Source organism: Erpetoichthys calabaricus, chromosome 8 (genome assembly GCF_900747795.2).
Source record: "Erpetoichthys calabaricus chromosome 8, fErpCal1.3, whole genome shotgun sequence".
Lineage (NCBI taxonomy): Eukaryota > Metazoa > Chordata > Cladistia > Polypteriformes > Polypteridae > Erpetoichthys > Erpetoichthys calabaricus.
The window spans coordinates 114,651,356-114,854,894 of record NC_041401.2 but is presented as its reverse complement, the minus strand read 5'-3'; the positions used below and the strand labels follow the sequence as shown (position 1 = coordinate 114,854,894).

Sequence of the window (203,539 nt, the reverse complement as noted above, 5' to 3'; positions counted from 1 at the left end):
TTATTGGCTGTCAGGAAAAGGGGTGAGCATGGCCATGCTGGAAAGTTATCGCTCGGTTGCATGATTTGAAATACCCAGTGATTGTTAGTTGTGTAAACTGACATGGCCTGGTGATGAGATCAGAAACTGCAGTTGTTAGGTCTGACATATCCTCTGACTAGAAGTCACATAATGTGACATGGGATTTAGACAACCTTTTTTACATTTCCAGATTTTAAGATTTTAATGCCTTGCTGCCAGTCTGTTTAACTACTATACAGTGTGGCCAAGTGCAGGAATGACAGGTGAACTGCACAATATTTGGAGCGGCAACTGGGTTGTCCTATTTATTATGAGTCCAAAACAAATAAAGCTAACGTCCATGTTGGTGTGTTTGCCCAGGCTAGGGCTAACGAAAAACAAGAGAATCAATAAAAAAAAGCAGAAGAGAACAAAATTTGTTTAAACATTGTCAGTGCTTCGGGAGCTGTGTCTCATGGGTTGTCTTGTCAGCCAAGTGACGCTCTCTTCTGGGTTTATACAGGTGATGCTCCAGAAGGGGCAGAGTCAAATGTCCTCACTGGGCAGCGTCAGATTGCTGCAGATGAGATGGGGATACTGTTAGGGACAGAGCCCCCTCCCATACCAGTGGATTATTGCATACCTTCGTCAAGCTCAGGACAAGATCCTCAGATGCACATGCGTGCCAACAGTTAATCTGAAACCTGGAAGCTAGTGTCCTAGTAGAATATAACTACATATAACTTAAATCTCTGTTTTTACATATAATTTAGAGCTGACTTTACATCTTAATTTACACAAAGAAGTAACTAAAAATTCTTTGTATTACAGAATATGTTTATATGTAGTGGCCACCAGTGGGCGTACCAACTCCCCAAACCCAACACAGACAGACCACCAGAAACAAGTCCAGTGACACACACAGGTTTTATTTTGATGCAGGAAACGTTTTTCATCAATGCCCAGTACAGTACAACAAGTCCCAATACAGACAGCACTTTCTTTTCTTCTTTCTTCCTCTTTCTTTCTCCTTCCGCCTCCACTCCTACTCCAGCAAACTTTATCCCCTTTTCCTCCTGAATCTGGCAGATGGCTCCTTTTTTGCTGCACCTGAGAGTACAGAAACACTCCCAGGTGCGGTGGAACACCAACAAAGTAGGGCTCTGCAGCTCCCCCTGGTGGCACCCATAAAACCCAACAGGGCTGTGCTGAACTTCAACTCCCATTGTGTCCTGTGGGAATCTGAGGCACTGCTGCAACCCGGGAGGGCTGCCGTCTAGTGCGCGGGGGAGATAATGCCGTGAGCACATTCTTTCCCCCACTCCTTCCATTACGGAAGTGTCCCCATCTTCCCTCACAGTGTATACACTGTAAGAGAAACTTTAATCACCAAATTATCCCCCCTATTCTGAATATTTTACCTGCCAATATTAGAAAAGCAGGACTGAGAACTCATTATTATTTTATAATGGCATACTTGTGACAGATCAGTACTGACATTGCTTACATTGCTCTTTAATACCTATTAATGATTGTTACTCTATTTTTCCATTTCTCTTTTATTTCTCAATATTCAATACTGATTTGATGAAGTCTTCTCTCCTAACATTTAAATAGGGCCCTAGTGTGGTGTTGTGCGTTAGGGGTCTGTGGCTGTGCAGAATTTTTAAGTAAGGACATTGTGCCTCAGGCTTGTGGGTGTGGGTGCATACCTCTGGGGAAGCTAGATGAATGCTTATTAATGTGCAGGCATGATCGGCTCAGCTGCCCACCATTGATATTTCACAGATCGTTAAGCAAAGCCCCTCAAAGGCATAGAAGTCTCTTGGTAGGACAAAATAGGAAAAAAAGGAAAGGATTAAGAAGGAAAGAAAGAGACAGGAGAAAATCAAGGCCAAGAGATGATTTGGAAAAGAGAGGGTGGATCAGAAGTGAGAGCCAATGCAATGGACAGGAGAAAGGGTGGTCAGGTGACCCTGTGAGGGAGCAAGGGGAATGGCGCTCCAGGGGTGGGTTACTTCTTCTGAGCAATCAAGTGCTCAGTGTCCTGCTGGACCAAAGAAGGTGGCATGATGATGAAAAGCAACTCCAAGCGTCGCAGTGATGACCGACTAAGGTGGCTAGGACAAGATCCAGAGTGGGGGACCATGCTTGTGGATGTCTCAGCCCTGTTGTAAACATCCGACAGGCTAACGTAGGAGGCAGGAGAGAGGGAGGGAGACAGAGAGAGAGCGAGAGAGAGAGATGCATGTGGGCTCAAAGAAGGGTAGAGTGCAAGAGAATCTGATTTTAACTCTGGGATTTTATACTCTATTTTAACCCTTGGTGAATTTATTTATGAATGATTTTAACTCTAGTTAATCATGAGCAGGGTTGTGGGGGCCTGGAGCTTTTTCCAACCAGCATAGAATGCAAGAAAGGAACAACCCTTGGATAGGACACCAGTCCTTCGCAGGGTAAGTACACTACTGCACTTACCACATACATACTTCGGATGACTTAGCATGACCAATCAACTTAACTCTTTGAGGGCTGAATATATTTCCAAAAAACAATGGCTTCATTCAGAAATCAACATAAAACATCTGTTACTGCATGCTGTGGCTGCCAGTTTGCCAAGAATGTGTGGTGGGCATGCTGCCAGGCTGTCTTCGCATGGCTGGGACAGCAGCAGAGGTCACGGTCACAGTGCATTATAATCTGGTTTCTACCTTTAATCATTGTTAAGTGGCAGTCCTCCCTGGCGAACACTGTCAGTACCATGATTAGCTGGGGACGCGATCAGCTGAAGCTGGAACCTCACATTCATTTTCGATCACTTGTATTCAAAAACTGAGTCTGACAAGTCATAGTCCAATTCAGAGATAATGGGCAAAGCGTCATCCACGGAGTATTTTGCTTTACGCATTTGCTTTGACCTCTTGCCAGATGTCACTGCCCATTTTTGCCATTGTGTGCGCCTTGCTACTCACGAAAGTGCAGGGAATCTCGGTCAAACCAATGAATCTAACTTTCCTTCTAGCAACGAGAGTCCAACTAAAATGCAATGGTTGGTTTTGTCACAGTTTACAGTTGATTACCATCATCAATGCCTCTTTTTGACAAAAGTCGACATCAGCCCTGAAAGAGTTAACTTGCATGTTTATGGACTGTGTGTGGGGGAATCTGAGCACCTGGAGGAAACCCATACAGACATGGACAGATCATTCAAACTTTACGCAAAGGGAACCTGGGACTGTGAACCCTGGTCTCATTACTGTGATGCAGCAGCACTATCACTGCACCACCGTGCCGCCTCTATTGGATTATTTAGTGGCCTATTCATTGATGAAAAACTACACTGCACCTAATTTATTTCTTGGACACTAGTTTATTTTTTTGATTGGAATAAAACTGTACTATGCATTTTTTAATGCACCTGTCTTGTTGTTATATGTGCTCATTGCACTAGACCATCCCAGTTATAGGTTCAAGAAGATGTGGGCAACCCAGGGCATCACACCGTGATCATTGACAGACCCTGAGGAAGAACTTTGTTGTGTTTCACCCCATATTATGGACAGCACCTGCTGGGTGAGTTCAGAGAATTGTCTAATGGTCTTTAACTAATAAAATGCAGTTCAGACTTGAGTTTTGTTTTCTGTTGTCCTTTATAAATTACCAATTGCTTGTATTATTACTATTGGAACATCTAAAAATAAGTGATATATTTCAGTTTACATAATATTTAGCTTTAATTGAATTCTGCATTGTGTTTTATCTTAACCTTAAGTGTAAATAAGTACAGCATTTTCAGCTTGTAAATGCTAAAGACATTCATTAAATTTTCTGTAGCTGCCTAATGCAGTTTTCTGCTTGCAGGCAGCCAAATGCTATCTGTTATATCTCAGGCAGGGTCCCTTGATTGGCTGTTGTTCCAATTCATGTTTTATGTTGTTTTTTGTTAATTTTTCATTCTTTTGTATGTATTAATTTTATTCATGTTTATTTGCTATTGATTGTCTTTATGCTTCAATGCCTCAATGATGTTCCATGTACAGTCATATGAAAAAGTTTGGGAAACCCCTCTTAATTCTTTGGATTTTTGTTTATCATTGGCTGAGCTTTCAAAGTAGCAACTTCCTTTTAATATATGACATGCCTTATGGAAACAGTAGTATTTCAGCAGTGACATTAAGTTTATCGGATTAACAGAAAATATGCAATATGCATCATAACAAAATTAGACAGGTGCATAAATGTGGGCACCCCCAACAGAGATATTACATCAATACTTAGTTGAAGCCTCCTTTTGCAAATATAACAGCCTCTAGACGCCTCCTATAGCCTTTGATGAGTGTCTGGATTCTGGATGGAGGTATTTTTGACACATTCTTCCATACAAAATCTCTCCAGTTCAGTTAAATTTGATGGCTGCCGAGCATGGACAGCCTGCTTAAATCATCCCATAGATTTTCGATGATATTCAAGTCAGGGGACTGTGACGGCCATTCCAGAACATTGTACTTCTCCCTCTGCATGAATGCCTTTGTAGATTTCAAACTGTGTTTTGGGTCATTGTCTTGTTGGAATATCCAACCTCTGCATAATTTCAACTTCAATATCCTGAAGAATTTATTGATATTGGGTTGAATTCATCCAACCCTCGACTTTAACAAGAGCCCATTCCCTGAACTAGCCACACAGCCCCACAACATGATGGAACCTCCACCAAATCTGACAGTAGGTAGCAGGTGTTTTTCTTTGGAATGCGGGTGTTCTTCTTCCGCCATGCATAGCACTGTTTGTTATGACCAAATAACTCAATTTTTGTCTCATCAGTCCAAAGCACTTTGTTCCAAAATGAATCTGGCTTGTCTAAATGGGCATTTGCATACAACAACTGTGCTCATCAGATCAAAAACCATCACTCAAACAGGTGAGAGTTTGGCCAGAAGAAGCCATGAATGCACTACAGGATTGTTTTGAGTGCACTGACTGGTCTGTGTTCAGTGAGGCAGCTACCACAGATCAAAGGATAGACATAAATGAATATGCAGAGGCTGTGTTTGGCTACATAAATAAGTGCATGGAGGATGTCTGCGTCACCAAAAAACATTATTGTCAGGGCAAACTATAAACCGTGGGTGACTGCTGAGGTGAGAGTTTTGCCTGAAAGTGAGAAAACTGTGCTTTTAAATCTGGAGATATAGCTGCCCTTAGAGCAGCAAGAGCCAACCTAAATTAAAGCTATTAGAAGAGCTAAAAGGGCTCATGGAAAGAAAATAGAGAGTCATTTTCAAGATCACAGGAACAGCAGAAGATTGTGGCAGGGGATTAAATCTGTGACAGATTACAAAACAGTTTCTTACCCCTGTGATGATAGCTTCAACTTCCTGAATGACCTAAATAAGTACTTTGGGACGGTTTGAAGCATTGAATGATACATCACCAGTGAAGGCCACACCCTCATCCTGATGAGAAGGCACTGTGTCTGGAACCGGATGATGTTCTACGGACTTTGAGGAGAATTAATCCAAGGAAAGCTGCGGGACCAGACCAGATACCAGGTTGTGTACTCAAAGGATGTGCGGAGCAGCTGACACATGTCCTTACGGATATATTTAACATCTCTCTGTGTCAGGCTGTTGTGCCATCTTGCTTTTAAAACCTCAGAAATCATCCCAGTTCCGAAAAAACCCATAGTCACAACCATGAATGACTATCGCCCTGTAGCCTTAACATCAATAGTGATGAAATGTTTCGAGAGGCTGATCAAGGACCACATTACTTCTGTCCTACCCTCCTCATTTGACCCACTCCAATTCGCCTTCCGCTCCAACCATGCCACAGAGGATGCCATATCTATTGCACTCCATTTTTCATTGGAACATCTGGAGAATAGAGACGCTATGGTCCGCATGCTGTTTGTTGATTTTAGTTCGGCTTTTAATACCATCATCCCTCAGAATTTGATCAGCAAACCGGGCCCATTGGGACTGGGCATACTTCTGCAAAACTGGATATTGGACTTTCTAATGGATAGGCCACAGTACGTACGGGTAGGAAAGAATAAATCAGATACCATCTCCTTGAGCACAGGTTCTCCACAGGGGTGTGTTCTAAGTCCCCTCCTCTTCACGCTCATGACCCACGATTGTTGTGCCAAGTTCAGCACAAACCAAATTATTAAGTATGCGGACAACACAACAGTGGTGGGTCTCATTCGAGGTGACGGGGAGGGGGATTACAGAGAGGAGGTGAAGTCATTTGTGGAATGGTCTGATAAAAACAATCTGATACTGAATGTCGAAAAAACAAAAGAACTGGTGATCGACTTCAGGAAGAAACAGCTGATACACATCCCGGTCTACATTAAGAACACTGCTGTGGAAATTGTGCAGTCTACTAAGTTCCTGGAGTTTAATGTGACGAACAACCTCACCTGGTCCCTGCACACCTCTTCCGTCATCAAGAAAGCTCACCAGCGCTTGATCTTTCTGCGGAGGCTAAAGAGAGCCCATCTCAGTAAGTCAGTCCTCACCCACTTTTTACAGAGGGACCATAGAGAGCGTGCTAACCAGCAGCAGCTCTCTGTGGCAGGATAGCTGCAGCGCTTCGGACTGGAAAGCACTGAGGAAAGTGGTGAGGGCTGTGGAGAGGATCATTGGAGCCCCGTTGCCAAATGTACAAGATTTGGCAAAACAACGCTGTCTGGCCAGAGCTGTGCGGATTTCTAGAGACCCAACTTATCCTGCCTCTGAACTCTTTTCCCTCATGCCCTCAAGCAGAAGGTACCGCAGCCTGAAATGTAGAACTACCAGGTTTAAAAACAGTTTTTTTTCCTACTGCCGTTCGTCTTTTAAATGAAGCATTTTAGTATTTTATTGTAGGCTGATTTTAACTATGTGTTTTTATTAATGTCTTGTGCATCGTATTTTCGTTCTGCAGCACATCTTGGATGTTCTGCTGAATGACAAATAAAATTGAATTGAATTGAATTGAATTGAATTGAATTGAACAAGTGATTCTGTTTGTGGCATGAGTACAGAAAGGACTTCTTTCTCATCACCCTACCATGCCGATGTTCTTTGTACAAATTGCGCTGAATTGTACAACGATGTACAGATACACCATCTGCAGCAAGATGTTCTTGCAGGTCTTTGGAGGTAATCTGTGGGTTGTCTGTAACCATTCTCACAATCCTGCGCATATGCCGCTCCTGTATTTTTCTTGGCCTGGCAGATCTGGGTTTAACAGCAACTGTGCCTATGGCCTTCCATTTCCTGATTACATTCCTTACAGTTAAAACTGACAGTTTAAACCTCTGAGATAGCTTTTTGTAGCCTTCCCCTAAACCATGATATTGAACAATCTTTGTTTTCAGATCTTTTGAGAGTTGCTTTGAGGATCCCATGCTGTCACTCTTCATAGGAGAGTCAAAGGGAAGCACAACTTGCAATTGACCACCTTAAATACCTTTTCTCATGATTGGACACACCTGTCTATGAAGTTCAAGGCTTAACGAGCTAATCCAACCAATTTGGTGTTGCAAGTAATCAGTATTGAGCAGTGACATGCATTCAAATCAGCAAAATTACAAGGGGACCCACATTTTTGCACAGCCAATTTTTCACATTTGATTTAATTTCATACAACTAAATACGGCTTCACTAAAAAGCTTTGTTTGGAAAACACCCCAGTACTCAGATGTTCCTAGGAAATGAAAGACATACCACTGGTTATCTTTTTTGTTGAAAGTAGAGTAAATTATTATGCAGGCTGAGAGGAGTTCCCAAACTTTTTCATATGACTGTATGTTGTTAGTGGTTCCCTAAGAGGCAGGCTCACCTGCCAGTCACCACTAGGAAGTGCCTTCTGACTATAAATCCTTAGGGTGTCCGAAAGTTCCTGGCGGTTCATTTTGAATGTACTTGGGGGTTTGGTGAATGCTTTTTTGTATAGTTCTGTGCTTTTGTGATTCTTTGGATTTTTTATCTTATTGCTCCATTTTTCACCATTCTTTGAATATTTGTAATTGGATTTGTTTGCCTTTTGATTTCCTTTACAGGCAAGTCCTTTTTACCTTTTGTGCTCCTAGGAAGCATCACTCTTATGGAAGAGCATATTTTGAGAAGAATATAATTTTCATTTATTAAAATTCTGTGTTTGCCCTTATTACAAGCCAGAGTTTGATGGCGATATCCCATTCTAAAGGGCATTTTCGGACATGTTTTTGAGATAATGTGTTTTGGAACTCGTGGTTCATAACACTATCTGTAGAACATCAGGAGCAAGATATATAGAAATTCCAGATGTTGACAACTGTCTATTGTAAACAGCACATTGATTAGTGTTAACACTGTAGGTGAAAAATCTTACAGTTTTCCACATATGAGTCCACACTGAAAAGTCTAAAATCAACACTTTTAACATAATTAAACTTAAGTAGTGTTAAAAGTTTAATGTATTTAGCATTTTATAGTGTATAAGTAGAGTTAAGTGTTGCAGGGGATATCTCCTGGGAGCACATTTTACCTAACCAGGATGGCTTTGGGAATGCAGACTGTGACCAGGCCTGGGATTTGGAAACAGGCTCGTGGAGCTGTGAGGCAGCAGTGATGACCACTGAATTGCACTGCTGCCCTAAGCAAGAAAGAGGAAGCATGGTTGTACATGCACAAAGACAAGCTGAAGCTCAGATCAATAGAGAAGACAATTAAATGTCTGAATGATTGTTGGGTAGGATTAACAAAGAAGATATCCTGCTATGATTTACCAAATTTTTAAATTCAAATAATAGCATATTACTTAACAAAATAAGTCACATATGCAGCCAAGATAATAAATATAAAGATCATGGATGATTTCATCTTGCTAAAGATGACCTGAGAAATCCCCAATGGAAAAGCAAAAGAGGAACTTGAAATGAGGCTCATGGCAACCAACTGCTTTCAATTTATCTCTAACCCTACATGTCTGCATAGAGTCCATCTTTACTAAACAAAACACAGACTAAAATAAAACAGAAGCCATTGACCTTCTGAGAAACATACAACACAAAACAAGTAAGTCAGAAACAGACTTTCACAATATATACATTTATTCTACAACAGAGTCAAATCTTGAGAAAAGCAGACATTTTGGGAATTATGAAAATAAACTAACAGTAACAGTATAAGAATATCATTTCATTGTCATCTTAATGATACACAAAAAGTTACAAAATTAAGTCAGCAAGATTGTACACTGGTAAGTACTTCTGCTTTCTGGATTTAGTGTGGAAAGTCACCACCGAGTCATTGCCTATGAGGAGTTTATATATTGTGCTTAAGTTTTTTATTCAGGTATTCTGGTTAACTTCCCACATTCCCAAAGACTTACTTAGTGGGTAGATTGGTGATTTTAAATTGACCTTAAATGAGACTAATAATGTGTGTGAGTGGGCCATGTGATGGACTGTTATCATGACAGGGTTATGCCTGCCTTGCAACCTATGCTGCAAGGATAAACTCCATTCCCTGTGACCCTGAACTAGATTAATTGGATCCGAGAATATGTGTGTGTGTGTGCGTGCGTGTGTGTGTGTGTGTGTGTGTGTGATAAAATGGAAACACAAAGGCAATGGACTAAGTGGATGATAAACATAGGTCCAAAATGATCACAAACGCAGAGGAAAAGAGGAACTAAGGATCTAAAAATATTTCAAAAGTTAAGAGAGAAACTGCTATAAAGAACTGAAACAAAAGCATAGGCCAAAGGAAAACATTAATTTTGTGCTCTGGGATTGAAGGACTACTGTACATATTTTCCTCAAAGAAGCCATACAGTGGCAGTAATGGAGGTAGTGGAAAGAGACCTTTAAACCAGAACCTTGGTGACAGTCTAAGCATTGCTTTCAATTACAGACAAAGACATTCAACATGGGCATGGCATCTTTGTCTTTTGATGGACTGGCACCTTGTCCAGGGTTTGTTCCTGTACCCAGTGCTGCTGAGATCAGCTGTGGCTCTCCAAAATCATAAATAGGATTAGAAAAATTAGATTCATAATTGAATACATTATAAATGGTAGTGCAAAAGCCACAAACAAAATGTCAATAAAAATTAGACCTATTAATACTATTGGAGAAGTTTTAACACTGATCATCTTATAATCAATGACTTTAAATTTCCTACCATCACCATTTTTTTAGTGGAATAAATCATATCATGGAGTAGTTCCATCTACATGCTCACAATTCATTTTATTTAAATTTATTGCATTTCTGGAAAGCTTTATAAGCTTTACTAATTCACATCTTTATTGTGGATTTATCCAATTAATACTGTTCTATAAAGCTTTATGAGCAAAATAGAATATGTTAATTTGCAGGAGCATCCCAGAATTTTCATGGTTCCTCTGAATTCATTTATTTATATCCACTCCTATCTAGGGTGGAACACCAAGTATTATTCAACATTGCTGGACGAAGAATGTCAACACTGACATGCTTTTAAATGGATCTGGAATAACTGAAAATTCTTACGGAACAAAGAACAGTTACTTACAATAGTTGTAATAAAAAGGGATCTGCACTGGCACCTGGAATGTTGCGTTCAAATCCTGTTACTGCCACAAAGGATCCTACTCTATTGGGCCCTTGAGCAAGGCCCTTAAGTTGAATATTGCTGCAGGGGCACTGTACAATGGCTGACCCTACACTCTGACCTCCAAAGCTCATGTGAAAAGACAATCATTCCTTGAGCATTAACAAAGTTTATAAAAAAAATCAAGATAAAAAAGGTGGAACATAGTAAAAAGTGAAAAAACAAATAGCTAGATCTATAACAAGCACAATGTTAGCAAATTAAAAGAAATGTTATTAATATGTCCAGCAAACTGAATATATTTTAATAAATGAACATGGTTTGTTTAAATGCTCACCTAATTAAGGGGTAACAGGTATGTACAACCTGACCTGGTTGAAAAAGCATGTATTTAAGAGATAAACAGTATAAATAATAATAGCATTAATAACAAGTTAGAAAATGTACACATGCCGTAACATTCAGGTGCATTCAAGAGCTGCACATTGTGCCAGACAGCTAGGGACCCTACCAGGCCGGGATGCCTGGATGGTCCACGAGAGGATCAATACCTTCCCTGGGCCATGAGAGGGCAGCTGCCCTGGTCTGCTTGGGGGCCACTGGAACAGAGCTGGGAAGCTCATCCCTATGGGAGGACGTTGCCACCGCCAGGGGGCGCCAGGACGGTTATGGAACCCTGGATGGCAGCACTTCCACCACACCGGGAAGTGCTGCTGGAAGAAATCCCAGGGCACCCAAAGTGCTTCCGGGTACTCATCTGACACTTCCGCCACACCAGGAAGTGTCATCGGATGGAGCACCTAGAGCTCATCCGGGTTATTATAAAAGGGGCCGCCTCCCTCCAGTAGACGAGCCGGAGTTGGGAGGAAGGAGACGGAGCTTGCGAGGAGGGGAGTGGAGGTCAGAGAAGGAGAAAAAGAAACAAGAGACAGTTGTTGGTGATAAGGCATTGTGGTGCTTAGGGAACAATTAACATTTGTGTTTTGGACATTCTGGTATCTGTCTGTCTATATCGGGGGGCTGGCTGTCCACACTGGCATCCCAGATGGGACCCTCCACCTGATACAAGGCGGGGACCCCTCGTAAAAATAATTTTGTGGACAGCCCGGTACTTAAGAGTGACACGCACACATGTTGCAACAGCTGCAACCGCGCTGTACATTCACCCTGCACCCGTGTGAGTCGCCGATCTCCCTGATGGAAAAGAAGACGGCCAGGCGCTGCCAGAAGACAACGGGCATCTTAGAAAAGCCCGGCGTCAAAAGGGTCGGCGGGCCCAATGTAGCGGCCCGAAGAAAGCAGCTGCCTCAAGGAGAAGAAGGGATCCAGGAGGTAGGTACTGCTGTCAGGGAGTGTTTGCCCTGGGGGAGTTTGAGGAGTGTTTTAGGTGCCTACCTGCCACAGGGAAACCTTAGGGAGGCGTGCTGCTGGGTGGGCGATTCCGAAGATGGTGACAGGATAGCGTCCGAGGAGGACGGGAGCCCGTTGTCGCTACGAGTGCTGAAGCTGGCAGATGAGCACCTGGAGGCATATCCCAAAGGGAGGATGTCCTCGTCGAGGAGGGCGATAGAGGACCGAAAGTCCCTTCTGCAAGCAGACAAGGGGTTGGACAAGGTGTGTGACGTGCCCGTCAAGGATTGGTTGAAGACGGGACGTATGAACGTCCATCTCCAGCTGTCAGAAAACCCGATGGAGCATGCGCGACAGGCTTCGCAGCTCACAGCCAGCAGGTAAAGACAGAGGATTGGTAAGTCCACCGCCGGCTATCGATTTGTGTTTGTTTACGGCTGTGTGTGAGCTGGAGGAGGCCCTTCAGCCCTTGCAGCCGCTTCTAGAGGTGATATGCGTTCTCCGCAACACAATTGAAAGTCTGGGGGAGAAGGTGATTGTCCTTGTAAAAGCTCTGCGGGAACACTTGGAGCAGCGCAGCACTGGATTCTCCAGCCGGAGGGACGCAACAGCACAGGTAAGAGTTACTGGTGTCGTAGATGAAAGAGGATGTCCCTGTGAATTGAGCCGGGATATTACTGAACAGACCCGACTAACAGGGCATCCAACAGTAGACCAGGGAACGTGGACTGATCGGGCTTTCCTACTGGAAACATCGGAGGTGCCAACTGCGGAGTATCGGCATCCAAACTGCCCCGGCCCTAAAGGGAGCCGTGGCCATGTCACGGTTGAAAGGAGTGCAAACCACTCGGGGTTTCCCTTTATTCCATAGGGAGATCCAAGTGGTGGTGGCACCCCAAAAGAAAGGGAGGTCCCATGGAAGTAAACAAGGGTCTTCAAACAAGGTGAAATGTGAGCACGCGAGCTCACGTGCTTGGATTGCTGCCTCTCCGAGGAGTTGGAGAGAGACCCCAAACTTGGCTGGGAGCACAGCGGAGCGGACAAGCGAAGGGAAGGCGCCGGTTTTATATGTGTCACACGAAGCGTCTCCGCACCTTTCTATTCTCTTACAGGGAAAACCCATGGACTCCAATGCACCAACCCCCTTGCAAGAAAGAAACTATCAGACGCATTGCAAGCAAATGCTGAAAATAACAACGTATGTGTAGGCAAAATGATCATATTACTGTCCACATTTCCAGGAATTCAAGATACATGCAACAAAACTATCAGGATGCCATGGCCATAGTACATAAATTCGGAAAGCCTGATTTATTTATCACTTTCACATGTAATCCTGCTTGGCCGGAAATTCTACATGCACACTGCGTCTTTCAAGAAGTATTTATTTCTTCTGGATTTCCAAATTCCTTTCTCACCGTTTTCCATTCCTGTTCTTACACCGCCGTATGCTACAGCGGGCGTCGGCTAGTAGGTAATAACAGCACATTGTGTTTTAGTCAATTGTTATTATCACAGGCCTTAGCTTCCAGGAATCAAATATTGTTAAATGTGGGGAAATAGTTTGATATGGGTAAAGGCATTTGAGTAAAATTAAAGTTAAAAAAAAACAATCATTATTAATTATCAATTTTTATATTATTAGGTGCACCTAACTGTGTGTTGCTTCTCAAAATGAGTCTTAAGTTGTTTCTGGTTGGACCCGCATAGTTGGCAGCAAAGATTTTGCGTCAATGGTTTGTTATAAAACTTTGAAGTAAAGCACCTTGGACCTTTGAGGTACATAAGATCTTTCTGATTCACTTTACTCCTGTTTCACAGTTTCAAATTTAAATTTAGCCTCTGACTTTAAAAATGACGGACATCTTGGTAGAATGCACTCAATTTCACAAAAAATAAACAACAGATTAAAAAAATGGTTTCCTTATGAGCTTAAATAAGCTTCTGTCCATGCTTGAAGAATTCTACATGCAGTTCATGAATGAAAGTTTTTTTTTTTTTTTTTTTTTTTAACATCTGGTGCTTTTTGGATTAAGGTAAGTGATGGTCTTGAAACAAAAACTTTCATGTTGCTCCAGCAACAACAGACACCAAATGACATCAGATTTACCTTGTAAACAGTAATTCAGTTCTGTTAACTGTGACACTGGATCACAACTGTGTAGTATTAGGAATTAACCTCTAGACTTTACCCAAAGCAAATACACACAGAGAACTTTCTCAAGGAATAAATCAATAATCGGATTAATGAAATTATTAATTTTATTTGGAATTACCAATACTAACAGACAAGTAAACATCATAAAAAAGAAAGAAGGACAAACAAAAGCTAACTAATAAAAAGAGATTAAAACACAAACTAACTAGCAATTACATAAACTAAGGGAACTCTGAAACAGTAGTAGTCCTAAACAACCAAGAAACCTGTAATGTGGAGATCTAAGAAAAAACAGAACTTTTAAGGACAAGCCAAGGATGAAGTCCTAATGCATACCTTAAAATGAAGTATCAGCTTGAAAGAAGCAAAAATCTTTTTTGAAGATAAGGAGAAAGTTACTTACTCACTGCCTCAGTGAAATACTAAAGCAAACTCTAAACAATTTATTGAAACTCAGGAGGCTGTCTAAGGTAGAAAAGGCAAAAAACACACCCAAGCAATCGCTGGAGACAGAAGCCTCCATTTCCTTCATTTCTGATCGTCAATGGAGAATAGGACAAAATAGTAAACAAAAAGGGCTAACAAAAGGAAAAAATTAAAATAGCTAAGGGCAGGGAATCAAGTAAGAGCACAGCATGTACAATAGCTAAACAGATATAATTTAGTAACTAATAATGAAAGAATACTTTTGCTTTTTGCTCTGTGCTACAGTATATGTAAACAAATACTTTAAAAATAAATCACTTATTCAAACCTCTTTCATAACTGTGAAAACATGGGCTTATAAAGAAGACTATTAAGAGCTGACCCTTAAGACAAAATAATTATCTGTAAACTTTTAGATAAACTAAAACACAAGTTTAATTTCTTTTAGCTTTTAATAAAATGCAAAATATTGTGTATGCTATAGGACAGCTGTAATGAAAGAAAATGGGAACACAGGTAATTTAAACCAAGCTGTAACCCACACAAACAGTAAGCCTTTGTAATAGAAGTGGAAACATTTACTAAATCAGCTCAATATGCTTGTGTTGAAAGGTGACACACTTTATCTACTAGGCTTTTCAATGTTTCCTTTGTTGCATAGGTGGCAGACTGATACAATGTTGCTGCCTCATAACTCTGTGAGATTCTTGTTGTATGCTGAGATAAGTGTTGTTCCTAGTTTCTGGTTCCTCCCACAATCTAAAGACTGTGTGCATGCGGCAGCAGAAGGATAGGCATTCCAGTAGGTGATTCCTTGCCCGGACAAGATGCTATGAATAAAGAAAATGGAAAGACAGGCTCTCAGAATTGATGGAAGCAAGAATCCTTATCTGGCAGGGAGGCCAATATGTTGGGAGGACACCAGTATCTGGGTACTATGTCCCCCAAGACACTAGAGGGCAGCATCCCTTCGATTTGGGCATCCATTCGTAGACCCACAGAACATCATGGGAATTGGAGTTCTGGTTTCAACCCTGCTGCAAGGGGATATGGTCACTACTTATTGGGACTCCAGTCTGACCTGGAAGTGCTTCCTATGGACCAAGACCTAACTCCAGTTGTACTGCCGGGTCAAAGATAAAAGGACCCGCATCATCTGGACCAAGGAGTCAGAGTTAGGAGGACTGTGGAGGAAGAGGATTGTGTTGTGGGCTGTTTGTACTTTGGTTGTCATATTCTGTCTGTGAACATAACGTTTCTTAATAAAAAGGGACTATATTTGAACCCATGACTGGTTTGGGTGTGATTGTGCCTAGGGTTTGAGACTCAGTGGCGATCATCTCAGCCCCCATCTGGTTTCAACTGTCAATACAACTGTTGATGAGAAGCTTGTGAATAAGAATGTATGCGGTTATGAATGGGGGTTCCAGTCAGGGTCTGTTCCTGCTTTGCAGTAAATGCTGCTGAGGTACAGTATATTTTGTCTCCCCACTACAGGTCTGTGTGGTTTTAAGCCATTAAAAATGTAACCAGATCTAACTAGGATATCACACTTAGCAAAAATTTGGCTAGGGAATTTAATTTCTACTGTAGCTATAATAACCTGAGTTTGTAGGTTACAAAAAATGTGGAAGGTGAAAGTGTTAGAATCTCATTAATAATTACAAAGAAAAAAAGAAAGAATATTTTTCTTAAAAATGTTGATAATAAGGGAGCAAAAGGACAAAGCAAAGCACAAATATAAACAAAGATCAAAGGTAAGAAAGATGGAGAATTGAACAATAAAGGAAATATGCTGTAAATATTAGAGGCTCTAGAGCAACTCTGGTCCTGGTGGGCCACAGTGGCTGCAGGTTTTCATTCTAACCATCTTCTTAATTAGTGAGCCATTTTTGCTGCTGATTAACTTGTTTTGCCTTAGTTTTAATTGACGTGACTCAGACCCCTTAGTTGTTTCTTTTTCCTTAATGAGCAGCCAAACAATAATGAGACACAAAACAACCCACCACATGACCAGCTAACCTGAAAATAAAGAAAGGTGATGGTCTTGATTATATTGGTCTGCTCAGGTCACCAAAACATCTTGATGGTGGTCTTATAAAAAACAGAACATCAACAGTGTGCTGTGGCAGAATGAGAGCAGCAACAAGTCATGATATTCAATAACGGCTTTAATTAACAGCAAGAATAAGAAACTGGTTGGAGTGAAATTGGCTGGAGTTTGACGTTCCAATTTAGTTGATTATGTATTAGCTCATTTCACGTCTCATTTTTGTTTGACTGCCATTTAATGAAAAAAATAAATCAATTCAGAGAACTGAATCCTTAAAAACAGGGATATTAAAATTAAGGGAAAAGGAATTAATTAGCAGTGAAAACTGCTCTCTGATTAGGAAGAGGGTCAGAATGAAAACCTGCAGCCACTGCAGCCCATCAGGACCGGAATTGGACACCCCTGCTGTAGAGGAAGTAAACTGACATTCAACAAGTGAATAAAGAACCACTGACTAACAACCAGACACTGCCAGTAGGTGGAGTTGGAGCGGCTAGAGACAGCTCATACAGGTTCACAGCTCTGCATCACTAGATCCATGATATAACAACAGATAGGAGACACCTTGATGCCTTTAAGTAATTTACAGTGTACTCAGTGAGGTTAGCCTTGATGCCTTCAAATAATTTATAATGCAGAAAAAAATAATCCATCTTTTATTTACAGGAGTCTATGTTCTGTATTCAAAATCAGAATGTATTAGTTTAAATTACAACAAGTAGCTTTGTGGTTTTTAAGCTTGCCAAATGCACCAGAAGGCAGAATATCAAAAACAAAAACCACTCCAAGCAAACAAGTCACAAATTCTCACAGGAAGCAGACATGTCTGCAAAACATTCACTAATGAATTGTGAAATATCACTAGTTTTTCAACAATACTTTAAGTGTCCCTTGTTACAATGTGTTTACACTATAACTTATAAATTACCTGATATTAGACATCTGCGGTGGGTTGGCACCCTGCCCGGGATTGTTTCCTGCCTTGTGCCCTGTGTTGGCTGGGATTGGCTCCAGCCGACCCCCGTGACCCTGTGTTCGGATTCAGCGGGTTGGAAAATGGATGGATGAATGGATGGATATTAGACATTAGTTCAGTGTGGATGCGTGCCTATTTTTATTTTTTAATTATATACTTGATTGTGTTTTTTCTTTGTTTATTCATTAAGTACATTAGAATACTTCCTAATTACAAAGAAGTTGGGCAGGTATTTACTGAACGGTTATAGTTTCTGTACACTTTAATAAAAGACAGAATATAAAGTGTTGCTGGTTTCTCTATAATGAAATATTTCACATTTTATGCTGTAAGCACATGCTCACCCAGTGAGAACACATAAAATACCAGCAGTGGTACAGAAGCCGACCACATCTGTTGTGGTGGAAACTGTGTTAGGTACGATGAAAGACACTTAATGCATACAACTTTCGATGCATTCAGACACAACATCAGTGATGTAGCCCAGGGTCATTGGATGTTTTGGATCTTTCACCATCATACACCCTTGCCTGGGTGATCTAGCAGAGGTTGATCAGACCCCAGCCTGTGTCTGAGTAGCATTAGACCACAGTTTATTTCTCCTCAACCACAGCTTGAGGTCTTCCTCGCTGCCACTGTGCTTTTCCTGAATGCCTGCTTTCTGTGTGTCCTCTTGATGCACTGGAGATGGAATGTTTTGCAGAGAGATTGTTCAGCAAACCATCTACAGCCCACTTTTATGGGCAAACATCATGTACTCTGCCTATTCTGTATACATGGCTTGCTTCCTCTCTGTGGCCTCCTCCATCCTGTCTTCTCAGGCGACTATAAGCTCCTTCATGACCACTTCTCTAGTTGACTCTGACAGCAGCACTAAGTCTGGCCTAAACATGGTCACTGTGATGGTCTCTGGGAACCGGAGCTGCTTCCAAAAGTTTTCAACTGCCAGATCTGGGCCATCGCAAGAACCCTGTCTGCACCTTCGGTTAAGGCTGGGTCTTCTCCTCCATTTTAATAAAGTGAATCATTCACTGCACTGGCTGTAAGTGCGTGTGCTAAATGATGGCAAGGCTCATGGTATCCACTGCTGCCTTCAGCACTTTATCAAGGTGCCACCTACAGTACCCCCGCCCCCCTTTCCAGGGCTTTTGGGTAACTTCTAAGAATATGCTCCAGTGTTGCTGTCCTGGAGCCTAAGTGGCATGACGGTGTTTCATCTTTACCCCAAGCTTTAGAGGGTAGGTGCACTGGGGATCACATCATAGACTGTGGACAAGAATGGGCCCTGCTGTTGACTGATGTCCATTCTGGAGTTGCTTACTACCTTTTGTCTTATGTTACTGGAATAGGCTTGTGCCCCCCATGACTCTGAAGTGGATTAAGCAGGGTTCAGAATATTACAATGTATTATAATTGCACTTGAAGATGAAACAGTGAAAGGAAACTTAGTGATACATTCAAGTAAGCTCAGCATTTCATGAAACTATTGACCAGCATAATAATTTCTGAAAACTACATACTGCTACGTTATGTTACTTACAATATTATGACTGCAAATTTAAAACATGGTGAAAGAGAAAATGCAACACTGCAGCTTCATCACTGAACTCTCATAGCTATATATCTTGGGTGTAAAACGATCACTTGGTCATCTTGATATCAGTGCCACATTTCTTAATATAGGAAGTAACCACACAGCCACACCTCTTCTGATTACTGTCATCAAAGGGGAACAGAAGCAAGAGAGGCAGTCACAAAGTTTGTTGAAAAGGTATTTAAATATTAGGTTAAATTACACTAAGCAATTAAGGAGAATGTTAAAAAACAAACCAGAGGTGGAATCCTAAAATGTCTTAATCATCCCAATTGCTTTTATTTATTTCATTCTAAAACTTAACTTTTTATCCTTACTAAAAGCTGAATTATTACTTATTCCTGCATTTTTTTCTTTTATATTTGCATAAAACGATCAAATTGTGATAATTGAATTATGTATTGTGATAGCTGAATTATGCCGCATTTTTGTATTAACCTCACCCATTATGACAACAGCAGTTCATTTTCTTATTTCTTTTTTACGGCTTTTCAACATTTCCTTCTCCCTCACCCCATAATCTTGCACATCTCTTTGTAAAATAAGTGTTGTGTCACTGCTGACTTTTTCACCATTGTAGAGACTCAGTTTGTTACTTCTTGCTTTCAGTCATAGCTAGACATATTTCCGTTGTAACTAGAAATGGCATCAAACGGTCTGGGGCAGCATTGTTCACAAAAGTGATGGTTAACTGGATGGCTTTTTTCATTAGAGTGAGCCAAGGTGAACTTAACCCAATCCATATAAAGACTATGGCATTCACAAAGTTATATCAATAGTGAGTGCAAACAGATATATGGATGAGAAAACTAAAACACATGTAAAAAATATCAAGCAAGATGCATAATTTAACTGGAAAAGTTAATAATCCTACATACATACTTGGCTGGGAGGAAGTATGGTGCACAGATGTGATAAGCCGATCACTCTTTAGTATGTAGTTTGCGCATTCTCCCTACATCATTGTGGGTTTTTTCAGGTTTTTTTTCCAGTTATGCCTTTTTATTTCACATCCCAAACACATGAATGTTCAATTAACCCTATGACCCAAAAATGTCCCTGTATTAATTTGTGTAGATTTTTGTGTGTGAATGTGTCCCACAATAGACTAGTGCCTTGTCCATTGTTGGTTTTTGATTTGTAGCTGATTCTGCCTGAATGGCCTCCAACGCCCTGTGACCCTATATTGAAAAAGGCTTCCCAGAAAATTCTTAATGTATAAAGTTTTGAAGAGCATAAATCTAAACTTTCATCACTATTACTTGTTAGACAACGGCCTTCTTGATCAGGCTACATTTTAAACAACCTCATGTATAATTTTAACTGTGGGAGCTCAGGCATGATAAGTGACTAGAGTTTTATCAGACAGTGCCTCAGAGCCATTTTCATCTTTAATTGTTTCAAATGTCAAGTATGACTTTAAACTATTCAAATAGCAATGGAAAGCAAGACTTATACTGTTCTAAGCATCAACATCTCTTTTTCCCTCTCTCCCAATGAATTTTAGTTCTTGGTGAAGATCATTACAACTGTAGCATACTGGATACAACATCGAAACCACATTTTTGAATGAGGAGTACACCATGTATTATTTTTTCTGACCTAAGACATATTACGGCCTTTGACAACTTAAAGGAAACAGAAATGAAGCATTTTGTGTGGTGTAGTCTCTTGATAGTTTTAACATTAAAACTATCATCTTAATGGTATCTACCATCTTAAGATAATTAAATCTGCTCCACTAACTATGGGTCAATGGGTTTAAAATCATCTGATGTTGTGCTACAAGATAGGCATTACATCATTCATCTAAAAAGCAAATGTTGGTTCTTTCAAGCAAATGATCTGTAGGGTGTTGGGACAGAAAGAAATCTAAATTGTCTACGATAGATTGTTTATGACTCAGAGCAAAACAAATGTACCTGCCAGTCTTTTTTGGTGTGCTGAGATGTGAATGCAGGATCATATCTCATACATCTGAAAGATGTTACATCCCTATTGTGGAATATGACCTGGACACAGACAGGCAGACACTTTTAAATGACCTCACACACGTTTATTGTGGTCTTCCATTACAACAATTCAGCTCTCACAAATCCCAATACCCCAAAGTTCTGGCCAACACAATGCCTTTTCTTCAGGCCGCCTCCTTCTCTCCTCCAGAGACCTCGTCCTCTCTTCTCTCTCGACTCAAGTCATCCTCTGAAGGGAGGCGGCCCCTTCATATAAGCACCAGGATGTGCTCCAGGTGTGTTCTCGGCAATCTCCCACCGACACACCCCAGTGTGGCGGAAGTGCCGGCTGTATCCCCGGAAGCACTCCGGGTGTCCCTGCTCGTCTTCCCCCAGCAACTCCGGGTGTGGTGGAAGTGCTGAGGTCCAGGGTCCTGCAGGTATTGGGGTGCCCCCTGGCGGTGACCACGGGCCCCTACAGGGTTGAGCTTCCCAGCTCTGTAACCGTGGCCCCCAGGGTGGTCGCCCCCTCGTGGTCTGGAGGAGGCACAAGCCCTCCTCCGGTCTTCTTGGGCATCCCAGCTGAGCACCACCCCTATCTGGGTACCACACTATCAAAAAGAGGTTCCCAACTTTATATATTGACTCAATGCTCTTTGACCTTTGCACAGCATTATGTATAACCACCCTATAATAAAAAATGACTTGTTTACTAGACTAATTCTCCATGAAATACCTGAATCAGATATTTCACACCAGAAGGAATCCTTCAACAGAGAGGGAAGGCCTTAGAGATAGGGTGTGGACTACAAACCAGTTGAAATATTTTCTGTTGACATAGAAATTCACTCTGGTCACTGATCATGCTGCCCTGAAGAGGATGACCACAAATAAAGAACCCAGCTCTCAGGTGATCAGGTGGATCCGTGGTCTTCAGCTCTACAAGTAATTAAGTAATGCCATGTACAGTAAATGTTTACTGCATGTTTTAAGTTATAAAAATGCTAATGTAGCTTTAACATTTTTGATCTTCTCATTATGAGGCGTGGAAAAACTATTATGTTGCACAATTTCTTTCATTAGAGAGAAGTTCAAATTCTCAATGTCTTTTTTGGGCAAGTTCCTTTTTTTCTTCTACGCTTGATCTTTTTATGTACATCGACATTATCATAAATGGCAATTTTTCATAGAGTTGCACGCAGCCAGATACTCATATTAAATGCTTTTTTAAGTTAAATTTAAAACATGGAGGTGACACAGAGCTTAAAATAGTAAGGGTTTAAGAAACACATAGGAACAAAAAGCAAGCAAAAGATAAATCTACACTACATCTATCTACATGATACATTGATAATTTCTGAGTAGGGCTTTCAAAGCAGGCAACCCAGATTAAGATGCAACACTGGGGTATTAGAACAGAAGTGTCTGTTGAAACCTGGAGGAACAGGTACTAAAAAATCAAAGGAGGTTCTTAAACCTGGGTCTACACAACAATTTAACATGTAAAGTACTTAAGAAACACACAGGTAAAAGAGCCACAGTCCAAATCACTAAAGTACTGAGTGCTCCAGTGACCCAAAAATGGACATTCTTATCTCTCCTGAGTTGTTGAAGGACAGTCTTCAAGCTCATATCTGGGACTTGGAATGCTCATTGCAGTGTCATTTCAGGAAGGAAGAAAGCCAAGACACTCTCATCTCCACAGTGCCACACACGGAAATTCACCTATCCACATATAAGAGTGAGATCACCGTCCAGATGTGCAGCATCAAAATCCCCTGCTGTACCGCATAACAAAGCAGCACCCAAGATCCCTCAATCAGGATATCATAACTACTAAGTAAACTAAATTTGTTTCTAATAAATTATATAGTGGGTTGGATAATGGATGGATGGATAAATTATACACATTTTTCATTTTCTTATTTTAGCTCTTACATAACAGCAATCATGTTAGATGTGTCCATAGCCAGGGGGGTTGGGGGATGTTCCACTATGTTCACATAAAACAAAAGAGTAAAAGAAAATATAAAGGTTAAAATAAAAGTTTTAAATTCAGAAACGCAAATCCATTTTAATGATTTCAGTCTTCTGCTTGAAGAAATTTGTCCTGTTAATATGTTATGTATGATCTAGACAAGAAACAAAAACAAAGGCTTATTTTAAGAAATATTAAAATTTAGTACTACTCTAACCAGATGATTACAAAGTTCAATGTAACAGTGTAGCAATTTTAAGTGACTTGTCAGACACTGAGCTAAAAGTACATTACTGTGACTAGACAACATGCCAGCTTTCTTCTTCAGTACACCATGATAACGGTATCATTGCACCTCTGTCATAACTTATAACAGGTTTACTTTTGGCCTGTTAAAATATATATATATATATATATATATATATATATATAAATATAAATATATATATATATATATATATATATATATATATATATATATATATATATATATATATATATATATATATATATATATATATATATATACTGCGGTGGGTTGGCACCCTGCCTGGGATTGTTTCCTGCCTTGTGCCCTGTGTTGGCTGGGATTGGCTCCAGCAGACCCCCGTGACCCTGTGTTCGGATTCAGCGGGTTGGAAAATGGATGGATGGATGGATATATATATATATATATATATATATATATATATAGAGAGAGAGAGAGAGAGAGAGAGAGAGAGAGAGAGAGAGAGAGACAAAAAGAGACCGAGAGAGTATATACGTATATGTATATATTTATTTGTCTTATGTCTACTGCAATTTCTGTGAATTAGATTTATAAGAAAAGCCCATATGTTGGGCCTACTTCTCCAGGTAAATATACATATTTCTGTTTGTTTTCCGTAATGAAAATACTGAATCAAAATCTTTTTTCTTATGAGCACATGTAATAAGCCTGATATGTTGTAAGGCACTAACATCAACAACAATGAATAGATAGACAGCAAAATATCACATTTAGAAACAAATCAAAATGTTTTAACTGAATGCAAGAATTCCATTCATACTTTGTTAAAATAGCTTGATGTTGTTCAGGACTGCATGGCACCATACTAAACCAGCACTGAGCATGGCACAATGCATCAGCCAAACCCTGGATCTGGAAGGCAAGAATTGGTGTCTCCTAATTAGGCAATGTGAAATTAAATAAAAAGTAATAAATACATTGCAAAAATGTAGAATACACTGTAAATAAAAAAGGGTGAATTAGACTCATTAACAGCTTGAATATATTAGGAAAAAGTGTATGGAAATGGCTTGTGCAACAAAACAAAAACATGACACTGTTGTAGTGTTAAAGTTCTCACTGTAGAAACAAACTACTGCACAGAGTGTCAGATATCCAAATTCAGCACTGGCCTGAGACAATGCGAGTCTTTCTGGAAAGAAACTAAAAATTTGAGACAAATGAAAAGTAAAGGCATAAAAAAGTCTTTGGCTTCTTCCGACAACTTACACAACAGGGAATAAACACGTAAGAGATATTTAAAGCTAGGCAATTGTCCTTCCTCTTTCCTGTTTTTTTTTTTTTTGTGCTGGTAGACACAAAGTCTTAGTAAAGCATGTGTCTGGGAAGTTACACAAAAGAAACAAATTTTGTAAAATAAATATGTATATATAAATAAATAAATAAATCCTTTCCTTCATTTCCTGTGCATGTCTTTATCCAGGACATGGTTGCAGAGTAATCATATAGAAATGTTGTCCAGTTTCCTCATTTAAAAGTAATAAAACATTTAAAATATCATTCAATCATTTATCCTTTACTTTTTGTCAGACACAAAAATGGACATTTTTTTTGTTATCAATGCTATCAGTATTGTGTTGGAGCGTAACAAACAGTATGAAGGAAAATTATATTATTTGAAACGGAATACTCTTTTTATAAAAAAGCAGCATTATTAGAATGAAGACGCCATACAGTAGTTATGTATTATGTACTTTCACAAAAAGTTCATTGAGGCATTGCCAAACACATAGAAGCTTACTGTTGTACTTTTACCCAATGAAGCCCTGGAGGAACAATAATTAATTCAAATTTTAGGTCACAGCAAGACAGAGAACACACTTAGTCAGTGCGAGGGGCAATGCTAATCTTCTCTGTATTATTCCAATTTTAATATATGTGCTGCCAAAGCGAGCACAGTCAGTTTTCTGTACTTTCCACTACGTCTCAAATGTCAACAGAATCTAGGGAACTGATCATTGGCATACTGTAAACAGACATGTCAAATGCCAGCATTGCCAGATACTTTGGACTGCAGGCAAAATTTCAGCATACCAGCAGGACAGATAATCTCTGGGTGAGTGAAAACACCATTGGCATATCAGACTAGTTCATCTGAGAGATTGTTTCAGTTTGGCCATTCTAGCTGCAAGTGAACACACCAACAGACACAATACCACAACAGTGACAAGAAAGTGAGGGACAGGTTCCAGGCTGCTGGTCTCAGAGTAGGATATCATCTCAGATGCTCCCTGCTCACACCTTTTACATGACCTTACACTGCAACAGGATGACTGCAGGCCACATACAACTGCTGTGGTCACAAATGTCCTGTTCAACACTTGTGTGTAGGTGCTGCATTGTCCTGCTTTCTCTACTTTTACCCTAAACCTATAGAGTTTTTTTTTCTGTTACCCTGTACTGCAATATCCTAAGCTGTGACCTTTTGCCTCCTGGTGAGCAGCAATTTAATTAAGCACTTTCTTCCGGAATGCAATAACATCTGATCAACTGCAGATTCAGAGGTCCATTGGCTCTGTGTTTTAGAGGGGTCAAGCAGTGGTAATGTCACACAAAAATTTGTCAGACTGCAAGACTGCTGTTTAATGTTCACAGTTTTATTGGTTTTCCTATTGTTTCTGATGTTGTATGATTTTGCTTTCCTATTAATATTATTTGTTTATTATTATTTCAGCAATAATGGTTAACATTTCAGAAAAAACAGTATGTGTTTTTTTTCATCATTATATAGATTGTTATGGACAGCATGCATATGCAGGCATCCCTTTCGGGATGGGTTCTGATCCCTTGGCACAGAGTGGGCACAAAGAAGGGTAAGATGTTCCCTTCCCTTGCCAGTGGACTAATAAAGCATGCCAATTTGCAGGTGGGCACACAGGATCCTAACAAGGATGGACCGAAGACCCTTACCCAGCCAGGGGGAGCTGCTAGAATTAATGATCCCTACTTTGTGTGGCTTCCATTTGAACTAGAAATAATTAAAGGAGTCTTTTGTAAGGTAATTTAAAATAAACCTATTGTACTGGGACTTGTGTCTGGGGTTTGGGGTGCTACAAGACCTCCTAGTGAACACAAGATAAAATGTTTCATACTATATATTTTCAGTTTCATTCACACAAAAAAAATTATACTGCCAATAATTGAACTCTTATTTAAAACTGAGCTTCTTCTAAATTTAACTGAATTTAGTGAGTAACAACACACAGAGATAGGCTTAATTTGAATCTGTGTCATTGCATATGAGTCATGAAGTTCTTGTGTTATATGATCATTATATTTAATAAAAAATTGTAAGTTCATATTTGCTTTCTTGTTTCCAATTTGTAAATACTAATTTGTAGCAAGCACAAAACATACAGTATATTTAAAAAGTAATTCTTATGTTATTGAAGTTTCACGTATTGTTATGCATACATCTATTGTTAACCAAACAACAGTTTTCAGGAAACACCCCAACTGGGAAATAAGTTCTTTTATCTCACAGCATATAAGTATCCCAAAAACACACAAAAAAGACTACAAAAACTTGGCTGCCAATTGAATTTCTTGAATCAGACAGCTGTTAGGGCAAAATTCATTTACTGTAAATGCTACTGCAATTTGTCACTCATCTCATTTTCTAGCCTACTGCCATAGCTTATTCTTCTACCTGCACTTTTGTGTTTATCTTCAGAATCTGCTAATATGAGAGGTTACTGTTGGTCTCATGAGAAGTGGGAGTAAGGGAGATAAGCAAATTTAAATGTTCCAGTAGACTTTCAAACTAATAAATAGATACTTTTTCTTTCAGCAATCATAATATCTGCTAATCACACTAGTCATGGCTGAAAAAAAAATCAGGAGTGGTCTCCCATAGACTTTCTTGTATACTCAGATATGGGGATGGATATTTGAGGAGTAAACCGCAAGACAATGATTATATTTTTATATTATTTACATTAAAGAACCATCAACAACAAATTAAATCAAATTAATAATATATTGAACAATTATTATAAAAGTAAAGTTGAATAAATTGCACTCTACAGCTGCATGAATAAAAGGTAAAGTACCACTTCCGGTAAACAGAAATAGCCCAAAAGTTGATAGAAATCTACGTTTTGTACCTAATACTTGAATGCAATGCTAGTAATCCCAGAGTCTTATTCTCTACGAGTGATCGTCTGCTAAATCCAGGTCACTCAATAGAATGCCTCCAAAATACTTCCAGTGAAACTTGTGAGGCTATTGCTGTATTTTTTAATCAAAAAATTAATGATATTAGAAACAATATAGTACATCTCCCCAACACTGATCCTCTTAAACCCCGGTACTCCATAATAAGCAAATTAAATTCTTTCACCAGGATAGATTTAACTGATTTATATAAAATCATTTTACAACTGAGACCCTCCACCTGCATCCTTGACCCAATACCAACAAGTTTTTTCAAAGAAGTATTTGGCGTGCTGATTGAGAGTATTCTTGACATAGTAAACCTGTCATTAGATATGGGGGTCTTCCCAGACTGTCTTAAGACTGCTGTAGTTAAACCCCTACTCAAGAAAAATAATCTTGACTCCTCTGCTTTGAAAATTTTAGACCTATCTCTAACTTGCCTTTCTTAAGTAAAATTCTAGAGAAGGCAGTCATTATGCAACTTAATGACCACCTCAATAAACATGCTATTCTTGATAAGTTTCAGTCGATTTCAGAACAAACCACAGTACAGAAACTGCACTCGTTAAAGTAGTAAATGACTTGTGGGTAAATGCAGACAGAGGCCCGTTTATCTGTTCTCATCCTCTTAGATCTGAGCGCCGCATTTGATACCATTGATCACAATATTCTTAGAAATCGCCTTAGTTAGTGGGTGGGTCTCTCTGGCAGTGTCTTAAATTGGTTTGAATCCTACCTGGCAGGTACAAAATTCTTTGTTACTTGTGGTATTACACTTCTATTACACATGATATTCTATATGGTGTTCCACAAGGCTCTATCCTGTGTCCGCTGCTCTTTTCGCTTTACATGCTTCCGTTAGGTCAGATTATCTTGGGGCATAACATGAGCTACCACAGCTATGCCAATGACACACAGCTGTATTTATCAATAGCACCTGATGACCCCCAACTCTGTTGATTCATTGACACAATGTCTTACTTGTGTTTCTGAATGGATGAGTAGTAATTTTCTCAAACTAAATAAAGAGAAAACTGAAATTTTAATGATTGGCAATAATGGATATAATGAGGTTATTAGAAATAAACTTGATGCAATAGGATTAAAAGTCAAGAAGGGGGCAAAGAATTTAGGGGTAACTGTTGACTGTGACCAGAATTTTAAATCACATATTAATCAGATCACTAGGACATCATTTTTTCACTTAAGAAATATAGCAAAAGTTAGACCTCTTATGTCATTGAAAGATGCTGAGAAATTGGTTCACACTTTTGTTTTCAGTTTACTAGATTACTGTAATGCACTCTTCTCAGGACTACCCAAAAAAGACATCAATCAAATTGAATTAGTGCAGAATGCAGCTGCTAGAATCTTAACTAGGAAAAGAAAATCTGAGCACATTTCTCCAGTTTTGATGTCACTACATTGGTTACCTGTGTCATTCAGAATTGACTTTAAAATACTGCTTATGGTTTATAAAGCCTTAAATAATATCGCTCCATCTTATATTTTGGAATGTCTGACACCTTACACTCCAAATCATAACCTTAGATCTTCAAATGAGTGTCTGCTTAGAATTCCAAGAGCTAAACTTAAAGAAGTGGTGAGGCGGCCTTCTGCTGTTATGCACCTAAAATCTGGACACACTGACATAATTCCAAAAATGGAATTTTCAGACTCAGGGAGGTCTAAAATGTTGAGATTCATCAAAATCTCGAAATGGAATTTTTGGAAGATTCCAATACTTTCCCTATACTTCATATACAAGAAAGTCAGGGAGCTCTAAAACATCAATATTCATCAAAATCTCAACATGGAATTTTTGGAGGATTCCAATACTTTCCCTATACTTCATATACGAGAAAGTAAAAAAGTAAAAATAAATAATTACATAAATAAAACTAGATAAGCCTATTGCAAGCACACTCCTACTTGTGTAACAATAACAATAAATAATACAAATTATATGCAGATAAATAAACATTTCAATTTAATTAGTTTAATTAATGTTCACATCATTCAGGACATATATGTGTCACTGATTCATTTATTTGTTCATGAATCCAGTAAAAAAAATCTTGCATCATGTAATTGAAATGAGAGGGCATAACATAATAACTTTATTGTCAAAGAGGTTTATTCTTTATATTTAGGCCAACCAGCTTTATTTTTCTTTTATATGCATCAATTTTAACAGTTAGATTCTTGTGCTTACAGCACCTGCAGTATACTCTTAAGACAATCCACACTTTTTAAATTTTTCAGTAAGATTTTTTTCTACAGAAAGCTAATACTTAAACACACCAGCAGTATTGGTACCATATACTGTATATTGAGAATTGGTCATCTTTGCTGCCCACATATCAATATCACTATCAATCTAAAAAAATTCATATTGGTGAGGCACTGATGGCAGTAGCATTAAAGGCCATGAATACATTACACAAATGAGTCCAATTGTGTAATGTGAGAATGCCAAAAAACGTTTTTGCAACTATACAAAATAATAATACAACAAAAACAAAAACTAAATGAAAGTTATTTATGTATTATAAGAGTTACATACATAACTGCCTATAAAAACTGTAAGAGCTATTTTCATTTTTAAAGTTCAGATATCTCAGAACTGCAATTAATACCACTTCACTGCACTGTAAGCATCCAAGTATCAAAATGCAGCATGCACATGTCAAAGCTACATATCAGTAATTGATATCGGGAGTCATTTCCCTGATTTTTCAAATATTGCATTATGTATATAATAATAGCCACTATTGCTAATTTCTGGAGTATTACTATGATGCCAGTCTCAGGTACAATATCTGCTAAATTTCTCTTCAGTTTTCAGTGTGCATGTTTAATTAGAAAGAGAACCTTTTAGCTTGTTGACCAGAGTTTGAAACTGCCAAGGCATTCTAGACTCAGCTTTCCAGTAATCCTGTAAATCAAAAGATAAGGTACAAAAAACAAATGGATTGATTGCTGGATGGTGTTCAGTCTCGTAATGGAAACCTGTGGGCGAAAATGTCTAAAGCGCTTGTGTTCTGGGCCACATTTCACACTATTGCAGCAGCCTGCATGGTGAATGCAGTTCAAATTTTGGATCGGTACAAAAAATTTGACTTTGGTATGGATACCAGCTTTCAGACCGGAAACAGTACTGAAGCAAAAAACGGATAACTCCTCATCACCCTTCCCCATCCCAAACAGGTCACACACTCACTAGCCTACCTGGTGCCAAGCACAATCACGTGTTGCACCTTTTGCACCGCATAAACGTGCACCTCTCTACTTTGCTACAAGCTATGGTTTCCCTTTGAATTCTTCAGTGTGTCAAAATTTGTTGTACCCTGCAGAGTCCACAGCACATCGAAGAGAAGTGGGGAGGGTATGGTGGCTTAGGGGGATTGTCTCACACTAAGTCTACGACGTGCCTCACTACCTTGGTACAAGCAATGGTTCCTGTTTGAATTCTTTACTGCAGGGGTTTCTAAACCTTTAACTTGAGGACACAAATAAGAAAATCATTACTGCAATGGGACGCAAGAAAAGGATTATTATTAGCTAAACAATCAAGCCTGATGGACTGAATGGGTCTCATTTAAGAAATATCTTATGTATGTATGAAACACTCCAGCACAATCTCCCATAAGAAACTGGAATTGAAGGCTTGGTTTATGCAGCTATGACATTTACTCTGCTGGATTCATCTGGAGTGTGGTTGGGATCCTCACACACACACTGAACTATAGCAACTGTAGTTGTTCTGAGTATGGAGCATTTTTAGGATATCCACTTTGGCGCGATAGTATGTATCTTTCACTCTTAGTGCTCTTCCACTCTGCCCTGCCATGTTTCTATTAGCATATGCAAGCCACACAGTGGTAAAACCAGAAGAAGGACCATCTTCTCCTTGTAAGCGGAATACTTTGCTGCCATCAGCAATACAATGCAGAAGGCCCCCTTGCTGAGTTACCATTGAACCAGGGACGGATCCTAAGTCAACGGGTCCCCTGGCCTGATAAGATGTTGGAATTCCACTCACCAACCTCAGACAGAACCAATATAAGCCAATAAATGAATTATTCAACTAAACACTGATGTTTATTTTTATTTGTAGTAAATCAAACACAATCTAACGATTATAGAAACTAAATAGATAGCACATACTACATCATTTACACAACAATGATTTGCATTAGGATTACATGAAGAACTGGCAATTGCTGAAAAACACAATACATACCCTGCTTTCAATTATAAAATAGGTACAGTAAAAATTTGGCAATAACACATCCTGCATTTACACGAAAAGGGAAATAACGCGATCATCAAGTAAAAAGTTTTAACACGTCAAATGTAACATGTTTTAAATCAGACTTTACGAGGAGCTATTCGCAGATAATGGGAACTTCCACAATTGGAATGATAGTAAGAAACGTAGTGCATATGTACGGTGGCCGAAATAAATTGGCTTAATCTGTGTAAATAATAAAATAACTGCAATCAAGAAACGCTTTGTCTTAATAAGTCAATCGGAACACTTTGTTGTAGACCGTCGTTTCTGCTCCAGCTGTTTATGTGGAGACACAGAGTGTGTCACACACGTGGATGTTCTGCAAGTGTATACAAGGGAAGGAGAGCGGCGAGTGGGTCGGTTTTGTGTGTGTTTTCCTGTAATATCAAGCAACCATGGTGGGCAAAATTAAACGAACCAGGCAGAAATTACATCAAGAGGCAGTAAAGGTCCAACTACCCCATGCAGAAATATTGAATGTTAAAGGAGAGTCTCCTCAGATCGTGCAGAAACCCTTGGTTGATGTGTCAAGAACGAATGAGACTGGACATCAGCGTTTCCAGGTGGGCAATTGATCCTTTACAAATAACGGCTTGTCAGTTTCTCGATCACTTGTGTTTGTTGTTCTTAATTTAGCACATTTCTTACGCCAGTGTTAACGAACTTATTTAATAAAATTCAAGGATTTTATTATGCTTATTTTCTGCACATTCTGACACATCATGATGACCAAATGTGTGCTTTACTAAGAAAATGTTAGTCACACTTTAGAGTTGGGCTTACCTTAATACACCTGTTCGTTAATGCTCTGTAACACAAACAAACCGTTTATAAAGGTAGTGCTCTGTAGCAGTAAGCGAGATGCGCGTTGGGAAAGCCGTAATTTAATCAGTCATTCCAGGGTTGTAAGCCCTCTTATATATTTAAGAAAAACGTTTAAGGACTTCTTACATACAGTCAGGTTCATAAGTGTTTGGATAGTTGACAGTTTTCATAATTTTCGCTTTGTAGGCTGAAGTGTCGACTTTCAGATTTAATTCAGTGGGTGTAATAAAAACTTCATATGAACCGTTTAGAAATGACAGTCATTTCAATACATACCCCCACACGCCTTTCAGTTGCATAAACGTAATTGGTCTTACTAAAATAATAATTACATATAATAACAGGCCTTTTACTGAAACTTGTTTATATCCATCCTTCTGTTTTGTCTTCAGCAAGTGAAGTATTTGTTCAATTGGGCAGAGATCTTTGCCTTGTGAAGTGGTTTAGATCGATTTTGCTGTATGCTTTGGGTCATTGTCCATTTGTACTGTGAAGTGCCGGCCTATCAGTTTTTCGGAATTTAATCTGAGCAGCTAATATAGTCTCATACACTTCAGAATTCATCCTGCTGCTTCTGTCAGCAGTCTTATCTTTAATAAACACTTATTATCCAGTTCCGTTGCCAGACATGCTGTACATGGCCATGCCATAACACTGCGTCCATCATGTTTTACAGGTGATGATTTAGATCATGAGCTGTTCCTACCCTTTTCCATACACTTCTCATACCACCTTTGTGGTACATGTTGTTCTTATCTTCATGTACCAAAAAATGTTTTTTGGCAAAACCCTAGTTAGCCTTCCTATTCTTGGTGCTTAACATTGGTTTGCACCTTGTGGTAAACCCTCTTCATTTACTTTCATGAAGTCTTCTCTGTTGTCAACTGGTCATAATTCAACAATTAATTAATATTGTAATATTGTTAATTTACATTTATGTTAGTCAGTACCTACTGTGTTTTCTGTGTCTTTCAACGCCTCTGTGTCTAGTTCTGTAATTGGTAAAACTTATTCTTGCATTTTGTGTTGGCACTAAGTGAACAGCACTATACAAAAATAAACTTACTTGAATTGAATTGATTGTAGACTTTGGCAATGATACGGTTACCTACTAGAGAGTGTTCTTTTTGACATGGATGTTATGAAGGGGTTTATCTTCACCAAAAAATTGTGATCATCTAGCAGTTTTTTTCTGTAGTTGTTCAGGACTTTTGATGTTTTGCTGAGCTCACTAGTATGTTCTTTCTTTTTAAGAATTAGATTAGATTAGAAAGAACTTTATTTGTCCCCTAGGCGAAAATTGGGTTTTTAAAGATGATGTTTAAATAAATAAATACACACACATACTTTGGTTTGAACACACACTGGAAGACTGTAAAGCAAGAAAATTAAAAAGAAAGAAAAGTTCTGACTTGGCTGTCACAGTCACAGTGAGCATTATGCAGACATACTGCTTTTGGTATAAAAGAGTCCCAGTAGCATTCCTTGACACATATCTGCTAATTAATTAGTTGGCTGAAAGTCCTCCGTGTTAGAGTGTCAGTGAGAGGATGTGTAGTATTGTTCATAATGGCACTCAGTTTTGTTTTTATTCTCTTCTTTGGTACAACCTCCAGGGGGCCCAGATTGCGTCCTATAACTAAGCTTGCCCTTTTAATCAGCTTATTGATTCAGTGAGCCTCTCCTGAAGTGAGGTTGCCAGCCCAGGACACTACAGCATAGAAAATCACACTGGCCATTACAGAGTAGCTTTTCTAGACCAGTCCAACCTGTTATTAATATGGACCACCTAGTACTTTTAGAAATGGACCACCTCTGCATCCAGTCCTTGAATAGTGTCTGGACGTCAAGGCTCTTTGGTGTGATGAAAGTCAATAACCATTTCTTGGTTTTGTTGATGTTAAAATGCAGACAATTTTCTTTGCACCAAGAAGCAAACCTTTCCACCTGGCTCCTATACTCTTTCTTGTTCCCTTTATTAATACACCCTATAAGTTCAGAATGTTCCAAATAGTTGAACTGGCCACTCCTTATGTTTGTGCAATCTATTTGATGGGTTTGTTTTGTTTTCTTAGCCGAATGATGAACCGTTTAACTTGCATTCATAGCTCTTTAGACCTCATATTGACAGTTCACAGCAACAGCTTCCAAAAACAAATTCTACACTTGGAATTAACTCCATACCTTTGCTTAATTGTTGATAAAATAATGAGGGAACTGCTCTCACCAGGCCGGGCAACATCCTGTCAGTCAATTGTCTAGTTACGTTTGGTTGGGGGGAGCAAAATATAAAATGTGCTGTAATTCCTAAACCATTCACCCAATGTGGAAGAATACACTCAAGTTCAAGCTAACAGTTGTCACTTTCATCCTACTTTAATTATATAGCTTCTACCCCAAGATTGTCTTGGTAAAAGCCTACTCAGTGACCAAATGCTAATGGACTTAACTGATGGCAGTAACTGAGCAATAGATGCACTAAGGTAGCCCCTATTGAAAAGTGTTGCTAACATTTTGAAATAGTCCTTCTTTTACAAGTATTTTTACAAATAGGTGTTTATTGCAGAATTTGATTAGCTGTTGTGAGGTTACCACACAAATTCAGCACATGCTTCCAGCCTCTCTCTCATTTGAAGCATGTGCATGTAGTGACTTAGAAATACTTGATTAGTAATGAACAATTAATATCAGTATTTTGGAACAAAATATCATTGCTGTTTTTTAAAAAAAAAAAAAAAAAAAAAAAAGCCTTTTCACAGTGCTGCATTCATTCAAAATTCACCATAATTAAACTAACATATGTATCACCACATCCGAGTTCACTCATGTTATGGGGAGTGGCTCTTTGTTTTAATACACTGTAATGGCATCTACTATATAAAAACATTTATATCATCTTGTGAATAATATTATTATAAAATAATCAAATATTGCTTCTTAAATAATAAATGTTATTCAATAACCTATTTGTGTGTTATGCATCTTCATGTAGACACCCTTCAGCTAAACTGTTAGCTAAATTTATTCCCATATTGGACATTTAAAATAATCTTGAATTAGTTGAAATTAAAGATCCAGTGGGAAGACTCGTGTCTTTCTATAATTCTACAAGATACACATATCTTTATTTGCTCACATGTAGCAGTCACGTCAATCAGTCTCAAAAATGTGTCCTCATAGTCCTCAGACAAAAACGAAGCATTTTAAAGTGAGGATCTAGAGCTGATGCTTGTTGACAGTGGCATTGAATGAATGGAACATAAAAGAAAAATAACCATCCATCGTGATGGATATGCCCTTTTATGTAGCTACTTCAAGTTGGCTGTTTTGTGTATATGCTCACTTTTGTCACAGCAGCCCTGTAAATAGACAGTGAGGTCACTCCTGGTATGACTGGCATGCAGCGTGCTTGTCTGCAACACGTCTGCCATACATGCCCAGTCGTTTTTAATGTGTGATTGTCATTTAGGAATCTGTTGCCCTGGATGTTCAGCTGTCGCAAGTTAGGGCTGCTTTCTCCACTGGCCTGAGAGACATGACAATTCTTTGCTTAAGATGTTCCTAAAGCCTTGGTACCATAACTTCACTCAATTGCTTTCTGGTTGGTATAGCATACCGCAGTTCAAAAACCTGTATCATTTCTCAAAAACCCTCTTTTCGACAATGGGGATAGGGCCTTGTATCTTTACAGATAAGAAACTGCTATAGCTTCTGTTATTTTTTTGGGCACAAGGCGAATTAAACTGAAGCTTGGAGCTACCTGCTGTCCAGTGTAGATTGTTTAGGCTCTACTTGTTTGGATGTTGACTGAGATTATGCTTATGGGTGACATTGGGGTAATTGATTTCTCAAATTTGTTGTGTTACAAGAATAATGTCTGAGCTGCACAGCTTTTTTCTTTGACAATGCACTTTTTGAATCTGTAATAAGTCCATATATCTGATTTAAGTGTCTGATTTCAGTTAAAGAGGACACGTCATTTTATGTGAGAAAGCAAAGTGCTCTTTTTCTGTAGAAAGTGTTAAAAGGCTCATTAGTGCCATCTGCTGGATCAGATGCCAAATATGACGATAAGCAAAAATCTACATATAGTTATTGAGCAGGATAGAAATTCACAAGGTCAATATTGAGACTGTAAAAATTGATATTGAATATATTGATTATATTTTTACCCAGGCCTATACATTACACTCCACAAATTATAACAAGGAGTTTGAGAGGATACCCCGGAATTTCCAACAAATCTATATAAATATATACATTCAAAGAGCCTTTCAAATGTTGGTTCCACTTGGTGATTTGAGCTAAATGTAGAAGAGTGGCAAGTGTTTTGTTTTTCCCCTTAGAATTCCGATGAACAAATGAATGTGAGGTGGTTGAAAGTTACCATTTACTTCCAGTACTGAAGCTAACAAAATGCTAATAATGTACCCTTTTAAAAATTGGGTTTTTCAATATTCTTTTAGTACTGGTGTACCATGAAACCCTAGTTGGAAGGCAGACATGCAAGAATAAGCGGGGATTTCTATCAAACAGTAATGTTTATAGTAGATGGTGTCTAATGCAATATATGGACTATTAATGTTTTATTAAGTAATTGCATTATGTTTACTATTTTGCAGATATAAAATAAAGATTGTTCTCATTTCAGAAACGAGATGTCCTGTCATCATCAATCTTTGCTCATACGAAAATTGACCCAGCTGCTCTTGTAAAGACACTGAATTATACTAATGACAGCAATTCACCTTCCATTCCTACTGGTAAAAAAATGTATTTAATTTTTATTAATAAATATATTAAAAAAGCAATACATATTTAAAATGAATTAAAATCTGGGACTCCCAGAGCTAATCAGGTATGAAAACAAATGGGTGTAGTTTAAATATTTCGACATTGTTGTGTGAAGTGTAGTTGAGAGATGCATTTGATTGTGTCATTCCTAATGTCAGAAAACTGCTACAAAGTTGGTGGTTTGTCAATAAATTATACGAGGTGAGACACAAAAATAACCGGATTGTTAAAAAAAAAAAAAAAAATTATTGATGAATTACAGCATTCTAAACATTGTCACCGCTCCATATGTATCTTCCATTGATTAGAACAGTGCTGAAAGTTTTCTTGGTTGAGGCTCATCACCAGGCTTGCCGTTTCTGTCTTCACTTCATCCATTGAATAAAAATGTGTTCCCTTCAGATCACTTTTGATTTTCAGGAACAAGTAAAAATCGCAGGGAGCTAAATTGGGCAAATAGGGGGAATGATCGAGAACAGGAATATTTTTGTCAGTCAAAAACTGCTTTACGGAAAAAGCATTCTGTGCGGGAGTGTTGTCTTGTCTTGACTTGCTGTTCGATTTTTTTCACCTGACATTGTCGCGGCAACTTGTGTAGCAATTGTTGTGCAAATACTGACTGGACTATTCACAGAATATACCTAGCTGGTTGGCAGTTTGAGAGGGCGTGTAGGAGGGGATATAGTTCTATGATTCACAACCGGCCGACCTCCAGACGGTTTACCAGGAAAGCCCCAAGCCCAGTCTGGTTATTTTTGTGTCTCACATCATAGGTACAATTAAAATGTAAATTCTTTTAAGATTTAAAGTTGAAATGGAATACTGAAGAGTCACCATTTGTGTGAACCATTTTCTTGTGCTGTTCTTGGTTACTGATCATTAATGATGATAATTTTCAATTGAAGACTAAATATTAATAAAAAATATATAAATAGTTACATGTTTGATATAATACAATACAATACATTACAATTTTTTTGTATAGCCCAAAATCACACAAGAAGTGCTGCAATGGGCTTTAACAAGCCCTGCCTTTTGACAGCCCCCCAGCCTTGACTCTTCTAAGAAGACAAGGAAAAACTCCCAGAAAACCATTCTGGGGAAATAATGGAAGTAACCTTGAGAAAGGCAGTTCAAAGAGAGACCCCTTTCCAGGTAGGTTGGGGCGTGCAGTGAGTATATAAAAAAAAATACAATACACAGAACAAAGTGTCACGCTTGGGTCACAGATTTCCACAGAAACACAGGAGGTTGTAGAGACAGGAACTTTATTCAAACACTGCAAACAGACATGTCTCTTTTTCAAAAGTTAAATGTCTTGACAGGACGGAGATGACAGTTCCGTCTCACAATTAAAAGAATTCAAACATATCTTCCTTTTCAAAGGAGAGTGCATCAGGAGCAGGGAAAGAGAGAGAAAGCAAACAATCAAAAATTAACAGGTGCTGTTCGGACTTTTAAATATGCGCAGTACCACACAGATCGCGCGATAGATCAGCCGCAAGCAAGCCCAGCAAGCAAGGGAGCAATGTGAAGGTAGTCTTTCAGCGTTTTTTAACCTGTAGGGGTGCGATCAGCCCACCAGCTCACAAAAGTAATCCACAATACAATATAATAGTGCACTAGAAAAATTACAAGTACAGAGCAGAATTCAACAGTAGATGATATTACATAATACGATTTGGATTTGTTCAGAGTCCTGGAGACCTTGGCCATCAAGCTGCCTCCCCCAATTGGCCATTCCACAGTTGAGTCAATGCTGGGCCAGCCCATCTGATGAAAGGAACCCTCTACCCAATGATTCCAGTGATCCTCCATCAGAGATGACTTTACTTTAGGCAGGCAAAACAACTTGGCAGTAGGGCAGTGGCACCAAGTGCCACATTTGAGTACCAAGAAGAGAAACAGAATAGGTGAGGGTAAGGATATTACTTAATCATTTTATCATTACATTATACCATCCATCCATCCATCCATTTTCCAACCCGCTGAATCCAAACACAGGGTCATGGGGGTCTGCTGGAGCCAATCCCAGCCAACACAGGGCTCAAGGCAGGAACCAATCCCGGGCAGGGTGCCAACCCACCGCAGGACACACACAAACACACCCACACACCAAGCACACACTAGGGCCAATTTAGAAGCGCCAATCCACCTAACCTGCATGTCTTTGGACTGTGGGAGGAAACTGGAGCGCCCGGAAGAAACCCACGCAGACACGGGGAGAACATGCAAACTCCACGCAGGGAGGACCTGGGAATCGAACCCAGGTCCTCAGGTCTCCCAACTGCGAGGCAGCAGCGCTACCCACTGCGCCACCGTGCTGCCTACATTATACCCAACTCACCTAAAACCAAAAAATGCTTACCTTATTCTTCAAATAAATGCTATTTATAATTTGGAATAAAGTAAACTTCTATGTATTTATATATTTTACTAGCACCCTTTACAAGGTTGGTTACTGTCTTATTCTCAAAATTAACAGAATAACTGGCAGCTCGCTCCAACCCTGAAATGGATTAAGTGAGCTAGAATGTACTTATAGACAGAGTAGCCGAAGTATTCTGTGTTGCCCAGATATATTTTATAAAATGCTGAGGTAAGAAAGCAAATATTTATGTTTTTAAATGCTGACCCTTTTATCATTGATGGCTGAAATGCTAGTGTCCTATCCATCATCTATACTACCTCTCTGATATCCAGTCCTTCAGCTCTCATGAGACGAGAATTTATTTTTCTTGTGCATGATTGGATTCCATAGTTGCAGCAATTCCCTGCTGGTTTGGAACCATGAATGCTTCTTCTTTGTGTTTCCTGATTTACTGTAGTTTCACAAATAGAAGTTTAATCCCACATTAATAAACTGGATATCTTGTTGAATAACTGAGTCATTAAGAAGCTGGGCAAAAGTACTGTTTTTTTTTTTTTGTTCCCTTTTTGAACCATGTATGATTAAACTTTTTGAAACGCCATAAACTGTACATGTTAAGTTGTTCTAACTGTAATATGATTGCAAAATTTAATGAACATCCACTTAGCTGTTTTGGAGTAACACATGGTATTTGTGGGGTTGGTCCTTCCATTACAACTCCCAAATGAAATTCCCAAACTCTGTGAAGCCTATATTTTACATTCAATGAAAAATAATATACAGTGCATCCGGAAAGTATTCACAGAGCATCACTTTTTTCACATTTTGTTATGTTACAGCCTTATTCCAAAACGGATTAAATTCATTTTTTTTTCCTCAGAATTCTACACACAACACCCCATAATGACAACGTGAAATAAGTTTACTTGAGGTTTTTGCAAATTTATTAAAAATAAAAAATTAAGAAAGCACGCGTACATAAGTATTCACAGCCTTTGCCATGAAGCTCAAAATTGAGCTCAGGTGCATCCTGTTTCCCCTGATCATCCTTGAGATGTTTCTGCAGCTTAATTGGAGTCCACCTGTGGTAAATTCAGTTGATTAGACATGATTTGGAAAGGAACATACCTGTCTATATAAGGTCCCACAGTTGGCAGTTCATGTCAGAGCACAAACCAAGCATGAAGTCAAACAACTGTCTGTAGACCTCCGAGACAGGATTGTCTTGAGGCACAAATCTGGGGAAGGTTACAGAAAAATTTCTGCGGCTTTGAAGGTCCCAATGAGCACAGTGGCCTCCATCATCCGTAAGTGGAAGAAGTTCGAAACCACCAGGACTCTTCCTAGAGCTGGCCGGCCATCTAAACTGAGCGATCGGGGGAGAAGGGCCTTAGTCAGGGAGGTGACCAAGAACCCGATGGTCACTCTGTCAGAGCTCCAGAGGTCCTCTGTGGAGAGAGGAGAACCTTCCAGAAGGACAACCATCTCTGCAGCAATCCACCAATCGGGCCTGTATGGTAGAATGGCCAGACGGAAGCCACTCCTTAGTAAAAGGCACATGGCTGCCCTCCTGGAGTTTGCCAAAAGGCACATGAAGGACTCTCAGACCATGAGAAAGAAAATTCTCTGGTCTGATGAGACAAAGATTGAACTCTTTGGTATCAATGCCAGGCGTCGCGTTTGGAGGAAACCAGGCACCGCTCATCACCAGGCCAATACCATCCCTACAGTGAAGCATGGTAGCGGCAGCATCATGCTGTGGGGATGTTTTTCAGCGACAGGAACTGGGAGACTAGTCAGGATAAAGGAAAAGATGACTGCAGCAATGTACAGAGACATCCTGGATGAAAACCTGCTCCAGAACACTCTTGACTTCAGACTGGGGCGATGGTTCATCTTTCAGTAGGACAACGACCCTAAGCACACAGCCAAGATATCAAAGGAGTGGCTTCAGGACAACTCTGTGAATGTTGTTGAGTGGCCCAGCCAGAGCCCAGACTTGAATCCGATTGAACATCTCTGGAGAGATCTTAAAATGGCTGTGCACCAACGCTTCCCATCCAACCTGATGGAACTTGAGAGGTGCTGCAAAGAGGAATGGGCGAAACTGGCCAAGGATAGGTGTGCCAAGCTTGTAGCATCATATTCAAAAAGACCTGAGGCTGTAATTGCTGCCAAAGGTGCATCGACAAAGTATTGAGCAAAGGCTGTGAATACTTCTGTACATGTGATTTCTCAGTTTTTTTATTTTTAATACATTTGCAAAAACCTCAAGTAAACTTTTTTCACGTTGTCATTATGGGGTGTTGTGTGTAGAATTCTGAGGAAAAAAATGAATTTAATCTATTTTGGAATAAGGCTATAACATAACAAAATGTGGAAAAAGTTATGCACTGGGAATACTTTCCGGATGCACTGTAAATACAAAATTTAATGATATTTGTGTTAGCCTCCCAACGCAACACATGCACCCCCAGTCCAAGTTTCCATTGAATTACTAATATGGAATGCAGCCCTTGCTGTATATTGGGCAAAACCTAAACAATATGCTAAATTCATTACAGTTAGCTGAACCATTTTGGCATGATGAAACGGTTTTGGTGTGGTGCCCATACCCCCTCCTTTGTTTCTTGATGGATCTTCTGACATGCCTCAGAGTCTAGATTTTAAGTTGTATCAACAGTAATATGCATGCAAAATTTAATGAACTTTTCTTTTTAAAGTGATGATTTTTTTTTTTGCCCTACTCCAACATCATTTACAACCACTTTTCCTGATGACATTTAAAATGCCATACAGCATATATTTTAAGTTTAGCTTGATTATACATGTAACATTTCATTAGGAGGAACTCGGAGATTCTGAAATAATTTACATATTTTGGGTTTTCCCTATTAAAAACTTCTTACCCAATGAAGATTCTGAAATGTCATAAAGCCTATATTTTAAATTGGGCCAGTAATAACTTACAAAAAATTTTTTGTGAAAAATTGGTTCATAAAAATTTTTATGAAAAATTGGTTCAGCTGTTTTTGCATGATTGGCAAACAAACATACAAGATACAATCTGCGGATTGAAATGAATAAATAACATCAAATGAAGCTGAAAAGGTCAAAAGAGTGACAGAGGATATTATAATTCTATTTATATAGATTAACATATATGTTTATGTGAGACAAATAGTAATTGCATTAGTCACAGATAGTGGCTTGTCTTTAAACAATATAACCTCAGAATCAGAATAACCCAGTGCTAAGCATTGTTTGCTTTTAAGTAATGAATTAAACTGTCAAGTAATAAAATGCTACTCATGCTGAATGTAACAAAACTACTGCCATTAATGTATATTAGGAACACAACATCAGGAGCAAATTAGGAAGGCATATGTACTTTTAATGGTGCCTGTGTATGTTTGTATGTACAGTTAGGTCCATAAATATTTGGACAGAGACAATTTTTTTCTAATTTTGGTTCTGTACATTACCACAATGAATTTTAAATGAAACAACTCAGATGCAGTTGAAGTGCAGACTTTCAGCTTTAATTCAGTGGGGTGAACAAAACGATTGCATAAAAATGTGAGGCAACTAAAGCATTTTTTTTAACACAATCCCTTCATTTCAGGGGCACAAAAGTAATTGGACAAATTAAATAACTGGAAATAAAATGTTCATTTCTAATACTTGGTTGAAAACCCTTTGCTGGCAATGACAGCCTGAAGTCTTGAACTCACGGACATTACCAGATTCTGGGTTTCCTCCTTTTTAATGCTCTGCCAGACCTTTACTGCAGTGGCTTTCAATTGCTGTTTGTCTGTGGGCCTTTCTGTCTGAAGTTTAGTCTTCAACAAGTGAAATGCATGCTCAATTGGGTTAAGATCAGGTGACTGACTTGGTCGTTCAAGAATTTTCCACTTCTTTGCTTTAATAAACTCCTGGGTTGCTTTGGTTGTATGTTTTGGGTCATTGTCCATCTGGGCAGCGTTTCATGATACAATCAGTTTGACTGCATTTAGCTGGATTTGAGCAGTTTGTCTCTGAACACCTCAGAATTCATTCGGCTGCTTCTGTTCTGTGTCACATCATCAATAAACACTAGTGTCCCAGTGCCGCTGGCAGCCATGCACGCCCAAGCCATCACTCTGCCTCCACTGTGTTTTAGAGATGATGTGGTATGCTTTGGATAATGAGCTGTTCCACGCCTTCTGGTAGAGGTTGATCTTGGTTTCATCTGTCCAAAGAATGTTTTTCCAGAACTGTGCTGGCTTTTTTAGATGTTCTTTAGCAAAGTCCAATCTAGCCTTTCTATTCTTGAGGCTTATGAGTGGCTTGCACCTTGCAGTGCACCCTCTGTATTTACTTTCATGCAGTCTTCTCTACCTACCCCCTGGAGAGTGTTGTTCATGTGGTTAGCTGTTGTGAAGGGGTTTCTCTTCACCGTGGAAATGATTCTGCGATCATCCACCACTGTTGTCTTCTGTGGACGTCCAGGTCTTTTTGTGTTGCTGAGTTCACCAGTGCTTGCTTTCTTTCTCAGGATGTACCAAACTGTAGATTTTGCCACTTGTAATATTGAAGCAATTCCTCGGATGGGTTTTTTCTGTTTTCGCAGCTTAAGGATGGCTTCTTTCACCAGCAGGGAGAGCTCCTTTGACCGCATGTTGTCTGTTCACAGCAAAATCTTCGACATGTAAGCACCACACCTCAAATCAACTCCAGGCCTTTTATCTGCTTAATTGATAATGACATGACGACGGACTTGCCCACACCTGCCCATGAAATAGCCTTTGAGTTAATTGTCCAATTACTTTTGAGCCCCTGAAATGAAGGGATTGTGTTTATATATATATATATATATATATATATATATATATATAAAAAATAAAGCTTTAGTTGCCTCACATTTTTATGCAATCGTTTTGTTCACCCCACTGAATTAAAGTTGAAAGTCTGCACTTCAACTGCATCTGAGTTGTTTCATTTAAAATTCATTGTGGTAATGTACAGAACCAAAATTAGAAAAAAGTTGTCTCTGTTCAAATATTTATGGACCTAACTGTGTGTAATCTAGAGCATTAGTGAACTTTTGAAGTTTTCTTTTTTCTTTTTCTTACAAGTGCCTTACTTTTAATGAATCTAAGTTGGGTACGTTGTCCATGACACACAGAATTACGCTGAAAAGTTGCTGCAGGAGGGAGAATAATGCACACAAACTATAGTCTTTGTGATTGGCTGAAAATGAGTGGAATGGTGTATCCCCGTTGAAAAGGGTATGTCTAAATGTGGTCACAATGCTCTTCTCCTGATTACCGTATGTAACAAAATTTAGAGAGACAAGAATAGCACCCACATAGCTTTAAAGGACACAGTACAGTGTCTTTTAAAATGTATCATGTTTTTTTTTGCCCACTGTCCACCAGAGAATGTCTTTTGAAACATACAGACTTTACTGTTGCTCTAGGAGATTTCCATTTCAGACAAAAAAGAGGGAACTTGAAGGCTGGATTTACATTTCGGCAAAAGGTTAACTACAGCTTGTCCAGGTGAAACTGAATTCATCTTCTACAAATGATAACAATTCAGAGTTTGTAAACTGTCATTTGGAGTACAAGTGCCTTATCTCTTGGTGAATATGAATCACTGGCCATTGAAATACAATTAAGTTTGTTCATTTTTACATTTTTAAAACCTACAGAAATACAGTTTATATACAGTGCATCCGGAAAGTATTCAGAGCGCATCACTTTTTCCACATTTTGTTATGTTACAGCCTTATTCCAAAATGGATTAAATTCATTTTTTTCCTCAGAATTCTACACACAACACCCCATAATGACAATGTGAAAAAAGTTTACTTGAGGTTTTTGCAAATTTATTAAAAATAAAAAAACTGAGAAAGCACATGTACATAAGTATTCACAGCCTTTGCCGTGAAGCTCGAAATTGAGCTCAGGTGCATCCTGTTTCCCCTGATCATCCTTGAGATGTTTCTGCAGCTTAATTGGAGTCCACCTGTGGTAAATTCAGTTGATTGGACATGATTTGGAAAGGCACACACCTGTCTATATAAGGTCCCACAGTTGACAGTTCATGTCAGAGCACAAACCAAGCATGAAGTCAAAGGAATTGTCTGTAGACCTCCGAGACAGGATTGTCTCGAGGCACAAATCTGGGGAAGGTTACAGAAAAATTTCTGCTGCTCTGAAGGTCCCAATGAGCACAGTGGCCTCCATCATCCGTAAGTGGAAGAAGTTTGAAACCACCAGGACTCTTCCTAGAGCTGGCTGGCCATCTAAACTGAGCGATCAGGGGAGAAGGGCCTTAGTCAGGGAGGTGACCAAGAACCTGATGGTCACTCTGTCAGAGCTCCAGAGGTCCTCTGTGGAGAGAGGAGAACCTTCCAGAAGGACAACCATCTCTGCAGCAATCCACCAATCTGGCCTGTATGGTAGAGTAGCCAGATGAAAGCCACTCCTTAGTAAAAGGCACATGGCAGCCCGCCTGGAGTTTGCCAAAAGGCACCTGAAGGACTCTCAGACCATGAGAAAGAAAATTCTCTGGTCTGATGAGACAAAGATTGAACTCTTTGGTGTGAATGCCAGGCGTCACGTTTGGAGGAAACCAGGCACCGCTCATCACCAGGCTAATACCATCCCTACAGTGAAGCATGGTGGTGGCAGCATCATGCTGTGGGGATGTTTTTTCAGCGGCAGGAACTGGGAGACTAGTCAGGATAAAGGGAAAGATGACTGCAGCAATGTACAGAGACATCCTGGATGAAAACCTGCTCCAGAGTGCTCTTGACCTCAGACTGGGGCGATGGTTCATCTTTCAGCAGGACAACGACACTAAGCACACAGCCAAGATATCAAAGGAGTGGCTTCAGGACAACTCTGTGAATGTCCTTGAGTGGCCCAGCCAGAGCCCAGACTTGAATCTGATTGAACATCTCTGTAGAGATCTTAAAATGACTGTGCACCGACGCTTCTCATCCAACCTGATGGAGCTTGAGAGGTGCTGCAAAGAGGAATGGGCGAAACTGGCCAAGGATAGGTGTGCCAAGCTTGTGGCATCATATTCAAAAAGACTTGAGGCTGTAATTGCTGCCAAAGGTGCATCAACAAAGTATTGAGCAAAGGCTGTGAATACTTATGTACATGTGATTTCTCAGTTTTTTTATTTTTAATAAATTTGCAAAAACCTCAAACTTTTTTTCACGTTGTCATTATGGGGTGTTGTGTGTAGAATTCTGAGGAAAAAAATGAATTTAATCCATTTTGGAATAAGGCTGTAACATAACAAAATGTGGAAAAAGTGATGCGCTGTGAATACTTTCCAGATACACTGTAAAACAAAAAGTGAATGTGACATAATGTGTTTCGGCTTCTAGGTAGAAGTGACTAAAAGGGATTAACAACCAATTATAAGCAACTCCACTGGGGGTCAACTTATCTAGTAAGTTCTTGATTGCAGGTATCCCCTCTGTTTTGTCTGTCATAGAATTGCAAACTCTTATTGTTTGCAACTTCATTTTGTATACACCTAGCAGCCAAAGTGTGTCTCCATTTGAAGTATCTAAGCAATCCTTTAAACAACATTTGCCTAAAGTGACATATACATAATATGCATCAAAAACTGACATTGCTGATAGACACAGTCATCACATCGATGAGTGTAAAACAAAATAGCATAATACCTGTATTCTCAAACAAGCTTAGTCCATTTTTGTATTGGAAAGAAGCAGAACTTATCTTGGCAGCACAGGAGGAAGGCATTAAATAGCCATGGACGGGGTGCCAGTCCATTGTAATACTCAATCACTTGCTGTTGACAATATAAGAATAGTTTTGTGAAACAGTACTAAAGGACAGGAGATGTGAATGAACAGTGAATCACAAAGTAGCAATCCCTGGTGAAATTGTTAGGTTTTTCACTTTTTTGACAGCAGAACTGTGCACATTGGACAAGTATCATAGACAATATAAGTGGCATGGAGACACTGGCTGTCAACATAAGAACAAGCACTTATATTACTATATACTCTTAAGTAATGTTTGTAGTTAGTTGTATGTTAAAGCGAGAAAACTAGATTTTGAAATTTCTGCAAAAGCATTTTGTGTTTGGTTTTTTTTTTTTTGCCATAGTTATTTTCTTTTTATAGCAAGTTTGGTATCGCTGTACGTGTCCATGATTATACTGTACTTACCATGATCACCTTGTAGAATTACAGGATAACTAGGTGTTATAACCTTGTGCTTACTGTGTAATACAGTGTGACACTATAATTAAACACTCAATTGTAATTGTTTTTCCACAGTTTTGAATTGTGTATTTAGGATACCCCTTGGCTCCTTTTTCAGGAAGTATACTAAGCATAAACTACTAATAGATGACCAGTGACAGATCCACTGGAGAGATTATATCTTTGACTGGCCTAGGAGCATCTGGGTAGTCCTCTGGATGAGCAACAAGTTGTTGCTAAGAACTGGGTGGCTTTGTCAATTTAGCTTGGTGTGTTGCCACTATGACAATTACTAGGAACAGCAAAGTGAAAATGATGATGAAAATGAAAGTCTGCCATAGCTGATGCATTGTCAGTCCCTAATAGAAATTATGCTATGTCTTAATTTTACAAGTTATAAACTTGTTTTGAAATCTTGTTTTGAACTATTCCTTAAAAATAGAGAACATTAAAAAAAAAAAAAGTATTACAAAATGGTCTAATTAGGGAGCATTTTGGCTTCTCTCTAAATTTTAAATTCTACTAATTAAAAAATTAAGTTATAGAAAAACTTTCAGTTGAGATTTCTAGCTTTAAATTTTCATTTTTCTACATGAATAATATCTACGTAGTATTTGAAGTATGATACTGTATATCAGGCATGCGCAACCTTTCCGCTATTGACGGCCGCACTACAGACTTTTTACTTTAATAACGGCTGCACTACAGACTTTTTACTTTAATAACGGCCGCCAGTAAGTCCAAGTAAACTTAATAATGTTTTATGATTTATGTAAAAATTTACAGATTACACATTAAAACAGAGTATGATATATCTGACAATATTCAATTTACTGGTCTACATATGTAAAAAAATGTCTACGAAACGTCATATAGGACAAAAAACCTTTACAGCAATTGTTTCAGGAAGTTTGGAAAACATCGCCATTAATGGCTTCCTTGCTCTTGCATGTTTGCAGACAGACTTGCAAAGTCAGGGGACTCGCTGGAGACCATTAGCCGTATTCCAGACTCTAGATTGCTGTCTACCAATCGGGTTCGGTACTTGTTTTTCAGATATTTCATTCTGGAAAACGCTGCTTCGCACATATGATGACCGTTTGCTAATGGCGATAGGCAGTGTATGGACTTAGCCACAAGGCCGTACAGGCGTACACTCCCATTTCCTTCTCAGTTCCATATTGGCTAGCCGCTAGTCACGTGACTTCACATGTACTCCTGGGTGTCAGCCCATTTCAACCGAACTTAATATTCAAGTAAGCAAATCGGCTTTCGGCGTCACCATACCGACCCGGCCGACAAAGATTCCGCGGCGTTGAGACCCCTTACTCGCTGGAGTCCAGAGACCCTACACCTGCACGGCCGCCATTACGTACACTTTAATATACACGTCCACGGCCGCCAAAGTCCTTGCCCACGGCCGCATGCGGCCGTACGGCCGCAGGTTGCGCACAGCTGCTGTATATAATTTGTGAAAAGTACTTAAATATACTTTTGAGTTTGTGTGTCTTTGCATGGGTGCCACACGACTTCAGGGGACTATGTTTGAATTTTGTCTGTATTATTATCTCTATGCATTAACATTTTTCCAATTTTCTCCCACATTCCTCATACATGCATACTAAATAAAGTGCAGCTGTAACGGGGCCAAATAGCCAAATACAAGTTGGTTATGTGCTCAAATGTGCCCTGAAAACTGACTGGCACAGTTGCACCTTGCTCTAAAGTCTGCCAAGATGGGCTCCCATGACCCAAAAGTTTACATTTAGCATGCTCCTACAAATTAACTTTTGTATCCATCCATCCATCCATCCATTGTCTCCCGCTTATCCGAGGTCGGGTCGCGGGGGCAGCAGCTTGAGCAGAGATGCCCAGACTTCCCTCTCCCCGGCCACTTCTTCTAGCTCTTCCGGGAGAATCCCAAGGCGTTCCCAGGTCAGTCGAGAGACATAGTCCCTCCAGCGTGTCCTGGGTCTTCCCCGGGGCCTCCTCCCGGTTGGACGTGCCCGGAACACCTCACCAGGGAGGCGTCCAGGAGGCATCCTGATCAGATGCCCGAGCCACCTCATCTGACTCCTCTCGATGCGGAGGAGCAGCGGCTCTACTCTGAGCCCCTCCCGGATGACTGAGCTTCTCACCCTATCTTTAAGGGAAAGCCCAGACACCCTGCGGAGGAAACTCATTTCAGCCGCTTGTATTCGCGATCTCGTTCTTTCGGTCACTACCCATAGTTCATGACCATAGGTGAGGGTAGGAACATAGATTGACTGGTAAATTGAGAGCTTCGCCTTGCGGCTCAGCTCCTTTTTCACCACGACAGACCGATGCAGCGCCCGCATTACTGCGGATGCCGCACCGATCCGCCTGTCGATCTCACGCTCCATTCTTCCCTCACTCGTGAACAAGATCCCGAGATACTTGAACTCCTCCACTTGAAGCAGGATCTCGCTACCAACCCTGAGAGGGCACTCCACCCTTTTCCGGCTGAGGACCATGGTCTCGGATTTGGAGGTGCTGATTCTCATTCCAGCCGCTTCACACTCGGCTGCGAACCGATCCAGAGAGAGCTGAAGATCACGGCCTGATGAAGCAAACAGGACAACATCATCTGCAAAAAGCAGTGACCCAATCCTGAGCCCACCAAACCGGACCCCCTCAACGCCCTGGCTGCGCCTAGAAATTCTGTCCATAAAAGTTATGAACAGAATCGGTGACAAAGGGCAGCCCTGGCAGAGTCCAACTCTCACTGGAAACGGGTTCGACTTACTGCCGGCAATGCGGACCAAGCTCTGGCACCGATCGTACAGGGACCGAACAGCCCTTATCAGGGGGGCCGGTACCCCATACTCTCGGAGTACCCCCCACAGGATTCCCCGAGGGACACGGTCGAATGCCTTTTCCAAGTCCACAAAACACATGTAGACTGGTTGGGCAAACTCCCATGCACCCTCCAGGACCCTGCTAAGGGTATAGAGCTGGTCCACTGTTCCGCGACCAGGACGAAAACCACACTGTTCCTCCTGAATCCGAGGCTCGACTATCCGATGGACCCTCCTCTCCAGGACCCCTGAATAAACTTTTCCAGGGAGGCTGAGGAGTGTGATCCCTCTGTAGTTGGAACACACCCTCCGGTCCCCCTTCTTAAAGAGGGGGACCACCACCCCAGTCTGCCAATCCAGAGGCACTGTCCCTGATGTCCATGCGATGTTGCAGAGGCGTGTCAACCAAGACAGTCCTACAACATCCAGAGCCTTGAGGAACTCCGGGCGTATCTCATCCACCCCCGGGGCCCTGCCACCAAGGAGTTTTTTGACCACCTCGGTGACCTCAGTCCCAGAGATGGGGGAGCCCACCTCTGAGTCCCCAGGCTCTGCTTCCTCATTGGAAGGCATGTTAATGGGATTGAGGAGGTCTTCGAAGTACTCCCCCCACCGACCCACAACGTCCCGAGTCGAGGTCAGCAGCGCACCATCCCCACCATATACAGTGTTGACACTGCACTGCTTCCCCTTCCTGAGACGCCGGATGGTGGACCAGAATCTCCTCGAAGCCGTCCGAAAGTCGTTCTCCATGGCCTCCCCAAACTCCTCCCACGCCCGAGTTTTTGCCTCAGCAACCACCAAAGCCGCATTCCGCTTGGCCTGCCGGTACCTATCAGCTGCCTCCAGGGTCCCACAGGACAAAAGGGTCCTGTAGGACTCCTTCTTCAGCTTGACGGCATCCTTCACCACCGGTGTCCACCAACGGGTTCGGGGATTGCCGCCACGACAGGCACCGACCACCTTACGGCCACAGCTCCGGTCAGCCGCCTCAACAATAGAGGCACGGAACATGGCCCATTCGGACTCGATGTCCCCCACCTCCCTCGGGACATGGTCGAAGTTCTGCCGGAGGTGGGAGTTGAAGCTACTTCTGACAGGGGGCTCTGCCAGACGTTCCCAGCAGACCCTCACAACACGTTTGGGCCTACCACGCCTGACCGGCATCCTCCCCCACCATCGAAGCCAACTCACCACCAGGTGGTGATCAGTTGACAGCTCCGCCCCTCTCTTCACCCGAGTGTCCAAGACATGTGGCCGCAAGTCAGACGATACGACCACAAAGTCGATCATCGAACTCAGGCCTAGGGTGTCCTGGTGCCAAGTGCACATATGAACACCCCTATGCTTGAACATGGTGTTCGTTATGGACAATCCGTGACGAGCACAGAAGTCCAATAACAAAACACCGCTCGGGTTTAGATCGGGGGGGCCATTCCTCCCAATCACGCCCTTCCAGGTCTCACTGTCATTGCCCACGTGAGCATTGAAGTCTCCCAGCAGAATGAGGGAGTCCCCAGAAGGTATTCCCTCTAGCACCCCCTCCAGGGACTCCAAAAAGGGTGGGTACTCAAACAACAGTTAGGACCCGTCCCCCCACCCGAAGGCGAAGGGAGGCTACCCTCTCGTCCACCGGGGTAAACCCCAATGTACAGGCTCCAAGTCGGGGGGCAATAAGTATACCCACACCCGCTCTGCGCCTCTCACCGGGGGCAACTCCAGAGTGGTACAGAGTCCAGCCCCTCTCAAGGAGATTGGTTCCAGAGTCCAAGCTGTGCGTCGAGGTGAGTCCGACTATATCTAGCCGGAACCTCTCAACTTCGCACACTAGCTCAGGCTCCTTCCCCTTCAGAGAGGTGACATTCCACGTCCCAAGAGCCAGCTTCTGTAGCCGAGGATCGGACCGCCAAGGTCCCCGCCTTCGGCCACCACCCAGCTCACACTGCACCCGACCTCCTTGGCCCCTCCCATAGGTGGTGAGCCCATGGGAAGGGGGACCCACGTTGCCTCTTCGGGCTGTGCCCGGCCGAGCCCCATGGGTGCAGGCCCGGCCACCAGGCGCTCGCCATCGAGCCCCACCTCCAGGCCTGGCTCCAGAGTGGGGCCCCGGTGACCCGCGTCCGGGCAAGGGAAAACGGTGTCCAAAGTTTTCATTCATCATAGAAGGTTTGAACCGCTCTTTGTCTCATCCCTCACCTAGGACCAGTTTGCCTTGGGTGGCCCTACCAGGGGCATAAAGCCCCGGACAACAGAGCTCCTGGATCATTGGGACACGCAAACCCCTCCACCACGATAAGGTGGCGGTTAAAGGAGGGGTAACTTTTGTATGGATGATTTTATTTTCACATAAATGAAAAGAAGTGAAACTTCAAAACTAGCAATCATCTGCCCATAAATTTTACAAGGAGTAAAACAAATTATGACAATCTGCCATTCTACCTTGCTGGCCACAATAATATACACACCAGCGATTTCCCACACCCAGCCAGTTCTTCTAATAAAGTGTTTGTTACTTGGAGCTGGAGCCTGGTCTAGAAGCATTGGGCATATGGTAGGAACAAACACTGGACAAAGGTACAGTCCTTAACGAGTTAAATGTTTAAAATGTAATTACCTATTTGTCAGTGGATGATTATTAAAATTTAACTGTTCCTATTTAAATGTAAACATTAGAAATTAAAATAGACTCTTTGGAAGCACTTCATTATTTTTTTAAATCAAAGATATTGTTTTAAATGTTCACACAAAGTTAAATCTTCAAATATAGATTGAGCAAGAATATGTATTCAGATATTATGACACACAGTTACGGACAACTACAAATTTTTCTTAAATATGGGTGTTATATATATTTTGGCCACTAGGGATCAGTCCTGCACTTTAAATTACTTTTAACTTTCATTCATGGTAGTGGTTTGCCTGACATACTTATTTGTTTAAAGAAGTAAACTCAGCTAGGGTTCTTTTTAGAAAATGTATTTTATAAAATAGAAGTATGCAGGTATGAAAATTATATTGAAAGTATTTGTGGCATTTTGATCTGTTTTTCATATGAATTCTTTCCTTCTTCTCTTATTATTGGTAAATACTGTAAATGTGTCTTGTAATTATTGCCCCATTCAAGCAGTATTCCATCAGTCTTTTTTTGTTTAATTTTGAATTACTCTGAGCTTAAGCCTATCCTGGCAGCATTAGGCACAGAGCAACAATCAATCATGAGTTGGACATTTGCCCATCACATTCTATACCTGAACTTGGGCCAGTTTAAAGTCCACCATTAAACTACTGTAATCTAAGGAAAACCTCATATAAATACAGTTAAAACATGCCAATTCCACTCAGACAGTGACCAGTCTTGGATTTTCGATTTTAGTTTAGAGGAATCCTAGAACTTTGGAGCTGTGAGCATTTGTGTGACTTAAATGTATTTTTGAAACCACATAACTGCCCAGCATGTAATGGCTTTAGCAGAAGTCTACAGTTCTAATATATTTATTCTTAAACCTTGATTTAAAGAATAAGCTTGATGTTTTTTCTTCACAATTATATGTTAATGTGCCATGTGAAATTGTCTTAAATTTAAAAATTTAAGCTAATCAGTACCCTGGACCCAACATAAAAAAGCAAACTTAATGTGTATATCCACTTTGAAGTAACAAAAAAGTTTTCAATTTAAGAAAAAGTGTCCTCCTTGTTTCTGAGTCATACTTATGACAACAAAAGGAAACTGTAAATAATACCATTTTATCATAGATTCTTGGTACTGTTTTCTTGCAGCAAGGGTACATTTCATGCTTGCTTGTCTGCTTACAGCAGCAGACAGAAAACTCCGACCCCGTTGCCTCACCAAGCTGCATTCTGCTGTTCTGTTTCTTCCTCGGTTTTGTTCTATCATAGCTTGTAATAACAGGTAAATGCATGCTTAAATAATATTATTTTTTCCTAATGGTGCTTATTTTTAATCCGTTACATTCTATGTTATTTTACATAGCGTACAGAGATTCTTGCTAAGTGTAGTAGAATAATGAAAAGAACACATGAGCTTCATTGTACTTTACGCAAAGAAGAATAAATCTGAGCTGAATACACTGCATTGTATTGTTAGGTAGCCTTAGATTTTAGAAAAGGAAAAGACACCTTCACTTTCTGTCGCATAGTGTGTTCGCGCATGATTGAGAAAAAAAACAAAACAACTCTAAAACATGATAAAGGCAGAGTGTACGATAAAGTAATAAAAGTACTGAGGACAATGTTTTTGAGTGAGTAAAGTCACTCCTCCTTCTTTTGGCTGCTCCAATTAGGGGTCGTCACAGCGGATTATCTTTTTCCATATCTGCTTGTCCTCTGCATTTTGCTCTGTTACACCCATCACCTGCATGTCCTCTCTCACCACATCCATAAACTTTCTCTTAGGCCTTCCTCTTTTCCTCTTGCCTGGCAGCTCTATCCTTAGCATCCTTTTCCCAATATACCCAGCATCTCTCCTCTGCACATGTCCAAATCAGCGTAATCTCACCTCTCTGATTTTGTCTCTAAACCATCCAACCTGACCTGAACCACTAATGTACTCATTCCTAACCCTTTCCATCCTCATCATACCCAAAGCAAATCTTGGCATCTTTAACTCTACCATGTCCAGCTCTGTTTCCTGTTTCTTTGGTCAGTGCCACCATCTCCAACCCATATAACAGTGCTGGTCTCACTACCATCCTGTAGACCTTCCCTTTCACTGTTGCTGATACCCATCTGTCACAAATTACACCTGACACTCTTCTCCACTCATTCCACCCTGTCTGCACTTTTTTTCATCTCTCTTCCACAATCCCCGTTACTCTGTACTGTTGATCCCAAGTATTTAAACTCCTCCACCTTCGCCAGCTCTGCTCCATGCACCCTCACCATTCCACTGACCTCCCTCTCATTTACACATATGTATTCTGTCTTATTCCTACTGACCTTCATTCTACTCCTCTCTAAAGCATATCTCTACCTCTTCATGTGGACAACAATACAGTGAAACTAATATCAATCGGTCCATAAATACATGGGGAAAACATGCAAACTCCCTGCAGGTTAGAGCACTGTAGGGCAGGATTGATAGCTGTGTGCTAGCACTCCCCATTTGCTAAAACATCTGCATTAAACTTGTTAAACTTCATCCTGATTAAGCTTAGGTAAATTGACATTACTAAAGTGGCCTGTGGGTGTGTTTTCCCTGCTATGGACTGGCACTCTGTCCATGGATTATTCCCATCTTGCCTCCAATGCTTGCTGGGATATACTACAACTGTGTCACATCCCTGCTGTGGATAAGCAGGTTAATAAGATGGCAGGAGAAAGGGATGAATGGTTGGATAGATGGAAAGATACATGCTTATAATGTCTGTTTGGTTCTTGTCACCTGATTCAGTGTTACAAGCATTCTTGATATTCTCTCTCGCCCAAGCAAATGCGTGCATTGATACTGGTGGCAGCAGGCAATATTTTTGTCTAGTCAAGTTGGGGAGCATGCACTGGTACAGTGTGTTGCTGAACCCACTACATGACAAAACAACTCGGGATCCCGGTTTGCAACCCCCCAGGCAGACACGAGGTCCAGTCCCACCCTTCTGAAACGACCCTCTATCTGCCGCAGCCAAGTGTTACATGGGTGACCCCTTGGCCTGGTTCAGCCACTCAGGTCCCAAACAATGAGGATCTTACAAGCTGGATCTCCCTTGGGGAAACGCACCACATGGCCGTAGTGCCGTAACTGACGCTCCCTCACAATGCAGGTAATGTGCCTCATTTGGGACTCCATGAGCAACCGCTCATTCGACACAAAGTCAAACCAACGATACCCAAGGATTTTCCGGAGAGACACAGTACAAAAGGAGTCCAGTCTTCATCTCAGGTCACTGGATATCGTCCATGTCTTGCAACCATATAGCAAGACAGGAAGCACCAGGACTCTAAAGACTTGGACCTTCGTCCTTTTGCATAGATATCAGGAGCACCACACACCCCTTTCCAGTGACCTCATGATCCCCCATGATCTCCCACTGACTTCATAGGAAGAGTCACCAGAGACATGAATGTCACTGACAAGGGAAGTAAACCTCTCAACAAGGTCGACACTCTCTCCGCAAACAGACACACTGCTGATGGCTGTGCCCAAGAGGTCATTAAAGGCCTGGATCTTGGTTTTTATCCAGGACACTCACAAGCCCAGACACTCAGACACCTCGCTCAGTCTCTCGAGCTCCCCGATCAGAGCCTCCATTGACTCCACGAAGATCACAGCATCGTCAGCAAAGTCAAGATCCGTGAATCTTTCTTCACCAACAGATGCCCCACAGCCGCTGGTCCCCACGACCTTGCCCAACACCCAGTCCATACAAGCATTGAACAGGGTAGGAGCAAGAACACACCCCTGACGAACCTCAGAATCAACTGGGAAAAACGCAGAGGTTCTGTCTCCACTCTGCACAGCACTCACAGTACCAGTGTACAGGCCGGCCATGATATCCAGCAACCTCGAGGGGATCCCACGAACCATCAGGATATCCAACAGGGTAGCTCGATCAACTGAGTCGAATGCTTTGCGAAAATCAACAAAGGCTGCAAAGAAACTCTGCTGATATTCGCGTTTGCACTCCATGAGAACCCTTAGTGCCAGGATGCGGTTGATGGTAGACTTCTTAGGCATGAAACCAGACTGTTCTGGTCACTGGTAGGTGAGCAAGTGATCACAGATCCTATTGAGGAGAACCCTATCAAGGACCTTACCCGGCACCGAGAGCAGTGTTATCCTCACGTAGTTGCTGCAATCCAGGCGATCACCTTTTCCTTCCTAGTTAGGGACGACAAGTCTCGTTTTCCAGTCAGTTGGGATGATTCCAGTCTCCCAAATGGAAGCAAAGATTGCTTGCAATACCAGGAGGACAGCCTTATCACCAGCCTGGAGAAGGTCACACCGGATACCACCGATCCCTGCAGCCTCCCCCCCACCACCCTTCAGCTGGTTCACCACCTGTGCAATCTCAGTGAGATTGCGTGGTTCACAGCTAATTGGAGGATCAGCCTCAAGAACTGAAAACTCAGAGATATCCAATGTCCTAGCTGGAGGATCAGCTTTGAACAACTGCTCAAAGTAGTCAGCCCAGCGGGTCACAACTGCAGTGTCATCCGTATTTTTTTAAAATATTTTTTTACACATTTTTGTGAAATAATTAAATAAGCATCCATATAGTGAAACAAGTATGATATTTTTTTTCTCAGCTATTATCGTTTATTATTGTTGTTTAGTTGTCTACAAAACAAAGACAGCAATTCACATCTGGGCTTTAACAGCACTCAGCGATAACTTTCTGAGGTAAATCCATGCCCAAGCCTTGAATGGCATCATGGAGGAAGACAGATGGTGAAGTGCAGCCAGTCTCCTTGTAAAATGGCTGAATCTCATAACAAAGGTTGTTTTTTATCATTCTTAAAAGAACATAGATATGCTTTTTTGCGATATATGTGTCTAATGATGCATGTCAATACTTGATGACATCTTTGGCTTGAAATATTGACACATTTTGCAAATTTTGTGTGTCACAGGTTTTTTTTTTTTTTTTTTTTTTTTTTTTTTTTAAAATATGCTACACTTTAGAATGTAATTTTATGCGGTAAATTAATATATACAATGATTTTGAAGAATTAATTTGACTTGAAAAATAACAAATGTATCCTTTAAATGCAGTGGTGAACAGGACATTTCTGTATCAGCTAATAGTTCTTTCTATAGTTGTAGCGAGTAATATAGCTAAATTCATGTTCTTTAAGATTTTCATTGTCTTTAAAATTTTAAGAAGACTTGCATCTTAAAATAACTATATATTCTGGAATACAAGTACTGTAAAACCTTGATTATCCGTCAGGGGTTGGGACTGAGGCCACGACGGATAACAGAACAGCTACTTTAAAAATTATATACAGTAGATTAGTTTAGAGAATAGTCATATTTATTTAAAAAAAAAACTATTAACAAAATATAGTATTAACTAAATTAATTGATTTTATATAATATTGTAATGACTGGCATAATAAGCAAATACAACTCGGAGGTACTGGAGTTTTGTATGTTTTACTTGGAGTCTTTGTTCCGTAACAAATGGTGCCCTATCTTATACTCCGTTATCTGGGTTACAGAGCACATCTCCAAAACAATAAAATAAAGCTTTCCCTACCAATAATTATCTCCTGCCACTCGCGTTGTGTCTTTTTCTATACTGCTAACACTCCTGCTTATTGTCCCCTAACTCCCTACTCAAAACTTCCTTGCGCCGCACATTCCTTTTTCTCCTAACTTCTCCTCTCACACATTCCCTAAGCATGTCCACCTCTCACAGATCAGAACGAATCACACTTTATATTGTTCGCTGTTGTTCTTCCTACTCCATAAATTAAAGCAATACTTGAAGCGCTTTTGCTTTTTCGTAAACGTTTAATAATTTCAATTTTTTGTGACATTTCCAGCCTTACATGCATATGTTTATCATCCATAACAATGTATAGTAGTTTTAATTATAACAAAAGAGAAAAGCTACGAAATACTTTTAAAGCTGAAGTTATGTATGTGGTGATGGTGAAAATCACTATGTGCTAGGACAAGGGAGAATTGTTCAATGTGCATAGCTCACAGCGTATCGTGCGGCAGTAGTAATAGGTAGACACTGGCGCGTGCAATTTTTTTTTTTTTTTTGCTGGCGGTTAATCGAGTGGTGGATAATCAAGGTTTTACTGTATCAATAATTTTTCAAAACAAATTGTCAAAGCTAAGTCCTTTATGGTGTTGTATGTATTTTAAAATCTGCTTTAACCTTTGACAAAACTTAATTTTGAGGTTTAAAAAGCTGGCTTATATAGTCATATTGCTTATTTCTTGTTACAACCTTTGCTGTGCATTTTGTAAAGTGGTAATAGTTACTTTAACAGCCTGGCCCTAAATTAGACTGTTGTCAGTCTTGCTTTCTGTACCTTACATATTAAGGATGTTTTAATTTTTGGACTGTTTTAAGCTACAAAAAAAAAGAATCCCAAGCTCAATAACCACCCTAACCTTTATAGTGTTGTAAATTGGTGATTGTAGAATAAGCAATAATTAGGGCAATTACCCAGAATATGTTTTTGTTCTTAAAGTTTAAATTTGAAAAACCTGAATTGACCCAAATGTAAGTTTAGAGGCTTTCTTTCAAAATATTGACAAAAATGTTACTTCTGTTTTGATCCAAAGTACTCAGAAATTACTAATGTAATTTCAAGATGGTGTCTCTGGGTGAAAAAAAAAACTGTTTAGTGTTAACAACTTGTGTTTATTTTGGAGTCTTCACCATCTTCATTTGTGATTAAAACAAAAATCCCAAGTCAGAAAATTGTTTGCTTTTTTATTTAAAAATACTTTCACAGGCATAATATTAATTCCTAACTGACTACAAATGTTTAACATGAATTAACACCCCCAGACCACATTTTGAATAAGAATTTATCAGGCTGTCATCTGCCTGTGTAATAAGTATAGTAAATTTATATGCTGTGTAACGGATTCAAAATGGTGCAATTGACAGACAGTGTGAAATCAGCACTGTGATCAATCAGCTGAAAACATCTTACAAGTGAATGAGTCAGTTAATAAATGTCTAAGAACACTGACACTCAAACTCAGGCACAAGACATGATGACACTATAATTGTAGCATTTCCAGCCCAAAGGAAAATTTTTTTTTCCTAGTACCTGGTTGCATAATTCTTGATGACTACTATAGAGCAGTAAGGTTACTGTAATTTTCCAATAGATCAGCATGAATAATGGCTGATCTTTTCAAAAGACATCAAGGGCACTAATGTTATTGAAAAATCAAGCACCTTCGGATTTCAGCACAGGATGCACTGTGCCCTGAGACTCATCTCATTCTTCAAAACATACAGTACATACTGTTTTAAATAGCACACTTCCATTCAATCAGGTAATAGCAGTACAATTCCTGGTGTTTCTTCTGTTATAGGCTACTGAATGATTATATGCTTGTGTGCTCTTTTTGGTTTTTTTTTCATTTTGAGGATTACAGACATACTCTTATTTAACTGTGTCTCCATTAGCTATGACATGTTGAAAGAAATTCACCATATTTGTATCTTTTGACATGGCCTTTCATATCTGGTTACGATTAGCTTTGAACCCACTTATGTCAACAACAAAAAAGGATTTCTCCAGGAAACTGTTTAAGATAATTAGTGATTTTGACAATACAGAGATAATTCTGTATGTGTATTATTGGTGCTCGACTCCAGTTTCTTTTTGAGCCCATGAAATTATTACATGTCAGAGTGTTCTCTTTTCATGCTCTCTTTGCACTTAATTTAAGGGATCCTTTTGGCAAAACAATGCATAATTCTTGAAGAAGGGAAGTGTCGCTGGTCATCGCAGACATTTAGGAATGCATTCTATGTGAGTGGAGAATAGGATGGCATGTCGGTAGAAATAATTTCTTTGCAGACAGGAACTGTGTCCTTCATGGGTGTACGCTAGTTTAATTCTTTGGCAGGATAAAACACAGGGCTTCTTTCATAATGATTATGATATGCAACACAATTTTTACTAATGTTTGCTTGCACACGAGGAACTGGTGAAAGCATTAAATTGATTCCTATTTTTGTATTCAAAATATATTCCAGTCACCACCACATTCATTTTCCTTTTCAAATATTACATTTCCATCCTTACTACATTCTCCCCCTCCATAAAGAACTTCTTATTTTTTAGTAGTGACATCAGCTTTAACCTGAGAGCATCACATATGTATGAAGAAGCTGGTAGATGTTTTGCTTGCTGTATTATTGATGCTTTCTATTAATTTTTTTCTAAAGACTTGAGTATGAAAGCCAGGATTAACATTTATTTATGGTTAGGCATAAAGAGCAACTCTGAGTACATGCAATATGTATGGTCTTTCCATGTGGAGGATGCAAAAGCAAATTGTAATTCAGTCAGCAAATTCCATATAAAAAATAGAAATACATTTGAGGGAGAATGTTTTTACCCAAATTATATCTTTACGTTCCTTAAAAAACCTCTCAGCTTTGCTTTCTAATATGCACAAGCACAATAACAGCAGCATGTACTGTATCACTAATATTAATATAATGTAGCCTACAGCAGATGGTGCAATGTTGTATATCACAAGCAGTGCTGCAGAATGTTACTTTTAAAAGTAACATAGTTACATTATTCATTACTTACAAAAAAAAAACTACTTAATGTGTTATACATTTACTTGTTATAAAACGTAATGCATTCCAAACAGTACATTAACATTTGTGTTGCTTTTTCTTTTGTATGGAAACACTGTACATTTCACTGGCCAGCATGTGTTATTAAATCCATAGTCTCTATTTGAACCTTCATTTAAATGACCAGAAACACAGCAACACAGCCAAATTTGATAATTTTCTTGTGTTTTACAAATATGTTTAGTCCTTCTTGTATTATGAAGTAAATGATCTCCATTCCCATTTTCCATCCAACATACACCCCCCCCTATTGTGCCACCTAATTACACAGTTTCAAAATATCTATAGCAAATAGCTGGATTAAAATTAAACAAACTTTATTTATACGTTTCTGTTACTACATTGAATGCAGCACACTCTTCCTGTTAGCTATGCAGTTGAGCCCTGTAAAGGACACTAGCATACCATCTACCACGTTTGATTCTTGCCTTACACCCAGTGCTTCTGTGATAACCACTGGCTCCATGTGACCCTAGTCTGGGCTGATTAAATTCTCAGTACATGCAGGGTTAAATAACTTTTTTTCAGTTCTTTTCACTTGATTGCAGGCCATGCATGTGCTTAACCTCTTTTTCACTTGCTGCCACCAAGCAACAAGAGCATGCACAGTTTTATACTGACTGTAGCAGGCAATGTCTTTCCAAATAAAGGCAACACTTCTGAGAAATAATTCTTTATTTATTTATTTTTTGAACTGGCGGAAATAAGCTTATGTAGTAACGCATATCTTTTTTAAAAAATTTTTTTTTTAAGGAATGCAGGCAATTTTACTTCAGTAAAGTAAGCATTACATTAGGTTACTCTTTACTTTTGAACTGTTACCCCCAACACTGTATTTGAGTAAGTCTGCTTCAGCTTTACTGTAAACTGTGCTTTTTATTTTTTAACTAAACTTGACAGGGAATTTAGATGACCTGTTCTCTTGGATGATGTTAATTTTAATTGATCTGTAAGTTTAATACTAAAGGGTGAAATTATAACTTTGGGGTAATTTTAATTACCATATAATAGTTATGTAAAGAGGCATGAAAAGATTTTTTTTAGTTCAGTTTTTTGTGAAGACAACTGTACTTTTTCATATTAATATGAATTATTCTCCATTTACGTGAAGATTAATGCACTTAAATTTGTCTTCTGTAATACCTTCCTAAAACCATCATCTTATTGGACATAACTGCTTTAAAAGTGTTGCTTATCATTTAAAGAAAATATAAGCATAGTAAATTATTAACATTACAGTGTTGACCAAAATAAAATACTTTTGCAGTACATGTTTTAAGTGCACTTAGGAACCAAAGAATCAAGCCCACAACTTAATGGTTTAAGGCCAGACATGCTGGTTTCTTTTTCAATTATCAGAATGGGGTTCCTGTATAGAAATCAAGTTCCAGAAGATGATTTAGTATCTTTAGATCATGCGTACAGCGGCCTTTGGACAGATTTTTGTCCCATTTGCTGTAATCCAACTAACTGTCCTCCCTTTGGTTTGGATGCTTTTATACTCTGTTTAAAGCACGTGACCGAAAGTGGGTATGCTGTTAACTTCTTCTAGATTGTCTTGATGCAGTCCTCCCCTTCTGATCTCCTTTTGCAATGAGATTGGAGAAGTGTCTGAGGCATCTTAAGTTCTTATTCCACTCTCAGGACTTCCCATTTTTTCGCAGTACATCTCACATGTGGTGATACAGCAAACTGTGGCATTGTTTATATGTGCATTGAAAATTATTCAGATCAGTTTATTCTTGCACAGTGCATTTCTATTTGTACTCTCCAGAGTGTTATGCATGCAATAACAGAAAGAATGTAAATAAAATGTAAAAACAGAAATCTGAATTCACAAAAAAAAAATCTATCCATCCATCTTCTGCCACTTTTCCAGGTCTGAAGCGTGAGGCAACAATCAAAGCAAAAATACCCTTTTCCCCTACCACCTACTCCAGCCCCTCTCGGTGGACACCAAGGTGTGCCCTGGGTTTGCCCCAAAGACCCCTACCCTGTTGGACATACCCAAATAAACTTCAACAGGAAGGTGTTCAGAAGGCATCCTAATCATATGCCTGAGCCATCTTAACTTGCTGCTTTGGGCTCCTCCCAAATGTTTGTGGTTCTCACCCTGTCTATAAGGATAAACCCAGACACCCTGCAAAGAAAACTCAAAAAGAAAGAAGACAAGTTCTATTGATTGTATCTGCAATTTCCTTTTTTGAGTCACTGCCCACAAAATGGAATGGAAAAATTCCATGGAATTACTGATAAAAATCATTTCATTACAAGTGATTAAAAGCGTTTGTTAAAAAAAAAACACATTTAACATTTCAAATATTCACTATGTAAAATTCCAGATGCTTTTTAAAAAAAAAAAAAAAAAAAAAAAGTTGCCTTAGTAAAATATGCTGCAAATTTTAATATTGAATATGTGTTCGCAATACCCTGTTTTACAATGATATTATTTTGAAAGTGTGATCTGTATGTATATATATATGTGTGTGTGTGTGTGTGTGTGTGTATATATATAATATATACATAATTCGCCTGCCTCCTCACTCACTCATGTCCGAAGCCGAATGCGCAGTCGCCTTCTGCGCAGCAGGCCGAAAAACCTTATGAGACCGACATCCAACCCCAACATCGCGGCAGGCGGTGGAATTACGGCAGCAAAAATTCAAAGAGAAAGGCGACTTTGATTAAAGCTCTAGAGGCCTGAAAGGCGATTTCCACTACAGCTCGAGGCCTAATTACGCATTCTGATTCAATTACGCATTCATTCAATACACCTATATCAGGTTTGTGGTGCTTATACTTATTACTATTCCATATTGTACTGGAACATTCATCATTCAATATTATACTATAGGCCTGGAAAATTCATCAACTAACAGTACAAGCCTGTACAGTAATGAGTAAAGCGGACTACAAAACAACTTTGTTACTTATCATTTGTTCTCCATACACTGCTGACACAAACTCGTGCCCGTTTCATCTTACGTTGTCGAAACGGGCTCTTTGTCTAGTGTGTAATATATATATATATAATATATATATATATATATATATATATATATATATATATATATATATATATATATATATATATATATATATATATATATATATAATATAATATAAAATATTGTGTGTGTAGTATCGAACGTTAGATTTTCTTTAAATTTCATTAGTTGAAATGCAATGAATGACTTGAAATGGTGAAAAGGTAAGCAGTAAACTGCTAGAGGTTTAAATTTAAAGTTTAGGTTAGGAAAAACTGAAAAAAAGGACATTTCAGAATACATGTAATTAAAAATTAAACGTTAACTTCAGGCTCACTTTTTTCGCAAGCAATGTTGGCTAGCATTTTACGCAAAAGCGTCTTCCTGTGATGTACGTTCACATTTCGAATGATGCCTAAATCCAGAGGTTGAAGAACGGCTATGCAGTTTGGTGGTAGGTTTCCTGTGCGTACATCCAACAACCACCAAAATCCACTACCTCAAGGAGTTGCTCTAAAATTTGAGAAAACCAATACATATGGTTCGGGCTGTTATGTTGCAAGATAACATACCAGAAATTACACAAGCAATTAAATATTCAAAAACAGAAACATAAAATCATGGATCAGCTTTTATGCAGAGTCAGCACTATTATAACTCGGCTTGTGCTTAGCTGCCTGATATGCACAAGTAATCTGTGCGGCTGTTGTGTGGAGAAGAGGAATCATTAATTAAACTGAAAATGTGTATAGATTAGCCTTTTAAATAGCAAAGGATAACAAAGGAAAACACTTGTGTATATATATTGTTTTTATTTTATTTGAAGAAAATACAAATCAGCATTCAACCCCTGCCTGAGAAAAAGAGAGGAGAGCCAACAGCAAGAGGAAGTCTTTGAAAACAACAAAGAAGGGGGACTATTCTTTTCCCTAATATAAATGTTTATTCTTGTTAATATTGTTAATTAGATCTTGCCATATTTTTAAAAAAGTTTTGAACAGATCCTGTAAGTGAGAATTAGTTTTTTTCCAGTTTCATACATTGTAGAACATCAGTTACCCATTGACTTATAACAGATGAGTTGGGATTCTTCCAGTTCAGCAAGATAAGTCTACATGCTATTTGTGTGGCATAGGCAATTACAATCAATTTGTCCTTCTCCACTTTATGCCGATCTGGGAGTACACCCAACACAGCTGTTAATGTGTTAGGAGTGTTTGTAACACCCAGGCTGTCTGACAGGCATTGAAAGAGTTTTGTCCAGAAGGATGTTAATTTGGTGCACGCCCAAAACATGTGGTCCATTGAGGCTGGAGCTAGATTTTAGCATTCACATGTTGAATCTTGGCCTGGATACATTTTGGATGATTTTAAATGAGATAAATATGCTTGATAAAAGTTATATGTTTCTGTTAGTTATTTTGATGTTTTACATTGCACATTGTCATAGAATGTATCACTTTATAAAATAAGTTTAACTGTCTTAACCTTCCACCCAGATGGATATAAATATTAGCATGATCAGTTTCTACTGATTATTGCTTAGTTTTATTGGTTACAGTATAATAGAGGGCATAATATTATTTATTGTATCAGTATGCTGCTGCTGAAGAATGTGAATTTCCCATTGGGATTAATAAAGTATCCATCCATCCATCCATCCATCCATCCATCCATCCATCCATCCATCCATCCATCCATCCATCCATCCATCCTCAACAGTCCATTACGTTTCATGGGTGGACTTGCATTAGTTTGTATGTAGTGTCTTGTTCTAGTTACTCAGTTATACTATGCAAGGTTACTTTTTTTTTAACCATCAATATGTGAATGGACCATAATGGCAACAATGATGCTGACACACAGTTTCACTCGAGATGCAAGTGCTTGTCCGTATGCAACATTTTTTTTAATTGTTCTTTTGTTACTCTCTGCAAATTGAACAGCTAGTGTATTTATAAAATTATGTGTACAAAAATAACAGCAAATTGTGTAATGTTATGCTGTATTTAATGTTCCAGTATGGGACAGTCTAATATTATAAGGGATGAGTTGCGACTCTACTGGTTTGTGTGGACGGAAGGCCATTATCAAGAACCAATACAGGAAATGATCAAGTGCTATTAATAAACTTGGAACCATTTGTTGCTGCTTCATTTAGTGTGCAGTGTGGTCAAATTGATAAGATTAATGCATTTAGGGGTTGCATTAAAAAACTTAATCACAGTTTTTAATATGTTATTTGCAGATGTTAATGGCAATTAATGAGCAGCTGTAATACATATATATAATATGTATCTTAAATGCAGATTTGATGGACTCGCTCATCAACAAAACAAAAACACAATTTCCTGTTTAGTTAAAAAGCTGAAATTTGGCAGTATGGTACATCTATGGCACTGGGTATTCACTAATTAAGGACATTTCGATATATCTTTATTTAGCAGTAAAAAAAATAATCCCTACAACAGAAAAACTCAATACCCCAAAATGTCAAAAACACTTTGACTGATTTGATAAAAATTTGGTTGTGGTATAGAAAAAAGAAAATCATTGCTGATTTTTTTTTTTGGTCGATATTTGTTAATGCTAACTTAAATGCTCTGCCCTGCACTAAGGATGTGCTTTATGTAAATGAAAGACACAGCAGTACCGATTGACAGGCTAAACAGCACCACTAGCCAACAGTTGCAAGTTGGCAGCTAGAGTCAGGTATGAAATGGAAGAAAAACGTGTGTTAAATCTCAATGAAGATGCAAAGGTCAATGGTTAACAAGTACACTAAACCTTGAGTGCCAGTCCCAGAAGCTATGGTTATGAGTATGTGTCGCTTCGGTTGAAGCTAGGGAGTGAGAGAAGGATAGGTGAAAGTGGTGTCCTCCAATCCAAGAGAAGTCAGGAGTGATGCAGTGATGTTGTCTTCTTGATTATATACATGACAATCGTTGTGAGCCCTTGATCCTTTTGTCCATCATATATAATAAAGCTCCTTATCAATGTTACACCCTTATAAAAATGTGTGTGAAAGCCCACAGGAAACTGCCCTTAGATTTTTATAGTGCAATCATAGGGGGAGTTAAGACCCTGATACCTGCAAATCCTAGAAACGCCACGGACAATGGCATCAGCCAACTTAACCCTTTAACCGCCAACTCCCTAAATATTCCCCACGCCAGGCGAAATCTGAACAATTTTCGTTTTTTTACTTTTTTACATTTTTTTTACATTTTTTACATTTATTCAAGCAGTATTGACCACTAAATGTTGTGCAAGTTCTAGAAATGGGCAAACACATAATAAAGCACAAAATGTACCTTTTCTCAGGCTTCTGGATTTATTGTCAACTACAAAAACGGAACAGTCAAAAGTAATTCAAAAGTCAAAAGTAGTTCAGTCAATCATACAGGCCAAAGCAGGGAACTGCAAAAAGTCCTGGATTGCTGGGACACTTTGAGCAGAAGGTCTTGACGTCTCTACGCTGACCCTTCTTTGAACAGACATGACAGCGTTTTTCTGAAAGTCCAAAGTCCTTACATTCATCTGGCAACACTGCTGAAATACTACTCATAGGATCCTCTTTGCCAGTGTATACACGAAATCTATAAATGTAACCTGAATTCTCAGCTAAGCAAAACATCTTGATACCAAACCGTGCCCTTTTCAATGGTAGATACTGTCGAAACTGTAAGCGGCCCTTCCACGACAATAAACTTTCATCAACTGCAACTGACGGTCCTGGCATGTAGGGCAACTGAAATGCTTCAAATAAATGATCAATCAAAGGACATAGCTTGAACAAGTGGTCGCGGTTTGGATCTTTCTTATCTGGCTCATTTCTGTTGTCATTCAAATGAAAGAATTTCAGCAGCAAAGAGAATCGGTTACGTGTCATGACAGCTGCAAAAATAGGTGTTGCATACATAGGATCTGTAGACCAGTACATCTCAATATCTGGTTTTCTGATTATTCCCATCAACATCAAAATCCCGATGAATTTTTTCATTTCGTTTTCATCAGTGTCAAACCAAGCACGAACACGGGAATGTGGAGGTAAATTGGGATTTTTCTCAATAAACTGTGCTGCATACAGATTTGTCTGATGAACAAAATGTCTGATCAAATCAGGTGACACAAACAGCTCATAAAACTGCTCAGCAGTGTAATTGTTTACATCAACAATAAAGCCACACGTTCCCTCAAATGAATGCAGAAAAGGTAGTTCACCACGGGCAGCAGCCCAGCTGAGATGCTGGGGTTACACCCACTCAGCGCCGTCATCTGATGCGTCTTCATTCACAGTATCATGCAGCGCACGTTGCTGCTCATCACTGTCGCTAAAATCTTCTTCAGAACTGCTACAATCATGATCAGAACTGTCCAAAATCGCCTGCAAAGCCTCACTTGAAGTCAGTTGACGTTTCGCCATATTCACAGCTGTTACATGCGAATCACGTCACATGACCGGCCAAAACAACCACAGACTTGTCGAAATACAACGTAGTAATAATACCCACGCCAAACCGTCAGTTATACTACTTGCCAGGCATTCATGTAACCACAGGCAAATGTGCCGGATAATTCCGGCAGTATGGCGTTAGCAATAAAACAACGGTGCCGGATATATCCGGCAGAGGGCGGTTAAGGGGTTAATGGGTCCTCCTACGATCTTCTCCATTGTAATTTACATTACCATTTACAAACAAAGAAAGTTAGTCCCTACCCTGACTTCTTAAATCATTTACATGTGCGTCTGCTTTACTTTATACAGGAATGCCCCACAGCTGCTCTCTGAAATTATTTATGTTGGTGCTTGAAGTGGGCCAGTTTTGATCACCTACACTCTTAAATGCAGTAGTGTGCCTAGCATACCAGCTCTCATTGTGGTTATCCATTCTACTGTCTCAAGACCCCGGATACGGCACTGGTAACACCACAGGAGACTCCTCAATCCTCCCCCATCTTGGATTGTGGTGCTTAAATTGTGCAACCCACCAGTCCCACTCTTCGATCATGGTACTTTAATTTCCAATGGGGAAGCCACAGAAATTGTGTTGCAACTCTCAAAGCTACTGTAATTGTAATTGTACTGTTAATTGTTTGTCATATTAACACGTGTGCAGCTGGCATTTACATATACAGTATGTCAAGCACCACTTTGCATATACATTTGCATCAGCAGACTTTAAAGGGGTCCCCATACAACGCAAGAAAAACATGAAAAGAAATAACTCTACATAAATTAAAATCATAAACATCTAACAATGTTAATAATATACTGTATACGCATGTTTCAAATTATTCCTATTAATTACCTATTTCAATTCAGAAGAATAGTTTTCTGTAAAATTTTGTTTTGAAATAACTATTAACAAAGGCCAAGTCACTAAGAAAAGTAGAACTTGATCTAATGCAGGTATGTTTTACTTATGGAAAATTGCGTATAGCATGTTGAAGAGTAAGTGGCTCCGGTGACTTAATAAGATTATTTTTAGTTATCATTTGACTGCCTTTATCCAAGATGACTTACAGCATTTGAGATACAATTGCTTAAATTTCTTTTGGTTTTCCAACTAGAGCACATGCAGGTGAAATGATTTGCTCATGGTCAAACAGTGTCAGTAGCAGGATTTGAAACCACATTCTCAGAGCTTGACGTCCTAGATCCACAGCCTTAACCAGTACACCACACTACCTGCCAAAAATATTAGCCCATTGTCAAAAAAAAAAAATCACAAAATATTATGTACAGAAAAGTACTTAGTTACGTAGTACTTCTGAAATATCTAGTTAACTGATGGTACTATAAGTGCCTTAGGAAATTTTTTGGCAAAGCCTGGTAACAAAGCTAGTGTTAGTATACACTTGAATTGAGCTTAATTACACCAGGTCTGTTTCATATTTTACTGAAAATAGTTTGGACAATTGATTACGTGAAACTTGTTACTTATGACAAAAGGCGAGCAGCTAAAATATACTTTTTTTTGTTGAAATCTGACTTCTCAGATAACTTCAAGCAGAGTATTTTCTCTTCATTGCTCAGTTCATGTAGACAACACCAGAACACTTTTTTTTTCCCTTTTTCTTTTTTTCTTGAACAGTAACTGGGGACAAATGAATTGTATGAGTGTCAAGAAAAGGGCAGATCACTTTCCAAAGCCATTTAGAATTAGTGCTATCGGTTTCATGAAAGCAGCAAATTCTATGCTCACTTGGGACCTTCTCATTGGCAAGGACATTTCATCAATGCAAACATAATAGATAAAGGGCTTTACACAAAGTGTCAAGTTCACTGTATCAGAAGTAGACAATGTGATAACTGAAGCCTGTAGATTCTTATCAGCTGTTACTTTATGTTAATAGTGACATAACAGTTCACTGTTTGTTCTTTGATTACTGATACAGTGTAATGTGCAATCACTAGGCTCACTTGCCACTGCTATGACTTTTATTGATTCAGTCGTTTAATGGTTTACAGTATTACATATTGCTATCTTATGCCTTAGTTAGTAATATATAAGCCGGAGTGTTTCTGTTTACCAAAGCAGTACTAACTGCAAATTTCTTTCAAATAACCGATTCAAATTCAAAAGGAAATTGGGTTTGATACAATGCATTCTCGATAACCATACAATTCTAAAACATAAGCAGAATTTGCCTTGTTTAAAGCAAAAGAAACCACGTAAGAGATTATTTTCAGAAATGACGTAGTTTGCAGTAGATAGAAAACAGCATATTTCTCGCACATACAAAAAAGGCCTAAAAGAGAATAATGTGAAGTACTAAACATTGGTTGATGTTTAAATAACAACACTGATGCAGTCTAACTAATTAACAAATATACTCTTCCTATTTCTGAAGACTCCCGGTAAATTTCATGTTATTAGTGATTATTTTTTATCAACCAGAATTATTTCAACCTCATTACTAGTAAACATTTGCTTGAAGTGAGATGCTATATTACTTTTATTGTTTATTGTTACTCTGCAAGGGACAATGAGGTTTGCTAAGATCCCAGTGGCAAATGCTCCGTTAGGTTTTTGTGACTGGTCAAAAATAGATGAAAGGATGTCTCTGTGTTGATTGAAAAAGGTCGGTCTGTGGTTATTGAGAAAGTAAGAGGAGTGCCTCTTGATCTGTTATTCAATACAATTTAGAATGAAAGGAGAAACTTTTGAATTATCTTTCACCTATAAAAAAAGTTCAAGACAAGTGTTGGTTTTCACAAATTATCCGGGAGATTAAAGTGACCTATAATTTATTAGATGTATAGTTTGTTGAAGTCATCAGCAAAATGAGGCACTTGCACAACTCCTTAATTTCTATCGTGTGAGGGGAGGTGACATGGTCTAGCATTGCAACGTGGGCTTGGTTGAAAAAAAAAAAATGGACAGGAAGTTGATCTACCAATAAAATTGGCAGCTATTGATTGGATTGTGCAGTCCACACTTTGAATTATCAAGTGTTCCAGGTATGGTGATTGAAATCCAATTGGCTAATGCTGAAGGAATGGGATATTTTAGGGGTGTTTTGTTTAATGTCGCTTTTTGACGGAAAGTGGGGACAGGGCATCAAGACTGGAGACTCCGGTATTGATTCCTATTTTAAACAGTGAAGCAAGTAGGGATCCTTGAATCAGGTTTTTTAAGGCTGATACCGATCGCTGCTTTCATGTTACCTGATTTGCCGATTCTGATTTTTTTTTTTTTTTTTTTTTACTTTATCCCTTTACAAACTTTTTACAGTAAGTTCCTGCATAAACAGACACATAGAAGCCTTGTGTCCTATATTAAAAGTCTATTTTTATAATTAAACTATAAACCACAGGTGCTTACTGTTCATTTTTTTATTAACAAAATGAAATCCTGACGGCGTATTGTTCAGTGACCATAAAAATACTAAAATAAATACAATTTCCTTAAAATACATACTAGGGCTGCAATGATTAGTCAACGTAATCGACGACGTCGACTACAAAAAATCATCGACACAGATTTTTTATTGTCGACGCGTCATAAACTGAACCTTCAATAGAGGCTCCAGTCACAAAGAATCACATTGGTTTTTGTAAACTTGAACTTCTGGGGGCAGTATCATTTGTTATTGTTTGTCAAGACTGCACACAGTCCTACCAACGAAGAAGAATCTCTGAGGAGAAGAAGAATGTAGAGGAAAATAAACGTGGTTGCAATGGCGAGTTGGATAGAGGAGGGGGAAGGAGATGGGAAAAAAAATTGAGACAGAAACTTTCTAAAGTGTGGGAGCACTTCACCGAAAAAGAAAAAAAAGCTGAATGCATATTATACAAAGCAGAGCTTTCTTTTCACGGCAGCATCACCGCGATGCATGAGCATCAGAAATGCAAGCATCCTGGAGCTGATGCTGCTGCTATCTCTTCAGAGGTAAGTTTTTAAAGTTAGTGTCACGTGTTAACGTTGATGTTTGTACTATAATGTGTATATCAAGGTTTCGACAATGATAGTTAACCCTTAAATCGACACATACTTGGGGGTTAATGCACCCCTGGACGCCAAATACTTTTTAGCTGCACTTTTTAAGTAAACGTCACAATTCACAATGACAATGTGAAATTTTAATGGAACACATATTTTTTTTCATGCAAAGAGCATCACAATTACTGCAACACTAATCATTTTACACACTGCAAATGAACTAAAAACTATAAAAAAAAAAAAAAAAAAAAAAAAAAAAACCTACTGCAATAATCTATTATTATATTTTCAAGGTGCAATTGAAGCCATTAGTAAATCATTCAGTAAATCACTGAGCCAACTGCGCTTGAACTGGCTGCACACAGGCACACAGAGGTAATCACTGACGCTTGCAGGCCAGTCTAGTGCAGTGGCTGAATCCCTGGGACAGTGATGCTGCAAGGCCTCAGTGGTCATGAGCTGGCTGCTCAATGAATATACGGCACTGACTAATCAGCTCCGGCATGCTGGCAGATTGCTTTTTGAAGCGACTATAGCCGGGTGCGGCGTTCAATGAATGTACGTCGCCGAATATACTCACCCCCTGCATGCTGGCAAATTGCACTGGGACAAAACTTTATCCGGTTGCGGAGTTCAATGAATGTTCATCGCCGAATGTATGTTGCCGCATATACTCTGCTTCGCCGTGCTCCCAAATTGCACTGGAAACCGACTCTAGCCAGTTGCAGCGTTCAACGAATGTACTTTTCCGAATATACTCGGCTCCAGCATGCTGGCAAATTGCTGTGGTAAACGGCAGTTTAAGGGTTAAATGATTATAATTTCAGTTATGTTTGCTAATGTGTTTGGAGCTATAGTAAATGAGTGAATAGGAGTAGCTGAGCCGTCCTAGTTTTTTTTTTTTTTTCTTTTTTCATATAACCATCTCTAATTAACGTTAGGTAACTTGTGTTTTGAAGTATATCAGTAATTAGCTAGATACTTATTTTAGTCCGCTATTTTTTTATTTTGGCATAATATAGTACATGATGTGATAAACTACAACACTTTTCCTTCAGAGTGTTATGATTAAAACATCTTTCTCTGTCTGCAAAGTCATTCTTGTGTATTCCTTCTACCTCTACTCCCTCTGAGCGTCTCTTCTCAGCAGCTGGGAACATTGTCTCAAAGAAGAGAGCCAGCCTCACACGAGAGCATGTCGGAGTGCTCACGTTCCTGCACTTTAAGTCACACCAGTGGCCATTTTTGGTTAAGTTAAATGCACTTTTTTTGTTTAATTTGTATTGTTTAATGTACAGTGGAACCTCGGTTCACGAACGCCTCGGTACACGTACAACTCGGTTTACGACCAAAAAGTTCGCCAAACTTTTGCCTCGGTTCACGACCACACACTCGGTATACGAACAAGCCAGTTTCCCTTTCGGTTTGTGCGCGCTGATGATTTCCGCACGTGTTGCATTGTTCTCGGTCAGACGTGAACTGCTGAACTGCTGCAATGTAAGAGAGAGAGAGAGAGAGAGAGCAGGCAGGCTCGTGTGCTGATGAGAGAGAGAGAGAGAGCAGGCAGGCTCGTGTGCTGATGAGAGAGAGAGAGAGAGAGCAGGCAGGCTCGTGTGCTGATGAGAGAGAGAGAGAGAGAGAGAGCAGGCAGGCTTGTGTGCTGATGAGAGAGAGCAGGCAGGCTCGTGTGCTGATGAGAGAGCAGGCAGGCTCGTGTGCTGATATGAGAGAGAGAGAGCAGGCAGGCTCGTGTGCTAGAGAGAGAGAGAGAGAGAGAGAGCAGGCAGGCTCGTGTGCTGATGAGAGAGGGGGGGGGGGGGGGGGGGGGGGGGGGGGGGGGGGAGGCAGGCTCGCGTGCTAGAGAGAGAGAGAGCACGTGCAGCTGAGAGCGATCCTGTACATGCAGCTGAGCAGGGAGCCTGGGTGTTTGTCAGTGTTATTCAATGTTTTTACATTAGTTTACTATTACACTATGCATTCTATGGTTTACTATTACACTATGCATTCTATGGTGTAATTAACTATATTTGTGCTTAAAAATATTTTAAAAAATATATTTACATACAGTTCGTATGGTCTGGAATGGATTAATTGTATTTACATACAATCCTATGGGGGAAATTGCTTCGGTTCACGACCAATTCGGTTTACGACCAGAGGTTTGGAACGAATTATGGTCGTGAACCGAGGTTCCACTGTATTTCTTTTTTATTATGATGGTCACACTAATATAAAACATCTGATTATTTTCAAATTCATATGTTTCACTGGTTGTTATTTATTTTATTAATTTTAATCGTGTTAATGCAGAGACATCAGAGTGACATTCACAGGTGAACAGACTTGAGCAGATGAGGTAAGACTTGCACTAGAGCCCAGAACAGGATGTGCAACCACAGGTCGCAGCATCAAAATAGTCAGGCATGAAATAATTGTGGCTAATCGACTAATTGAAAAAAAATAAACTATTAGTTGACTACCAAAATAATCATTAGTTGCAGCCCTAATACATACTAATATGTACAAAGATATTTGTCCATAATATATATGCCATAAAAGAAAATAATTACAAGCTGTAATATTGTTTGATTTTTTTTCTGTAATGTACCTAAATAAGAACTATTAAAAAAGTGTTTTTCACCATTTATCTAACAAAAAAAATTATATATATTGTGACCACAAGGGCACTCCAGCTGCCCCAAACACCAGAAAACAGCAAATGATGCACAGTACATGTTTTATTTAACTGGGAAAATGCTTTTCCCTTGCTCCCACACCTGTAGCACAGTTCACAGAAGCACAGAACAAGCACAAATAATGAGCACTGTCTTCTGTCTTCTCTCCATCTCCTTCTGCCTTCACTCCTCCTGGCAAGCGTTGTCCTCCTTCTCCTGACTTTGGCTCCTGGAATAAAGGCAGATGGCTCCTTTTATGCTGCACTTGGGAGTACAAGTGGCTTGTTAGCAAGTCTGACAAAATAGGGCTCTGTAGCTCCTACAGAACCCCCTGGCAGCACCCCCAAAACCCAACAGGGTTGCGCCAACAAATACCAAGTCCCATATAGCCCGGTGGGAATCTGAGGTGCCATTGCATCCCAGGGTGGCTGCTAAATAGCAGCTATGGGGAGATAGCACCCTTCATAAGCCTTTTTCCCCGTCTTTCCATTATGGAGGCATCCCATCCACCTCTCATTTTTATATATATCAGTGTATTAGCATTCGGAATTCTTGAGGTGTAATTATAAATATGGATAACCATTTTAATAATGCAGTACTTGTTTCTTAACAGAAATTGTACTTTGACACACTGCAACAAATAATAAACACAGTACAAATCTTTAAAAAAAAAAAAAAATCACAAATGTATGAAGTGTTCATTAGTTCGTTATCAAGAAGACATAAAACTAAAATGCTTAACAAGTTTATAAGTAAAAGGCACATTTTTTTCTGTTAAGGTAACAAGCCTATTGTTTACTATGAAGTAATTTAAAATTTGTCTTTATCTTTTCTTTTTTCATTTACAAAGAAATGTACTGCCGAAACTTGCTGTCCAAACTCAAAAGGTGTCTATTTTAACTTTAAGGACAAATTAAAAAGGTCTGAATTAATTAAAGTAGTTTTTCTTGCTGTTTGTTTAACTGCACATGACGACTTCTTTTTTCTCAATTTAATTCTCCGCTTTCTTTAACATAAAGGCTAATATTCCAATCTAGCCTTCACTTGCTGATCTTTATTTACGCTACAGGAAGTAAGAAAAAAACGCATGCTGGCTTAGTTACTCAAATAGCTTGCGTAAAAGAGCACTGCAACTAAATTACCTTAAAGCCTAGAAAAGTGGGGGCTGAAAAGATCAGTTTTGGTTATCTGTCAATTTACCAAACACTGAGTCTTTTTTAGTGAAAATTGGCAGATTTAGATTGATGGCCTATTGATCACAGAATCTCTATTAATAAGGGATTGTTCTGCTAGACCTCTACTTAACAACATATGGTGAATGCTGAAATTTTTAATTCAGATCCAAGTGTAACAATTTATATTATATCTCAAAAATAAAGAAATGATGTTACACATGTTTACTAGACTTGGACTTGCACACATTGTATTGTATTCAGTGACAAATAATTGTGTTACTACGTATTTCTGGACCCACTTTTGCCTGCCAGTAATTCTGTATGTGTGAATGAGAGATCTGTTGTTTTCCTGATGTTATTTCAGGTCTGTTAAAAGTGGGACAGTTGGCTTCTTTTCTGTTTGTCTGTTTTTTATTTTATTTTATTTTTTTGTTGAAATTATTAAAAGCAAGTAACATTTCATACAATAAAGTCAAGTTTAGCAAAACTAAATTCAATTCATCCCTCACCTCAGAGAAAGAGAGGGGATGGTTCCTTGCCTGGACAAGAGGACCAAAAGGGATGGATAGACAGCTCACTAGGAAATAAAGACGTTGCTGGTAGCTTTTTATTTCCCCAGTACGCTAGATGGCAGCAGCCCCGGATGTCGGTGCCCCCTGGGAAACCAGCAAGGTATGCCGGGAGATGTAGTCCGGCAGTGCAGACCTGCTGGAGTCACTGGGGGTCACGAGAGGGTGTTGCATGGAGACAAGCTCCATATTATGATGGACTTCTGTGTGACCCGGAAGTGCTTCCATTGGGCAATCGCTCTGGCACCGGAAGTACTCCTGGGCCTGTAATAAAAGGGACTGCACTCCCTTATCCAGGAAAGTTGGAGGTGGGAGGTAGTGGAGCAACGCTTGAGTGGAGCAGGGTAGTGGGGTAGGAAGAAAGTATTGTGGAGAGGAAACCTGTGTTTTGTGCTTGTGGTGAAATAAGTGAGAGGATTTGATTAATAAATCCAACCTTTATTTGAACCAGTACTGTGCTTGTGTGTTTGTGTTGGGTTTTGGGCTGTTGACGCCCTTGTTTCCATCACAGAGCATAAAAGAGAGAAGAGAAACATTTTCTTCAATATAAATGCTTATTCTAAAATGTTGTTGATTAAATCCAGCCAGGTTTTTTTAAAAAAAAAAAAAATTTGAACAGATCCTCTTAAGTGATAATTTCATGTTTTCCAATTTCAAGCAGTATATAATATCAGTTACCCACTGACTTAACAGAGGTGGGTTAGGATTGAGCAAGATAAGTCTACGTCAGGAGTAGGCAATGTTGGTCCTGGTGAGCCGCAGTGGCTACAGGTTTTCATTCCAACCCAATTGCTTAATTAGAAACCAATTATTGCCAATCTCAGACCTTATTTAATTTTATGGCTTGTTAGTCTGTGCAATGTAAGGCTGTTATATCGTAGATTTTTTTCCTTTCCAAGGATATCATCCAAATGATTTGAAGCCTAAAACAGATCAATTTCAGTCTGTCACATTTTTCTATTAAGTGTTTTATTAAATCAAACAATGCATGATGAACACACACAGTTGTAATTGGAAAAAAGCTAGCTGGAGAACTGCTGACTACTTTGTCTTTTACATCTTGTCACAGGTGTCTGGTCACACTTATAGGTAATCTAACTTAGACACCATTAAAATATCCGACTACGCCACCCAGTTTTGTTAAGAGACTGGGAACTCCTGAAATTTACCAATAATAGCACACAGGTTTCTTTAAATTGGGCGGTGAGTAAACACACAATGAAAGACACAACAGTAATTTTGGAAAAAAACAACAGTAAGTTCTATTACACAAAACAATATAAGGTACATTAAAAAGATGAACGGACATAACAAAAACTAAACATATCAGGAATCAATTTCCCTTTTTTTAAAAGGAAAATACACAGTCCACCCTCTAAAAGTCCGTTAAAAACAAGAATTGGAGGATACAACCTTTAGTGGTGCAGAGTCCAGTTTGTGCACTGTGTTACCCCAACACTTAATTGTTCAACTGTCCATGGATGCACTCTGTTCCCCGGCAGAAGTTGTGTCAAATTGTTGACTCCCTGTCAGCGTCTCTTCGTTGTTCCTTTTTCTTCCACTCTGGGCTCCTTGTGTGGCTGGGACCTAGGCACGCCTCATTCCTCGTCTGTCAGCTTCGCTTGGTCCTCTCATGCAGCTTCCCTCTTTCGCTGGACCCACAACTGGCGTCTCCTTGTGGAGCTGTCTCTTCCTCCCTGGAAGTAAATGTTGCCGTCCTTGTGCCTCACGTCGTGCCAGCCAGGTACCCTTGTCTGCCTGCGAGCCCCTGTGCCCTGTCCAAGTGTCTTGGCAGCGTTTCCTGTGGACTCTTTTCCTCCGCCTTCTGCTGCCAGGAGTTTTTATCTAATTCAGTCCCTGCCATTATCAGTTCTGGACAATCAGATTAAACAATGGTACATCTGCATTTCACAAACAATCCTGACACAATCAGTAACTGGATTATCCAGGATTCTCCAAGGAAGCAGCAGTTCTGTTATCACACGTGGTATTGTTTGTAAATCTCAACCAGCCATAAACTTCAAAGTGGTGACTCCTTTGCAGTACAGCAAATAAATACATCCTGCAGACAGCCTTTTAACTTCTCACCCCCAAGTCCCAACAATGGGTGCCTAATGGAACCACCCAGTGCACAAAAAAAATGTCCCCCTCTGACAATCTTATTGCTAATAAGGAGCAATTAAAACACTGAATGCAGCAGTTTAAGATTGAAATAAGCTATTAAGGTTGGAGAACTGGTGCTAGACCAGGGGTGGGCAATGTCGGTCCTGGAGCCTCATGTATAAATGGTGCGTACGCACAGAAATGTTGCGTACAAACGTTTCCACGCTCAAATGGCGATGTATAAAACCTAAACTTGGCGTAAAGCCACGCACTTTTTCACGGTACCTCATGCCCTGGCGTACGCAATTTCTTCCGCTCGGTTTTGCAGACTGGCGGCACCCAGCATCAAAGCAGTGCTACTGTTCCTGTGTGGTCACCCTTTCTTTCTTAGACCCACATTCCTGATGCGGCTTTATAAATACACTGAAACTAACTGCATATTGTTTATTAGTGTAATGCATCTGATTGTAATTAACCTGAAGCAATATAATGGTCTAGGGAATAGCCATAGTATTCCAAATACCATAACTGCTTTAGCGTTGTTACTCTCAATGCATCTTCTTCTTCTTTCAGCTGCTCCCGTTAAGGGTTGCCACAGCAGATCATCTTTTTCCATGTTACTCTCACTGCACCACTCGGAATATTTATATCACTGTATCTGAGTGGGGAATCACAGCAGCAGCTGATCGGAAAGAGAATTATCGGTATACAGCATGAAGCAGACGTTGACTCAGCCACGGCAAAACATTTCAGAGACTTCCCTGTACGGACTTTGCGGTTTAGAAAAAGTTTCATCCCAAGAACTATAAACACACTAAATCAGTCCATCAAGTGCTCCTTGTAGAACTGTTTGGACTTATAAGTACAATCACCTCATTGTAAACTTGGGATACAGTTATAATATTGCACAACCTGCGCCACTTTATAAAGCGCGTATTTACATATGATGACAATATCATTTTTAAGATGAAATACAGCAAAATATGTTGATTATATTATACAGATAAAACTTTAACTTCATTTAAATAATCTATTGTTAATAATTAAACATGTGAGGACACAGTGCCGCAGCGCTAGCTAATTCATGGATTGTTCCTGCATTGCGTTGTATTCTTGCTCGTGCTGACGCGACACTGGAAGGATAGACGGATAGAATAATTAAACATGTACTACGAAGATATTTCAATGTTCCATAAAAGTTTTGAAGAATCGGCGTTCTAAGCTTACAGATGGCTTCACGTATATTACAGAGCTGATTGTGTGGCGATTGGGTATTTGGAGAAAGAAAAGTAAGGACAGGAATTGGAAGAGACAGTACTGCTGCAATAAATTATTTAATCGAAAGTCGCGCATGGCGCAGCAAGCCTCTTGCGTGAGACATGAACAAGCACTGCGCCACCGTGTTCCCATGTTTAATAACATGCTTTAACTCCTATCATCATGAAGAAGATATCACGTATACATCTCAGTATTTTAATTATTCAGAGAGCTGTAATATCACGAATGTAATGGATTCTGTGTCCTGTCGGAGAAAAAGAAAGCCTGTTTAAGAAGCAGGTAGTGATTCACACACAGAGCACATAGAAGATCAAATACAGAACAAAGCATTTAATGTGCTACTTTAGTTACAATGGGATTTGAGAAACTAGTAAATTAAATGATTTTAAGATGAAGTTTATGATGTTCTACTTTAATGGCAAAATAAACTACGTGATTAAAGTGGAAATTCCGAGATTAAAGTTGACATTTCGTGCTTTTTTCCCCACTGTGTGCCTAGTTTTTTTGTCTGTACCCTAATAAGCTTTCATATGACACTCAGACGGTGGGCTACGACTTGCCTTTTCACGGCGACTTTGATATGTAATTTCTATTTTATTTCGGGCACTGTGCGACTTTGTGAACTTGAGCTTTCGAGTTTCTCCGACACTCTGTCACTTGATCAACTTCATTTTGTTGATTATACCACTGTTTAAACCAACAAATAGTACGTTTTTCCTTTGCCTCCATTTGGTATTCACTGAAATTCTTATATTTTCCCCCGTGCTTTTCCCATTGTCTTTTCACAGAAGGCTGAGCTTAAGGGCTATTTATATTGATTTGCATATTCAAAGAGGCATAATTCTGTGAGGAGTTGGGGCGGGACAGAAGGCGCGTGCATGTGTGTTACTTTTCACGCTGATCGGAATTTATGTAGCGGAAGAACGTGGAAGTTTGCTTACGTACAGATTCCTGCATCTGGATTTTTCTGTGCGTACGCACATTCCTGCTTTTGTGCTTACGCCATGTTATAGTGTGAGTTCTACGCACAGCGTTATGCATGAGGCCCCTGGAGAGCCACAGTATGTGCAGGTTTTTGTTCCAAGCCAGTTCCTTAACGACAACTCAATTATTGCTGATGAAGCACATTTTGCTTAAGTGACATTTTGATGCTTCATTTTAGTGGTCTCGCTTTTTAAGGTTCTCCAACCTTAATTGCTTATTTCAATCTTAAACTGCTGCATTCAGTGTTTTAATTGCTTCTTATTTGCAATAAGATGTAAAAGACAAAGCAGCCAGCAGTTCTCCAGCTAGCTTTTTTCCAGTTACATCTGTGTGTGTTCATCATGCACTGTTTGATTTAATAAAACACTTATTAGAAAAATGTGACAGACTGAAAATGATCTGTTTTAGGCTTCAAATCATTTGGAAGATATCCTTGGAAAGGAAAAAAATCTAGGATATAAGTCTGTGCAATGTAAGGCTCTAACAAGCCATAAAATTAAATAAGGTCTGAGATTGGCAATGATTGGTTTCTAATTAAGCAATTGGGTTGGAATGAAAACCTGTAGCCACTGCGGCAAACCAGGACCGACATAGCCTACCCCTGGTCTACGTGCTCTTATCCTTCTCTACTTTAAGCCTATCTGGGAGTACACCAAACTCAGATGTTAATGGATTAGGAGTGATTGTGACAATTAAGCTGTGTGATAGGCATTTAAAAATTTTGGTCCAGAAGGATGTTAATTTGGTGCACGCCCAAAGCATGTGGGCTAGTGTGGCTGGAACTCGATTACAACGTTTGCAGGTCGGATAAGTGCACGATAAAATGGAAAATATGAATTTCTTCAGCATTGTTAACCTTGATAGTTATTTTTTACTAAAATAACAGTGCATAGGTTCTTTTTTGTTTTTGCCTTTTCCTTGGTGAAATGGGACTAAGTGAAATTAGTTTTTGTCATTCCTTTTGTAAGCTCACACATCATATAAGCCAGAATTAACACAAAATCAAATGCCTTTTAAAATTAACATAACATGAAAAATATGTAATAATAATAAATTTCATACTAAATATGCAAACGACTATGCAGTGGCATTTTAAAAAATTCATTTTTAACCCATTTATTTCAGTTCTGCCAAGAGCAGCTCTAGGCTGAATAGGGTATCATTCCACAAAAATAAACAAATATTTTATATAGTGGCCTTTCTTTAGCAAACACCATTCAAGGTATTTTAAAAATGCAGCTTCATTATACAACTCTTTATTCAACAACTGTACAAACTGCAAGTAGGTAAAATTACGTTTACGTAAAATTAGTTTAAATTATGTATTCAAGGTCACACAGTGACTTGGAGGAAAGAATTGAGCCACTGAACTTGTGGTTGAAAAACAGAATATCCCTAAACTCTGTAAAGGCAGCACCTAACCTGAGATTTGAACCTAGGGCTGTGTCATATGAAATAATTTATACAGTATAATAAAATGGATTTTTTCTTTGCTTACAGCTCTTCCAGATGACATGAAATTATGGAAAAGCTATGAAAATGAAAATTAGCTGTTTATTATTATTATTATTATTATTATTATTATTATTACTATGTTTATGTTTGCATTTACCTGGAATTTGTTGCAGTACCGCTTGTTGTATGAAATTATTCTTACTTGTGCATTATTTGTGTAAGCACTTTTTTAAATGTGCTAACATTTTGCTCAATTAAAATAGCACATTTAGTAAAATATGTTTTACATATTTTCCTGTAGTTGTAGATGCAGCTTCCATCCTTGTATGCTCTTTCCCTTTACATTCCATGCCTATAACTGTCCATGAATACTGTAAATATCAATACGGATTAGGTTATTTATTCTGAACCCTTTTCCAGTTAAAGCATCATTATATCTGTTTTCTTTTCAGATCCCTAATGAGATTGTATATCTGTGGTATTGGCTATTTAGAACTATGTATTCACAGAGATCTCAGCTTCTCTATTTAAGAGGGAATCTGATCCCTGAGCCATTGACCCATTCAGCCCTCATGAGATTCTCACTGTCTGAAGGTCAGGCCTATGTGGTTTCTAGAGGTTAAGCAGTGGAAGATTGACCATTATAATATATTGATCCAAAATAAATGTACAGGCCACTGAATTTATTGTTTAATTAAAAGAAAAAAGTTACTGAAAGGGTGACTTAGATGTTGAAAGAAATATCTCTTAAGTTACAGTGTCGTCTTGAGATTTCATTTCACTGTCGAGGATATGGTGCCATCTCGGTGTTAGCAATCACTTCTGTCTTAAAACAAGCATTTGACAATTTTATGAGAATTACAATTCACTTATTCAGTCTATGGATCTATAGCTATTGTGATGCTTAGTGGTGTGGAATGCAATAACTTCTCCTATAACAGTTACAGCATCTTCTGTTTTACCTAGTTTCACAAAATAGTTAATTCAAGTGACAAGCTTTCTCTTTCAGCTGCAGTTTTGTGGAGCCTCTGTGGGCTTCCACATCGCTAGCACCTTTATTTGACACTAACATGTACATGGTTTACAGGTATAGAATTGTTCCTCCCACAGTTCTCGACAGAGACCAATCACAGGATTGTTATTTTTACAGTTCTTTAAATTTGTATTTGGGCATTTTTATCCTGTGTTCAGGCACCATGTGTTATTGCCTCTTTCTGAGTGGTGCTCTTGTGCAGTGCTTCTTAAGAATAAAAGCAGTTTGACCAATAATGGCATTGGACATAAGCGGACAAGTGTCTTCTGTGTAGACAATTTGAAAGTATCCACAAGACAAAACAAAACGTAAGTCATTGATAGACCTTTGAAGTTCCTGGGTATAATGACTTACTGTAAGTCTATTAGCCATTGCTACTATAAGGAGAACACATTCCTTAAACAGAGTAAAAAATGTCAAATGCTTCCAAAACAACCTGTGATATATTTTGATGCTTAGTTGTGCAATTGTGTATTACTGTCAGGTAGAATTAAACAGTGCCCTTCTTTATCATAAATGGCAAGTTATATTCTTATTACTGTGTAGTATGCATTAGAAAAGAATACAATTAGACAGTAGCATTTTGATGCATAAAATGTTTATGAGGAGAATAGAATTTGGTTATGTACATTTTCATTAAATTTTTATTTACAGTGTTGGATTTATTTCAGCAAGAAAAAATGTTTTGTTTAGCAGAAACATGTAAATACTAAAACGTCAATATAAAGATACTAGGAAACGTACAGCAATGTACTGATGCTAGTATACATGTTTCAAAACAGTCACCAACACAAAGCCCAACATTGCAATTGGGACAGCAGAAGTGTGTTTCTTTGTGCACTTTTCTTACAGTATTTTTTTCTCATATTTGTGCACAATTGACATGATCCTTGTGTTATTATAGACTGCTACAGTGCAAGGCTTAGTGATGTCTACATTTCCCATGAAACAAATGTTGACAGTTGTTGTATTATGAACAGAGCTTAGGGGGGTGACATCTTTCTTTTCTTGTACTTGATCACAGTCCTTTTGCCTTTTTTCCATAAAGCTAATTGCACCACGGTGAAGCTTCATAAGACCGAACTCAATTCGCATATGAAGGCACTTTGGTTCTACAGTGTCAATGTTTAAACATCAATTCACATTGTCATCACTATCCCTTGATCCAACTAATGGTTCAATTTCAGTTTGTTCTAAAACTGGTATTGCAGTTTCTTATTTACACAAAATTGTGGTTTGGTTGAAGGCTCAGCCCCAGTCATGAATATTGATGAGTTACCTTAGAATGGCAAACAGAGAAATATTCATGATTTTTTGAGCATACTGTTATTTCACCCTCTAGATGTCAGCAGAATACAGTAATCCCTCGCTACTTCGTGGTTCACTTTTCGCGGATTCACGACTTCACGGGTTTTTAAATACAAGTGATTGCTCGCCTATCGCGGAAGTTATGTTCCAGACCCATCAGCAACAGGAGAAAATCCGCGATATAGAAAGACCATATAAATAAACATTTTTATAGTTTAAGCCAGGGGTAGGCAACGTCGGTCCTGGAGTGCCACAGTATGTGCAGGTTTTTGTTCCAACCCAGTTCCTTAACGAGAACTCAATTATTGCTGATGAAGCACATATTGCTTAAGTGACATTTTAATGCTTCATTTTAGTGGTCTCGCTTGTTAAGGTTCTCCAACCTTAATTGCTTATTTCAATCTTAAACTGCTGCATTCAGTGTTTTAATTGCTCCTTATTAGCAATAAGATGTAAAAGACAAAGCAGCCAGCAGTTCTCCAGCTAGCTTTTTTCCAATTACATCTGTGTGTGTTCATCATGCACGGTTTGATTTAATAAAACACTTAATAGAAAAATGTGACAGACTGAAAATTATCTGTTTTAGGCTTCAAATCATTTGGATGATATCCTTGGAAAGGAAAAAAATCTACGATATAAAAGCCTTACATTGCACAGACTAACAAGCCATAAAATTAAATAAGGTCTGAGATTGGCAATGTTTGGTTTCTAATTAAGCAATTGGGTTGAATGAAAACCTGTAGCCACTGTGGCTCACCAGGACCAACATTGCCTACCCCTGTTTTACATCTTATTGCTAATAAGGAGCAATTAAAACACTGAATGCAGCAGTTTAAGATTGAAATAAGCAATTAAGGTTGGAGAACCTTAACAAGCGAGACCACTAAAATGAAGCATTAAAATGTCACTTAAGCAATATGTGCTTCATCAGCAATAATTGAGTTCTCGTTAAGGAACTGGGTTGGACCAAAAACCTGCACATACTGTGGCACTCCAGGACCGACGTTGCCTACCCCTGGTTTAAGCCTTAAAATACCTATCCCACATGTTTTAAACACATGTAAACTTATAAAACACACTTTGTTAACACATATGATATGTGGATGTCGGGCTAAGGATATGAGTAACATCTCACTATTATAAAACATTTTAACTTAACGCAAGACAAGACAGTGAGACAGGAAAATAGGTGCTGTACAGGCTTTTAAATTATTGACACGCAGAGCGACAAGCAGCACAAAGCCAGCACAAAGTCCACTTCTCCTTAGCGTTCATTCAGTTCCCCACCCCCTTGACAATGCGAAGTGGCAGGAGCGTACTGCGCCTCCGGGGAGGGGGGTTTGAGCGAACGTGCGTTCAGCCCTCACACACCCCCACTCCTCCTCCTCCTTCCGAAAGCGCAGAGCGACAAGCAGGCTTTTTGGCAGAAGCAGCACAAAGTCCATTTCTGCTCAGCGTGAGTTCAGCTGCCCCCCTTCACAAAGCGAGTGCAGACACATCGACGTCTGATCGCTGTGTGCAGTGTGCAGTGTTGGTCTGCGGTGTTTAAGAATGTAGAAAGTGTTTAAGAGCATAGGAAGTGTTTATAAGAGTGTGGGAAAGGTTAACAAGAGAGTGAGAAAGGTTTATAAGAGTGTGGGAAGGGTTTATAAAGCCTTAAAATATGTATAAATAATAAAATAAATATAGGTCGCTACTTCGCGGATTTTCACCTATCGCGGGGGGCTCTGGAACGTAACCCCCGCGATAGGTGAGGGATGACTGTACTGTCCTGAGAGTTATTCAGGCTTTACTCTGTACCTACAAACATCACCCAGAGTCTGACTTGAGGTTAATCGTAGTAATTCAGAATTCTGTGCCTGAGTTGCACTCAGGTTTAATACCAAGGAAATTAAGGAGTAACAGGACCTGTAGAAAAATATCCTATAGGAAAGTTAATTGAATTTGTATTTCTAAAACTGACTGTGCAAGACTTTGTTGGGTTAAGCACAGTTGGACCACATTTAGTTTCTGTGTTTTACCTGATGCAGCTGGTATAGGTTTCACTACTCCCAGAACCCTATACCGGGACTGTAAGTTTCAAAAAAGGAGTGGCTGGAGTAATGACCATACAGCAATTCATTTTCAATGCATTTTATTTAAAAAAACAAGGTTCAAGAAGTAATTAATATTGGGTGTTAAGTATCAACTGATTTTTGTTCAGAATCTAAGCTGGTTTACATATTAAAAATTATATTGGTTATTCTATAGATTGTGAAAATACAACAGCAGGTGTCTAAACATTAGTTTTTTAAAAATCCAATGACATATCAGCTTAGCCTGGAGATTAGTTCTGATAGGCCAGTAGTTGTCATTCAAACATGAACTAAAAACCTGCAAGCATACTTCTTTCTCTTTGACAAATTAACTCTCAGGACAGAAGTTCAATTAGTTGTAGTCATTTTGTAATGAATTATAAAGTATACTTCATATAATGCTTTATTAGCATTCAGTTATTGTATTTTCAAAATAATCAGGTAAACAGCAGCATATGAAACTGTACAAATGACATTCAAAAATTATACTGTAACTAAGGAATTATCTTAAAAAATGTATATGTGTCTTTGGGGCTTTTGGTCTTCTAATGTGCTTGATACCTTTCAGATCATGATGATTAATTTCAGGACCTACTGTATGTCTGTGTTACATTTTAACTGGTTAGTCAGGTGATTTTGTTGTGTTTTGTTGAGCTGTGTATTTCTAAATTTAGCTGATCAATGAAACAAATATGGCTTTACATCTTTTGCACACATTATATTTCTGTTAGCTATTAACCACAATGGCTTCTGCACTGTGCATTGATGTGTGATAATGAAACCTTGAAGCCCTTCTTCTCATTTCTGCCATTAGTGGAAAACTCAATCAGGAATCAATTTTTTCTCCTCTAAGCTCCATTAGACTGAAAGAAAAGTAATCTAATATGTGCATAATTAAAATAGTCCTGTATAGAAATTGCTCAGGTATCAAACAGTTGAGTAAGTCTTCACTTACCTTTATAAGGATAATTTATTCCAGCATAAAAGTGCCCTAAAGCTCTTTCTTACTTCTATGTAAAATCATTAAGATAAAATCATGTTAATTTGCCTTTTTAGTGTCTTAGATTAGGCCATTAATATTTTTATACATGATTTATCAAGTAGTTAGTAAAAAATAAAACATAAAAATAATCATAATGAATGATATTAACATAATAATAGAAAATGAAGAATTACTGTATATACACTGTGCAATCGATGTTCATACAATAGTTCTATTGAAGTTGACATTAAAGGTTATAGTCTTTTGGCTCTGTCCACAATGTTTGTTTCAGAGACTGGCAGCTACATTGTGAATTTCTGTAATTTCTTATTTTTATTACTCAGTTTTATTTGATAGACATTACCAAAGATAAGACAAACTTTGCCGAGGTAAAGATATAATAGTTTTTCCATCTAATTTTTCAAGTAACCCAGTGAGTCATGATACAGATTAAACCAGCAACCCAGTGGTTTAATGTGCATTCTTGATTCATTATATTTTTGTTTTATTTTTTTGTACCTACTGTACTAATGCTAGTTCTGATATTTTATGAGAGATTACTATCAGTCAGTTGATTTGCATATTAATATATGATTTACATTCTGAATTGATGTCAAGACAATGGCAAGTTTTTTTCAGACCTTGTTTTTTTACCATGATTTATTGTGTATTTGACTTTTTATAATTTACCTTGATCCCTTGTCTTGTTTTGTACTGTTTTCATGATTGCATTTTATATCACACTAAAATAGTGCTCTTTGTAGAAATTGACGGCATATGATTCTGAATTAAAATAAACCGTTTTCCTTTTGATAAAGTATTAGTAGAAAAACTAATTCCTTTACCTTTTATGTTCTGCAATATCTTTACATTGTGAAGCAGTGTAATATCGCCATAACCTTTGGAATGGAAAACAAAGGTTGTTCCTTGTTTTTGAATGAAACTAGTTACAAAACACGTGCTCATAAGGTTTAATGCCTTGTGGTATGTTGTTCATGCAGAGAGGACAAAAAAATCAAGAATGATAATTCTGTATTCCAGATACTTTTTCTTCTAACATTACCAAGTTTGCAAAATTGTATAACTAGTATAATATGTGATATGTCACCATTAAATTATTGTTCTCAAGACGTGTATTTTTTTATTTTTAAACTTTAGTTGCAATAATCTGTTTTTAGTGTGATGTGATATTTCAATGCCTAACTTTTCTTGTCAAATAAAAAAAAGTTACATTTGAATTCCTATGTGGAGCATAGTTTAAAATGTAAAGGTCGTATAATTCTTAATGTGTGTTAAAATAATTGTATGCCAGTACCATAATTATGTAGGCATATATTAGTATTTAGTTTTTACAGTATTCTGTGATTAATAATATATACATTTTTTTTCCTACAGAATTAAATTATTCTAAAAATAAATTTTTAGTAAATACTAGCCAACCCGCGGCATAGCATATGCCGCATAATTATTTATTGATGGGTGAACACTTCCTGAAAGACACAATTGTCCAAATGGGGTGGGTTTGAGGATACGACTGTGAGTGAATGAAAAGATGGAACTCTGGAGAGAGCAACATACAATTGTCCGTGACCGAAAACTGGTTTTGGCAGATACAGGCATATCTTTTTGAAAGTTTGGCCCTGTGCCTTATTAATTGTCCTTGCAAAGGCCAATCTAACAGGAAATTGTCTGCGTGTAAAAGTAAAAGGCAGATTTGAATCTGATTGGGTCAGGGATATCTCGGAAGTGAATGGTGATAGTAGCTGGAAGCATTTGGGACATTGCCACAATTTCTGCCTCGCCACCATAAACTCTGGAAGTATTCATGTAGTCAGCGTATTGTTGAGCATGACTACTGCATGACTATGCTTCCGTGACTAAGAACAACGGACAGCACGTTGCTGAAGTTATCACAATGTTGGCAAACAAAGGTTACAGCCATGTTGTGAAGTTCGAGAGCAACAGTTTCGTCGATGACATTTTTCCAGAAAAAAAACGACTGATAGAAACAAACAGTTACCTGATTCAGGAATTTGTATAACATTGAAAGAAGTGTTGTTTCCATGAAATACATTTGAAGCGGTGGCCATGGTAGGCAAATGAACAGTCAACGTGGCTCACAGCTGCATGTGGACTGTAGCACAGACCAAAGCGAGTGAGGATGTGTTTGGTGAGGTGTTGGGGGCAGGCACATGAGCAAGCAGTGCCTGGAGAGCGAGGGTGGACATGGGAGGAGGGTTAGAGTTGGTGGGCGGGGCTCTGTTGTGCGTTCCTCATGACGCGGGCGGAGGGTTAGAGTTGGTGGGCAGGGCTCTGTTGTTCGTATCCCATGGTCAGGCGACTTGGTGGATTATGTATAGAAAAGCAGCCGGAACCGAAAAGAACAATGAAAAGTCAACGTGGCTCAGAGGTGCATGTGGACTGTAGCAGAGACGAAAGCGACTGAGGCGGTGTTTGGTGAGGGGTTGCGTGCAGGCACATGAGCAGGCAGTGTGCATGCCTCGAGAGCAAGGGTGGACGTGGGAGGAGGGTTAGAGTTGGCGGGCGGGGCTCTGTCGTGCTTATATCCCATGACGCGGGCGGGGCTCTGTCGTGCGTATCCCATGGTCTCTGTCTTGCGTGCTGTGGTCGGCTGCTTAGTGAATTATATATATAGATTCTTAATGATTACTTTTAAACTGTTGTTTTCAGGAATATGCTTTCTTTATTTACTGCAGTTTAATTTGTAAGTAATGTTTTGTTCATCAGAGATGCAGTCCTTTAAAATACTGTTAACTGTAATATTCAATGTTTTTTAGGTTTCTTTTTTGATGTAGATGCTTTTGGTCTACTGGTTTGTGAAAACCTGATATTTACAAAAAAGGTGCAGATGATAAAGATTTAGTGTCGGCCTCCTGAAACAAAAGGCATTTAACTATAAAGGATCATTATTAAACAAACAAACAAAAAAGCACAAAAAACATCATTTTGAATGTAATAAGAATAATCTTCCACTAGCTAGTTTATCCTCAGCATGTTACTGCAGCAGAGAGCTTTGTGTAAGTTACCATGAGGATTATTTTCTGTTGTTAAAAAATACTTTGCCTTCTAGTTGCCTGTAATGCTGCATTCTGTGTGGTTTGTTTTTGTCATAGAAATATTAATAAAATAATTATTTGTGTTTCCATAACATAATGTGAATAACTGCAGATAGGACAGATAACACAAACTAACAGCTTGCATTATGTCCTTTTTTCACCTTCATGCAAATCAGCCTTTTCCAGTGACATATAGCACTATGCCACCTTTAAAGTTCATTGGTGAATATGATTTGTTGAGAGAACTACTACAAAGACAGCAAGTCTAAAAAGATAAAAATAAAAAGCAAAATATGGACTAACTTATTTTCTACATTTAGATTTATATCTAATTAACATTGTTTGCACTGTTGTGCAATGAAGAGTAGTACATTGATCACCAACATTGTCTTAATATCTTTGTGTATTGTACTGCTGTTCAGTTTTTACTGCACTATTTGTATGTGCACCTGTCAAACACAAAAACAGAAATGAAAAATAATTTTCATTTTACCCATCTGTACAAAATAGTTGCATCTAATTGTAAATATATGCAGCTAACTATCTTTGATGTCACAGTTCCATAGATAAACAGGTGTGCCAATTTAGAATAGAATTACACTGTAAATATAAATAAAATGGATAATAGTATCTCTTGATTACAAGCCCTGGTTCCTAATTAGGGATTCAGGCTTCGAAGACATTTGGTTTGAAATCTGATATTTTTTAAATTACTGTGAATGCCGGACAGCTGTGTTTTACAAGGCTTTTAATTCTTTCTGTGCCATGGCTGAAATTGTGCTTCATTGGTTTAACAGCAACCCATTGAATTCATTTGGCCTTTGATCGCAAAAACACTTTTCTAATTATCCTGTATGATACAATTAAAGAGCAATTAAAGAACCAGTTTACAGATACCATGTACATTTCCTCATGCGTTACTAACAACAATATTTTACATTATTATGAAACATTTTGATTTTATTAGTGGCAATTTTGGGTATTTATTTGAGCATATGGATATTTTAATGTTCTGATACTTGTTGAGTAATAGATTATTTTAAGTAATTGAAAAGTGTTAAATATAGCAGTATTTTCTCCAATATGTTGTAAATAGTCATATCCAGTATTAGATATGTTATCTTAGTAATGATATCTTAGATTTGTTTAAATTTCTGAAACATATGCTTTGTTTTGAAAATTTTTAGAATTTGCCAAAAATGCAATTATTTGAGAGCTTAGTGATAGTTCTAAAAAATATTTTGACATTTAAATTTACATTTAAAGAATCTGAGAAAGTAGGCATGTTATATTCCATAGAATGCACTGTAATATACCATTAACTTATTCTCTAACCTCTGTTATTACGGACGGGAGTTGTTAATTACATAATTAAGAAAGATAGCCATCAAAGCATTTGTTAAAGAAGAGCCACTACAGTGCCTTTATGTTTGCCTAGCTATTGAGATGGATAAATCATCAAGTCATGCATATTTTTTCTATTTTGTCTTTGAATTGTCAATTTAAAAAATAACTTATCTTGACACCATTTTCCTTTACCATAGGCTACATTATGTATAAGTCACTTTGCTTTGAATTATATATTACAAAAATTTTTTATTGATGTTTCTTTTTTTTATATACAGCTCATGCATCTGTTACTGGTAAAGTCATATTTGATTACAGTGCAATGTTGGTTATCATCCATCCATCCATCCATCCATACTCTTCCGAGATGCCCAGACTTCGCTCTCCCCGGCCACTTCGTCTAGCTCTTCCAGGGGATTCCCAAGGCGTTCCCAGGCCAGCTGAGAGACATAGTCCCTCCAGCGTGTCCTGGATCTTCCCCTGGGCCTCCTCCCGGTTAGACGTGCCCGGAACACCTCACCAGGGAGGCGTCCAGGAGGCATCCTGATCAGATGCCTGAGCCACCTCCTCTGACTCCTCTCGATGTGGAAGAGCAGCGACTCTACTCTGAGCCCCTCCCGGATGACTGCTCAACCTATCTTTAAGGGAAAGCCCAGACATCCTACGGAGGAAACTCATTTCAGCCGCTTGTATTCGCGATCTCGTTTTTTCGGTCACTACCTATAGCTTATGACCATAGGTGAGGGTAGGAACATAGATCGACCGGTAAATTGAGAGCTGAGCCTTATGGCTCGGCTCCTTTTTCACCACGACAGACTGATGCAGAGTAGTGCTGGGCGGTATACTGGTTCATACCGAAAACCGTTTTTAATTTTTTTTATGATATGGATTTTTCTTATACCGCAACGCCGGTTTAAATTGCCTAAACGACGTTCGGAATGTGGTGCAGCGGGAAACTGTTCAAGTGGGGACCTTTTTCACTGCTACACCGCTAAACACAGATTTGTTGCACTAGGGCTCTTTTTCACTGCTACACCACCAAATAGTGGGCGGTAGTGTAGGAATGCTGCGTGGTGAAAATGGACAGAGAGCCTGGAGATACTTTAGTTTTAAAAGGTCAGATGTGTAAATACTGTTTCTATACTACTGGATAATACTGCAAGCCAAGTTGTACTTGTTTTATTTGTTTTCAATACAGTGTAATGTACCTGGGTACTGTGTAATAGTGTGACGACATGTTTTCAAACCCCGTCATAAGTTATATAGCACATTAAATGCTTTGTGTTAAGTGATTCTTAAACTGACTTCTTCTTGCACTAAGAGAAGGTGCCGGCAGTGAACCCCGCACAGAATACATTCACTTCATGATCTTCCTTCTCTCTGAACATTTAGAATGCTAAAATAAATACTTAATATAATTTTCATGGTGAAATGCATTAAAGCATGCATTAATCATATGGGGGCACGGCGGCGTGCCTGCCTTGCATTTGCATGTTTTTCTGGTGGGTTTACTCTGCGCTTCAGTTTCCTTTCAAAGTCATGTAGGATGTGGGGTTTTGTTGTGCTATATTGACCCTGCTAGTGTATGTTTTGCTTATATTCATCCTTTGATGTGCTGGCGACTCGTTCAGAGATGGGCGCAACTCTGAATGGATGGCTTAATTAAACATGTATAACGAAGATATTTTTAAGGTTCTGAACACTCCGTGGGCTAAGTTTATAACTAATTTTAATTTCACAAAGACGTTTATCGTGTGGTGATTGGTTATGTGGAGAAAGAAAAAGGACGGATAGGAACTGGGGTTTTAGTACGTCAGATAGAGACAGCACGCGTGCAATAAAGAAAGCCCGCTCAGAAGAACATGCATTGAATTCTGTGTTCGTGTCTCCGACCACCAGATCACAAACCCAACATTTATACAATATTTAAGTTAAACCTGTGCGATACCCATTCATACATCCAGTTTTTTGGAGCCTCGTCACACCTGCGATAAAGTTCTCTACACTGAACATAATAGTGCAACTATCAGTAATAATACTATTATTTATTTTATTGTTATTATTTATTAGTTTAAATATTATGCAGTTTAATGATGATAAAGTTGTTTAAAAAGTCACTTTAACGTGTCAGTGGACAGAGATTGTTAACATTAACAGAAAGTGTAGTTGGTTTACAAAAAATATTCACTATTTATTCCTTTTCTAAGACATATTCAGTGCAATACAACTTTTGACAAGCACTTCTGGATATTTGACTAAGTCTAAATGCCTCTTTGTTGGTTGAAAATATGTTGTCAAAATTATAATTTAAGTTTTTGCAAAATTTGTTCAATAAAAAGGTTCTATATTTTGACTGCATCTGTCATGCAATGTGATACCTTCTCCATTAGTGCCACCCCCTTGAAAACTATCACTTTATGGGGCAATGCAAACCTGTATTAATACTTGTGTGCACATTAAAATGTTTTTTTTGTACAATGTACAATACTCTTGACAGTGGAATAGGTTATTCTTAGCCAGTAATTCCAGTGGAAAATGTGGTTAACATCCACTCATGCATGGGGAAAAAAATACCGTTGAATACCGTGAAACCGGGATAATTTAGAAAAATACCGTGATATAGAATTTTGGTCATACCGCCCACCCCTAATGCAGAGCCTGCATTACTGCGGATGCCGCACCAATCCGCCTGTCGATCTCACGCTCCATTCTTCCCTCACTCGTGAACAAGATCCTGAGATGCTTGAACTCCTCCATTTGGGGTAGGATCTCGCTACCAACCCTGAGAGGGCACTCCACCCTTTTCCGGCTGAGGACCATGGTCTCGGATTTGGAGGTGCTGATTCCCATCCCAGCCGCTTCACACTCGGCTGCGAACCGATCCAGAGAGAGCTGAAGATCACGGCCTGATGAAGCAAACAGGACAACATCATCTGCAAAAAGCAGTGACCCAATCCTGAGTCCACCAAACTGGACCCCCTCAACGCCCTGGCTGCACCTAGAAATTCTGTCCATAAAAGTTATGAACAGAATTGGTGACAAAGGGCAGCCCTGGCGGAGTCCAACTCTCATTGGAAACAGGTTCAACTTACTGCCGGCAATGCGGACCAAGCTCTGGCACCGATCGTACAGGGACCGAACAGCCCTTATCAGGGGGTCTGGTACCCCATACTCTCGGAGTACCCCCCACAGGATTCCCCGAGGGACACGGTTGAATGCCTTTTCCAAGTCCACAAAACACATGTAGACTGGTTGGGCAAACTCCCATGCACCCTCCAGGACCCTGCTAAGGGTGTAGAGCTGGTCCACTGTTCCGCGACCAGGATGAAAACCACACTGTTCCTCCTGAATCTGAGGCTCGACTATCCGACAGACCCTCCTCTCCAGAACCCCCCAATAGACTTTTCCAGGGAGGCTGAGGAGTGTGATCCCTCTGTAGTTGGAACACACCCTCCGGTCCCCCTTCTTAAAGAGGGGGACCACCACCCCGGTCTGCCAATCCAGAGGCACTGTCCCTGATGTCCATGCAATGTTGCAGATACGTGTTAAACAAGACAGCCCTACAACATCCAGAGCCTTGAGGAACTCCGGGCGTATCTCATCCACCCCCAGGGCCCTGCCACCAAGGAGTTTTTTGACCACCTCGGTGACCCCAGTCCCAGAGATGGGGGAGCCCACCTCTGAGTCCCCAGGCTCTGCTTCCTCATTGGAAGGCATGTTAGTGGGATTGAGGAGGTCTTCGAAGTACTCCCCCCACCGACCCAGGAACATTCCGAGTCGAGGTCAGCAGTGCACCATTCCCACCATATACAGTGTTGACACTGCACTGCGTCCCCCTCCTGAGACGCCGGACAGTGGACCAGAATCTCCTCGAAGCCTTCCGAAAGTCGTTCTCCATGGCCTCCCCAAACTCCTGAAACGTACGAGTTTTTGCCTCAGCAGCCACCAAAGCCGCATTCCGCTTGGCCTGCCAGACCTATCAGCTGCCTCCAGAGTCCCACAGGACAAAAGGGTCCTGTAGGACTCCTTCAGCTTGACGGCATCCCTCACCGCCGGTGTCCACCAACAGGTTCGGGGATTGCCGCCACGACAGGCACCGACCACCTTACGGCCACAGCTCCGGTCAGCCGCCTCAACAATAGAGGCACGGAACATGGCCCATTCGGACTCAATGTCCCCCACCTCCATCGGGATGTGGTTGAAGTTCTGCCGGAGGTGGGAGTTGAAGCTACTTTTGACACGTGTCCTGGTGCCAAGTGCACATATGAACACCCCTATGCTTGAACATGGTGTTCGTTATGGACAATCCGTGACGAGCTCAGAAGTCCAATAACAAAACACCACTCGGGTTTAGACCGGGGGGGCCATTCCTCCCAATCACGCCCTTCCAGGTCTCACTGTCATTGCCCACGTGAGCATTGAAGTCTCCCAGCAGTATGAGGGAGTCCCCAGAAGGTATGCCCTCTTGCACCCCCTCCAGGGACTCCAAAAAGGATGGGTACTCCAAACTGCTGTTCGGTGCATACGCACCGAAGGCGGAGGGAGGCTACCCTCTCGTCCACCGGGGTAAACCCCAATGAACAGGCTCCAAGTCGAGGGGCAATAAATATACCCACACCCGCTCGGCGCCTCTCACCGGGGGCAACTCCAGAGTGGCAGAGAGTCCAGCCCCTCTCAAGAAGATTGGTTCCAGAGTCCAAGCTGTGCGTCGAGGTGAGTCCGACTATATCTAGCCGGAACCTCTCGACCTCGCGCACTAGCTCAGGCTCCTTCCCCTTCAGAGAGGTGACATTCCACGTCCCAAGAGCCAGCTTCTGTAGGTGAGGATCGGACCGCCAAGGTCCCCGCCTTCGGCCACCACCCAACTCACACTGCACCCAACCTCCTTGGCCCCACCCATAGGTGGTGAGCCCATGGGAAGGGGGACCCACGTTGCCTCTTCGGGCTGTGCCCGGCCAAGCCCCATGCGTGTAGGCCCGGCCACCAGGCGCTTGCCATCGAGCCTCACCTCCAGGCCTGGCTCCAGAGTGGGGCCCCGGTGACCCGCGTCCGGGCAAGGGAAAACGCCGTCCAAAGTTTTCATTCATCATAGAAGGTTTGTTTAACCACTCTTTGTCTCATCCCTCACCTAGGACCAGTTTGCCTTGGGTGGCCCTACCAGGGGCATAAAGCCCCGGACAACAGAGCTCCTAGGATCATTGGGACACGCAAACCCCTCCACCACGATAAGGTGGCGGTTAAAGGAGGGGTTATCAGTAATGTTTAATGAGTATGCAAAAAATGTAGAAATTTTAAAGGAGAGATTTTACAAACTAGTATCTATTGGGAGTTCTTATTTTCACCCTGTTATCCAGAAAACTACTTTAATTGTTTATTCTAATGTGAATATTTATAGGTTTAGGTGAAATATTATTGACTGGCATATAAATTACCCTCCAAGAAAAACTGTTTTTCTCTTAACTTTTACCTTCACTAATTACTGTATTATATTTACTGGCCTGGTGGAGTGAAATTAAAATCTCAAGTTTTGCTTGAACGGTCTCCCAAATCTGTTTGACACTTTGAAGTATATTGTCCCAGCATCATTACCTCATTCAGAACCTCCTGGCATTTTTAAGAGCACTTTACTATTGTGTGAGAAGAGGATCTCATGGTACAAAATTAAAAAAAAATTTAATATAAAACATTTTTGACTGAATTTAAACAAAAACTTATTTTCCTAAATCTCTTGTAATGGCATTAAAAACAATAAATAAGCACAAAAATGGATTATTGTTTAGATAATATTACAAATAAATGAATTATCCAGCACTATTGTCATCATTTTTAAAATGGCAACATTTATTGTTTTTCTTTTTAGTTGTGTTTGTTTCTTTACTTCCAAATTTGTACACTACGCAGAAGATACGGTGGTCTGTAGTACATTCTAAATCTGTGGAATCAAATTGTAAACAGCCTCCACTTAACAAACTTCAGAAGACTAACATTTTATGTATTGTAGATTGCAGATGGCACATTTTTATGATGTCACATTTTAATAATATTTCATTTTAATATTTGTACCCTGGGTAGTCATTGAAAATATTATTTATGGCCAAAAATTCATGAAGACTAAATACAGTTTAACATAATAAACTATATTTTTACTTTCTGAAAATGCCTTAGCTTTATTCTCCCCAAATTATGAAATGAGGATTATCGATTAAATTCTTCTACTTTCAGTTTTATCTGTACTTCTAATTAAACTGATAATATCACCTCTCACAAAACAAGCTTTGTACTTACCTGTCATTTGTAGGTTTTTTTAATTATGTCTACAGGAAAGGGGGTCCACTTTTGAGATCTTTTAATAAACTAAAATACAATGCATACAATCCAGAAGGTAAATATCAGAGATAAAGGTAGTTAGAAATTTGTAAGAAGGGTTGATAGGGTGTAGATCGTGCAGTTTAATATATTATTCATTAATATAGTTAAAAGGAAAAATGTGTAAAATATTTAATGAAATGTGTTTTTTACTTCATTCTAACATCATGGGCTACCTAATTTATTTACCATATGTACATACTTAATGTATTCATTGATGTTTCTATAAAGTAACTAAAAAATAAATACTACTTAAAGTTGATGCAAAAATGTAAAAAATCATACATTTTTATATTGGTGCAACAGGAATTAGTGAATACCAAGATAATTTTGACTGTTTTGTTTACATACTCTTTAAAGCTGTTTTTTTGTCATAAAACACTTTTCAAATCAGCTTTGTTATATAAAATCTTTTTTAGATTTATAACATCTGCTGTTGTGAGATTCTTGTTTGCAAATGTAAGTGTCACAAGCATGTAATGATTTAATTTTCCAATTTAAGACTACCTTTGTGAAATCAAATCTGTTAATTGAATATTAATCCTTGTAAAACAGCCTTTGTTCTGTTGTTCTAATTGAACTTCATATACGTAATTAGACATTTATGATTGTTTATAGCTGTTTATGAAGAATTAGCCACTGAACTGGACTAAACCTTGAATGCCTTAATTGCTCATAGCTGGAGACTGCATTCCATTCACTCCCATACCATTTGAGTATGTGGCATATGTACTTTCACTTTGCTCGTTGAAATAATAAACATTATGTTAACTTTAAAAAAATTTTGTGTTTGCAGCTTTTCAGCAGTGAACTATGCCGATTCAGCACTCCTGCTAACTGTGCATTTATGTGCTTCTGTTGACACATGAAATGTTATATTATTAGAATACATGGAACTGTAAGAAAGAAAGGGCAATCTGTTAAGTGACTGCATTCCTTTAATGAATGTAGTGATATCTAGCAGTGGTACACTTCTTGATGACCAGAGCGGTTTTCTAAGCTGTAATTTGCTGGGCTAATAACGTCACTTCAAAAGAAGCCCATTGAATCAACAAGTTAGGTAACAGAGAGGTCTCAGTTATGGGAAATACTTTGAACCTGCTGGAGGTAGTAGCAGAGAAGAGGAGAAAATGAAGTCAAAACTGAAGGCCATTATGAACAATGCTTCACCTCCACTCTCTGGCAGCTAAGTTTCCACTTCAGACAAATAAAACATGTTTCTATCTATCTGTCTGTCTATTATTATTTTGCAAGTAAGCACACAAAGGCAGTTGTGTTACCTATTAGACTCACTAAAATAATAATATTAATGTCCTTTGAGGACTTTGTACAAAATAAATGAGAAAGCTACTGCGAACGTTTTCTATTTAGAAGCAACATAACACTAAAGTAATTCTTAAACATCAATATGTGTTCTTTTTTATCCCCAGGTGCAAGCCCAGAACTGGATCAGATGTCTATAAAACAAAACTATGGTAAGAAATATCTTGCTTAATTTCCTACATTCCTAAATGTTGTACAGTGCAATGAATTAATATGTTCTTTATGTGGTCTTCTGCATTTTATATTGAAATCTCTAAATTCAAACAGATACAGAAGAAGATTTATATTAATATGATGCAGAAATGTATATTATCAAAGGTAGGTTAGATCTAAATCTTATTAAGGGGTATTCAGTTTTAAGTTGTTGGGTTTTTTTCCAAAAAAAGAAAACCATTCCAAGTCAGCTGACTAGAGCTATGTGGTATATGAATAAACCCTACTACAGATGACAGCAATACATAGCTTTAAAGAGAAGTGAATGAATCATTCCAAGAGCATGGGACGTTAGTCCGTTAAATGGCATAATTCATGCATTCATCCACATTCAATCACAATGAAGAATACAGTTTCACCAGTTAACCTAATAGGTTCAAATCTGTGGGATATGACAGAAAACCAAACTAGTGAAATGAAAATTATGAGGACATGGGGAGAAAATGCAGATATCACACAGACAGCATCAGGTCTTGAATCGTTTTCAAGTGTCTGGATATTGTAATGTTAACCTGTGTCTTTGTGCTGCACATGTGAGAGTTTAAGAATGGAAATAAAGTGGAGGTAAACAGAGATAGAAAGGGAATTAGTGTTGCATAAATCTTCTTATTGGAATCCTCTGTATAACCTGCACTGTAGGCAAGGACATCATGAGATTTACCACCTGCCCTTAGTGCAGAAGGATGTTCTCTTTGTCGTTTGTTTCTTCTAAACTGCTTGGTCTTAAAAAATGCGATTGCTGACATTTTTGACAGAAGAAACATTTCTTGGTGTTCTCCTTATTGACTATGCTGTGTCATCTTAATAGTTCTCGCTGTCATTGAAATAGCAATAATTTTACCTTCTCCATTTATTTTAAATATTTCCTTTTCCTTTTTGTACTTCTTGACTTTGCTGCCCAAGTCAGTTTATATTTTATAAATAAACAATTCTTTTGTTTTAATAATGTATAATTTTTTTCTTCAGTCCAACAGGTCCACAGAATGCTGGGTTTTTAATCTTGGGTATTTGGGCGTTTGGGGTCCTAAACCTCAGGAACCTAACATTGCATACAAGAAAAGACTGTTCATTATGTAGTAAATTCTGTTGTGATATATTACTTCAAGTTCCTAGTTCATGGAATGTACAGTATATTAATTCCTCAAGTAAAATAAGTAATATTTTTGAATACTTTAACAGTGTTTGAAGATAACTATTTAAAAATGTCATTGTTTTAATTAAATTAAAAATTCATACAGTACATGCCTTAATGTGCACAAAATAACAATTTTTTTAAGCGCATATGTCACACAATTTTAGTACTACAGTAATCCCTCCTCCATCGCGGGGGTTGCGTTCCAGAGCCACCCGCGAAATAAGAAAATCCGCGAAGTAGAAACCATATGTTTATATGGTTATTTTTATATTGTCATGCTTGGGTCACAGATTTGCGCAGAAACACAGGAGGTTGTAGAGAGACAGGAACGTTATTCAAACACTGCAAACAAACATTTGTCTCTTTTTCAAAAGTTTAAACTGTGCTCCATGACAAGACAGAGATGACAGTTCTGTCTCACAATTAAAAGAATGCAAACATATCTTCCTCTTCAAAGGAGTCAGGAGCAGAGACTGTCATAAAGGCAGAGGAAAATCAATAGGGCTGTTTGGCTTTTTAAGTATGCGAAGCACCGCGGCACAAAGCTGTTGAAGGCGGCAGCTCACACCCCCTCCATCAAGAGCACAGAAAGAGAGAGAGAGATAGAGAGAGACAGAGAAAAACAAGCAAGCAAAAATCAATACGTGCCCTTCAAGCTTTTAAGTATGCGAAGCACGGTGCAGCATGTCATTTCAGGAAGCAGCTGAACAAAAGATAGCAACGTGAAGATAATCTTTCAGCATTTTTAGACTAGCGTCCGTATCGTCTAGGTGTGGGAACAGCCCCCCTGCTCAATCCCCCTACGTCAGGATCAGAGAAAGTTAGCGCAAGAGAAAGAGAAATGTAAGCTGGGTAGCTTCACAGCCATCTGCCAATAGCGTCCCTTGTATGAAATCAACTGGGCAAACCAACTGAGGAAGCATGTACCAGAAATTAAAAGACCCATTGTCCGCAGAAACCCGCGAAGCAGCGAAAAATCCGCGATATATATTTAAATATGCTTACATATAAAATCCGCGATGGAGTGAAGCTGTGAAAGGGGAAGCGCGATGTAGCGAGGGATTACTGTATATACTAGTTTGAAGTTGTTGTTCACTTGACAACAACTTGTCAGATATTAGTACAATAACAGGGTGGCACACAGCAGGGTAAAGTCCATCAGAAACCTGCAGATGAAAAGATAAATCTTTGTTGACAAATAAGGGAAGGGACTTGGCCAGTGTGAAAATGTAGTGGCAGTAATGGAACAGTATATAGTGGTGGAATTAAAGTTAGTGTTTGGATGTGATTCAGTTGCAATAAATGAATGGTTGGGAAAAGAGAGGTCAGGTTTGAGAGAGAGAGATAAGCAGTATAACTAAGGAATTACAAGGTTGGAGTATGGTGAGCAGACTGTTTGGGCAGGTGTGGTAGATTTATATTTTGTGTGTGTTTGCATTACCACATAGAAACATTACTTTTTTCTTTCTTTCATAAGTTACTGTATGTTTCCCTTTATTTAGTGCCCGTTACAGAGGTTTTGGTCTGTTAGCAGGTATGATGGGGTGAATGTTTAGCTTTGATTTAAAAGTGCTGCAGGTATTTGCTGTTATGTGTTTGTACTTGTAGGTTTTAATTTTATTCTATTTAATTTTTAAGTGTGTCACACACCGTTTTAGAATCTCTGAAGGCAAAACAATGGGTTGCTAAAAGACCTTTCCTTGCTGCTAAGGACTGCCTCCCAAGAAGCACCACAGTTTGTGTCACAAAAAGACTTATAAATTAGAGTACAGCACCAGTACCCAGTCAAAGACTACAGATGTGACCTGTGAACAAATGCGGTTTAGTGATTAAGGTGTTGCATTCAGGTTTACGATTCACATCTTTCTTGTCTTGACTCAATTCTGTATCTCAGCGCATTGTTCTAGCTGAAAAATAGTACTCTAGTAACCGACTCCTTGCAGTTCATGTCCATCTATAATAACAGTTTAGCCCACTGATTTTAATAGCTAATCACGTTCTTTTGAAAAAGATGTTTTGTTTTTACTTTCATCTTGGCAGTTATTCCTTTTGCCCTTTTCATCAGCAGACTATTTGAATGGTCAGCTGGAGATAAAATGGCAGGAAGATGGCATCTACACCACAGTGCAGCCAACAGCCAAGCCGCTTCAGGTTTTCACAACTGTCATAACACTGCCAAGCCTGAAGGTTCTGTAAATGCACTTTTCTATTCAGACAGGAAAATGAAGAATTTATAATAGCTAAAGACTGACATGACTCAGATTGTTACTTCTTTCTACTTAGAAGGACCTTAATCATCAGAAATACTTTTGCTACCATTTTTACTAACAAGCAGGTTACATGTACAGTAGTATTGACTTGGAAACCAAAAGTATAAGTCTGCATTGATGCTTTGGCTCAGTTTCTATTATTTTAAGCAAAATCTTTTATCCTCAGGTTTTTAAGTCTTCCCCCAGATACTCTGGGTACACTTGGAAGCATAGCTTGTTTAACCACCTTGGGGGTGTGGACACCACTGAGTCCCAAACCTCAGACACAGTAATGCCCAACACAATAATGGGTTTAAATAAAAGATACTTATTAAACCAAAACATCCCTACAATAATCACCCATGCAAAGATTAGTTACAATACAATCAAATTCTTCCTCCTTCTTGCCTTTTGATTTTCACTCCCCGATGTGAAGAGGCGAGCACCTTTTAAGTCAGACCCAGGAATAATTCCGGTGCAGCAAAGTATCTTCTTTGAAGCACTTCTGGAAGCACCCGACAGTGCCCTCCAATGGCACCCAGGGATTCAAACAGGGCTACATTTCCAGACTTAAACTACCATGTTTCCCTGTGCCATATCCAAACAGGGATGCCTCGAGGGACCACTGCTACCTGTAGTGTGGAGGATTGAACTACTCCTGGCCCCAGGCTTCTGCTTGTCCCTCATACATATGACTCTGGCTGGGCAAGATGCTGATTTCTTGTCCTGCCGGTTTGCTCGTCTGATCTTCCATTCTGGCCACCCATCAGGGTAAGAAATTATCCTCCATCTCGGCCATGATGCCTGTTCTTCTTGGACACTTACACTTTCTTTCCATCATTCAGATCTCTCACCACTGTCATTTCTTTCTGTCGTCCAGTCATTACTGCTGCTGCAGCCCATAGATGTCCCACAAATAAATCCTTTCTTGCTGAAATAAATGTCTTCTGAAAGCTTTGAATCAGTTAACTTTTTCACTTTAACAGTTAACAGTTTCATTTATGTCCCTACTTTGACCACTTCACTCTTTTTCAGTGCAGCACCCAAATAAAAATCTTTTCTTTCACATCCTGATTCCACATACCAAAATTTTCCTTAAGAGTAATGGAAACCCAACCTTTTCTGTTGGAAGCTTTGTGTAGGCAAAATGAAGTATGCAAGAGAGAAGTGCAAGGAGTGGGAGCAAACACATTGCGTTTTTTTGGCTGTGTGAGCTTACAGAAAATCAACTTTGACATTTCTGTTGAATTGCTGAGTGCTTAGGTTTGACATTTTGAGTGATCATTTTTGCATAGGTTTGTTCACAAAAACTTGTAGTTAAAATAAAATTTTTAAGTCTGTAAGAACTTAATAACACATCACCTTATGTTGATTTAAAACTGCTGTTAATCAGATAAAAAGAGTTAAGTGATGTTGGGTCTACATGTATCTTGCATAGAAGGAGACCCATACTAACAGATCTCCACAAATGCATTTGTTTATTTTCTGAGGCAACTCAGCATTTCTGTGATTTCAGTATTGATGTTTTCAGCCTATTTTGAAAATGTGTTTTGCTATGCTAATTAAAAGAACGTAATTCCAACTTGGCCGTAAAAGTTTTGTGTGTTCTTTGAGTTTCCCTTCTTGGTGTGTATGTTATCTGTGTGAATAATAATAATTACAATACTTTTACATTTTTTGGCTTCATTGGATGTTATTTATTCATGCTACACACTAACTACCTCATTTTAACCCTTTAATCAAATCTTGTTTGTCTGTTTTTTATCAATCAAAACAGCATGTAAATTGCCATTTATCCAACTTAAAATATAGGTTATATGGCCTTTCAGAACTTTTGTCAGGGGAATTTAGCTAAACTTATTGGAATTTTGCATGTATAATAACGCTGAACCTACATAAAGTCCAGGCAAAAATTTAATCCGAAAGGATAGTTATAATGGAGGAGAGAAGAGGTGTTACAAAAAATGCATAACTCCAAACAGCTTAGTTAAAGTTCATGGTATTTTTCATACAAATTACTGCTGATACAAATAAAAATCTAGACTCTAAGGCCTTTCAAAGTGCCATCAAGAAATTGGGTTTTAATGGGGCGGCACAAAATTTAAACCATGTTATCACATCAAAACAGTTCAGCTGATGGTAATGAATTTGGCAAAGGCTACATTCCATGTTTGTTATTCGAATTGGGGGAAAATAAAAACCTCACACTGCTCCAGTCTATTGCACAGCTCCACTCGGGTCCCAGTTCAGGTGATTTGGCGAGTGGTGGGTGCAGCAATGTACTGTATTAGCGCATGCTCCTAACCTACCTACTACCTTAGCCCATTATACAAATATTCCCAGGCAATGCTAGGCACTGCGGCTAGTTGTTAAATGAGCACACAACTTTTACATTTTTTTTTTTGTCCAGTTTGGATAGTTGCTGTGAGACTCCCCCCGACACTAATGTATACATAATATCATATATTATGTATTAACTTTTCTTATTCTTGCAATGTTTTTTTTTTCTTTCAGTTAAAGCCTGTACTTGTTTTGTGAGTGTCATGAATATTACAATTGCTGCAAGTAGCTACCCAATAATGAGCACAATATATACTGTAAAAATAAGGAAGCATACTACATATTTTTGAAGTGCACTCTATTGTACTTATTAGGTTTAAGAAAGAAAAACATCACTGTGTACGTGGTAGGTTCATTTATACCCTTTCCTGTTGAGTATTCACTATGTATAAAGTGGAATTTGAATGGTGTGGGAGTTGCATGCAGTGTGCTCTGAATCTCTTTCATATGGATAGTTTTTATCCATAATATCTAATTTGGAATTTTCTTAACATTTTACAATTTCAAACATGTGCTTTTATTTTGTATAATTTTTTTTTTTTTTAAATAAAGCTCCTAGAACTTTTTTTCCTGTTTAAAAGTAGACCACATGAATCTAGTAACAGCAGCCCAGGATAAAGTTAGAACTTCTGAGCATTTTATAATCTTTTTCTAGCACTGTACTTTAGTTCAGCTTCAGAGTATAATTTGAAGAATGGTGTGCATTCCCTTCAGCTTTAATTGCACTTTTGTGGTAAGTGGAATTCTGACATACTGTGCAGTCCTTACATAAAAAGGAAACTTAAAAGCTAAACTAGAAAGCATGTCTAGCCTACTTTTGATGTAATGAGGCTTAGTAATCCTGTTATGTTGCATTTTCTAATTTTATTGCTCTGTAGATGAAGGTTGTGTTTGCATACAGAATCAAATAAATATGTATATTGCTTAGTGTTAATAATAATGATTTCCCTTTTGTTCATCCATTTATCATTTTTAATTCACTTTATAAATTTAGGATTGTAGAACACAGGGTCTTATCCATGCAAAAAGAGAAATCACATATGGAGAGCGATGTCACTCCATCATAATGACTTGTTCTCATCAGTTATCTTGTTTTTGTTACAGAGGACCCTCTATAATGAGATTAATGTACGAAAATGATTAGCTGAAACTTTAGATATTAGTGTAGATGCTCATTTTAAAGGAGGATGGACTTGTGATCAATTATAACAAAAAATATAGTTTGGAAAATAAGAATTAAAATTCTGCTTTATAGCATTTTAATAACCTTTTTAAATATTGTAAAACTTGTAACACTAAATAAACACATTTGTTTTTGTTGCCACTTTCAGTAATATCATGTTTAAGCTTTATTCTGAGTTGCCATGGTAAATAAATAAAAAGTTTTATAAAGTTGTTTTTTCCTTCAGTTTTATCCAAAAGTGCATTAAAATCTATAACATATTTTACTACTGAAACCAAAAATATTTAAAACCTGTTAACAGTAGTTTTAGTTATAATAGATTCCGTTTGTAGTTTAGTGCTCTGTTTCAAGTTTATATTGAGTAAAACTGTGAGGACGAGAAGAACATGACATTACATGTTACATTTCAACAACTTGCCTCACACATTACCGCCTTTTACCCATGATGCCAAGCATTTAAACGAGTAAGCACATTAAATTCAAACACATGCATATCCATTAATGAAAAATCATGCAGGGATTACACCCTAAGCTTTTAAGCTATGGCCATGCAGAAGAGCTACATATGGGAAAATGAGTTTCTGAAGCTGTTGTTAAATGTGGTGTATATACTGCATGAATCTGCATACCATAGTTACACAGTATTTTAATGCTGAGTATCGAAATGAGGCATCTGTCCAAAATCGCTTCAGGGGCTGAAAATGAGAAACCTTGGCAAATGCAGGAATACTTTCTCATCTTCAATGTTTAAAATGAGCAACATCAAACTGGCATTAAACGTTTTAAAACATTATTATGACACTCTTGGTGTGTACCCCCTGCCCTGCTTCACCCTCTTATTTGGCCACAGACAATGTTTTTTCAAACACAATGACTTTGTGCAGCATTCTCCATCCACTACCCTCGTTTATCTCATTAAATTTGGAATACATCATTCTTCTCTTCTTGCATTTATACTCCCAATTAAACAAAAGTCTTCATTGCAACACAATGAACTTTCACTATTTTTGGTCATTGCATTGGTATCTATGCAGTGGAGACAATACACTCATCTTAAAAAACCTGGTACTATTTTGGAGTTCACAATGTGCTCAAATGCAGAACTGGAATGTGCCATATATGATTTATAAGTTTATCCTTGCTTTTAGTCTTTCACCTGTCTTCAGATTCACATCAGTTTTGGTGTGGTTATTGTGGCCATACTGTAAAAGATAAAGAGAAAGCAGATTTGTTTTCTTTGATATAATATATTTCCAAAAATGTGTGCTCTGTCAGCATTGCCATTTAACAGGATTACTGCAGTATTAATTAACATGGAGAAAGGTACTCACACATAATGAAACACTTTTGCATGGTTTAGGATAATATAAATGTTTTTAATTTTTTATTTTGTATCCTGTAATCCAGTGTGTTATACTGGAATCATTGTCAACAATGTATTTCTTATATAGCCCTAAATCACACAACAATGCCTCAATTTGGTTTAAAGTCCCTGATTTTTTGACAGACCCTTCCAGCCTGGGCACTCCAAGAAGACAAGGAAACTTGTCATACACAAATCATCAGTTATTTATGTTTTGACAATCTACTTGGACCTTGGTGAAAGTTGCCTGCTTCATTCTCCGTTTTTTCACATATGTTTTCAGAGATTTACACATGATTAGATACAGTCTTGTCATGATGCAATCTTTAATGTGGTATAGATGTGCTATGTGGAATATAATGTTAACAGGTACACGTTTAGATTATAATCTGATATTCTTTTTGTTATTCTATAACAGTTTTACCATGATTTAGAGTATTTGATAAACATTGTATTAGGAAAAAATCACAGAATGGAATAGAAAGGATTTTTCCTTTTTTATAATCCTTTCATGACCTAAACCCAAACAACAAACTGCTGCTTTTGGAATGGTTAATGGTTATTAATAGAACCACAGTTGGTTAACTATGAAACTTTTGGAAAATGGGAGGGAGTCATTTTTGTCATTTTTTACCTCTAAGAAAACTGGCTGCTTGGTTTTTACATTAGTATTGTATTTTAATGGTTTAATAATGTGATTAATAACAGCGGGCGGCACGGTGGCGCAGTGGGTAGCGCTGCTGCCTCGCAGTTGGGAGACCTGGGGACCCGGGTTCGCTTCCCGGGCCCTCCCTGCATGGAGTTTGCATGTTCTCCCCGTGTCTGTGTGGGTTTCCTCCGGGCACTCCGGTTTCCTCCCACAGTCCAAAGACATGCAGGTTAGGTGGATTGGCGATTCCAAATTGGCCCTAATGTGTGCTTGGTGTGTGGGTGTGTTTGTGTGTGTCCTGCGGTGGCTTGGCACCCTGCCCAGGATTGGTTCCTGCCTTGTGCCCTGTGTTGGCTGGGATTGGCTCCAGCAGACCCCCGTGACCCTGTGTTCGGATTCAGCGGGTTGGAAAATGGATGGATTAATAACAGCAAATTTGCTATCTCCACAAAAATGTACTCTACACAGTATGCATACATATACATATCAACACTAATAACTGCCTTTTTCCCACTGTATTTATGCTGAAATATTTTAATTATTATAAAGAAATAGAAACATAGACTAAAGTTAAAGTTGATTTCCCCCAGTATGTCTCTTCAAGTACTTAGGTACATCTGTTGAATGTTACTAAATTAAGCATGAATTTGAAATTCCCACAGCAGTGAGCAAAAAATGGTATCTTTTATGCATACCTTTGAATCACAATGATATATTTTGCACATGGCCCCTGGAGGCATGATGGTGTCTTCTACGCATGGATATGATAAACACGCTGGCAGATGCTATGTTCAACACACATCCCTGGGGACTGCAGTATTCTGTGTGCACACAGGGAAATACAGAATCTGTGCTATCTTTTCCTCTTCTTCCTACTAGTTATAACTTCATTCCTGCACATATTCTTTCTCTGTACTGATCTTTCTTTAAAGACACAGACACTTAGTAATGTTTTTGTTTAACAATCCGCTTGCATTAATTAGAAAAAAGCTAATCTTTCCTTTGCTAGCACTGTTTAAGGATTTATTCTAATCTGGTTTAAATCAGTCTAGTAGCTTGATAATTTTTGACCATTCTTCATTAGTTTTCATTTAAATGTAGTAGCCAGGTAAACTAAAGCTCCTGCCATAGAAACACACATTACTGTCAAAAATCGGATTATATCCCATGTGCAGCTGGGGGCCTACAAGGACAAAAAATGAAGCAAAAGTATAAAACAAACGTAAGTGTACTGTTAATTAATAATTGATTTGACTGCTTCTGAGCAGAAGATAAGTAATTTATTCTGTCTGAAGTGAGCTGTAGATGAACTCAGTCAAACAAATAAGAGTTGACATTTAAGCAATTTTACTAGACCTGGGTATTTTATCCTTTTATAAGCTACATTTACTTTTGTAGCTAAGTAAACTGATTGGGGAGTTCTTCCTTATCTGAAAGAGATGAACATTGAAGAGGAGTCTACTTGGAGGAATTGTAAAGACAAAGAAATACTTTGTTTTGAAGTTATAAACACATGTGCCTCCAGCTTCTTGGTAACATATACTGTATGCCTGGTTGATTTGTTTTAATGTTCATGTACAAAAGATACCTTTAGCATCTCATCTGAAGGAATGGTAACAGAAGAAATAAAAATGGAGGAATGTTTGTTCATATATAGCAATATTCTCATACCTAGTTAATCCAATTCAGGATAGTGGAAGGCCGAAGCCATTCCCAGCTGTATTAGGTACAAGGCAGATGACAGTCCTGGAAAGGTTACCAGTCCATTTGAGGACCCACCTATGCTATAAAAGATGTCTCTGTAAAATGTAACATGTGGGAGCTGAATACTTATGAAGTCTATTGTCTTAATTTTGGCTTAATTGTTGCATTAAAAATTTGAGGTTTCAGTGCTTTGAAATTTACATAGAACATAATTATAGTGTAGGTTCATTTATTCAATAAATCATGAAGATTGGTCAAGAGAATAAATATGTTTGCAAAGAAGTTCTGTAAGCCTTTTACAGACAAAGTATTATATTTAATCACATGATTGTTGTATTAAAAGTTAATGTATAAACTTGAGATAGTTTTAATAAAATAAACTGCTCAAAAAAATTAAAGGAACACTTTGAAAGCACATCAGATCGCAATGGGAAAAAAATCATACTGGACATCTATACTGACATGGATTGGGTAATGTGTTAGGAATGAAAGGATGCCACATAGTTTGATGGAAATGAAAATTATCGACTTACAGAGGGCTGAATTCAAAGACACCCTGAAAATCAAAGTGAGAAAATGATGCAGCAGGCTAGTCCATTTTGCTGAAATTTCGTTGCAGCAACTCAATATCATATTTAGTAGTATGCCTGACAACGTTGGGGCATGCTTCTAATGAGATGACGGATGGTGTCCTGGGGGATCTCCTCCCAGATCTGGACCAGGGCATCACTGAGCTCCTGGACGGTCTGAGGTGCAACCTGGCAGCGTTGGATGGACCGAAACATAATGTCCCAGAGGTGTTCTATTAGATTTAGGTCAGGAGAGCGTGGGAGCCAGTCAGTGGTATCAATTCCTTCATCCTCCATAAACTGCCTGCATATTCTCACCACATGATGCCGGGCATTGTCGTGCACCAGGAGGAACCCAGGACCCACTGCACCAGCACAGGGTCTGACAATGTGTATAAAGATTTCATCCCGATACTTAATGGCAGTCAAGTTGCCGTTGTCTAGCCTGTAGAGGTCTGTGCGTCCCTCCATGAGTATGCCCCATCAGACCCTTTCAAGTCTGTCACATGTGCCCAGCGTGAACCTGCTCTGATCTGTGAAAAGCAATTGGCGCCAGTGGTGGACCTGCCAATTCTGGAATTCTATGGCAAATGTTAATCGAGCTCCATGGTGCCAGGCAGTGAGCGCAGGGCCCACATGACGACTTTGGGCCCTCAGGCCACCCTCATGAAGTTTGTTTATGATTGTTTGGTCAGAGACATTCATACCAGTAACCTGCTGGAGGTCATTTTGTAGGGCTGTGGAAGTGCTCATCCTGTTCCTCCTTGCCCAAAGGAGCAGATACCGGTCCTGCTGATGGGTTAAACACCTTCTACGGCCCTGTCCAGCTCTCCTAGAGTAAATGCCTGTCTCCTGGAATCTCTTCCATGTCCTTGAGACTGTACTGTGAGACACGGCAAACCTTCTGGCAGTGTCACGTAGTGATGTGCCATCCTGGATTAGTTGGACTACCTGTGCAACATCTGTAGGGTCCAGGTATCACCTCATGGTACCAGTAGTGACACTGACCGTAACCAAATGCAAAGCTAGTGAAAAAACAAAAGATGAGGAGGAAAAAATGTCAGTGGCCTCTACCTGTTAAACCATTTCTGTTGTGGGGGTCGTCTCATTGTTACCCCTCTAGTGCACCTGTTGTTAATTTCATTAACACCAAAGCAGCTGAAACTGATTAACAACCTCCTCTACTAATGAACTGACCAGATCAATATCCCAGAAGTTTCATTGTCTTGATGCTATACTCTGATTAAAAAGTGTTCTTTCATTTTTTGAGCAGTATATAATTCCTCATCTTCCTTGCATCATTCCTGTTAATCTTTTGTTGACATTCCTGGAACTGTAAGTAACTTCTTAGAAGAGCAATAAGAGATTGCAAAATGGGAATGCAAAGTATTCATAACAATATGAAGATAGCTACCTCTGCTTTGAAGTGATGTTCAACACTTGAATTCCTCAAATACCAATTTGTCTGCTTGTAACCTTTTTACATGATATTAGTGTTGCAGTGTTAGTGTTCATGGTATCTGCATAATACTAATCATGATATTCAAAAAATACAGTACTTGACTATTAACTTTTCATTTTATTTTTTTGTGACCGGGACAAGGCAAAACCCAGGATCCAAATACTCGTATGCAGGGGAAAGCCCCCTGAAAGATTTCTTGTTGAGGGAGATGTCCACACCTTCAAGGAGAGCTGCTTTATGCATTAGTATGGGGAAGCCGAGGTTACTGGGGGACTGCAAGCCTTATTTACATTCTTGATGTCCCAGATAGGTAATAGATATGAATGTTAGTACAGGAGTGAGATTGATGCTGGCTTGGTGAAAACATGCAATGTTCTTCCAGGACATTAAGGAGCATTAGCCTCCTGTACAGACACACAGAGAGGAAAAGAGACCACAAGAAGTTCTGCTGGATAGGTGGCAGTTCATGGTCAAAATGATTTAACCTATTTACTAATATAAGGATGTATAACAGTATTTTTTAAAAACTTACTAATTAGGTGTCTGTTTCGGCATTGGATTTTACTTTGGTTTGAGATGAACAATCTTAACACTTTCTGTGATTAATAGAATTGTGTTTCTGATGGTTCTGACTTTTTTCCTTTTGGTGTATAGATCGATAGATAGATAGATACTTTATTAATCCCAAGGGGAAATTCACATATAGCAGTGAGTGTTTGATTTGTTAATGCATTGTTATGCATTTTTGATGGAGATATGCCTTCTACCCTGAAATATTCAACCCTAAATTCAGATAATGGTTTTGTTTATTTTATAATAGGTTTGTATATGTTCGTCAGGTATGTATATTAATACTCCTTTAGATCAAATCTTTTGATATGTGGACCAGCCGCATCTTTTTTCTCTCCAAGTGATAAACACTACTTCACCCATACTAGAATCAGACTCTAGAAGAGGCGGACAAAGTAGTTATTTGGTTCTTATAGATGTAGTTTATTTTCAACCTTGTACTGGTTACATTTCATGAATGAGTCTGGAGTTCGTACAGTTGTCCAGGAAAAGACTCCCTGGGAGCAGGAAGAAGCCAGGATCAATATACAGTGGAACCTTAGTTCACGAACGTCTCGGTACACGTACAACTCGGTTTACGACCAAAAAATTCGCCAAACTTTTGCCTCGGTTCATGACCACACACTTGGTATACGAACAAGCCAGTTTCCCTTTCGGTTTGTGCGCACTGATGATTTCCGCACGTGTTGCGTTGTTCTCGGTCAGACGTGCGTGCTTGCTTTTGCTGTGAACTCTTTGTGCTCTATTTCATTTCCCTTCCGGTTCATACGCGCTGATTACTGTGTTTAAGCACGTGTTCAGCCTCTCCCTGTTCATTCTTCTCAGTCAGACATGCGTGCTTTACCTGTGAACTCTTTGTGCTCTACAGTATTTTGTGTGCTTTTGCAGTTAACCATGGCTTCTAAGCAAGTGAAGAGTGGTGAGAAGAAAGTTTGCAGAAAATTGAAATCGAAGTAAAGAAAGAAATTATTGAAAAGTATGAGCGTGGCGTTCATGTTACTGATCTTGCCGCCGAGTACAAGAAGTCAAAACCTACGATTTCGACTATTCTAAAGCAGAAAGAATCTATTAAAGCAGCTGATGTTGCAAAAGGAGTTACAGCGTTAACCAGGCAGAGGCCTCAAGTGCTGGAAGAGGTGGAAAAACTGTTTACCAGTTTACTCATTTACCAATTCGAGAACCCTCGTGCTTTCAAGAAGCACAATGTAAACAAAGCCAGACTGCCAGTGATGTGGAGGGCAAACACGAAGGGTTGGGTCACAAGGACTTTGTTTTTGGAATGGCTGCACAAGGCTTTCGCTCCCACCAGCTAAACAGCTAAAAACACCAGAAACCCAAGAAATCACAAGAGAGAAAACATCCCTCCATCATGGAGCCAGACTCTCCCTCAAAACTGTAACCTCTTGTCCACCCATTTTCTCCTCACTTCATGCCAGACTTCGACTCATGCAAGGTTAGTTTTCTTGGTGGTTTATGGTTAGTTTTTGTATTACAGATTTTTCAAATGTTCCTTTTTTTCCCCTGTGCTTAAAACTCATTAAAAGAAAGTGTTTATACAGCGATCGGTTGCAAGGCTATAGCGCAAAATCCTGTAAATGTTACTTTCTTGGTTGCTTGTGGTTGGTTTTTAAATAAAGTTTGGATTTGTTCAAATGTTCCTTTTTTTTCCCCCCTGTGCTTAACTCATTAAAAGAAAGTGTTTATACAGCGATCGGTTGCAAGGCTATAGCGCGAACTCCTGTAAATGTTACTTTCTTGGTTGCTTGTGGTTGGTTTTTAAATAAAGTTCGGATTTGTTCAATTGTTCCTTTTTTCCCCTGTGCTTAAAACACATTTAAAAAAAAGTGTTTATACAGCGATCGGTTGCAAGGCTATAGCGCGAACTGCTGCAATGTTACAGAGAGAGAGAGAGCGGGCTTGCGTGCTGCTGAGAGAGAGAGAGAGAGAGAGAGAGAGAGAGAGCAGGTTCGTGTGCTGATGAGAGAGAGAGGGCACATGCAGCTGAGAGCGAGCGAGCGAGCCTGCTCTTGCAGCTGAGCAGGGAGCCTGGGTGTTTGTGTCAGTGTTATTCAATGTTTTTACATTAGTTTACTATTACACTGTGCATTCTATGGAGTAATTAACTATATTTGTGCTTAAAAATCTTCAAAAAAAATTTATTTACATACAGTTCGTATGGTCTGGAACGGATTAATTGTATTTACATACAATCCTATGGGGGAAATTGCTTCGGTTCACGACCAAATCGGTTTACGACCAGAGGTTTGGAATGAATTATGGTCGTGAACCGAGGTTCCACTGTATTGAGATGTGAGCTGAAAAACTGGCTGTTTGGTGATAATTTTTGGGCGAGTAAGTAGGTGAACCACCCCACCACTTAGACAAGAGTTGAAGGCCTATGTAAATAGGCCCAGAGTAACAGCAGCTACTGTGGACCTTGTTTATGTTCTATTTACTTTATACATTGTGTTCTGTATTCCTTTACGTGAAATATACTGTATGCTGTTAAAGTAGTGGTGGGCGGTATGACCAAAATTCTATATCACGGTATTTTTCAAAATTACACCGGTTTCACGGTATTCGACGGTATTTTTTTCCATGCATGAGTTAACCACATTTTCCACTACAATTACTGCAGTAGACTGGCTAAGAATAACCTATTCCACTGTCATACGAGAATTGTACATTGTACAAACATTCATTTTAATGTGCACACAAGTATTAGTACAGGTTTGCATGGCCCCATAAAGTGATAGTTTTCAAGGAGGGGGGCACTAATGAAGAGAAGAAATCACATTGCATGACAGTTGCTGTCAAAATATAGAACCTTTCTATTGAACAAATTTTGCAAACAACAAACTAAAATTTTGACAACAATTGTCAACCATCCAAAGAGGCATTTAGACTTAGTAAAATATCCAGAGGTGCTTGTCAAAAGTTGTATTGCACTGAACATGTCTTAGAAAAGGAATAAATGGTAAATATGTTTTGTAAACCAACTACACTTTCTGTTAATGTTAACAATCTACATCCACTGACACGTTAAAGTGACTTTTTAAACAACTTTACCATCATTAAACTGCATAATATGTAAACTAATAAATAATAGCAATAAAATTAATAGTGCAACTTCCAGTAATAATATTACTTCAAAACTGCAAGCCCAGGTACATTACACGGTATTCACCAAAATAAAACAAAACAAGTGCAACTTGGTGATGACATCTTTACCAACTGAACCGCAACTGAACTGCATTAATATGGACTTTGCTTCAAGCTAAGCTATATACATAAATAATAAAACTGCAACTTGCATTTATAATGCTGTTTGTGGTTTAGTGGGTCCGTGGCTTCAAAAAAAATAAAAAAGGTCCGTTTTTAAATCCAGTTCGTGTCCGTCTCCGTGGGCGCGATTGCACAACCGTGGGGAGTTGATGAGGTGACTGGAGCGAGTCGCACCTGATCATTCTCGGTTGCTTCGTCGGTTTACTGTGGCGTGTGAATAAGGCGCTGCGCCCATAGAGATGTATATTTTTGGGCCAGCAGGATGGGGGAAGGAAAAAAGAAAAGATAGAACACAAGGAGGTTAAAGAAGGGAAAAGGCAGGCATGGGAGACGATCCAGACACCAGGAGGAAGAAGGCAGCACGAGCTGGGGCTCCGTGAGGGAGCGCAGGCTGAGGTGATCTAGGGGCTGGTTCACCCCACTGACTAAACATGTAGAGGAGGGTGAGCGAAATGTAAGACCTCCCAATGGATCTGAGGAGCGACTGAGTGAGCACGAAGGAAGACGGGAGGTGTGCCGACCTCGGACGGTCTGGTTGCGCAGTGTGGCGGCAGCCAAAACGGGTTGGCAGAAAGCAGTTCGTCCTGCAAAGGCTCCGCCAGCAACGGGTGAGCCGTGGAGACAGAAGGTGGTGCGCTGCAATCAGGTGAGGAGGGAGACTGCATTTTAACGGATTTATTTATTATGGATTTTATCCCCACGTTTCACTGGCTTTATGGATTTGCTATTTATTTGGGTACTGTATTTTTCTGAACATTGCACAACAGACACTTTTGGTTTTACTTTGACTGTTTTTAACAAAAGCACTTGAGCACATTCCACCATCCCCAGGCTTCAATGAGATTTCTCAGCTCATCTCGGTCATAACTATCGATGGTGTTGGTTCAACAGACTCCCATGTGGGAAGAGGGAGTCTGTAGGGGACCAGCACCGTCACAGTATTACACAGTACCCAGGTACATTACACAGTATTGAGAAAAAAAAATAAAAACAAGTACAACTTGGCTTGCAGTATTATCCAGTAGTATAGAAACAGTATTCACACATTTGAACATAATGATCCACATCCGACCTCTTAAAACCAAAGTATCTCCAAACAACAGACACGGCACGTTTTTACGTCAAAAGTTCTTCTGTGTCATCATGTTCAACTTTATCGTCTGCTACAGCTTCAGTTTCAGAATGTTCTCTGTCCATTTTCACCGCTCGATACCTCCACTAACACGTACTCTGTTGGATGGGTATTTTGCGGTGCACCAGTGAAAAAGGTCCCCACTTAAACAGTTTCCCACTGCGCCACATTCCAAATGTTGTTTAGGTTATTTAAACCGGTGTTCCGGTATAAGAAAAATCCGTATCATTACAAAAATAAAAAATGGTTTTTGGTATGAACCGGTATACGGCCCAGCACTATGTTAAAGCATATCAGCTTTTTAATACTCTTTGCTCTAGTGTCAGTTGGTTGGGGGAATGTTTGTTAAACTGTGTTTTGACTATAATAAGCAATTTTATATTGGGGCTTTGCTATTAGCTTTCACTAGCAGCTTTTACTTGCAGTGTACAGAAAACACTTTTTATGATATTTTTCTTGGAATATAGCATCATTTGATCATTCACGCCTATCTAGAATCATTAATGTACCGAATATAGAGTATTCACATATGATAGTGTATCCTGAAAGATGTTCAAAGAATCTGCGACAGCTGATGCCACATGTGCTTTTGTGTAAGAGAAAAGAGAATGGTGTGACATTTTGTAGATGCTATTCAATTCAGTCATTTTCTAACCCGCTTATTCCTGTACAGTCATAGGTGGTGCTGGAGCTTATCCCAGCCGGCATAGGGAGCAAGACAGGACCAAACTCTGGGCAGAATGCCTGTCCATCGCAGGGTGAACACACATACCAACCACACACTTGGGCCAATTTAGTATTGCCAGTCCACCTCACCTTCATGTCCTTGTACAGTGAGAGGAAACAGGAACACTCAGAGTAAATCCATGCAGACACAGGGAGAACATGCAAATTCCATGTAAGCAGGAGCCAAGGCGCACACTACCACTGCCCCACCATTCTGCCCTGCTGTTCAAATAGTATTGTTAATTACTGAATCCATATTTGAGACTTGAATATTTTTTAGTAAAAATGTATTCTTTTGAATCTGTTTGAATTTTGATTAAGTTGTCATCATTAAAAAACATTACTACAGCAGTTTTAGTTGGAGGATTATTTATGGGAATATCATGCCATTCATCCATTATCTGGAGATCAACTACAGATGGGTCACTTTCTTTATTAATAATCCCATACTCCTACTTAATGATATTTCATTTTTGCTTATTATTCATATAAATGTACCGAAATATTCATTTAAATTTATTGTAATAAAATTTAAATAGTTTTTTCTCTTTACAGAGGCTGAAGAAAGAAAACAAATGAAAAAAAAAGAAAAAATGAAGCAACGAAGAGATAAATGGCTAAACAGTAAGGATTATGATTTTAAAAACAGCAAAACATATATTCTAATGTTGTTAAAATGTAGAAAATAATGTCCTTGATATACTATGAAAATTTACATTTGTGTTAATCTTAGTAAAAAAATTTAAACATCCAATTATTTTAAATTTAAAAATGAAGTAATTTTTAATTAATTCTATATAATAAGCAAAGAAGGTAGGCATGTTTTTCTTAGCTATAGTAAAAAGGTTTTTTTGACCACCTCAGCTGTCCTGGTAAAATTAAGGGTGTTAAGAGCCACAGCAAGATATTTACTATATACAGTGGAACCTCGGTTCACGACCATAATTCGTTCCAAAACTCTGGTCGTAACCCGATTTGGTCGTGAACCAAAGTAATTTCCCCCATAGGATTGTATGTAAATACATTTAATCCGTTCCAGACCATACGAACTGTATGAAAATATATATATATATATATATATATATATATATATATATATATATATATATATATTTTTTTTTTTTTAAGTTTTTAAGCACAAATATTGTTAATTAAACCATAGAATGCACAGCGTAATAGTAAACTAAATGTAAAAACATTGAATAACACTGAGAAAACATTGAACAACAGAGAAAACTAACACTGCAATAGTTCGCATTATAGCGGTACCAACCGCTGGCTAAAAACACTTTTTTTTAATGAGTTTTAAGCACGGGGAAAAAAAATAACATTTGAAAAAATCCGTAATTTAATAAACCACCAAGAAAAGTAACATTGCAACAATGCACGCTACGAACCGATCACTGTAAACAGAAGTGAAAACAAAATCAAGCCCAGTGCATTCCTTAACTGCCTTCTCTACCTTATGCGTCCAGCTCTCTCTCTCTCTCGCGCTGCCTGTGTGTGTGTGTCACTCTCTCGCGCTGCCTGTGTGTGTGTCTCTTTCTCTCGCGCTGCCTGTGTTTGTGTGTCTCTCTCTCTCGCGCTGCCTGTGTGTGTGTGTGTGTCTCTTTCTCTCGCGCTGCCTGTGTGTGTGTGTGTGTGCGTGTGTGTGTGTCTCTCGCGCTTGTGTGTGTGTGTCTATCTCTCTCGTGTGTGTGCCGCGCTCTCTCTCTCTCTCTTGCTCACTGCACAGGAAATACACAGGGAGAGACTGAACACGTACAAACCAAAAGGGAAACTGGCTTGTTCGTATACCGAGTGTGTGGTCGTGAACAGATGCAAAAGTTTGGCGAACTTTTTGGTCGTAAACCGATTTGTATGTGTTCCAAGACGTTCATGAACCGAGGTTCCACTGAATATAAATATGGGTTAAATAATTTGATTTATTAAGTATGTATAACAACATAAAAATTGTCCTACAGTGAAATATCTTCTGAAATAAATAGTTCTAGCTGTTCATTTGTATTTAGCAGAAGAGGTCACTACAGCACTCGGGATTGAAAAGAAATGGCCAGAAAATGTATTTTATTTTCAACACAACATATATTACAATACAATGTATTTTTGCATAGTACTCTTAACTGAGTGTAAGTACAGAGCACTATGATAAATTACCAGGTAAAATGCAAGCATATATTATATGTTACAGAATTATTACATATAAGATACAGATTTGTAAAAATGTAGAGACTGATTAACATAAATGGAAACCAACAATATCTGTCCATTAATTAATTATGGCTAGTTGAGAATGTTCAGTTTTTGGACTTTAATGATATGTGATAAAAATAGCAGTTTTGCGATGGTAAAGGCCAAATGGCCCAGAGTAGTCAGGGTATGGGAGTGAAGATCTATTGTTTCCTTTTTATAAACAGGATTACATTCATCTCTATCTGCTATCACACAGGACCAAATTTATGCCTCTAGAACAGCTTGAATCATTTGATTCTTCAGTTGAACAATGCAGTGAAAACTTTCTCTTGCACATTTTTAGCAGTTTAGTTATGCCACATACCACACACTCTGTCTCTTCCTAAATGTGTTATATTGCAATGAGGACCGGGGTCCGTACAGCCTACTGGATTTTTATTTTTTTTTCCTTCAAAATGTTTATTTTCGGTTTGCTTCCCGGGTCCTCCCTGCGTGGAGTTTGCATGTTCTCCCCGTGTCTGCATGGGTTTCCTCCGGGCGCTCCGGTTTCCTCCCACAGTCCAAAGACATGCAGGTTAGGTGGATAGGCGATTCTAAATTGGCCCTAGTGTGTGCTTGGTGTGTTTGTGTGTGTCCTGCGGTGGGTTGGCACCCTGCCCAGGATTGGTTCCTGCCTTGTGCCCTGTGTTGGCTGGGATTGGCTCCAGCAGACCCCCGTGACCCTGTGTTCGGATTCAGCGGGTTGGAAAATGGGTGGATGGATGGATGTTTATTTTCAATGTTGCCTAAACTGTGCTTAAAATCTCATTAATCTTAAATTATGTTTCTAAGAGTGATGTTAAACATGGTTGGTTTGAAATCAACCAAAATTTAAAAAAAAAAAAAACCTCTTGTGTGTCAGAAAGAAAGGTTTTAATGTCAAAATTGTTCATTGACAGGCTATTACAGTGACATTACATTGAAGTGCTGAGGCGTCTGCAGGAAAGCATCAGGAAAAAAATTCACCATATTTTTTAGTCCCCCTGGTGTTATGACTGGGCATTCAAAGACTGTGTCTGCTCATTTCGCTTGGTATTTCCAAAGTACCAAAGCAGTTAGAGCTATAGTTTATCCTTGATAAAAGGAATTAAATGAGACAGTAATATATTCCTTATTAATGTAAAGCCCATTTTCTAAATAGTTTCTCATAATTTGAAATTAGCTTATAGATTGATTTCTAAGCAAGCAATTACAACAGTCAGTCAGTCAGTCATTGTCCAACCCGCTATATCCTAACACAGGGTCAGGGGTCTGCTGGAGCCAATCCCAGCCAGCACAGGGCGCAAGGCAGGAACAAATCCCGGGCAAGGTGCCAACCCACCACAGAGCAATTACAACACTGTACCCTAAATTTCTGATTAGTTTCTCATAATATGAATTTATGTTGTACATTAATTTCTAATTAAACAATGGCAGTACTGTCACCTGTGTTATGTAATATGTTAAAGGTGTAATTGTAGTTCTGTGGTGGGTTGGCACCCTGCCCAGGATTGGTTCCCTGCCTTGTGCCCTGTGTTGGCTGGGATTGGCTCCAGCAGAACCCCGTGAACCTGTGTTCGGATTCAGCGGGTTGGAAAATGGATGGATGTAATTGTAGTTGTTATTTTAGACATTAGAATTAGTCTGTCATCCATGTGTAACAGTTTCTGATTTGTAGAACAAAATACACTGTGGAATATGTAATGATAGCACTCACTTTGGTATGTGCACTTAGTTTAGTGATTGAAGTATATGACTTTCAGTTGGCAGTCAGCCTGTGGAATACGCTTTACTGTCAACACAGCTTTCATGCACAGGGCTTTTGCAATGTAAACAATCAGTTGACCTGTGCAGTGTACTTCACTGTCTGTGCCTGCATCACCATTGGTTTCCACTGAGTGACAGTGCACTGCCATGCCTCCACTTGCCATGAGTTGGTTTGGAACTGAAGATGAATTTAGTGGCTGAGGTACCTCACATGTTTTGTTATGTGTGTCCCAGCCTAAGCTCTAAATTGTGACCAAGATGAAGCTGCAAGGCCCAGGGGTGGATGAGTTTTTGCGTGACAGAGAAAACCTTTAGCATTTTATATATATACTGTAGATTGCTATTTGTCTGGAATTGCTAACCAGTCCAATTCTTTCAGAAGTGTTAATCTCAAATTTTCATCTTTGATACAATATTTGAGGTATGTCAAGTTTAACCTTTTTGTTATGACATATCATACATATGTTTTGACAGTCAGTCTTATGGTGCTGTTGGAATATATGTGTTGAAGTACTTAGATCAAAATGAATGTTTGAATGTTCTCATGAATCTTACGTTCTAGGGTGTGTAACATAAAGCTATGAACTATAAGTTGATGATTAAAACAGTCTACCCATTGCAGACTTTAAAAACAGAATGCCAAAATTATAGTAGCTTATACCCTCACATGCAGAAGATGCTGAAAGAATGTTCGTCTGTGCCATACTATGCCTGATGCAGGCATCCAAAATTTCACTCTTAAATCTTCTATATATCCCTAAGGGCTTTTTATTTGAAGTTATATTTCCATAATTATGACTGGAAAAACTATCACAATTTTTCCACAGGGTATACTTTGCTTGTGTAAGAATGTACAATCAATCTCTGCAGTCAGTTGTAATGAAGATCCAATTATCCAGTTACTAAATTTGCTTAATCCAAACCCAGAGTCACAGAATACTAGAAATACTTACAGATGCATCAAGCTCAAGACATGATCCATCATAGGGTACACTTATGTCAACACATACCCTGCCAATTGATAATAAAATAAAAATGGTATATGAAAGCTACATTGAAACTGACCAGAAAAGGATTCAGCCCTATCACCTTAAAGTTGTTGTGCTACAGTGCCATCCTAGTGAATAATGATATCACTAGTCAGTAACTGTACATTTTAAAAAATCTTTGGAAGTTGTCTGTGTATCATATAAATTCCAAACTGGTGGAAATTAAGCATGAATAAAGCCTTTACCAGTTACTTTCAGCTTTTTAAATTTCAAGAATCAAAACAAGTCAATTGAAGATGTTTTATTTTCCAACCCAAGTCAACTCAACAAACTAATTTATTATTCCTGATAAATTTAGTTTGTCCCTCTTTTGCGAGAAATGGGTCCGTCACCCATACGTCTTTTGTGACGTGTTCATTTATGTCTAAAAACCCGGAATTTCATCTCCTCCTGAAGCTGCTCCATGTGGTGGGTGAACTGGCGGATCAAAGCATCGGATAATTTCCCCCCTGCTTGTTTATTTAAAGAGGGGAAGGGATGTAGATCCCTATTCACCAGTTTGTTCTTTCTGTACTCCACTTTACGCAAAAATGCATCCACTGCTTCCTTGCACACCATTATACTGGTCTCTGCGCCCTGCATGTGTATGTTTCATTATATAGACCGAATTTCTCCACCAGGTATGATGTCTTAATTAGAAACTCGGCTGTCATTTCCTCCTGTAGGTTCTGGTTATGGAGGGTCAGGAAGTGTCTTATCGGATTTTGAAGTTCAATGAAACGCTCCAACACTTTGCCCCAGGACAACCAGCGCACCTCAGTATGGAGGAGGAGTGTCTAGTGCAGGCATGTCAAACATGCGGCCCACAACAGAAATCTGTGCGGCCCGCATGACAGATCCTAGTTAGCACTAAACTTGTACAAAATGATTACTATCGTTTGTGACTGAATCATTCTGCATCTTCGGTGTTACTTATTGACTTTTCTTACTTCTGCCTTCTGACAAAAGCACGTTTTCCCATGGCATTACGGTACCGGAAACGTCATCTGCTAGTATAGCCACGAGCCTTGACCAAAGTTAAAGAGCCGCAGCGTCACAACTGAAGTGCTAGGCTGCAGCAGGGGCGGCCTTAGGCATGTGCAAACTATGTACCTGCACAGGGCCACCACACCAATATATATTGAATATAAAACAGAAAGAGAAAATAACGACACAGCTGACGGCAATATGGCCGAAAAACATTGTGTTTCTTGTTAATTAGCACGCTGTATTTACTAATGTCGCTCGAGTTGGAGCAGTAAGCTATATGTAGTATTATAACGTTCTGCCATAATGAGAATATCATGGGCCGCCACTTGGTTTTCAAGTTACGGACACGTGCATGTAGAAGCGTATCATGAGCACGAGGCGGCTATGCAGTGTCCGCAACTGATGTGGCCATCCGCTGTGCATAAGATACCGTATTGACATTGGCGGGCAAAGGGGCCACCAATTCTTTCTCTGCCCAGGGCTGCCACGAGCCTAGAGCCGCCCCTGGCAGGCTACACTACTGGCTGGGCTGCTGAGACTGGCCACTGGGCAGAACTGACCATCACGAGTAGTAATAGCCTGCATATTTTCACGTTTTTTTGCTCTAGTTTCATGTAATTTTGTGCTAGTATTGTAACGAACAGTGCGGACTACAGCTGAAGATCTGAAGTGGACATGAGAAGTTGGTGAGTTGTTTATTAACAAATTTTTGTGATTTTGAGTTTGTAAAATCAGTGTAGGTCAGGGGGCTTTTTGCATATCAGCTTATTTTACAATATAAACTTTGAAGTAAACTTAGTAAAGTAAAATTTGATTTTGGGAGGATTTGTTCTCCAACTTGAATTACTGAGCAATGAATTCAGTGAGCGTTTTCGTAATTTCAGTTCACACGAACAGGACTTTCCGCTGTTTACATCACCATACTCTTACAACATTGAGAATGCGTCTGAGAATATCCAAATGGAGTTGATTGAACTGCAGTCCGATTCTATTCTGAAGGCAAAATACAATGAAGTTGGTGTGCCAGGCTAGTATGCTTACAAGCCACCCTCGTATGTGCAGATCCGTAAGTTGTCATCGAGAGTACTATCTATGTTTGGAAGCACTTACCTTTGTGAGCAACTGTTTTTGTTAGTGAAAGCTACCAAAACCCCACATCGCTCAAGACTTACTGTCGAGCACCGTTCATCCCTCATAAAAGTTGCAGCTGCACAAGATTTCAAGCCTGATATTGACGAACTGGTTACTAAGAAGAGATGCCAAGTGTCGGGACAAAAGAAATAGATCTCACACTGTAAGACTCCAATATAAGCAATGAATATAATATAATAATATAAGGACCTAGCTAAGAGGCTAAGACTCTAATTGTACGCTGTTATATGGAGATTGTATGGAAATAAATTGCTTTTCTTTAAACTTTAAGTGTTACATTTTTTAAAGTTTTCAGTATTGGAAAGAAAGCTACAGTAACTTTGTATAACAGTATAATAGTATTTGTTACAGTGCGGCCTGCTGACGCATGTATGGCAGTCGAAGCAGCCCACCAATGGTAGTGAGTTTGACATGCCTGGTCTAGTGGGTCTCATCCTCACATAGCTGTGCAAAGATTCGTTTGTTGACTGGACGAGCTTTAATAAAGTTCACAATTTTTACAACAGTCTTTAAGGTTTCATTTAGTTCCTCACAGAGGTGTTTGCTGGCCAGAGCCTGTCTGTGTATCATGCAGTGAAGCACCAGGCAGTGGGGCGCTTTCTCTTTCAGACGGCTGTTGAAGCCTTTATTCTTTCCCATCATAGAAGCAGCTCCATCTGTGCAGCATGCAACTAAATTATTATAGGGAAGATTGTGTTTTGTGAAGTATGTGTCAACAATACAGAAAATATCACAGATTGACAGACAGACATAAGAATGTCTTGTTTAAGTTCAGTTTTGTTGATGTACTGTACATATACAATCAGTATCACTTCCACTCCCACAGTGGTAGTTTCATCGAGTTGGATGGAAAAACGTGCCCGTTTTGAGATTTTCTATCATTGTTATCTCAACGTTTCCAGCCATTCTATCAATTCTGTCTTTCACCATGTTGTTAGACAGTGGTACAGTCTTGAATTTGCTAGCGGCCTGAGGTCCACACATTATTTCTGCCATTTTAATGCAAGCCGGTTTAATAAGTGTCTCTGCTATGTTATGAGGCTTTTTGGCTTGTGCAATAAGGAGAGAGCACTCAAACGATGCAATAGTTGCATGCTTTTGGTCACTTCCAGCCTTGGCAAAACTTTACCTAATATTCTGGGGCCTGTTAGTTATCACAGTTTCTTTTTTTCTGAGAAAAAATTCCCTGGGTTTACCCACCGTGTCCGGGTGTTTGGTAGTCTGGTGCCGCTTCAGTTTGCTGGGTTTCATACTTTCATTCGCCAATTTCTCACCGCAAATGACACACTCAATTTTGACTTTGTCCATTGACTCAATGAAACCAAAATCAAAATAACTGTCCTGATAAGTCCTTTTTTTCTTTCTGAGACAATCAATAGTCTCTTCTCTGTGACGCTTGGCCATTTTTCAAAAATCCCTTTTACTGTTTTACCTCGTAATTCTGTGATTAGATTAGCTTGCATGCTAGCTCCGCTCTGTGAATACTAATAGTATTATGCAAATAGTGTCCTTGTCATTACTGATATCATGATGTTTATTTTTTTTATAAAGAAACAATACAAACTTCTACAAATTTAGTTGTTTATGTTACACAAACATTAATTAAATGCCTAGATACGTTAAATAAACAAATATATAAATAAATAAATTTTGCACCCCTTAAAATGGACAGGTCCTCGCGATCCACTGTGAGGCTTTGACGACCCCTGGTGGGGGTCAGGACCCCCAGGTTGGGAATCAATGTCCTACAACAGTAACAACATCTGCCATCAAGGAGGTAAGATGTCATCAGTCAGCCAGTCAGACAGTCATTTTCAAATTGTTTAATCCTGAACAGGGTCACAGGGGTCTGCTGGCACCTTTTCCTGCTAGCAGAGGGTGCAAGACAGGAACAAACCCTGGACAGGGGCCAGTCCATCACGGGACACGCACACGCACACGCACACACACACACACACACACACACACACACACACACACACACACACACACACACACACACACACACTCCAACCACATGCTAGGGCCAATTTAGGATCAACAATTCACCTAACCTGCATGTATTTGGACATATATATTAGGTGAATTCGTCGATCCTAAATTGGCCCTAGTGCTACCTCACAGTAAGGAGACTAGGGTTCACGTCTCATTTCCTCCCTACATGAAGATTATATGTTCTGCCCCTGTTTGCATGGGTTTCTTTCGGATGCTCCAGTTTCCTTTCACGGTCCAAAGACACAAACCCTGGCCTCCTTACTGTGAGGCTGCAGTAAAAAGTGAAAGTACTTTCCCCACTTAAGTTCACAATTGAATCCTTTCATGTTACAGCTTTATGGGAGATCAATATTACATTTTTTCTGTTTTATATATAATTTTGAGGTTAAAGAGAAAGATAAGGTCTTTTCAGGTTTTTAATTTTCACCACAATTTTCTTCTGTAATGCGGCCAGTCCTTGCTGTCAATAAAATAACCAAGAAAGTCTCAGAGTAACAGAGAGCCTAAATTGTAAAAAAAGAAAAAATTACTTGCTCTTTATCTCTATCCCTTTAGCACCCCTCTGTGCTCCCTCATATTTCCAACCCAAACAAGGCTAAGATGAAACTCTTAGACTCCCGTTCTCTAAAAGCATGGCATACCGTAACATAGCAGTGAAGTTTATTGTTGTTACAGAATTTAATGCAGATTTTAATTATATTAAACAGGTACATATAAAGCAGTAAAAAAGATGCAGAAAAATAATTTTAAAATAATTGAATCACATGAAAGAAAAAGTAAAACATTTACATGAACTTGCAATTGTGAAAGTGCATGCCATGTTAGATGTGCACGTTTATCTGAATTGGTTTTACTTAGCAATTTTAGTGTAATCTGCAGTTTTCACAAGCTTGTCAGTAATCTAAATTATAAGAGTAATATTCTTGTACAAATCCCATAGGGTCTCTACTGATGACTTTACTTCATGTAAGACATTCTTTATTTACCTGTTTTCTTTCTCTCCTGTCCATTAATCAGATTATAGTGCAAATTCATAACTTTGATATCAATGGTTTCTAGCTTTAATGTTAACCTTCACTGTGGCATACTATTAGATAGATAGATAGATAGATAGATAGATAGATAGATAGATAGATAGATAGATAGATAGATAGATAGATAGATAGATAGATGGGATTAATAAAGTATCTATCTATCTAAGGGGAAATTCACATACTCCAGCAGCAAAAAATATTAAATTAAAGAGTAATAAAAAATGCAGGTAAAAAACAGACAATAACTTGAATAATGTTCAACGTTTACCCCCTCTGGTGGAATTGAAGAGACGCATAGTTTGGGGGAGGAATGATCTTCTCAGTCTGTCAGTGGAGCAGGACAGTGACAGCAGTCTGTCGCTGAAACTGCTCCTCTGTCTGGAGATGACACTGTTTAATGGATGTAGTGGATTTTCCATAATTGATAGGAGCCTGCTGAGTGCCCGTTGCTCTGCTACAGATGTCAAACCGTCCAGCTCTATGCCAACAATAGAGCCTGCCTTCCTCACCAGTTTGTCCAGGCGTGAGGCATCCTTCTTCTTAATGCTGCCTCCCCAGCACACCACTGCGTAGAAGAGGGCACTCGCCACAACCATCTGATAGAACATCTGCAGCATCTTACTGCAGATGTTGAAGGATGCCAGTCTTCTAAGGAAGTACAGGCGGCTCTGTCCTTTTTTGCACAGAGAATCAGTATTGGCAGTCCAGTCCAATTTATCGTTCAGCTGCACTCCCAGGTATTTATAGGTCTGCACCCTCTGCACACAGTCACCTCTGATGATCACGGGGTCCATGAGGGGCCTGGGTCTCCTAAAATCCACCACCAGTTCCTTGGTTTTGCTGGTGTTCAGTTGTAGGTGGTTTAAGTTGCACCATTTAACAAAGTCCTTGATGAGGTTTCTATACCCCTCCTCCTGCCCACTCCTGATGCAGCCCACGATAGCAGTGTCGTCAGCAAACTTTTGCACGTGGCAGGACTCCGAGTTATATTGGAGTTATATTAAAGGATTTTGGAAACTTTAAGTAAGCTATAAGAGTCACAAGTGCCTATGTCTTCCCACTTTTATATAACTCTTAAATTGTCTTTTTGTAGGTCATTTAGTTGTACTTACTGGGAATTTAAGTATTTGTTATATGGACTATAGGATGGAAAAGGGCTAATTAAAATCAGTCAAATTAGCTTCTCACCAGGAAGTTACCTTTTAAAAAGAGAGGATGATGAGATGAAAAAGCATCAAGGTTGACAGCATGAGGGGCAAGTAGTGTGAGAAAAGTAACTTGGTCTTATAACTTAACTGTGCAGATCTCATCAGGGGAGCTCAATGGTGGTTACATTTATTTTGGAATTTACAGATCTGGGAGTGGCCTCTACTAGTAGGCTAAATAGTTTTTTTTCTAATCTGCTTCAGATGTCTCTCATCTACCATTTCCTCTCTTAACTATGCCTCCCATGGTTTGTTTTCTTACCTGATTTTAAGGAGTAATTCCTTTGTTGTCAGACCAGTGTGTATATTTGTTTTGTGGGTTTGTGCCATCTATAAATTTTGTAAATAAGGGATGCATATTGCAATGCTGACAGAATTTTTCCTGTAATTCATTTATGATGAGAAATACCTTAATAAAACTGGCAAGAAAGGGATCTTTACCTGTAAAGAATTAGTAAAATTCTATTTGTAAAATACTTCTACTTGTGTGATGTGGCAGAAGGTGTTGTGGTCACGTGAGGCTAAAGTAGAACTTTTTGCCTTTAAGAGGTATGTGTGATATAAATATACTAGTATATATTAGTTAGGTAATCCCATCCTCACTGCAAAATTTGAAGGTGCTTTCCACCTGCAGTGACTGCCAGTCTAATCAGGATTGACAAGAAGGTGAGTGTGGCCCAATAAAGACAGATCCAGGAGAAAAACCTGCTACTCTCTGCCACAAAGTTTAAATTGAGCAGGAAGTTTGTCTTAGAACAACATAGTAACCCAAAGACCACTACCAGAGCACCAGCTGAGTGGATGAAAATTAAGAAAAGTGATGTCTTTGAGTGGGTCAGACCTTAATCCCATTGAACATTTGCGTCAAGACCTAAAAACTGCTGTCCACATCGAAACTCCAACTGACTTGGCTTAATTTGACTAATTTTGCAAAGAGGAATATGCAAATCCTACCAGTCATGTATAAAATTACAGAGACTTATCTAATAATTGGTGACATTTCAGTGTTTGAAATTTAATTTTGCAGTTGTGTATAATTGTTGTTAATTTTTGGGCAGCACTGTGAGAAAGAAAAGAAAATGCAAATATAAATTTTCAAGTCATATTGATCAAAATCCCAGGTTGTGACAATCATTTATGTGAAATGTGTATGTGAAGTATGTGAATCCTTTTTCAAGCTACATATTCGTTTTCCTTTCTATTTCTGAATGTCACAATGCAATAGTATGCATTGTGTTTTGTTTTTGTTTTTTTTTTTTCTTCAAAGTTCTGCATTTACATATTCATTATACTTCTTTGAAATGAATGTGATGTAATGGTATTTAGGTGTGCCACCTTAAATTAGAATTACAAAATTAAAGTGTAAATAGAGAAAAAAACTGTATATTGACCAGATCTACATGGCCTTGTAAGTATGTAAACAGTATAGAAAAGCTCTCATCAAGGCCTATTCTGGCTACTATTCCAAATTAAGAGGCTCGTCCATTCATTAGACCTAACTCCTACTGTTCTGAAAGATTGTTACACAGCTCTTGCTGAATTTAGTTAAAGCATCATTATTAAATTAGATTGCAGTAATTTCAAACTTGCCATCATTGACCACTTATTCATGAACCGAAAGTCCTAAAAAGTTATAGACTAATTTCAGATTTAACATTTTTTTACAAGCCTTTTTTAGTAGAAGATAATCCAGCAAGTTTTTTATCATTTTAAACACAAATTTAATGAAAACGTCAGTCTCTTCTTTAGTCATGTCATGAAAATTGACTTACAGTAATTCATATTTTAAGAAAATACATTCTGTCACCCATTTCCAAAACCTACTTATATAAATAAAATGAATTATTATTATTTATTTGTCAGAAACCAACATTTGATAGGGCATACACACTCATTTTGCAAATTAAAACACAAGTTGCTTTCCTCGTTTAAAATGTGTAAATGCGAAAAGCATCAGAAAGAAAATGTACAGACTAGAGGCAACAGTACTAATTTTGGACTATGATATTGTAGGAATGACAGAGTCATTACTAAATTTGAGTAATGGAAAGAAATGTAATATTAGTGGCTGTACATGCTTCACCAGAGATAGACAAGGAAGAAAAGGAGGAGGTAATAGCACCATATGTGAAAAATATTCAGGCCCTTTATTTCAAAATGGAAGAAAGGAACTTGGCATAACCATTGTGGGCTAAGTTAGTAAAAAAGAAAACCAAAGATTTGATTATTGGAGTTTGCTACTGGCTGACAGATTAGATATTTTAGGCAATAGCATATTTAATCAAATAAGACATAAGTGCAATATAGAGGACATAGTGATAATGGATGATTTTAAATTTCCAAACCTTGATTGGGAAGCCCCTATCACAAATACAAAGCGGAATCTAAAATGGTGGTAATGGAAAATACCTATTTTCTCACCCACTTTCAAGCTCAGCACGTGGTATTGTCTGGCTAGATCTCATCTTTTTGATCAATAAAGACAGTAATAAAAATAGACATTGATATTTTAAGCAATGATAATCACAACATGGTAAAATTTGAGATTATCTTTGAAAACACACAAATGTATACCAAAATGAACACTTACAATTTGAGAAAAGCAGACTGTAAATGGTGTCGTTTCAGAGACATTCTGGCTCAAAATAAGTTTATTCCTAACATCAAGAAAATAAAATAACTAAGAAATTGTTCAAAATGTATAAACGAGGGCATTGTGAAAAAAGTAAAACTGAGAAGTTCAATCCATCCATCCATCCATTTTCCAACCCGCTGAATCCGAACACAGGGTCACAGGGGTCTGCAGGAGCCAATCCCAGCCAACACAGGGCACAAGGCAGGAAACAATCCTGGACAGGGTGCCAACCCACCGCAGTGAGAAGTTCAATGTTTAAGAAAATTAAACGACACCTAAATAATTGTGAATCCTTGGAATACTGGATACTGCAGCAAGAGATAAAAAAGCATACAATGGGTCAAAATAGAAACTACAAAAAATATTGGTAGTGAAGCCAAAAGAAACAGCAGTAATTTTTTGAGTACTACTCTAGTAAAATGAAAATAAAAGTGAATTTAAGAAACCTCAGGGACACAAACTGAGAAATCATTGGAAAGGAAATGGAAAATTTATAGAGTAAATATTTCTCCTAATTATTTGTAAAGAAATAAGCAAATGGTGTGCCCCATGCAGAAGTAAAAACAAACAAGTTCCTGGATTTTAAAATGAAAGAGTCACACATATTTCAAGCCCTCGATATGTTGAAGATATGTTGTTGGACCTTATGGGATTTTACCAATTGTATTTTAAGAAAGGAAAGACATCATTTATAAACCTTTTTTATTAGGAATATGTAAGCAGTCCCTTGGAAAATAAGTACCAGAGTACTGGAAAATTGCAAATGTGACTCCAGACTTCAAGAAGTGGGCAAAATGGATCCTGGTAATTACAAACAAATAAGTCTTACTTCTCTGTCATACATAATTATGGAAACAATTAAAAGAAATAAGTTGGAAAAATACCTATTTGGAAAAAAGCCAGTGTGGGTTTCTGCCAAATACATCTTTTAGATTTTTATGAACAAGCAACTGGAGTAGTTGACAAAAACAAGGTGTATGATGTACTTTACTTACACTTTCAAAAAGCCTTTAAAACAATCCCACACCAAAGTTTATTTTTGAAACTAGAACAATGGGCATCAGAAGTAACCTATAAAGCTGAGTATCAAGTTGGTTAACTGACAGGAGACAAAGAGTAAAGAAAGGAGGAGTAATTTCCATTTGGAGTGAGGTCATCAGTGGAGGTCTGTTCTTGGACCATTCCTTTTTTTGATTTGTATTAATCACATTGATTCCAGTATAGGTAGAAATTTGCAAATTAAAATAAAATTGGAGAAGTGGCAGACACTAAAGAGGCGGCAAAAAATACAAAAAGACCAGGACAAGCTTCAGAACACAGTGAAAACTTCACTTTAATGTAGAAAAGTGCAAAGTGCTACATGTGAGCAACAGGAACATCAATTATAAATACTAGTTGGAAGGCATTCTCCTACAGGAAGCACCCTCTGAAAAGAATTTAGGGGTTTATGTTGACAAAATATTTTCATCATCCAACTAATGTTCAAAAGCAATATAAAAAGCAAATACAGTACTTGTAAAAGTATTGTAGGCATATTGTAAAAAATGTTTACTGTAAATCAAAGTACATTCTGCTTAAACCATATAATGCATTAGTGAGACCACATCTGGAGTGTTGTTCTGGTCACCACACTACAAAAAAAACATAGCAACACTTGAAGCAGTGCAGAAGAGAACAACCAGGTACATCCCAGGACTTAAGGACATGTGGTACTCTGACAGATTCAGAGAATTAAAAACCTGTTTAGACTCAAACAGAAACTGTGTGGGGACCTAATCCAGGTCTTCAAAAGGCATTGATAAAAAAAGATCCAGCAGAACTCTTTCTGATTATGGGCAAATCATGTTCTCAAGGACACAAGTGGAAATTTAGGGAAAGTGCATTTAAAACTGAAGTCAGAAGCACTTGCACCACTTCGTGCAAAGAGTTGTGGGAATCTGAAACAAAGTACTGTGACATGTAGTTGAAGCAGAAACCTTGACAACCTTTAGGAACTATCTGGGTGAGATATTAAGACATCTTAGCTATTAGCTAAACAAATGAGCTTGATGGACTGAATGGTCTTCAATAGACATAAATAAATAAATAAATAACAGGTATGTTACATTCGTATATTAAATTTAGTCACCAGTTCACCTAATCTGTCCATATGTTTGATGTGGAAGGAAACCACTAAACCCACTGAAATTGTATTCCAATTCTTTCAATATAGTAAATGGTACAAAATTATTAGATATAAACAGAGTAACTGTTAGGAACTGTTCTTGGTTGTTTTATAGTATTCTTAGTTTGTGAAAAAATCTGGGGTCACTATTCTGTCGTTCCTGCCTGCCTTAAATATAGTGTCACTTAAAATTCAGAAATGTAGTTTGTTTTCTGATGACACCCAGATGTATTTATGAACAAATCCTAATTAAACATCTTAATCTTCAACTGACAGTTTTTAACATGAGGTAACATAGTTTCTATTTGTGAATCGGCTTCAGTATGACTTGACACAAAATAATGGGTATAAACAGAATTATTTATGCTCCCAGAAACACAACTCTATCAAGGCACCATGTAAAATAGCAAGTGGTCATTAATTAACATGTTCTGTGGGATTACTATATTACAATTATGATTGAATTTGAAATTGATTGCATAAGTCTCATCAGTATTTTTCTTCTTTTCAGAAATAAACAACATCAAACTTGCCAATCAAAAGCAGAAAGAAGAAGCTAAGAGGAAAAAAACCCCAGTAGTAGGTGATATGCAGCCACTAGCTGATGCTTTGCCAGAGCTGTCTCAACTGATTACAAGTAGCAGACAACGTTCCCTCCAGAAAATAAGAAAAATGCAAGTATTTGGAGAGGTCTCATTACTTTGCATTAGTATCCAAAATACTATTTTTATAATTGATCACTACTTTTTCCATTTCACTGTTTTAGTAAAAGCAAGTAAATGACTATTTTTATTTAGGGTACTTGCAGTTTTTGATTTTTAAATGACGCTTTAGTTTCCTTCTGTAGTTCCCTATACTCACGATGTAATTCTCCCATAATTTCAAGACTCGATACCAAGTTGATTTATGCTGTAAAACTAAATTGACCCAATGTGTTTGTGTGTCTTCTTAGCTGGCTTGTCATTTTCAGATGATAAGATACCATTGTTACTGAGATTAGCTACACATTTATGTAATTGAAGAATTATATTCCTTATCACACATAAACAGTAAAGGGTTATTTATCCTGGAACATATGATAAATATGTTTGGCACCTGTTTAACTGGAGGAATGGGAAAAATAAAATTAGAATATTTAGGGTTTATATTTTCCAGCCTTTTAGGCGTACATGTTTTTCTCTTTTTCTGTGAAAAAATACCATTCTTTAATTCTTTGTTGGCATGGCTCAGATATTTTTTTTATTATTAATATTATTTCAATGTTTAGACTATTCATCCATCCATCCATCTATCCATCATCCAACCTGCTATATCCCAACCACAGGGTCTGCCAGAGCCAATCCCAGCCAACACGGGGCGCAAGGCAGGAAACAAACCCCGGGCAGGACACACACACACACACCAAGCACACACTAGGGACAATTTAGAATCGCCAATCCACCTAACCTGCATGTCTTTGGACTTTGGGAGGAAACCAGAGCACCCAAAGGAAACCCACGCAGACACGGGGAGAACATGCAAATTCCACGCAGGGAGGACCTGGGAAGCGAACTCAGGTCTCCTGACTGCGAGGCAGCAGCGCTACCACTGTGCCACTGTGCCGCCCCATGTTTAGACTAAATTTAATGAAATTTTACAGTAAGCACTGAAATGAAGTATTTTAGTTGTTTTCTGTATTATATCACCAATAGATTATTGCTGAAAATTGTTTGATTTTGAATGTCACAGTGTTTCAGAGGTTAGTGTTACTTCCTCATAGCAGCAGGAGACTGTGTTTGAATCCATGAATGGGTGGAAGAGCCCAATGTCGGGAGTAAACTGTAAATCAAAATTTACATTAGTTTAATTACATGTATGTGATAAAGTGCTCCAATAAAATTCCAAAAGCATCAGCAGTAAGAAAGATTGGGAACACATTTGGCTTAAATATGTAGTATAATTTGCAGTTATAGAAATGCACTCTGTTTTGTGATTTTAAAGTAGAATAAAACTGCTTCACTGGATGGTCCATTCCTGAAAAGATCTATTGGGTGCATCGGACCATTTTGAATGGTGATGTGAAATGTGATTATAATGCAAATAAAACTCAGTGTTTTCAATTTGTTGTAACTATTTCTGAGAGTACACAGACTAGAGCCAGCAAAACTTTATCCTAAACAACTCAATTGCTGCTGGTTTGTGCTGCTAATCAACAAGCCCAACACTAAGCAGAGGTTGTATCGTTCAGATATGCATTTGTTGGCAGCAGTAAACATATGGGCATATGCATACAGAAAACCCATCACACAACAGAATATCATAAAATGAAGCAAAGCTAAAAATATCAAAATAAAAATAACTGAGGCATTGTGGCAAGCCTGAGACTGGATATTGCAGCAGTGAAGGTCAGGAAGGCATTATTTAATGCCAATGGAGAACATTCTGTGAACAATCGTGTTCTTTTGGTCAATGTATCGATTAATTAGTAAATAACATACATCACTAAAAGAGCTTACCTCACCTACAAAAATACACCTATTCAAATGCTCCTTGAATCCCAACATTTTCAGAGGTGAACTTTCTGTATTAATACTGATTGTGCTCTTCATTGTTGCATATGTAATAAGAATGTTGACGTCCTTGTCGAAATATTTTCTCAACAAATAGCAACTAGGTGTGACTCACTGTTGTAATATATTGAAGTGATCAAATGGGTAAATTGAACATTAAAACATCTTCCTCTATCTGGTCCATTCAAAGAGTAGCTATAATTTCAGATAGAAATATAACATAGTAACTTGGAAAATATTTTATTTGAATAGCCTGAAAAGCCTCATTATTGTATACCATTATAAGTCCACATTTCCTCTGTAATTAGCTCATCAGTTTAAATTAGATGAAAGCAAGTCCTTATCTTGATTTTCAGCGGCTGCTGAATCTCAATGCTTATTGCAGACAAGTTCTGGAAGGCTTTCTGTGAAGCGGTGAACTGATGCATGCTGGACTGCTCCCAGAAGTGCTTTTTACTCCCTATCAAGTCCATTTCCTCAGCTGTGCTTCAAGCCGCAGAGAATATTCTTGGAAGGTGTTCTATAAACTTTGCATTTACTGAAATGCTGTCACTGTGTCGTTGTTTATAGTACTTATTTGTTTTATAAAGCCCAGTCATAACATTAGCTGTAGTAGTTAGTGTTCTGCTTATTTTTACAAAACGTTTTCTTGTACCATTTTATTAAACCAAGTGCTAAACATATTTTGCCTATACTAGAAAAAAATTCAAATATGTTACTGTCAATAAAACCATTCCTTATTAGAAAGCCACAATGTGACGAGCACTATGGACCTTAACCCATATCCTACTGGACATGCGTGAATGCAGGATTTAATTCCTATAATTTTCTACCTTTAATGGAACAGATTGATTTGAATTAAATACCCCAAAACCCCCTTTTCATATTTGTTGTGTCAATTCAGAAACTTATAGCAGGCTTCTTTTTTTTTTTCCCCAAATTTTAAAAATGTATTTTTTGATTTTGTATGATCCCTTATTTCTTTGGGTGAAACTGAAATTTTTTGGCAAAACTGCCTAACCATCTGAACTTTCTTTCAAGTATGTTTAAAATTGAAAATTAAATCAAGTGGTGCTATTTGCTAGGCTTCTGCCTACAAGTAGAAATCCCTTTTGTGTTTTCAATAATGTAGTTAAAGAGTAGATAGAAAAAGCACATGTACTCTTTGGAATTACCAGTTTTTCTGCATTAACTGTCCATAAAATATGATCTGATCTTAATCTAAGTCAGAAGTATAGAAAAGCACAAAATTCTTATGCTAACAACACACAATTATTATTATATTTCACATATTTATTGAACACTGGCGGCACGGTGGCGCAGTGGGTAGTGCTGCTGCCTCGCAGTTGGGAGATCTGGGGACCTGGGTTCGCTTCCCGGGTCCTCCCTGCATGGAGTTTGCATGTTCTCCCCGTGTCTGCGTGGGTTTCCTCCGGGCGCTCCGGTTTCCTCCCACAGTCCAAAGACATGCTGGTTAGGTGGATTGGCGATTCTAAATTGGCCCTAGTGTGTGCTTGGTGTGTTTGTGTGTGTCCTGCGGTGGGTTGGCACCCTGCCCGGGATTGGTTCCTGCCTTGTGCCCTGTGTTGGCTGGGATTGGCTCCAGCAGACCCCCGTGACCCTGTGTTCGGATTCAGCGGGTTGGAAAATGGATGGATGGATGGATATTGATTGAACACACCCATCAAACATTCACATTGTGCTTTGGAAAAAGTTAGTGAACCCTTGGATTTAATAAATGGTTAAACCTCCTTGGGCAGCAGTAACCCTCATCAAGTGCTTCCAGTAGCTGCAGATCAGACCTGCAAAATGTTCAGGAGAATTTCGGACAATTTGTTTATATAGAACAACTTCAGTTGAAGTCATTCTGTGGCTTTTCTATTGCTTTAGGGTCTGGGCTCTGACTGGGCCACTACAAAGGGTGGATTATTTTTTCTGTAGCCATTCCGTAATAGGTTTACTTCAGTGCTTATGGTCATTGTCCTGCTGCATCACCCAACGTCAAATGACCTTCCACTGCTGGAAAGCCATCCTGACATTATTCTACAGGATATCTTAATAAACTTGGGATTTTATTCTTCCTTCAAAGTTCATAAGCTATGCACACCCTGAGATAGCAAAGCAGCCCATATCATCAATGTACCATCACCATACTTCACCATTGAGATAATGATATAATGTTGGAGTGTGGTGGCCTTTTTATGACATATGTACTGGTCCTGAACAATTCAGCTTTAGGTTAATTGATTCACAAAACAATTTATCATTGGCATTGTTGTGTGTCAGGATGGTCCTTAGAAAATGTCATACATACAGTAATGTGTTTTTTGTAGAGCAGTGACTTCCTGCTTAGTGTCATGCTAGGTTTTCTGTATGGTAAACACATGAACAGAGATGTTAACCTGTTCTAATGATTTCCTTCAAGTTTTTAGATGCTACTTAAGGGTTCTTTTTTCACCTCATTCAGCATTCTTCATTGTGCCTTTTAAGTCATCTTGGCTGGGCACCCACTTCTAGGGAGAGCAGCTACAGTACTAAATCACCTCCATTTATATACAGTCTAACTGTGGACTTATGAATATCTAAACTCTGAATTACTTTGAAACCCTTTCCAGCTTTATGCAAGTCAACAGTTATTGATGGTAGATCTTCTAAGATCTCTTTTTTGCGAAGCTCTGTTCACATCAGCAGATGTTTCTTGTAAATAGCCAACTCAAAATGTTTTTTTTTTTTAAGTTCAAAGTATCTCTAACTTGTCCATTCTTGTTTCATTTATTGCTAAAAACTGACTCAAATTAGTTTTTGTTGAAGTCTTCATCCTTTTTCCAACCTAGACCTGTGAATGTTTGAATAATGCATTGAATATGTACAAGAACAATACAATAATATGTGTGTCATTAGTTAAAACAGATTGTGTTTGTTCATTATTGTAACTTAGATGAAGACCCGACCATATTTTAGGACAAATGTATACATAAATGCAGTTATTTCCAATGAATTCACATACTTTTTCTTGCCCCTTGTAGTTAAACATACTTTGAGGTATGTTCCATGCCATAATATTTTATAAGTCCTACTTAATCTTGAGCAGGGTCACGTGGGACCAGAGCCCACCTCAGCAAGCATGGGCTGCAAGGCAGGAACGATACCGTTGCAGAGTGAACACAAAGGCACACACTAGGGCCACTTTAGCATCATCAGTCTACCTAGCCTGCAAATCGTTGGACTGTGGGAGGAGACCCATGCAGATAAGGAAAGAATATGCAAACTTCTTGCAGGAAGGACCTAGGATGTGGTCCTTCCACACCTATTGCAAAAGACTTAAAGTTGTTGTTGCAGCACATGGTGGTTTAATCATTTGTTAATATGTGGGCCTGATTACTTACACAAACAGCATAATACTTCGACCATTTTCTACCCCACTTATAATAACTTTGTGAGTAATAAAAATACAGATTTTACTATATATGAAAACTTTTAAAAGGTCTGAATGTTGTACTACGCATTCTTAATAAGAAAAATGTAATGATCATACTAATGCTGCTAGAATTCAGAATTTTGCAAGTAAAAAAAAAAACAAAGTGTTTCTTGTAGAATCAGTTTTAGCTTTCATGGATGGCCAGTTAAAGTTGACGTGTTGAGGAAACAAACAATTTTTCTGTAAAGTGAAATATCAAATCTTAACTTGAAACAAAATGTAAAAGGAAAATCTTACAAATGCCAGACAGCACATGAAATAGTTTTGCTTTGTTTATTTATATTTAAAAAGTCCAGAAATTGTTATGTTTATATGATTATCACCATGCTGCATTATGTACTACTGTAAAATAGTCAAAACAATCAGGTAGCCTAGTTCTAAACTTGTTCAAAAATATTAGGCTTGCCAGGATTAGAGCACTTTATTAAAAAAGACAAAATGATAAAGAAGAATGGGGAAATATTGCAATATCTGTGTGTACAAGGCTGATAGAGGCCTGTCCACATTAACTCAAGGCTGTAATAGCTGCCAATGGTGCATCTATCCATCCATCCATTATCCAACCCGCTATATCCTAACACAGGGTCACAGGGGTCTGCTGGAGCCAATCCCAGCCAACACAGGGCACAAGGCAGGAACCAATCCTGGGCAGGGTGCCAACCCACCGCAGGACACATACAAACACACCCACACACCAAGCACACACTAGGGCCAATTTAGAATCGCCAATCCACCTAACCTGCATGTCTTTGGACTGTGGGAGGAAACCGGAGCGCTCGGAGGAAACCCATGCAGACACAGGGAGAACATGCAAACTCCACGCAGGGAGGACCCGGGAAGCGAACCTAGGTCCCCGGGTCTCCCAACTGCGAGGCAGCAGCGCTACCGACTGCGCCTATGGTGCATCTACTAAATACTAATTTGAAGTGGTGAATACTTAGACTATAAATTATTTTATGTTTAATAATTGTAATAAATTCTGTTTCTAGAGGTTTGTTTTCTCTTCGACTTTATGATCAGTGTAAAAAAGCCTAGTCAAATCCACTGTGATTTACTGCTGTAAAACAATAAGACATGGAAAGGTCCAAATGGGGGTGTACATTTTTTTTATAGGCACTGTATTCTGCTGCTTATGTTCAAATTTGCAGATTTCAAAATAATGTCTTATAGCCATCAAAATAAATGATTCTAGAAGCCAGTTACTTTGGATTTTCAAAGATCTTTACTAGGCCTTGGTAAAAATATATTGATTATCTGATTAATCATGATTTTTCATTTAAACATTTCGATATCAGTTCTTAAAGTCTCAAGATAGAGACTTTCCTGCTCAATTACTACTGTATCTGTAGATTTTTGCTTATCTTTGTTTCTGTCATCCGATCCAGCAGATGTCGCTAAAGCACCTGTCAAGGCTTTCTACAGAAAAAGCACTTTACTACCTTGCTTTGAACGAGAAGGGTCTGGCTGCATGTACCACAGCATAAAATGGTTTGTCCTCCTCAAATGAAATCATCACCCTAGACACTTAAACAAGATGTGTGGAAATGCTATGGATTTACACAGTGCGTTGGTAAAGAACAACAGGACAAAAGCAAAGCCATATGTAAGCTGTGCAACCCAGACGTTAATTATTGCTGTAACACAACAAATTTCAGAAATCATTTATCCCAATGTCAATAATAAACATAATCTCAGTTGACATCCAAACGAGCAGAGTCTTAACAATCTCCACTGGAGATGGCTGGTAGTTCCAACCTTCCGTTTAATTTGCCTCGTGCCCAAAAAATAGCAATCTGTAGCGGTTTTTATCAGTAAAGATATGAGACACTACACCGTTGTTTAAAATGAGGGCTTTCAACAAATGATACTGGTTTTCGAACTGCGGTATGCTACATCAACCAGAAAGCAAATGAGTAAAGTTATTATACCTAGGCTTTATGTAGATCTTAAGCAAAGCATTGCCACATATCTTATGTCAGCAGAGAGAGCAGCCCTAAACTTACAACAGCTGAACATTCAGGGCAGCAGATTCCTTCATGACAAATCACATGTCATTGCATTAGAAACAACAGGGCAACTGTGGAGGATGTGTTGCGGACAAGTGCACTGCACGCCAGTCACACTGGGAGCAGCTTTGCTGCCTACATAGTATACAGAGCTGCTGAGATGGCTGAGTGTTGCTCAGAAAACCTTTGTCATTTCTAATGCACTGATCCATTGTGTGACTGCATCAATGACTAGTTTGTGTGTTGGCAAGTCCAATGACTGTTGCTTCTCTTTAAGCACGTGGCTTACTGTACTGTTACAAGGAATAAAGTTTGCTACGCACCTAACCTGGCCAAGCAAGTGGACAATTGTTGGAATTTTCAGAACAGCCTGCAATACCAAAGTGAGCATGTGCACAAAGCAGCCAGTGTTAAGTAGCGTAATGAGCTGTACCGCACAGATCATATTAGCAGAGTTGACAGTCACGATGTCTGGGTCTTTTTCTTTTATGTTCCATTCATCCAGCGCTGCTGTCAAGAAGGGTCAGCACTAGATCCATGTTTTAAACGCTTCCTTTTTGTCTGAGGAGGAACTGTGAGGACACATTTTCAAGACTGATTAATGTGACTGCTACAAGTGAGCAACTGATGATATGTGTAACTTATAGAATTATAGAAAGACACAAGTCTTACACTGTATCTTTAATTTTGACTAATTCAGGATTATTTTAAATGTCCAATAGGGTAATACATTTGGCTAATGGCTTAGTTAAAGGGTGTCTATATGGAGATTCATAACACATGAATAAGTTATTGAATAACATTTATTATTTAAGAAGCAATATTTGATTATTTTATAATATTATTCACAAGATCATATAGATGTTTTATGAAGAAGATGCCACTTCATTGTATTAAAACAAGGAACACCCCATATGTGTGGACTCTAATGTGCTGTTAAATTATGGTGAATTTTGAATGAGAGCAGTGCTGTGAAAAATATGGATTTGGTTTTCTTTTTTTAAAAGAGCAGTAATATTTTACGCCACATTTTCCAAATACTGATATTAACTGTTCATTACTAATCTAAACTATTTCTTCTTAAATGTAATTCCATGCTTATGCATATGTTATGAAGTCACTATGTAGACATCTTTCAGATAAAGTGTTACTGAAATTTGTCACATTATTAATGTTCTCTATGCATGGTTAAGTAAGCTCTAAAAAAGCCACCACTTCAAATATATCAGTGTGTGATAATTCGGTCAAGAAAAAATTGATGTCGAATTGAATCAGGGCATTGTGAATCAAATCAAATTGGGACATCAGTGCCAATGCCCAGCCCTAGTCTTTGAAATGATGTACAAATACTTAAACTGGTCCTTGTGCAGTATACAAAAATTGACCCAGTCCTACTAGATGAAAATATGGGTAACATTAGTAATTAGGGAATGCTTACTCCTTTATGTATACAGATTTAAAAAAAATATATGTTGAGTTAAAAGTAATAGTGTTACCTCAAAACCTAGCACAGGATATTGCTTGTTTAGACTTAGGTATTTAAAAGTGATTGATCCTTTAACCAGCTGTTCACTGTGTGGTTAGGCACAATTGCACACAACAACAAAGCTTAATTATTTGCATAAAGAAGACATCTTGTGTACAGAATACTAATAGAAAGTGCACAATAGGAAAATAAAAACATTTTACTTTAAATAATAGGTGTTGTCAATGTGGGGATCTCCTGATCCTAATACATTTCCTCTACAGAAATATACAAATACATAATAATTCTCATCTAAAGTTTTATTGTAAACTTCATATAAGAATTAGAAAAACACAAGAGGTACTGAAAAAATATTTTTGTGGAAGCTAAGATGGACAGTAAACATTTTCCAGTACTTCTCCAAATAAAAGATAGTAAAAGACACCTTAAAACGTCCATGAGATAAACACAGAAATTAACTAAAATGCTTTGCTTAAGTACAGGTTTTTAATATCAAAACACAGGTGGAATACCTTAGGGAGAAGTAAAAATGAGCTCTGTGTTTAAATATTTAACGTTGAAAAAACAAAAGAGTCAATTTTAAACTGTTCAGCAAACATATTGCTGTGATCACCTCAAATTTGAAAAGTACATGATACCAGTAAAGTTGCAAAGACACCACCAGTTCTCAAGAAGAAAGACACAATGGTTCCCAGTAGTTATAGACAAACAAGTTTACTTATGTCCCGTATATTATTATGGAAGCTATAAACAGAAATAAAACAGAAAACTGCTTATATGAAAATATTACACTAAAAAACAGGGAAATTATTTATTTTATTTTATTTAATACACAATGTGGATAGTTGACAAAAGCAAAACATAACAGAATTTGCTGAGAGTTTCAAAAATCCTTTGATATAGTTGGGTGTAGAGAGTAATTTGGAAATCATTTGCATCCAATGTAACTTAACAAACTGGAAATCATTTGTAGACAGTATGAAGATAAGAGTAGAATGCTCCACAAGGGATAAAAGCAACATTTTGTTGAACTGGGAGCATTGACAGCTTTTCAAAAGTGAATCTGGGACAAATTAACTTTTAGATAGCTTCACAGGATTTATGGAAAAAAAAATTATTATTTTATTAAGCAAAATTTCTAATGTTCTTACATTACATGCATGCATCCTTCTTGTGTATTTAAAGAGGTACATTTAATGTCTAATTTTTTTCCAGGCTTACATGTGAAAAACAGTTGAATACTCCCACTTACTTTATGATACAGTTTAATTTGTAAGTAATTATATATCATATATAAATACTTTGAGCTGGAATTTTCAGGAAAAGATGTTTTATGAATTAAATTGATGTGACTTCACAAGCCTTAGCAAATTCATACCTATGGATGCAATGCAAAGTCAATGTGACTTTTATGTAAAAGTGCACTCTCTCATCTTAAGAATATTTTGCTTAGAGGTGACTTAATAATTCAGGGATGCAGATGACTTGTGGTTCTTCTTTATAGATGTTTACAGTGAAAGCTAAGGAAATATTTTGGGTTGAGAGTGAGCTCATAACTATTGATTGTAAATGAGACTTATCCTTTTCAGTTCAGTTGTTCGTCAGTTGCCCTTTAATATTATTCTTTACTTGTTGATCTCTTTACAATATTAGTACATTATGCAAAATAAAAAATGTAAATAGAATGAATGAATGCAGGCAGGCAGCACTTGATTGTTGCTACACACCAAAATATTTTCTTGTAGACAAAGATAAAAAATTTGTAACTTATCTTGTGTGATTCCTATTGACCAATACTATTTTTGTCATTTTGTTGTTGTTGCTGTTAGAAGTATTCAAAAACATCATTAATCTGTTTTACACAGCTCTACCAGGATGCTTTGAAAATTTTCAATACACAGTGTATGTTGTGTAAAATGAAAGTTTCCTAGCAGCTCCAAGGAAGTATAATAAAAATGTCAAAGCTGAACATTTTCTTTATTTTTGACAACATTGAAAAATCAGCCTTTATAAAAATAAGATTGAATAGTCATGCTGCACAATGATAAAATAATTGTGAGTGAACAACCATACACATTTGAGGTCTGCGGTCTTTTGTGCTTTGGTGATAATGCAATTTGAATTTATAGATGCATTAGCATTTAAAAGTTTGAAATCGCCCACAACTTTTAATGTTCTGGATTGAAATTGATACTTAAGAAATTACTAATGTTGTAAATATCTGTTACTGCTTGAAATAACAGATTTACATATATATTTTTTTAATTCACATATGACTATAACCCACATTTTTAGCAGCCATTATTCCTGTGTCTTAATGGTAGAATGTCTTAACACACCATTAATTAGTCGTTTTTAAATTATAATTAATTACTATAGAAAAACCTTTTAAAATGTGTCAGCAAAGTTGTAACCTTTTTTTCTATTCAACAAACTAAGGTTCTACCATTGTTGAAGTTCAGTTCTAGGTGTAAACATGGTCAAAATGAGTAGCTTTCTCAAGAAATACTGTAGCCTATTGTTATTTTCAAAAATGAAGGTTATTTGATGCAACAGATTGCTAAGAAACTGAAAATTTCATACAAAGGTGTCCACTTCTCTATTCAGAAAAGAGGGTAAACTGGATCTAACCAGGACAGAGGAGGATACAGGTGGTCCAGATGCACAACTGAACAAGAGGATTAGCACATCAGAGTGTGTAGTTTGAGGAACAGATACCATAGACTCTTAGTTCACTGCTTCCTTAAACAGTACACAGCAAATACCAGTGTCATCTACAGCAGTGATAAGAGGAGGTTAAAATGGGCAAAAGAACACAGGCACCAGGTAGTATGTTTCCAAATGTTTTGGATCAATTTAATGGTACCCTGATAAAAAAAAGTATCCTTTTGTCTAAAAAAACATTTCTGAGTGATTCCAAATTTTTGAACACTAATGCATACATGCCCAAAACTTTTGCAGCACTTTGTGACGATGCGGGTTTGTGCATCCATGCTCCCATCTTCTATTTGGGAGCCCTTGAACCCAACACTGTCAGTAATGCTACCGATAAGCTAAGCAGTGAGGCACAATGATGTAGCAAGGAGATGGTGTACAGAAGTGCCAAGTGCTTTTATTAAAACACAATCAATCAAAAAGAAACTGTGTTCAAATTAAATAAAGTGCAGTGCTTCAAAACAGTCTTCCTTAAATAAATAATCCATAAAAACAGTAGGTAAACGTGGAGGTTAAAAAATCCATTTGAAAAATCTTTAAAACAACGAGGTTAAAATAATGCAGAAAGCAGTCTTTTAAAAACATTACAAGCCCGGTGTCTTCTACCTGGCGGCTCCCCTACTTCTCCCGACTAGACTGCTCAACAGGGGAGTCGCTCTACATGCAGCTGACCTTCTCTGCACTGTCCTACTGTTTGGATTGCCTTACCGACCCCTGGCTCCGGTAGGCTCCTCCATACAGCATCTTGAGATTCCCCAACGACCAGGGCTCTCAATTTGGGGAAACCACGTCCCAAGTCCCGACTCCCTCTGCCTTACGCGGAGAGTCAACCGCCTTCCGGTCACTCTCGCCCTTCAGAATAAACTCTGCAGGAGCGACCACTACTGCTACTCCTCGGGTGTCTGCCTAACACCCAAGCTCCCTAATCAGCTGTGCGCGAGCATGCAGTCGCTGTCCATCACCGACTTCCTCCTGCTACTGCAGCTTCCTGCTCTCCTGCAACCTCCGGCTTTCACCTGTTGTATCTCTTTTCCTTCCAGCCGACTCGCTCTTCTATTTTATCAAGAGAGCATGGCAGCTGTGGCAAATCAGCAGCCCCAGGAACAATCACGGATGCGGACCGTTTCTCACCTGTGCACTAAGGTGAAAAACGCCCACATCGCGAATCGCCCTGAGAACTGGTTCAGCCACACAACCACCACACCCCCTAGCTAAGCCGAGAGCACTGTGATTATTTATTTCTAAACTGGCCTTTGATTAGAGCTGTGGACCCGCAACACCATACACTTTTTATGCTTAAAATTAAACATCTTCCGATTGTTCAGTGGTAAATTTGTAATTTTCAGCATGGTGCTTCATGGAGCAATCCATTTCCTTTTGTATGTGCCATTGGTTCTAAAATTATATCTGGTAATGATGTGTGTTTTGAATAACAAGCTGTTATTAGAAAATGTCTATAGAGATGATGCTTTTGATAAAGGTACTGTTGCTGTGCTTCATGAGTTATGGGTTCTGAGGAAGGCCAAGGGGTTTAAGAGGGGTGGTCCCTATGTGCTGGATTCAGGCTGGTACGTGGAAGGGATATTTGCTCTTATTTATCACTGTAGCAGGCATTTTGAAATTAAAGTTGATTATGTAAAGGAAATTAGGTTATATTTTTACCATGCTATCATGATGTTGTATTTAATTTGTGTGTTTTTAAATTTTTAAGCAATGTAAAGAAGAAGCCAGATCCCACAGACTTCAGTCAAATGAAACCAGCACAGAAGCGCAAGTTTTTGTGAGTACCTTCTCTTGCCATTTATGGTCATCATTATTGATAACTTATTTGATTGTCTAAAGGCTAACCTTATTCTTTTTACCTTTGGCTTGCTGTATTTTGATAATTGCCTACAGTCTTATTTAACTTAGAGACTGTTTTTAGACTTTTATCAGGCATGGGCACATGAGATTGCCTCTTCTTAAGACACAATGCTTTAATCCTTTTATTCTCCAAATATTACAAGATATCCTGCATTTGAATGCTCCTAGTAAGACCTTTTACAGTATTGAGCACAATATCTCTTCAAAACAACATCCTTCAAAAGACTCAAAAGAAGTGGACATAGTATGACATGGCTACAGGCTACAGCAAATGAAGATACAGACATAGACCCTGATATTCCTGGTGCTGTAGTTGTAGAAGCTTCATATTTGGCAATGGCTGAGCTCATAGCCTAGTTGGCAGTGAGGCTTAAGAGCAGGGTTGGAAATTAAAGCTTTCCATATTCCGTTCTCAAAGACTTGTTTCACAGCTAATTCTGTAACTAGAGCACTACACAAAACTACATATGGGAAAAAATGACAGATATGAGAGAGGGTTTAAATGATATTAGGAAGAAACTTTAGGATAAGGTAAAAAGCTTAGGTAAGCGCTCCAAGCTTTGGGGAACTGTAAAATTGATAGTAACATAAGTGCTTGTTGCGCACAATGTGAAAAACATGTTAACTTCCCACATTAAACAGTTTAAACAAATGATGATTACCACTTGATCAAATGCAACTGCCTTTAAAAAAATAAAAAGAACAAGCTAAAACACTTTTGAATAAATTAATTGGTTCAGAAGATACAGCAAGAAGAAAAAAGATAGAATTCTTGGAGTTCTTCAGGGTCTGGAAAGTGTAAGGCGTATGAAATTCAAGTTAGACCTTTTCATTAAAGTCTAGGTAGATGTAATTAAGGAAAGTCTGGTTGAAGATTGAATGGATACATTGCTTACATGGTAAATTTTTTCTGAGGGCCTTCATCATTAAATATGATAGACTTCTGAAAAAACAAATTTGTTATTTCGACCCAGAAAGAAAGGAGAGATTATTTTTAAGAATTATTGGATTTATATATTTCTAGACTTTTCAGAATAAGAGAGCTTACATATAATACTACTAGGCAGTGACTAGACATCTGGGGCCTCATGTATAAACAGTGTGTACGCACAAAAATGTTGCATTCGCCCGTTTCCATGCTCACATCGCGATGTATAAAAAGTAAACTTGGCGTAAAGCCATGCACATTTTCACGCCAGGTCAATCCATTGCATACGCAATGCTTGGTTTTGTAAACTGGCGGCACCCAGCGTCAAAGCAGTGCTAATGTTCCTGTGTGGTTTCCCTTTATTTTTTAGATTCACATACCTGACACAGCTTTATCAAATACACTGAAATTAACCACGTATTGTATATTAGTTTAAGGCATCTGATTGTGATCAACCAGTAAGCATATAGTGGTGCACAGAATAGCCAAACTATTCCAAATACTAGAGCTGCTTTAGCGTTGTTACTGCCAGTGCACCACTCAGAGTATTTAACCCACTGTATCAGAGTGTGGAATCACAGCTCTACAGCAGCTGATTGTAAAGCTCTACTGCAAATTGTGTCAAGAGCTGGGAGAAATATTGGGATAGAGCTTCTAGCACATGGTGCCTCAGCCATGCGCAGTCTATTTGAACTTCTCCCATTCGGCAAACGCTTCAGAGCCTTTCCTGTACGGACCTCACGGTTCAGAAACAGTATCATCCCAAGAGCTATAAATGCACTCAATCAGTCCATCAAGTGCTCCCGGTAGAACTGCTTGTACTTATAAGTACAATTGTCTCACTTTAAACTTGCATTACAGTTGTAATATTGCACAACCTGAGCCACTTATGCTTTCATATTGTATATTTTTCACTGTTTTTTACCCTATTATTATTATTGTTGTTGTTGTTATTTTACCATTTTATAGGAAAATACATTTATGGAGGATTTGCATTCAATTCAATTAAGAGTGCGTATTTACAGATGATGATGACTGGCTTCTAAGTCGATTTAGATTTCCAGGCACTATCTTCGTAGAGCTCTTCATATCATTTTAAAGATGAAATGCATGAAAGTGTATATATATATTACATTATACAGATGCATTTTAAACTTCATTTAAATAAAGTATATTGTTAATGATTAAATATGCAAGGACTCTGTGATGCAGTGTCAGAGATGAGCTGGCACCCCTTTCAGGGATTGTTCCTGTTTCGCGCTGTATGTTTGCTGGGGCTGGCATGACCCTGGATGGATAGATGGATGGAATAATTAAACATGTACTACGAAGATATTTCAGTGTTCCTTAAAAGTTTTGAAGAATTGGCGTTCTAAACTTACTGATGGCTTGACATTTATTAAAGAGCTGATTGTTTGGCAATTGGTTATTTGGAGAAAGAAAAGGAAGGGCAGGAATCGGGGGGGGGGGGGGGGGTAGTATGTTTGAAAGAGACAGTACTGCTGCAATAAATTATTTTATTCAGGGTCATGTACAAGGCAGAAAGCATCTTGCGGGAGGCAGGAACAATCTCTGGAAGGAGCGCCAGCTCATTGCTACCGCTGCGCCAACATGCCTCAATGTTTTATACATGCTTTAATTTCTTTTTTTTTTTTTTTTTTATTATTAATTTTATTGTAGTCATTCCATACATATAGATCAATTTTTTCAGAAAATAGGATTGAAAGCAAATCAAACCCCACCCCTGAGAAGGAGAGCATGGCCAAAGGAGTAATACTTAAGGCTTGAAAACATACCTAAATTATTGACTTTAATAGGGCAAAAAAAGATAAATGGAGATGGAAAAGAAAATTCTTCTTGTTCTAAAATATTATTGATTAAATCCTGCTAGGTTTTTAAAAAATTCTGTACAGATACCCTAACTGAGAATTTAATTTTTTCCAATTTCAAATAATATAAAACATCGGTTTCCCACTGACTTATTAGAGGAGAGTTAGGATTCTTCCAATTTAATTTAACAAAATCGGTCTGCGTGCCAAAAGTGCAGTGAATGCAATCACAGTTTTCTTGTCCTTATCCATTTCAAATCCATCTGGAAGAACACCAAACACAGCTATTAGTGGGTTAGGAGGGATTGTGACACCAAGGCTGTCTGAAAGGCGCTTAAAAATTTTGGTCCAAAATGAAGTTAATTTGGTGCATGCCCAAAATATTTGACCCAGTGAGGCAGGAGCTTGGTTGCAGCGTTCGCAGGTTGGATCTTGCCCTGGAAACATTTTGAACAGTTTTAAGCGAGACAGATGAGCTCAATATATAATTTTGAGTTGAATAATTCTATGCTTTGCGCATATGGAGCTCAAGTGAATTCTCTGCATTGCTACCTTCCACTCCTTTTCTGATATATTAATTAAGAGATCTTTTTCCCATTGTCCTCTTGGATCTTTAAAAGGAAGGGACTGTAAAAATATTGTATAAATTGCAGAAATGGTGTCTAAGTCCTCGAGGTTGAGCAGTATTTTTTCTAGCATGGTGGAGGGTACGAGATGAGGAAAATCGGGCAGGTTCTGTTTGACAAAGTTTCTAATTTGAAGATAGTGAAAGAAATGTGTAGCTGGAAGGTTAAATTTGGAATGTAATTGTTCAAATGATGCAGAGATGTTGTCTATATAAAGATCTCTGAGCAATTTAATCCCAAATCTTTTCCAGATATTAAAAAACTGGATATGTTTGCAAGGATTAAAAAAGGTGGTTCTCTTGCAGGGGTGCCACAGATAGAAGATTTTCCATCTTAAATTGCTTTCTAATTTGGTTCCATGTTCTGAGTGAGTGAAGCACAATTGGGTTATTAGTATATTTGCGATAACTTGCATTTATTAGAGCGCAGAGCAGGGAATATAAAGAAGTGCTGCAGGATTTTACTTCTATTGCGGACCAGGCCTGTGTATGTTCATTTGTTTGTGTCCAGGTTTTTATGGTTTGTATGTTTGTGCCCAGTAATAAAACTGAAAATTAGGTAGAGCCATGCCACCTTCTGCCTGAGGTCTTTGTAGGGTCGCTCTTCGGATACGTGAATGTTTTGAGTTCCAAATAAATGAGGTTATGGTTGAATCTAATTGCTTAAAAAATGATTTATTGATATATATTGGGATGTTTTGAAATAAAAAAGAAGCTTAGGAAGCATACAGTAATCCCTCGCTATATCGCGCTTCGCCTTTCGCGGCTTCACTCCATCGCGGATTTTCTATGTAAGCATATTTAAATATATATCACAGATTTTTTGCTGGTTCGCGGACAATGGGTCTTTTAATTTCTGGTACATGTTTCATCAGTTGGTTTGCCCAGTTGATTTCATTCAAGGGACGCTATTGGCAGATGGCTGAGAAGCTACCCAACTTACTTTTCTCTTTCTCTCTCTTGCACTGGCTTTCTCTGATCCTGACGTAGGGGGATTGAGCAGGGGGGCTGTTTGCACACCTAGATGATACGGACGCTCGTCTAAAAATGCTTAAAGATTATCTTCACGTTGCTACCTTCTGTACAGCTGCTTCCTGAAGCGACATGCTGCACGGTGCTTCGCATACTTAAAAGCTCGAAGGGCACGTATTGATTTTTGATTGAAAAACAAACTCTGTCTCTCTCTCTCTCTTTGTCTGCTCCTGACGGAGGGGGTTTGAGCTGCCGCCTTCAACAGCTTTGTGCCCTGGTGCTTCGCATACTTAAAAGCCAAACAGCCCTATTGATTTGTTTGCTTTTCTCTATCTCTCTGACATCTGCTCCTGACGCGCACTCCTTTGAAGAGGAAGATATGTTTGCATTCTTTTAATTGTGAGACGGAACTGTCATCTCTGTCTTGTCATGGAGCACAGTTTAAACTTTTGAAAAAGAGACAAATGTTTGTTTGCAGTGTTTGAATAATGTTCCTGTCTCTCTACAACCTCCTGTGTTTCTGCGCAAATCTGTGACCCAAGCATGACAATATAAAAATAACCATATAAACATATGGTTTCTACTTCGCGGATTTTCTTATTTCGCGGGTGGCTCTGGAACGCAACCCCCGCGATGGAGGAGGGATTACTGTATTCATCTTAACAACATTAATTCTTCCGGCTAGAGTTAGATGAAGGGTTGACCATCTATGCAAGTCTTGCTTAATTTTTTTCCATACAGACGACAAAATTTTGTTGATAAAGAGCTTTATGTTTACTTGTGATATTTACCCCTAGGTATTTAAACTGATCTGCTCTGGTAAAAGGTAGGGTGTCCAATCTGATATTATATGCTTGTGAATTCACTGGAAAGAGTATACTTTTATTCAAATTAATTCTGAGACCATAAATCTTTTGAAAATCTGAAAGTGCTGTTAAAACTGTAGGCAGTGTTTTCTGGGTCTGATATATATATAAGACCATATCATCTGCATATAGAGAAATTTTCGGTTCCAGTCCTTCTCGGATAATCCCCTTTATCTGATAAGAATTTTGACAGTGGACTGGCCGCCAGTGGTTCAATGGCGATTGCAAACAGTAGTAGTGACAAAGGGCATCCTTGTCTGGTGCCACGTTCTAGTTTAAAGTAGTCTGAACAAATGTTGTTAATACAGACTGAGGCTTCTGGACTGGTATACAGTAGTTTGATCCATGCACAAATATTCGGGCCAAACCCAAATTTCTCCAATGTAGTGAAAAGGTAGTTCCATTCAATCATATCAAATGCTTTTTCTGCATCCAATGATAATAATATCTCCGGGTTGTTTGACTTTGCTGGTGAATATATTACATTAAACAGGCGTTGAAGATTGGAAGATAAATGTCGGCCTTTAATAAATCCAGTTTGATCCTGTGATATTACTGAAGGCAGCACTTTCTCCATCCTTCTAGCTATGATTTTTGAGAGTATCTTAACATCATTATTCAGAAGTGAAATTGGTCTGTATGATGCACATTGTAACAAGTCCTTATTTTGTTTAGGAAAGACGGTGATTAATGCTTGACGAAAAGTTTGAGGTAGAATTTGATTGTCTCTAGCTTCTGTAAATGTTGCCAATAAGAGGGTAGCTAGCTGAGTGGAGAATTTCTTATAAAATTCTATAGGGTCGCCATCAGGGCCTGCAGATTTTCCAGCTTGAAGTGACTTTATAGCATCTAGTAATTCTGATAGGGTCAGAGGTTTATCCAGTTCCTCAGCACTAAAAGTATCTATTTGTGGTATCTGTAATGTATCCAGAAATGCATCAGATTGTGTGTTGTCTTCTTTAAACTCAGTAGAATATAAGGTTTTATAGTAGTCTCTAAATGTGTACATTATAATATTATGGTCAGTGATTTCATCTCAATTAGTGTTGGTGATTACTGGGATTGCATTGCGAACTTCTTGTGGATTTGTTGAGTTAAAAGCTTATTAGCTTTCTCTCCGTGTTCATAGTAATGATGTCTTGATTTATAAATAAGTTGTTCAGTTTCTTTAGTTGTCAAGATGTTGATTTCTGTATGCAGAGCCTGCCTTTTCCTATGAAGAGCCTCACTTGGACGCCTGGCTTGTTCTTCATCTATTCTAGTAATTTCGCTTCTTAGCTCTGGCACTTTCTTGGTTTCTAATTTATTTCTGTGGGAAAAATATGAAACAATCTGTCCTCTTAAGAAGGCCTTTAGAGTTTCCCAGAGTGTTCCTGTAGAGACCTCTGAGGGTGTGTTTGAATCTAGGAAGAAGCTAATTAGTTTGGATATAAATTCTGTACAGTTCTCATCTGTTAATAGAAGTGGGTTAAGGTGCCATCTGCGAGGTGAGTGTGGGGGGCATAATGATTTTAGCTCCAAAACTAGAGGTGCATGATCAGAGATAACAATTATGTCGTATTTACAAGATTTAATCGTAGGCAAGAAATTATTATCTATAAAGAAATAATCGATTCTTGAGTAGCTATGATGCACTGGTGAGTAGAACGAATATGTTCTTGAGTTTGGGTTTAGAAACCTCCAGGGGTCTGATAAGTTGTGGTCGGTTACAAACTGTGTAATTGTCTTTGCAGTGTTGGATGTCGTCCCCCCTGTGGCAGGAGTCCTATCTAAGAGTGGATTTAAAATGCAATTAAAGTCCCCAGCCATTATAATTTTATGAGTGTTCACATTGGGAATGGATGCAAATAGATTTTGCATGAATTCCTTATCATCGACATTGGGTGCATAAACATTTATCTAAACCATTTTACAATTAAATAAGTTGCCCATGACCATCACGTATCTCCATACATGCTTTAATTTCTATCATCATGAAATTGATATCAAGTATACATCTTAGTATTTAAATTGTTCAGAGAGCTGTAACATCATGAATGTAATGTATTCTGTGTCCTGCCGGTGTAAGAGAAAGCCTGTTTAAGAAACACATAATGATTCACACATTTAAGAGCACATAGAATAAGAAGTTTTTAACGTGCTACTTTAGTTACGATGGGATTTGAAAAACAGTTAAATGAAACGATTTTAAGATGAAGTTTTAATGACAAAATAAACTATGTGATTAAAGTGGAAATTTCAACCTTTTTTTCACACTGTCCCAGTTTTTTTTTCATTACTCTGTACCTAATACGCTTCGATATGACACTCAGACAGAGGGCTACGACTCGCCTTTTCACAGTGACTTTGATATCTGACCACTTCTTATTTGTTTCAGGCACTGTGCGACTTTCTGAACTTGAACTTTAGAGTTTTTCTGCTACTCTGTCACTCGATCAACTTCCTTTTGTTGTTTATATCACTGATTAAACCAACAAATAGTGTGTTTTTCCTTGCCTCTACTTGGTATTCGCTGAAATTCTTCGTTTTCCTTGTGCTTTTGCAGTTGTCTTTTCACAGAACGCAAAACATAAGGGACTATTTATATTGGTTTGCATATTCAAAGAGGCGTAATTCTGGGAGGAGTCGGGGTGGAGTGACAGGCGCTTGCATGAGTGTTACTTTTCACGCTGAGCGGAAGAACGTGGAAGTTGGCATACACACAGATTTATGCATCTGGATTTTTTGTGCGTACACACATTTCCGCTTTTGTCTGAACGCCATGTTTTAGTGTGAATTCTATGCACTGCGTTATGCACAAGACCCCTGGTATGGCATTGTCTTTTATGCTGAGACATTTTTCTAGTACTCTTAAAACCTAAATAGAGTCCTGCAAAGGACTAGAATCGAGAATATAATTGAGCATGTTCAGAGGAACACATTGTTCACTAATGTACTAAAATACAAGAAACAGCTTTGTTGATGTCTTGCAGACTTTTTTAAAGACTGTTATGATTAAGTAACATGCATTGTATATACCATATAACTGTTTTTAATTATGATCCTATTTGTTTGTTATCACCATTTTTTACTATTACATTCTTTTATCATTTGAGTTACTGTATTTTAGCATTATTACTGTTGTCATTATTTGTGATTTTATAATTCATCTAAACATATCTTTTTTTGCATTTTCCTATACAGTAATCCCTCGCTACTTCGCGGTTCACTTTTCGTGGATTCACGACTTAGCGGGTTTTTAAATACAAGTGATTGCCCGCCTATCGCGGAAGTTATGTTCCAGACCCATCAGCAACAGGAGAAAATCTGCGATATAGAAAGACCATATAAATAAACATGTTTATAGTTTAAGCCTTAAAATACCCATCCCACATGCTTTAAACACATGTAAACTTATAAAACACACTTTGTTAACACATATGATATGTGGATGTCGGGCTAAGGATATGAGTAACATCTCACTATTATAAAACATTTTAACTTCACGCAAGACAAGACAGTGAGACAAGAAAATTGGTGATGTACAGGCTTTTAAATTATTGACACGCAGAGCGACAAGCAGCACAAAGCCAGCACAACGTCCACTTCTCCTTAGCGTTCATTCAGCTCCCCACCCCCTTGACAATGCGAACTGCGCCTCCGGGGAGGGGGGTTTGAGCGAACGTGCGTTCAGCCCTCACACACGCACACACACACTCCTCCTCCTTCCGAACGCGCAGAGCGACAAGCAGGCATTTTGGCAGAAGTAGCACAAAGTCCATTTCTGCTCAGCGTGAGTTCAGCTTCCCCCCTTCACAAAGCGAGTGCAGACACATCGACGTCTGATCGCTGCGTGCAGTGTGCAGTGTTGGTGTGCGGTGTTTAAGAATGTAGAAAGTGTTTAAGAGCATAGGAAGTGTTTATAAGAGTGTGGGAAAGGTTAACAAGAGAGTGAGAAAGGTTATAAGAGTGTGGGAAGGGTTTATAAAGCCTTAAAATATGTATGAATAATAAAATAAATATAGGTCGCTACTTTGCGGATTTTCACCTATCGCGGGGGGCTCTGGAACGTAACCCCCGCGATAGGTGAGGGATTACTGTACTACTGTGTCATCATCTGTTTAACATTTAGCAATTAATACTTAATATCTCTTGTACTGTTTTTTTTTCCTTTTGTCTTTCTCTTTCTGCTTGCTTTGAGCTCTTTCATTTAATTACACAGGAACATATAATTTGGAATATTTTTGGCCAAAGTGCATTTTAGATTAATTCCAAGCAGGGGACCACAATTTAGGTTTCGTTTTTTTTTTCAACTTTTTTCTTTTATTGTGTTTGTTTATTTATTTGTATTATATTTTATATTTTTATCCTTCGACTGTCTGATTAGGATTATCAGTAAATAAATTTGAATGTACTGTTTACTAAGCAACTCATTAATCACCTATGTCAAGAGGGATGTGCATTTCAGGCATCCCATGCTTGTAGACTAATTTGGGGAGGAAGATTGTGGGGTTAGAAGGGCAGAGAGAGAGAGCGAGCAAGTCCCACTACTGAATACTAACATTAAATTTTCCCTTCTATAATATTAGAAGATAAAACTGGGTTTAGTAGAGGTGGACATCTATTGTCATATCTTCAGCAATTAATAAATGTAAATATATCCCTATGGCATCTGAACTTCCAAAGGTCCCACGGTCTCAGAGTCAAGGTTATTTTAGTTCCATCTTTTTAAATAAGTTTTTATTTCTATACTATTTTTACCAATTATTGTATTTACAGTCTAGTTGTACAAAATTTTGATAATTTATGTTTGTTTTTATTTTTGGCAACTTACAGTACCTGAGATCATTTTTGTTTAGTTTTCATTTTAGCTTAAAAAAATGTCTTATGTGATAAAGATTAAGAAATCCATGCTCGACCGTTATAGGAGATGGACGTCTGAAGCAGAGCTCCGCTTGCAGCGGATTTAATTTCCCACGTATTTCACATTGTTTAGAGGTATCCTGTATTTAACCCGACCAAGGAACTTCCACTACAATATACAAGCATGAGTAACAAGAACAAAAGTCAGAAAGAACCGGAAAAGAAACTTAAAGCTGCTTCAAAGTCTGGACAGACATCCGGCCCGAGTGTAAGGTATGGCCTCTAGGAAACTGACTTGGAACAGGCAGACGAAGGCGCAGATCTCCTGGGACCCCGCTCCATTGTTTCGTCTCCAGTCGAGAGTGAAAACGGGAGCGAAGGTGCAAGTGATACAGGTGATACATGTCGCGCTGGATCGGCAATTTCTGAGGTTCATTCGAGACTAGAAAAGGTCCTGCGGGATGTGCTTTCATCTACTCATCGCGAGCCTGCAGCACCTGCTGTAACAGGAGCTGGACTTCCACTCGCAGAGCATGAAATCTGAAGCGAACTATCCGAACTGAAAGAGATGATTGCTACACTGGCTACGGCCATAAATGAGCTTAAGAAGGAAAACAAGAATGATCTTATGAAGTCTAACATTGAGCTTAAGAAGGATAACAAAGACCGGGAAACGCGTCTATTTAAACGTTTTGACGTGAACTTTAAAGGCATGTTTGAGAAATTAGAAGAACATATCGAAGAAAATAGATTCAAACTGAAAACGCTTACCGACCAGATTAAAGACGCTACAGATCAGCTGGATGATGTTAAGCAAGCATTCACGGCTCGAGTTGAAACAGCAGAACAATTGGCGTCTAATGCCGATGAAAAAGCCACAGCTGCGAATTCCGAATGCAAAAAACTCAGAGACAGACTTGCGGCCCTGGAAGATGGGCATAGAAGAAATAATATAAGAACTGAGGGTATACCTGAGAAACGAGAAAGCTCAAGCCCAATGAAATTTGCCGTAGAATTACTGTCTAAAATAATTGGAGATGATTTTAAACTCGACATTGAAATAGCCGCGGCTTATCGCACAAACAGGCTTGGCACCTTTAAACCCAGGTCTTTTATTGTCCGCTTCGAGCGAATACGATGTAAGCTTGATGTGATGGCACTTCTCAGACACAAGCAAAAAATTATATTTGAAAATAATCTTATTCGTATTTCCCCCGACTTCTCACCATCAACAGCTGCAAAACGTGCAGCCTACTCTGACATTAAAAAGCTGCTACGGGAAGCCGATATCAAATACAGCCTCTTGTATCCCGCCAAACTGAAAGTGGAAGTTCAAGATCAATATTATATGTTTTCAAGCAAAGAAGAAGCCAAAAAGGAATTAAAGAAGCTGTTTCCGACACTCTTTTGAAAGTTAATAAGGAGCCGTATTCTATCAAGGCATGGGAAGGACCTATCATCTGCTCTCTGGATCCATATTTAAAGAGACTGGTATTATAATTATACATCCTTTTCTTTATCTGGACATTATATGTTTATGTCTTAATCAGAGTTATAGACGTGAGTGTGGAAGTAATTAAAGTAAGATTTTTTTATTTTTTTTTTACCTTAAAGTAGACTGTTTAACATCATACACTTGGTTTATTGCTATTTATACTATTCATACTGTTACATTATATTTTTATAGTAGGAATTACCATGTTTATCCTAGACTACTTTTTAAAATCTTTTTTAATCTTTTTAAATCAATTTTTTTGATTGTAATATTTTAATTTTTAAAATTGCTGAAGATTATTTTAAGCTTAGATTGTTAATGATTATATTTTTGGCAGATAGTATTAAGAATTCAGCTGCAATAGATATCTCTTTGTTTTAATTCTCTAAGGCCGCTGCAGGGTGGTGTTTGTTTTGTTTTGGACGTGCTCTGTCTCTTCGTATGTCAGAGGACCGGGACATCGTGAAGTGGGATCAAGCCTCATGTGGGGAGGCTAAAGGGGGGAGAGAAGGAGAGCAGGCTATATCTAATCTATTCTTCTAATCCCTATAACTATAAATATCAATGCAACAATAGGCTAAAATGCAGTAACTCATGGGGAAATTTTAAACTAAGATTGAAACTGCCTCATTACCAGCTAAGACTATAAAATGACATTAAAAACTCAGATTCAATGTCTCCATGATGGGACAGTTAACTTTGTGAGCTGGAATGTTAAAGGCCTAAATCACGAATTAAAGAGAAAGAAAGTATGCTCTCACCTAACAGGCTTAAACGCTAAAATAGTATTTTTACAGGAGACCCACTTACTAAGCAAAGATCAGTTCAGACTACAAAAAGACTGGACTGGCCAAATGTTCCATTCTAACTTTATAAAGAAAACTAGAGGGGTGGGAATTCTCATACACAGAACAATTCCATTTGTAGCATCAGATGTAGTATCGGACCCTGAAGGGAGATATGTGATGGTCACGGGCAACTTATATAACAGTAAAATGATTTTGATAAATGTTTATGCACCCAATGCTGATGATAAGGAATTCATGCAAAATCTATTTGCATCCATTCCCAATGTGAACACTCATAAAATTATAATGGCTGGGGACTTTAATTGTGTTACACTCTTAGATAGGACTCCTGTGTCAGGGGGGATGATATCTAATACTGCAAAGACAATTACACAGTTTTTAAATGATCACAACTTATCAGACCCCTGGAGGTTTCTTAACCTAAACTCAAGAACATATTCGTTCTACTCACCAGTGCATTATAGCTACTCAAGAATTGATTATTTTTTTATTGATAATAATTTCTTGTCTACAATTAAATCATGGAAATATGACACAATTGTTATCTCCGACCACGCACCTCTAGTCTTGGAGCTAAAATCAATAAGCCCCTCACACTCACCTCGCAGATGGCGCCTTAACCCTCTTCTATTAGCAGACGAGAACTGCGCAGAATTTATATCCAAACAAATCGGCTTCTTCCTAGAGACAAACACGCCCACAGAGGTTTCTGCAGGAACACTCTGGGAAACTCTAAAGGCCTTCTTAAGAGGACAGATTATTTCATTTGTTTCCCACAGAAATAAATTAGAAACCAAGAAAATATCAGAGCTAAGAAGCGAAATTACTAGAATAGATGAAGAACAAGCCAGGCGTCCAAGCGAAGCTCTCCACAAGAAACGGCAGGCCCTGCACACAGAACTTAACATCTTAACAACTAAAGAAACTGAACAACTTATTTATAAGTCTAGACATCATTACTATGAACACGGAGAAAAAGCTAAGAAGCTTTTAGCTCAACAAATTCACAAACAAGTTCGCAATGCAATACCAGTAATTACCAACACGAATGGAGAAGAAATTATAGACCATAAAAATATAATGCACACATTTAGAGATTATTATAAATCCTTATATTCTACTGAGCTCAAAGAAGACAACACACAATCTAATGCATTTCTGGATACATTACAGACACCACAAATAGATGCTTTAAGTGCTGAGGAACTGGATAAACCTCTAACGCTAACAGAATTACTAGATGCTATAAAGTCATTACAAAGCGGGAAATCAGCAGGCCCTGATGGTTACCCCGTAGAATTTTATAAGAAATTCTCCACTCAGCTAGCTCCCCTCTTATTAGCAACATTTACAGAAGCTAGAGACAACCAAATACTACCTCAAACATTTCGACAAGCATTAATCACCTATTTCCTAAACAAAATAAGGACTTGTTACAATGTGCATCATACAGACCAATTTCACTCCTGAATAATGATGTTAAGATACTCTCAAAAATTCTAGCTAGAAGGATGGAGAAAGTCCTGCCCTTGGTAATATCACAGGATCAAACTGGATTTATTAAAGGCCGACATCTATCTTCCAATCTCCGACGCTTGTTTAATGTTATATATTCACCAGCAAAATCAAACACCCCAGAGATATTACTATCATTAGACGCAGAAAAAGCATTTGATATGATTGAATGGAACTACCTTTTCACTACATTGGAGAAATTTGGGTTTGGCCCGAATATTTGTGCATGGATCAAACTACTGTATACCAATCCAGAAGCTTCAGTTTGTATTAATAACATTTGCTCAGACTACTTTAAGCTAGAACGTGGCACCAGACAAGGATGTCCCTTGTCACCACTGCTGTTTGCAATCGCCATTGAACCACTGGCGGTTCACTGCCGAAATTCTTATCAGATAAAGGGGATTATCAGAGAAGCACTGGAACAGAAAATTTCTCTATATGCAGATGATATGGTTTTATATATATCAGACCCAGAAAACACTGTCCCTGCAGTTCTAACAGCACTAACAGAATTTCAAAAGATTTCTCGTCTTAAAATTAATCTGAATAAAAGTATACTCTTTCCAGTGAATTCACAAGCATATAATATCAGATTGGACACCCTACCTTTTACCATAGCAGATCAGTTTAAATACCTAGGGGTAATTATCACAAGTAAACATAAAGCTCTTTATCAACAAAATTTTGCCGTCTGTATGGAAAAAATTAAGCAAGACCTGGATAGATGGTCAACCCTTCATCTCACTCTAGCCGGAAGAATTAACACTGTTAAGATGAATATCCTTCCTAAACTTCTTTTTTTATTTCAAAACATTCCAATATATATCAATAAATCGTGTTTTAAACAGTTAGATTCAACAATAACCTCATTCATTTGGAACTCAAAACACCCACGTATCCGAAGAGCAACCCTACAAAGACCTCAGGCAGAAGGTGGCATGGCTTTACCTAATTTTCAGTTTTATTACTGGGCAGCAAACATACAAGCCATAAAAACCTGGACACAAATAAATGAACATACACAGGCTTGGTCCGCAATAGAAATAAATTCCTGATAGTACTTCTTTATACTCCCTGCTCTGCTCTCCAATAAATGCAAGTTATCACAAATATACTAATAACCCAATTGTGCTTTACTCACTTAGAATATGGAACCAAATTAGAAAGCATTTTAAGATGGAAAATCTTTTATCAGTGGCACCTCTGCAAGAAAACCACCTCTTTCAACCCTCGCAAACATATCCAGTTTTTAATACCTGGAAAAGTTTTGGGATTAAAATGCTCAGAGATCTTTATATAGACAACATATTTGCATCTTTTGAACAATTACGTTCAAAATTCAGCCTCCCAGCTACACATTTCTTTCACTATCTTCAAATTAGAAATTTTGTTCAATAGAAATTGCCGATATTCCCCACCTTGCACCCTCCACAATGCTGGAAAAAAAAATACTGCTCAATGCCGAGGAATTAAACACCATTTCCGCATTATATAAAATCCTATTAGAGTCCCTACCTTTCAAAGATCCAAGAGGACATTGGGAAGAAGATCTCTTAATCAGAAAAGGAGTGGAAGGTAGCAAAGCAGAGAATTCACTCGAGCTCCATATGCGCAAAGTACAGAATTATTCAACTAAAAGTTATGTATCGAGCTCATCTCTCTCGCTTAAAACTGTCCAAAATGTTTCCAGGGCAAGATCCAATCTGCGAACGCTGCAACCAAGCTCCTGCCTCACTGGGTCACATGTTCTAGGTTTGCACCAAATTAACATCATTTTGGAAAAAAATTTTTAAGTGCCTTTCAGACAGCCTTGGGGTCACAATCCCTCCTAACCCATTAACAGCTGTGTTTGGTGTTCTTCCAGACGGACTTGAAGTGGAAAAGGACAAGCAAACGGTGATTGCATTCACTACACTTTTGGCACGCATACTCATTCTGTTAAATTGGAAGAATCCTAACTCTCCTCTGATAAGTCAGTGGGAAACCGATGTTTTATATATTTTAAATTGGAAAAAATCAAATTCTCAGTTAGAGGATCTGTACAAAATTTTTTCAAAACCTGGCAGGATCTGATCAATATTATTTTAGAATAAGAGAAATAACCATTACCGCATTTAACTCCCTTCTCTGTCTCTTATTTACATATATATTTATTTCTCCCTTTCCTTTGCTTAATGTTGTCTTATTAAAAAGCCCTAAGCAATTCTCCTTTAGCTAAGCTCTCCTTCTCAGGGGTGGGGTTTGATTTGTTTTTAATTTGTTTGGTTATAAATTGATCTGTTTGTATGGAATGATTACAATAAAAATTAATAAAATATAAGAAATCCATGCTGTTTCTAGCCTACATAACAAAGAAACTAGTAAAACGGGCAGATATGCCTATAAAAGACTCAGTGAGGCTGAATTTGCTGTTGCAATCTATACAGTGCATTATTTTCTGAATGTTTTCTAAGATGTGTCTCACTCACATGGTAGCAGTGACCATCTTTTCAAGGAACAGGCTGTTTACTTTGGAGGCACTTGGCATTTTAAACTTTGGATCAAACACTTTACACTGACTTATGAAAGCAGGTAATTCAAGCAACCTCCTAAACGTTCAGTAAATAACTGTGCCAGTGCACTTTACTTTTTGTTGTTTTCAACTGACAGAAGAGACTGAGCAGCAGCCAAGTTAATGTTTGTTGATCAACATGACCTGTTACTTTACCTTCTTTGGTAGATTTGTGTTCTTTCACCATGTCATGGTCTTCAAACTCTTTATAGAATTGAAGGCAGTTTAATTGTGTTTTTGAATTTGTCGGGTCCTTTCGCTTTAATTGAGACTTCTAAGTCATCAGTTAAACACTTGCTTTTGTTACGGTTGGTGTCATACTCATAGCATTCCCAGACAGGACCATCTCATTTACCATCCCAGGTTCAAAAACATGTTCTGTTTATGCAGCTTACAACCACCATACTCATTAGCATGCATAGCCATATAGTGCACATATGTCAAACTCCAGGCCTGGAGGGCCACAGTGGCTGCAGGTTTTCATTCTAACTCTTTTCCTAATCAGTGACCAACTTTCACTGATAATTAATTTCTTTTCCCTTCATTTTCATAGCCCTGTTTTTAAAGAGTCAGCCCTCTGAAATGATTTGTTTCTTCATTAAATGACAGCCAAACAGAAATGAGATGTGAAACGAGCCAAAAGATGACCAGCTAAATTGTGGCTTCAAACTCAAATCAATTCCACTCCAACCAGTTTATTAATGAGAAGCTAATTCTTGTTAATTAAACTCGTTATTTAATTCCACAGCTTGTTGCTGCTCTCATTGTGCCACAGCAGACATTTCCAGAACTGTTGATTTTCTGTCTGTTTTAAGAACACCGTCAAAATGTTTTGGTGACCTGAGCAGATCAGCCTTACCGAGAACTTCACTTTTCTTTAATTTCCACATATTGTGTGATGGGCACAGGTTAGCTGTTTATGTAGCAGCTTGTTTTGTGCCTCATTATTGTTTGGCTGCTAATTAAGGAAAAAGAAACAACTAAGAGGCCTGAATCAAGGTAATTAAAACTAAGGCAGAACAAGTTAATTAGCAGCAAAAAGTGGTCACTAATGAAGAAGATGGTAAGAATGAAAACCTGCAGCCACTGTGTCCCTCCAGGACCGGAGTTCGACACCCCTGATATAGTGCATAGCTATTTAGTGAAAAAGGAGGGATAGTCAACAGCAATGTCCTGTCAGTAATGCTGCCTGCCTTTTAAGCAATATTTATTAGTATGCCATTTCTATTCATATGCAATAATCTGAAATGTTTATGAACTACAGCAGACACTTGAAATAAATTGTATTAAGGTGACTTTTTAAACTATTCAGGCACAAGCAATTCATTCATAAAGCTGAACTAAATGTTGCTCATGACCGAAGCTTAAGAAAAAATTGCACAGGCAACGTATTTACATATTATACAAAACTAATTATTAAAAATGATTCAAACTTGATTTTAAATTGACATGAATCACAGCTCTGTATTTACATCAAAGTCTAAAAGTAGAATCACATTCTGGTTTTGCTAAAACGAATAACAACCTGAAAGTTTTTTTTTTTAACAAAGAACATTTTTTCATTCATCCATTTATTCTTCATTAAATTTACCTAATTCACTGAACTGGACACTGTAGGTGAAAAGCAAAAATCAAATCAGACATAATAAAGGAAGATCATCAAAAAAATACAAAGTAATAAAAGAACATAAGGGATAACAGAGCATTTCTTCAAAAATCTAGAGGTAGACAGCATTTATAAGAAAATATTTAGGATTATTGCATGTGGAGTCTAAGTGGGGCAGAGGGGTTGTTTTTAAAATGATCCAATGATACTTACAGTTCATGCTATTTAACATGCTTTGCACAATTTACATAAAGCAACATTTCCTACTGCACTGTTTTCAAGCAGTTATACTTTGTGCACAGCATTTTTGCAAATTAAAACAATGTGATTTTGTGACAGTCCACGTTGGCTACAGCTGCCACATCATCCATGAACCTAGAACTGTTGATGACGTGAGTGGGATAAAAATGCTACTGCTTTTATTTAACAATTTAGGGATATAAAATCACAAGTTACAAAGGTACAGTGCACTCAAATAAATAAATATTCCCTAAAATCAGTGCTCATTATTGATTAAAATAAGTAATACATTAAAACTACCCATAAACCCATGCAGACATCAGATTCTTTTCCTTCTTTTGACCTTCCTGTCACCCCAGTGCATCTTGCTTACTTGTCTGTACAGCTCACCCCATCAGGTCTTGTGGCCATCGAAGAATCCAGCAGCTGTGCTCCCTGTCTCTGGGTTTTGTCCCAACTGCATGCTTTGCTGTCTATCAGGACACATTGAGCAAAACCTCTGTGTTACACTATGCATCATTGGCTTTTACTGGATCCCAGGGAGGCTTTCTATCACCCATAATCCACCATTCCCTTCTCTCCCTCGCTGATCATCGATTCTGATTCTGCCAATCCTTTCTTTGGTTTTGTTTTTCTTTTCTTAGTGCACTGATGTTTTTTTTTTTCTATATATATATATAACCTTGCCCTGCCACAGACCCCTATTTCATCACAGATTTTGTCATTTTGATAGTGAGCATAATTTATCCTAAACTATTGTCTCTGATGCTGCTATCTGATTTAACAGCTTTAACTCCAATCAAACAATGCTTTCTTCTTTAAATCAGAGTTATTTCTTGTAATATTTTGGTCGCACAGCTTTGCTGTGTTTTACAAGCAAACATTTTTCAAACAGAATAGCTGCCAGTCACTGCACAAATGAAATTCACAATACAGGTGTTATGTGGTAAAGTGTGATAAAGGTCCTTGGCAGTTTGAGTTTTTTTAATAAAAAAGCACAGTCAGGCAGTGGAAGAGCATAGGTGTATGCAGTAGTAAGGACGGGCGGCCACGGGTTCCTGATGAAGAAATTGACAGGGGCCGCATTCATGTGCAGACACACACAGCTTGGCCAAATTCCTCATTAGTGCTCTGGGGTTCTTAATGCACCAGTGTCCACTGATGTATAAAAGGAGCCTGAGTAAGACAGATGGGAGATATCAAAAGAGAAAGAAGAGACAGAAAAGATGGAGATCTGGATGTTGAAGAGAAAGAAAGAAAGAAAGAAAGAAAGAAAGAAAGAAAGAAAGAAAGAAAGAAAGAAAGAAAGAAAGAAAGAAAGAAAGAAAGAAAGAAAGAAAGAAAGAAAGAAAGAAAGAAAGAGAAAGAAAGAAAGAACAGAGGGATGGAGGAGAGAGCATTTGGCAGGATCAGAGGTGAGCAATGGAAGCACAGAAGCTTATAATGGTTTTTAATAAGCTTTATTTTTTCAGAGAGCAGGATCAGCCATATACCCAGTTTTAATAACTGATTACCAAGAGGGAGGTCTGTTATGCCCTGAAAATTTAAATTTCTTTTTTGTATTGCATTTTTGTTGACAATTATGAGGAACAATGCAAGTATGAATTTCTTTGTACTATGTTCACATGACAAAAACTTAACCTGACCCAGTCAATAGTAGGCTACCAGCAATTTTATTTAAATAGAAACAATACATTTTCTTTTCTACCTATTTTTGTTTTACTTCACTAATTTTTCAAGTTTGTGGTTTTAATTTCAGTTTCTTATTTTTATTCAACTTTAAGCTTTGTTTCTAAATCATTTGTAGATTTTAGGCCTTTTTTTTTTACACTTTCCACCAAGGATAATAACCTTGCCCTGGATGCAGAAAAGCTGTTGATATAGTGTTTGAGTATATCTTTTAACTATGCCATACAAATTTGTGTTTAGTCACTATGTATGTGCTTCAGTCACATTTATATACACTCACCTAAAAGCTTGTGCTTAATAAGTAATATAAATTCAAATTATTTAATATAAGAATTCAGTATTGTCCATTATTGCCAATGCTTTTTGAAACTGTTGTTGAAGCCATTCCAATCTGTCATTGGAAATAGTGAGATAAAAAGAAAAATTGACCAAAAGGAAAGAGCTTGAACAAAAGCCCTTTCTTAATGCTGATAACATACAGTAGTATACTTTTCATCATAGATCCAAACTCACCAGTGATACTTACAGTATATTGCTTTTCATGAAGTTCAAATCAATGGATTCAAATGTAACTTAACTAAGAGTCTGCTTTTTTCAATGAATTGTTTTGCTTCATAAATTAAACTAGATCACTTTTTGTTGACTATCTTAGAACTGCTCAAATATCTGTAAATTGTAGTCACAAGAAATTTTAAAAATCTATTCATACCTAATTTCTGCTGTTTGCTGAAAAGTATCGAACCAGATATTAATCTACCTCTTTAACAGGTAGAGTTAAAATTGTTGAAAATTCACATCCTCTGAAAGCTCTAATTTCTGTTTAAAAGTGTCCTTATATACTGTCTATAAATAAATGAAATATGTTGATCAAATTGAAAATCATTTGTCTGGAAAACAGACAAACCAGGTACTAAAATTGCAACTCTGCAAAGATATAAAGCAGAAGATAGTAGATAATCATGAATATCTATGCTTTGAGACCATGAAAGGAATCGGAAGGAAACAGAACTTCATCTGCTTAATTAGCTATGTGCAAGAATTTTTGCTCAAACTCAACCTCAACAGTGTAAAGAGCATGGACTGGGGTAACTGAGGAACAGTGTTTTAGGCAGGTCTGTGGATGTAGCCTTTGCAGCAACGGATTTCACCACTCTTTACTACAACCATTTTGACAAGTTCTCCCTAGACGTGTATTCTCATTAATCACATCTGGCCAGACTAACAGAATGAAGGCTTTGCATCCATTTTCTGATTGTAATGAGCATGTGGCTGTTTGGCTTGTCTACATCAGGAATTAAGTTTGCTGATCCATTTGTTAATACCAAAATTTAATTAATTTGGTGTTTCAGTGCTTCAAAGCACAAGGCACATTTCCCTATTAATAGGACATTTATTGCATTAACAGATACTCATGGCTGCACACACACAGTTATTAATGTAGGGGAAAACAGCTTATTTCACTGCTGAATATGCAAGTAAAAACACTGAATTTGTTATTGTTTTGGTTTTTGAAGACTAACAAATGTTTATTAGTTTAACCCATAAGTGAAAGCACACGTCATATGTTTGAATGGTACCTTGAAGAATGTAATGCTGTCTCGCAGTTACAAAATAAATTGAGTACAGATAACAATTCGGGTAATTTTCTAATTCTGTAATAATACACAACGGCATAAGGAATTGCTGTATGATCACTCATCTAAGAAACCTTGAAAATAGCACAGCAAAGCCTGATTTAAGGAGTTCTGAAATATTGGAACAATATAAAACTGACAAGTTTTATTTCATACAAAACGTTTTATAATAGGGACAGCTGTGGGCAATTACAGCATCAGGAGTTTGTGACATTTGAAATCTGGAATAATTTTACTCACCTGTTTGATAATACTCTTTAGTAGTAGTTTTTTAACCAGCTAATGATACAAATATATCAAATAACAGCAGATGTTACACTCTGACATACAATGTATGTCGTTACAAAAACAGCTTATAAAAATGTGTTTATATGGAAATACCCTGAATTACCTTGGAATTCACTAATTCAACAGTGCAAATAATAATGTTTGAATTTTTGTTTTTTTATTGATTTTAAGCAGTATTTTCAGTAACTGGAGAGAAAATGTTATAGAATAAATGTAAAATGTGCACATGCCAAGATAAACCAGGTAGTTCATGGTATTTCATTTCCTTATAAACCCTATGCTGAAATTCCCCCAAGATTAGAAATCCCCCATTTGTTGTTACACTGGCCACACATTCAAGTTCAAGCCCTGCATTTTATTTTGATATTTATGAATGCCATTACTAGTTTACTTAAATTGTATGTCTAGAACTATTACTCATATATACTTTTAATATTTATATATTTAATTTTTATATAGTTTATATGCGGGCGGCACGGTGGTGCAGTGGGGTAGCGCTGCTGCCTTGCAGTTGGGAGACCTGGGGACCTGGGTTCGCTTTCCGGGTCCTCCCTGCGTGGAGTTTGCATGTTCTTCCCGTGTCTGCGTGGGTTTCCACCGGGCGCTCTGGTTTCCTCCCACAGTCCAAAGACATGCAGGTTAGGTGCATTGGTGATTCTAAATTGGCCCTAGTGTGTGCTTGGTGTGTGGGTGTGTTTGTGTGTGTCCTGCGGTGGGTTGGCACCCTGCCTGGGATTGGCTCCTGCCTTGTGCCCTGTGTTGGCTGGGATTGGCTCCCGCAGACCCCCGTGACCCTGTGTTCGGATTCAACGGGTTGGAAAATGGATGGATGGATGGATTAATAAAGTTTATTTACTCTAATAAAAATTCTATATTGTGGCATTCCTAATACAAACAAAACATTTTGTTTTCTGTAATCCAGTAACCAATGTCTTAAAACAATGGTTAAGTGCCATCTAGAGTAGGTAGTGGATTTAATTCTGCAATAGAAGCATATTTTAAAGGAGAAATTTAATAGATTCCAGCACAGAATTACAGGTATGCTTTGCTAGAGAGGCTTTTATATTATAGTGATAAAATTACATTTCAAATGAGATAGTGTTGCAGTGTCTGATTAATTTTCTTTTAAGGCTTTTCTTTCATTTAGATCATTGGCAGTTAAAACTTGGTCATTAAGTGAACTTGTAGAAAAGATTACCTTTTTCACTTTAGCAGGTGTTGTAATTGCTTATATATTTACATGGGAACATTGCATGTGTATGAGTAGATAAGTACTATACTTGCAGCACAGCGTTTTCATTGTAGAACAAATCCATAAGGTTAGAGAGTTTTAAGAATTTGATTTATGGTGGTAAGATGTTCTACACAAGCAAAGCTAGAGGAATGTATGACTGTAAAGCAGTGGTTTTCAAACTCAGTTCTGGGGACCCTATATTGGGACAGATTTTTGCTCCAATAAAGTTTTTGTTTTTGGGCTTCTAGCCTAATTAAGCAAGGTATTATTTCTCGGTTTCTGTGTTTTGGGGTAAATGTAAAAGTTACAAAGTAAATAATTTTTTATGAGAATGGACATAGCAATTATGTTTGTTACATAGGGATAATTTAGTGGTGTTTTTTTGTCATCAACATTATTTTCATTTTTGAGGGGTTCTGGTTATGCAATCCATCATTCACTAATGAGCACATTAGTGGGTCTGATGCTGAAACAATTGCAGCCTTTTAGCATTCAGTGCCATTTGCCCAGGTGTCTCCTCTGCTTATTGTTATTTGTCATTATTAGGATACAAGGGAGCAAACCACACAGAAGAAAGGCAAATTAATAGGACAGTAGCAAAAAAAGGGTTGATCGTATAAAGTTATAGCAAAAACAAATATTTCTAATTGTCTTAAATAAATATACAAATCACACTAGTGTACTTTTCTCACTGCAGAATCATAAACATGAAAAAGGACCACCTAATTAAATGAGATCAATTACAGTTAAAATGACTGTGAAAGTAGGTGAATTAAAAACCTACAGTTGCATGGAACCCCCAGGTATGAGTTTGAGAACCACTGGTAAAGCATAGTTTATTTGATATACTGGGAAAATAGGCCAATCTCTATTAAAGATGAAGGTTATAGATGGAGCATTGAATAATGGAACAGAGTCTGTGGAATTGGACTAATGAGCACTTATACAGCACTGAATTCACATGGAGTAAGTTAAGTATATGAAAATGTTCAAATATTCTTTTAACTGAAACTAAAAGGGATTTCACAGTTCAATTGAAGGGCAACACTCCTTTTGTCTCCAATGACACGGAGCATTGCTTAGGGCTAAAGGAATATTGTAGGGGTTAATTGAAGATACCATCTGTATGTTAAAGTGCTACCTTGGCAAAACAAGAGCTCTAAATTCATGTGATAGTTTAATGTACTATAGATACAGGAAATAGACAAGCTTTACTTTAAATTAAATAAAAAACCTGCACTATGAGTTCCATACCAATTTGTTTTGTTTTGTTTTGTTTAAAACTTTATTGGTTTCACAATATGAATACATTGGGCTGTCTGTATGCAAGACACAGTTATTTACTGAGTGCTTAATCCGGTGGTTCATTTCATATTTGCTTTCCCCACCAAAAGAGACAGTATTTTAAGAAGTAGTCAGTCAGAAATGTTAAAATGGACAGAAGGCTTACAGCAATAAATCATGTTCAGCAATTACCTTAAAGACTGTAAAAATGTAATAATTAAAAATGTAAATAAAGTAATAAATAACACATACAGTACTTTGTTATGGATAAAAAAAGAGTAAATGACTATTCCACTACTGCTTCAATTCCATTTACAATCATAATTACAAGCAGCATCATGACAAAATACATGCAAAATAACTTTACCTGAAAAGCTTTTTAGCACATTTAATACAGAGGATGTTAGGAAAAGTAGTGATGACTGCAGGAAGGGAGCAGCATCACAACCAAGTAAAAGAATACACCATGTTCTATGCAGAGAGCATCCAGAAACCACATATAAAAGCAGTCCTGTTTTTCAGGCAAAGTTCATTTTAGGACTGAAAAGGTGAGAAAGCATGCTAACATTAGACTGTTTACTATAGTAGTCAGCCTGCAATATCTAACAAATGCTGATGCAGTACAGAGTAATTACATAAAATGTACAAATTAGAAACAAAAATGTACACCTATGCACCAACTGTTTTCAACTGACAGGACTTGTTACCACTGAGAAAATGACCTAAAATATTCAGCAGCGTATTGGTCACATGTGATGGCTTGAGCGATCCTGTCACAGATTTTCAAGTGTTCAGCCTTAGGAAATAGATGTTAACCTTTCGAAATCAAAGGGCTGTACTCTATTTCAAACAGAAACCTTACGCAGTGACAGAAAGGGCGTGAGATAAATCTTATAAAAAAAAAATAAGATGCTCACCATTAATCAGTATGTACTCTGGGATCCTTAGTGGTATACTGGAGGTTGTGAAAATGCTTCTTACTATTAGCCCAAACACCACAGAGTGTGAACATGCTTTTTCAGACCTAAACCTCATCTTTTAGTAATATGAAGACCCTCCAAACATGGCAAATTTTCATGCATAGATCACTGGCTGTGGTTACTTGGTCAGGTAAAGGTGTATGACACTATAAAGGACATATTGCACTTCAGAAGAAACCCTGAAGGTCAAATTGATGTTTTTGACAGAGAAACTTATTGTTGGAGTCTAAAGTTCTGAAAACAAAATTTGAAAATTCAATATTAATAATTTTTAATAAATTATTTCTGTGGAAATTGGAGCAAAAACAACACATAAACATAAAATAATCCATTAAAAATCATATATTTGCTAAAACATTATCTTCTAAAATGTCAATTTTGTTTATATTGTGGTAGAAAAGTGCTAGACGCTCATGTAGAAGGTGACTTTATAAATAAGTGCTCCTGTAATATGTTCACCTTCACTCCATATATAAAGTTGGGGTACCTGTAAGTGTACCTGGACTACCAGGTTTGCAAAACTTGTAGCTCAACAGACTACTGTAGGCGTTTACAAGCTGTCAGCCTCATTTGTGTTACATTGTGATGAATATGATGCCTTATAATATTTCCTGAATATGTTATTTATTTCTCTTTTTTCAATATTTTTTGAACACACAGGAGTAGTTATTTCTGGAATCGTATTCATTGCTAATGTCCCTATTTCATATTAGCCTTTTCTCAATATTTATACTTCAACTGGTGTGATTAAAGTAATAAATGCTTTGTTTCTCTTGTGGGCAGAAGGTTTTTAGTTTATTTGTCAAGATAGCATATTTTGTTGAGAGCAGGGATTACATATTCCACAGCAGGTTTAGAGATAAGATCACTTAATCTTCTTTTTCCTCATGGTTTGAGGTTTTCTGTTATTTGAGGAGTAGGATATTGCTTGACCTGCAAATAAGCATTGAGAGCTTCCCTGAGAGTTGCAGCAGGAGGGTATGGAATTGAACTGGTTTCAGTAAAGGATATACGTCTTTAGTAAAGATAACTTTAGGAACTCCAAATTAGCTCTAAAGACTGCTGTCTGCATATGATACTTTGCACTTGTACTAAGATACTAGCACTTTAAAGAATGTTTACTTTTGAAAAAAATACAACTTTTTGATACTGTATGTATAATTTTTGCCTCCTATCATTATTTACATACCCTTCTTTTTTAATAATATCTGTATAATTCACCTACTTTCCAACATGTAATTCTTTATCATCAAATTAACACTAGAAATCCAAGAACACACCATTGAAATTGACCTGACACCTGGCTGAGCTCCCTTCTGTTTTTCATAATATCTGTTGATTAGGAAACTTGCATTTCAGGATTTTAATGTTATCAACAGTGTTTTTTAAAGTGTGCAGATGTGTTTCCACTGTCACGATGAGGTATACACCTTTCTGCTACTTGTATGAATGTGGTATTCTAGAAGACAATGAGCTTGGGTTTAAAAGTGAGAGATCCTTACAAACAAGTATGGAAGACTTCTCTGAGTAAACATTTGGAGTAAAAGACAAAGTAAAACCTATGACAATAGCCAGGTTTCCATCCAAGGAGTTTTTGCGAAAAAATATTTAGCGCTTCAAATTTTTTACCGATATAGCTGATGGAAATGCTAATTATCGATAAAATGTTGTACATGTCGACATAATATTTTTCCGTTTAACTTTAGCGCATAAATTCCATGTCGATACTTCAGATGTCGCAAAAACTACATTGGAAACAGTTTTTGTCGGAAAAAAGGGCTTTAACGCAAATAAATGTGTCACATTTTCATCACGTGCAATCAAAACGAGAATGGCGGAGCGGTTCGCATGGTCTGATGAAGAGAGTTTTTTTTTTGATTAAACATCGTTATTTTGTATTAATTCAAATTTCAGTTTTAATTAAAAACCTTAAGGGAAGCAGGTTAATTCAGTTGTTATCGCACTGAGAAGGGATGTTGAAAGGTAGGCTCACCTGTACAGATCTGATGCTGCAAACACAGCTGCATCATCGGCACTTCCAGAAGTGCCAACGCAAATGTCTCGTATCATGCACCTGTCATCAACAAGGGCCTGGAGAACAATAGATGGCCACCCTTTGCGATTAATGTAATCGCGGTAGCCTTCCGTCGGGGGAAGAATAGGCACATGCGTGCCATCCAGCGCACCGTAAATCTGTGGCACAAGATGCACCAAGGAATTGCGGTGTGCAATTTCATTGGCCTCCGCAACAGTCGGAAGTCTGATATAACGGCGCATTAATTTTTCTTTAATAGCGGTGCACACAGCATATACACATCGATGGATGGTAGTTTTACTAACCCCGAAAGTTTCTCCAACTACTCTATACTCGGCGCAGGTTGCCAGCTTGTAAAGGGCGATGGCAATCCGCTTTTGGGTTGGAACCGGTGGTCGGTGGCAACCTGTGATGGGCGCAACATCAGGACTGATGAATCCACAAAACATCTCAAACGTCGGCCGTGTCATTCTAAAATGTTGCAGCCAGAGATTTTCTGTGAAGTGTCTCTCCACCACCTCCTCCCAGAAGGTCTTATTCCATCGTCTCTCCCATACCCGTGGGTTTCGTCGCACTGGGGTACTTTCTTCGAGCTCTAGGGCTATTCAGACAAGCAACTGCTTCATTCTGCTGTCGTCTTCGGATATTATGTACAATTCCAATTATTTGTGAAACTGAAATAACAGTAAGCTGGCAAATTTCAAAAAACTGTCTGAATAATCTCTCCATTTCTTTGTTTAGTGGAGGGGGTGCAACGTGGAAAACAAAAGGTAGATAATTTGCGACATACACAAAATTATGTATGGAAACGGCTCAAGGGCAGATTTTTTTCGCGATACAACAAAAGTTATGCGACAGTTCGTTTTGGGGGGGGATGACGTCATCACGCACACCATTTTATCGATAAAAAGCCAGTTTGATGGAAACAGGCTGGAGACAGCAAATTTCGCACATTTTTTTTACGTATATTCTGTTTGTCGATAACAAAACGTCGCAAAAAACTGGATGGAAACTTAGCTAATGTTTATTTGGGTTTTCAATATTTGATATTTTTCTGCAGCATTATCCTTAAGTTAGAAGCTATTCACTTTAGCAGTAGCTTAGAACGTTGAATTTCTCATTGGTTATTGGACATTAACTAATGTCAATCTATATATTTAAAGAAAACAGTTTGATTTAGCAATTCTATTCATAAAATTATCAAAGGATACTATTAATAAAATTAGTAACTTGGTACCATATTATGCATCCTGATGGCTTTCGATAAATACAAGATTATCCACAATCCACAAATGGAAATTTGCAGTCTGTGTGTAAAGAGACTGATTTCCGATTTATGTTTATCTAATGATTCAAACCATTACTTGTTTTTACAAGACATTGTGAGGTAATCTGCTGGCATTGCTAGCTTCCCTAATGCAAAATGAACTATTTTCAGCTTTGTTCAAAGAACTTGCATAATATGTGATATGTTTACATACTGATTCTTTTGCTTTGATATTGATGTCTTTTTTTTTTTTTTTTTATTCACGTGTGTGTGTGTGTGTATGTGTGTATGTGTGTGTGTATATATATATATATATATATATATATATATATATATAATTCATATATAATATGAATAAGTTTTGATTCCTTTATACATTTTTCACCAATTTGAATTTTCAATTGACAGTGAGATGAAATTTGCAGGTGAAACCAAATTATGAAAGACCTTAAAATTTTGGGTAGCTAGATGACACAATGTATGGTTCTTACTCCTGGATCTTCCTTTATATTAGGGCTACATCTAATGATTATTTTGATAATTGATTAATCTGCAAGTTATTTTAACAATTAATCAGTTAGTTGGATTGTAAACAAGATTTAATTTGAAATGAAGCACATAAAGTGCAGGAAATGGAACTTTTCCCCCAAATAAACAGATTTGTATAAAATTTTCAGAAATGTATTTTTTAAAAAGTTAATTACTGTAGATATTTTAAACAAGGTTTATTTGTTTATACAACATTTATAAAATACATTTAAAATAAATAAAAATAAAACACGTAGTAGCACTTCTGGCTTTAGTTGTGTTGTGAACATACACACACAATCTTTCATTAAAACCAAACAGTTTTCAATAAATTAACTAAACTTGCAGTTTGGCTTATGCATGCAGAATCGCAGTAAACTGACACTTCAGAATTAAACATGTAATTTAAATTGTAAGATTTTTTTTTTTTAAGTTTCTATGAAAGGGATGGCTTACTGGTAAAGCATCATGGAAAATATCTGACCACTACAATATTCCACCACAGAAGAATCTGTTGCACCATCATGACTTTTTTTAGTTTCTTCCTTTTTTTTTTTGTAAGTCTGCAGTAAAGTTTGATCATTGGGGAGATGTCCTGACTAGTTTCCTTCGCAGCAAAACAGGGGGTTTCATTTGTGTGAAACTCCATTCTTCCTTTGCTATGTAATATGCAAAGTTTATTTTAAGTGAAAGTTCCTATCTTTTTGCATGATCATTCTTCATTTTTCTGTTTAGAAAACCTTTTACCATGACTGATTCTTTGCCACATTTGATTGCAGCCAATACCCTTTCGCAAACTGCTGCATATCATTTGCTGTCAACAGTGTGTTAATCCTACCACAAAATCTGTTTTATTGGCCAAACTAGACATGCTGCAGCAGTACTTACACATTATCGCGTCTTCCTCCACATTGTATAAAAGCCCGCTGGGAATGAAATTTTTGCATTTCTACTCCACTCCTGTCTTTTGACTCTGAATGAGCGATACGCTTTTCAGTCACAGTTGATGTGGGATTCACCACTGAGGTTTTGAATTCCTTAGCACATATGGCTGAAAAATTCTGCTTGAATAGGGAATTAAAGTTTCTTCACAACCATTTTTTGTAAACACAAATACGCTGACATTATATGTTTTTGCAATCATGTAATGCAGAACCATAATTTAGCAGAGTGACCGCGTCCAAAAAAAAAAAAAAAAATCTGAACATTTAGTAGCTACTGGCTAATGAAACATGTTTTAGTCACCTGTCATGAAATTCTATTGCAAATGCTAGTGTTTTATTCGCATTGTAGAGAGCTTGACTATGACTCCAATTATTCTTTACTTCAAACCGAAAGTCATGTCATTATGCCTAGCCTAGCAAACACTGTGTTATGTATCTATATCACATAACACTGAAGTGACATTCAATTTGCTGGGATGATGGCAACTCTTCCTCCTCCACAGAACCTGAAACGGAATGTTTCCTATTCAACTGTTTGTGCATATCTGTTGTGCTGTCAAGGTCAGACCTGTATTTTGCAACTCAAAATCTTTTTTTCTGCGTTCAGTGTAAAGCACTCCCAAACTCTGGAATTCTAAGTTAACACTTTCATTTCAGGCATTTTCTTACCTCCTGCCTTTTTTCAAATGCGTTGAATGAAGTAGTGACACAGTTGCGCGGACCAATGTATTTAGCCTAATAACGTAATCAGTTTTATTCCTGAATAAAAACACACCTGTTTCATTATACCTTTGGGAAAGTCTTTATTTTATATTCCAGTAACCACCTGAATGGCATCAAATCTGTCCCTGCTCTCTCAGGCATGCACTCACATATCCATGCATGAAACCGTCATTATTTGAAAATGCTGTCATTTGAACATGTTTTTTTTTTTCCAATCTTGCCAAATCTATGCATAATGGTGCATGGTACTGGGAATGCAGACAGACTTCTTCTTTTTGCGTGCATTCACTGTCAGAATGGCACTGGCAGTTCTAAACATGAGCATGGAGAACATTTTTTTCAAAACGTTACCTTAAAATAAAAGCTTAGAGATTACTTTCCCTGAATAAAATTCTACATTTACCTGTATATTTTATGTAAATGACTTAATTTAGAATCACTATAAAAATTCCTATTAGGTAAAATAGGAGTCTCTCTGCATCTACTGCCTTCAGAATTTTAAGTAACCAAGAAAACTGCTATTTTTATCTGACTTTAGAAATTAATTATTACAATTTACCACTGGGAGTAATATTCCTTGATAATACTGAAAATGATCGCATTCACAGATTTCTGCAAAGCTAGATCCAAGCAGAAGGCAGAGACAATTAATCACCCACCTACTCCATTCCCAGGCAAAGAAAAAAATCTTTGTCGTGCCAGAGAGACAGGACTACTGATCTATGAAGGTAACAAAATGTACATTTTTTTTCAATCTCGGTGAAAAATTTACTTGTAATATGCAAGGAATTTAGTATGGATTATAGTACCCAGAATGACTGAGGGATTCAATTTACCGAAGGAAACATTTCTGCATGGAACACAAAACAGCTGACACTTTTTTGAAAACCAGCCCTCCAAAAAATAGGGCATTGCAAATGAGCGCAATACAAACAACAACAGTATTGAACATTTGTGGCCTGTTTTCAGCTTCTGTCCTCACTCTATCAATTTTCTTTTCTTTCATACTTACACAACAGGCTGCTTACTTTCTTTACTTCTACAGTCTCAGATTGTTAAAATGGAAAAGCTTCATAATAAACTTATGTTAATATATACCTTGCATTTAATGCATATTTACCCCATCTAAAATTCTATTAATGGAAATGTGTTGCATTGCATTTATTCAGATACTCAACTAAAATTATATATTAGATAAATGATAATTAGTAGAACACTACATTTTTAAGTCATTTTATTTATCTAATGAACAAAGATATCCAATGCCAAATAGCACTGTTCGAAAATGTAAATCTTCATAATTAGATTGATAATTTGAGTCACAGTCAAGCTTGGCTACGCACAGCTCTGCTCAAAATAATCACTTATCTTGACCCTGAAAGACAATAGTTAGAAATGGGCTTCACTGCGGAGTGGCAAGGGGGAAACCTCTGCTAACCAAGAAGGATATAAATGTTTGTTTCACATTCGCCAGGAGGCATCTAGAAGATACTCAAGCTTTTTTGGAGAATGAACAGATAAGACAAAAGCAGACTTTTATTGACAGCAGAGGTCACGTTATGTCCATCGTAAAACATACACATCATTCCACAGTAAGAACACTGTTCCAGCCATCAAATGTGGTGTTGGTTGTGCAGATGGTTTGCTGCCTTAGGACTTGGCAAAATTTCCATAATTAAAGGAGCCATTAATGTCAGGTCATCTGTCAGGGAGCCAAAACTGAAGAGCAGTGGTGTCATGCAGGAAGACAATGATTCAAAGCACAAAAGAAAGTCCATAATATAATGGTTAAAAAGAAGCAAAATTAAAGTTTTGCCTAGTCAGTAATGATGATGTGACAGAATCTGGAACAAGCATTTTATGTTCAAAAATCTACCAGTGTTTCTGAAATAAAGCAATTCTGCAAGAGTGAGCTAAAATTCTCAAACATCAATATGAATGACCAATGTATAATATTCGTGTTTTCAGATGTACAAGTTTGTTGTATATTAATCATTTCTGTCTTGGCTAGTTATATAAAAATGTTTATATAGTATCTTAATCTTCTTATTTCAACTCTTCTCCACTAACTACCATAATCATAGTCAAGATGCATTTGTTCAGAAATTGTATCATCATAATGGATATTTGGTTTTAGGTGGATTGGCGATTCTAAATTGGCCCTAGTGTGTGCTTGGTGTGTGGGTGTGTTTGTGTGTGTCCTGCGGTGGGTTGGCACCCTGCCCAGGATTGGTTCCCTGCCTTGTGCCCTGTGTTGGCTGGGATTGGCTCCAGCAGACCCCCGTGACCCTGTGTTCGGATTCAGCGGGTTGGAAAATGGATGGATGGATGGTTATCAAGTTATGTACTTTATTTATCCTTTCCAGCAAATATACTGCATTTAATCCTTCTTGTACTCATGACATCATTCGCTTAAAGATGTTCTTCATAAAGAAAAATGCACCAGGTTTTATAAATATGGCGTCCAGCAAAGCCTCACCATAAATGAATGTATGCTTATGATTTTGGTTATTTATTTTGCAATACTGTTCTCCTGTTGTTTTATAGAAATGTTTCTCGCAAAATAATTTTATACCAATGATAGCAAGATAGCCACTTTTTAGATTTCTAAAAAGAGTGATGAAAACAGGACCTGGTATTTACATTTTTTGGATTCTGAGTGTAAAGCTGCTTTACTTAAAATTGTCACTTCATCAATATGTGATGGACATGTACTGTTGTCAAACTGTAAGTAAAATTTAGCCCTATACCAAAGAAGGAGACTGTTGAGAATTAATGCAGTATATGTCATTTTTGTACTGTATTTTTAATGTGTAACTGAGTTGTCTCTATTCATTTTAAATTACTGTAATGGTGTCTTAAGATTCAGTGTATTAAACATTGGGATGCGTGTATGATATTGCATTACCGTACCCATCACAAGACAAACCACCTGAATTGGAACCTGAGTGCAGCGGGTGACACCTCAGCACCACACTTGAACGGTGTGAGGATTTTTACAGTGGCTGGTGCCAATCCTGCCACCAACCCCATGAAAGATTTTTACTGTATGACAATTGTAAGTACAGTGATCCCTCGCTATATCGCGCTTCGCCTTTCGCGGCTTCACTCCATCGCGGATTTTATATGTAAGCATATTTAAATATATATCGCGGATTTTTCGCTGCTTCGCGGGTTTCTGCGGACAATGGGTCTTTTAATTTCTGGTACATGCTTCCTCAGTTGGTTTGCCCAGTTGATTTCATACAAGGGACGCTATTGGCAGATGGCTGAGAAGCTACCCAGCTTACTTTCTCTCTCTCTCTCTCTCTCTCTCTCTCTCTCTTGCGCTGACGTAGGGGGGTGTGAGCAGGGGGGCTGTGTGCAGCTGCTTCCTGAAGGACATGCTGCACGGAGCTTCGCATACTTAAAAGCTCAAAGGGCACGTATTGATTTTTTTTATCTGTCTCTCTCTATCTCTCTCTCTATCTCTCTCTGCTCCTGACGGAGGGGGTGTGAGCTGCCGCCTTCAACAGCTTTGTACCGGCGGTGCTTCGCATACTTAAAAGCCAAAAAGCCCTATTGATTTTTTTTTTTGACTGCTTGCTTTGCACTCCTTTGAAAAGGAAGATATGTTTGCATTCTTTTAATTGTGAGACAGAACTGTCATCTCTGTCTTGTCATGGAGCACAGTTTAAACTTTTGAAAAAGAGACAAATGTTTGTTTGCAGTGTTTGAATAACGTTCCTGTCTCTCTACAACCTCCTGTGTTTCTGCGCAAATCTGTGACCCAAGCATGACAATATAAAAATAACCATATAAACATATGGTTTCTACTTCGCGGATTTTCCTATTTCGCGGGTGGCTCTGGAACGCAACCCCCGCGATGGAGGAGGGATTACTGTACTGAAAAGGACTTGATAGTAAACTATGTACATATTGACGGACATAATCAGTAGTGCAAGTAAGTAATAAAGACCTTTATGTGCAAACATGGTTAGATTAGTTATGTATAAGCACCTTTATTTATTTATTTATTTTTATACCAGAAATAAAAATAAGCAGACAAGGATAATTTGGATTGTTCCATCATTTTATTGCAATGGCTTAAACATTTTGGTTGAATTTATTTTTAAATTGATACTTTTAACACTTTCCTTTTTACTTTGTTAATTCAATAGTAGCTACTAAAATTACTCCATTTTTACAAAAATCACCACAAAATACAGAACATATACTTAATCCTTTGACATATTGAAATATTTTTTCCTACAGATGTGGACACGCTTTAGTCTCTTAATGCCATCAATAGTCAATCAAAGCTTGTCTTTTCATGTCTCTACATTGAGCTATATACAGTATTTAAAAAATGACATAATTTTTTGTCATAAGTTAATCAGACGTTGTTCAAGTTAAAAAATGTTTTGATTTAGATTTCAATTCAGTCAGACGTTTCAATGTGTTACTTACTGTGGTTTTGCTGTTTCTTTTGCAAATACCACAACTTTATTATAAGGCTGTCTTATATCCATGTAGTAACTGTATTTTTACTATAAGTTTTTTTTTCTAAATGACGGAATAAAACTAAATACTTATTGCACCCTTAATGGAAAACCCCATGCAATTTCAGCTATTCATAGTACTTTGAAGAAAAAAAAATTCTTGACATGAAAATAGCTCCTTGGCTTAAGGGCACACCTGTGGCACCCTTTTCATGCTTTCTGTTGTCTGTCCTCAGTCAATTCATTGGTTTCCAGATATTTCAGCCAGACAAGAGAGAACATCATGCTTTCACCAGCTTATGGAGTTTGGTCTGATTTATGGCATACATAATGATTTATACAGAAGTTCAGTAATGGACCAGGAGGAAAACAGTTTCCACCCCTCAGCTTGAAGAGCAAAGAAAAAAAAAAGAGAGAGACAGGAAGTGTTGCTCTGTGTAATATAATGTATGTGGAATTTACAAAATTTCAATTGAAGATACTTTTTATACAATGTGTAAGGAAAGCAATACCAACATTATTGTTCTGTAGTAAACTTTGTCTGTAAATTATTCTCAGTATTATATTTAAGAATTTAGGTAAAAAAATATCATAATATATAAAAATTCCAAATTCTGTTAGAAAATTATAAATCTATAAAGTATTGCTTATAACATTTCTGAATATGTGGAAAACTGGTTTTCTCTTGGGAAACACGATCATGGGCAGTAAAGCTGCATCATAAATCCAACATTCTGGCTTGAATTTTATTCATGTGGAGTTTGCATGTGTTTTCTTCAAACATCCCCAAAGATGTGTAGGTTAATTGGTGACTTTAAATGGGCCCGATGTGAGTGGATTCTGTGATGTACTAGTGCTCTGTCCAGAACTGTTTCCAGAGTTGCGCACAGTGCTGCCAGGATATAGGTTATGACCCAGCACAGCCCTGAATTAGAGAGTGTCATGTTTATTCTCCTTTCAGTAATATTAGGTGACATAACTTAACAAATCAAAGAATGAGCTATAATATTCCACAAAATCAACAGAAATGTAATTTCCTTGGGTGGAAAAAAAATAAGTGCAGTACATTGTACCAAAAGTAATCTCTAGTCCCTTATCCACAGGTTTTTGGAGACCTTTTTTTAATCATCTTTGAGGCAAGTTGTTGGCTGAATATGCTAGGATGTTCAGGTTTTAGTATACTAGCTTCAGATTTTCTCCATTTGTACTTAAACTGTTGTAATCACTCTGAATTTAATGAATTTACATTTCTTTCAGATTGCTTTATAAGTCTTCCCATATACACTGACAGCAGGCTTATTTTTCTACATGCCTCAAGAAGCTTTCTTGACCATAGCATGAAGTATCACCAGTCAATTGTATGATTAAGACCAAGTTTATCTTGTTTATCTAAAACTGGGTCCTTCAAAAGCTACTGTATAATGATTTGCTTACTGATTTCTTCTGTAATTCTAATTCCTGTACCTGATATAAAATGTAGTCAATACATAACTTACAGTGTCTTCTTATGTATAAGCCTTATGCTAAAAATCTTTTAAATTAATGTTTTCCCTTATCGAGCAGCATTCAATATTCTGTAATAACAAAAGCAAGATTTAAAACAGTTTTGGAAATTTATTAAAAATAAATAAACAAAACATCACATTGACACAAGTATTCAGACCTTTTACTTAGTACTTCGTGAAAGCATCTTTAGCAGCAATTACAGCCTGGAGTCTTCTTGCGTGTGATGTGACAAGCTTTGCACATCTGGATTTAGGGATTTTCTGCCATTCTTCTCTGCAGATCCTCTCAAGCTCTTGTCAGGTTGCATAGATACCATCAGTGGACAGCTATTTTCAGATCATTGTCCTGTTGAAAGGTGAACCTTTGGCCCAGTCTGAAGTTAAGAATTCTCTGATGTAGGTTTTCATTAAAGATGTCTCTGTACATTGCTCTGTTCCGCTTTTCCGAACCCTGAATAGCCTCCTAAGCTCTGCCACTGAAAAGCAACCGCACAGAATGATACTGCCACCACTATTTTTCATTGTTGGAATGGTATCGTGCAGGTGATGGGCAAAGCCTGGTTTCCTCCAGACCATGACACTTAGAATTGAGGTCAAACAATTCAATCTAGGTTTCATCAGACAAAAATTTTGTGTTCCTTATTGTCTGAGAGTTATTTAGGCGCCTTCTTGCAAACTCAAAGTGGGCTTTCAAGTGTCATCTGGCCACTAAATGCCGTAGTCCAGATTAGTGGAGCATTGCAGTATTCGTTGACTTTCTGGAAGTTTCTTTCATCTCCACACAGGTTTTCTGGAGTTCGGCCAGAGTGATCATTGGGTTCTTGGAGACCTCTCTTACCATGGCCCATCTCCCCCAGTTGCTCAGTTTGGCCAGGTGGCCAACTGTAGGAAGAGTTTTGCTTGTTCCAAATATAATCTATTTAAGAATTATGGAGCACACCGTGCCCTTGGGATCTTTAAGTTGTGCAGGTATTTTTGTAGCCTTTCCCAGATCTGTACACCAACAAAATCCTGTCTATAAGCTCTGCAAGCAATTCCTTGATGAACATTGTCAACTGTGGCACCTTCTATAGACAGGTGTGTGCCTTTGCTAATCATGTGCAATCAAATGAATGGACTACAGGTCGTCTCCAAACAATGGTGTAGAAACATCTCAATAATCTATATATATATAATTCACTAAGCCGCCGCCAGCGCAAGCAAGACACCCATTTGTTGTGGATGTGAATCGCTGTATGTGGCGTGTAGAACAGTTTACAAGGGATATCCCATGCTCTTACAGTTGGTGGGCGGGTCTCTGTTAGTTGCTCTTGCGAGCAGGCACATGACCAGGCAGTGAGTACGCTTCGAGAGCGAGGGTGGACGCGACAGCACCATCTAAGAAGAATCATATTTGTCGCGGATGTGAATCGCTGTATGCAGCGTGTAAAACAATTGTTTGTCGCGGACGTGAATCTCTGTATGCAGCGTGTAAAACAGTTTGCGAGGGGTATCCTATGGTCTTAGCAGTGTCTATGCTTCGATATGAATCGCTGTATGCAACGTGTAAAACGCTGTATTGTATGTTGCCCTCTCCAGAGTTACATCTTTTCATTCACCTACAGTCGTATCCTCAAAACCAACCCCATTTGGACAACTGTGTCTTTCATGAAGTGTTCACCCATCAGTACGTAATTATGTGGCGTATGCTACGCCGCGGGTTGGCTAGTTATCAATAAAATGAGATTCACCTGAGCCAAATTGCAGGTGTGTCAAAGCAAAGAATCTTAATAAATGTGTCAATGTGATATTTTTTTTTTTTTTATATAAATTGCAAAATTCCTAAAATTGTGTTTTTGCATTTTCATTCTGGGGTATTGAGTGTTGATTGAAGAATGAAAAAATAAATTTAAACAATTTTGCACTAAACTACATCACAAAATGTGAAAAAAGTGAAGGGAGTCTGGATACTTTCTGAAGGCACTGTATAAGCCTTGTACAGTCCTAGAAATGTTTATGTTCAGTGAGTAATTTCTAAATGTAATCTTTCAGTGTAACTATACTTATTTGTTAGTTTGCTTATTTTTATTGGTGTCCTTGGTATCTGTTCTCCACATTTCAAAATAAGTACTCGATTTCCTTCAGCACTGTAATAGGTCTGCTTTTTATGTAATACAGTTTATTGTTTCTTTCCAGTAGATGGCAAAGAATTTTCATTATGTGTTTCCTCAGGGAAAGTCAGTAATGTTTTTCAATACAGTTTTCTGTAAGCATTGATTTCATTCATTTTATTTTGGTTTTGTTTTCATAAAATAGCAGCTTATTGAATGTTTATTTAAAGAATAGATTTGGTATTTTTCAAGTCGGTTATTATTTCAGTCATAGCATACATTAATTTGCCACAGGAAGTTGTGTTCATTATTTATTATAAATTCTAAGAAAAACAACCATGCCTATTCTTGCTGTTTCAAAAAGGGTCTGTGGAACACTGGTTGATACATGAAAACACAGGCATTTAAATTTAGTGAATATGTCCACTTTTTCAGAGGCAAAGATTTTGATTTCAGAAAACTTACATTCTGTTTTTCCGAGATATATTTGTGATAACAGAAGGAAATTAAATATAATATGTTTTATCACAGACTCTTGGCAGTATTTTTCTAGAAATAAATATACATTTCTAGTCATTTGTCTGTTGAATGTTTCTTGAAGGTAGTAAAACTGCACAAGACCATATGTTTAAAACTATTTAGCAAGTCATTGCCTTTTTACTTCTTCATAGTAGAACATATCGCTGGTATAAAATGTTTGGGAATAATATCACTCAAACAGCTTGATTCAGCTGCAGCATTCAAAAAAGGAATCCACGCCCTTGGGGATGCAAGGTTGCCACAGAAGGAGACAGGCAAAAGGTGAACAACACAACTGGATATTTTTTAAAATGATGAAATCTCACAAATCATACATTTTTGCCCCAAAAGCAATCTGGATACTCTGTTTTACAATATGAGTGAATCTCAAGACATAGATCAATATTTAAGAGCATTTTCTGCTTGAAAATGGTCATATTTGGTTAAGTTTTAAGACTTTCATTTTCACATTTGGGTACCCTGAAGACTATTGTTTAATAATCAAGAAGAACAGGCATGACAATTTTTTATTTATTTAAAAAATAATTTATTAAAGAACACTATTTCCTGTGACAAACTATTCTGGAAAAAAATTCAAGTTGAAAAATACCAAACGTATCTTTTTAAAAATTTATTTAATTGATTTCTTTCACAGAGAGTAACATTTTTTGTGTTAATATTTACAAATTTTCAAAAACAAAAGCCTTAAAATGTTTAATTTATATTTCTTTCAGAGATTCAGAGGTATCAAGGTTTGCAGAGGCTTTGAGCAACTCTGTTGTTAAAAGTAGTCGGCTGGCTGCAATTGGAGATCATCTGCGCAAGAGGTTAAAGAAAGAGGAAGAGGAGGCCGTTTTTTAGCTAAACTATCAACCTGTGAGATCAAGGATACAGAGCAGCAGTGCAAAGCTCATGCTGTGAAATGGACTTACCCTAATCATATTTTAATGAACATTTAGCACGTCATCTCAGCAGCATTGCACTCATTTTTTTTTAACACTTAAGAAAGCAAACTTTCTTCATGAATGGTATCATCAATATTTTAAAACATAACTCAATATTTTTTACTTGGAATAAAAGTGAAAAAATATGTAACCTTTACTGAAAGAATATGCAAATTGTTATTATGAAAAATCTTGCAAAATGTGATTACAGTGATTTTTAAAGCATTTCACTGTTTTTTATTTAATCTTTACTACACTGGCAAAATGACTGTCATCATCTCTTCATGTTGCCTGAACTTGTGATTCAGAACTGGCCCTGATGCTTTCTGTGTCGATTTCCTCCTGGGGCTTTTATTTTTAATGACATTTTCCGGCTTTGTGTTTTATGCATGCACTCTGCTGTGGAATAAGAAAACCTGTTTATGGTAAGTGCATAAAAGTGTCGATTTAGAGCTTGTTTTTCAAATTGTCATTTGCCAGGTACTGTTTGCTGTGAAACAAAAAGAAAATAAAAAGAAGGTGAAGGCTGTGAGAATGTGCATTTGCTGTACAACAGTGTCATGAGTACACTGATGAAAATTTTTATAAATTGTAGACATATTATTGCGTTGAAGATGGTAACATGAGGTTTTAAACACAATTAAAATACTGTTTGGGTCACCCTGACCAGGTCTGGTGATACAGTATCTGATGATACAACTTACTTTCTCTTCCCTTGCCCTTAAAATCTGTTTATTTTCTTTCTTAACTTCTGCTTTTCTTGAGCTGATCACTTGTACCTACCAACTCCAGGTTCACATGTTCTATACATGACAGTAACTTCCCAGTTAAGCAGTTTTGTTTTTCTTGATTGAGAAATTTATCTCCTGAACATTATATTATGTTCAGTGGCAATATTTGCTATCTCCACCAGCTCTATGAGAATACCTTTGCTGTGTCCTGAAATCTGTTGTTTGCTCTGTTGTATGATTTAACCCCCAAACAGAAACCTGTGCTCTCAGTTCAGGTTACACTCCAGTGGCACGTTACCTGATAACAACAACACTATTGTTGTTTATGCAGATTTCTTCTAATGAGTTTAAGTAGAAGAATGCACTTCTTAACTTAAGTCATTCACATTTTCTCACACTGAATTTTTTTTCCAAAAGTTTCATCTTTCTTTGCAATACAGGAATAAGGAAAAATCCCTAAAAGGGCTAAAGAAATATGATAGAATTAAATGTCAAGATTGAAATAATTAGTTTAAATATTTCAGGTACGTGTCCTTAAATGTCAGTGAGTTTAGCATTTAAATTTTGTTTTTCTTGGATTAAAAATATTTTTTGTTGACAGTACTGTCGAGTTTAAGGTAAACTTTGTTCAGGTTCTTAGAATTGAACAAAATAGCACTGCCTGTATGTACATTCTTTCTATGTGAAAACCCCTAGGCTAATCATTGCTCAAGTTGTTAAATGTTCTGGGAGGTAGGAGCAGCCAAAATAATCAGGTTTTTTTTTTGAGGTTAACCAAAGTAAGCTAAAGTGTAAAAATATTTTGATTTTATTTTTTCTCTTCACTGCTTTTTTAATAAGTTGCTGTAATTTTCATATATGTTTTGAATCTTAAGCTTAAGCAGACAAAAGTTCAACACTTCTTTATGGTGACCACTATGTCATTTTTATTCTGACAGAAAGCAGGTATTCTGACAGTACCTCTAAGCCGTTCTCCAATTTTATTTGTTGCACGCAAACAGCTTTCACTTGCACATGCTGTTTTAAAAAAGACATTTTTTCAAGGTGTAGTATCTATAGGGCTGTCCCACTCTTGCCTGTCACCTGACTGCTGTTGCACTCATCTTTCACCCTTCTGTTTTTGGTTGGAAAGCCCACAATATGATTCAACACATTTTTTTTTAGGCTGAGCTGGCTAGGGGCACTTGTCCAATATGTCCTAGCTAGCAAATACCATTCTTAGTTATGGCTGTATTAGTGGTCCATGTATCCTTGTTCCAGCCCAGATTCTACTTGATTTACAATTGTAACATTCATGAGAATTAATTATGGATTGTCCTTTGTGTTGCCTCTGCTTTAGATGGATTTGCCTTGAATAACTTTAACTGGAGCACATATCTCCAGACAAAGATGCACCATTGGCAGAGTCCAGTCCCATACTGAATGGTCTTAATTGCAAGTATGCAAATGTAAATCTCACACCACAAATATTGCAACCAAGTGGCATGCAACATTGGCCCTAGAATATTGTAGTTTTGATACCAAGTGGTACATGGTCAATGTGTTCACCCATTTAAACATGTTCCATTATTTCACAGATGATTGGGATTTGGTTGGGATTAGAATAAGCATTACCAAATCTGTAGCCATGGTTGTGCTCTAGAAAAGAGTGGATTGTGTCCTGCAGTTAAGGTGAGAGCAGCTGCAGCAAGTGGATGAGTTCAAGTACCCTGAGGACTTGAATAGAGGTGATTGTAAGCTGATCAGCAAATCAGTGCTGCAACAGTTTTACAAACATTGTTCTACACTATGGTGTTGAATCAGCAGCTGAGTCTATGGACTGTTTTGCCAATACACCATTTGTTCTATATCTCCATCCCCAGCTATAGTAAAGAGATGTGGGTAATGCCTGAATAAGAATAACCAAAACATGATTCCTTACACAGGATTTCTTTTCCATGAAAGGGTGAGGAGTTTTGCAGTATGGGCAGAACCTCTATGTAGAGTTGCTGTTTCTCAAGACTGAGAGGGGTCTCTAAAGATGGTTTGGGCATATGGTTAGGATGCCCCCAAGTTTATTCCACAGGAGGTTTAGCAGATATGACCCATTGAGAGGAGACCAAGTGGGCAGACCCAGGACATGATGGATTTTTTTTAATCTTTTGATTTTTGTGGTATTGTCTGGGTATTCCCCAAGAAGGGCTGGAGGAAGTTGTTGGATATAGAGGAGACTGGTGAGCCCACCTCAGTATGTTGCTGCTGCAAACCTACCCGAGAAAGGTGCAATAAACGTTGATGATGAAGATGATCTGAACTAGTCAACATGTGTAGCCTGAATAATCTAAAAATAAATGTAGGAACTGCAAAAGAAATAACAGTTGAATTTATAGGTATATAGATTCATTGTTGTCACATGTACAAAGTTCAGTGATATGTTTATGCTTTAAAAATGGGTATGTTGTAGCAGTAGTGTAGAATTTCATATTTTTGCTACCACCACTTGCAACACACTAACATGTCAAGTGGATGCATCCATTCTAGTTAAAAAGCAAGAACTTTGCAGTGTTGCAGATTTATTTGTTGAAACTGTTTTGACTACCTTCTTTGTTGTAAAACACAGCAAAAAAAAAATGTGTGTACTGCTTCTAAAGTCTTCAGATGTGATCCTTCTTATTATACATTTATTCAGGAGGAAATGTAAAGCTATTAAAATGTATTTGAACTAACCATAAGCTTCTTGTGTTCAGTCCCTTTTTTTGTTACACAGCTAAGGTCTATCAACACTATGACTACTAGTACTTAACCAGAAACTGTGAGGAGTGTGAATTAAACATGTTCCCCTTACTGACTTTTGCACCAACTTATATGCAAAATATATGTATGTGTATGTGTGTATCTGTGATTCATATATTTATGCAGACTTTTAATTCAGTACTTTGTAGGAGCCTCTTTGGCAGACATGGTAAATCTCTTCAAGCTTTTCACACCTGCATTTGAACAGTTTATCCCATTCTTCCTGGCAGATTTATTGGCCAAGTGTGTATGCATGCAAGGAATCTGACTCAAGCTTTTTTTTTTGGGGTGACTCTGCAAGTGTAGTTACGTGACCGACATACACACAATTGATAAGTACACACCTGAGATAAATACAAGGCAAAGAATGTAAACATATGCATACAAAGTGCAAGACAGTGCAAGAAATAGTGAAATAAGTACTGAATAAAGCATTAGCTATATGTAAGAATATTGCAAGATATTGTTGAGGGGTTTGGGGGTGCCCAGGCTGAGAAAAGACAGCTGAATTAACCATTTGTGATCTTGATGGCCTGTGGAATGAAGCTGTTCATATATTCACCTTTTCTGGTGTAGTTTAGTCTATAATGCCTGGTCGATGAAAGTTCAAAAAGGTTTTGGTCTGGATGTGAGAGATCAGTAATGATTTTCCCTGCCTGCTTCAAAACACTGGAATAGTATAGGTCCTGTAAAGTGGGAAGACTGATGAAGGTGATCTTTTCAGTAGATCTGACTTTTCATTATTGCCTATTATTGTGCTGTTTTGCGCGTCAAGTGTGACGGTTGCAGCCACATGCTGTACACAACGCATGCTCCCCTTCCCTTGTCCTGTTTTGTTGCTGATCCAAACTAAACTGTAATGGATAACCTTAGAACAGACTCGGTGACTGCTGTGTGCAACTGAATCAGCAGCTCCTGTGGTAGATTGAACTCGGCTTCATCAGCTGTCACAGGAATTACATCTGCTACTGTGCCTATTTATGATGGAATCTGTGTTGCTCATTCATGTTCTATGGGGTTAAAGTCTGAGTGTTGGCTGGGCCTCTCAAAGACAGTCAGTGACTTGTCCCGATGCCACTCCAGCATTGTCTTGACTCTATGCTTCAAGTCATTGTTGTACTGAAAGGTGAACCGTCACCCTAGTCTGAGCTCAAGCACATTCTGGAGCATATTTTATTGAAGGAACTTTGTGTTTGGTTGCCTTCATACTTCCTCAGTTCTGACCTGTCCCCCAAACCTCCAAAATATGGTGCTGCGACCACCATGCTTCATTGTAGAGATGGTATTAGGTAGGTGATGAGTGGTGCCTGGTCTGCACCAGACATAGTGTTTAGAGTTCTGCTGACAGAGTTCAGTTTTTTTCTCAATAGACCAGAGAATCTTTTTCCTCATGTTCTCAGAGTCCTTTAAATGCTATTTCAAGCAGCTTGTCATATGTATTCAACTTAAAAGTGGCTAACGTCTAGCCACTCTTACCATAAATGCCTGATTGATGGAGTGCTGCTGAGGTGGTTGGCTTTCTAACAGGTCCCTGCATGTCACCCTGACCAAGGGCCTTCTTGCTTGGTTTCTCAGTTTGGCAGCATGGCCATCTCTAGGAAGATTTCTGGTGGTGCTAAACGTCCTCAGTTTCACAATTATTGAGACCACTGTGCTCCTGAAAATACTGAAAACTTTAGAAATCATTTGATACCCTTGCCCTAATTCTTGCCTCACCACAAGTTGATCATGGAGGTCTACAGAGAGTTCCTTGGACTTTATGGCTTGGATTTTGTCCTGATACGCAGTGTGAATTGTAGAAAATTATGTAGACAGGTGTGTGCCTTTCTATACTCTGTTGAATAAATTCATTTTGCCACAGCTGGGTTCCAAATAAGTTCTAGACACAAGGATAATTGTAGCAAATAGGATGCACCTGATCACAATCTGGAGTACCATTTAAAATTGAACGGAAAACACAATAAAGTGTGCAGAATGTGAAGGGGTCGGAATACTTGTGTACATAAATATTGTGTCATGTAGGGGGCATAGCAGAGCCCCAGACACAGCCAGACTGATTGTCAAATAAACTTTTTATTTTATAAAGTATTGGTGTCTTTTCACTGTTCACAAGTACCGGTCTCTTATATTTTCTCCAAACCTCTCCGCTACCGATTGTGACTCCCACGGGTGAGGCAGATGACTCTTTTTAACTGGAACCTGGGAGCACTCCAGGTGTGTCAACACTGTAATGAGGAAGTACTTCCAATTCAGGCAGCACCCCAATCTGACAGGTGAGACTCCTCCCAACAGCAGCTCTCAAGGACCCCCACCATTCTTCCCTCTAGAACTTTCAGCCATGCAGGTGTCCAAACAAAAGGAATGCCCCTGTCCTTCCATAATATTATCTCAACTGGGAAAGGGAACTCCAATCACTCTGGTTGGGATGCCCATCCATGTTCTCTGCCCATTATATATATATATATATATATTTGTGAGAATTCTTCAGATAAAGAAAGAAGCTTTCACAAAAACTAAGTGTTGGGGACCGTCCCTGTATATTGTCCTGCGGACAAAGTAGCAAATAAATTATCAGAAGTCCAAGAGTTAACATTTGACAAAGTTTATATCACAAAATGGTGTTTATATACAGAATGGTATGCAGGAGGTGACGTTGCAACAGGAAGTGGAAACAACGTCCTTAGATGAAAACCGGAAGTGACGTCGTGGTGGCCATTTTGGAACCCAGAAGTGGAGTTATTTATTTTTCTTCGGTTTTTCTGTGGAGAGAAGAGATTCTGGTAAGTACCACGTGACAACCCTTCATATTGCGATGTTTCACTCACCTTTAGGCATTTTGACTGCCTCCTAATCACACGTGTGTGACATGAACCCCCCACCTCAGCCCAGACCCATCGGGTCGGGCAGCCTGCAACGAGAGGTCGTGGGCTCGGGAGAGAGCATCCGCATTGTCCTGCAAGGAACCTTTACAATAAACAACACTAAAATGATAAGGTTGAAGGTCTAAAAGTGACATCCACTGCAAGGCGGCATGATCCGTCACGAGAAGAAATTCCCGACCCAATAGGTAGTACCTTAACTGCGTCATAGCCCATTTAATCGCCAAGGCTTCTTGCTCCATCGTGGCATACCTGGTCTCCCTGTCCAGCAGTTTCCGGCTGAGGTACATAATGGTGGGGCACAATCGACGCACTGGCTCAACACGGCACCTAATCCTGTGTCCAATGTGTCGGTCTGGAGAATCAAAGAGGAAGAAAAATCAGGTGATTTCAAAACAGGTGCTGACATATGGGCCAATTTTAAGTCACTGAATGCCTTATCAGCCATTTCATCCCATGCCACTTTTAAAGGTGCTCTTTTCTTTGTCAAGTTAGATAAGGGTGCAGCGATTTCGGAGAAATGCGGTACAAAACGGCAATAGTAACCCGCCAAGCCCAGAAATGCTTGGACTTGCCTCTTAGTCATCGGACGGGGCCAATTTATGATGGCATCAATTTTAGAACATTCTGGTATAACAGTACCTCCGCACACCAGGTAGTCTAAATATTTGGCTTCACTTAATCCAAAAAAGCATTTCTTCGAATTAATACAAAGCCCTGCTAATGCCAGTGTTGAAAGCAGTGCTGTAACCTGCATTACATGTTCTTTCCATGTGCCGGAATAAATGACAATGTCATCCAGGTAGGCGGCACTATATGAATTGTGGGGTCGTAGCAGTGTATTGACCAGATGGTGGAAGGTTGCTGGTGCCCTGTGGAAACCAAATGGAACTTTGTATTGCCAATGTTCACTGGGAGTACTAAACGCGTTTTTTCTTTAGCGGAGGCCGTTAAGGGAATTTGCCAATACCCTTTGGTCAAGTCAAGAGTATTTAGGAAGTGCGCAATCCCAAGCCGGTCGGGTAGATCGTCCACACGCGGCATTGGGTATGCGTCAAACTTAGAGACCTGATTAAGCCTACAAAAGTCATTGCAAAACCTTCATGAGCCATCAGGTTTAGGAACTAAGACAATTGGACTAGACCAGGGGCTATAACTTTCTTCAATAACCCCTAATTCTAGCATTTGTCTAACTTCCAACTCTACTTCCGCCTTCTTTGCCTCCGGGAGCCTATAGGGTCTTTCCCTGACAATTACCCCCGGGTCAGTAATGATGTCATGCTCAGTCAGAGCAGTCTGTCCTGGTATCTTTTTTACAACTTCCGGTATAGACAAGATAGCCATTTCTAGGTCTTGCCGTTGTTCTGGTGTCAAATCATCTCCGAAATTAAGGTGAGAATGTGACATGAAAAGGGAACAAGGCTGTCTGGAGGAGGGATCAATTTCCCTGTCCTTCCATGGTTTCAGCAAATTTATATGATAAACTCGTACACTCAGTCGACGATTTGGTTGTTTAATCAAATAATCAACGAGTCCTTTTCTTTCCTTAACTTCATAAGGGCCTTGCCAATGGGCCAATAATTTAGAATGTGAAATTGGAATGAGAACCATTACACGATCACCCAGGACAAATTCCTGAATGGAGGTGTTTCTGTTGTAATATCTGGACTGCGCTGCTTGAGCTTTCTCCAAGTTTTCTTTTAAAATAGGTCTAATTTCCTAGAGACAAACACGTCCACAGAGGTTTCTGCAGGAACACTCTGGGAAACTCTAAAGGCCTTCTTAAGAGGACAGATTATTTCATATCTTTCCCACAGAAATAAATTAGAAACCAAGAAAGTGTCTGAGCTAAGAAATGAAATTACTAGAATAGATGAAGAACAAGCCAGGCGTCCAAATGAAGTTCTCCACAGGAAAAGGCAGGCCCTACATACAGAACTTAACATCTTAACAACTACAGAAACTGAACAACTTATTTATAAGTCTAGACAGCATTACTATGAACACGGAGAAAAAGCTAATAAGCTTTTAGCTCAACAAATTCATAAACAAGAAGTTCACAATGCAATACCAGTAATCACCAACAAGAATGGAGAAGAAATCATCGACCATAATAAAATAATGCACACATTTAGAGATTACTATAAGTCTTTATATTCCACTGAGCCCAAAGAAGACAACACACAATCTAATGCATTTCTGGATAATTCACAAATACCACAAATAGATGCTTTAAGTGCTGAAGAACTGGATAAACCTCTAACGCTAACAGAATTACTAGACGCTATAAAGTCACTACAAAGTGGGAAATCATCAGGCCCTGATGGTTACCCCATAGAATTTTATAAGAAATTCTCCACTCAGCTAGCTCCCCTCTTATTGGCAACATTTACAGAAGCTAGAGACAACCAAATACTACCTCAAACATTTCGACAAGCATTAATCACCGTCTTTCATAAACAAAATAAGGACTTGTTACAATGTGCATCATATAGACCAATTTCACTCCTGAATAATGATGTTAAGATACTCTCAAAAATCCTAGCTAGAAGGATGGAGAAAGTGCTGCCCTCGGTAATATCACAAGATCAAACTGGATTTATTAAAGGCCGACACCTATCTTCAAATCTCCGACGCTTGTTTAATGTTATATATTCACCAGCAAAATCAAACACCCCAGAGATATTACTATCATTAGACGCAGAAAAGGCATTTGACATGATTGAATGGAATTACCTTTTCACTGCATTGGAAAAATTTGGGGTTGGCCCGAATATTTGTGCTTGGATCAAACTACTGTATACCAATCCAGAAGCTTCAGTTTGTATTAATAACATTTGCTCAGACTACTTTAAACTAGAACGTGGTACCAGACAAGGATGTCCCTTGTCGCCACTGTTGTTTGCAATCGCTATTGAACCACTGGCGGTTCACTGCCGAAATTCTTATCAGATAAAAGGGATTGTCAGAGAAGGACTGGAACAGAAAATTTCTCTATATGCAGATGATATGGTCTTATATATATCAGACCCAGAAAACACTGTCCCTGCTGTTTTAACAGCACTAACAGAATTTCAAAAGATATCTGGTCTTAGAATTAATCTGAATAAAAGTATACTCTTTCCAGTGAATTCACAAGCATATAATATTAAATTAGACACCCTACCTTTTACCATAGCAGATCAGTTTAAATACCTAGGGGTAAATATCACAAGTAAACATAAAGCTCTTTATCAACAAAATTTTGGCGTCTGTATGGAAAAAATTAAGCAAGACTTGCATAGATGGTCAACCCTTCATCTCACTCTAGCCGGAAGAATTAACATTGTTAATATGAATATCCTTCCTAAACTTCTCTTTTTATTTCAAAACATTCCAATATATATCAATAAATCGTTTTTTAAACAGTTAGATTCAACAATAACCTCATTCATTTGGAACTCAAAACACCCACGTATCCGAAGAGCGACCCTACAAAGACCTCAGGCAGAAGGTGGCATGGCTTTACCTAATTTTCAGTTTTATTACTGGGCAGCAAACATACAAGCCATAAAAACCTGGACACAAATAAATGAACATACACAGGCTTGGTCCGCAATAGAAGTAAAATCCTGTAGTACTTCTTTATATTCCCTGCTCTGCTCTCCAATAAATGAAAGTTATCACAAATATACTAATAACCCAATTGTGCTTTACTCACTCAGAATATGGAACCAAATTAGAAAGCATTTTAAGATGGAAAATCTTTTATCAGTGGCACCTCTGCAAGAGAACCACCTCTTTCAACCTTCGCAAGTATATCCAGTTTTTAATACCTGGAAAAGTTTTGGGATTAAAATGCTCAGAGATCTTTATATAGACAACATATTTACATCTTTTGAACAATTACGTTCAAAATTCAACCTCCCAGCTACACATTTCTTTTACTATCTTCAAATTAGAAATTTTGTTAAACAGAAATTGCCCGATTTCCCCCACCTTGCACCCTCCACAATGCTGGAAAAAATACTGCTCAATTTCGAGGAAACAAACACTATTTCCGCAATATATAAAATCTTATTAGAGTCCCTACCTTTCAAAGATCCAAGAGGACATTGGGAAGAAGATCTCTTAATCAATATATCAGAAAAGGAGTGGAAGGTAGCAAAGCAGAGAATTCACTCGAGTTCTATATGCGCAAAGCATAGAATTATTCAACTAAAAATTATATATCGAGCACATCTGTCTCGCTTAAAACTGTCCAAAATGTTTCCAGGGCAGGATCCGACCTGCGAGCGCTGCAACCAAGCTCCTGCCTCACTGGGTCACATGTTTTGGGCCTGCACCAAACTAACATCATTTTGGACAAAAATATTTAAGTGCCTCTCAGACAGCCTTAGTATCACAATCCCTCCTAACCCATTAACAGCTGTGTTCGGTGTTCTTCCAGATGGACTGGAATTGGAGAAGGACAAGCAAACGGTGATTGCATTCACTACACTTTTGGCACGCAGACTTATTTTGTTAAATTGGAAGAATCCTAATTCTCCTCTGATAAGTCTGGGAAACCGATGTTTTATATTATTTGTAATTGGAAAAAATCAAATTTTCAGTTAGAGGATCTGTACAACATTTTTTCAAAACATGGCAGGATTTAATCAATATTATTTTAGAATAAGATAAATAACTATTATTGCATTTAACTCCCTTCTCCATCTCTTATTTACATAGATATTTACTTCTCCCTTTCTTTTGTCTAATGTTGCCTTATTAATAAGCCTTAAGCAATTTTCCTTTAGCTAAGCTCTCCTTCTCAGGGGTGGGGTTTGATTAGTCTTCAAATTTGTTGGGTTATAAATTGATCTGTTTGTATGGAATGATTACAATAAAAATTAATAAAATAAAAATATTAAAAAAAAAATAGGTCTAATTTTTTTCGTGTAATTGTGCGATATATTCTATTATGTTTGAGGTAGGAAGGACCTCCTATTCCCAACCTTCTTTTAACATATCCAATTGCCCATGGGGTTGTCTTTCATATAATAATTTGAAAGGGGAAAAACCAGTAGAGGCCTGTGGGACTTCCCGATATGCAAACAAGACAAGAGGAAGTAACTGATCCCAGTTTCTCCCATCCTCGTTAACTACTTTACGTAACCTATGTTTTAAAGTTTGATTGAATCGTTCTACCAACCCATCAGTTTGGGGATGATAGACCGATGTTTTCAAATGTTTTATTTTGAGTAATTTAGCCACTTCCCTGAACATCTCCGATGTGAAGGGAGTCCCTTGGTCAGTCAGAACCTCTTTGGGGATCCCTACAAAAGTGAATATCCTTACTAATTCCCATGCAATGTTTTTTGAAGTAGCTGAGCGCAAGGGAACAACTTCAGGAAATCGAGTGCCATAGTCTACTAAGACTAAAATATATTTAAAGGCTTTTAACGAGGGTTCTAACAGTCCTACGAGATCAATACCGACTCGTTCAAAGGGAATATCAATTAGGGGTAGAGGAACAAGAGGAGCTCGGTCCTTCCTAGGAATCTGACGATGTTGGCATTCGGGACATGAAGCACAAAAACATCGGACCTCCTCATTAATTCCTGGCCAATAAAATCGGAGTTTTATCCTCTCCAATGTTTTTTCGGAGCCTAAATGGGCTCCTAGAAGGTGAGCATGCGCTAATTCACACACTTGTCGCCTAAAAGTGCATGGTATTACCAGCAACGCTCGCACTTCACCCCCGTGTTCTGCCATTCTATACAATAATTCATTTTGTATTACAAAGAAAGGCATCAGTGGCATGAGATCTAGGGTTGTGTAACCCTCTGTAGATAATATTGCATTCCTTGCAGATTTTAAGGAATCATCATTCCATTGTTCTCTTTTAAATGATGAAGGGGTAATTAGGAATTGGGCTGATAAATTTTGTATATGGTCTCTATTGACCTCAATGGGAGGGGCTTCTGTCACCACGTCCTCCATGTTAACTGTACTAGCTCCCTGTAGAGGATGATGGGACATCAACTCCTCTGCACTGGGTATCTGTATGGGTCCTAGCGACTGTTGTACACGGCATGGAGGCAGTCGGAGTAGCATTCTCCATTATTAAGCCTAAACTCTTTTCGGGAGCAGTTACGTTTTACCGCTGTTAATTTCATTCCAATCTCTTCCTAATATGACTGGTAAAGGAGGATCCGGTAACACAGCCATGGCCATTTGAGTTATAGGTTAAGCCACCAAGACCACACATTTAGCTGTTTTATAATACCGGATGTCTCCGTGTATACATTTTAGGCTAGTTTTTATTTTTAGCCACTGTTGCGGTAAAACGAATCGGGAAGCAACAATGGAAATGTTACTCCCGGAATTGAACATTGCCCTTACCTTTCTGCCATTTATAATAATTGCACCTGTATAAGGAAGAGACAAAGGGGTAATCACAGTGACACAATACCTTTCTCCCTTCACCAACGAGCAGTCCATGGGCTTGCAAGTGCAATTGGGTGACAGATGGCCCATCTCCCCACACTTGAAACAGCGGG

At 38.3% G+C, this 203,539-nt stretch overlaps 1 protein-coding gene and 1 pseudogene across 1 annotated transcript; one reads left to right on the top strand and one right to left on the bottom strand.

Annotated features, from left to right (window-relative positions):
• Positions 1 to 25,177: 25,177 nt before the first annotated feature.
• Positions 25,178 to 25,241, bottom strand: LOC114656817 (uncharacterized; annotated as a pseudogene).
• A 6,735-nt stretch (positions 25,242 to 31,976) lies between these two features.
• On the top strand, positions 31,977 to 191,206 carry slx9 (SLX9 ribosome biogenesis factor). Its single transcript, XM_028807314.2, has 7 exons — positions 31,977 to 32,362; positions 37,276 to 37,387; positions 101,457 to 101,501; positions 120,485 to 120,553; positions 136,622 to 136,784; positions 150,056 to 150,124; positions 190,424 to 191,206. Exons 1-7 carry the CDS (start codon positions 32,195 to 32,197, stop codon positions 190,548 to 190,550), a joined length of 753 nt encoding a protein of 250 aa, XP_028663147.1. The 5' UTR covers positions 31,977 to 32,194; the 3' UTR covers positions 190,551 to 191,206.
• Positions 191,207 to 203,539: the final 12,333 nt, after the last annotated feature.

Bases quoted from the DNA above. Each gene is read 5' to 3' on its own strand.
- slx9 (XM_028807314.2), top strand. From the start codon at position 32,195: ATGGTGGGCAAAATTAAACGAACCAGGCAGAAATTACATCAAGAGGCA. The intron at 101,502-120,484 runs GTAAGAAATATC...TTCTCTTTACAG, and splicing joins GTCTATAAAACAAAACTATG to AGGCTGAAGAAAGAAAACAA. The intron at 136,785-150,055 runs GCAAGTATTTGG...TAAATTTTTAAG, and splicing joins CTCCAGAAAATAAGAAAAAT to CAATGTAAAGAAGAAGCCAG.